Source organism: Triticum urartu, chromosome 3A (genome assembly GCF_056163025.1).
Source record: "Triticum urartu cultivar PI428250 chromosome 3A, HENAU_Tu73, whole genome shotgun sequence".
Lineage (NCBI taxonomy): Eukaryota > Viridiplantae > Streptophyta > Magnoliopsida > Poales > Poaceae > Triticum > Triticum urartu.
Window position 1 is genome coordinate 176597860 of NC_141875.1, and position 264361 is coordinate 176862220.

General features: G+C 45.7%; 1 protein-coding gene and 1 pseudogene across 2 annotated transcripts; one reads left to right on the forward strand and one right to left on the reverse strand.

Moving 5' to 3' along the window:
• Window positions 1–21935: 21935 nt before the first annotated feature.
• On the reverse strand, window positions 21936–27086 carry LOC125543398 (uncharacterized). 2 transcript variants are annotated; one of them, XM_048706728.2, is made up of 5 exons: window positions 26834–27086; window positions 25218–25290; window positions 23092–23198; window positions 22860–22981; window positions 21936–22377 (listed from the first exon to the last, which is right to left on the reverse strand). In XM_048706728.2, the coding sequence occupies exons 3-5, from the start codon at window positions 23168–23170 to the stop codon at window positions 22141–22143; spliced, it is 438 nt and encodes a 145-aa protein (XP_048562685.1). In that variant the 5' UTR covers window positions 23171–23198; window positions 25218–25290; window positions 26834–27086; the 3' UTR covers window positions 21936–22140. The 2 variants fall into 2 exon arrangements, with proteins under 2 accessions (XP_048562685.1, XP_048562684.1); XM_048706727.2 differs by having other exon boundaries at window positions 23092–23189; window positions 26834–27085.
• Window positions 27087–32092: 5006 nt separating this feature from the next.
• Window positions 32093–232026, forward strand: LOC147979098 (uncharacterized; annotated as a pseudogene).
• Window positions 232027–264361: the final 32335 nt, after the last annotated feature.

Sequence of the window (264361 nt, forward strand, 5' to 3'; positions counted from 1 at the left end):
ACTTCCCAGTCTCCTGATCGCTCTGGTAAGGCATCCTGACGTAGAGTTTTGACTCTTCTCTTCTCAAATTTCACTAAAAAAAATTTAGGATCACGCGGGTATCTTGGAATCGTTCCGATGGTTTTATGATGAGAACATTGTCTTGATGCCTCCTGTCAGGGGTTTAGTGGAAGTGTCCCGGGGAGTTGAGCTCTGAGGTGTTGTCATCATAATTTTATCGTTGCAGTTCTGGAATACCTGAGTTTAGTACGCCGACATCGAAAATCTCTTTTATGCAGTTCGTTGGTGAGATAACCTCGACGCCACCCAGTACTGGGGCGGGAGTTCGGGAGTATCACCATAACTTGTATAACGGATGCTTTTCGAAGGTTGAGGTAGATGGTTTTCGAAGGTTTCTTGGTTATGTGTTGAAGGATGGATACAGCTGGATGTAGGATTTGCTAGTTTGGGTGAGATATTATGCTTCCCCTGTATCCCCAACACCTGATTGCATAACCGGAAAGGTTCGGGAGTTTCATAGGTGGGAATTCTTGTAGCTCTAGTTCTTCTTCCACGGATATTGGTTTGAGATTGGGATTTCTTACCGATTATTCGTTCTTGATCCGTACCTTGTTGATTTATTTCTCTACCTTAATTCTAAGTGGCTTCTCAATTTATGGATATGTGATCATTTCAAGAGGAATGCATTCGTTCATTTTGTTTGGATGTGAAGACTATATGTTGCAATTTTCATTCCATTGGATTCAGCTTCAATATTTGTCTGTCAATGTGCTAATGGATGTCAACCTCTTCAGGATGGCTCCTCCAACACGCACGACTCCGAATCCTGATCCGCCACCACCACCACCTCCTCTGGAGGCATGGCAAGCTGTGATGGCCGCAACCAATGCAAACACACAGTTGATCATGCAAATTCTTCAAGAGCGCAATCAAGGCAACCAAGGGAATCAAGGCAACAATCAGAATCACTTTGCTTCACTCAACCAGTTCCTTGCTAACGGGCCAAAGACTTTCAGCAATTGTGTTGAGGCAACCGATGCTGACGATTGGCTTGTGGATCTGTGCAAGCATTTCGAGTGCAATAACGTCAGGCCTGAGGACTTTGTCAAGTTCGCTTCCTTCCAACTCAAAGATCAAGCTGCAGAATGGTTCCAGCAGTACAAGGACTCCAGAGGTGGACGTGTTATCACTTGGGATGATTTCCGTCGAGATTTCCAAGCTCATCATATTCCCCAGAGCGTGGTTGAAAGCAAGCGTGAGGAATTCCACAACCTGAAGCAAGGCTCTTTGTCTGTCTATGACTACAACAAGTTGTTTCAGAAGCTCGCCCACTTTGCTAAGAAGGACGTACCTGATGAGAAGAGCATGATATACCAGTTCAGGGGTGGTCTCAGAGAAGAAATTCAGCTAGCTCTTGTTCTCTTTGTGCCCTTGAGATACGATGAGTTCTACAACATGGCACTGAAGCAAGAGGCTGCTCAGTTGAGGTGTGATGCTTCCAAGAAGCGAGTCAGAGATGTTACTCCTTCTTCCTCTACTCAAGTGGCCAAGCAGCAGAAGTATTGGCTTCCTCCTCCTCCGTTCCGTCAGTCGTATCAGCAGAAGAGCAAAGGTGGCAGTGGTTCTTCCCACCCACCCAACCCTGGCTTTCAGAACAAGACTTCGTCTCAAGCTCCAAGATCGAGTGCTCCGTATCACCGTCCGCTTTCAGAGGTCACGTGCAACAAGTGCCAACAGAAGGGTCACTATGACAACAAGTGTTTCAACCAGAGGCGTCTTCCTCCTCCTCCTGTGAGATCGGCAAGTACAGTTGTGGTCAAGCATAACCCCAAGTCTGCCAAGGTCAACTTGATGAACGCAGCTCAGGCAGAGGACTCATCAGATGTGATCATGGGTAACCTTCCTATTAATGATATTCCTGCAAAAGTTCTTTTTGACACGGGTGCATCGCATTGTTTCATCTCGAGACCATTTGTTTCTAAGCATGAGTTGCCTTTGCAAGATTTGCCTAGACAGTTATCTGTTGTTTCTCCGGGTAAATTCATGAATGCAAGCGCTATTGCCCCAGATGTTACTATCACGTTGGGCGATTACAAGTTTCTCTCTTCTTTGGTGGTTCTTGGTAACTCGCATATTGATCTTATTCTCGGAATGGATTGGCGTTCTAAGCACAAGGCACATCTTGATTGTGCAGCCAGGCAGATTCAATTGACTCATTCGTCTGAGGATGTAATTGTCTTTGCTGCTCGTGATGATACCATCCGTCTGTTTTCTCTCAATGAGAAGGGTGAATTGGATGCTATCTCGCAGATTCCAGTCGTTTGTGAATATCAAGACGTCTTTCCAGAAGAGCTTCCAGGAATGCCTCCGCACCGGCCAGTTGAATTCGTTATTGATCTTGAGCCTGGCACGGAACCTGTGTGTAAACGTCCTTACAAGCTCGGACCTGAAGAGTTGAAGGAGCTGAAGAAGCAACTCGATATTCAAGAGAAAATGGGTCTCATCCGGCCTAGTTCTTCTCCGTGGGGTTGTGGTGTTCTTTTTGTGAAGAAGAAGGATGGAACGGACCGACTTTGTGTCGATTACCATCCAGTGAACAAGAAGACCATCAAGAACAAATACCCACTTCCCAACATCAATGAGTTGTTCGAACAACTCAAAGGTGCCCAAGTATTCTCCAAGCTTGATCTCCGTATGGGTTATCATCAGATTCGAATCCGTGAGCAAGATATTCCCAAGACGGCTTTCAGGACAAGCTATGGTTCATATGAATACACTGTCATGTCTTTTGGCCTCGTCAACGCTCCTCCGACTTTCTCTCGCATGATGAACTTCATCTTCAACGCCTACACCAATGACATCGTTTTGGTCTATCTCGACGACATTCTGGTTTTCTCGAAGAACAAGGAAGATCATGCCAAGCACTTGCGTTTGGTACTCGATAAGCTCAGGGAACATCAGTTCTACGCCAAGTTCTCCAAGTGTGAATTTTGGCTCGATGAGGTTCTTTATCTTGGTCATATCATCTCTGCCAAGGGTATTGCCGTGAATCCTGAGAAGGTGTCTGCAATTGTGAATTGGGAACCTCCTCAGAACGTGAAGCAACTCCGTAGCTTCCTCGGTCTCGCAAGCTACTGCCGAAGATTCGTTGAAAACTTTTCTAAGATCGCGAAGCCTCTCTCTAATCTTCTCCAGAAGCACGTCAAGTACGTTTGGTCTCCGGAGTGTGACATTGCTTTCAACACTTTGAAAGAGAAATTGATCACTGCTCCAGTTCTGACTCCGCCTGATGAATCCAAGCCGTACGAGGTCTTTTGTGATGCCTCTCTCCAAGGTTTTGGCGCAGTATTGATGCAAGAGAAGAAAGTTGTTGCTTATACCTCTCGCCAGTTGAAGCCTAATGAGAAGAACTACCCCACTCATGATCTCGAGTTGGTGGCAGTTGTGCATGCTCTTTTGACTTGGAGACATCTCTTATTGGGAAGAAAAGTGGACATTTTCACTGATCACAAGAGTCTCAAGTACATCTTCACTCAGCCTAATCTCAACCTTAGGCAAACTCGATGGGTCGAAATGATTCAAGAGTATAATCCGAGTATCGAGTGTACTCCAGGCAAGGCCAATGTGATTGCTGACGCTTTGAGCAGGAAAGCTTATTGCAACAGTCTGATTCTTAAGCCTTATCAACCCGAGCTTTGTGAAGCTTTCCGCAAACTTAACCTGCAAGTTGTTCCTCAAGGTTTCCTCACCAACCTTCTAGTCTCTCCTACCTTGGAAGACCAGATTCGCCAAGCCCAGCTTCTTGATGCTATGGTGAAAAAGGTGAAGATTGGGATTGCCAAGAGTCAATCCAAGTACAAGTGCTACCGCCTTGATGACAAGGATACTCTCTTCTTCGAGGATCGTATTGTTGTACCCAAAGGTGACCTCCGTAAAGTGATCATGAACGAGGCTCACAATTCTCTCCTCTCCATCCACCCTGGGAGCACGAAGATGTATCAGGACCTCAAGCAAGCTTATTGATGGACTCGAATGAAGCGCGAGATCGCTCAATTCGTGAATGAATGTGATGTCTGCAGAAGAGTGAAGGCAGAACACCAAAGGCCAGCGGGTCTCCTCCAACCTCTTGCCATTCCAGAATGGAAGTTTGACCACATTGAAATGGACTTCGTGACTGGGTTTCTAAAGTCCAAGCGTGGCAATGATGCTATATTCATTGTCATCAACAAACTCACTAAAGTGGCTCACTTTCTGCCTATCAAAGAGTCGATCACTGCAGCTCAATTGGCGGAACTCTATACCTCTCGTATTGTCTCTCTGCACGGTATTCCACAAGTGATCTCTTCAGACCGTGGCAGCATCTTTACCTTGAAGTTTTGGGATTCTTTCCAGAAGGCCATGGGCACCAACATCCGCTTCAGCACAGCTTTCCATCCTCAAACTAGCGGTCAAGTTGAGCGTGTCAACCAGATTCTTGAAGATATGCTCAGGGCTTGTGTGATCTCCTTCAGCATGAAGTGGGAGGATTGTCTTCCTTATGCTGAATTCTCCTACAACAACAGTTTTCAAGCAAGTTCGGGCAAGGCCCCATTTGAAATTCTGTATGGCAGGAAGTGCCGTACCCCTCTCAACTGGTCTGAAACCGGTGAACGTCAACTCTTGGGTAATGACTTAATCGCAGAGGCAGAAGAAATGTGCAAAGTCATTCGTGATAACCTCAAAGTAGCCCAATCCCGTCAGAAGAGCTACTATGATAGTAAGCACCGTGATTTGGCTTTCGAGATTGGAGATCATGTTTACCTCCGCGTCTCTCCTATTAAAGGTACTCGTCGCTTCGGTATCAAAGGGAAGCTTGCCCCTAGATACGTGGGACCTTTCAAGATTGTCAGCAAGAGAGGCGACCTCGCCTATCAACTCGAGCTTCCTTCAAACTTTGCAAATGTTCATGACGTGTTCCATGTCTCTCAGCTTCGAAAGTGCTTCAAGACGCCTGACCGCACCGTCAACTTCGAGGACATTGAGCTCCAAGAAGATCTTTCCTATCGTGAGCACCCAGATGCTATTCTTGAAGAGACTGAACGCAAGACTCGCAATAAGTCAATCAAATTTCTCAAAGTCAAGTGGTCACACCATTCCGACCGTGAAGCTACCTGGGAACCTGAGGATCACCTCTGTTCTGAGTACCCGGCATTCTTTCAGTCCTAGATCTCGGGACGAGATCCTTTCGTAGTGGTGGAGTGTTGTAACACCCCGGATGTAACTTTCCCAATTTGTACTCCAACTCTTGCCGTTTCCGGCGTTAAGTTATTTTATTTTCTCGGGTTCGGGTTTTTGTCTCCGTGTGTTGCTATCATTGTCATGAATCTCATATCATGTCATCATGTGCATGGCATTTGCATACGTGTTCATCTCATGCATTCGAGCATTTTCCCCGTTGTCCGTTTTGCATTCCGGCGCTTCGTTCTCCTCCGGCGGTCACTTCTACCTTTCTTTCATGTGTGGGGATTAAACATTTCCGGATTAGACCAAGACTTGCCAAGCGGCCTTGGTTTACTACTGATAGACCGCCTGTCAAGTTTCGTATCATTTGGACTTCGTTTGATACTCCAACGGTTAACCGAGGGACCAAAAAGGCCTCGTGTGTGTTGCAGCCCAACACCCCTCCAATTTGGCCCAAAACCCACCTAAACCTGCTCCATCATCTAGAGCGCTCGATCACGGTCGCGTGGCCGAAAACCGCACCTCATTTGGACTCTCCTAACTCCTCCTATGCCTATTTAAAGATCCCCCGAAAATCTCCTTCTCCTTCCTCCCAAAAACCCTAGATCCACTCCTCATCGCGCCCGCCGGACAAACTCCCCGCCGACGGACACATCCTCCACGTCCGTCCGCCGCCACGTGTCCTCCGCCCATTGGCCACCGCCCGTGCCCACTTCGCCGCACCGCGCGGGCCCGCCGCGGCCCGTGGCCGGCCCGCCCGCGACCGTGCACGGGCCAGAGGAGCTCGCCCGCGCCACCGTCCTCTTCCCCGCGACGCCCGGTCGCCGGCCGCCGCCGCCATCGCCGACCTCCGCCGCCCGGCCGCGCCTCGCCGACCACGCCGTCGCCTCGGCCTCGGCCTCGCCTCACCTCCTCCGGCCAGATCCAGTCGAGGAGCGACCGGATCCGCCGCCGCCCGACCTCCCCGGCCCTCTCCTCACCGGTCCCGGCCACCACCGGCTCGATGGAGTGCGCGCGCCGCCGTCTCGTTTCGCGTGCCATCAAACCCTAGATCCGGAGGTCGATTTCTACTAAGTCCCCGACATTTTCCTGTTTCAAGTGCCCATGTTCGTCATGCCGTAACTTTGCATCTGTAGCTCCGTTTTCGGCATATAGCATATCAAAATTTTCAACTTAGCGAGTACATCATTTCATTCCATTGCATCATTTTCATTTGAGTTCATCTTGATGCCCGAAATGCTGTTGGAAGAGGGCTACTTGAGATAATTGTCAGATCTGCTGCTCCATTTACCTTTTTGTCATTTTTGCCATGATTAATGTGTGCATGATATACCCATGAGTTCTACATATGTTTTGTTAAGGGTTTTGTCATCTTTCCAGAGGTGCAGCCCATGTATTTTTGTGATGTGTGTGGTGACTAGCACAAGTTTGCAAAGTGGTGCACTTGTTAATTCTGTTTTCAAGGACTTAGCAATTCCACCAAGTCCTTGAGCTGTTTGTCTCATAATGCCATATGTTCATGTTGTTTCCTAGTGATCCGTGCCTCTTTTGAGGATGATTAGTACGGATGTTTTGTTAATATTGTAATGCTCTATCCATCCATGTCCTTATTTGCAATTATGTAGCATCCTAGCTTGAGTCAATCGAACTCTACTTTTGCTACTTTGTGAATCTGGGCAGATTGTCAACTTGTTTGCAATTTTGCCGATGATGTTGTAGTTGATCCGTGCATGCTATGCTATTGTTCTTGCCATGCCTAGATTTAATTTTTGTGTGTTCTTGATAGATGTATGCTTAGCTTTTCATGAATTGCACCGTAGTGAGTGCATCGAGCTCGTAAACATGCCTACTTGAGTTATGTTTCAGCATGTGCCAGTTTTCACTAAGTCTGTAAACTGATTATGTTTTTTGCCATGTTCACATGCTTGCAATTGTATTTTCTGATCCCTTTTGGCTCAAGGTCACTAAGGGATTTTTTTAAGCTCTTTGAGTAGCTCCATGTCATGCTTTACTTTGCCATGTTCAGGTCCTGTAGCTTGTAGTTTCGTGGCTCCGAAGAGTGCTACCTGATCTGAAATTCCAGACAAGTGTTAATTTCACTAAGTCTGAGATCTGTTTGCCATATGCATTTTTGCCATGCTTGTTTGAACCTGTTAATGGATGAATTGGCCGTAGCTCAGTGCTAGAATTTTGTTAAACATCTTGTATGCATCCCTGCCATGTATTTTTATGCCATGTTTGGGTGCTGTAGCATGTTCATCTCATTGCATTTAGATGGCTACTTGCTGTAAATCGCAGACCGGTGCCAATTTTGAATCGCTTGCCATTTCCAAACCGTAACTCCGATTCCGGCGTTCTTTATATCGTTTTCAAGAGATTTCTTCTCATCTTTCCAGTGGCACACTTGGATTTCCAAGTTGAGGCCAGGTTCTTGCTTTTCCTGTCACATCTCGCATATGCATCCCGCATCGCATCCCGCATAGCATATCATCATTGCATCATATTGCTTGATCCTTGCACGTGGTTGATTGTGTCCTTGTTGCTTGTTTTTCTTGTTTGGGAAGAGCCGGGAGACGAGTTCGCTAACGGCGAGCACGTTGAGTTTGCCTTCGAGGATCCAGTCAACTCTGACAACTGTGCAGGCAAGATGATCATACCCTCGAAATCACTAATATCTTTGCTATGCTAGTTTGCTCGCTCTTTTGCTATGCCAATGCTACGATGCCTACCACTTGCTTTCAAGCCTCCCAAATTGCCATGTCAAACCTCTAACACACCATGTGTTGGGGAACGTAGTAATTTCAAAAAAATTCCTACGCACACGCAAGATCATGGTGATGCATAGCAACGAGAGGGGGAGAGTGTGATCTACGTACCCTTGTAGATCGACAACGGAAGCGTTTGGTTGATGTAGTCGTACGTCTTCACGGCCCGACCGATCAAGCACCGAAACTACGGCACCTCCGAGTTTTAGCACATGTTCAGCTCGATGACGATCCCCGGACTCCGATCCAGCAAAGTGTCGGGGAAGAGTTCCGTCAGCACGACAGCGTGGTGACGATCTTGATGTACTACTGTCGCAGGGCTTCGCCTAAGCACCGCCACAATATTATCGAGGACTATGGTGGCAGGGGGCGCCGCACACGGCTAAGAATAAGATCACGTGGATCAGCTTGTGTCTCTGGGGTGCCCCTGCCTCCGTATATAAAGGACCAAGAGGGGGAGGCCGGCCGGCCACATAGGGCGCGCCAGGAGGAGTCCTACTCCCTCCGGGAGTAGGACTTCTCCCCCAATCCTAGTTGGAATAGGACTCGCGAGGTGGGAAAAGAGAGAGAGAAGGAGGAGGGCGTCGGCCCCCTCTCTCTTTGTCCTATTCGGACTAGGGGGGAGGGGCGCGCGGTCCAGCCCGGGCTGCCTCTCCTCTTCTTCCACTAAGGCCCATTAAGGCCCATATAGCTCCCGGGGGGTTCCGGTAACCTCCCGGTAATCCGGTAAAATCCCGATTTCACCCGGAACACTTCCGATATCCAAACATAGGCTTCCAATATATCAATCTTTATGTCTCGACCATTTCGAGACTCCTCGTCATGTCCGTGATCACATCCGGGACTCCGAACAAACTTCGGTACATCAAAATGCATAAACTCATAATATAACTGTCATCGTAACCTTAAGCGTGCGGACCCTACGGGTTCGAGAACAATGTAGACATGACCGAGACATGTCTCCGGTCAATAACCAATAGCGGAACCTGGATGCTCATATTGGCTCCTACATATTCTACGAAGATCTTTATCGGTCAGACCGCATAACAACATACGTTGTTCCCTTTGTCATCGGTATGTTACTTGCCCGAGATTCGATCGTCGGTATTCCAATACCTAGTTCAATCTCGTTACCGGCAAGTCTCTTTACTCGTTCTGTAATACATCATCCTGCAACTAACTCATTAGTTGCAATGCTTGCAAGGCTTAAGTGATGTGCATTACCGAGAGGGCCCAGAGGTACCTCTCCGACAATCGGAGTGACAAATCCTAATCTCGAAATACGCCAACCCAACATTTACCTTTGGAGACACCTGTAGAGCTCCTTTATAATCACCCAGTTACGTTGTGACGTTTGGTAGCACACAAAGTGTTCCTCCGGCAAACGGGAGTTGCATAATCTCATAGTCATAGGAACATGTATAAGTCATGAAGAAAGCAATAGCAACATACTAAACGATCGGGTGCTAAGCTAATGGAATGGGTCATGTCAATCAGATCATTCACTTAATGATGTGATCCCGTTAATCAAATAACAACTCATTGTTCATGGTTAGGAAACATAACCATCTTTGATTAACGAGCTAGTCAAGTAGAGGCATACTAGTGACACTTTGTTTGTCTATGTATTCACACATGTATTATGTTTCCGGTTAATACAATTCTAGCATGAATAATAAACATTTATCATGATATAAGGAAATAAATAATAACTTTATTATTGCCTCTAGGGCATATTTCCTTCAGTCTCCCACTTGCACTAGAGTCAATAATCTAGATTACACAGTAATGATTCTAACACCCATGGAGCCTTGGTGCTGATCATGTTTTGCTCATGGAAGAGGCTTAGTCAACGGGCCTGCAACATTCAGATCCGTATGTATCTTGCAAATCTCTATGTCTCCCACCTGGACTAGATCCCGGATGGAATTGAAGTGTCTCTTGATGTGCTTGGTTCCCTTGTGAAATCTGGATTCCTTTGCCAAGGCAATTGCACCAGTATTGTCACAAAAGATTTTCATTGGACCCGATGCACTAGGTATGACACCTAGATCGGATATGAACTCCTTCATCCAGACTCCTTCATTTGCTGCTTCCGAAGCAGCTATGTACTCCGCTTCACATGTAGATCCCACTACAACGCTTTGTTTAGAACTGCACCAACTGACAGCTCCACCGTTTAATGTAAACACGTATCCGGTTTGCGATTTAGAATTGTCCGGATCAGTGTCAAAGCTTGCATCAACGTAACCTTTTACGATGAGCTCTTTGTCACCTCCATATATGAGAAACATATCCTTAGTCCTTTTCAGGTATTTCAGGATGTTCTTGACCGTTGTCCAGTGATCCACTCCTGGATTACTTTGGTACCTCCCTGCTAGACTTATAGCAAGGCACACATCAGGTCTGGTACACAGCATTGCATATATGATAGAGCCTATGGCTGAAGCATAGGGAACATCTTTCATATTCTCTCTATCTTCTGCAGTGGTCGGGCATTGAGTCTTACTCAACTTCACACCTTGTAACACAGGCAAGAACCCTTTCTTTGCTTGATCCATTTTGAACTTCTTCAAAACTTTGTCAAGGTATGTGCTTTGTGAAAGTCCAATTAAGCGTCTTGACCTATCTCTATAGATCTTAATGCCTAATATGTAAGCAGCTTCACCGAGGTCTTTCATTGAAAAACTCTTATTCAAGTATCCCTTTATGCTATCCAGAAATTCTATATCATTTCCAATTAGTAATATGTCATCTACATATAATATCAGAAATGCTATAGAGCTCCCACTCACTTTCTTGTAAATACAGGCTTCTCCAAAAGTCTGTATAAAACCAAATGCTTTGATCACACTATCAAAGCGTTTATTCCAACTCCGAGAGGCTTGCACCAGTCCATAAATGGATCGCTGGAGCTTGCACACTTTGTTAGCTCCCTTTGGATCGACAAAACCTTCTGGTTGCATCATATACAACTCTTCTTCCAGAAATCCATTCAGGAATGCAGTTTTGACATCCATCTGCCAAATTTCATAATCATAAAATGCGGCAATTACTAACATGATTCGGACAGACTTAAGCATCGCTACGGGTTAGAAGGTCTCATCGTAGTCAATCCCTTGAACTTGCTGAAACCCTTTTGTGACAAGTCGAGCTTTGTAGACAGTAATATTACCGTCAGCGTCAGTCTTCTTCTTGAAGATCCATTTATTCTCAATTGCTTGCCGATCATCGGGCAAGTCAACCAAAGTCCATACTTTGTTCTCATACATGGATCCCATCTCAGATTTCATGGCTTCAAGCCACTTTGCGGAATCTGGGCTCACCATCGCTTCTTCATAGTTTGTAGGTTCATCATGATCTAGTAGCATGACTTCCAAAACAGGATTACCGTACCACTCTGGCGCGGATCTTACTCTGGTTGATCTACGAGGTTCAGTAGTATCTTGTTCTGAAGTTTCATGATCATCATCATTAGCTTCCTCACTAACTGGTGTAGGTGTCACAGAAATAGTTTTTTGTGATGTACTACTTTCCAATAAGGGAGTAGGTACAGTTACCTCGTCAAGTTCTACTTTCCTCCCACTCACTTCTTTCGAGAGAAACTCCTTCTCTAGAAAGTTTCCGAATTTAGCAACAAAAGTCTTGCCTTCGGATCTGTGATAGAAGGTGTATCCAATAGTCTCCTTTGGATATCCTATGAAGACACATTTCTCCGATTTGGGTTCGAGCTTATCAGGTTGAAGCTTTTTCACATAGGCATCGCAGCCCCAAACTTTCAGAAACGACAACTTTGGTTTCTTGCCAAACCACAGTTCATAAGGCGTCGTCTCAACGGATTTTGATGGTGCCCTATTTAACGTGAATGCGGCCGTCTCTAGAGCGTATCCCCAAAACGATAGTGGTAAATCAGTAAGAGGCATCATAGATTGCACCATATCTAGTAAAGTACGATTACGACGTTCGGACACACCATTACGCTGTGGTGTTCCGGGTGGCGTGAGTTGCGAAACTATTCCACAATTTTTCAAATGTACACCAAACTCGTAACTCAAATATTCTCCTCCACGATCAGATCGTAGAAACTTTATTTTCTTGTTACGATGATTTTCAACTTCACTCTGAAATTCTTTGAACTTTTCAAACGTTTCAGACTTATGTTTCATTAAGTAGATATACCCATATCTGCTTAAGTCATCTGTGAAGGTGAGAAAATAACGATATCCGCCACGAGCCTCAATATTCATCGGATCACATACATCTGTATGTATGATTTCCAACAAATCTGTTGCTCTCTCCATAGTACCGGAGAATGGTGTTTTAGTCATCTTGCCCATGAGGCACGGTTTGCAAGTACCAAGTGATTCATAATCAAGTGGTTCCAAAAGTCCATCAGTATGGAGTTTCTTCATGCGCTTTACACCGATATGACCTAAACGGCAGTGCCACAAATAAGTTGCACTATCATTATCAACTCTGCATCTTTTGGCTTCAACACTATGAATATGTGTGTTACTACTATCGAGATTTAATAAAAATAGACCACTCTTTAAGGGTGCATGACCATAAAAGATATTACTCATATAAATAGAACAACTATTATTCTCAGATTTAAATGAATAATTGTCTCGCATCAAACAAGATCCAGATATAATGTTCATGCTTAACGCTGGCACCAAATAACAATTATTTAGGTCTAATATTAATCCCGAAGGTAGATGTAGAGGTAGCGTGCCGACTGCGATCACATCGACTTTGGAACCGTTTCCCACGCGCATCGTCACCTCGTCCTTTGCCAATCTTCGCTTAATCCGTAGTCCCTGTTTCGAGTTGCAAATATTAGCAACAGAACCAGTATCAAATACCCAGGTGCTACTGCGAGCATTAGTAAGGTACACATCAATAACATGTATATCACATATACCTTTGTTCACCTTGCCATCCTTCTTATCCGCCAAATACTTGGGGCAGTTCCGCTTCCAGTGTCCAGTCTGCTTGCAATAGAAGCACTCAGTTTCAGGCTTAGGTCCAGGTTTGGGTTTCTTCTCTTGAGTAGCAACTTGCTTGCCGTTCTTTTTGAAGTTCCCCTTCTTCTTCCCTTTGCCCTTTTTCTTGAAACTAGTGGTCTTGTTGACCATCAACACTTGATGTTCCTTCTTGATTTCTACCTCCGCAGCTTTTAGCATTGCGAAGAGCTCGGGAATAGTCTTGTTCATCCCTTGCATATTATAGTTCATCACGAAGCTCTTGTAGCTTGGTGGCAGTGATTGGAGAATTCTGTCAATGACGCAATCATCTGGAAGATTAACTCCCAATTGAATCAAGTGATTATTATACCCAGACATTTTGAGTATATGCTCACTGACAGAACTGTTCTCCTCCATCTTGCAGCTATAGAACTTATTGGAGACTTCATATCTCTCAATCCGGGCATTTGCTTGAAATATTAACTTCAACTCCTGGAACATCTCATATGCTCCATGACGTTCAAAACGTCGTTGAAGTTCCGATTCTAAGCCGTAAAGCATGCCACACTGAACTATTGAGTAGTCATCAGCTTTGCTCTGCCAGACGTTCATAACATCCGGCGTTGCTCCAGCAGCAGGCCTGGCACCCAGCGGTGCTTCCAGGACGTAATTCTTCTGTGCAGCAATGAGGATAATCCTCAAGTTACGGACCCAGTCCGTGTAATTGCTACCATCATCTTTCAACTTTGCTTTCTCAAGGAACGCATTAAAATTCAATGGAACAACAGCACGAGCCATCTATCTACAAACAAGCATAAACAAGCAAGATACTTATCAGGTACTAAGTTTCATGATAAATTTAAGTTCAGTTAATTTACTTAAAGAACTCCCACTTAGATAGACATCCCTCTAATCCTCTAAGTGATTGCGTGATCCAAATCAACTAAACCATGTTCGATCATCACGTGAGATGGAGTAGTTTCATTGGTGAACATCACTATGTTGATCATATCTACTATATGATTCACGCTCGACCTTTCGGTCTCCGTGTTCCGAGGCCATATCTGTATATGCTTGGCTCGTCAAGTTTAACCTGAGTATTCCGCGTGTGCAACTGTTTTGCACCCGTTGTATTTGAACGTAGAGCCTATCACACCCGATCATCACGTGGTGTCTCAGCACGAAGAACTTTCGCAACGGTGCATACTCAGGGAGAACACTTCTTGATAATTAGTGAGAGATCATCTTATAATGCTACCGTCAATCAAAGCAAGATAAGATGCATAAAAGATAAACATCACATGCAATCAATATAAGTGATATGATATGGCCATCATCATCTTGTGCTTGTGATCTGCATCTCCAAAGCACCGTTGCGATCACCATCGTCACCGGCGCGACACCTTGATCTCCATCGTAGCATCGTTGTCGTCTCGCCAAGCTTGTGCTTCCACGACTATCGCTACCGTTTAGTGATAAAGTAAAGCATTACAGCGCGATTGCATTGCATACAATAAAGCGACAACCATATGGCTCCTGCCTGTTACCGATAACTCGGTTAAAAAACATGATCATCTCATACAATAAAATTTAGCATCATGTCTTGACCATATCACATCACAACATGCCCTGCAAAAACAAGTTAGACGTCCTCTACTTTGTTGTTGCAAGTTTTACGTGGCTGCTACAGGTTTAAGCAAGAACCAATCTTACCTACGCATCAAAACCACAACGATAGTTTGTCAAGTTGGTGCTGTTTTAACCTTCGCAAGGACCGGGCGTAGCCACACTCGATTCAACTAAAGTTGGAGAAACTGTCACCCGCAAGCCACCTATGTGCAAAGCACGTCGGGAGAACCGGTCTCGCGTAAGCGTACGCGTAATGTCGGTCCGGGCCGCTTCGTCCAACAACACCGCCGAATCAAAGTATGACATGCTGGTAAGCAGTATGACTTATATCGCCCACAACTCACTTGTGTTCTACTCGTGCATATAACATCAACATATAAAACCTAGGCTCTGATACCACTGTTGGGGAACGTAGTAATTTCAAAAAAATTCCTACGCACACGCAAGATCATGGTGATGTATAGCAACAAGAGGGGGAGATTGTGATCTACGTACCCTTGTAGATCGACAACGGAAGCGTTTGGTTGATGTAGTCGTACGTCTTCACGGCCCGACCGATCAAGCACCGAAACTACGGCACCTTCGAGTTTTAGCACACGTTCAGCTCGATGACGATCCCCGGACTCCGATCCAGCAAAGTGTCGGGGAAGAGTTCCGTCAGCACGACGGCGTGGTGATGATCTTGATGTACTACTGTCGCAGGGCTTCGCCTAAGCACCGCTACAATATTATCGAGGACTATGGTGGCAGGGGGCGCCGCACACGGCTAAGAATAAGATCACGTGGATCAACTTGTGTCTCTGGGGTGCCCCTGCCTCCGTATATAAAGGACCAAGAGGGGGAGGCCGGCCGGCCACATAGGGCGCGCCAGGAGGAGTCCTACTCCCTCAAGGAGTAGGACTTCTCCCCCAATCCTAGTTGGAATAGGACTCGCAAGGTGGGAAAAGAGAGAGAGAGAAGGAGGAGGGCGCCGGCCCCCTCTCTCCTTGTCCTATTCGGACTAGGGGGAGGGGCGCGTGGCCCGGCCCTGGCTGCCTCTCCTCTTCTTCCACTAAGGCCCATTAAGGCCCATATAGCTCCCGGGGGGTTCCGGTAACCTCCCGGTAATCCGGTAAAATCCCGATTTCACCCGGAACACTTCCGATATCCAAACGTAGGCTTCCAATATATCAATCTTTATGTCTCGACCATTTCGAGACTCCTCGTCATGTCCGTGATCACATCCGGGACTCCGAACAAACTTCGGTACATCAAAATGCATAAACTCATAATATAACTGTCATCGTAACCTTAAGCGTGCGGACCCTACGGGTTCGAGAACAATGTAGACATGACCGAGACATGTCTCCGGTCAATAACCAATAGCGGAACCTGGATGCTCATATTGGCTCCTACATATTCTACGAAAATCTTTATCGGTCAGACCGCATAACAACATACGTTGTTCCCTTTGTCATCGGTATGTTACTTGCCCGAGATTCGATCGTCGGTATTCCAATACCTAGTTCGATCTCGTTACCGGCAAGTCTCTTTACTCGTTCTGTAATACATCATCCCACAACTAACTCATTAGTTGCAATGCTTGCAAGGCTTAAGTGATGTGCATTACCGAGAGGGCCCAGAGATACCTCTCCGACAATCGGAGTGACAAATCCTAATCTCGAAATATGCCAACCCAACATTTACCTTTGGAGACACCTGTAGAGCTCCTTTATAATCACCCAGTTACGTTGTGACGTTTGGTAGCACACAAAGTGTTCCTCCGGCAAACGGGAGTTGCATAATCTCATAGTCATAGGAACATGTATAAGTCATGAAGAAAGCAATAGCAACATACTAAACGATCGGGTGCTAAGCTAATGGAATGGGTCATGTCAATCAGATCATTCACTTAATGATGTGATCCCGTTAATCAAATAACAACTCATTGTTCATGGTTAGGAAACATAACCATCTTTGATTAACGAGCTAGTCAAGTAGAGGCATACTAGTGACACTTTGTTTGTCTATGTATTCACACATGTATTATGTTTCCGGTTAATACAATTCTAGCATGAATAATAAACATTTATCATGATATAAGGAAATAAATAATAACTTTATTATTGCCTCTAGGGCATATTTCCTTCACCATGTCCTAGCAAACCGTTGATTGGCTATGTTACCGCTTTGCTCAGCCCCTCTTATAGCGTTGCTAGTTGCAGGTGAAGATTGAAGACCGTTCCTTGTTGGAACATTTATTTACTTGTTGGGATATCATTATGTTATCTTGTTATCTTAATGCATCTATATACTTGGTAAAGGGTGGAAGGCTCGGCCTCTCACCTAGTGTTTTGTTCCACTCTTGCCGCCCTAGTTTCCGTCATATCGGTGTTATGTTCCCGGATTTTGCGTTCCTTAAGCGGTTGGGTTATAATGGGAACCCCTTGATAGTTCGCCTTGATTAAAGCTTTTCCAGCAATGCCCAACCTTGGTTTTACCTTTTGCCACCTAGCCTCTTTTCTCTTGGGTTTCCGGAGCCTGAGGGTCATCTTATTTTAGCCCCCCCGGGCCAGTGCTCCTCTGAGTGTTGGTCCAACCGAGCGATGTCCGGGGCTACCAGGGGAAACTCTGGGCTGGCCTACCCGACGTCTGGCTCATCTGAGTGTGCCCTGAGAATGAGATATGTGCAGCTCCTATCGGGATTTGTCGGCACATTCGGGCGGTGTTGCTGGTCTTGTTTTAACTTGTCGAAGTGTCTTGAATTACAGAGATACCGAGTCTGATCGGAACGTCTTGGGAGGAGGTCTATTCCTTCGTTGACCATGAGAGCTTGTCATGGGCTAAGTTGGGACTCCCCTGCAGGGATTTGAACTTTCGAAAGTCGTGCCCGCGGTTATGGGCAGATGGGAATTTGTTAATGTCCGGTTGTAGATAACTTGAACCTTAACTTAATTAAAATGAATCAACTGAGTGTGTTACCGTGATGGCCTCTTCTCGGCGGAGTCCGGGAAGTGGACACGGTGTTGGAGTAATGTTTGCGCAGGTTGCTCTCTAGATTCTCGCCCGTGCTTTGCCTTCTCTTCTCGCTCTCATTTGCGTATGTTAGCCACCATATTTGCTAGTCGCTTGCTGCAGCTCCACATATTTACCTTCCCATACCTATAAGCTTAAATAGTCTTGATCGCGAGGGTGCGAGATTGCTGAGTCCCTGTGGCTCACAGATTACTATTACACCAGATGCAGGGCCTGATGATTCCGCTCCAGGAGACGCGTTTGAGCTCAAGTGGGAGTTCGACGAAGACTCTCAACGTTACTATGTTTCCTTTCCTGATGATCAGTAGTGGTGCCCAGTTGGGGGTGATTGGGACCGTGTCGCATGTTGGGTTATCTTTTATTTTGGCGCCGTAGTCGGGCCATGAGTGTTTGGATTATGTAATGTTATTTATGTACTTGATTGACGTGGCGAGTGTAAGCCAACTATGTTATCTCCCCTTTTATTATCTATATTACATGGGTTGTGATGAAGATTGCCTAACTTGCGACATATGCCTTCAATGTGATTATGCCTCTAAGTCGTGCCTCGACACGTGGGAGATATAGTCGCATCGAGGGTGTTACACCTGGGCCACGTCATCTCGAGCCGAGGGAGTGGCCATGGACGCCGACAAGGTGGCGGCCGTCACCGCCTGGCCGATTCCGCGGTCATCCAGGGCTCTCCGCGGCTTTTTGGGCCTTGCGGGATACTACCGGTAATTCATCCGGGAGTTTGGTGTCATCGCGGCCCCGCTCACGCGCCTTCTCCGTCGCGACGCCTTCTCTTGGGATGCGGAGGCCACCATCGCGTTCGAGGCCCTTAAGGGGGCTCTCACGACAGGTCCCGTCCTGCAGATGCCTGATTTCGACCTACCGTTCACCGTTGACTGCGACGCCTCAGGTGCGGGTTTCGGTGCGGTCCTTCATCAGGGCGATGGACCCCTCGCATTCTTCAGTCGGCCCTTTGCCGCCCGCCATCTTAAGCTGGCGGCCTATGAGCGTGAGCTCATTGGCTTGGTGCAGGCGGTGCATCATTGGCGGCCCTATCTTTGGGGTCGCTCCTTTCGGATCCGGACGGACCACTACAGCCTCAAGTTCATGCTGGATCAGAGGCTCTCGACCGTACCGCAGCACCAGTGGATCAGTAAGCTCTTCGGGTTTGACTTCACTGTCGAATACCGTCCGGGTCGCCTTAACACGGTCGCCGACGCCCTATCTCGGCATGACGCCGACACTGACGATGGGTCAGCTGAGGGAGCGGCCTTCTACATCATCACCGGGCCCTCTTTCGCGCTCTTCGCCGACATCCGGCGGGCGACGGCTGCGGCGGCCGACGCGCTTCTCTTGCAGCAGCAGCTCGCTGCGGGGGAGCTGGATGCGCCGTGGCGCCTCACCGACGGCCTGCTGCTACATGGGCGCCGAGTTTTCGTCCCGGCGCATGATGATCTTCATCACCAGGTGTTGCACCTCGCTCACTCGGCGGGCCATGAGGGTGTGCAGAAGACGCTCCATCGTCTCCGCGCCGACTTCTACATTCCAGGTGATCATGCCCTGGTTCGTGACTGGGTGCGGTCGTGTGTGACCTGCCAGCGCAACAAGACGGAGACGCTTCGGCCGGCTGGGTTGCTCCAGCCGTTGGAGGTGCCGTCCCAGGTCTGGGCGAACATTTCCATGGACTTCATCGAGGACCTCCTCAAAGTGGGCGGCAAGTACGTCATTCTCACGGTGGTCGATCGCTTCTCCAAGTATGCCCACTTCATCGCGCTCGGGCATCCTTACACGGCAGCATCTGTTGCTCGGGCCTTCTTCGACGGTATTGTCCGTCTCCACGGGTTTCCATCCTCGATCGTCAGTGATCGGGATCCCGTGTTCACTGGACATGTCTGGTGCGACCTCTTCCGGCTGGCAGGCGTTAAGCTCCGCCTGAGCACAGCCTTCCATCCTCAGACCGACGGCCAGTCTGAGGTCGTTAACAAGGTGATTGCCATGTATTTGCGTTGTGTCACAGGTGATCGCCCTCGCGCATGGGTCGACTGGCTATCATGGGCGGAGTACTGCTACAACACCTCTTATCACTCCGCCCTCCGTGCGACGCCGTTTGAGGTGGTGTATGGCCGGCCACCACCGTTGATTCTTCCGGTTGATCCGGCCCTGGCGCGGACCGAGGCGGCCGGGGTTCTTCTGCGGAACCGTGACGAGATGTTGGCAGAAGTCCGGCAACGCCTCCTCCAGGCCCAACAGTTGGCCAAACACTACTACGACGGCAATCATCGCGAGGTGGAGTTCGCGGTGGGGATTGGGTCTGACTGCGTCTACTTCATCGCTCTACGCAGTCCCTGGACCCCCGTGCGAAGAGGAAGCTGGGTCCTCGTTATGCCGGTCCCTTTGCTATCCTGGAACGCATTGGGAAGGTGGCTTACCGTCTTCAGCTTCCGGCGGGTGCACGGATCCATGATGTCTTCCATGTGGGTTTACTCAAGCCCTTCCGTGGAGAGCCGCCGGCGGTTTCCCCCACTCTACCGCCGGTTGCTGACGGTCGCCTACTTCCGGAGCCGGCCAAGGCGTTGAAGGCTTAGCTGCGTCGTGGCTCCTGGTACGTGTTGATCCAGTGGGGTGGACTTTCTGAAGAGGATGCTACTTGGGAGCAGCGGGAGGAGTTCCGCCAACACTATCCAGATTTTCAGCTCGAGGACGAGCTGTTTGCGCAGGCGGGGAGAGATGGTATGACCGGCCGGGCCTACAGCCGTAGGAGGCCCACCGGGCAGGCTTAGGCCGCAAGTTATCTTAGTTTTATTTTCAGATCATGGTTATATATACAAGTTGTAAGACTATTTTCAGATTTAAGCAATAAGACTATTCTGTTGCCCGGCTCCCAGAGGAGCCGAAACCCTAAACCCTAGCCGCCTCCTGCTTGCGCCGCCGCCGCCGAACCGCAAGGACGGCGCCCCGCCACCGGCCGCCGCGCTCCAGCCCTCGCCCACCTCCCTCGTTCCCCTACAGCCTACGCCCTAGGCAGGGCAAAACCCTAGCTCCTATCAGCTACCGAGTTGTCAATTCATGGCGACCATGGCACTTTGGGGGTCAAGTTGCTGGGTATGATGTTCTACCATTTTTCTCTACAACTGTACATCTTTCTCCTTGATTATTCACCATTCACATATGTTTCTGATTTAGTTATATATCTGCCATCTGATGCGCCAATTGATAGATGACAAGAACTCTGTCTAACATAACTAGCATGCATGTTTTTATCACTATTTTTTTGAAACGGAGGCAAATGTTTTGCCTCGTCTCATTAGTGAAGTAGAGTTGCCCGGTCCTTAGCTGTTTTGGACTTCATGCTAGGATTAACAAAACATAAAAAAACATTTATCTGAACTGATTTAAGTTCCCTGCTTTATGCGACCGCAGATATACACAAGGCTATGATCACAATCTCACCTTCCTCACCATAAAGGCATGTAAGCAAGCTTTGAAGTCCATCTGGAGAATGTTGTAGAGACACAAACTTAAATCGACAAGAGTTTATTATATGGCTGAGGTTTTCTGACAAGCACCATGTTTCAGGGATCTGGACACACTGTTCCTGAGTACAAGCCCAAAGAATCGCTGGCATTCTACACCCACTGGCTGTTTGGAGAAAAGATCTAAAATTGATCTAAATGAAACAATCAAATTTTGTAGACATGCATCTTATTTTTTTTCCTAGCTGTTTTTATTGTAGATTTTGATAAAGACTGTACCTGTGCCTGTTTTCAGTGTGAAAACCAATAAACAATCCAAGGCTCTGATAAATTTCCGCGTACATTCTCTTGCTGAGCGTTAGAAACACCAGAAAAGCAGGTGAAGTAGACATAAAACTGGACATTAGCATTCTACCAGAAAACATTACACCGGCGACTCAGAAAGCTACTGCAGAAAGAAATATCATGATGATCTAGAGAAATACTAGCAACCAAGGTTTCAGCTACAACAACCCATACAGTTCCTCCCAAAAGGACACAATCAGAACGCAGTCAACACAGACAATCACTTGGAAGTTCAGCAGCGGGCAGCACCTGCTATGGCCATCAGGCACCCCATGTGGGAGGACACAATCAGAACGCAGTCAACACAGACAATCACTTGGAAGTTCAGCAGCGGGCAGCACCTGCTATGGCCATCAGGCACCATGTGGTGATGTGGCGAGCTGTTCATATGGTTTGCCGGCAACAGCAACCACAATGAATCACAAGTCAGTATATATGCGAACTTTAGAATAGACCAAACAGCAGGGTACGCTGTTGATTTTGGAGAAAAGCAGCAGCATACGACTATACGAGCAAACAAATTACACAAGTGAACCTTCAATGTCTCGTGCAGAATGGATACTTAAAATGACATCAGAAACACACTGAAGTTACTTACTGCAATCATCCTAGCCCAGAAACATTTTCACTAGAACAAGTTCATTTATGGAAGGTATCCATGTCGGAGCAAAACAGCAGAGCCATGCCCAGTAGGCTATCAGCAACTTGTCACTGCAACCCACGCACACATCAACACTACAGTAGCTCCATGTCAGCTGCAGTGGCTGAACCATTGGCGTAAACAGGGTGGAGAGTGTGCCCAGCTACAGGTTCAACATGAATCCATTTCCTGCCAGTCAGTTTATTCCGCTCGAACCACACATGGCCTTCCTTCAGAGAGAAGATAGTGTGATCCTTCCCCATGCCAACATAGTTCCCAGGATGGAAGCGGGTTCCTCTTTGTCGTACGATTATGTTTCCTGGTTCCACTTTCTGGAAAAATAAAACAAGTGTAAACGTTGGAGAGCGGTATGAGATCATTTTCCTTTTTTTGGCTATAATAATGAGATGAGTACAGCGACTACCAATGTTACGATGTATGGTATGATTAAAGCAGATGCCAAAATATCAAAAGTAGGACCCTGATAAGTGCCACATGTGTGGCATGAAGCAATTCCGCCCTGATGTTTTTTATGACAAGTTTAGTTACCCGAGGATGGCAACTTTAGTTGTGAAGCATGGCAACTTTCTGTTTGGATGGCAAGTTTCAGTTTTTTTGGAGTTTTTTTTCGTTTGGTAACTTTCATGTAAAAAAGGTCTGGGTGGTGTTACTTCGTGCCAAACGTGTGGCACTTATCATTTGGGCAAAAGTATTAGCTATTTTCATGTAATTTAGGAAATTATTCAGCTAATCTGGTTCAAGGCCATGAACAAGAAGAAACATCAAAACCATGAGGAGCACTTGAAGATGGTACCTCTCCACCAAATTTCTTAACACCCAGATACTTGGGGTTAGAGTCGCGGCCATTTTTCGTTGACCCAGCAGTCTTTTTTGTGGCCCAACGCCTAAACACCAAGCTCATTCCTCCAGATGTCTCTGGAATTAAGTACATACAAAATAAGGATCAGGCCACTGGCCCAGAAAAGGAAGAAGATATAAATTCTAAACTTTTATGTCACAGACTGTCTAAAGCTTAAGCTCATTACCTGTTGAGCTAGTGTACACTGGAACATTTGAGATCAGTTCTTTGATGTTTACTCTCCTGAAAACTGATGAGAGGGCCATCTTGCTTGCCACGGTTTACCTGTAGTCACTATAAGGATTCTCTCAAATATACTCCCTCCGTTCCAAAATAGTTGACCCCTCTATTTCGGAACGGAGGGAGTAGACATTAATAAAGTACTGTGGACAAAAAACAAATTATACTCATGCATTGTGCCTTTTTCTGCATTCCATGGTGATTACTCCCTTCGTTCCTAAATATAAGACCTTTTAGGGATTTCACTATGAACTACATACAGATGTATATAGACCATACTTTGTAGTGTAGATTCACTCATTTTGCTCCCTATGTACTCTATAGTGGAATCCCTAAAAGGTCTTATATTTAGGAATGGATGGAGTAGTTTTTACAATACGTTGCTCTAATTTTACTAAGCTAGAGAGACAACCTATAAATGTCCAAAAGGGCTCCGCTAACCTATGTTCTGCTATGTTAATACTTTTGGTGAGGGGGGTTAACCGAACAGAAATGGTATTTTGGACATTTACTGAGATGAGATCAAAAATATGGTGGTGGTGGAACGCGGGGGGGGGGGGGGGGGGGGGGGGGGGGGGCACAGCAGGGGGGGGGGGGGGGGGGGGGGGGGGGGGGGGCACAGCACGGGAGGCAGCAATAGCAGCGGCAGCAAGCAATTGAGGACGGGGGGAAGACCGAGGAGAGTTGGCCGGGGAAGATACCTTGCTTGCGGACGGGGGAAGAGCTGAGGCGACAGGCGATGGAGGTGGAGGCGGCTCCCGGCAGCGGCGGCGCGCTTGTGCACAGATGCGTCAGGGAATGGATCGTCGCCTTGGTGGAGCGAGACGAGGACGAGACCTCGTTCCTACGCTGCTGGGCAAACCTAAGTGGGCCGGTCATGGCGCAGCCCATTTAGTCATAGTTTTCGTGGATCATTTTGAAAGATCCGCCGCCTCGCAAGCTGTTCGATCTGACGAATGGAGCGATGGAGGGTCACTTTATATCACTGCAACACACGTCATGTTGCAGAAAATTTCCGCAACATGGATTATGTTGCGGAAAATTTTGCAACATAGTTCAAGTTGCAGATTATTTTTACAACAGATGTCGTGTTACAGTTTTTTTTCAACAGATGTCTTGCTGCAATAATTTTTGACGACAGAGGCCTCGTTGGAATTTAATTTGTTTTGTAACAGAGGTCTTGCAACAGAGACCTTGTTGCAGGAATTCGTTGTAGCTACCAGCAAGCAGCGACCACGTCGACCGAAAGAAAGGTTGATGCTCCCTCGGGATGGCGGGACATGAACGTAGCTCCTAGCGGTGGACGCGGACACCGATGCTTCCCCGGGACGGCAGATGCAGCTTGAGTTCGGTCGCACCGTGACGGTCGACGTTCATGATGGAGGCGGGCGACTCGTCGGCGGCGGTCGAAGCAGCGCGAGGAGGCGCCGCCTTGACGGGAAGCTTGGGAGGAGCATGGGTGATCACTGCTCTCGTGGAGACCCAGATCCAGATCCCACAACACACCAGTTGTTGCGGTGGGGGAAATTACAACAATGACTCAGTTGTGGAACCTAGTCTGGGTAATACGTTGCTCCTAGCCATTTGATTAAAATCAGATCCAACAGCCACGGAGGCGGACGACGCATAGGTCGTTATCTGTCGGGTGATGCTAATCATTTCCCATAGTTTTCTTAATTTTCAGAAACATAAAGGGCGGCGCTAGGCGCCGGCCGGCGGATGTATTAGAATTATCCGCCGCACCGAGGTCCGTTCGATGCGAGCACTAACAGCCATTAGATCTAACAAACCGCGTCTGCTGACCCCGTCATAACTTCCTGAAACAACGGCTCTGTTTCAGAAACAATATCCCCTGGCCACTTGTTCGGTAATTAATATATGTATATATATGATTAAGACTACAAGAGCCATCAAGTAGGATATAGTACTTCGGTTAAGACTTTCAAAACAAGGTATGGATTTCATATCATGAGGACAGAATGATAAGACTACAAGAGCTATCAAGTAGGACATAGTACTTCGATTAAGACTTAAGAAACAAGGTCTAGAGGCCAAAAAGCTTGTGTAAATTACCGAACTTAGGCGTGACAATTGGATCCCAAGATGGAGGCAACTCGTCCACCCCAACAAGAACCCAGGCTGCTGACTGTCAAAATAAGAACATATCAGAACCTCCCAATCAGTAATTAAAAATGAAACAGGGAAAATCAGGTATATTCCAATCAGGTTACATCATATCATATCTTTCAGCTCAGGCAATACTCCAATTTGCAATCAAGTACAGACTCAAAACATGAACTCATAGTATCTATATAATCTGGCGAACTGTCATTTGACACAGCCTAACAGTTAGGACCAGACATACTATCAATCTAAATACAGAGAAAGTTATACCAGTTGAAGAATGTCTGTGTAAAGATTTGCAAAATATGCACAGCTGTATCTTGCTGATACTACACTAATCAAGATGTTAGATTCTACACATCAAACAGCAGCAAACAGAGAAGGTGAAGGCTTTGATTCTACACATAGCGACATCAGACAGCAGTAAACAGAAACGAAAGCTGCGGCAAAACTCTGGCGAGTCAATACAGACTTTACAAAGCGACCCAGTAGTTCAGAGACGGGAGGAAATTGACCACCATTTTATAAGGTGAGGTGTTGGGCTGATCACTAAGCATCAACATTCTCTGCTATACAACATTGACTTGTGGGATCCAAAAATATTTCCTTATTGGCCCATTCAAGCAATTTCTAACTGGCCAACCTGTAATCTGCAACCTACTTCTGAAAGAACTAGTGAAAGACGCCATGATTTACTAACAACCAAGAAAACGAACAGAAGAATATTCTGCACAGTATAAGTTTCCATTTCAAATAGAACATACCACTGCACCGATAGATTAATTTATTAGCAAAACAGTCAAGCAAAGATAAGTTTAGGCTGGCTGACACCCGAGAAAGCACATACTTGGCTCTTATTCAACCATTCAAAACAATTCTGAGAGAATTGAAAATAAGAGAATTCAATAGTCTCCCAGAGAACAGGTAACTTCTAACTTTAGGAGCAGCAGTGCAAAGAACAAGCGGTCAAACTTGACCAATGAATTATATAGAACAATAGTAACTCCAAAATTCAGCTAAACAACTGCAAGTTGCCAATTACACACTGGAAATGCAACATACAGCAGATCATCCAACAACAGATAACTTTTGGTTAAATTCAACCAACCCATACAAAAGAGAAGCAAGCACCAGGCATATCAGCACATGGTCACAGCACATACAGACAACCGTTCCAACATCAAATTTGCTCCATGGTCACAGCACATACAGACAACAGTTCCAACATCCAATTTGCTCCATGGTCACAGCACATATCAAGATCACAATCACTATTTAACAAGCTGCACCACACTGCCATTACAATCAACAATGAAAAAGTTGATTTACAATCTGCCAATTTATCCTCAACACACAAACTTATGGCAATCTCGACGGCTAGGGTTAGGGTAGAAGAGGACGGCGTTTTTGGCAAGCTAGCTGGGTAGGGTTAGGGTACATGTGGAGCTGGGGGTCGGAGACGCCGTTCTTGGCGTGCTTGCCGGTGAGGACGAGGCGGACGGAGGGCGTGCGGGAGGTGCCAGCCATGGAGAGGAGGGGGGAGGGGAGGGGCTGCGGTTACTAACCACCGGGGAGAAGTCCAGTATGCCGGAGGAGATCGCCGACGTCGAGGCGTCGAGGCGTCTTCGGGAGGAGTCGGCGGCGGCGTCTTGGGAAGGGTCGGCGGCGGCGTCTTGGGTCGGGCGGCGGCGTGAGTCGGGCGAGCAAGAGGCTGTTTGGTTTACTACCAACACTTGCCCAGGCAAAAAATTGGCACGCCGGTGGGATTTGGCTGCAGTTTGGATCGAGGCCAAAATTTTGGCTCCTCCGGCTCGCCCTAGACGCCCTCGTTCTATACTTCTTCTATATTCGCCAATTTATTGGCGTGGCAAGGGCGCAGAAAACGAGCGCCAAAATTTTGGCAACGGGGCTCTTTCTGTGCGTGTGCATTGTTTCCTGTTTAAGCGCACAAGATATAAGTGGCACTGTGGCGGATTAATCGGCTAATTAAGCGTTAGCCGAATTTTCTGTGGCTCGCTTCTTTTCGTACGTGGTATCGTTTCTTTTTCCTTTTTTTTCTGTATTACGAGATCAGTGCGGCAGATTATAAGAGCATCTCCAACAGCAGGGCCGGCTTTGGACCAGTGCGAGAGGTGCGACGGCCCGGGGCCCAGACTAAAAGGGGACCCATAGTATATATGCAGTATATATATTATATATTACGGATTAGTGGAAAAAAAAAAAAGAATGACTAACGTCCAGCTTAGGTAGCTCTGAGCCCACCCAGCAAGCAGCACGCAACCACCACTAGGGCCTGCCCAACCAAGCCCAGGCAACGCACGTTGCCCTGTCGTTCGCCTGGAATCCAGGGAGACGCACCGACACAGGAGCACGGAGACGCATCGACACAGCAGCACGCCGCCTGACGCCGACACCAGCGCACCGCATCGAACCTGGAGCTGAGTTTGGGGATCAAATCGGCAAGAATTCGAGGAAGAGATCAACTGATCAAGATCATCATTCAGAAGGTAATAATTCTCAGATCAATCTATTCATAAATCCTAATCTATAGGCGAATATTTTCCGGTGATCTCAATTCTAAAACTTCCCATCTAAAAACATAACACCTTCAATCTCTGATACTGTATTCGTGTTTCTCGCTTGCAGCATAATCATGTTACCTAAAAAACATATATTTGGCTGTGAGAAAAGAAACAACAAGAAAAGAGTAGACAAGTTAGATTAAATCTCAGGAAGGCGCTATGGATATGTTTGTCTTGAGGCCTGGTGCTGCTACAAATTCAGAGCAATTATATATTATAAATGGTTAAGAAAAACCTGATGATACTAAGAATGCCATTGAGGAAAATCATGTCGAGAAAAATAATGCTGCGGAAAATGATGCCGATCAGCACACGGAAAATTTTAGTGACCATGAGAATCTTGGAAATGCAGATGAGCAGGGTTCTTCTTTTGATATATATGATCCTAGAACTTGGAATATTCTTGACAATAAATCAAGAGATATTCTCATTGAAAAAGGACCTATAAGGGAATACAATCTTGTGTTTCCCGAAGATGAAATTAGTGGCAGGCATTTTTCATATGATTACTACACAAGAAAGTTAAGGAATGGCGAGTTCAGTGATCGGAGGTGGTTAGTGTACTCTAAACACGTGAATAAAGTCTACTGCTTTTGTTGCAAAATGTTTAAATCTGGAAAAAGAAAAAGTCTGCTAGCATCCGAGGGATTGAAGGATTGGGGACATCTTAGTGAGAAGCTCAAATTGCATGAGAATAGTGTTGAGCATATCACTAACATGAATACTTGGAATGAGGTAAGGTTGAGGCTAAGTAAGAAGGAAACAATTGATAAAGACATGCAACAAGAGATTGCAAGGGAGAAGGAGTGATGGAGACTTGTTTTAATTAGAATTGTTGCTGCTGTGAAATTTCTTGCTAAACATAGTCTGGCTTTTCGAGGATCGAATGAGAAATTATATCAAGATAACAACGGAAATTTTTTGGGAGTAATTGAAATGATGGCAGAATTTGATCATGTAATGCAAGAGCATCTTCGGCACATTAAGAATAGTGAAATCCATCATCATTATCTTGGCCATAATATTTAGAATGAGTTGATTTCCCTTCTTGGTCGCACTGTTAAATATTCTCTGTTGAGGATAATTAAGGATGCAAGGTATTTCTCTGTCATCTTGGACTGTACACCTGACGTGAGCTATCAAGAACAAATGACTCTAATTGTGAGGTGCGTAAACATGTCAAGTACTACTACAAAAATAGAGGAGTTTTTTCTGGAATTCTTGAAGGTGGATGATACATCCGGACTTGGACTTTATAATGTGTTAATAGATTCACTTAAATCTGTTGGTTTGGATGTTAAAGATGTTCGTGGACAAGGGTATGGCAATGTTCGAACATGAAGGGAAAACACCAAGGGGTACAGAGCAGACTACTTGAAACTAATCTAAGAGCATTATTCATGCCATGCGCTTGTCATAGCCTGAACCTTACTCTTAGTGATATGGCAAAATCTTGCGGTAAAGCTGTTACCTTCTTTGGTGTTGTGCAAAGAATTTATATATTGTTTTCAAGCTCTACTAAAAGATGGCAGCTATTGCTTGATCATGTTCCAAAAATGACAGTTAAGTCTTTGTGTAACACTTGATGGGAGAGTTGAATAAAGAGTGTTCAGGCTATCAGATATCAAGCACCCAAGTTAAGAAAAGCATTACTGGAATTGAAGAGAACTTCTGCCGATGACGCCAAGACTAAGAGCGACGCAAAATCTTTGGCTAGCGCACTTGAGAAATTTGAATTTTTACTTGGCATGGTCATTTGGCATGACATTTTGTTCACTGTAAACATGGTGAGTAAGAAGTTGCAGTCTAAGTTTGTGTGCATTGATGTTACTCTTAAACAGATTGAAGGTGCCATCTCATATTTTAAGAAGTACAGAAATGACGGCTTTGCAACTAGTCTGGATATTGCGAGATCTATTGCAATTGATATGGGTGTACAACCTTTGTTTCCTGTCAAGAGACGTATTACTAGAAAAAGACAGTTTGATGAAATTAGTGGCAATGACGAAAATAACCAGAATGAAGAAACGCAAGCAAGTGAGGTGGAATCATTTAGAGTTAAATACTTTTTGGTGATGATTGATGTTGCAATTGCTTCCCTAACTACTAGATTTGAGGAACTGAAGACATTTGGGAGCACATTTGGGTGATAATGATCTAAGAAGATGTTGCACTAATTTTGTCAACAAATTCACTCATGGTAAGTCAGCAGATGTCGATCTAGATGATTTCGTTTCTGAACTAAAAGTACTGCAGATGACATTGCCAAACACATTCATGTCAGCGGATTAGATATTTGAGTTTGTTAGAGATGCGGATTGTTATCTAAATGTCTCAATTGCTTATCGTATCATTTTGACCGTACCTGTGACTGTTGCATCAGCTGAAAGGAGTTTCTCAAAATTGAAACTATTGAAAAATTATTTGAGGTCAACGATGTCTCAAGAAAGATTGAATGGATTGGCCATGTGCTGCATTGAGAAGAATATGCTGGATAGTATTGATCTTGACACCCTCATTGATGATTTTGCGTCAAAAAATGCACGAAAGTCTCGTTTCACATGATCATTGGAGGTTAGCATGCTATTTCAATATGTTTTTTCTGCGTTGTAACTTCCATGATACTTGGTTTGGAAGAATGACAGGGAAAATAATATATGCTTGATTCTAGTAAAAATATATTAGTTTTATGATTTTATAGCAATTTTATATTTTCATGTATCAAATTGGATTTTTCTCTCTATTGGGCCCACTAGTCGGGTTCGCACCGGGGCTTTCGAAATCATAGAGCCGGCCCTGCCAACAGGCGCTTAAAAAGAGCTCCGCGCACTAAAAGTTTATTTTTTTGGCGCCGGACAGCTCCAACAGAAGCTGTAGTGCTAAAAGTTTTTGGGCGCGCGTTGAAAAACGCTATCGCGCGCAGCATATTTTGAATGTCGGATTGCGCGCGCTTCACAATTTGCACTGTCCGCTTTTTGAACGCGCGTTTTTGGGCGCCTGCCAAAGCAAAGTTGGTATCGGCGCATTAACATTTATTTGGTGCGGAATTTTTGTGCGATCATTGAAGATGCTCTAACATGCCAATAAAACGTTGATGGAAGCTAAACAGTCACGCATTGACGCACGTCTGTTACGTGATTGTTGGTTGGATCAATTAATCATGTGTAACTGGCCGTGTAAATCATGATTAGTACAGCCCAACAACAGCCATATATAGTACTACGGAGATCAAATTTGTGTGGTCACATATGTAAGTACACGTATTAAAACAAGATTTGCGAACCAACCTCTGGTTGAGATGGTTAGAACATCTCCAGCCGCGCCCCCAACAGACCGTTCCCAGACGTTTTTGTCGCGCCGGCGTTAAAAAAACGGCCCAGTCACCTCTCCAGAAGCCCATTTTTCGCCGGCTCAGGCCGAAACTGGTGCCGGCGGATCCAGGCAGAACCCGGTGCCCTGCGGGGCGCCTGGGGCACCGGCACAAGCGAAAAAGGGCGCGTGGGTCCGCCCTGTCGGCGAGTCCAGCACCTATTCCCACCGTTTCTTCCCGCTTTTCCCCCACTTCCCTCCCATTTTCTCCTTTCCTCCCGCCAATCTCCCTCCCGCTCGCCTCCCAGCCGGCCGCCATGCCACTGAAGAAGTACGTCGCCCCCCGCGCGGCGGCAACCGCGACCGCCTCCGTCGCCCAGCCGAAGCAGAGGAAGCCAAGGGAGCCGCCGTCCAAGCCACCGAGCATGACAAACGCCGAGCGGAGGGCGGAAGTTCAGCGACGGGAGGCTGTCACCGCCGACCGGCGCAACAGGGCCATCGCCAAGAAGGCCCGTGACAACACGACACGCGCGGCTGCGGCTGCCGCTTCGGCGGACCAAGCCGAGGTCGAGGCGACTCGCGCGGGGATGATGAATTCACCCGGCAGCCACGCCCGGCACGCTCCCTGGGGCCAGCAAAGCGTCGGCTCTCCGTCGCCGCAGCCGTGGGGATCGCCCTCGCTGAGCTACGCCGACGAGGACGCGCACGGTGGGTTCAACCCAAACATCACCTTTCCCCATGGACACCCGGCCCAGCGCACGCCCTCTCCCGCCTTCGCCGGCCCAGCGCACGCCCTCTCCCGCCTTCGCCGGCGTGCAGTACCCTCCATACAATTACCCGTCGCCCGCCTACGCGTCGTCCCCGACGCCCCATCTACGCCATTGCGCGCTGCCCTTCTTGCACCTCGGCGACACTGACGAGACCGAGGGCGACATGGACGACATCATCGCCGCAGGTTCGGCCGCGGCCGCCGCGTCTCCCGGGTTTGTCACCCAGGACGAGACGATGGATCTCAGTGGCGGCATGGCGAGGACGAGCAGGAGAAGAAGGAGCAGGAGGAGGAGGAGGAGCCGTCGCCTGTTCCGGCGAAGGGGCGCAAGAAGAAGAAGCGGGCGGCCAGGTCAGGCGAGCCGCACATCAAGTGGGCGTCCAAGGAGGAGGAATGCCCTCGCCAAAGCATGGAAAGTCGTCTGCCTCGACCCGACCACCGGCACGAACCAGAGCATCAACACGTACTGGGACCACATCAAGGCCGAGTTCGACGAGCGCAAGCTCGTCGACCCCTACTTCAAAGGCGTCTACATGCAGCGCAGCTCGAAGGCGATGGCGAACCATTGGGGGCGTATCCAGGGGCATGCAAAAAATGGCATGGGGTCGTCGAGGAGGTCGCGGCTCGCCCGGAGAGCGGCGCTGGCGTTGAGGATCAGGTATGCCACGCTGGTCTCTCCCGCCTCTCTTCGCCGTGTACGCCTGCCAACTGTTTGTTCCTCCGCGCAGTTGCTGCACATGTTCGCCCTATACCGGCAGAGCAACAACGACGCTGAATTCAAGTACCTTCATGTTTACAAGCGCATTGACAAGTGCGAGAAGTGGGCGGAAGTCCGGCGCACCCTCGACAAGGCCAAGGAGACCTACAAGCCGGACGCGCCGACTCCTGGCGCATCGGAAGGGCGGCCAGCCGGCAACAAAGGTGCCAAGAAGGGGAAACCCGCCGACGCGGCTACCGCTCGAGTGCACGAGTCCATCGAGCACTGCCTCGCCGACGTGCAGGCCCGGGCCGTCCTTCGTGAAGAGAAGACCGACGTGCGGTGGTCACTGTTGATGTCGAGCAGCGCCGTCAAGCTCGACCTGCTCGGGACCAACGTCACCGCGAAGAAGAGAAACACCGACCTGGCTTTCCTGCTGGGCGGGGCAGACATGCTCCAGAGCACCGACGAGGCGGTCAAGGCGTGGTACTTGGCGGAGCGCGGCCTCATCCTGAACCAGTTTCCCTAGACACCGCTACCGACGCCGACGACCACGCCACCGCTGCCGCCAATCCCGCGTGATGACGCCTCCACGACGCCCAGCAGCACCGATGCCGCGCCGACACCGTCCAGCGCAGAAGCAGTTCCGACACCGCCAAGCCCGTTCATGCCAAATCCGCCGATGCCTGGGGCAGATCCCGCCGAGTGATGTGAACGCGAACTTCTGCCGCTTTATTTTTTGTACGCCTGTCCGATCGCCGAACTGTGACTTGCGATCGCCGGACTTGTGTGACGTCTTTTGTGAGCGGGAACGACCAAGTTCGAATTTTCCGCGTCCTAGGGGCGGTGCCTGGGGGCGTGACTGGAAGCTAGGTCGCCCCCAGGGGCCAAACTAGCGCCGGTTCGCCCCTAGACCGCTAGTTTTTAGCGCTCTGGGGGGCCGAACGGCTGGAGATGCTCTTAGGTGGATAGTGGTATCCCCAACCCACCAGGTTTCAAGTCCTGGTGCTCGCATTTATCCTAGATTTATTTCAGGAATTCCGCCGATACGCTTTCAGTGGGAGGAGATGTTCCCGTCGACTACGAGGCGCCTACGGTGACTTCGTAAAATCTCAAGATGATATGCCAGCTCAGTCTCTCGGAGGTGCCCATAGGGGTAGGGTATGTGTGTGTGTGTTCATAGGGGTGAGTGTATGGACGTTTATATGAGCGCTTGCGTCTGTATTGTGTTAAAAAAACAAGATTTCTCTTTTGACATATTGGAACTAGTAGGTTTTCTATGTTTCTTGTTTTTTGTTAGTTTGGTATTAAACCGTATTATAATTAATCAAAGTTGACAAACATTTTACCAACTCAGTTGGCTACAAACCAAATGGGCCTAGCAGTTTTGCCAAAAAAATTGTTGGCACAATGGCTATCATCCAAACAACAACAACTTACCAAATTTTTGGTCATGCCCTTGCTTTGGTCATGCCAAAAAATTGGTTGGGCAAGTTGGGGCTCAAACCAAACACACCCCAAATCCTCGAGGGGGGCCTCGAGGGTTCTGAAGCGCGTGGGAGGAAGTGGGTCGAAGGGGGATTGAGGGGATTTGGCCCATGTAACCTCGCCCATCAAACGGGCTCTTGGGGTTTTCCGCGGGTTCTGGGCCGCGCGAGGAATATCGGCTTGAATCCCCCCAAACCGCGCATACCAAACGAGGCCTTAGGAGGGTCAGTCCTTGTTTGGCTTAGGATCTTCAGTGGACAATGGATAATTCTCCCTCTGTTAACTTGCTCGCTTAACTAAATCCTCTGCATTGTGTGAAATACAGTTATCTACCTTTTTTTAAAGAATCAACTCAGCTGAAAGTTAAATCTTTTGCAGATATTGTACATCTTGAGCTCCCACAGATTTTACCACCATTATATAGGGGCATCAGTATTTGTTGGGGAACATAGTAATTTTAAAAAAATTCCTACGCACACACAGGATCATGGTGATGCATAGCAACGAGAGGGAAGAGTGTTGTCCATGTACCCTCGTAGACCGAAAGCGGAAGCGTTAGCACAACGCGGTTGATGTAGTCGTACGTCTTCACGATCCGACCGATCAAGTACCGAACGTACGGCACCTCCGAGTTCAGCACACGTTCAGCTCGATGACGTCCCTCGAACTCCGATCCAGCCGAGCTTTGAGGGAGAGTTCCGTCAGCACGACGGTGTGGTGACGATGATGATATTCTATCGACGCAGGGCTTCGCCTAAGCACCGCTACGATATTATCGAGGTGGACTATGGTGGAGGGGGGCACCGCACACGGCTAAGAGATCCAAGAGATCAATTGTTGTGTCTAGAGGTGCCCCTTCCCCCGTATATAAAGGAGCAAGGGGGGAGAGGCGGTCGGCCAGGAGGAGGCGTGCCAGGGAGGAGTCCTACTCCCACTGGGAGTAGGACTCCCTTCTTTCCTAGTTGGAGTAGGACAAGGGGAAGGAGGAGGGAGAGAGGAAGGAAAGGGTGGCGCCGCCCCCTCCTTGTCCAATTCGGACTAGAGGAGGAGGGGGCGCGCGGCCTGCCCTGGCCGCCCCTCCTCTTCTCCACTAAGGCCCGTATTGGCCCATTAAACCCCCGGGGGGGTTCCGATAACCCCCGGTACTCCGGTAAAATCCTGATTTCACCCGGAACACTTTTGATATCCAAATATAGGCTTCCAATATATCAATCTTTATGTTTCGACTATTTCGAGACTCCTCGTCATGTCCGTGATCACATCCGGGACTCCGAACTACCTTCAGTACATCAAAACACATAAACTCATAATAAAACCGTCATCGAACTTTAAGCGTGCGGACCCTACGGGTTTGAGAACTATGTAGACATGACCGAGACACGTCTCCAGTCAATAACCAATAGCGGAACTTGGATGCTCATATTGGCTCCTACATATTCTGCGAAGATCTTTATCGGTCAAACCGCATAACAACATATGTTGTTCCCTTTGTCATCGGTATGTTACTTGCCTGAGATTCGATCGTCGGTATCTCAATACCTAGTTCAATCTCGTTACCGGCAAGTCTCTTTACTCATTTCGTAATACATCATCCCGCAACTAACTCATTAGTTACAATGCTGGCAAGGCTTATAGTGATGTGTATTACTGAGTGGGCCCAGAGATACCTCTCTGACGATCGGAGTGACAAATCCTAATCTCAAAATATGCCAACTCAACAAGTACCTTCGGAGACACCTGTAGAGCACCTTTATAATCACTCAGTTACGTTATGACGTTTGGTAGCACACAAAGTCTTCCTCCTGTAAACGGGAGTTGCATAATCTCATAGTCATAGGAACATGTATAAGTCATGAAGAAAGCAATAGCAACATACTAAACGATCAAGTGCTAAGCTAATGGAATGGGTCAAGTCAATCACATCATTCTCCTAATGATGTGATCCCGTTAATCAAATGACAACTCATGTCTATGGTTAGAAAACTTAACCATCTTTGATTAACGAGCTAGTCAAGTAGAGGCATACTAGTGACACTATGTTTGTCTATGTATTCACACATGTATTATGTTTCCGGTTAATACAATTCTAGCATGAATAATAAACATTTATCATGAAAGAAGGAAATAAATAATAACTTTATTATTGCCTCCAAGGCATATTTCCTCCAGTCTCCCACTTGCACTAGAGTCAATAATCTAGTTCACATCGCCTTGTGAGTTAACACCAATAGTTCACATCACCATGTGATTAACACCCATAGTTCACATCGTCATGTGACCAACACCTAAAGGGTTTACTAGAGTCAATAATCTATTTCACATCGCTATGTGACTAACACCCAAAGAGTACTAAGGTTTCATCATGTTTTGCTTGTGAGAGAAGTTTAGTCTACGGGTCTGCCACATTCAGATCTGTATGTATTTTGCAAATTTCTATGTCAACAATACTATGCATGGAGCTACTCTAGATAATTGCTCCCACTTTCAAAATGTATCCAGATTGAGACTTAGAGTCATCTGGAACAGTGTCAAAATTTGCATCGACGTAACCCTTTACGACGAACCTTTTGTCACCTCCATAATCGAGAAACATATCCTTATTACACTAAGGATAATTTTGACCGCTGTCCAGTGATCTACTCCTAGATCACTATTGTACTCCCTTGCTAAACTCAGTGTAGGGTACACAACATGGCATACTTTATAGAAACTATGGCTGAGGCATAGGGAATGACTTCCATTCTCTTTCTATCTTCTGCCGTGGTCGTGCTTTGAGTCTTACTCAATTTCACACCTTGTAACACAGGTAAGAACTCTTTCTTTGACTGTTCCATTTTGAACTACTTCAAAATCTTGTCAAGGTATGTACTCATTGAAAAAACTTATCAAGCGTCTTGATCTATCTCTATAGAACTTGATGCTCAATATGTAAGGAGCTTCACCGAGGTCTTTATTTGAAAAACTGCTTTCAAATACTCCTTTATGCTTTCCAGAAAATTCTACATTATTTTCGATCAACAATACGTCATTCACATATATTTATCAGAAATGTTGTAGTGCTCCCACTCACTTTCTTGTAAATACAGGCTTCACCACAAGTCTGTATAAAACTATATGCTTTGATCACTTTATCAAAGGATATATTTCAACTCCGAGATGCTTGCACCAGTCCATAGAAGGATCGTTGGAGCTTGCTCACTTTGTTAGCACCTTTAGGATCGACAAAACCTTCTGGTTGCATCATATACAACTCTTCTTTTAAGAAATCCATTAGGGAATACAGTTTTGACATCCATTTGCCAGATTTCATAAAATGCGGCAACTGCTAACATGATTCGGACAGACTTTTAAGTATCGATACGAGTGAGAAAATCTCATCATATTCAACACCTTGAACTTGTCGAAAACATTTTTCGACAATTCGAGCTTTGTAGGTAGTAACACTACTATCAGCGTCCGTCTTCCTCTTGAAGATCCATTTATTCTTAATGACTCATCGATGATCGGGCAAGTCAATCAAAGTCCATACTTTATTCTCATACATGGATCCCATCTCAGATTTCATGGCCTCAAGCCATTTCGTGGAATCTGGGCTCATCATCGCTTCCTCATAGTTCGTAGGTTCATCATGGTCTAGTAACATGATTTCCAGAACAGGATTACCGTACCACTCTGGTGCGGATCTCACTCTGGTTGACCTACGAGGTTCGGTAGTAACTTGATCTAAAGTTACATGATCATCATCATTAGCTTCCTCACTTATTGGTGTAGGAGTCACAGGAACAGATTTCTGTGATGAACTACTTTCCAATAAGGGAGCAGGTACAGTTACCTCATCAAGTTCTACTTTCCTTCCACTCACTTCTTTAGAGATAAACTCCTTCTCTAGAAAGGATCCATTCTCAGCAACAAATATCTTGCCTTCGGATCTGTGATAGAAGGTGTACCTAACAGTTACTTTTGGGTATCCTATGAAGACGCACTTCTCTGACTTGGGTTTGAGCTTATCAAGATGAAACTTTTTCACATAAGCATTGCAACCCCAAACTTTAAGAAATGACAGCTTAGGTTTCTTGCTAAACCATAGTTCATACGGTGTCGTCTCAACAGATTTAGATGGTGCCCTTTTAATGTGAATGCAGCTGTCTCTAATGCATAACCCCAAAACGATAGTGGTAAATCGGTAAGAGACATCATTGATTGCACTATATCAGATAAATTACGGTTATGACGTTCGGACACACCATTACGCTGTGGTGTTCCAGGTGGCATGAGTTTGTGGAACTATTCCACGTTGTTTTAATTGAAGACCAAACTCGTAACTCAAATATTCGCATCTGCGATCAGAACGTAGAAACTTTATTTTCTTGTTACGATGATTTTCCACTTCACTCTGAAATTCTTTTAACTTTTCAAATGTTTCAGACTTATGTTTCTTCAAGTGGATATACCCATATCTGCTCAAATCATCTATGAAGGTCAGAAAATAACGATACCCGCTGCGAGCCTCAACACTCATCGGACCTCATATATCAGTATGTATTATATCCAATAAGTCAGTTGCTCGCTCCATTGTTCTGGAGAATGAAGTCTTAGTCATCTTTGCCCATGAGGCATGGTTCGCAAGCATCAACTAATTCATAATCAAGTGATTCCAAAAGCCCATCAGCATGGATTTTCTTCATGCGCTTTGCACCAATATGACCTAAACGGCAGTGCCACAAATAAGTTGCACTATCATTATTAACTTTGCATTTTTTGGCTTCAATATTATGAATATGTGTATCACTATGATCGAGATTCAACAAACCATTTCGTTGGGTGTATAATCATAGAAGGTTTATTCATGTAAACAGAATAACAATTATTCTCTAACTTAAATGAATAATCGGATTGCAATAAACATGATCAAATCATATTCATGCTCAACGCAAACACCAAATAACACTTATTTAGGTTCAACACTAATCCCTAAAGTATAGGGAGTGTGCGATGATGATCATATCATTCTTGGAACTACTTCTAACACACATCGTTACTTCACCCTTAACTAGTCTCTGTTCATTCTGCAACTCCCGTTTCAAGTTACTACTCTTTGCAACTGAACTAGTATCAAATACCGAGGGGTTGCTATAAACACTAGTAAAGTACACATCAATAACATGTATATCCAATATACATTTGTTCACTTTGCCATCCTTCTTATCCGCCAAATACTTGGGGCAGTTCCGCTTCCAGTGACTAGTCCCTTTGCAGTAAAAGCACTTAGTCTCAGGCTTAGGTCCAGACTTGGGCTTCTTCACTTGAGCAGCAACTTGCTTGCCATTCTTCTTGAAGTTCCCCTTCTCCCCTTTGCCCTTTTCTTGAAACTAGTGGTCTTGTTAACCATCAACACTTGATGCTTTTCTTGATTTCTACCTTCGTCGATTTCAGCATCACGAAGAGCTTGGGAATCATTTCCGTTATCCCTTGCATATTATAGTTCATCACGAAGTTCTAGCAACTTGGTGATAGTGACTAGAGAACTCTGTCAATCACTATCTTATCTGGAAGATTAACTCCCACTTGATTCAAGTGATTGTAGTACTCAGACATTCTGAGCACATGCTCACTAGCTGAGCTATTCTCCTCCATCTTGTAGGCAAACTGCTTGTCAAAGGTCTCATACCTTTCGACATGGGCATGAGTCTGAAATACTAATTTCAACTCTTGGAACATCTCATATGTTCTGTGGCGTTCAAAACGTCTTTGAAGCCCTGATTCTAAGCCGTAAATCATGGTGCACTAGACTATCAAGTAGTCATTATATCGAGCTCGGGAAACGTTCATAAGGTCTGCATCTGCTCCTGCAATCGGTCTGTCACCTAGCGGTGCATCAAGGACATAATTCTTCTGTGCAGCAATGAGGATAATCCTCAGATCACGGATCCAATCTGCATCATTGCTACTAACATCTTTCAACTTAGTTTTTCTCTAGGAACATATCAAAATAAATAGGGAGCTACATCGCGAGCTATTGATCTACGACATAGTTATGCAAATACTATCAGGACTAAGTTCATGATAAATTAAAGTTCAATTAATCATATTACTTAAGAACTCCCACTTACATAGACATCCCTCTAGTCATCTAAATGATCACGTGATCCAAATCAACTAAACTATGTCCGATCATCACGTGAGATGGAGTAGTTTTCAATGGTGAACATCACTATGTTGATCATATCTACTATATGATTCACGCTCGACCTTTCGGTCTCTAGTGTCCCGAGGCCATATCTGCATATGCTAGGCTCATCAAGTTTAACCTGAGTATTCTGTGTGTGCAAAACTGTCTTGCACCCGTTGTATTTGAATGTAGAGCTTATCGCACCCGATCATCACGCGGTGTCTCAACACGAAGAACTTTCGCAACGGTGCATACTCAAGGAGAACACTTATACCTTGAAATTTAGTGAGAGATCATCTTATAATGCTACCGTCGATCTAAGAAAAATAAGATGTATAAAAGATAAACATCACATGCAATCAATATATGTGACATGATATGGCCATGATCATCTTGCGCCTTTGATATCCATCTCCAAAGTACTGTCATGATGTCCATCGTCACCGGCATGACACCATGATCTCCATCATCTTGATCTTTATCAACGTGTCGTCATATGGTCGTCTCGCCAACTATTGCTTTTGCAACTATTGCTATCGCACAATGATAAAGTAAAGCAGTTGTATGACGCTTGCATCTTATGCAATAAAGAGACAACCATAAGGCTTCAGTCAGTTGCCGATAACTTTAACAAAACATGATCATCTCATACAACAATTTATATCTCATCACGTCTTGACCATATCACATCACAACATGCCCTGCAAAAACAAGTTAGACGTCCTCTACTTTGTTGTTGCAAGTTTTACGTGGCTGCTACGGGCTGAGCAAGAACCGTTCTTACCTACGCATCAAAACCACAATGATAGTTCATCAAGTTAGTGTTGTTTTAACCTTCTCAAGGACCGGGTGTAGCCACACTCGGTTCAATTAAAGTTGGAGAAACTGACACCCGCCAGCCACCTGTGTGCAAAGCACGTCGGTAGAACCAGTCTCGCGTAAGCGTACGCGTAATGTCAGTCCGGGCCACTTCATCCAACAATACCGCCGAACCAAAGTGTGACATGCTAGTAAGCAGTATTACTTGTATCGCCCACAACTCACTTGTGTTCTAGTCATGCATATAACATCAACGCATAAAACCTGGCTCGGATGCCACTGTTGGGGAACGTAGTAATTTCAAAATTTTCCTACGCACACACAGGATCATGGTGATGCATAGCAACGAGAGGGAAGAGTGTTGTCCACGTACCCTCGTAGACCGAAAGCGGAAGCGTTAGCACAACGCGGTTGATGTAGTCGTACGTCTTCACGATCCGACTGATCAAGTACCGAATGTATGACACCTTCGAGTTCAGCGCATGTTCAGCTTGATGACGTCCCTCGAACTCCGATCGAGCCGAGCTTTGAGGGAGAGTTCTGTGAGCACGACGGCATGGTGACGATGATGATGTTCTATCGACGCAGGGCTTCGCCTAAGCACCACTACGATATTATCGAGGTGGACTATGGTGGAGGGGGGCACCGCACATGGCTAAGAGATCCAAGAGATCAATTATTGTGTCTAGAGGTGCCCCCATGCCCCGTATATAAAGGAGCAAGGGGGGAGAGGCGGTCGGCCAGGAGGAGGCGCGCCAGGGAGGAGTCCTACTCCCACCGGGAGTAGGACTCCCTCCTTTCCTAGTTGGAGTAGGAGAAGGGGGAAGGAGGAGGGAGAGAGGAAGGAAAGGGTGGCGCCGCCCCCTCCTTGTCCATTTCGGACTAGAGGGGGAGGGGGCGCACGGCCTGCCCTGGCCGCCCCTCCTCTTCTCCACTAAGGCCCATCTTGGCCCATTAAACCCCCCCGGGGGGGTTCCGGTAACCCCCGGTACTCCGGTAAAATCCTGATTTCACCCGGAACACTTCTCATATCCAAATATAGGCTTCCAATATATCAATATTTATGTCTCGACCATTTCGAGACTCCTCGTCATGTCCGTGATCACATCCGGGACTCCGAACTACCTTCGGTACATCAAAACACATAAACTCATAATATAACTGTCATCGAACTTTAAGCGTGCGGACCCTACGGGTTCAAGAACTATGTAGACATGACCGAGACACGTCTCCGGTCAATAACCAATAGCGGAATCTGGATGCTCATATTGGCTCCTACATATTCTACGAAGATCTTTATCGGTCAAACCGCATAACAACATATGTTGTTCCCTTTGTCATCGGTATGTTACTTGCCTGAGATTCGATCGTCGGTATCTCAATACCTAGTTCAATCTCGTCACTGCCAAGTCTCTTTACTCGTTTCGTAATACATCATCCTGCAACTAACTCATTAGTTACAATGCTTGCAAGGCTTATAGTGATGTGTATTACTGAGTGGGCCCAAAGATGCCTCTTCGACGATCGGAGTGACAAATCCTAATCTCGAAATACGCCAACTCAACAAGTACCTTCGGAGACACCTGTAGAGAACCTTTATAATCACTCAGTTATGTTGTGACGTTTGGTAGCACACAAAGTGTTCCTCCAGTAAACGGGAGTTGCATAATCTCATAGTCATAGGAACATGTATAAGTCATGAAGAAAGCAATAGCAACATACTAAACGATCAAGTGCTAAGCTAACGGAACGGGTCAAGTCAATCACATCATTCTCCTAATGATGTGATCTCGTTAATCAAATGACAACTCATGTCCATGGTTATGAAACTTAACCATCTTTGATTAACGAGCTAGTCAAGTAGAGGCATACTAGTGACACTATGTTTGTCTATGTATTAAAACATGTATTATGTTTCCGGTTAATACCATTCTAGCATGAATAATAAACATTTATCATGAAATAAGGAAATAAATAATAACTTTATTATTGCCTCCAGGGCATATTTCCTTCAGTATTTGCTATATTATTAGGTTAGGAATACATTGTTTGGGAGATTGATTGACTTGGGTAATGACGATCAAACTAAAGGCAATGTAAATAGTGTGCTGCAGCTGGTGAGTTTTCTTCTTGTAGTTGGCATAAAATTCTACTCCTTAAGTTCACACAATCTGTGCTGAAATCAAATTGACCCTAGTCTTATAATATTATTCTTTTATTAATTTAATTGTTGTTTTCGCTCAAAAATAAAAATCTTTGCTGAAATGTTGGAAGCCTTAATTTGTTAACCATGGAAGGGGAGCCTTGGCGCAATGGTAATGCTGCTACCTTGTGACCATGAGGTCACGGGTTCAAGTCCTGGAAACAGCCTCTTACAGAAATGGAGGGAAAGGCTGTGTACTATAGACCCAAAGTGGTCGGACCCTTCCCCGGACCCTGCGCAAGCGAGATCTACATGCACCGGGCTGCCCTTGATTTGTTAACCATCCATAATTTCATTGGTGATTTGTATTATTCAAACTGAGTGCTCTAGCCTATGACTTATGAAATGTATCTAGTGCATGCTTAGTGGATGTATTAATGCGATAATTTTGGATCTAAGATTCTAACTATCCTGGAAAGAAAATATGTTAAAAAACTAAAGCCCATTGTTTACATATTAACTTTTAATATAAGATTAGAATACCAAGTAAATAATGTAGAATCAGGAGAGGTGTACCTTGTCTTTCAGCTCGGGGAAGGGGCTGCTCTCTTTTCTCTCCTTTTTCCTGTGTGTCCTTATGTGTGTGGCGGCTCTAGCTCAAAGACTTAGACGAGCTCCTCTCTTTTAGGTCAGTCAGCCACTATGGGCCTGGGCCACTTGGGCCAGCAATACATGGGCCATGAGCCCCTCATCCAACACTCCGCCTCAAGAGGGGTGATAGATATCTATCATTCCCATCTTGTCACACGCTGGATTGCATTATTTAGTTCCCAATCTTGTAGTCAAACAGTCTACAATCTGTTGCCCAGAACTCACATGCTCAATCTTAATGATCCCAACATCAAGCTTTTCTTTGATGAAGAATCTCTATTTCCATATGCTTGGTTCTATCATGCTGTACTGGATTGTGTGCTATGTTGATTGCTGATTTGTTATCACACCACACATTCATACAACTAGTCTTCAATATCTTCAATTCTTCTAATAAATTTCTGGTCCAGAACATCTCACTCAGTCCCTTAGACATGGCTCTGTATTCAGCCTCTGCAGTTGATTTGGAAACAACGAGTTGTTTCTTGCTTCTCCAAGATACTAGATTTCCTCCTACAAAGACACAGTAGCCTGGAGTTGATCTCCTGTCATCCAGGCAGCTAGTCCAATCAATATCACAATAACCATCTACAACAAGGTGTCCATAACTCTTGAACAACAACCCTTTCCCAGGATGAAGCAGCACAAAGGTTGTGGAGGAGCAACTCCACCTTGCTGCTACAATGTGTACAACACAATTGTTGAAGGAACAACTTCAACGTGTTGTGCTAGATATCGCTCTAGAGGCGAATGTAGGCCGATAGGCCAACAAGAGTTCAATCCGGAACTCCTAGGGCACAAGATCTACTCCAAGATCTTAGATAAGAACAACAAGTTCTATTATAGGTAGTGGGTACATAGTCTGGTTTACAAAGTAGAGGTGAGGACCTCTATTTATAGGGCTTTGGGAAGCCTTCACATACGTCTACTTATAGCTGGAATACTCTAGAAATATTATTTGAGTTTCACCATTCTACTCATAGCTACTCACAACTAGAAGACTCTAGAAAACAATAGGTAGGATAGAAAAGAGAAGAAAAGAAATACTACACTAGAGTGGAAGTATCTAGAAGTAGCCAAACAGATCTGGCATGTGTTTTTCTTTCTTCTCATCTAGTGTTCCTCATCACAGGAGTGCCTATCAAGTATCTCAAGTACCGCCTCAAGATGTCCACTTCTAGGCTCATGAATGTATCTTCTCACAACACTTACCACAAATGCAATGTCTGGTCGTGTATGACACAAGTGTAACAACCTCCCAACTAACCTTTGATATCTCTCCTTATTCATTGGCTCTCCCACTGAGCTGCCACTTTGTGGTTTTGATCAATTGGAGTTGACACTGCCCGACATCCTAGCATCCCTACATCGCTTAAGAGATCTAAAGTATACTTCCTCTGAGATAGCGCATTCCCCTTGGCAGACCTGGCCACTTCTATGCCCAGGAAGCATTTGAGTCGGCCCAGATCTTTGACTTCAAAGGCCTTACCCAAACACTCCTTCAGTCTTTCTATTTCTTCTTTGTCATCTCCCGTGGTAATAATATTATCCACATATACGGCAAGTATAGTGATTTTCCCTTGTTTATGTTTGTATAACAGTGTATGATCACCGTTACACTGCCCATACCCGATACTACATACAACACATCTGAACTTGTCGAACCATGCTCTTGGAGACTGTTTCAAACTATAAAGAGATTTCTTTAACCTGCATACCTTGCCAACCGTCTCAGATGTAGAGAACCCCAGTGGGATCTCCATGTAGACCTCCTCCTTCAAGTCCCCATGCAAGAAAGCATTCTTCACATCAAGTTGATGTAAGGACCATCCGAAATTCGCCGCACAGGAGATCAGGATCCTCACATCGTTCATCTTTGCTACTGGAGCAAAGGTCTCATCATAGTCAATGCCGTAGGTCTGGCTATACCCCCTTGCCACAAGCCTTGCTTTGTATCTTTCAATCTTCCCTTGTATCTTTCAATCTTCCCTTCTGCATTCTGCTTCACAGTGTATACCCACTTGCAGTTGACTGCCTTCCTTTCCCTCGAAAGAGGTGTTAGTACCCATGTCTTGTGCTTACTTAATGCCTCCAGCTCCTCTATCATAGCTGCTCGCCACTTTGGATCCACTTTTGCTACCTTCCAGTCAGTTGGAAGAGACACCAGCTGAAGAGAAGCAACAAATGATTTGTGGACTGGAGATAATGCTTCATAGAAACATAATTTCCAATATCATTGGCATCAAACCCATACTTTGGCTCGGGTATCCCTGCTTCTACTCGAGTACCTTTTCTCAAAGCAATTGGCAAGTCCTCTGTGTCAGATGAGCTTCCATTGCTGCCTTGTTGCTCCCCTGCACCTGTGCTGGCTGCCCCCCTTGAACATGATGATGTCATCTTGAATATACTGGAAGATTACACTCCTCATTCACCTTTCGCCACCTACGAGAAGCATCACCTTGCTTCCATGGATACACCTTTAGCTGCTGCTCTTGCTTTGCCGTCCACCTCGATACACAACCGATCTGGGTGGGAGCACCGCCTGCCCGACTCGGCACCCCATCAATCACAATCGGTCCTTCACTCTGTGGTGTTATCATTCCCTGGGGATGCTATTTCTTCGCTGTACCGGAATATCACCCTCAATTGGTTTCTACAGCACTGAATCGGCACTACGATCACTCTCCCCCTCTTGACCTATCACAGTAGACTGGGTATGATCAAGACTTTCAAATAGTCCAATAAGATCATTTTTCTCACCATAAATGGTTTGGATTCCCTGAAGGTTACATCCATGCTCACAAAGGTCCTCCATTCAGAAGGACTCCAACACTTGTAGCTGCGCTGCCCAGAAAAGTACCTAGTGAAGATACACTTGACGGCCCGTGGATCACTACAAAAAAAAGACACATCCGTGACATTTTGGGCCGAACGAAAAAAATTTCTGTCATACATATGACACTTCTATGACGATAATTGTGACAAAACCCGGTATCATCATAGATGTGGTGGGCTCCTACTTCTATGACAAAAAATCATGACAAAAAATGGGCTTTTCGTCCTGGGCGGGCCGGAGACGCAGCTGCATGACATTCTTTGGGCCGTCCATGACGAAAAAACTATGGTAGAAGCGAGGGCGAGGAAAATTTCGGGGAGTTCCCGGTTACGGTGGGAGGTCGGGGGCCGAGCGATGCGCGTTTCTCTCGTACACGTACGCGCGTGTGTGCGAGGCGTTGGCTCTAACTGAACCCGAGCGAGGCGTTGGGCTCTAACTGAACCCGAGCGATTGCACTGCAGGCTACGCGTTACTGAACCCGAGCGATCGATCGATGGCTGTTAACTGAACCCGATCGAGCGATTCCTTCACTACTGCTGCTAACTTAAGCCGATCGATTGGATGAACAGTGAGCGTTGCGGGGGGGGGGGGGGTTGGATGAACAGTGAGCGGTGGTGTTGCCTCTGGATGAACAGGACCCCGTGGTGTGGTGGAGGGCTGGATGAACAGTAGACGGTGGAGGGGTGCCCGTGGAGGGGTGGTTGAACAGGACCCCGTGGTGTGGAGGGCTGGATGAACAGTAGACGATGGAGGGGTGCCCGTGGAGGGGTGGTTGAACAGTAGCCGGTGGAGTAGCGCGTGGTGGAGGCTGGATGAACAGGAGCCCGTGGAGGCTGGAGGGGGTCGACAGTAGCCCATGGAGGCTGGAGGAGGTCGACGGTGGAGATGAATAGTATCCCGTGGAGTCCCGTTTTGCGGTACGCCACACCCCTCCCAATGAATAGGACCCCCGTTTCGACCGTAGCGCTCCAACACAAGTCCGTTTCCTCCGTTTTGCGGTACGCCACACCCTCCCGATCAACAGGACCCCCGTTTCGACCGTAGGAGGTCTGTTTCCTCCGTTTTGCGGTACGCCAGACCCCTCCTGATGAACAGGATCCTGTTTCGAACGTGGTCGGTCGAACACAAGGCCGTTTCCTCCGTTTTACGGTATGCCAGGCCTCATTTCCATCGCCTGTTCCGTCCAAGCCCTCCCGATGAACACGACCACACATTCCGTTCCGACCCAGCCGGTTGGCTCCCACGCGTTTTGTTGCCTCCCGATGAACACGACGTATTCCGTTGCCTCCCCATGAACACGACGCATTCCGTTGCCTCCCCATGAACACGAAGCATTCCGTTGCCTCCCCATGAACACGACGACGACGCTGTTTCTCCGTTCCGACCCAGCCATGTACACGAGCCCTGGCCGTATGTATGCACGAGTAGGCGTTCGAGACCCCGCCCGTATGTACACATACGTGGCCATATTTTATTTCTTGCACCCTGGCCGCTGTACGTACATGTACATGCTACGTGCGCGCCTCTACTACAACACGTGCGCGCCTCTACATCGACCAGTATGTACGTACACGTTCGCGACCAGAATGACAATGCTACGTACGCTTCGACCAGGTGGGTCCTGACTGTCAGGCAGTTCCTTGCCTGTGAAGATGTAGCTGGTGGGTCCCAGCAGTCAGGGGGGCGAATCGTTTTTTTGCTCGGATGCACTTTCTTGCATGCGAAGATGTAGCCGGTGGGCCCCAGTAGGGGCGAATCATTTTTTTTGCCCGGACGCACTTCCTTGCGTGCGAAGGTGTAGCTGGTGGGTCCCAGCAGTCAGGGGGGCGAATCGTTTTTTTGCCCGGACGCACTTCCTTGTGTGCGAAGATGAAGCTGGTGGGTCCCAGCAATCAGGGGGAAACATTTTTCCACAAAATACAGTGGCCCGTCCGATGGGTCCCAGCTGTCAGGTGGAGGAATCATTATTTTCCGCGTAATAAGGAGGCACTTCCTTGTTGCGGCCGTGGACCCAGCTGTCAGCCTCTCCACGTACAGTCCACGTCTGATGGAAGTCGTTCCTTGACCACGTTGACCAGGCCGCGCCGAGAGCACCACGGCGGTGGACGACGGCGAGGCCTAGGAAGGGGATGACACGGAGCCGAGGAAGATGCGGCAATGGAAGCCCGCACGGAGAGGAGTACGAGGGTTCACTGGTTCGGCTACGGTGTGAGGCTGTCATCGCTGCAGGGCCTGGCCAGCGGTGGGAATAGTAGGGGGCGGTGAGGCCTCCGCGGTAGCACAGCCGGCCACAGGAGGTAGGAGCATGCGGCACGACCGGCGCTGCTTTGGGCGGCTGGAGCAAGAAGACCAGAGGTTGAAGAAGCACTACGACCGTTGGATGGACATCATACGGTCACTGGAGCTAGAATCGTTCATATTGACTAAGTTGACAAAGCCCTCCGTCCCCGTCAACTTAGTTGGCCCACAAGTCATCCTCCCACTATGGTGGGTCCCAGCTAGCAGGGGGGTATTCATTTTTTTGTGCGTAATAAGGAGGCACTTCCTTGCGTGCGAAGATATAGCTGGTGGGTCCGACATGTCAGCGGGGCGAACATTTTTTTCGCGAAATACAGAGGCCCTTCCGGTGGGTCCCAACTGTCAGGTGGAGGAATCATTATTTTGCGCTTACAGTCCACGGCCGATGGATGTCGTTTGTTGACCATGTTGACCAGGCCGCACCGAGAGCACCATGGCGGTGGACAACGACGAGGCCTAGGAAGGGAACGACACGGAGCCGGGGAAGACTCGGCAATGGTTGCCCACGCGGTGGGCAGTACAAGGGTTTACTGGTCCGGCTGCCGTCGCCGGAAAATAACAGGAGGTGTGGGTGAGTAGAGGAATGGACTGGCCAGCAATGAAGTAGGGTGGGGCGGTGCGGCCTGTGCGGTAGCACAGCCGGCCACGAAAGGCGGGAGCAGGCAGTCCCACCGGAGCTGGTTTGGGCGGCCGGAGCAAGAATATCAGATATTGAAGAAGCGGCACGGCCGTTGGATTAACATCCAACGGTCACTGCTGCTAGAATCATTTGTGGACTAAGTTGACAAAGCCAAAGTACACGTCAACCTAGTAGACCCACAAGTCAGCCTCCAAATCTGTCCCAAACAGCATACAGCCCGAAATTTCTAGCCATATTCAAATTAATTTTAAATCTAAATATACCTTAATTTAAATTCAATGAAATTTTACCCGCACAAAAACAATGAAATTTAAAATATCAAAATCCAAAAGAAAACATTATTTTGGAACTAATTGCCTGTTTGCTGTATTTTTTCATTTTACAGCCCATTTATTATTACTTATAGCCCATTTCTTATTACTTATAGCCCATTTTCTGGGCAAAATTCATCCCTCCTCGTCTTGAAAGATTTCCGGCCCAGTAGGGCGTAGAAAAGCAAGTAGGCCTACGTTGGTTATTCTGCAAAAAACAAAATAGCTGGCTAGCCATTTTCAGAAAGGAAAAAAACAAACTGGGCTGGTCATGTGCTAAACATATTAAATAAAAGCCTGGGCTAGACGGGCCACGGGTCCCGCACAACCCAGTTGATACCCTTCTCCATCCCGAAAAAACAAAATTACTGCACGCGCTACTGGGTCCCTACTGTCATCCTCACCATGTACAGTCATCTCCTTATTCCTCTCGGTTGTTGACCATATTGAGGCCTTGGACGGGAACGAATAGGAGCCAGGGAAGATCACAGCCAACCGTGGGAGGCGGGAGCAGGCGGTCCCGCCGGCGCTGGTTTGGCTATGGCGGCTCGAGGAAGAAGAGACTGAAGAAACGCGATAAACGTTGAATGTCAATCCAACGGTCAAGGTTGGCACAATCATTTGTTGACTAAGCGGACACCAAGTAGCATACTTTTTTATATATAGGAAGAAAACTGCGAGGAAAATGTGTTCGTCTGCCGTCCTCCTCACAGGGAACGTTCGCCACATAAGTGACTAGAACCCTTGGTTTTCAACCGAGAGGTCTTGGGTTCGAGTCCCAGGAACTCTCAATTTTGTCCTCCTTCCTTCCTCGCAAAAAAGGGAAAGAAAATCAAAGACTTGGGAAGGCGTACAGAACAAGCTAGTGTACCAGTAAAGAGACGTTGCCGAGTTTTAGAAAAAAGAAAGACGTGCTCCTGTAGCTGGTTCGAATCCAAACCTAGACTATGACTATATATGGTGCTATGCTACTCTGCAAGTAATGAAACTGACATATCCAACATTCGCTTCTCCTCTTCTCTACTTACTCTGCCTAGCATTAGAAGCTCTGCCCGCAGCAACCATGTCCGCGGGCTGCTCGTCCACCTGCTCTTCAGCAGGCAACAACCAGATATGCGCCAAGTCGCCACCCGTACCATCGCCTGTGGGTCTCAACACACCCCCGCCGGCACGCGCACCGCAGCCGATTGCTCATCTCAACCCTCTGCCGTTGGTGTGGTGCCACTGCTGCAAATCACGCAGAGTCATCCGTCGCATCTCAACCACAATCCGCAACCCTGGCCGAGTCTTCTACAAATGCCCGAATCATGGGGTAATAATATGTTTAAGTGTTGTTCTGCTGCTTTCAGTTGCTGATTTTTTTAATAGTTTGGTTGATGATCTTCCAATTTGATTTGTGCAGAAAAGGGAAGATTCGTGTGATTTGTATTTCTGGGAAGTTGCTGATGTGGGGAATGCAACTATGCTGATTATTTGGTTAGCCGAGGAATCCCAATACCAGCAGGTTGGGGTGTTGGACAAGTAACTGAAGGAACGACAGAAGAGGAAGATGCAGAGCAGAAGGTTAAAGATGCAGTTCCTCTGATCATGGCCAAGCAACAGCTGCTGAACGGCCTTGACAGCAATGAGGAGATGAAAGAGCTTGTGAAGATAATGGGCAAAATCGATGTGCTCTGTAGGATGATTGTCTCTTTATTTGCAGTGTATGTAGCACTCGTGATGTATTCAGTGGCTACGACATGAGCACTTTGCTGAAACTAGTAATGAATGAAACCTGTGTAGCAGGCTGGCGTAGTGTTGTGAACATCTAATGATTTCTATTAACGGAAATCAGGGGGTATCCCCTTTTGCTCATATAAATAAATAAATAGCAGAGGCCCTATCGGGTCAGCTTTGTTCTCATTCGAAGACGTTGAGCAAATTGCAGCCCAACAACAAACTATGTCATCAAATTCAAGTTTCACAGCCAAATATGAGTACAACTAAACAACAATGTTATCATGTTTTAGTTGTCATACAATCACCAAACACAAATCAGCATACATAACAAGTGATGTTCTCACAGCAAAATACTAAACATCATGTTCATCTGGTTTCAGTTGTCATAGCAAACACAATTTCACATAGTAGATAAAAAACGTCTTCTGACAGGCAAATACGACAAAAGCAATGTAATCATCATCCGCAGCGCAGCGTCAACATCTTTGCCATGTGTATTAGTCTGAATCGTAATTCCCTATGGTGTCATCTTCTTCTTCGTCCTCAACGTCCTCGAACGTTGCCTTCTTGTTGATCAACTCTTGTATGTCCACATCACGACAAGCAATCTTTTCGCCGGCGTCATTGACGTGATGGTTCTCAAAGATATTAGGAACATCTGTGTTATCTTGTACATCAGGAGCAGTGTAAGCATCATCTTGTTGTGCAACTTCATTAAACGAATTCCTCTGCTCAAACCTTTGCAATACTCTCCAGTCATCGCTACGTGCAAATGTGTCTTCCAAGAAAAATATCTGTGTTGCTTGATTTGCCAAAATAAAAGGCTCGTTGGTCTGGTACGCCGCCTTGACATTGATGGATTTGAAATAATCATCATCTCTGGGTTTTGCGATCCTGGAAAACACATTATACCAACGACAGCACAACAGAACTACACACCGATGATCCTCGAAACTGGAGATATACTGCAACTGAACAATGTCTGTTATGTTAGCATACATTTCAGTTGTCTCTTTGTCATACGTATCCGTGCTCATGATGGCACTGTTTTGTGTCTTCCTGCCTTTGTCTCGTGCAAGGGTGTTGTAGCGCACATCTCCAACAACGCAAGATTCATAATGTCTTACCCGAGTATCAGGACCCATTGCTAGTGAGTAAAGGACATCATCAACTGCCTGCCCATCCTCCCGCATCTTCTTAACCTATGGTTAGAAAATAGACAAGCTGATCATCTCATGTACTCAATATATTAAAAAAACTGATAGTGCACTTCAAAAGCTTACATGGTTCTTGAACCATTTCGCAAATCCTGCCATAACCAGTTTGTCAATGTTTCTTGGATTTTGCGGCAGTAACTCCTCTTTGTAGATGCTGCACAACATAGTGATCGCGTCAAACATCTAAATATATAAGAATGTGCTGCAAGTTTAGTAGATTACGATGTATAAGCTGCAGTACTGCACTTACTTGATATAAGGTAGTATCTCAGGACAGTTGTTCAACACATACCAAACCATTTTGTCCAAATCTTTAGGTTTGTCCTCTTGTCGACTCTTCCCTGTAACTCGAACAGAATAACCGAAAACATTGAGCCCGGGATTGTCTTCATCCACCTCTTTGCTAAGCTGATCAGTTGTTTCAATGTATTTTGAGCAGAATGTCAACGCTTCTGTAGCAATGTAGGCCTCTGCAATGGAACCCTCGGGTCTAGCTCTGTTCCTAACATAGCCCTTGAAAGTGCCTAGCCGCCTTTCAATAGGGTACATCCAGCCATACTGTACTGGACCTCTAAGTAGTGCCTCATCAAGTAGATGAACAGTTAAATGCACCATCACATCAAAGAAGGCTGGAGGATATATCTTCTCAAGGTCGTATAGGATAGTTGGTATCTTGTCTCTAAGACGCTCCAAAGCATCTATCCTAATATTCCTACTGCAGAGTTCCCTGAAGAATTGTCCCAACTCTACAACTGCTCTATATAAGTCAGGGCGGCCCAATCCTCTAAGGATAACAGGTAAAACCCTTTGAAGTAGGACGTGGCAGTCATGAGTTTTCAACCCTTGTACCTTGTTTCCATCTGCACTGACTCTCCTTTCAGGGTTGGAAGCAAATCCATGTGGGAATCTCACACGTGATAGGAACTCGCAGAATTGTTTTCTTTTTACCTTGTCCAAGACGTACACAGCTGGTGCCATATCCCGTGGTTTACCTTCATCTTGCACCTGCAAATCCTTTCTGATACCCAGGTGTGTCAAATCAACCCTAGATTTTAAGGTATCTTTCGTCTTGCCTTCAATATTAAGAAGTGTGCCGATAATGCTGTCACATATATTTTTCTCGATGTGCATCACATCAAGATTATGCTGCAGATCCAAATATTTCCAGTACTCCAAGTCCCACAAAGTGGACCTGCGGGTAAACAATAATCTCTCTTCTACCCTGCCACGCTTCCTTTTCCCGCTACCATTACCAGGATGGTTTCCTGGTGTAATATGCCTGACCTTCTCTAATTCCACTTGCAACTCATCGGCGGTGAGCCTCTTTGGCGCATCACGGTTTTCATGCTTTACATTGAACACATGTCTTCGGTATTTTCTAGGATGTGGCTTGTCCTTGGCAAGGAAACGACGGTGTCCAATGTAACAGATCTTGCTAAGTATTGCGTATGACAACAGATTCCTGTCACAGCGAACACATGCATTGTAACCATGTGTCGTTCTCCCTGACATAGTGCCCAAAGCCGGATAGATGCACCGAATTATAACAACACGTAGAAAGAAATCAGCTGGTGGGCTTCTATATAGGTCTCGAGTGAGAACACCCTTCCATAGCTATTGAAGTTCCTCCACAAGAGGCTCCATGAACAAATCAAAATCCTTTCCAGGACTTTTTGGACCTGGGATGAGCAAGGCCATCATGTAGTTTGATTCTTTGGTGCATACATTTGGAGGCATGTTGTAAGGATAACAAGCATTGGCCACATGCTATATGTGGTGCTCTGGTGGCTAAATGGGTTAAATCCATCTGAAGCTAAGCCAAGTCTAATGTTTTTCGGGTCAGCAGCAAACTCTTTGTGTTTATCATTGAAGCTTTTCCACTCACTACCATGAGATGGATGGCTCATTACATTCTGATCTCTGTACTCCTGGTTCCTAGAATGCCACAGTACATCCTCTCTTGTTTCAGCATCATGAAACAACCTCTGCAATCTTGGTGTAATTGGAAAATGTCTCAGAACATTATGAGGAATCCTCTTCACAGCATCGCCATCTTTCCATCTTGATGATTTGCATTTCGGGCATTCACTTAAGTTGGCATAATCCTTCCGGAACAGAACAAAATTATTCTTACAAACATGGATCATATCATATCCAATTCCAACTGCACGAAGGAAATTCTTCATTTTACTGTAGGTGTGTGGTAGCTCAGACGCATCTGGGAAAGATTTGCGGAAAGCAGCCAACATCGCATCGAATGATTTGTTGGTCATCCGCTCAGATGTCTTCACCTGAAGAAAGGTGACCATAGCTGAGAATACTGACAGCTTATTTCCTGGGGTGACAGCAACGTTGCATTGTTTCAACATGCGGGCCCACCGTTTTTCTTCTGTAGGTGAAAGTTCACGGAATGCACGAGCATTTCGTAGCATTGTTTCAATGTTGGTCAAACTCACTGGCTCCGCCACCACCACCTCCTCCTCCTCTTCCACCTGAGCATCAGGCAGATCAAGATGGTGATCTGCTGCTTCCACGTAGTCAATAACATTGACGTTCACAACTTCACCATGATGAACCCACCTACTATATGTGACTGGCATCCCATACAAGTGTAGATGATTTTTCACAGTTGACTGGGGTCTTGTAACTGAATTCATACAACTGCTACACGGGCAGAGCACATCTGATTTCGGACCATGATGACCCACAAGTATAGGGGATCTATCGTAGTCCTTTCGATAAGTAAGAGTGTCGAACCCAACGAGGAGCAGAAGAAAATGATAAGCGGTTTTCAGCAAGGTATTCTCTGCAAGTACTGAAATAAGTGGTAACAGATAGTTTTGTGATAAGATAGATTGTAATGAGCAACAAGTAACAAAAGTAAATAAAGTGCAGCAAGGTGGCCCAATCCTTTTGTAGCAAAGGACAAGCCGGAACAAACTCTTATAATAGGAAAAGCGCTCCCGAGGACACATGGGAATATCGTCAAGCTAGTTTTCATCACGTTCATATGATTCGCGTTTGATACTTTGATAATTTGATATGTGGGTGGACCGGTGCTTGGGTGCTGTTCTTACTTGAACAAGCATCCCACTTATGATTAATCTCTATTGCAAGCATCCGCAGCTACAACAAAAGTATTAAGGTAAACCTAACCATAGCATGAAACATGTGGATCCAAATCAGCCCCTTATGAAGCAACGCATAAACTAGGGTTTAAACTTCTGTCACTCTAGCAACCCATCATCTACTTATTACTTCCCAATGCCTTCCTCTAGGCCCAAATAATGGTGAAGTGTTATGTAGTCGACGTTCACATAACACCACTAGAGGCTAGACAACATACATCTTATCAAAATATCAAACGAATACCAAATTCACATGACTACTCATAGCAAGACTTCTCCCTTGTCCTCAGGAACGAACGTAATTACTCACAAAGCATATTCATGTTCATAATCAGAGGGGTAATAATATGCATATAGGATCTGAACATATGATCTTCCACCAAATAAACCAACTAGCATCAACTACAAGGAGTAATTAACACTACTAGCAACCTACTAGCACCAATCCCAGACTTTGAGACAAGAATTGGATACAAGAGATGAACTAGGGTTTGGAGATGAGATGGTGCTGGTGAAGATGTTGATGGAGATTGCCCTCTCCCGATGAGAGGAGCCACTACACCACAACACCAATGTAACGACATATAATCTGCCAGGAAAACTCACTTGAGAGGGCAGATAAACTGCCGGGACGGATATTCTCCCGGCAGATAGAACTACCACTACAACGGCTGCCAGGGATTACTTGTCCCGGCAGATAAACAATCCCTGGCAGTTTTTCTGCCCCGCCCGTTGCATCTACCGGCAGTTTATTTTCTCCTGGCAGATTCATCCTAGCATAGGAACTGCAGATTACCGGCAGTTTCACTGCCTGCACAAGCAAGTTTTCCCGGCAGGTAATATGCCATGACATGCTTTTTCACAAGCAATCTCAATTGTTCTGGGCAGGATATCCCTAATTTACTATCCAATCATTGTGTTCAAACAGTCATGACAGATCACACAACTTATACATACAGTTCAATCAAATTTCACAAGGCCTCATTCAACAACATAAATATACCAAAAATATACGTTTCTTACACATGCATGACCGAACCATATACGAGGACATTGTGCTTCGAAGAAAAGTACATATGTTCAAGGTAAAGAAATCATGCCACACAACCAAGATGAGCATACAATGGCTTGTGTGCTGAAACAACCACCAAAATGCAACTTAAAACTCAATGTCTCAAGGTTCAAGAAAAAAGGCACATTACATAATATATTATCACTCCGGCAACATGTAGATCCTCCAAACCTCCATCAACTTGTGTATCTTTGAGAAACCTGCAACAAATTAGAAACTCAAAAATGGTGCTACCATTTCATATTTTAAATCAACATAATATAGATGTTGTCGTGCTGCAGTTTAACTCATTAGCATAAAACTCTTCTAAATATGCAACACTTAATCATCAGAATAAGCAATGATTATTACAGACATAATTAGATCAAGCAGAAATTATTTGCGCTTACATACAAAAATCTTCCATGGGCAAATATGGCAAAACAAGAATCTGTACCATTGTTACTTGCTTCACAAAACCGTACGCTCGAGTGCACCCAAAAGCTAAAAAGCCATGTAATACATAGTTAAGACAGAAAATTAATGAGAAAGATATCATAATAGAGAATACTGGCCCATTTGGTGTCTCTTTTATCAAGTTTGATTAGTCCTCGTCCCCCATGACATGCTACCTAACAGCAAGCAGTGCAAGGAGCAGAATTCATCAATCATCATTCATGTTCAACAGCAGCACAAGCATTCAACTAGCAACTAGCAAACATGACATGGGTAGCAATAGGCAATAGCAGGCCAACAGCAGCAGCAGGCCAGCAGCACAAGCATTGAAAGAGCAACATGATTACTACAAGAGTTCAAAGAGCAGCAAGCACACCATCCAGCAGCTTAATGGAAGGAATGAGAATAAAAGACATGAAGAAGTCAAGCAGAGGCTCCTGGGTTTAGTGATTGGGGAGGGTTACCTACCATCGGGAGGAGAGGCTGCTGCCTGTTGGTGCTGAGGTAGCGGTCGCCGGCGGTGGTGGCTTCGATCCAGGAGGTGGCAGCTTCGACCGAGGAGAGGATGCGACCTGGGAGCACCTTGTTTTTGTGTGGAGAGGTGTGTGCCACTCATGCAAAATATAGAGTTCCGTTTTGGGCCAAGGCTATTTTTTGGGCCAAGCCGTATCCCAACTGTGTCACATACCCGCCATATCCCCGCATTCTTTTCTTTCATTTTAATCAAAAATCTGGGATACTGGGGGACATGCGTATCCTGCCATATCCGGACAACAGATCGGAAATTACTGCCCTGTCCATGCTTTGTAGCCCAATATAACAGATTGCACTAATTTTATCAGTGAAGTTTTGGATCTGACATGAAAGAGTCAACCATGAATAGAAGAAAAAAAATGCACATAACGGAATTGAAGAAACCACAGAATTGTATAGCAAAAAAAAAATTGTACAACAAGGTGCAAGTTAATATATGTGAAATTACAACAAGGACTAGCTATATTGTACATGATATAGTTCTGGAAAGAAATGGATCAATTAGTACTACAAAAGCATACATTAAAGTAACTGAGAAAAGTGAAAGTAACTATATCATCTCTGTTTACGACTAAAAACTGACAATTTTAAAGTTTAGCACATATACAGTACCGGTGTGATTAAATTACGGGTGAAAGTGAAAATGCAAAGAACAAAGAAGCTAAGAAAAAATTATCAGGATATCGATTAGGAGGCTTTCAGTTCCTTCTGAAGTTCTCTGGATAATGATTAAATGCCAAACAACATATAAACAGTACTCCTCCATTCACAAATATAAGATGTTTTAACTTTTTTTGTGAATCGGGTATATATAGACACACTTTAGTGTGTTTGTTCACTCATTTTAGCCCGTATGTGGTCCATATTGAAATACCCAGAACATCTTATATCTATGAACAGAGAGAGTATAACATAGCAATAACCAAGAGAAACATTTACATTACCTCATCAGCTTGCTTGAGGTCGCATTTTTGCTGAATGGGTAAAAGCAAACTTTATTAATTGCTTTACCCCATCAATATATGTTTGTGTGTGTCTACCTTTATCTGTCCATCTCTTGTCCATTCTTGACTAGTTTCGCTAAAACTGCCAAAGTAATGAAAGGAAGTAGAGTTCTATTAACTAGCTGAGAATGATCACACACATTTCAACATTATATCATAGATATGTAGAACTGAGACTAACCACAATATTTCAACACCATATGAGTAGAACACGAGAACTTAATGATATAAATACCGCTGAACCATGTCTACATATGTACATATCAAATTCAGACAACAAATTACACAAAACAATGGTGATAAGCGAACAGAAAAGAGACAAAAAGAGGTTCTCTATGTAGCTACTTTTCTACCATCGATCGATAATGGAGATAAGCGACACAGAACAAAAACCATTTTAGCAAATATTGAATGTAGTACCTCTACAAGGCTTCACTAATTTAGTTTGTAACTGTAGCATCCATTTTGCTGCCATGGAAGATCACTTCAGCATAAATAAACTTCGGCTATATGATATCAAAATACTAGCAGTACATTTTAGGGAATATGTTTGATACTTAGTCGTTATCTTCACAGCTGTGGTGCCATAAACTCAAAACTTGTTGAACTCATTCTAGTTACTGCCCAGAAGAAAAAGGGATAGAAGTTTGCAAAAGCATCTCACCTGACAAATGCTCAGTTGGGGCAAGGAAGTACAGGAGCCGGCGCTGCCTAGGGAGAGGATTTAATTAAGGAGCCCTACAATAGGTGACACTGAACCCAGAGAAATTACTAAATACCACCTTGTGAAATTAATAAGAGCTAAGCTAGGGTCACCTAATTAAATAGAAGTTGGAATACAGTAGTAGATACAACCACTCTAATAAGTACTGGTATTATGTAAACAAGAGCAAATTGTTACTAAGGCAGATAGATTAATTGAAGTCAAATATTACATTGCACATGCTTTCGGCCAATCAAAGCTTTAGGTCATACACTGCATCTCATGACTAAAATTGCTAGACACTGAATATGAACAAAAATTAGCAAAGAAATCCAGCCTATCAAATGCTCTCGGTTAAGGCAAGGAAGTAGAGGAGCTAGTTGTACCAAGGGAGAGGATGTTGAGGAGGTAGAGTTGCTCGCAGGAGGGGACGGACGGTCCGCTGCTTGGGGGAGAGGACATAGTCACGTATAGGAGGTGGCCCCGCTCGATGCTCCGATGACAATTGCTGCTCCGGCAAGGAAGCTCGCAAAGTAGGGTGGTGGCGCTGGATTGTTCGGCGAAGGATGGTGGTCGGCGGTGGAGTGGCTCGGCGACAGGGTCGGCCGGCGTCGGCTTAGATCCGTGTCAGTTGGTTCTCAGCGGAGCAAGGTGGGGTGCTGGGGGCGACGGCAGAAGTGGTCGGAGTGGAGGGTAGTCGGCGGTGGTTGCGGGGCGGCGGCCAGGGGCGGTGGTTGGGGGCGGCAGCCAGGGGCGGTGGTTGGGGGTGGCGGCTAGGGCACATCACATTTGGTGGCGGCGGCGAGGGTAAAGACTCGATTTGGGGGCGATTTAGAAGAGAGTCTCGGAGATTGGGGCCAGGCCTATGCATCGTTCGGTGCCAAAATTTCGCCTCTCGCGGGCCTTCTCTCGCGACGCGCACTTTGGCCCAATGGAATTTCGGTCTCGTGCCAAAAGATAGTCCCCGGCAGTAAGTGGGCCATGGTTTGGTTGTCCCGGCAGATTATGCGCCCTTTAATGTGGACATGATTCCCGACAGTTTATGTGCCCTTGTTCATCAAGTTCTACCGGCAGTTTCTCTGCCCTAAAGTACTTCTACCGGCAGTAACAAGCTTCCCGGCAGATCTTTTGCCCTTATTCACATACTTCTCCCGGCAGTTAATTGCCCCCAATTAAGTGTTGTGGTGTAGTGAGCGTTGGTGATGACGATGGTGATGATTTCCCCCTCCCGGAGGGAAGTTTCCCCGGCAGAACAGCTCTGTCGAAGCTCTAGATTGGATCCGCCAAGGTTCCGCCTCGTGGCGGCGGAGTCTCATCCCAAAAAGTTCCTTCCTATTTTTTTTCTCATCGAAAGACTATATAGGAGAAGATGGGCGTTGGAGAGCCACCAGGGGGCCCACGAGGGGGGCGCGCCCTACTGGGGGGGGGGGCGCCCCCCACCCTCGTGAGAAGGGTGTGGGCCCCCTGGCCTTCATCTTTGGCGAGGATTTTTCTTTATTTATTTTAAGACGTTCCGTGGAGTTTCAGGACTTTTGGAGTTGCGCAGAATAGATCTCTAATATTTGCTCCTTTTCCAGCCCACAATTCCAGCTGCCGGCATTCTCCCTCCTTATGTAAACCTTGTAAAATAAGAGAGAACAACCATAAGTATTGTGACATAAAGTGAAATAACAGTCCATAATGCGATAAATATCGATATAAAAGCATGATGCAAAATGGACGTATCAACTCCCCCAAGCTTAGACCTCGCTTGTCCTCAAGCGAAAAGCCGATAACAATAAATATGTCCTCATGTTTAGAGGTAGAGGCGTCGATAAAAATAAAATACGGACATGAGGGCATCATGATTATTCTCATAACAGCAACATATATAGATTTTGTCATATGATTACTTATGTTGAAGTGATGATCTATTCACAATGCAAAAGTATAAATCATAAACCTTATTGGGCTCCAACAAACTATAATCTCAGTCATTGAAGCAATTGCAATTTATCATAACATCGGAAAGAGTCTATGTCAGAGCTAAAAAGCAAGTGCACATACTCAACTATCATTTAGTCCTCCATAATTGCTAACACTCACGCAATACTTGTGGTTACGGAATTTTAATCGGACACAGAGAAAGATAGGGGCTTATAGTTTTGCCCCACAACCTTTTACCTCAAGGGTAATGTCAACAATAATGGTTCATGCTCCCCTACACCCAATTAGATATATATATATATATATATATCATGTTCTTTCCAACATGCTGAGCTTGCCAAAGGATAAAATGAAAAAGAAAAGGTGAAGATCACCATGACTCTTGCATAAGGTAGAAGATAATAATAAAGGATAGGCCCTTCGCAGAGGGAAGCAGAGGTTGCCATGCGCTTTTATGGTTGGATGTATAAAATCTCAATGCGAAAGAACGTCACTTTATATTGCCCCTTGTGATATGAACCTTTATTATGCAGTCCGTCGCTTTTATTACTTCCACATCACAAGATCGTATAAAGCTTATTTCTCCCACACCAATCAATCATACATATTTAGAGCAATTTTTATTGCTTTGCACCGATGACAACTTACTTGAAGGATCTTACTCAATCCATAGGTAGGTATGGTGGACTCTCATGGCAAAACTGGTTTAAGGGTATTTGGAAGCAAACATAGTATTTCTACTTGGTGCTGAGAATTTGGCTAGCATGAGGGGGAAAGGCAAGCTCAACAAGTTAGAGGATCCATGACAACATACTTTATCTCAGATATAAGAAAGACATAACTCATTACGTTGTCTTCCTTGTCCAACATCAACTCTTTAGCATGTCATATTTTAATGAGTGCTCCCAATCATAAAAGATGTCAATGATAATATATCTATATGTGAAAACCTCTCTTTCCTTATTACTTCCTATTAATTGCAACAATGACCAAAGCTATGCTTGCCAACTCCCAACAACTTTTAATCATCATACTCTTTCTATGTGAAGTCATTACTCTCAATAAGATCAATATGAACTTTTTATTTTTTTATTCTTTTTCTCTTTTCTTTTATTCACCCAAGATCATGGCAAAATAATTAAGCCCTTGACTCAACACTAATCTTTATTATATATAGCTCACGGACTCGATTACAAAGAGAGATCATAAATCAAAACTCAAAACTAGATCATGCCATAAACTTTATTCTACTAGATCAAGATACTACTAATAGGATCGAACTAAGAAAAACGATAAAGATGGGAGTTGTGATGGTGATACGATACCGGGGCACCTCCCCCAAGCTTGGCAATTGCCAAGGGGAGTGCCCATACCCATGTGATTATATCTCCTTTGTCGGTGAAGAAGGTGGAGGTAACGGATAATCGCACATCGATCGTAAGAGGTCCTCCAGCTTGCGAATAATTCCCTTGAGAGCGACAATATGATCCTTCAACAAAATATTTTCTTGTGTGAGATACTTGTTTTGTATATGAACTAACTCAATCATCTTCAAAGCTTCGATCTCAGTTGGGGTAAGAAGGTCACGATCAATTTGAAGGATGTCTTTTGCTGCTGGAGCTTGATCCTCCGTGGCCTTCTTGATCCTTTCATCCTTGTTGACCCTCGTGGGTTCTTCCCTCTTCAGATCTATCTTCATTAGCCAAGCATCGTTGTCACCAATGTTGGAAGAGGGAGACGACATGATGCCTAGCCTGGAAAACCCTGACAAAAAACAGCTCGAAACAAGAACATAGGAGGTTTGCGTGATACGGGAGTCAAAACCTTTGGGAGAATATATAATGAATTTTTACTGACCAAAATACGTATCGTGCAAGAAAACGGAGTCCGGAAGGCACACGAGGTGCTCACGAGGTAGGGGGGCGCGCCCAGGGGGGTGGGGCGCGCCCACCACCCTCGTGGGGCCCTCGTGTCCTTCCCGGACTGCTACTTATTTTTCTATTTTTTTAAATATTCCAAAACGGAGAAATATTGCCTTAAAAATTGTTTTGGAGTCGGTTTACTTACCGTACCACATACCTATTCCTTTTCGGAGTCTGAAACATTCCGGAAAGTGTCCCTTATGTATTCCTCTAGGGTTACAGTTTCAATAATATCGGTTTCAACATTTATGGGATTACCTGAGATATAATGTTTAATTCTTTGACCGTTTACCACCTTCGGATTTGTGCCCTAGAAGTTGTTGATTTTTATGGCACCGGAACGATAGACCTCTTCGATAACATAGGGGCCTTCCCATTTAGAGAGAAGTTTTCCTGCAAAAAATCTTAAACGAGAGTTGTATAGCAATACATAATCACCTACATTAAACTCACGCTTTTGTATCCTTTTGTCATGCCATCTTTTAACTTTTTCTTTAAAAACTTGGCATTTTCATAAGCTTGGGTTCTCCATTCATCAAGTGAACTAATATCAAATAACCTCTTTTCACCGGCAAGTTTAAAATCATAGTTGAGCTCTTTAATAGCCCAATATGCCTTATGTTCTAGTTCGAGAGGTAAGTGACATGCTTTCCCATAAACCATTTTATACGGAGACATACCCATAGGATTTTTGTATGCAGTTCTATAAGCCCATAATGCATCATCAAGTTTCTTGGACCAATTCTTTCTAGACCTATTAACAGTCTTTTGCAAAATTAATTTGAGCTCTCTATTGCTCAACTCTACTTGACCACTAGACTGTGGGTGATAAGGAGATGTAATTCTATGATTAACATCATATTTAGCAAGCATTTTATGGAAAGCACCATGAATAAAGTGTGAACCACCATCAGTCATTAAATATCTAGGGACTCCAAACCTTGGGAAAATAACTTCTTTAAGCATTTTAATAGAAGTGTTATGATCAGCACTACTAGTTGGAATAGCTTCTACCCACTTAGTAACGTAATCAACAACAAATAAAATATGTGTATATCCATTAGAGGCAGGAAAATGTCCCATATAATCAAAGCCCCAAACATCAAATGGTTCAAGAACAAGAGAATAATTCATAGGCATTTCTTGACGTCTACTAATATTACCAATTCTTTGACATTCATCACAAGACAAGACAAACTTACGGGCATCCTTGAAGAGAGTAGGCCAATAAAAACCAGATTGCAATACCTTATGTGCAGTTCTATCTCCAGCATGGTGTCCTCCATAAGACTCGGAATGACATTTGCGTAGGATCTATTCCTGTTCATGCTCAGGTACACAACGTCTAATAACACCATCTGCTCCTTCCTTATAAAATGTGGGTCATCCCAAAAGTAATGTCTTAAATCATAGAAAAACTTTTTCTTTTGCTGGTATGTGAAGCTAGGTGGTATAAACTTAGCAACAATATAATTAGCATAATCAGCATACCATGGAGTACTACGAGAAGTACTTATAACATTTAATTGTTCATCAGGAAAGCTATCATTAATAGGTAGTGGGTCATCAAGAATATTCTCTAACCTAGACAAGTTGTCTGCAACGGGGTTCTCAGCTCCCTTTCTATCAACAATATGCAAATCAAATTCTTGTAGCAAGAGAACCCATCTAATAAGTCTAGGTTTAGCATCTTTCTTTTCCATAAGATATTTAATAGCAGCATGATCAATTTGAATAGTTACTTTAGAATCAACAATATAAGATCTGAACTTATCACAAGCAAATACAACTGCTAAAAAATCTTTTTCAGTAGTAGCATAATTTCTTTGAGCATTGTCTAGAGTCTTACTAGCATAATGAAACACATTTAATTTCTTATCAACTCTTTGCCCTAGAACAGCACCCACAACATAATCACTAGCATCACACATAATTTCAAAGGGTAGGTTCCAATCAGGTGGCTGAACAATAGGTGTAGAGACTAATGCTTTCTTAAGTATTTCAAATGCTTCTACACAATCATCATCAAAGACAAATGGTATATATTTTTGCAATAAATTAGTCAGAGGCCGAGAAATTTTTGAGAAGTCCTGAATGAACCTCCTGTAAAATCCGGCGTGACCAAGGAAACTTCTTATACCTTTGATGTCCTTGGGACATGGCATCTTTTCAATAGCATCAACCTTGGCTTTATCAACTTCAATACCTCTTTCAGAAACTTTGTGCCCCAAGACAATACCTTCATTAACCATAAAGTGGCACTTTTCCCAATTCAAGACAAGATTAGTTTCTTCACATCTCTGCAAAACTCGATCAAGATTGCTCAAGCAATCATCAAAAGAGGAACCATAGATGGAAAAGTTGTCCATGAAAACCTCACAAATCTTTTCACAAAAGTCAGAGAATATAGCCATCATGCATCTTTGAAAGGTAGCAGGTGCATTACATAAACCAAAAGGCATACGTCTATAAGCAAAAGTACCAAAAGGGCATGTAAAAGTAGTCTTTGATTGATCTCTAGCCGACACAGGTATTTGAGAGAAACCAGAATAACCATCTAGAAAGTAATAGTGTGTATGTTTGCATAATATTTCTAGCATTTGATCAATAAAAGGTAAGGGGTAATGATATTTCTTAGTAGCTTTATTTAATTTGCGGAAATCAATTACCATCCTATAACCTGTGATAATTCTTTGTGGAATCAATTCATCTTTATCATTAGGAACAACAGTAATACCTCCCTTCTTAGGGACACAATGGACATGACTTACCCACTCACTATCAACAACGGGATAGATTATACCTGCCTCCAGAAGCTTTAGTATTTCTTTTCTTACCACTTCTTTCATTTTAGGATTCAGACGTCGTTGAGGATCACGAACTGGTTTGGCATCTGCTTCCAAATTTATTTTATGTTGACATAGAGTGGGACTAATGCCCTTAAGATCATCAAGAGTATATCCAATAGCAGCACGGTGCTTCTTCAGAGTTTTCAATAATCTTTCTTCTTCATGCTCTGAAAGGTTAGCACTAATAATAACAAGATATATCTTCTTTTCATCAAGATAAGCATATTTAAGATTATCAGGCAAAGGTTTAAGCTCAAACACGGGATCACCCTTGGGTGGAGGAGGATCCCCTAAGATTTCAACAGGCAAGTTGTGATGCAGAATAGGTTCCTGTTTAAAGAATACTTCATCTATTTCCCTTCTTTCATTCATGAACATATCATTTTCATGGTCTAGCAAATAGTGTTCTAAAGGATCACTAGGAGGTACGACAATAGAAGCAAGACCAATAATTTCATCCTTACTAGGTAATTCTTCCTCACGATGTTGTTTACTAAATTTAGAGAAATTAAACTCATGAACCATATCATCCAAGCCAACAGTAACAACATTCTTTGTGCAATCTATGGTAGCATTGACAGTATTTAAGAAGGGTCTACCAAATATAATGGGACAAAAACTATCTTGTGGGGAACCAAGAACAAGAAAATCAGCAGGATATTTAGTTTTCCCACACAAGACTTCAACATCTCTAACAATTCCCATTGGTGAAATAGTATCTCTATTAGCAAGTTTAATAGTAACATCAATTTTTTCTAACTCAACAGGTGCAATGTCATGCATAATTTGTTTGTATAAGTCAATAGGTATTGCACTAGCACTAGCACCCATATCACATAAGCCATGATAACAACGATCTCCTATTTTAACAGAAATAACAGGCACGCCTACCACAGGTCTATGTTTATCTTTAGCACAAGGTTTAGCAATTCTAGCAGTTTCACCTTTGAACTGAATAACATGCCCATCAATATTATCAGACAAGAGATCTTTAACAATAGCAATATTAGGTTCTACTTTAACTTGCTCAGGAGGTGTATAAGTTCTAATATTGCTTTTACGAACAACAATTGAAGCTTTAGCATGATCCTTTATTCTAACAGGGAAAGGTGGTTTCTCAACATAAGAAGTAGGAACAATAAGATCATTATAAGTGACAGTCTTTTCTTCAACTTTAATAGGTGCAACTACTTTTACTTCTATGGAAGGATGATATTTAAACCACTTCTCCTTAGGGAGATCAACATAAGTAGCAAAAGATTCACAGAAAGAAGCTACTATCTCAGAGTCAAGTCCATATTTAGTGCTAAACTTACGGAAAATATCGGTGTCCATAAAAGATTTAACACAATCAAACTTAGGTGTCATACCTGACTCCTTACCTTCGTCGAGGTCCCAATCTTCAAAGTTGCGTTTAATTCTATCCAATAAATTCCATCTGAATTCAATAGTCTTCATCATAAAAGAGCCAACACAAGAAGTATCGAGCATGGTGCGATTGTTATCAGAAAGCCGAGCATATAAATTTTGAATAATCATTTCTCTGGAGAGCTCATGATTGGGGCATGAATATAACATTGATTTAAGCCTCCCCCAAGCTTGAGCGATGCTTTCTCCTTCGCGAGGCCAGAAATTATATATATATATAATTGCGATTACGATGAACAAGATGCATAGGGTAAAACTTTTGATGAAATTCCAGCTTCAATCTTTTATAGTCCCATGATCTCATATCATCACATAGCCTATACCATATCAATGCGTCACCCTTCAAAGATAAAGGGAAGACCTTCTTCTTAGCAACATCATCGGGTATACCTGCAAGCTTAAATAATCCACAAACTTCATCCACATATATTAAGTGCTCATCAGGATGCTTTGTTCCATCTCCTGTAAAAGGATTAGCTAGCAGTTTTTCTATCATACCCGAAGGATACTCATAAGGAATTTCATTTTCAATAGGTTTAGTAGGTTGAGGAGAAACTCTTTCCTCTACTGGTCGGGGTGAAGATACCCCAAACAAGCCCCTCAGAGAATTACTTTCTATAGTAACAAGTGACAGTAAATTTCAGCACACTATATAAATTTTTCCTTACCAAATTCCACCCACCGAAAGCGTTACACTCCCCGGCAACGGCGCCAGAAAAGAGTATTGATGACCCACAAGTATAGGGGACCTATCGTAGTCCATTCGATAAGTAAGAGTGTCGAACCCAACGAGGAGCAGAAGGAAATGATAAGCGGTTTTCAGCAAGGTATTCTCTGCAAGTACTGAAATAAGTGGTAACAGATAGTTTTGTGATAAGATAGATTGTAACGAGCAACAAGTAACAAAAGTAAATAAAGTGCAGCAAGGTGGCCCAATCCTTTTGTAGCAAAGGACAAGCCGAAACAAACTCTTATAATAGGAAAAGCGCTCCCGAGGACACATGGGAATATCGTCAAGCTAGTTTTCATCATGTTCATATGATTCGCGTTCGACACTTTGATAATTTGATATGTGGGTGGACCGGTGCTTGGGTGCTGTTCTTACTTGAACAAGCATCCCACTTATGATTAACCTCTATTGCAAGCATCCGCAGCTACAACAAAAGTATTAAGGTAAACCTAACCATAGCAGAAACATGTGGATCCAAATCAGCCCCTTACGAAGCAACACATAAACTAGGGTTTAAGCTTCTGTCACTCTAGCAACCCATCATCTACTTATTACTTCCCAATGCCTTCCTCTAGGCCCAAATAATGGTGAAGTGTTATGTAGTCGACATTCACATAACACCACTAGAGGCTAGACAACATACATCTTATCAAAATATCAAACGAATACCAAATTCACATGACTACTCATAGCAAGACTTCTCCCTTGTCCTGAGGAACGAACGTAATTACTCACAAAGCATATTCATGTTCATAATCAGAGGGGTAATATTATGCATATAGGATCTGAACATATGATCTTCCACCAAATAAACCAACTAGCATCAACTACAAGGAGTAATCAACACTACTAGCAACCTATCAGCACCAATCCTAGACTTTAAGACAAGAATTGGATACAAGAGATGAACTAGGGTTTGGAGATGAGATTGTGCTGGTGAAGATGTTGATGGAGATTGCCCTCTCCCGATGAGAGGAGCGTTGGTGATGACGATGGTGATGATTTCCCCTTCCCGGAGGGAAGTTTCCCCGGCAGAACAGCTCTGCCGGAGCTCTAGATTGGATCCGCCAAGGTTCCGCCTCGTGGCGGCGGAGTCTCGTCCCGAAAAGTTCCTTCCTATTTTTTTCTCATCGAAAGACTTCATATAGGAGAAGATGGGCACCGGAGAGCCACTAGGGGGCCCACGAGGTAGGGGGGTGCGCCCCCACCCTTGTGATAAGGGTGTGGGCCCCCTGGCCTTCATCTTTGGCGAGGATTTTTCTTTATTTAATTTAAGACGTTCCGTGGAGTTTCAGGACATTTGGAGTTGCGCAGAATAGATCTCTAATATTTGCTCCTTTTCCAGCCCAGAATTCCAGCTGCCGGCATTCTCCCTCCTTATGTAAACCTTGTAAAATAAGAGAGAATAGCCATAAGTATTGTGACATAAAGTGAAATAATAGTCCATAATGTGATAAATATCGATATAAAAGCATGATGCAAAATGGATGTATCAGACCACCGTACTCAGCTCTGATAAAGTTCATGAAGTTTTCAACCCCCTCGACATATGCAGCGGAGAATCTTCAAGCATAAGTTATCCAAGTCATGTCCATCTGTTAGACATACAAATTAGTTCTTCTACTAGATATTACAGGAAAAACATACATGCTTTTTGATGAAGTCCAGAAAAAATACCTAGGTCGATGTCTAAAGCTATGGCAAGATATTTGGACGAGCAGATCTAAGTAACGAAATATATGTAAAGCTAATTCAGCAAACAGATTTGAGTGCCAAATTATGGTAGGCTGTTTCAGTAGTCAATGTGGCCGAGCACACAGCCATCGAACTATCGAAGGCCATCGTAGCAACAAAGATCGAGTATAAAACGGTGTAGAGATATTTCACCTAATAGATTGGCTACTAGACCATGGCAATCTACGTCACAATAAATATATGGCAGGATATTTTAGCAACTAATCGGCCTTGGCATGCCATCTCAGCTAAGAAGATTGAGTACAGAATAGGGCAAGGAAGCTTCTTAAGCAGAGCATATTGACAGTAAACTACTTCGGCAAACAGTGAGATTAACAACGTCTATCAGCTAACATTCTGCGCTACACCGACATGAACGAGGCCTTAGTCTAGAATGCGCGTACCGTGGGAGAAGCTGACCGCCATGCGTCTCCACACAAACATCGCCAGTGGGGGCGGCGCTGACCGCCGTGCGCCTCCACAAGAATGTAGCCAGAGGTGGCGGCGCGGCTAGAGGACGTCAGTCTACGAGAGTGTACTATGGGAGCGAGAGGATTGTCGAACCGTGGTGCCGACGTATCGGCGCAGCGGGGAGGGCGGCTTTGGCGGAGCGAATGGAGTGGAGGGGGACAGGAGGGGGGGTTGGGGAATATTATTGGCTAGTTGGTCGAAGGGCGGTTGAATCGGATTTGGGGGGAATTTTTGGGTGTGGGGGTGGGGGGAGGATTTTCGCGCGGTGGGCGGGGGGAGTTTGGCGCATGGTCGGTTTCTCCAAGTGCAGTCCCATGTGTTAGTGAAGAGGCAAGCCGAAGCGCGTTCCGTTTGCATGACCCATGTGCAGGACCGAACGTGTGTGGGGTGCAATGCGACCGCGACAGGAGTGCTGTGAGTGTACCGCCTTTTTTCCTTTTAAACTAGTTGCTTCGCCCCCTCAAAAAAAATTTGTTGCTTTGCGCGATCCATCGATACTACTACTAGTAGTCCGGTAATCCCGACTAAAATGGCGCGGTCGGGTCTTTTCCCGCGTGATATGCTGGGAAGTTGGCTTAGTTGGGTTTTTTTAGGACGAGTAATGCTACACCTACGTAATCCCAGTTACGTAATTAACGTAATGTGAAATGTGTGAGCTATTGATTATAGATTGGGGGGGGGGAGGGAGGGGCCCACCACCATGAAAATCAGGGGAGGAGGGAGACAGGAAATTTACGTTAACCCTTTCGTAGGTTCCCGTAGATGTAGAAAGATGTGAAATGCGTGAATGTGTAGTGGACGTACTATTGGAGTGCCTAAGATAATTTGTGTATGTATAGACCCTATGAGTTTATTTTACTTCGCATGTTAGATTTGTCTCAGTTCAATAAAAAGCAGAGTTGGTGATGATGGTGTGCCTGTCATCCTGCAATATAGGCCGCCCGATCTATATCTAACGGATAGGAAGGAAACTATGACAATTTACCCGCACTCCTCTCCACATTTGCAGATAAGGCTTTCCCTCGTTCATCCTTTTCTCCCACAAGATCTTCATCTTCCGTGCAACGCACGGGCATCTTGCTAGTACTCCTACAATATGTATATTATTGTGAAAGTTCATATACACCGGCCGAGATTAATGCAAACACGGCATATTTTCATTACATTTTGAACTTTTATAGGACAGAAAAATAAAAGAAACCTGACCCTAAACCTATTCTACAGCGGCGACTGACGTCCTCCATCTACGGTCTCTATGTACGGGGGCGGGATTCAAGACCCGTGAAGTGAAGGTGCGGTCTCCGGCGAGGAAGAGTAGAACACGGGATACAGACCGGCCAGTTGGCACACCATGCCCTGCCGCCTCCCATGCCCTACTCATCCTCGGAGGAGTCCCCGACCTTGGCGGTGCCGGACGTTGGATGACGGCAAGTAGGACGCGTGGCTGACGGTGCTCCCGTCGTCGGCCGCCAGCGTGGCTAACGCTTGTGCGGTTGCGTCCGCGTCCGGCTACGCTGCTATTGCGTCGCGAGAGGCGACTTGAGCGAGGGCGACGACCTTGAGCTTCATCCCCGAAGACAAGCTCTCCCGCAGAGTGTTCGCACTTGCGGTCATGGCTGATGTGGTGCCAGGTAGGAGGATGATGCGCTATGGTGTGGAGGTTAGCTGGGCGTTGCCGCTTTAAGTAGCGCATTCCGGTGAGGCCAAGCGTCTGAGTGCGTCATTAAGTCGCCGGAGTTGGTTCCTCGGGCACCGAGCCTCTTAACGACGACATACGAATAGACGGCATGAATGCGGGCAGCTGGCGCCGGCTGGGAACGCACCGCGCGACGACACGAGGGACAAGGGTTTTGGTGTGCCAGGGTAGTCAGCTATGGTCATGGCAACGTTGGAGATGCCCTTTGCTCACATGCGATCCCCACATGTCATTGAAAAAGCAAGACGACCCGGCATGGTCTCAGGTTCAGAGGATGCAGTTGGCCGCGCTACACCACTCCGCGGATGCGTCATGGCGCCCCGTGCATCCTCGACGAGCCGGGTGTTGGGGTGTGTTTGGATTGTGGCCAAAGTGCACCTTACCAAAATTTTGTTCATGACCTAAAGATTGGTCTTTGTTTGGATGGTTGCCATTTTTTTGGCATGCCAATGAACTCTAGCCAACTCTAGTTCATTTTTCTTGCCAATGTCGGCCAAATCATGGGAAACCAATACCTCAACCAAAATTTTGGTCATGACCCAAAGATTGGTCTTTGTTTGGATGGTTGCCATTTCTTTGGCATGCCAATGAACTCTAGCCAACTCTAGTTCATTTTTCATGCCAATGTCGGCCAAATCATGGGCAACCAATACCTAACCAAAATTTTGGCTACCCAATGCTTTGATGGGGCAACCTTGGGCACAAACCAAACATACCGTTGGTCGTGCCACAACACTAACGCCACCGTCGGCACACTGAAACCGACCGTGTCTAGCGACGATATGAGCGTGTCGCTCACCGCGGTCGCCGTGTCCAGAGGCGGTGCTGGAGCTGCGCCCCGTTGTTGGCCCCAACAACCCACATGAACAGTTGTCGGTGGCGAGGAGGTCGTGGGCCAGCTCCTCCATTGGACTAGTCTGCGCTACGTCGTCCCGACGGGTGTGCCCCACATGTCAGTTTCCCTATTTTCCCGGCCATATTCGAGCGTCAGTGCTCTGTGCTGCGCATCAAGCCTTTCACTATGTAGGCCAAGCGAGACAACTTATTGTTTATTTGAGCCGTTCAAGTATAATCATGTGGCGTTTGCTTATTTCTCATTCCTCTCCAACCCTCTTCTCCATCGATCATGTTGCCCTCCAGTCGAGTCCATCCTCGCCGAGTATCATTCGCATGTACCCACCCTAGTCCTCTTTCAATAGATCTCCGGACCCCAAGATGAAATCGAGAGGGAACGAGTGGGGGCACGTGATACCTAAGGCAGATTCAAAATTTTGAACCGGTGATCATAGCATCCGCAAATCATATATAAAGAGTATTCAATGTTCGTTTCGTTTTTGAACATACAATATACTCCCGCCAATCCTTTCTAGTTTACATATAAGTTTTATGTGTAGTCAAAGTATCTCTACTTTGATCAAAAAGGTATCAACATTCAACAACGCCCAATCAATATTGTTAGATTCGTACGTACTCCTAGATTTGTACTCGAGATGGTTTCCAATTTGACTATTGACAAGATTAATAGTACATCAGATGTATAATGTGAAAATTATATCATTGGAAACTCCTTTCACATACGAATTTGACCGTATTCTTTGTGTAAGTTGCATGTCATATATTATTACTCTAACATTTGGTCAAAGTTAGCCTCGAAAAACGCATTTTGTATGCTTTGTGTAAGTTGCATGTCATATATTATTACTCTAACATTTGTGTAAGTTGCATGTCATATATTATTACTCTAACATTTGGTCAAAGTAGTATAGTGGAAGTGGATCCTCTGACGTAGGTATCCCTGCCTTACCCTCCCTTTCGGTCACTTACTGGTGGACACCATGCTTGCTAGGCCCCGCATGTCAGTTACTCAATGGGTTCGGCCACGTCAGGGGATCCTCATCCGTAGTATACTCACTCTGTTTTTATTTACTCTGCATAAAACGGAGGGAGTGGTGGTATAATAAATGACGTGGGCGGGGGAGGGGGAGGGACGTCGGTTTGCTCTCAACTATGGTCCCACAAGCGAGTGAAAATGCAAGACGAAGCGCGTTCCATTAGGTGAGCGACGTGGAGGGTCCAGCGTGCCGGGCTGCAACACGAGCGCGACAAGAGCGATGTACAGTCAAAGCCGATTGACCGGTCGTCACCGGAACCACTATTCACACCAGAACCTTCGCTGCTCGGCCTACGCCAGCCACTGCCCTAAAACCACACCAAATCTCCAGCCCATTCCCCCACCTTTTGATCCCCTAGCCCGCATCAAGCGTCCCCTAGTTCGTCGAAAAGCCATGGTGCGCCGCAAGATCACGTACTACAAGATGCTGACGCCAGAGCATCGCGCAGAAATTGTGGCGACGGTCGGCACCACAGACCTCCGTTCCCAAGCTGCCAATCCCCAAGTTCTTTGGAGCCAAGCAACGAGGAGGAGGAAGCCGATCCAATGTTCATGGCGTAGGTCACGGTGTAGAAGGCCCCCGATGCGTATGAGACGATGGACGTCGACTTCGTGCCGGTGTCCGGGTCCCCCATGGTGCAGGCGGACCAGCGGTTCAACCCGGCGATACTAAAGGAGGATCGGGAGGCAGAGGCTCAACTCGATGCGGAGCGCGCACATGCCGCTGCCATCGAGGCTCTCCTGCAGGCGGAACCGCATGTCGTGGATGTGAACTGGGCGGGGAGGCTCAACTTGAGGCGGAGCGCGCGGATGCCGTTGCCATCGAGGCCCTCCTGCAGGCGGAACTGGACGTCCTGGACTTGAACCGGGCGGCAGAGGCTCGACTCGACACAGAGCGCACGGATGCTGCTCTCATCGACGCCCTCTTGTAGGCGGAACCGGACGTCCTAGACTTGAACCGAGCGGCGGAGGCTCGACTCGACGCGGAGCGCGCGGATGCCGCTGCCATCGAGGCCCTCGTGCAGGCAGAACCGGACGTCCTCGATTTGAACCGGGCTATGCTCTCGTCCGTGCAGAGCGCCCGCATGCTCCGCTTGAACGAGTAGCTGGAGGCCGAGGACAACCACGGTGCGGAGACACACGTCGGCTGGTTTGCGCCGGTAGCCAAAGACGATGAGTCCATCTCTTTCCACGAGCAGTGATAGTTTTTCTTTATGTTGTTGTTTTTATGGATCTTTTGCTGTGTAAAAACATATATTTGTTATGCAAGTCGCCTGACTTGGGTTAGTCTACCATTTCAGGCGGTTGGATGAATATCCTACGTCTCCTAACCCTTATTTCCTTCTTCCTCACCTCTTCTTCTTCCCCAACAGACCACCGCACAGGCCGTACGGATACTCCCCAACATGCGGTTGGATAAACATACTCTATGAACGAAAATTATGTGTCAGCGATAGGATGGCTGAGTTTGGTTTGTTCACATGCGACATCACGTGTCAGTGAGGGTGCGTTCCCTTGGTTGGGTTTGCGGCGTGCAGGAGCGACCGTGTGAGGGTGCGGTGCGACCGCGACAACCGTGCGCAAGTGTACCTCCTTCTCATTTTGAAAACTTTAGGCAAGCTTGGCAAAAATGTGTGGCAAAGTTTGGCAATGCAAGGCCTAGACCCAAACAGGATAAGTACGTACGTACTAGGAGCACTAGTGTTAAAAAAGAAAGGCGAGGTTTTCCTTCGCGAGATTTAGTCGATACAAATCCTCGTTTCACGTGTCAATTAATGCGTATTTTTCTCCAAAGACCAAAGAGCTAACTATCTCACTCCTCATCGCTTGATTAATGCAGCGCCGTGCAAACCAACCTTCTCACTTCCGCATGCATGCAGGGGATATTAATGTCCTTGGTTGCTAACCCATCAATTTTGCCTTGATTAGTGTTAGTGGCCCTTTGCAAATTGTAATTTTGATATATTGGCCTTGTGTACAAAAAAATGGAGGTAGTAACTATATTTGACTTCCTTCCCCATTGCGGTGACGTCGACGATATCTTTTTTTTGGTGGTTTGGCAAAGTTCGTTCGATGGAGAACACCATTGAGGGGGACCACGGTAAGTCGTTCGCAAGTGCCGCCTGCAAGCCGAGACAACCGCCTTATTTGCATCTAGGAAGTCCTTTACTAGTACTACTAGGAGTACTAGTGCGGTGAGATGGTTTCTCGAAGAAGACGATGGAGAAGCGGAGTCAGCGAAGAGTGAAATGATGGTTGCTTCGTCCGTGCTTTTGTGATTTGACGCCTCACTGCTTTGTGATTTGTGATAGAAGGGACAGGGGAGTAGACTTTGTGTTCTATACTGTACTACATGCGTCCAAGCATGGGAGAAAGAGGAGAGACGTTGTATTTTTCTATTCCTTCAATCAATCAATCAGGGAGCTTCGGTTCCATCTTTTTGGCTTTGGCAACACCATCCACAATGGTTCCCATGATGCCAAAAGCTATTTTCACAGTTGGCTGCACATTGTGGATTCCCTTAACCGTATCACTTGGTTTTGCTCCTGTGTGCTATCTATACAAATCTCAATTATATTGATCTAAAAAATTATAGAATCAATATTAGTAAAAAGGAGGTGATTTTGCCGCGCGGATGGCGGGGGAGGTTTCTTATTTGAGCAATGCTACATCCACGTAATGGTTTATGTAAAGTTACGAACTGATGTGATGTGGGACTATTTGATTGGATTAAAGGAGAGGATTAGGCCCACCCCACCTGAAAATCAGGGGGCCATATATAGATTAGATGGAAAGTATATGTAGCAGCTACGTAGCCCTTTGTAAGTCTAGGATTAGGCTTCTTATTTTCGGAGGACGTTGTCCTGGCGGTTTGCTAACATGCGGTCCCATGTGTCAGTGCTTTACCAAGCCGATCCGCGTCCCACATGAGGCAGAACAACGGCAGAAGCAACACATGGTTAAGTTGAAGAAGATGAGGGAGAAGCAGATTCAACAACGAGTGAAATGATGGTTGCTTCGTCCCTCCAACTTAACTGCGGGAAAGGTGCAGCTTTGTGATTTGACGCCTCATTGCTCATTACTACACCGGCACCATGACTGGGGTGCTTCACCCCGGCTGCTCTGCACTGTATTCCGATATGGCACGTGGACCCGGTAGCTTGATGTCCCACATGTCGGCGAAAGGGACTAGAAGATTTATGAAAGCGAGCGCTCCACTCTTACGACGGAGGAGTAGACGACACGACGGCCCAGTGAACTATCACTTGTACTGTATAGTACTATAGTTTTGCTGTTTCGCACGATCCATCGATACAAACCCTATTAAACAGGAAAGGGCGGGATTTTTCCGCACGGTAGATGATACTGTACATACATTTCAAAGGCAATTTTAATGTATGCAAACTGAATAATTATAAGTAACAATATGATATCTAGTAAAACTAAAAACACATGTGATTTATTGTGTTAGAGTGCCGTAGTAGTGCTGTATTGCATAGTTGTTAGATGTAACATGCGAGAACGTGTAGAGATGTAGTTTTGGAGGGCCTACAGATAGAAAGCATAATACGGTCACCGAACTTCAGAATAAGTTGATTACGGTCACTATATACGTTTTGCGGTGATTATACGGTCACTTGCTCACAGTTCAGCATTGGATTGCACTCTGTTGACCGGCCAAATAGTCTGCATGGCGCCATGTTGACTAGTTAAATTGACCATGTTCCTTGTGGGTCCCACCTGTCAGTTCGCATAGGAAAAAGGTCAGATAAACACAAATTTACGCAGGCACGACAAGGCTCCAACCCGTGCGCGGGAATCACCTGGTTGTGTATGTGTCTGTCAGGGCCTGATGTGTGCGCATGCACGTGTAGGTTGAGCACTTGAGCGTGAGAGTGTGTGTTGGTCGTGTGGTGTACTGGTGTGTGCATGCATGCGTGCGTGTGTCTGTGTGAGTGTTGCGTGCGTGCGTGGCTGCGTGTGTACGTGTGAGTGTTGCGTGCGTGCGTGGGTGCATGTGTTTGTGTGAGTGTTGCGTGGATGCAGTTCGTGTGCATGCATGCGTGTGTATATAATCACCACACCAGCTCCTATGTGTTAAAACAGACGGCTCAGCATACCAATACAAGGCCACCTTGTCCGCTGTGCCCGCGGTCATGACTTTGAACCACCGTCCAAATATATTTTTGTCATTTGTTTTCATTCTTACTAGCAAGATGCCCGTGCGTTGCACATAACATCAAGATGCATTTGTATGACTTGTTTATCTTCTGAGAGAAAAGTATGAACGAGGGAAGGCCTTATTTGCAAATGTGGAGAGGTGTGTGGGTACCTTTTTGCAAAATTGCCATAGTTTCTTTCCTATCCGTCAGATATAAATCGGACGGCCTATATTGCAGGATGGCAGGCACACCATCATCACCAACTCTGTTTTTATAAGAGTGTATTTTATGTATTTTATAAGAGTGTAGATGTAGAGTAGATACAAGTCGACAGGTGGGCACGATGGTAGTGAGATAATGTGATGCAACACTAGAGGTGCCACATGGAGCATTTAACTGGTCAACTAGTCATGTCATGAGCAAATACAGAGTTGAACGGTGAGCCCGTGACTATATAATAACCACTAAACGTAAATGGTGACCATAATGAGTGAATTCTGAAGTCCAATGTACGTATCGTGCTTTCACTTCAAATACAATGATCGTCATTGCATATATTGCTAGAGAAAGATGAAACATGCGTGAATTTTCTGGGGGCTTACTTTTAGAGGACCTGGAGATAGTTTTGTGTGCATACGTGAAAGGGGCGTACATGGGGGGGGGGTATGTGATGGAGAGAGAGATGCTCTTCGTTTCTCTTTATTATGACTAACTTTGTATATAGTATAAAAATATACAAATTCACAGTGCGGAATAAATATTATTGTGGGCACCATGCAATGCAAATTAGCGTTCGTACTCCTCCATATAACTTTGTAATGTTGTATATATGTAGAAACTCTAAAATAATTTTTTGGCCACACTTTATTCAAAAGGAATGTTGTATGCGAAACGTGAAGAGAGGGCTTTTTAGATCAATGTGGTACGTGATGTAACATGTGTGAATGTGTAGTTGATACATTTGGCCGGGCCTAGAGAGGTATGTGTGTGTATTGCGTATTCGAGAGAGGCATGGATAGAGGGGCCGACGGGGTGGGGGGGGGGGGGGTGGGAGAGATAGCACGAGAAATAAGAGTGGTCTAGAGAGAGAGAGACGAATATGACGTCACGACAAGAGATTCCATTCCCTTGAGTGTGTATATGCAAGGGGGGAGGGAATAGAGGCACTAGGAGAAATTTTCTGTGTGTGTGGTGTTTGTGTTGGTATGTGTGGGTGTGAGAAGATAATGAGACGTGGGGGCAAAGGGTGTGTCACCGCGTGAGGTCTGGTGGGTCGAGGTGAGGCCCTTCGTTTGGTTCCGTCCTGCGCCACATTGGTCGGCCCGTGACGCATTTAGGAAGACCCATGGATGACTAGTCGTACAAGACAAAGATAACAGAATTGTGAAGGACTCTATGTCCACTGGCAAAGCCAGCTAGGATTTGTAACCTTAGGTTCTCGGACTAAGGTAACCCCTTTATCTCTGATATTACTATTCATCCAACCTAACTTTAAGGGGCATCCTACAGAATGCTCTGCTAGAATCATACTCGTCGATTAGGAAGAGAGGTGTGAGACAATGCGTGTGAGACAGGCATAAAGATAATGTGCGTACATGAGACACGTAGGCAGGTCCATGTATATAGAAAGGGTCGATGAGGATTGTGCGTGCGTATGTTTGCGAGAGGAAGAGTGCTTGTGATAAAGGTTAGTGAAAACAATTGTAAATGGTTATGAGAGGGAGGGAGGGTTATATCTAGAGCATGTGTGCGAGAAAGACACCTCGGGAGAGAGTGTGTGAGCATGTGTGAGAGACCACCGATGGAGAGTGAAACTACACGTAAAAGATTGCTCTACACATTGATTAAAGATATAAATTGTATCCAAATATTAGGATGGGATCATGATATTTGCAATTCACGTAAGGAGCGGTCATTGATCCATCAGACATCTAGATTCTATCGAATTTGAGCATGTCTATGTTATTATTCGACACAATTGATCCACATAGTTAGTATTTTGAACTCCAAACAATGCATCGCTTTAGCAATCGAATATAAACGTGAGTATAGTTCATGTTGTGTGTGTAAAGCACATTATACATACAAAAGTTACACAATGGACATTATAAATAGCTACCTATGAACTAGTATACATTTGAATTCAACTTAAGGTGGTTTAAAAAATTGAATTCAACATGAAGTCCATTCAATAATTTGAATTTGATATCATGGCATTTGTAAACCATACCTAAATCATGGGGGCACCAATCTTTGCTCTGATTTTGTACATAATAGCATATGTAGTCGTGCACAAAATAGATTCAAATTTAGCTCCTCCATTCCAAAATAATCGTAGTTATAGGATTTTCAAGTGTCAAAATTTCAAAAAGAAGCGGATAATTTAATGAGGTTTTCAAACATACAAGGTCAAATATAACGTTGTCTATTTAGGTCAATCCTCATAGTTCAAGAGTACTCTAAACGTGAATGCTTGTGTTTCAAAATTTTGAACGAAGCGCCAAAAGAGCCTCTACTCGCCCGAAACCGCGTGAGACCAATGTTTAGTAGTACAAGGAAATTACTTTTCTAATAACTCCGACCCGTGAAACCTACCGGCCCGATGTCCAAAGGTCTAAACCGGGGTAGGTTTGTAGCTTCATCTAGACGCCACGCAACCGCATCCAAAAAACATTCATACACAATGGCCGCCTAAGCACACATGCGCGTGGCCGAAATCGCTCCCGCCCACTATTTGGGACACCTGGGATTACCATCCTACCCCGACCCGCAGTAGGTCTGAAATTTAAGAGGGGGGAAAAGTTTGTACTTTCCCCAAATTTCAAACAAGCGTGTCCCATCCTCTGTTCAAAAAAGCCAAAAACAAGCGCGTCCGAAACCGAAACATGGTTCCCCCCCACCCGTCTGATTCCCCATTCGTACTCTATGGGCGCCAAAACTATCTCTCCACCAGCCGCGAAACCTCGGCGTCCTCCGTCCGCCACCCCATCCCACCCATCAACCGCCGCCCTCCTCCATCACGCCAGAGCCGATACCCCGACGACGTCGTCCACCGCAACCTCAATCGCAACGCCCTCCACGGCTAGTAGTTGAAGCCGAGGCCGAGCCGTCCGTACCCAAGCCAGTTCAACCACGCCGTCCTATGCCTCACCGCTGCCGCTCCAACTTCGCCACCCTCCACCGCACCGGAGGTGTTCCTGCTACGCCGTCCTTCGCCGCCTCGGATCTTCTTCCCCTCCGCCGACAAACGACCATGGCAACACAGTCAACAATTTGGCCATGGGTTCGTCCAAGCCTGCACCCTCCAGAACATCGGTTTCCCCGGTAAAAATAAGAAGATCGGCGCGACATGTGGAGGTGACCACACCGGCAACCGAAAAAGGTACTCCTCTTCCCTTATTCGTGCAAATCTTACATCTCTGCTAGCACGATATTCATCCCACAGAAGACACTAGTTGACCACTTCTTCTTGATACTAGATGTTCCTAGTAACTCGCGATGCACAACGTTTCTCCTCATATACTATTTCACCTTAGCTAGAGGTCCGTCGCCCCCCTGAATTTCAATTTCTGGCCAGTTGATTCCCAATTAACGGAAGCATTCCCCCAGCGTAACAGGCGCTAGTACGCCTATTACGTTGGGGAAGCAGCGCCTTGGTGTTTATCTTAGGGGCGTGTGCGGCCTAGAGCTACTGGCGCCCGATCTGGAGGTCGGCTGGGATTAAAGGGATGGCCTAGGGGCGCTGCCAAGCATGGGAGTGTGTGAGGTCGATGGGAGGGCGGGGTGGCGGAGGCAGGGGTCTGGGCCGGTGGTCGCTGGCGGTTCGAGAAAGATCGTCAATAGTGACTGGCGGGAGTGTCGGATTTCGGGTTCCGGCAGACCCTTGAGGTTCGAACACTGGGGTGCGCGCGGAGATTTCACCTTCTACCTACTTGCACCCCTCCGCCTCGCTAAGATCTAAGCTATGGAAAGAACAGCACAAGAGACATAGAGTTTATACTGGTTCGGGCCACCGTTGTGGTGTAATACCCTACTCCAGTGTGTGGTGTGGTGGATTACCTCTTGGGCTGATGATGATGAGCAATACAAGGAAGAACAGCCTCGCGAGGGTCTGTTCTTGGCTGGGGGGATGAACTGCTAGGAGGAGTTCAGTCACCCTTCTCTCTCTCTCTCTTCTCGATTCTCTCTCTGATTTCGATCCGATCTCCCCTACCCTGTGGGTGGCTAGTCCTATTTATAGGCAAAGGCCCTGGGCCTCTTCCCAAACATTGAGTGGGAAGGGCACCAACAATTGGCCATTTTGAAGGGGAACATCTGGTACACTTATCCTGACTAAAGTTGGTCCTCGCTTGCCAAAGGCTCTGGTGGTGACGCTGGCTTGAGATCCACAATGACTTCCTCCCTGCCGTTGGACTGGTCTTGGTCTCGTTGCACCGAAACGGGTGCCTTTGCTTGATGCTCTCGCCTGCGCTTGCTCCCTTTGCACCAAAGAGGAAAGGAGGACACTGTGCGGCAGGCGCCCGCCTGGCGCCTTTGGTCGTCATGGCTTGCGTCACGGGCACCTTGTGAGGTACCCCGCCTTGATCTCTCCGCCTCCTCGTGAGCCAGCCTGGTGAGGCCGTGCCTGAGGAAGCTCCGTGTTGTCCGCCCCGCGAGGCTTGGCCCCTCGCGAGGGTCTTGGGTCTGTGTTGATGAAGATGGGCCATGCTGGGCCCCTCCTCGAGCCACGCCGCAGGCAGGCAAGTTTGGGGACCCCCGTTCCCAGAACGCCGACAATAGCCCCCGGGCCCAAGGCGCGCCCGGACTTGGCCGTGCAGGGAGGCGAAAGGGCAAGAGCGAAGCTCCATGGGCCCTAACATCCTGCGGCCTTGGGTGCCGCGTGGCGGTTGATTGGACGTGGGCGGCACTATTCCCCCACGCCCCCTTATTTTGCGCCATGCTAGGCGAACTCGTAGTCGTACACAGCCGCTCCCTTTTCTGTTGCTCGAGCGCCCTCTGTCCTTCCTCCGCTCGAACTCCAGCTTCTGTTTTCAACCCAATCTCGAACCTTCCCCCCCCTTCCCATCGCCATGGCTCTGACGAAGAAGGCAAGAGGGAAGAAACCCATGCCTCCGCCTTGCTCGCCGCCGAGGGCTTGGGCAAGGTCAGCTCGGCTCTGGCCACTATCTTCAACGAATGCGGGAGGACGATGGCCTGGCCCGCGTCCCACTTCTCCATCGACAGGATAGTCACCGAGGTCTAGTATTTTGCCGACGCCCTATGGGCGGGTCTAGTTCCCCCCTTTTCTGACTTCTTCAATGCCGTGCTTTCCCACTATCAGATCCACATGATGCATCTGGGTCCTGAATCCATCACCCTTCTTTCGGTCTTCTCCTTTGTTTGCGAGGCAATGATGGGCATCCTTCCTTCGGTTGCCTTGCTGCGCCACTTCTCTCTGCGTCTTGTCGACCCTACCCAATGCTCGGCGTGCCTGAGCTTCGCTGCCACGTCTGAGACAGCGGCCTCAGGGATTGACTTCAGGCTCCCTCCGCCTGCAGCTGGGTTCCGTGAGCGGTGGCTGTATGTGGATGTATGGGTGCCCAGCCCCCTGCTATCGGAGCCAACTTCGCCTGCTGTCCCCAATTCGGGCTGGGGCCAGGAGACGCTTGAGAGCCCCGGCTCGTCTTCATCTGGCACCGCTTCGCGTTCTTGAGGTCGCTTGGCGTGACAGCGCCCAAGGTGGTGAAGGAGTTCCTGCTTCGCCGCATTGCTCCTCTCCAACGCCACTCCCGCCGGATGTGGGCCTTCAGCGGGCGTGATGATCTTATGAGGCTCCAGGAAGAGGACCTGACGCCTGAAGTGCTGAGGACAGTGCTCTTGATCCTGACTGGGACCCCAACCCTGGCAGCATCCAGCAGGGAGGGGCCTTGCTGTACCTCTGCTAGAACAGGGGCGATTTTGTGAATCAGATGCCTATCTTTGATGAGTGGGGGCCGCGCCCCGCCGGCCTCCAGGGGCCTCGCGAGAACCCAGTGATGGTGACTGCCCTTCCAGTCGGCCAAGGCGACTCTTCCTCAAGTGGCGGAGCAGGGACGCATGAGGCGCCAGAGGCCGAGGGGGCTCCCGGCAGGGTGACAGCACTAGGCGATGCTCATGAGGGAGCAGCTCTTGGGGCCCGTGCCGCTGAGGCTGAGGGTGGCAAGCTGTTGCCCTCAGCGCCTGCGACTGAGGCCCCTGAGGCTCCAGCCGCTTCTCTTGGCGAGGCGATTGGTAGCGCGCATCAGGCAGGCGCCCCTGACGCGGATCGCCTTGACGCTCCGTCTTCGTCCCAGGTTGATCCCTACGCTCAACTCTTGGGCCGCTTCCGTGTGGACTTTGAGGCCCTCCGGAAGAGAAGGGAGGCCCTGGGCGACGATTACCCTTGTCGCCTACTGAAGCGTAGGAAGTACTTCGCCACTGATGAGTAAGCCTTCTCCTTTCCCAGCTCCCAATCCTTCTGTTGCTTTTACTGATCCTTGCTCCGCAGGCCCCTTCCAGCCGAGCTCGCGGAGATGGCTGAGGTGCCGTCCCCCTTGGCTTCGCCCCCTCCATCGTCCTCAAGCGCTCCGAGCAGCAGAGCCCTTGTGGTGAGGGCGTTCGGAGAGGCGAACTGTCCCGAGGCGCATCGTGGCCCTGCGCACCTTGCGATCCTCCTTCGCGGGCCTTCTCGTGGCATAGCTAACCTGCCGTGGGCTTCTCGCCTGGTCGTGGACCGCGATTGGCTGAGGCGCTCCCTGCGCTCTTCATCTGGGGATGGGCTGGCTCTAGGCCGGGCTTCTGGCATGGCGTGCCTGGCCGTCGCAAGGGTGCCAGCCCCCACCCCCCTGCCCGGAGGGGGAGTGCTGATTCGTGGCCCCCGGTGCTTGCTTGGGGCAGATGATGGTGTGGAAGACGTGCTCGAGCACGCCCGGGAGCGTCGCGCTCTTCGCCAAGGATTCCTTCGAAGGGCGGCTGACGCGGTGAGCCTGCTTGGTGAGGAGCTTGCTGATGAAGACGTGCGCCTTGAGGCCGAGGGCCTGTGCCTGGCTGCAGAGAGGCGCGAGCTGGAGGGCGCCATCGCCCTTGCACGCGGTCAGCGCGATCTTGACGACGTAGAGGCCAAGGCGTCGCTGGTGGCCTCTCGGGAGGCCCGATCTTGGGCCGCTGAGGAGGCCTAGGAAGCTGACCGGTGGCGAGAGGTGGCGGAGGAGCGGGCTCGGGAGCTCCTGGCCTGGTGCCACTCACTGGAGGAGCAAGTGGAGCTGCGCGAGGCAGCCCTCGCGTCGATGAAGGTGGCCTCTGGCGACCCAGCAGAGCTCCAGAAGCGTGAGGAGGCGCTGACGCTGGAAGCTGCCGAACGTACCCGCGAGTACGAGCGTCTGGAGATGAGGGAGCGCTTGGTGACGCAGGCGGAGGATGATGTCGCTGCACGGGAAGCCCGTGTCCTGGAGGAGGTCGAACGTCGGGTGGCGATGGCGCGCTTGAACCTCGAGCACGAGTTCGAGGAGAGGCTGGGGTTGATCCGGGCCGAGGCTGAAGGTAGGACTGCTGCCTTGAGGGCCAAGCTGGAGGAAGCGACGAGGCGGGCCGATGCTTTTCGGGCTGCCCTTGAGGTAGTGCAAGGGGAGTCAACCACCTCCCAGGCCGAGGTGCTCCTTCTTCGCCAGTGGGTGGAGGAGGCTGAGGTCGTCGCACGCCAGAATGCGGACAAGATACGTCAGCGGCGGATCCTGGAGCATGAGCACGGCCCCATGCTCACCACGCTCCAGGAGAGAGCCAACACAGCCTTGGGCAACATCTGCGAGGCGGCTGTTGGTGAGCCGCACGCAGTCAACTACGCCGGCAACCTTCAGTTCTTCACCGACGTGGTGACGCAGCTAGAGGTGTGGTCGGTCAAGGCTGACAGGTTGGTGGAAGAGAGGAGCCGCGCCCTGCTCGGGCGCGCCTTTTCTCACATCTTCAGCCATCTCCGGAACATGGATCCCCACTTCGATTTCGACGCCGCCATCGCCCCAGTCCCCCAGGCCATCCGAGACGACCTGGCGCACTGGGTGGAAGACAATGTGGATGCTCTTGTCAGGGCCTTCGCTTCAGACAACAACGGCGTGATCATGGCTGCCAACGAGGGCGGTGTGGTGAACGGCCCTGCCGCCGCTGGCGGCGACGCAAACAGCGATGGCGAGTCCAGCGACACCAGCAACGGTTCGGGTGGTGCTCCTAAGGACACATTGGGGGATTTATCCGACTGATCGTGCATTGTTCCTGCTTCCTTACCCTACATGAATAGAACTCAGGTTTTGGCCTGATGGCTGTGAGAGCATTTTGGAGGGGGAGCCCCTCATGTAAAACTTGTGTTCATCGTATTAGTAGACGTTACATTGCCCATGCGCCCGCGCCAAGTGGTTGGCTTAAGCGACGCGCTGGTCGGCTAATTTAACTTTGTCCCGTGTGGGCCCTGAGGTAGCCTATGGGAGGTTGTGGTGTCCCGAGTGTTCCCTGATCGAATCCGTAGGATCTGCAGTAAAAAACCCTCCTGAGAGGATGCGGCGGCGGCAGTCTGGGCTGCGCGCAAGCTGGACCTGACCCGGCTCGCGAGGTGCTCATGAGGGGAGGCAACTGAGGCGAAGTGGTAATCAAAACGCGAGAAATTGCTCGAACGAGACTAAGCACCCCTCCCCCGAACACACGCAGATCTCAAATTCGAATCCAACTTGAATCCAGCGGGGGAAAGTGACAACCAAAGGGAAAAGCAATGAAAGCAGAAAAAAGGCCGCGTCCGGCACCTAATCTAGTCTTGGACGTCTTCTCACCAGCGCGGAGCTAAGTGCTGCCACTGGGCATGGGAGGGAGCCCCAGGGCTTGAGGCCGGCACCCCTGAGACTCCGGGGCATGTACAACCCCACTCATTATTACGTGAGAGTGTCACGGGGCGGCGAGCTTCACAGGCACTGGGCCTTCTTCACAGGTACCGGCCTTGCTTCATATCGCCAGACGAGGGCCCCGCCTTGCGCCACACTCTAGTGCCATCAACGATGACCGGAAACCAGGACGCCGCCGATGGGGTAGAGTGGTCGCCAGCGGTTCCCCCGACGACCACGGGTCCTCCGCCAGGGGCAGGCCCTGAGGCACCTCCCCAGCAGAGGGCCTACCTCCTGAGAACACCTTGCTCCGAACGCCGTGGTGGTGATGTCGGATCTTGGCCCCTCTCCTGCAGCCCCCTGCGCCCTCCTCCCGAGGGGTAGGAGACTGTGGGAGCGGGGCAGCTGCTCGCTGTGGCGACCTGCACCTCCTGTGATCCATGATTAGCGTATGCCTGCTCCTGAGGAATTAGCGGTACCCGATAATCGTTGCCTCCAGCGTGGCCAGTGGGACCGTCCTGGGGCTCCTGGAAGGGCTCAGCTTCTGGCGCCTTGTCCCCCCAGCTTGGGCTGAGGAGCGAGCCTTGTTCGCCCTCGTGAGGGTGTCTTTGGTCCATCATGAGGGGCACGTATTCTTCTGGCGCCGTCATCCCGAAGGCCACGCCGTAGTGCTCCGCGTGCCACGCAGTCCTGCTTGACGCGCCCACCGTGGGGTGGTAGCGCGGCTGTCCACTGGGGCCGCGGGTCGCATCAAGTCCTTCTTCTTCACGGACCAGGAGCGGGGGCAGCGCCGTCGCCGGTCCGGTGCCAACAGCTTCGCCGGCGTTGGGGTAGCCTTGGAGCTCGCGGGCGCGCGTGGAGCCCCCGCGCGGGCCGCCCTGGGCTTGAGATGGGAGCTGGGTGCAGAAGGGGTGAGCCCCCGAGGCGGCGAAGCCCAGGAGCTTTGCCACCCGTTCCAACAGCACGTCGCGGCCGCCCTCCAGCAGCCTACACTGCAGCAGCTCTCGGGCCACCGTGAGCATGGCCCTCGAGTTCGCCTGCTCCCGGCGGGTGTACGGTGTCGTGGTCGCGGCGTGATTGGAGGCCCTTGCTGCCGACCACGCCTGCCATGGTGTGAGAGCTGTCGAAGCCTGTCCGCGTCACCCGCGGCCCGCAGCACCCTGCGGACCGCGAGCTGCCTGGGGCACGAGGTCGCCCGAGGCGAGCGGCTCGCGCAGGCGGGCCACGCCGCCCATGGATCTGGGTTGCCCGCCTAGTCGCCGGACATGGTGATGACGACGCGACGGGACACGAAGCGGTAGAAGGTGGATTCCGGCGCACCCCTACCTGGCGCGCCAAATGTCAGATTTCGGGTTCCGGCAGACCCTTGAGGTTGGAACACTGGGGTGCGTGCGGAGATTTCGCCTTCTACCTACCTGCACCCCTCCGCCTCGCTAAGATCTAAGCTATGGAAAGAACAGCACAAGAGACACAGGGTTTATACTGGTTCGGGCCACCGTTGTGGTGTAATACCCTACTCCAGTGTGTGGTGTGGTGGATTGCCTCTTGGGCTGATGATGATGAGCAATACAAGGAAGAACAGCCTCACGAGGGTCTGTTCTTGGCTAGGGGGATGAACTGCTAGGAGGAGTTCAGTCACCCTTCTCTCTCTCTCTTCTCGATTCTCTCTCTGATTTCGATCCGATCTCCCCTACCCTGTGGGTGGCTAGTCCTATTTATAGGCAAAGGCCCTGGGCCTCTTCCCAAATATTGAGCGGGAAGGGCGCCAACAATTGGCCATTTTGAAGGAGAACATCTGGTACACTTATCCTGACTAAAGTTGGTCCTCGCCTGCCAAAGGCTCTGGTGGTGACGCTGACTTGGGCTCCACAATGACTTCCTCCCTGCCGTTGGACTGGTCTTGGTCTCGTTGCACCGAAACGGGTGCCTTTGCTTGATGCTCTCGCCTGCGCTTGCTCCCTTTGCACCAAAGAGGAAAGGAGGACACTGCGCGGCTGGCGCCCGCCTGGCGCCTTTGGTCGTCATGGCTTGCGTCACGGGCACCTTGTGAGGTACCCCGCCTTGATCTCTCCGCCTCCTCGCGAGCCAGACTGATGAGGCCGTGCCTGAGGAAGCTCCGTGTCGTCCGCCCCGCGAGGCTTGGCCCCTCGCGAGGGTCTTGGGTCTGTGTTGATGAAGATGGGCCGTGCTGGGCCCCTCCTCGAGCCACGCCGCAGGCCGCAGGCAGGCAAGTCTGGGGACCCCCGTTCCCAGAATGCCAATAGGGAGGTAGACAAAGGCCATCTGCCCGTTCGTTATAGATCAGACGGTTCATTAAAAAAATCGACTAACCTATTTATTTTCAGTCGACTATTATCTTAGATATGACCACATGTGGTGGTGTGCTAGAGGAGTACCTGCATTTCTTGTGCTCATATATTACAAAATCATACGGAGTAGAATCTAATTTTATTTGCCATGCAATGTTGTAGAGCTATCATATGTCTCCTGTCATTTATTTCTCAGCCACCTGCTATATGCTACTTTTACAGTGCACTAGTTCTGCACACACTTCACCCTTACTCTCACTATTGTGTTTTTATGCAAGGGTATTTCAGACTCTGCTGCCATGAGAGAAGCCAAAAAGAAAAGAGAGAAGTCGCTCCAGCTTCGTATGCGGGTAGGCAAGACACGTTACAGCGCTATAAAGGGTGCAGTGTCAGCAGATGGAGACGGTAAACATAGCTCTGGAGTTGATGACCTCACTCGCAATGAACCACCATCCCAGGTGCTTGCTTTAACTTCGGGGTGTCATATGTGGTTGCATGTTCCATATGGTGTCTAGCTTGTATTCGAAAGGCCGAAGTCGGTAAGATAAGGAAATATATATATTTTTTACATGAACCACCATCCCGTGAGCACTAGAAGACAAATAGCTAGTCAGGGCACTGACCGAGCCAGTGACAAGCCCAGCAAAGATAGGCATCACCTGGAAGCCAACTAAAAAGCTGCGATGGTGGCGAAGCAGCCCGCCTCCCACCAGGCTCTCAGGTCCTAGATTATCATGCTCACCACTCCAGCCGGATGTCTAGCTTGTATTGCTTCCAATTTGGTTAAATTACATCTGCTTAGCTTACACATTATACCTTTGAATATGACATGCCTTTCTGTTTTTGGTACATACTAGTACATCTGTGTATTAACCATGTTCTTCAATCAAACTAATGTTCTTGTGTATCCCTCATCAATCACTTATGACGAGGCAGGCAGGCAAGGGGACTACTCCTCATTTAAAGAATGCAGCGTCAGCCTCCCGACATGATTCTCAAGAAATAGAAATGCTAGATGAAGATAGTGAACATAGCTCTATAGTTGATTACATCATTTGCCCTACACTAGCATCGTAGGTGCTTGCTCTAACTTGGCAGCGTGATATGTGCTTGCATGTTGCATATGGTGTCTAGATTGTAATTCTTCCAATCTGGTTAAACTGCATGTGCTAGTCTGCTTAGCTTATACATTATACATGTTAATGTGACATGCCTTCCTGTATTTACTACATAGTACATCTGTCTATTAAGCATGTCCTTACATAAAACTATTGTTTTTTTGTATCCCGCATCAATCAACATGACGAGACACCTTTAGTATATGCAGTGCGATATTAGTTGCATCTTTCATATGATTTATAGCATGCGCTGCTTCTAATTTGTTGAAATTCCATTTATGATGGGACGCTTTTAACTTGGCAGAGTCATATTGGTTGCATCTTTCATGTGGTGTCTAGCTTGCATTGCTTCTTATTTGCTGGAATAGTTTCTGCTTAGTTTACACAAACAGTTGTGAACATGCCATGCCGTCCTGTTTTTCATACATATTCCATCCTAGTATCATGTGTTTGCCTTACATCAAAGTAGTGATTGTCAGTATCATGCATGAATGAGTTCTGAAGAGAGAATTTTATTGCTTTTTCTTGTCGGTTTTACTTGACAATTCAAAATCAATAAAGCGGAAGGAAGTTAGCAAGGCAGCGGATAAAGGTGCTCCTTCCGAACGGAGGGCCTCTACAGTTTCTACTCCTCCACACCCCCAAGATGATTTCCAAGACAACACATGCATAGACACTCAACAAAGCTGTGTTTATGATGAGCACGTCTCCCCTAGTGCAGCATCACTGGTGCTCCCTCTAACTTGGCACTGTTATATGTGGTTGCATGTTATGTGTGATGTCTAGCTTGTATTGCTTCTAGTTTTGTTGAATTCCATCTGCTTAATTTACACATTATACTTGAATAAGACACATGTTCCTGTTTCTAGAACATACAATATCTGTCTATCACACCATGTTCTTACATCAAATTACTACTGTTGTGTAACCTGCAACAATCACTTATCATAAGACACGTTTGACTTCGGAGTGTGACATAGGTTACATCTCGCATTCTTTTCTAGCTTGTACTACTAATTTGTTGAAATGGCACTTATGACGAGACAATTTTAACCTGGTAGAGTGATATTCGTTGCATCTTTCATATGGTGTCTAGCTTTCATTGCTTCTAATTTGTTGAAATGCCTTCTCCTTAGTTTACACATCATAAGCTGTGAATATGCAATGCTGTGAATATGCAATGGCACTAATGACGAGAGACCTCTAACATGGTAGTGTGATGTTGTTTGCATCTTTCATATGATTTATTTCTTGTACTGCTTCACATTTGTTTAAACGCCATTTATGATGAGACACTGTTAACTTGGCAGAGCGATATTTGTAGCATCTTTCATATGGTGTCTACCTTCCATTGCATTGCTTCTAATTTGGTGAAATGTCTTCTTCTTAGTTTACACATCATAGTTCTGGTTATCTCTTCCGTCCTGTTTTTCATACATATTACATCTTCCTATCATGTGGTTGTCTAACATCAAAGTTCAGTTTGTCTGCATCATGCATCAATTTGTTCTGAAGAACTAAATTGTTATTCATTTTTCTTGTCGGCTTGACTTAACATGGCACAGAGAAAGAGGAAGAAACACAAAATGGCAGGGAATGAGAAGCGGATGAATCCTGCAGATTCTGCTGGTATTGATGGTGCAATAGAAGGTCAAAGTCCAGCGGAAAATTCTACAAACACGAAATCCCATGCTACACGAGTTGCAAAAAAAGCCAAACAGAAACAAATAGCTGCCACCAAACAAGCAGAGACAACCCTAGTTCTTGCAACACCTACCATAGTACTACCAGCTACACGACTGAAGGAAAAATGCCCTAGAGGCAATAATAAAGTTATTATTTATTTCCTTATATCACGATAAATGTTTATTATTCATGCTAGAATTGTATTATCCGAAAACATAATACATGTGTGAATACATAGACAAACAGAGTGTCACTAGTATGCCTCTACTTGACTAGCTCGTTGATCAAAGATGGTTAAGTTTCCTAACCATAGACATGAGTTGTCATTTGATTAACAGGATCACATCATTAGGAGAATGATGTGATTGACTTGACCCATTTTGTTAGCTTAACACTTGATTGTTTAGTTTGTTGCTATTGCTTTCTTCATGACTTATACATGTTCCTATGACTATGAGATTATGCAACTCCCGTTTACCGGAGGAACACTTTGTGTGCCACCAAACGTCACAACGTAACTGGGTAATTATAAAGGTGCTCTACAGGTGTCTCCGAAGATACTTGTTGGGTTGGCATATTTCGAGATTAGGATTTGTCACTCCGATTGTTGGAGAGGTATCTCTAGGCCCACTCGGTAATGCACATCACTATAAGCCTTGCAAGCATTACAACTAATGAGTTAGTTGCGGGATGATGTATTACGGAATGAGTAAAGAGACTTGCCGGTAACGAGATTGAACTAGGTATTGAGATACCGACGATCGAATCTCGGGCAAGTAACATACCGATGACAAAGGGAACACCGTATGTTGTTATGCGGTCTGACCGATAAAGATCTTCGTAGAATATGTAGGAGCCAATATGGGCATCCAGGTCCCGCTATTGGTTATTGACCAGAGAGGTGTCTCAGTCATGTCTACATAGTTCTCGAACCCGTAGGGTCCGCACGCTTAACGTTCGTTGATGATATAGTACTATGAGTTATGTATGTTGGTAACCGAATGTTGTTCGGAGTTTCGGATGAGATCACGGATATGACGAGGAACTCCGGAATGGTCCGGAAGTAAAGATTGATATGTGGATAGTAGTGTTTGATCTCCGGAAGGGTTCCAGAATTCACCGGAAGGGGTTCCGGATGTTTTCCGGAATGTTTGGGCACGAGAATACTTTATCTGGGTCAAAGGGGAAAGCCCACGAGGTTTTTGGAAAGCGCAAAAGGAAGTTTTGCGGAGTCTAGGGGCCAGACGCCAGGAACCCTGGCGTCTGGCCCTCGAGTCCGAGAAGGAATCATGCCTTTCGGGTGAAACCAACTTTGTGGAGGCTTTCACTCCAAGTTTCGACCCTAGGGCTCAACATATAAATAGAGGGGCAGGGCTAGCACCCAAGACACATCAAGAAACACCAAGACGTGTGCCGGCAACCCCGTCCCCTCCAGTTTATCCTCTGTCATAGTTTTCGTAGTGCTTAGGCGAAGCCCTACGGAGATTGTTCTTCACCAACACCATCACCACACCGTCATGCTGCCGGAACTCATCTACTACTTCGCCCCTCTTGCTGGATCGAGAAGGTGAGGACGTCACCGAGCCGAACGTGTGCAGAACTTGGAGGTGCCGTGCTTTCGGTACTTGGATCGGTCGGATCATGAAGACGTACGACTACATCAACCGCGTTGATATAACGCTTCCGCGAATGGTCTACGAGGGTACGTAGACAACACTCTCCCCTATCGTTGCTATGCATCACCATGATCCTGCGTGTGCGTAGGATTTTTTTTTGAAATTACTACGTTCCCCAACAGTGGCATCCGAGCCAGGTTTTATGCGTAGATGTCATATGCACGAGTAGAACACAAGTGAGTTGTGAGCGATATAAGTCATACTGCTTACCAGCATGTCATACTTTGGTTCGGCGGTATTGTTGGATGAAGCGGCCCGGACCGACATTACGCGTACGCTTACGCGAGACTGGTTCTACCGACATGCTTTGCACACAGGTGGCTGGCGGGTGTCAGTTTCTCCAACTTTAGTTGAATCGAGTGTGGCTATGCCCGGTCCTTGAGAAGGTTAAAACATCACTAACTTGAAAAACTATCGTTGTGGTTTTGATGCGTAGGTAAGAATGGTTCTTGCTCAGCCCGTAGCAGCCACATAAAACTTGCAACAACAAACTAGAGGACGTCTAACTTGTTTTTGCAGGGCATGTTGTGATGTGATATGGTCAAGACGTGATGAGATATAAGTTGTTGTATGAGATGATCATGTTTTGTTGAAGTTATCAGCAACTGGCAAAAGCCTTATGGTTATCTCTCTATGGCATAATATGCAATCGCCAAATAATTGCTTTACTTTATCGCTATGCGATAGCAATAGTTGCAAGAGCAATTGTTGGCGAGACGACCATGCGACGACACCTTGATATAGATTAAGATGATGGAGATCATGGTGTCATGCCGGTGACAATGGAGATCAAGACGATGCTTTGGAGATGGAGATCAAAGGCACAAGATGATGATGGCCATATCATGTCACATATTATGATTGCATGTGATGTTTATCTTTTATACATCTTATTTTGCTTAGTTCGGCGGTAGCTTTATAAGATAATCTCTCACTAAATTATCAAGGTATAAGTGTTCTCCCTGAGTATGCACCATTGCGAAAGTTCTTTGTGCTGAGACACCATGTGATGATCGAGTGTGATAGGCTCTACGTTCAAATACAACGGGTGCAAAACAGTTGCACACACGGAATACTCAGGTTAAACTTGACGAGCCTAGCATATAACAGATATGGCCTCGGAACACGGAGACCGAAAGGTCGAGCGTGAATCATATAGTAGATATGATCAACATAGTGATGTTCACCATTGAAACTACTCCATCTCACGTGATGATTGGACATGGTTTAGTTGATATGGATCATGTGATCACTTAGAGGATTAGAGGGATGTCTATCTAAGTGGGAGTTCTTAAGTAATATGATTAATTGAACTTAAATTTATCATGAACTTAGTCTTGGTAGTATTAGCATATCTATGTTGTAGATCAATAGCTCGCATTTAGCTCCCCTGTTTTATTTCTGATATGTTCCTAGAGAAAACTAAGTTGAAAAATGTTAGTAGTAGTGATGCAGATTGGATCCGTGATCTGAGGATTATCCTCATTGCTGCACAGAAGAATTATGTCCTTGATGCACTGCTAGGTGACAGACCTATTGTAGGAGCAGATGCAGACGTTCTGAACGTTTGGCTAGCTCAATATGATGACTACTTGATAGTTTAGTGCACCATGCTTAACGGCTTAGAATCGGGGCTTCAAAGACGTTTTTGAACGCCCTGGAGCATATAAGATGTTTCAAGAGTTGAAATTGGTATTTCATACTCATGCCCGTGTCGTGAGGTATGAGACCTCTGATAGTACTTTGCCTAAAAGATGGAGGAGAATAGCTCAAGCAGTGAGCATGTGCTCAGATTGTCTGGGTACTACAATCGCTTGAATCAAGTGGGAGTTAATCTTCCAGATAAAAATAGTGATTGACAGAATTCTCTAGTCACCATCACCAAGTTAGTAGAACTTCGTGATGAAGTATAATATGCAAGGGATAACGGAAACGATTTCCAAGCTCTTCGTGATGCTGAATCGACGAAGGTAGAAATCAAGAAAAGCATCAAGTGTTGATGGTAAACAACACCACTAGTTTCAAGTAAAGGGACAAAGGGAAGAAAGGGAAACTTCAAGAAGAACGGCAAGCAAGTTGCTGCTCAAGTGAAAAACTCAAGTCTGGACCTAAGCCTGAAACTAAGTGCTTCTACTGCAAAGGGACTGGTCACTGGAAGCGGAACTACCCCAAGTAATTGGCGGATAAGAAGGATGGCAAAGTGAACAAAGGTATATTTGATATACAAATTATTGATGTGTATATTACTAGTGTTCGTAGCAACCCATCGGTATTTAATACTGGTTCAGTTGCTAAGAATAGTAACTCGAAACAGGAGTTGCGGAATGAACAGAGACTAGTTAAGGGTGAAGTGACAATGTGTATTGGAAATGGTTCCAAGATTGATATGATCATCATCGCACACTCCCTATACTTTCGGGATTAGTGTTGAACCTAAATAAGTGTTATTTGGTGTTTGCGTTAAGCATGAATATGATTTGATCATGTTTATTGCAATACGGTTATTCATTTAAGATAGAGAATAATTATTGTTCTGTTTACATGAATAAAACCTTCTATGGTCATACACACCAATGAAAATGGTTTGTTGAATCTCGATCGTGGTGATACACATTTTCATAATATTGAAGCCAAAAGATGCAAAGTTAATAATGATAGTGCAACTTATTTGTGGCACTGCTGTTTAGGTCATATTGGTGTAAAGCGCATGAATAAAATCCATGCCGATGGGCTTTTGGAATCACTTGATTATGAATCAGTTGATGCTTGCGAACCATGCCTCATGGGCAAGATGACTAAGACTCCGTTCTCTGGAACAATGGAGCGAGCAACAGATTTTTTGGAAATCATACATACTGATGTATGTGGTCTGATGAATATTGAGGCTCGCGGCAGGTATCATTATTTTCTGATCTTCACAGATGATTTGAGCAGATATGAGTATATCTACTTGATGAAACACAAGTCTGAAACATTTGAAAAGTTCAAAGAATTTCAGAGTGAAGTGGAGAATCATCGTAACAAGAAAATAAAAGTTTCTACGATATGATCGCAGAGGTGAAATATTGGAGTTACGAGTTTGGCCTTCAGTTAAAACAATGTGAAATAGTTTCACTACTCACGCCACCTGGAACACCATAGTGTAATGGTGTGTCTGAACGTCATAACCGTAATTTATTGGATATAGCACAATCTATGATGTTTCTTACCGATTTACCACTATAGTTTTGTGGTTGTGCATTAGAGACAGCTGCATTCACGTTAAAAAGGGCACCATCTAAATCCGTTGAGAAGACACCGTATGAACTGTGGTTTGGCAAGAAACCAAAGTTGTCGTTTCTTAAAGTTTGAGGTTGCAATGCTTATGTGAAAAAGTTTCAACCTGATAAGCTCAAACCCAAATCGGAGAAGTGCGTCTTCATAGGATACCCAAAAGAAAATGTTGCGTACACCTTCTATCACAGATCCGAAGGCACGATATTCATTGCTGAGAATGGATCCTTTCTAGAGAAGGAGTTTCTCTCGAAAGGAGTGAGTGGGAGGAAAGTAGAACTTGATAAGGTAATTGTACCTGCTCCCTTATTGGAAAGTACTTCATCACAGAAATCTCTTCCTGTGACTACTACACAAATTAGTGAGGAAGCTAATGATGATGATCATGTAACTTCAGATCAAGTTACTACTGAACCTCGTAGGTAAATCAGAGTGAGATCCGCACCAGAGTGGTACAGTAATCCTATTCTGGAGGTCATGTTACTTGACCATGACGAGCCTACGAACTATGAGGAAGCGATGATGAGCCCAGATTCCGCGAAATGGCTTAAGGCCATGAAATCTGAGATGAGAGCCGTGTATGAGAACAAAGTATGGAATTTGATTGACTTGCCCAATGATCGGCGAGCCATTGAGATTAAATGGATCTTCAAGAGGAAGACGGATGCTGATAGTAGTGTTACTATCTATAAAGCTAGAATTGTCACAAAAAGGTTTTCGACAAGTTCAAGGTGTTGACTACGATGAGAGTTTCTCACTCGTATCTATGCTTAAGTCTGTCCGAATCATGTTAGCAATTGCCGCATTTTATGAAATCTGGCAAATGGATAAACAAAACTGCATTCCTTAATGGATTTATTTAACAAGAGTTGTATATGATGCAACCAGAAGGTTTTGTCAATCCTAAAGATGCTAACAAAGTGAGAAAGCTCCAGCGATCCATCTATGGACTGGTGCAAGCATCTCGGAGTTGGAATATACGCTTTGATAAGTTGATCAAAGCATATAGTTTTATACAGACTTGCGGTGAAGCCTATATTTACAAGAAAGTGAGTGGGAGCACTACAGTATTTCTGATAAGTATATGTGAATGACATATTGTTGATCGGAGATAATGTAGAATTATTCTGCAAAGCATAAAGGAATGTTTGAAAGGAGTTTTTCAAAGAAAGACCTCGGTAAAGCTGCTTACATATTGAGCATCAAGATCTATAGAAATAGATCAAGATGCTTGATGAGTTTTTCAATGAGTACATACCTTGACAAGATTTTGAAGTAGTTCAAAATGGAACAGTCAAAGAAGGAGTTCTTGGCTGTGTTACAAGGTGTGAAGTTGAGTAAGACTCAAAACCCGACCATGGCAGAAGATAGAGAGAGAATGAAAGTCATTCCCTATGCCTCAGCCATAGGTTCTATAAAGTATACCATGCTGTGTACCAGACCTATTGTATACCCTGCCCTGAGTTTGGCAAGGGAGTACAATAGTGATCTAGGAGTAGATCACTGGACATTGGTCAAAGTTATCCTTAGTGGAGTAAGGATATGTTTCTCGATTATGGAGGTGACAAAAGGTTCGTCATAAAGGGTTACGTCGATGCAAGTTTTGACACTGATCCAGATGACTCAAAGTCTCAATCTAGATACATATTGAAAGTGGGAGCAATTAGCTAGAGTAGCTTCGTGTAGAGCATTGTTGACATAGAAATTTGCAAAATACATACGGATCTGAATGTGGGAGACCCGTTGACTAAACTTTCCTCACAAGCAAAACATGATCACACCTTAGTACTCTTTGGGTATTAATCACATAGCGATGAGAACTAGATTACTGACTCTAGTAAACCCTTTGGGTTTTGGTCACATGTCGATGTGAACTATGGGTGTTAACCACATAAAGATGTGAACTATTGATGTTAAATCACATGGCGATGTGATCTAGATTATTGACTCTAGTGCAAGTGGGAGACTGAAGGAAATATGCCCTAGAGGCAATAATAAAGTTATTATTTATTTCCTTATATCATGATAAATGTTTATTATTCATGCTAGAATTGTATTAACCGGAAACATAATACATGTGTGAATACATAGACAAACAGAGTGTCACTAGTATGCCTCTACTTGACTAGCTCGTTGATCAAAGATGGTTAAGTTTCCTAACCATAGACATGAGTTGTCATTTGATTAACGTGATCACATCATTAGGGGAATGATGTGATTGACTTGACCCATTTTGTTAGCTTAGCACTTGATCATTTAGTTTGTTGCTATTGCTTTCTTCATGACTTATACATGTTCCTATGACTATGAGATTATGCAACTCCCGTTTACTGGAGGAACACTTTGTGTGCCACCAAACATCACAACGTAACTGGGTAATTATAAAGGTGCTCTACAGGTGTCTCCGAAGGTATTTGTTGGGTTGGCATATTTCGAGATTAGGATTTGTCACTCCGATTGCCGGAGAGGTATCTCTGGGCCCACTCGGTAATGCACATCACTATAAGCCTTGCAAGCATTGCAACTAATGAGTTAGTTGCAGGATGATGTATTACGGAATGAGTAAAGAGACTTGCCGGTCACGAGATTGAACTAGGTATTGAGATACCGACGATCGAATCTCGGGCAAGTAACATACCGATGACAAAGGGAACAACATATGTTGTTATGCGGTCTGACCGATAAAGATCTTCGTAGAATATGTAGGAGCCAATATGGGCATCCAGGTCCCGCTATTGGTTATTGACCAGAGAGGTGTCTCGGTCATGTCTACATAGTTCTCGAACCTGTAGGGTCTGCACGCTTAACGTTTGTTGATGATATAGTACTATGAGTTATGTATGTTGGTAACCGAATGTTGTTCGGAGTTTCGGATGAGATCACGGATATGACGAGGAACTCTGGAATGGTCCGGAAGTAAAGATTGATATGTGGATAGTAGTGTTTGATCTCCGGAAGGGTTCCAAAATTCACCGGAAGGGGTTCCGGATGTTTCCCGGAATGTTTGGGCACGAGAACACTTTATCTGGGCCAAAGGGGAAAGCCCACGAGGTTTTAGGAAGCGCAAAAGGAAGTTTTGCGGAGTCCAGGGGTCTGAGAAGCGCAAAAGGACAGTTGCATGCTTCTTTATATGCAGTCTCATAGTTTGATGTACACTAACACTTCCTATGTTCGTTGTTGGACTAGCAACTAGCCGCAAGAGGAAACAAACATCAGGGATAATGCTCGATAGGTTAACTAAATCTAGAGGAGGAAGAATAGAGATCCGTTTTGAGGCAGGTTTAAAAAGGCCCCGTGATGCTATAGAGTCAGCCAAGTTAGTATCAGAGGCAGCGGTTGCCGTTAGGTGTCATGTACGTATCCTCCCAACATGGATTCAGTACAGGAATGACAAAGACGAACCCAGTTCAACACCTTCCTCGACCATTTATCTGCAAGTATGGTTATGTATGGAAACTAGTAATATCGTCTTGCTCTGTCCCATACTTTCTAGGTTGCTGATAATGAGACTCCCAAAATTTTCAACAGATGAGGTTCAAGTTGGATAGCCAAGATGATGCAACCGGACAAGCTTGCACCCATGTTTTCAAGTCTGCTCTATGACAGTATCGGTATAACTTGAGGAAAACTCACTTTGAAGGCAAGGCTAACAGTCAACTTTCCCAAACATCTCCAGTGGAAAATATATCTGATGAAGACTGGTGGGGCCTTGTTAAACACTGGTCTGATCTGAAGTATCAGGTACATTATATATATGTGATCATATCACATGTTGAAGTCCTATTTACGCATGTGCCACACAAATCTATCTTCTTGTAGGTGAACTGTTCAAAGAACAAGGCCAACCATAAGAAAGTGAAATTCCAACAGATAACAGGATCTCGTAGCTATATTGCACACTGCGAGGCTCTTGTAATTAGCTGCTGTTTCACTCTTTTCGCTGTACCATATTATCAAATCTATATTGACTTGTTCGAAATGCAGAGGAAAGCCCGCAAGGACCAAAAAGTACCTGAACCAAATGCTATGGAAATCTTCAAGGACTGTCACACTAGCAAGAAGAAGGGCATGACTACACCAGTCAAAGCCGCTGTTGTAAGTCCTTAATCCTCATGCCTTTTAACTACTACTTACTCTGACTTGTGCCTTGAACTGCATGGTTTGCAGCCAATGTCTATTACTCTTTTATACACAATTTTCTTAGCGCATCATTGCACCTTACAAGGTTTAAAAGAGAGGAGTGATGTTCCTTTGATCTTGACCCATAATCTAGTTCCGTGCTGGACTTGCCCACACAACGTTACAATTGCCTGTTTGTCTGTTCTCAGTTGTTTTGTGATATGAATGATGTCATACTATGCTTACCATATTATAAAATTTGTCTTTTTATCCTTAGCCCTTAATACAATGTGAAGAAATAGACAATACATTAGCGATGGTACATGGTCATATGTTTGGAACCTGGTTTTATTATGTACTTTCCAATAAAATACAACTAATATTTTACATGGGTTCACCAGAATAAGTTCTGTATGTAGACCAAAGCTATTTTGTTTGGTTTTGCTGCCTCGTTAATATCTTCTGTTCTGGTACTACTAATGTAAAACCTCAACTTTTCAGCGAGCTATGGAAAAAATGGTGGAACCGCCACCTTCTGAAGGTGGCGAGGCAACTATAACCGCAATGTCAGCTCTTGCTGCAGTGGGTCAGTACCTGTCCACTAACAATGCCAAAAGCACGTTCCTGCGTAATACTGGGTTGGTTGTTAAGGCAATATCGTCCAAACTGCCTCATGATCAAGATATGCAAGCTCAAAGCAATGTTGTATCTTCGCTCCAGACACAAGTCCATTCCCTAACAGAGACCCTTTGTGAAACAAGGAGAAACATTGCTCAATGTCGTCAAGATATGCATGGTTTTGAAACCAGACTATCAAACATTTGCTATGTTGCTCAGGAGCCTAGGGGAAATGAAGGCGAGGGTTATAGTGCTCCATCGGACAATACAACATGAAAACGTAACAGTCAGGTCAAATGAACTGAGCTTCTGAACTTCTGGTGGTGCATTTATCTGCTAGACTGTTAAGTTTTATGCCAACCTTCATTTTGTTATATAGTTGTAATTTGTTTTGGTGCGATACAAAATTTTTCTTAACGTGCAGCCACCGACTGAAGAAAACAGCAAGCCATTTTTGTATAGTGTAGGGTGTTCCCTATATTTGCACTGGTGGCGATCTTTGATGCCGAGTGGATGTAATCTGTGCAATCGCCTTAATAGCCTAGCGTTATTTTCGGCCTTATTTATTTCCTAGTCTTCTTTTTCCCTGGTTTGCTAGTGGCCGCAACTACCATGGGCCATATACGGGCCATAGGATCCATGGGTCTCCTACGGGCCGTCGATAAATGGGCCTGTAATCGGTGGGCCTCGGGCCGTCGGATAAATGGGTCTACATGGGCTGTAATCGGGCGTAATTGGTATCGGCCCAGCACAGTAACAGGTCGTTAACATGCCATAGGACAGCAAAGGCTTAATTCTGTCACAGGCATAACGGGTCGTTAATGGGCCAGAATATAGGACGGGCTGGAAACGGCGCAACGGGTTAACAGGCCAGAAATAGGCCGACTCTTGCCATGGGCCGAATTTGGCGCATTAGAGTAACAGGCCAGTAACGGGCCGACTCTTGCCATGGGCCAAATTTGGCCCATTAAGGGAACAGGCCAGTAACGGGCCGGAAGTAATCGAGGGCCGAAAAGGAGCCCAAGAACGTATGGGTCGTCAATAGGCCGAAAGCTAACACGGGCTGGAAACGCCCATGTAAATCACGGGCCGTTAACGGGTATAAAGAAAATTACTGTTCATTATGGGCTAGAGTCACTGTGGGCCTGTAAAGGGCCGAAAGATATGAAGGCCTGATATGGGCCGAAAGACGTCGTGGGCCATACATGGGCCGAAAGTGAAATGGACTGGTGTCATATTCGACGGCCCACATGACGTTGTTGGGCCGGTTTCCTTTAGGGCCTAATGGGCTGTGAGTTAACGGGCCGTAAAATGGGCTATTTGCGAAGAGACCGTTAACAGGTTTTTCATGGGCTAGCTCGTTAACTTTTAACCAAGTCAAACGGGCCGGCTTTGTAAGCTAAATGGGCCAGTGGTGGGCCGTGGCACGTGTCGACATATCATAGGCGCCTATCTGACCCACTGACAAGCTGACACGTGTTTCGTCCGGCCAATAAGAATTTTACACGTGGAAATTTCCCATTGGTCGGGGCTGTTAACGGGTTATCGGATCCAAAACCCGACCTGATAGCTTAACGGCGTTCCGTTACGGTGGATGCCATGTGTCGGTCACCCTTGACGAAAGCACTTCTGTGACACGCGATTTATCGTCATGGAAGTGGACACTTCCGTGATTATAATTTTGGTAGTGTCATGGAACACTTCTACGACAGCACAGGTATGACTATCTTGATTCTGTCATAAAATCGTCATGGATGTACATGCATGACAAAGAACGCGACCTACTGTGACAAACATGTATCATCACGGAAGTGTATTTTTTTGTAGTGGATCCAATTTGCCCAAAGATGGCCTGTGATCCCTGACAAAGCAGACACAACCAAATAGCTTGGGAGGAACAACAAAATCATTCTTTCCCAAAAGTAACTCAGAAGGTGACTTCATACCCAGTACTCTCGATGATGTGCGATTGATCAGGTGTGTCGCAGCCATCACAACTTCACTCCCCAAGAATTTCAGCACATTCATAGTAAATATCAGTGATCGAGCAACCTCTAGAATGTGGCAATTCTTCCTTTCTGCCACCCCATTCTGAGGAGGAGTATCCGGACATGAGGTTTGGTGCAAAATCCCGTGCTCTGATAAGAATGTCCCAAACACTTTATTCACATACTCAGTGTCATTACCACGTCTTATCACTTGTACCTGAACATTGGAGTGATTTTTCACATAGGCATAGAAAGTCTTGAAGCATTGGAAAGTTTCATCCTTGTGACACATCAAATGTATCCATGTCATACATGAGTGGCAGTCAATAAAGGTCACAAAATACTTCGCACCACTAACCAACACCACTGAACTTGCCAAACATTCGAGTGAACAAGCATGAATTGGGATATACTTCTAAGTCTCTTACTCACATAAGACGTCCTCGTGTGTTTTGCAAAATCACACGCATCACAGTTCAGCTTGTTCTTATTGATTCCATGCATTACATCTGGAAACAACTTGAACATTTTATCAAAGGATACATGCCCCATTCTGCAGTGATGTTTCATCGCCACAGACTCTCTTTCTTCCACAATTGCTGCAAACAGTGGGCTGCCCATCTGACCAAGCCCCTCATGGTCCATGTACCACAGCCCCCTATGCCTTATTCCAGTTCCAATCCTCCTTCCAGTCGGCCCGTCCGCAATCAAGCACATTTTTCTGTCAACTGATATCCTACAGTCCACCTGGTCAATTAGAGCACTAGAAGACAACAGATTGACCGGAAAAAATGGCACATGTAGGACTGAAGATAAATTAATATCAGGTGTACATTGGACTGTCCCGGTGCATGGAAGCTTGCTATCCATGTGCTAGAGCCATGAGGTGGTCGCGAGATCTTATGGGTTTCACCTCTAGCCTACCCCAACTTGTTTGGGACTAAAGGCTTTGTTGTTGTTGTTAGGTGTACACTGAACTGTCCCAGTGCTCTTAATAGGCTGCGATGTCCCGTCAACAGTACATATCGTGTTGCTTTGAGAGGGAGTGAGCTCATCATATGACTCAAACTCCCTGAAATCACCTGCAACATGTTGAGAAGCACCAGAGTCTAGAATCCATTCCGGTTCAGTCCTATGAGCAGCAATTGTGGCATTTTCAGTGCCATATCCATTGGTACAGATAAAGAGGGCTGAACTTGTCCTCTCTTCCTCGATGGCCGCAGACGTGTACATCATGCAAGCCACCTTTGCCCGTGCAGCATCTAAGGACGCTTCAGTGGAGGCCAGACATGCACGTAGCACAACTTTGTCCAGGATGGCGGCGAGCAGGGCATCCTCCAAGTCTCTGCTTGCCGAGGCACACCCAGCTACATCTCTGCTTCCTCTCAGCACTTCATCTCTTGCGTGCCTCCCTCCTTACTCTGCACCACACAAACATCCATCGTCCGACCGCACCGAATTCATGACCCTGACCTCACCACCTGTCATGTTCCCCCTCAACTCTGCAAACAGCAGCAGCAACAAGCAACCTCCACAGCCTTCCTCTCCTCTGCAAACAACAACAGCAGCACTAGCAGTCCTCAAGTGCAAGTAGCAGCAGCCGCTCCGCAGTGCAGACCACCACCAACAACAATAGCACAACACTTCAAGCAACAGCACATCATTTCATCCCAGACCAGCTGCGCACAACAGCAATCACAAAAATTCCTCCTCTTCTTTTTCTCCCTCAGCAGCACCAGCAGCTGCACTTCTCCACAGTAGCAGCTCCAAGCAGAAACAACAGATTCACATTCAGACTCCACAACAACAACAGCAACTTGCGTTGCAGGCACATCACACAATAGCAAACCACCAACACCAACCAGCAGTAGTAGTCACGCACAATTTCTCCACTCAGCACACGCGCAGATGCCATGTGCTCCTCACCAGCCGCCTGCCTGAGTTTGCTTTCTACACCACCTTGCCGCATGGCCGGCCCGCACGACGCGGTGTCCTTGCAGCTCCCCTCGCGCAGCAGCTGAAGCCGTCCACCAGGTGCGCCACTACGACCCAGCTCCATGAGCTCAGTTGCTGCTTCGCCATGCTCTCCATAGCAGCCCCGCCTCGCCGGACCCCTCCTCAAGCCAGGTCTGATACTGATGTCTACTACACAACCTTCTTCTTGTAGAGGTTGTCGAGCCTCCAAGTGCAGAGGTTTGTAGGACAGTAGCAAATTTCCCTCAAGTGGATGACCTAAGGTTTATCAATCCGTAGGAGGCGTAGGATGAAGATGGTCTCTCTCAAGCAACCCTGCAACCAAATAACAAAGAGTCTCTTGTGTCGCCAACACACCCAATACAATGGTAAATTGTATAGGTGCACTAGTTCGGCGAAGAGATGGTGCTACAAGTGGTATATGGATGGTAGATAAAGGTATTTGTAATCTGAAATTATAAAAACAGCAAGGTAACTAATGATAAAACTGAGCGTAAACGGTATTGCAATGTGTTGAAACAAGGCCTAGGGTTCATACTTTCACTAGTGCAAGTTCCCTCAACAATACTAACGTAATTGGATCACATAACTATCCCTCAACATGCAACAAAGAGTCACTGCAAAGTCACTAATAGCGGAGAACAAATGAAGAGATTATGGTAGGGTACGGAACCACCTCAAAGTTATTCTTTCCAATCAATCCGTTGGGCTATTCCTATAAGTGTCACAAACAGCCCTAGAGTTCGTACTAGAATAACACCTTAAGACACAAATCAACCAAAACCCTAATGTCACTTAGATACTCCAATGTCACCTCAAGTATCCGTGGGTATGATTATACGATATGCATCACACAATCTCAGATTCATCTATTCAACCAACACATAGGACCTCAAAGAGTGCCCCAAAGTTCTATCGGAGAATCACGACGAAAACGTGTGCCAACCCCTATGCATAGGTTCATGGGCGGAACCCGCAAGCTGATCACCAAAACATACATCAAGTGAATCACGTGATATCCCATTGTCACCACAGATACGCATGGCAAGACATACATCAAGTGTTCTCAAATCTTTAAAGACTCAATCCGATAAGATTACTTCAAGGGGAAAACTCAATTCATTACAAGAGAGTAGAGGGGGAGGAGAAACATAAGATCCAACTATAATAGCAAAGCTCGCGATACATCAAGATCATGCCAAATCAAGAACACGAGAGAGAGAGAGAGATCAAACACATAGCTACTGGTACATACCCTCAGCCCCGAGGGAGAAGTACTCCCTCCTCGTCATGGAGAGCACCGGGATGATGAAGATGGCCACCGGAGAGGGATTGGCCCCTCTGGCAGGGTGCCAGAACGAGTCTAGATTGGCTTTCGGTGGCTACGGAGGCTTCTGGCGGCGGAACTCCCGATCTATTGTGTCCACGGATGTTTTTAGGGTATATGGAGATATATAGGCGGAAGAAGTACGTCAGGGGGCCACGAGGGGCTCATGAGGGTGGAGGGCGCGCCCCCCTGCCTCGTGACCTCCTCGCAGATCCCCCGACGTGCACTCCAAGTCTTCTGGGCTTCTTTCCTTCCAAAAATGAGTTCCGTGAAGTTTCAGGTCAATTGGACTCCGTTTGGTTTTCCTTTTCTTTGAAACCCTAAAATAGGGTAAAACAAAAACTGGCACTGGGCTCTGGGTTAATAGGTTAGTCCCAAAAATGATATAAGAGTGTATAATAAAGCCCATGAACATTCAAAACAGTAAATAATATAGCATGGAGCAATCAAAAATTATAGATACGTTGGAGACGTATCAGCATCCCCAAGCTTAATTCCTGCTCGTCCTCGAGTAGGTAAATGATAAAAAACAGAATTTTTGATGCGGAGTGCTACTTGGCATAATTTCAATGTGATTCTTCTTAATTGTGGTATGAATATTCAGATCCGAAAGATTCAAGACAAAAGTTCATATTGGCATAACAATGATAATACTTCAAGCATACTAACTAACCAATTATGTCTTCTCAAAATAATATGGCCAAAGAAAGTTCATCCCTACAAAATCATATAGTTTAGTCATGTTTCATTTTCATCACACAAGAATGCTCTCATCATGCACAACCCTGGTGACGAGCCAAGCAATTGTTTCATACTTTAGTAATCTCAAACTCATAAACTTTCACGCAATACATGAGCGCGAGCCATGGATATAGCACTATGGGTGGAATAGAATATAATGAGGGGGTTATGTGGAGAAGACAAAAAGGGAGAAAGTATCACATCAACGAGGCTAATCAATGGGCTATGGAGATGCCCACCGATTGATGTTAATGCAAGGAGTAGGGATTGCCATGCAACAGATGCACTAGAGCTCTAAATGTATGAAAGCTCAACAAAAGAAACTAAGTGGGTGTGCATCCAACTTGCTTGCTCACGAAGACCTAGGGCACTTGAGGAGGCCCATTGTTGGAATATACAAGCCAAGTTCTATAATGAAAAATTCCCACTAGTATATGAAAGTGATAACATGAGAGACTCTCTACTATAAAGATCATGGTGCTACTTTGAAGCACAAGTGTGGTAAAAGGATAATAACATTGTCCCTTCTCTCTTTTTCTCTCATTTTTTGGGCCTTCTCTTTTTTATGGCCTTTATCTTTTTGGGGGGCCTTCTCTTTTTTTATGGCCTTTCTCTTTTTTTATTCCTCACTTGGGACAATGCTCTAATAATGATGATCATCACACTTCTATTTATTTACAACTCAATGATTACAACTCGATACTAGAACAAAGATGACTCTATATGAATGCCTCCGGCGGTGTACCGGGATATGCAATGAACCAAGAGTGACATGTATGAAAGAATTATGAACGGTGGCTTTACCACAAATACTATGTCAACTACATGATCATGCTAAGCAATATGACAATGATGAATGTGTCATGATAAACGGAATGGTGGAAAGTTGCATGGCAGTATATCTCGGAATGGCTATGGAAATGCCATAATAGGTAGGTATGGTGGCTGTTTTGAGGAAGATATAAGGAGGTTTATGTGTGACAGAGCGTATCATATCACGGGGTTTGGATGCACCGGCGAAGTTTGCGCCAACTCTCAATGTGAGAAAGGGCAATGCACGGTATCGAAGAGGCTAGCAAGGATGGAAGGGTGAGAGTGCGTATAATCCATGGACTCAACATTAGTCATAAAGAACTCACATACTTATTGCAAAAATCTACAAGTCATCAAAAACCTCGGCACTACGCGCATGCTCCTAGGGGGATAGATTGGTAGGAAAATACCATCGCTCATCCCCGACCTCCACTCATAAGGAGGACAATCAAATAACACCTCATGTTTCAAATTTGTTACACAACGTTTACCATACGTGCATGCTACGGGACTTCCAAACTTTAACACAAGCACTTCTCAAATTCACAACTACTCAACTAGCACGACTTTGATATTATTACCTCCATATCTCGAAACAATCATCAAGCATCAAACTTCTCTTAGTATTCAAAACACTCATAAGAATTTTTTTAACTATTCTTTGAATACCAAGCATATTAGGATTATTTAAGAAAACTACCATGCTGTTTAGGGCTCTCAAAATAATATAAGTGAAGGACGAGAGTTCATCTATTTCTTCAAAATAAAACTACCACCATGCTCTAAAAGATCTAAGTGAAGCCCTAGAGCAACAACAAGCTACCCCGAAAGATATAAGTGAAGATCAATGAGTAGTCGAATAATTATGCAACTATCTGAAGACTCTCTAACTTTTAACAATTTCAGATCTTGGTATTTTATTCAAACAGCAAGCAAAACTAAATAAAATAAAATGACGCTCCAAGCAAAACACATATCATGTGGCGAATAAAAATATAGCTCCAAGTAAAGTTACCGATGAACGAAGACGAAAGAGGGGATGCCTTTTGGGGCATCCCCAAGCTTAGGCTCTTGGCTATCCTTGAATATTACCTTGGGGTGCCTCGGGCATCCCCAAGCTTAGGCTCTTGCCACTCCTTATTCCATAGTCCATCGAATCCTTACCCAAAACTTGAAAACTTCACAACATAAAACTTAACAGAAAACTCGTAAGCTCCGTTAGTATAAGAAAATAAATCACCACTTCAAGGTACTGTAATGAACTCATTCTTTATTTATATTGGTGTTAAACCTACTGTATTCCAACTTTTCTATGGTTTATAAACTATTTTACTAGCCATAGATTCATCAAAATAAGTAAACAACACATGAAAAACAGAATCTGTCAAAAACAGAACAGTCTGTAGTAATCTGGATCAAACGTATACTTCTGGAACTCATAAAATTCTCAAATAAATTTCTGGACCTGAGTAATTTATCTATTAATTATCTTCAAAAATAATTAACTAAATATCGCTCTCCAAATAAAAATGGCAGCAATTCTCGTGAGCGCTAAAGTTTCTGTTTTTTACAGCATGATCGCAAAGACTTTCCCCAAGTCTTCCCAAAGGTTCTACTTGGCACAAACACTAATTAAAAGCATAAAACCAGATCTAAACAGAATCCAGATAAATTATTTATTACTAAACAGGAGCAAAAATCAAGGAACAAAAGTAAAGTTGGGTTGCCTCCCAACAAGCGCTATCGTTTAACGCCCCTAGCTAGGCATGATGATTTCAATGATGCTCACATAAAAGATAAGAATTGAAACATAAAGAGAGCATCATGAAGAATATGACTAGCACATTTAAGTCTAACCCATTTCCTATGCATAGGTATTTTGTGAGCAAACAACTTGTGGGAACAATAATCAACTAGCATAGGGAGGTAAAACAAGCATAACTTCAAAACTTTATGCACATAGAGAGGAAACTTGATATTATTGCAAGTCCTACAAGCATATATTCCTTCCTCATAATAATTTTCAGTAGCATCATGAATGAATTCAACAATATAACTATCACATAAAGTATTCTTTTCATGATCTACAAGCATAGAAATTTTATTACTCTCCACATAAGCAAAATTCTTCTCACTCGGAATAGTGGGAGTATCATAAGAGACTTGGATACTATAAATTGTTTCCACATTAAAAGAGTAATGTTCAGAAAAGGGGTAACCATAATCATGACAGGTTTTATAAATATAATCCTCACTACTTTTTATAGCATATGTATCATCACAATAATTATCATAAGTAGGAGGCATGTTATTATTATTATTATAAATTTGCATATCAAAACTTGGGATACTAAAAATATCAACTTCATTAAACGTAGCATCCCAAGCTTGGGACAAACATTAATTGCAGCAAATACATTCTCAAATATGTCATCCTCATCAAACATAGCTTCCCCAAGCTTGGGCCTTTTCATATCATAAGCATAATCACTCTCATCATTAATTGTATGGATAGCACCAATAGTATAGCAATTATCATATTATTCCAAGTAAGTGCCAAAATGATTTTTAAGATCATAAGAAGTATCATTATCTTCCACAATTATATTTTCATGAGGCACAATAGTAATAGGAGCACCATTATTTGGGAGGGATACCTTTTTACCTCTCTTCCTTTTTCTTTTCTTCTTCTTCACCACATCATGTGTGGGTTCAATCCTCTTTTTGGAGCTCCTTATTAATGAGATTGGTTGAATAGGAGGCTCCTCCTCATTACCTGATTCATCATAAGAAATAATAGGAGGATATTGGGAAGTCTCTTCCCTTTCATTAGTATTCTCTTCATCTTCTATTTGTTTTCTTTTCTTTATGTAGTTGGCAATATAAGGATTTTTAGTGCAATTCACCGCACAATAAATATAAATTTTCTCTAGATCAAAATGAAGAACTTTATCAAGGGAAAATTTTGGAATATCCTTAGTTATATGGTTCATTTCTTCGTAGCCCATAAGCAAACTAAGTTCATTATAATGTGCAAGGGAAATCAAGTCATCACAATTTTTTGACACGATTAGATCATGAAACAATTTGCATCGGATAATTAAATGACCACGTTCATTACAAAGCTCACAAGTATGGCCAAGAAAATTTAAATTTTCAGCACAATCATCTAGCTCTTCTTGCAACAATTTAGTTTCTAAGTACTTATGCTTCTTGCAATATCTATCTGCTCTATTTGGTGTGTACTTACAAACCCAATGCACTCCACAAAAATTGACATGTTTATAGGAGACATTTTCATCATAACTAGTGCAATCATCATTAGTGTCATGGATATTCAAAGAATTCGTACTAACAACATTGCAATCATGCTCATCATTCAAATATTTAGTTCCAAACATTCTAATGCATTCTTCTTCTAGCACTTGAGCACAATTTTCCTTTCCATCATACTCACGAAAGATATTAAAAAGATGAAGCGTATGAGGCAAACTTAATTCCATTTTTTTGTAATTTTCTTTTATAGACTAAACTAGTGATAAAACAAGAAACTAAAAGACTCGATTGCAAGATCTAAAGATATACCTTCAAGCACTCACCTCCCCGGCAACGGCGCCAGAAAAGAGCTTCATGTCTACTACACAACCTTTTTCTTGTAGACGTTGTTGGGCCTCCAAGTGCAGAGGTTTGTAGGACAGTAGCAAATTTCCCTCAAGTGGATGCCCTAAGGTTTATCAATCCGTAGGAGGCGTAGGATGAAGATGGTCTCTCTCAAGCAACCCTGCAACCAAATAACAAAGAGTCTATTGTGTCCCCAACACACCCAATACAATGGTAAATTGTATAGGTGCACTAGTTCAGCGAAGAGATGGTGATACAAGTGGTATATGGATGGTAGATAAAGGTATTTGTAATCTGAAATTATAAAAACAGCAAGGTAACTAATGATAAAACTGAGCGTAAACGGTATTGCAATGCGTTGAAACAAGGCCTAGGGTTCATACTTTCACTAGTGCAAGTTCCCTCAACAATAATAACGTAATTGGATCACATAACTATCCCTCAACATGCAACAAAGAGTCACTGCAAAGTCACTAATAGCGGAGAACAAATGAAGAGATTATGGTAGGGTACGGAACCACCTCAAAGTTATTCTTTCCAATCAATCCGTTGGGCTATTCCTATAAGTGTCACAAACAGCCCTAGAGTTCGTACTAGAATAACACCTTAAGACACAAATCAACCAAAACCCTAATGTCACCTAGATACTCCAATGTCACCTCAATTATCCGTGGGTATGATTATATGATATGCATCACACAATCTCAGATTCATCTATTCAACCAACACATAGGACCTCAAAGAGTGCCCCAAAGTTCTACCAGAGAATCACGACGAAAACGTGTGCCAACCCCTATGCGTAGGTTCATGGGCAGAACCCGCAAGTTGATCACCAAAACATACATCAAGTGAATCACGTGATATCCCATTGTCACCACAGATACGCACGGCAAGACATACATCAAGTGTTCTCAAATCTTTAAAGACTCAATCCGATAAGATTACTTCAAGGGGAAAACTCAATTCATTATAAGAGAGTAGAGGGGGAGGAGAAACATAAGATCCAACTATAATAGCAAAGCTCGCGATACATCAATATCGTGCCAAATCAAGGACGCGAGAGAGAGAGATCAAACACATAGCTACTGGTATATACCCTCAGCCCCGAGGGAGAACTACTCCCTCCTCGTCATGGAGAGCACCGGGATGATGAAGATGGCCACCGGAGAGGGATTTCCCCCTCTGGCAGGGTGCCGAAACGGGTCTAGATTGGCTTTCGGTGCCTACGGAGGCTTCTGGCAGCGGAACTCCCGATCTATTGTGTCCACAGATGTTTTTAGGGTATATGGAGATATATAGGTGGAAGAAGTACGTCAGGGGGGCCACGAGGGGCTCACGAGGGTGGACGAGATCTAGTTCAAAGACTTGGACGAGCTCCTCTCCTTTAGGTTAGTCAGCCACTATGGGCCTGGGCCACTTGGGCTAGCAATACATGGGCCATGAGCCCCTCATCCAACAAATACCTTGCAAAATGGGGTGTCACAGCTCAAGCTTTGGCCTTCCATTGATTACCCCTACAACCTTCTATCCAAGGGACACATCAAGATGGTTTTCAAGTTTACTAAAGTGTTAAGAACATACAATATTTTAATAAACAATCTTACCTAAGTGTTAAAAACATTAGTCATAAACTCATAATCACACATGCTTGGCAATTTAGGGCATGCAGACCTGACAATTTGAAAACTAAATCTTCGAAGTGTAGACCCAGAACCCCATAGAAAGACATTGACTAGTACTGGTTCTTGGTTTACTATCATGTAGCATCAGAAGAATGCGACGATAATTTATTTTATTTTGGTTCATGTCTGCATGTCTCCATTATATTATGATGATGGGAGGCAACTACAGGTTTCCGTATATTTGAGCATCCTATGGTCCATCTATTTTTGTTATACAAGAAACAAAGACTAATGTTAATTTTTGGATCTCCTTAAAGGAGAATTTAATAGTCAATGCATGTCCGTGCTCGTTAAGCTAGCCTTGAGCCGAGTTCTTTGAAAATTCTCTTAACCATTGTACCAAAAACAACTTGATTCCATTTTCTTATTTCTAGCATCATTATCTATTTTATACCCGGTCTTGTAATGCAATTATGCAAGTTTCAAACATTAAAAATAAGCCACATGTCTTAGAGCTATAGCTTAAAATTGACTTCATTTCTGTAGGAAACCCGAGTCCCATTGCAGATATGTGTTTCCCAGAAAAGCAGCAACTTACTAAATGTAGGTCAGTTACGTGAATTGAATAATTTAAGGTTATTGCACTTCAGTCATTCTGTGTATTACTCTGTTGGATTTCAAAAGTATGTTGTTAATTAAACTACTTTTCTGTAAATTAGCGCGATTCACTCACTGAAGAATGCATGCGTACTTGTTCACTGAGCATGTGGGTTACATAGCTTTTGTGTGTGTGTGGGTGCCTATATATTTTTTGGCAAGGTTGGAAATAATTATTAATTATGTTACTTTGTAACTATCATCAGATGCTCAATAATGCCTTCTTTTGGTAATGCTACATCCACACCTCACAGGTCACAGCTCGTGCTGTGATTGTTATATGTATCCTTTCAAAGTTCTCATAACCTTCACATCTTTGTGCGGTTGATACTACCTTTTGTGCTTTCATAACACCTTATCCTTAGCAAAGCACAACTTATTTTGTTCAACATGGATACTCTTTATATCAGTTCCAGTTTCACCGGGGTTTCTATAGGTGCCTAAAGTCTAGTGGTTCCTTCTTTTAGGAAAATACTTGTAGCTTTCTGTTGAATCGGGAGAGAAGTACCTTCAGATGGGGTTTTTTCCGTGTCTGGTGGCTCGCGCAGGTGCACTCTGTGTGTGGTGGCTCACTTGGGAATACGAGGACTGGATGCCCCCTTCTAGGTCAGCTCCTCCACATGGGCTTGGGCCCTAAGTGACAAAGTATGATGGGCTTGGGCCCATACCGGTTCAACACTCCCCCTCAAGATGGGTGGTAGATATCTATCATTCCCATCTTGTCACATGCCAAGTTACAGTCCTTTGTTCCCAGTCCCTTTGTCAAGCAATCTGCAAATTTGTAGGATCGAAAGTATGTCTAGAGGGGGGGGGGTGATTAGACTACTTGACCAAATAAAAACTTAACCTTTTCCCAATTTTAGTTCTTGGCAGATTTTAGCTATTGTAGGACAAGTCAAGCAATCATCACACAATTCAAGCAAGCATGCAAAGAGTATATTGGCAGCGGAAAGTAAAGCATGCAACTTGCAAGAATGTAAAGGGAAGGGTTTGGAGAATTCAAACGCAATTGGAGACACGGATGTTTCTCCCGTGGTTCGGATAGGTGGTGTTATCCTACATCCACGTTGATGGAGACTTCAACCCACGAAGGGTAACGGTTGCGCGAGTCCACGGAGGGCTCCACCCATGAAGGGTAATGGTTGCGCGAGTCCACTGAGGGCTCCACCCACGAAGGGTCCACGAAGAAGCAACCACCCACGAAGGGTCCACGAAGAAGCAACCTTGTCTATCCCACCATGGCCATCGCCCACGAAGGACTTGCCTCACTAGCGGTAGATCTTCACGAAGTAGGCGATCTCCTTGCCCTTACAAACTCCTTGGTTCAACTCCACAATCTTGTCGGAGGCTCCCAAGTAACACCTAGCCAATCTAGTTGACACCACTCTCCAAGAAGTAACAAATGGTGTGTAGGTAATGAACTCCTTGCTCTTGTGCTTCAAATGATAGTCTCCCCAACACTCAACTCTCTCTCATAGGATTTGGATTTTGTGGAAAGAAGATTTGAGTGGAAAGCAACTTGGGGAAGGCTAGAGATCAAGATTCATATGGTAGGAATGGAATATCTTGGTCTCAACACATGAGTAGGTGGTTCTCTCTCAGAACATATGAGTTGGAATTGTGTATGTGTTCTGATGGCTCTCTCCATGAATGAAGAGGAGGTGGAGGGGTATATATATAGCATCCACACAAAATCCAACCGTTACACACAGTTTTCCAATCTCGGTGGGACCGAATCAACAAACTCGGTCGGACCGAAAAGGTAAACCTAGTGACCGTTAGAGATTTTCGGTGGGACTGACATGCAACTCGGTAGGACCGATATGGTTAGGGTTTGGGCATAACGTAATCTCGGTGAGACTGATTACACAAACTCGGTGAGACTGAGTTTGGTAATAAGCTAACCAGAGAGTTGGTTAGGTAAACTCGGTGGGACCGATTTGCTCTTTCGGTGAGACCGAAAAGTTACAAAAAGGAAATAGAGAGTTTACACTGCAATCTCAGTGGGACCGATTCGCTCTTTCGGTGAGACCGAAAAGTTACGAAAGGGAAACAGAGAGTTTGCAATCCCATCTCGGTGAGACCGAGATCCCTATCGGTAGAACCGAATTGCTAGGGTTTGGCAGTGGCTTATGACAAGTGAAACTCGGTGGCGCCGGATAGAAAGAATCGGTAGGACCGAGTTTGGCTTAGGGTTTAGGTCATATGTGGATATGGGAAAGTAGTTGAGGGTTTTGGAGCATATCACTAAGCACATGAAGCAAGAGGCTCATTAAGCAACACCTCATCCCTCCTTGATAGTATTGGCTTTTACTAAAGACTCAATGTGATCTTGGATCACTAAAATATAAAATGAAGAGTCTTGAGCTTTTGAGCTTGAGCCAATCCTTTGTCCTTAGCATTTTGAGGGTTCCACTTTCACATCCATGCCATGCCAATCATTGAGCTTTCCTGAAATAGTCATCTTGGAATAGCATTAGCTCAATGAGCTATATGTTGTTATGAATTACCAAAACCACCTAGGGATAGTTGCACTTTCAATCTCCCCCTTTTTGGTAATTGATGACAACATATAGATCAAAGCTTCGACAAATGATAATAAGCATGAAATATATCGTCGCTTTGAGAAGTATGTGACAAGTAAGAGCTCCCCCTAAATTTGTGCATATTTAAAATTTGCTTTGGACTACAAATGCACAAAGAGTTAGAGTCATGGGTTACTCTTCCATGTCACATACATCTTGGTGGAGCGCTTAAAATGATAAGAATGAAATACATGCACTCATCACCAAGAATAGTGAATGATCACATAAGATAGATAAGATTATAATATTAAGCAAACGTTAAGTGTAGCAACACTCTCTCTCGAAGCCTATGATCTATACATTTTCTCCCCCTTTGGCAACAAGTTACCAAAAAGTTCCTAGAAAATGCATAGTGCTAAGTCGACACTCAGGCTTTATCTTCAGGTGGTGGTGGAGTCCGGAGCACTCCAAGGACAAAGCCTTCTGTAGACGTGGTCGGAGTCGAGGCTGAAGTGGACGCTGGAGCTGGTGGAACTGAGGCTGTAGCTGGTGCAGACGTGGTGGCTCTGGGGTCAGCAACTGGCACTGCAGACGACCTCGGACCTCGTGGCACTCTGGCAAAGGCATCAGTTGTAGTCTTGCCTCTCCTCTCCTGCATGTCATCCTGGAGCTGCTCCACTGCAGTCTGAATCTCTGTCACTTTGACATCCAAGTCATAGAACTTTTGTTCCATGATCCTCTCTAAGCTTTCCTGGTTCTGAGTTAGGGTGGCTAGTCCTTGCTCAATCCGCAGGGTGGATGCAATCAAGTAACCAAGCTGCTCTTGTTTGGTTTTTAGGAAATATTCAGATGCCTCCTCTTGAGTAGGCATCTTGGCAGCTTTCTCCTTCCTCGCCTTCTCCTTCCTGGCTTGTGCTTGGGCAGATGATGGCTCATTCTCAGTCATGACCACTTGATTATCTTCAAAGTCTGGACGGATGGGCAGGTGTTCCTTTTCCAATAAGTATATGCCCGTGCCCATCTTAGAGTTGATGAGCTCCTGAATCTGTGGGGCATATCCACAGCTCCTCTTCTGGTCTGCTGCTGTCCTCTTGATTGTTTCAATCATAAGGCTCATGACTTTGAATTTCTGTGGCACGTCAAAGATATGAAGCAAGTTGATCGCGTGGCCCCTGATCATCTTGTGGTCTCCAGACTTGGGCAATAGGGTGTGCCTAAGAATCCAGTTGATGGTTGGCAGCCCTGACAGAAGATAGTGTACTGAGCCAAACTTGAACGTATCAAGTGCTTCATTTGGAATCTCCTTGTACATGTTTGACATTGAGTTGTGGTCCATCTTCTTCTTGGCATAAATGTCCAAGTCATCGTCATGCTCTTCTGGGGCATTAATCAGCTGAGCCCATTCAGCAACTGTAGACTGGTACCTCGTACCCTCTGACATCCATACAATCCTGCCATCTGGATAGAAATGGGCTGTGGAGTAGAACTGCATGATGAGTTCCTCGTTCCACTTTGTGAGCTTCTGCCCAACAAAGTCCTCTACTCCACATGCCTTGAAGCTGTCCTGCACTCCAGGGTAGTAATCTTTGTTGTCCTTGATGTATTGACAATCAACCCATCTCATATCACACACAATTGGCTTCTTGTCTAGCAGCACTGTCTCATAAAAGTCTTGCTGCTCCTTGGTGTGAAACCTGTAGTCAACTGCAGTCCTTCTCCTTGAAGCATACGGGTCTGCTTCTCTCCACTTCCGGAGCCCTGAATCTCTCCTGAGTTTCATATCCTCAGCCACAAGATGAGCATCGTTGTGGTCTGGGATCTTGGGCTTGAGCTTTCTAAGAACATTCTCTTCTTCTTCTTCTGCAGCTTCAGGCACTGGGGCCTTGTTCTTCTCAGTAGCTGGGATGCTTCTTGTGTTCCTCTTTGGCTTTGGCTTTGGACCTGGCTTGGCCTTGGAAGCAGCTGCCCCTGTTCTTATGGCATCACCCATCATCTTGGTTGCCTTAGGTGCTGGTGCAGCTACCTCTTCTTCTTCCTCCTCATCTTCCATGATGGAAGCCTTGCCAAGCACTCTGGCTACAGTTTTCTTCACTCTTTCTTTCCTCTTCTTGCCTTCAGCAGCAACTGGCTCAATGGGAGTGGGCTTCTCAGCTGAAGCTCTGGCCTTTGACATAGGCTGCCTGCCTACTGGCCTTTTGATCTTCATCCCTGGTTTTATGCCCTGTGCTGGCTCAACTCTCTTGGAAGTTGCTTCCTCTTCTGCCACATAATCCTCATCTTCTGAGTCTGAGGTTCTCTTCTTTCTCTGTCTTGTGGCAGCTTTAGGCAGATTGCTAGGGGTGCTCCTGCTGCCATCATCTGAGGAACTTGAGGGACTAGTGCCCTCACTCATCTGCACTTGCTGCTCTGACAAGTTCTGGCTATCACTTTGGTCTGACATGATGCAAACTCTGACTGCTGACCCTGTGAATAGGTTATAGATGAGATAGAGTGGATAAGCATCACAAAATGCAGAGATTTTTGCAAAAGAATAATTCAAAAACTTAGTTTTAGTTTCCCACTGAAAGCATCTCGGATCTACCGATTTCTAAACTCGGTGATACCAAAGCAGTTTTGGCACCTAAACTAGTGAACTCGGTCAGACCGAGTCACAGTTCGGTGGCACCGAGACTGCTAGGGTTTCACAAAGTTCCAAAATTGGTCACACCGATAAGTAATTCTCGGTCAGACTAAGTCTCACTTGTGCAATGGCATAAGCCAAATCGGTGGGACCGAGTTTTTCAACTCGGTGGGTCCGAGATGGTTTCGGCGGAAACCTAACCCTAAAATTTTCGAATTAAACCTAATCTACGAGTTCATTGACTGGATAGAAGTTTAACAAACGTGGCAAGAATCATGATGATCACAATGTGCTAAGAATAGGATTGGGGAATAGCACAAAGATCGAGTCCATACCCTAGTTCGGTGGAGACTCGCTACGGCGGCAACGGCGGGGTTGAATTTCCGTTGACGGCGACGGAGAGCAGCGACTGGAGGCGGCTGGCAGCGAGTAGACGATCCGGAGACCAAGTTGGCAGAGCAGGCTATCGTGCGGGCGAAGGGATTCGGAGAAATTTCCAAATTTTTGCCCGTGACTATATATAGCCCGACCCTGTCGGTGTGACCGAGTGGAACAACTCGGTGGCACCGAGATGCAAAACTGTATACAGTTGTTGCAACTCGGTGTGACCGAATGGTTCAAATCGGTTACACCGAGATTGAAAACCTAGATCAACTTAATGATCTCGGTAGGACCGAACGTAGGGTATCGGTCAGACCGAGAATCATAAAGAGGTTTTGGAAGTTTAAGTCTATGACGAATCGGGGACTCCGAGCGCTCCTCACACAGAGTGGTTCGAATCTGACTTGATCAAATTTTGTGATGTAGCATGAATAGAGTTTGAGACGAGAAAAGCATAGATAGCTAGAGGAGGTTCTTAGGCATTCTTGTCCATCCACTTGGCAAAAGGAAATAAAACCAAACAATCAAAACAACAAGTGGATGTCCTCGAATGAGTAAAATATGCAACCATCATGCTCACACAATAAGATGGCAAATGAAATATGTGACAAGGCATGCACAACCAATTCTAGCATCTATCAAGCAATTTGCGATGACAAGGCCATCTATATATGAGTATATTGACTTAGGAGTCAAGTGAGAACACTTGATCATAGGTCATACTCATTGTTTAAGCTCAAGTGGGGTTACCACTTTTACATAAAGCATTGTTGTGTTCACATCTTTAGAGTTGCTTTAGCTCAAGTCTTAGAGTAAAGCTCCCCCTAGATGTGATATCCCCCCTTAGAGGGATGAACTAACCTCGGGTTTTGTCGATGATGACTTCATGTAGATGTTGAAGATGTGGATGCTCAATGTTGATGTAGATCACTTGGAGCTATCCATTTGAGTGAATTGCACTTTCAATACCTACATGGGTTAGTCCCACAAGGAACAAACAAGGATATCCATAGACATAGAGTGATGCACACACAAGATGATGTCCATGAAAACTTTTAGGTTACCTTGTCCCTTGTCTTACCAACAAGAGGGTTTGTGACTCCTTGAACTAGTGCAAGATGTGGAAGTTGATTGCACTTGTTCTTGCCAAAATGATAAGAGTGAAGTATGTTGGCGGAGTCACCCTCAAGAACTCTCTAGTTCTTCTTCTTTTGGATCCACACCATCTTGATGGGAATCCTTGGAGTTGTAGTCGTACTTGATGAAGTGGAACTTGAAGTAGTCTTGGGAATCCACTTGACTAAGGTCTTAGGAGCTTCTTCAAATGCATCAATTTCCTCTTGAAGCTTGTCCTTGCCTTTTTGCTTGTAGTCTTGTGGTGGAAGATCATCTTGAGCTTGTGTCCCCTTGAAAGAAGTATCATACTTCTCTTGTTGTGGAACAAACTTTGTCTTGGGGTATTGATCTTCTTCCCACTCAACTCCATTGGCATTGAACTTTCGTTCAAAACCAACACCTTGATTCTTCCGGTGCATTCCTTGCTTGCGCACAATTTCCTCGAATTGCTTACTCCCGGCAAGGCTTTTGTACACTCCTTTCTCTATAATTCCCTTCAATAAGCTATTTTCTTGCTCAAGTGTAACTTGGCTAAGAGAATCATTAGTGGAATCAAGAGAACTACTAGAAGCAACAATATTGGATTTAGCATGATCATTGTTACTGCTAGAGGAAGAATCTTTCTTGTTCTTGTTACTAGACTTGACTTGAGGCATGTAAGTGGATAAGAGTAAACGCTTGGCAATGTAAGAAGAACTTTTCTTGCGGAGATCATCATTGATTGCTTTTAATAACTCATGCTCTTGCTCAAGATTGAGCTTTTCAAAGCGTAATTTCTCATGAGCTCTTAAAAGTTCTCGATGATCTTCGAAGATAGTTTCATGAGCTAACTTAAGAGTGTTTAGTTCTTTAGTTAGAGCCTCAATCTTCTCCTTATCATTGTCATTTGTTTTATCTTGATTAGCATGATTAATTGACGTTTCATCATAGTATTCATCACTAGAGTTGTCAACAAGCAAATCATCACCTAACAAGTCATCTTCATCACTATTGAAATCAACATACTCGGGGTGTGTTACCTTAGGACCTTTGGCCATGAAGCATCTTCCAATTCCTTCATTTGGTGAGTCAAATATGTCATAGGAGTTGGTTGACACAAGTGCTAGACCGGCAACACCTTCATCTTGAGTATCTTCGGAGTCGGAGTGATAACTTCTCTCGGAGTGGCTATCGGAGTCGGAGCCGGATACCCATTCACCAACATGAGCTTGATGTCTTCGTTTTGTGTAGCTCCTTGATGATTTTTCCTTCCTTTCCGAATCCTTGCTTCTCCGTGAGTATCTTCGTTCATAACGATCATCTCTACTCCTTCTCTCTCCTGGTGGTGATTCTTTGCTTCTTCTTTTTGGAGAATCTTCTCTTCTCTTGTAGGGAGCCGTACACTCATTGGAATAGTGTCCAGGTCTTCCACAACTGTAGCAGTTTCGCTCTCGACTAGAAGATCTTTTGTCATTGTAGGACCTTGACTTGAAGCTTCTATCTTTGCTTCTACTCTTGTAGAACTTGTTGAAGTTCTTCACCATTAAGCTCAATTCTTCATTGAAGTTTTGTTTCTCACTTGATGATATAGGGGCTTCACATGAGGCTTTGTAAGCACCACTTGATTTGCTGTGAAGTTCCTCTTTATCCTTAAGTGACATCTCATGAGCAACAATTCTTCCAATCACCTCCGTTGGCTTGAGATCTTTGTAATTGGGCATCATTTGGATCAATGTGCACACAGTATCATATTTTCCATGCAAGGCTCTTAGAATCTTCTTGATGATGAATCTATCGGTCATCTCTTCACTTCCTAAGCCGGCAATCTCATTTGTGATGAGAGCAAGCCTAGAGTACATTTCAGCGACACCTTCACCATCCTTCATTTTGAACTTGTCAAGTTGACTTTGAAGCACATCCAACTTGGATTCCTTGACGGAGTCGGTACCTTCATGCATATCAATCAAAGTGTCCCAAATTTCCTTTGCATTCTCAAGACGACTGATTTTGTTGAATTCTTCGGGGCACAATCCGTTGAAGAGAATATCACAAGCTTGAGCATTGTATTGCAACATCTTCAACTCATCCGCGGTAGCTTCACGGTTTGGTTCTTTCCCATCAAAGAAGTAACCTTGAAAACCAACACACACAAATATCCCAAACGGCGGGGTTATGTCCAAGAATATGCATTTTCATTTTATGATTCCAACTAGCAAAATTAGTACCATCAAAGTAAGGACCTCTATGGTGATAATTTCCCTCGCTAGACGCCATACTCTCCTAGGTTGTGAAACCAAGGCTATGACCACCAAAAGCTATGGAGATCAAAGCAAATGGAGACCAAAGCTCTGATACCACTTGTAGGATCGAAAGTATGTCTAGAGGGGGGGGTGATTAGACTACTTGACCAAATAAAAACTTAACCTTTTCCCAATTTTAGTTCTTGGCAGATTTTAGCTATTGTAGGACAAGTCAAGCAATCATCACACAATTCAAGCAAGCATGAAAAGAGTATATTGGCAGCGGAAAGTAAAGCATGCAACTTGCAAGAATGTAAAGGGAAGGGTTTGGAGAATTCAAACGCAATTGGAGACACGGATGTTTTTCCCGTGGTTCGGATAGGTGGTGCTATCCTACATCCACGTTGATGGAGACTTCAACCCACGAAGGGTAACGGTTGTGCGAGTCCACGGAGGGCTCCACCCACGAAGGGTAATGGTCGAGTCCACAGAGGGCTCCACCCACGAAGGGTCCACGAAGAAGCAACCACCCACGAAGGGTCCACGAAGAAGCAACCTTGTCTATCCCACCATGGCCATCGCCCACGAAGGACTTGCCTCACTAGCGGTAGATCTTCACGAAGTAGGCGATCTCCTTGCCCTTACAAACTCCTTGGTTCAACTCCACAATCTTGTCGGAGGCTCCCAAGTAACACCTAGCAAATCTAGGAGACACCACTCTCCAAGAAGTAACAAATGGTGTGTAGGTAATGAACTCCTTGCTCTTGTGCTTCAAATGATAGTCTCCCCAACACTCAACTCTCTCTCATAGGATTTGGATTTTGTGGAAAGAAGATTTGAGTGGAAAGCAACTTGGGGAAGGCTAGAGATCAAGATTCATATGGTAGGAATGGAATATCTTGGTCTCAACACATGAGTAGGTGGTTCTCTCTCAGAACATATGAGTTGGAATTGTGTATGTGTTCTGATGGCTCTCTCCATGAATGAAGAGGAGGTGGAGGGGTATATATATAGCCTCCACACAAAATCCAACCGTTACACACAGTTTTCCAATCTCGGTGGGACCGAATCAACAAACTTGGTCGGACCGAAAAGGTAAACCTAGTGACCGTTAGAGATTTTCGGTGGGAGTGACATGCAATTCGGTAGGACCGATATGGTTAGGGTTTGGGCATAACGTAATCTCGGTGAGACCGATTACACAAACTCGGTGAGGCCGAGTTTGGTAATAAGCTAACCAGAGAGTTGGTCAGGTAAACTCGATGGGACCGATTTGCTCTTTCGGTGAGACCGAGAAGTTACAAAAAGGAAATAGAGAGTTTACACTGCAATCTCGGTGGGACCGATTCGCTCTTTCGGTGAGACCGAAAAGTTACGAAAGGGAAATAGAGAGTTTGCAATCCCATCTCAGTGAGATCGAGATCCCTATCGGTAGAACCGTATTTCTAGGGTTTGGCAGTGGCTTATGACAAGTGAAACTCGGTGGCGCCGGATAGAAAGAATCGGTAGGACCGAGTTTGGCTTAGGGTTTAGGTCATATGTGGATATGGGAAAGTAGTTGAGGGTTTTGGAGCATATCACTAAGCACATGAAGCAAGAGGTTCATTAAGCAACACCTCATCCCTCCTTGATAGTATTGGCTTTTCCTAAAGACTCAATGTGATCTTGGATCACTAAAATATAAAATGAAGAGTCTTGAGCTTTTGAGCTTGAGCCAATCCTTTGTCCTTAGCATTTTGAGGGTTCCACTTTCACATCCATGCCATGCCAATCATTGAGCTTTCCTAAAATAGTCATCTTGGAATAGCATTAGCTCAATGAGCTATATGTTGTTATGAATTACCAAAACCACCTAGGGATAGTTGCACTTTCAAAATTGCTGCCCAGAGCTGACATGAGTAAGGCTGATGATCCCAGCATCAAGTTTCTCCTTAATGAAGAAGCGATCAGTTTCCACATGCTTTGTCCTATCATGTTGAGCTGGGTTATTAGCCATGGTTATAGCTGACTGATTGTCACACCACTCCTTCAAGGGTCCCTTCCTCAGAAGTTTCAACTCACTCAGTAGGTACTTCACCCAGAGCATCTTACACAACCCTGAGATAGTGCTCTATACTCAGCTTCTGCTGTAGATCTAGACACAACCGTCTGTTTCTTGCTTCTCCATGACACAATTTTCCTCCCACAAACACATAATAGCCAGAAGTTGATCTTCTATCATCTTGAAAACTAGCCCAATCAGAGTTACTATAGCCATCCACCTCATGATGTCCACTCTTTGCAAACCACAACCATTTACCCGGAGTCCCCTTCAAGTATCTTAGAATTCTGTTAACGATATCAAGATGCCCACTCCTTGGTTCATGCATGTATATGTTCACCACACCCACGGCGTACGTAATGTCAGGCCTGGTATGACACAAGTACAATAACCTCCCAACTAGTTTATGATAACCTTATTCACCAGCTCTCCTGATTGTGCCGTCACTTGATGATTTTGTTCAATTGGAGCAAGGGGTTGCACGACATCCCATCATGCCCATGTCAACCAAGATAACTAAGGTTTATTTCCGCGCCACTTCAATACCAAGGAAGTATTTTAGGTTACCTAAATCCTTTACCTCAAACTCCTTGCTCAGACACCCCTTCAGTCTCTATTTCCTCCTTATCATCTCCAGTGATGATAAGTCGTATCCACATAAACTGCAAGAATGGTGATCTTTCGATCAAAGTGTCTGTAGAACACCGTGTGGTCGCCGTTAGACTAACGATACCCCATACCACGAACAACACACCTGAATCTATCAAACCATGCCTTGGTGATTGCTTAAGTCCATACTCCATACAAGGATTTCTTCAATCTGCATACCTTCCTCGTGGTCTCTGAAGTACCAAAACCTGGTGGTATCTCCATGTACACTTCTTCATGCAACTCACTGTCGGTGTCAAAACCGGCGGATCTCGGGTAGGGGGTCCCAAACTGTGCATCAAGGTCGGATGGTAACAGGAGACAAGGGACACGATGTTTTTACCCAGGTTCGGGCCCTCTCGATGGAGGTAATACCCTACTCCTGCTTGATTAATATTGATGATATGGGTAGTACAAGAGTTGATCTACCACGAGATCAAGGAGGCTAAACCCTAGAAGCTAGCCTATGGTATGATTGTTGTATATATTGTATATCTATCGACTAGCCTGGCCTCGGTTTATATAATGCACCGGAGGCCTAGGATAACAAGAGTCCTAGCCGAATACGCCGGTGGGGGGAAGTCCTTGTCTTGATCGCCAAGTCTTGTGGAATCTTCCTTGTATGCGGCAGCTGTCCGAACTGGCCCATGAGTATACAGCCACGGGGGTCCTCGGCCCAATCTAATAGATCGGGAGACGACGTGGTGAGTACCCCCTAGTCCAGGACACCGTCAGTAGCCCCCTGAACCAGTCTTCAAGTTAGGGACGCTCCTCGATTCTTCCGAACTATTCTTCATCTTTGGTTGCCGGTCTTGAAAACTGGTTCAACAAATCCTCTTTATCTTCGATCTTGAGGATCGCCGAAATGCATTCGACGAGTTTACACGTCGGGTATCCGAGGAGCCCCTTTAAGTTTTCGGCCTTTATCAATGCCTTGTTTATTTTTATGCCACACCTCGGGTTTGAAGTTGTTCCCGGGAGGCATTGTCCTCTTGCGTCCGAGCTCTAACGCCGGACTGCATTCGAGGTATCTTTTGCGGCCGAGCACCAATGCCGGACCGCTTCCGAGCTCCAACACCGGAATGTATCCGAGCTCCAACGCCGGACAGTGTCCCAGCTCCAACGCCGGACTATATCCGAGGTGTCATATCACCTTGGTTCAAAAAAGTTGAAGGAGTTTAGCCGAGCTTAATGCCGGAAATGCCCTCTATGGAGCCAGCCACTAGCGCCCGAGCTTTATGCCGGACTGCTTCCGAGGTGGTGCACCACCCCGACTATGGGCCGATTTTTTGTCAATATTTTTATTGGTGCAATTTATTCTCTGCCGAGACATATAGCCAGTAGCCCTCAAGGTGTGTATCGGTCTAAAACCCGAGATGCACATGAAGGATGACATAAGACCGCTGATCCCAGTAGCCGCTGAGACTCGGGTTGATTTGCAAAATTGGCCTGAGGATCAAGTCCTAGCTCGGCAGAATACTTCGGGACACAAAAGCGGCGTGCTCAGTCCTCAAGACTCAGGTTGGGTGCGGCCGACCAACCTGAGGATCAAAATCTCCTCGGAAACTATATTGCACATAAAATTTTCTGCATTGGACAAGCAATGCAGTAGCCCCCGAGACACTGGTCGGGTGGCAACACCAGATCGGTGGATCGATGTGCCCCTTTAATATTTGTAAATAATAAACCCGAAGCCCAGTAGCCCCCGAGCCTTAATGCGGGCACGGGTGGCCGAATTAAGGATCAATATCCATAGTAAAATCACAAATTATGTGTAATGACTCTATGTATCCAAGTACTTTACGTCATTAATGCTCAGATCCGCATTGTACCAAACTTTGTTGACCGACCATCGGCTTCCACCTCCTCGGCCAGTAGCCGAGGAGTGTTTGTCCTACTTTATAAAGCCTTTATGAGGGCAAAGATTTACAACAAACAAGGCAATCTGACCATACGGTTTTATAAATAAAGGTACGCAGAGAGATATGTTATATTACTGTTTAACAGAAGAAATGTATTCCAAAGAAAATAGTCCCGCTATCGGTTCCTTTCTTTGGGTTGTCATGCTAAGCACGATCATGAAACCTCAGCTCGAATGTAAGAGCAAAATATCGAGGATTTAGTTTGGGAGGCCAGTTAATAGCCCCCGATAGTGTTCGGCGACAGTCGAGGTCGAGCCGTAAACACTTCGGCCAATATTATGAATGGCCCGTCATAGTCATCGGATCGCTGACCAGTTTACGCTTATTGTGACAGTCAGTTTTCGGCTTTCTCCACTAAGGTGCTTAAACATGTGAGCTGGAAGCACAATCGCAGTGGTTCTCCCTTTGCACGCCTAGCCGAGCAAAACGGAATGTAGGAAGCAAGTGCAGGAGCCGGGCAACCCAACTATTGATCGAAGACACAATTCGAAACCGATGCATATATAGCAGTATCTGAGAATGTTTTTGCCGAATCCCTAAAGGTGTCCGGCGTTGCACTGCGAGACTAATGCTGGAAAAGTACAAATAGTTTAAAAGTGCCAAAAAGCTTGGAAAACCAAGAAACGTCAGTAAAAACATGACGTCCGAACAATATCTAGTGTTCGGTGCCAATCCGAAAGTTGGTCTTAGGAAAAAGAAGTGCTTCTGTCGTGCTTTAACATGATACATCCTATCTCAAGACTTCGAGCGGGTCAGCCTACGGCTTCAACCTCCTATCCCGAGGGCGGAGTACTTCTCATCAGGCCAGTTTAGCAAACTAAACTCTAGCGGCTTTGAGAGAGAAATTAGGCTCCCCGGCTAGTGACCGCACACTCGTGTCGAAAAAAGGAGTGACAAATAATAATAAAACTTTGCAACGACTAAGAAGAAGAACACTTATTATAAAACGGCTCAAATAAACTTAAGAGCCCCCAAGTGACTTGGGTAGAAGAATGATTGCATGTACCGAAGTACTTATATCATATCTATGTTCAACCGAACTTTAAACGCGTCTTAACCGACCGTCAGCTTCTCCCTCTTCGGTCAAGGACCGAAAAGTGTTATGTACTCCATCGGTCGAGAATATCGACGGTGTTTCCAATAACCAGGAAATCAGGCCATAAGGCTGTAACAGACAAAGCGCGCTCAGGGAACTTATGCTATATTACCATGAAGTGTAAGAAGCATCTTCGAAGAAAATAGTACCCCCACCGATACCTTTCTTCGGTGCTCATTGTTATTATGAGACTTGTGTAATAGATTTTTTGTACTCATGAGTTCCGTTGTGTGCCAACCATCATTGAAAACTATAAGAGCGCTAGCTTTTGGCTTCACCCAGTCTGAGGTCCGGCTCGGTTGACCCGATCGTGACAATCGCAGAGGTGCTCCCTTTACTCCCTAGCCGAACAATCGGGAACGTAGGGGTAAACATAGGAGCGAGGCAACCCAGCTTGCAAATCGCTTAAGTCAATATGGTGCATATTGTGGCGTAATACACGAACAAGGAACGAAGCCGTACAAGTATAATCATATGCAACAGGAAAAGCTTCATAAAGGAAGCCCCCAAGTAAACGGGGTATTTGAATTTATACGTCACAAACAAAGTTTGGACAAGGAAATTTTTTACAAGCAACTTTTTTCCAAAAAAGTATAATGCTTGGTCGAACCGAGCACAAGTTAGAAATTAAAGCTTTGAGCATGAAAGCGACTTAGCTGGTTAATGTGTTCTGTATTGATGACGCGGTCCGAGCTTGATGCGGGGCAAGGTTCCATCCCCCAAGCTGGTCCCGAGGTGGCGGAGCGGAGAGCTCGACACGCCGAAGTGGTGACATAGCACGGTCAATGCAGACCGGCAGAGTGACGCCGAAATCCCCGGATCATTTTCATGTGCACAAAATAGTGCAAACCGGAGATAATAGTAATAATGATAATTTAAAAAAATGTTGCATAATAAATAATTTCTGCAAAGTGAGGAATAGAAGAAATATGGCTTGGCGCCGAAGTCAATGTCGATGCAGGGCATCGGCGTGATGTAGTAAAGGCGTGGCAAAGCCTGAATTCACAGGTCGGTCCGAGCTCCGGATGCGGCGTTCGCCGGACTATGTACGGAAACTGACCGAACCACCATGCGACTGTCGTTAATGCGGCCACCATTTGATAGACCTGTGTACATATGACGGACAAACCAGAGTAATAATTCCTTGGGAAAAATGAACCCAAACAAGCAAAAAATACTAGGATTAATAGCACCTAGTTTATTTGTTGTAGCAATCCGAAGGAAGGTGATTCCTAAAATTGGGACCCGCTCCACACACCCATTGCCTGATGGGCGATAAAACGACGGCATGGCAATGCTGGTAAAGGTTGACTCGTTGAGGCAAAGCCCTCGGCCCAACTAACATGACAGAGCTGGTCGGCTAGTGACGTCGAAGTGTCCGGAGTAGGTTGATGAAGAGATGTCGAAGCCTCGATGTCAGCCGATGAGTCGAAGTAGGTCGGCGTGATGGACACCAGCTTGAAGAAGCAATAGTGCGGCCCTGTCGATGCAGGTCATGACGTGGTCGATGCCGGCTTGATGAAGCGACCGTGCGGCGATGCCGGTATGCCCGCTCTGTGTAATCCGTGGGGCGGCGATGTTGGTGATGATTTATCCTTCGCGATGCCGGGCTCTTGTTCGGCTTGCCGAGATGATGATCCGAAGAAGTTGAGCTCGACTCAACAAAGTGACGCCGTGTCTAGCGCAGGTCGGCAGCCATGGAGTAATATTGTCGGACTGGTTTGACACCAGCATGATGTTGAAGATCATGTTCAAAAGATCTTACAGTTAGTGGGATGTGTTCGGGAACAAAACACAATACCCCATACAAAACTTCCTTCAAAAGGGATGTCCGAAATCCTGTTCATAAAAAAGATGAACTCGGGTTGGATTCGTTTTCGCGCAGAAAACAGATTCGAAAAGTGATGCACTAATCGGAAGGTTCCCGGAGTTCGGAAGGTCGGATCGAGCCGAAATTTTGAGAGGTGGTAGATATAGGAATTCTGCAGCCGATCAACGGTTGGATCTTTCAAAGGACGTCCGAGCTAGAAGCTGGACACCACACCCTAAACTCATCCAAATTCCCGTCCAGATTTGACAGGGCTCCGGTATATCGTGGATTGCCAGAGATTCCTCCATCGGAACTCGACGAAATTTTCCAGGGTTGTTGTAGACTCAATTCCGCACAATTCCACCAAAGCGATCGTCAAAGAGATACTCAAGGAGGTGGTGGTGGCAGATATGACTTTGCTGTCCAGAAAAACAGCACGGTCGCTTGAGGGCAATGTTGACATTGAGCCCCTGAGCTCCATAGATGATTCCTCCGTGATCTTGATAGAGATCGGAGTTGATGTTTGATGAAGGCCCTCGTCCGGACATGGTGATCCGAACACGGGGCGCAATGCTTGGTCGAACCAAGGTGACCAGTCGAACTGGTGACGAAGACGCCGAAGTCGCAGTTGATTTGCAGGCGAGCCATCGATCCTTTTGTCGATCACACAGCGGAACTCTCAATGAAAGCACCAACGTCGGTGTCGAAACCGGCGGATCTCGGGTAGGGGGTCCCGAACTGTGCGTCAAGGTCGGATGGTAACAGGAGACAAGGGACACGATGTTTTTACCTAGGTTCGGGCCCTCTCGATGGAGGTAATACCCTACTCCTGCTTGATTAATATTGATGATATGGGTAGTACAAGAGTTGATCTACCACGAGATCAAGGAGGCTAAACCCTAGAAGCTAGCCTATGGTATGATTGTTGTATATATTGTATATCTATCGACTAGCCTGGCCTCGGTTTATATAATGCACCGTTGGCCTAGGATAACAAGAGTCCTAGCCGAATACGCCGGTGGGGGGAAGTCCTTGTCTTGATCGCCAAGTTTTGTGGAATCTTCCTTGTATGCGGCAGCCGTCCGAACTGGCCCATGAGTATACGGCCACGGAGGTGCTCGGCCCAATCTAATAGATCGGGAGACGACGTGGTGAGTACCCCCTAGTCCAGGACACCATCACTCACCATGCAAGAAGGCATTCTTGACATCTAATTGATGCAACTTCCAACCAAAGTTTGCAGCACAGGAAACTAATATCCTTACTGTCGTGGGTTTGTCACGGCAGATGTCCTCGTGAAAGGACTTAGTCGTGGAGCCATCGCTACGGGTTAGCTTAAAGGGGTTAAACCGGACAAGGGGACACGAGGGGTTCTTATACTAGTTCATCTCCTTCGATGAAGGTAAAAGCCTACGTCTAGTTGTGATTGGTATTGCTAGGGTTTCGATGACCAGGGAGCGAATCCACTTTGCCTGGCTCTTGAGTTGTTTTCTGTTGTCCTCAAACCACGGCCGGGTCGTCCCTTTATATACATAGGTTGACGCCCGCCGGTTTACAAAGTCCCGAGGCCGGATCATAGATGTGTCCGACTCGGTCTCTATTCCTCTAACTTACAATACAAGTTACATGACAGAGTCGGTTTACATCTACAGGCTTTAACCCGCCTTTGGGCCTTGGGCCTTTGTAAAGTGCAACCACCTTCACGTCTTCATGGGCTTCTATCCTCATGGAGCTAACCCGGCCACTCCTAGCCGGTTTACCTCCAATAATCATATCCCCAACATTAGGCCCCAGATTGATTTGAACTCGTTCATGTCAATCTTCAATACTTAGAAAAGTTCTTGCCCTGTCATCTTCATATAAATCTGGTAAACCGCCATGATGCCATCCTTTAGATCCGTAGTAAACCGCCCTGACGTCATCTATTCGTTGAAGCCGAAGATTCCCTTCATTAATGTATATCCAACCATCGAGGCGACACCCTTATTAACTATCCATTTTTGAGCTCCTCGATTCCCGCACTTGTCGCTTTATCGCTTCGCCTTATAAATAGGACCACAGGTCCTCCTTTTTCCCTTTCGTCTCCTTCACTTCTTCTTCCTCCTCGCGACATCTCTGCCCCTGAGTGCCACAGCCGTCACCGAGCTTCACCTCTGCTTCGATAAAGGCCGCTGCATCGACCTGATCGTACCAGAGAAACACGGTGATCCTCCGCTGCTTCCTCCTGCATCAGTAAGTTCCTCTTCTCCTTACCCCAGATCCGCCATTACTGTTCGGTGTTCTTCATAGCTTGAAGCTGTTCCTCCTTTAGTAATACCAAATGGCCAGTTAGATCTGATTGTTTTCAGCGCCTTTTGTAGTTTAAACTCCTTTCTTCTTGTTAAGGCATCTGCTTGATATCGAACTCATCTAAACTTACTGAACCTTTTGAGCGCTTGAGATTAGACCAAAATATATTTTGATTATCCAACACATAGCAGATCTGAAATTCCCATGCTAAACTGTGAAATCTGTTTTACCTTACTTAGCTCTTTTCACCTTAGATCTGCATCCTCTTCACCACATAGATGGTTTACCTTTGTAAAAGCAATCTATCATATACCATTAGCCCTCTGGTGAACCGGACAAGCCTTTTACCTCCATTGTTATACTGCGGTTTAACAATATGTGCATTCCTTTGTTCTGATATTGCCTTGTCATTCATTATAGTATCAGCCTCCGGTTTGCACAATTTACATACTTGTTATGTCTTTGTTCTGTCGCATCTTATGTATCACCATGAATGATTTGTAAACCAGTATTTCCTTTCAGCCTTTCGTTTGCAATGGCCAAACAGTTTTATGCTTGCAACTGGGCTCCTTCCCGGGTTATCGAAGAACAGCTGAACGGAATGGTCAGGATTGGTACTTTTCCCAAAAAGAATGATATCCGGTGGCGAGTTCCAGGAACGGAGAATCCCCTACCCCTAAACAGGGTGAGGTAGTGGTATTTGTTGACCATATAGGTCGTGGTTTCAAACTGCCTGGGTCAAATTTTTTCCGGGATGTGCTTGCTAGTTTCCAGCTCCATCCTCAAGACATTGGACCCAACTCGGTGTCTAATATATGCAATTTCCGAGTCTTCTGTGAGGTGTACTTACAAGAAGAACCAACTGTTGAGCTATTCCGGGATTTTTTTCATCTGAACTGGCGCACTGAATTTGTAGATGGGCCCAATACTGAACTTGGTGGCGTCTCTATTCAAAAAAGGAAAGAGGTTGAATTCCCTCATGCCAAGCTGCACAGTCACCCCAAAGTTGGGAACCAAACATGGTTCTACTGCAAAGATACTTCCCCTGAAGACGAGAATCCTCTGCCGGGTTACCGCGCCCACCGGCTTTCCAACACTCATCCGCTGCCGCAACGTTTGAGTGCTGCAGAACGGGCCTCATATGCCCCTCAACTCGCCAAGCTCCGTGCCTTTATGGCCAACGGTTTATCAGGCGTCGACTTTGTGCGTTGCTGGATATCCTGGAGCATCTTGCCATTAAGCCGTTGCTTCGGTTTAATGTGTGAGTACACTGGTGAATTAGAATACTCCCAACGCCACATCAACATTCAATTAACCGATGAAGAAGTCACTGAAGGTGTCAAGAAGATTTTGAATGAATCAGAATATGTTTGCCGCCAAACCGGCTTGAACCCCTTCTACACAAAAAACAAACCACCTGCTGTAAGCACTGTCCTTCCTTTTTATCTTCGATATCTTTTTAAATTGTTCAACCTGTGAATATCCTTCTACTTGTTTGTAAACAGGGTGATGATCCATTCTGGAAGAAGAAACCTACAGAGAAAGCGGCAAAGCCATCCCGTGCCAAAACAAAAGCCGTCAAGAGAACCTCAAAGCGAAAGGCAGTTGAACGCATCAGCATGGAACTTGATGAAGACGCAGATGAATCGGAAGCTGAGGTAGAACTTGATTCACTTGGCTCCCTTTTCATGCATCTCATTAACAATGATACTTATCAGGAGGACGTGGAGGGCAGCCAGGCTGATGATGTAGAGGTAATTATCCTTTCCTCCGGTTCAGACTCTATGCCAACACAAAAAACCCGTCAAGCGGTCTGTAAAGTAAGCTTTTCTCATCCTCTTGCTTACTTGGATTCAACATTTATTTTGAAGACGCAGCAGCACGAGGCTCGCCGGACAACCCGGCACAGCGGCCAACAGGTTACTTCAGCCGGTTTACCTGACACCCCGGTTCGGAAGCGCCGATCTTAGGTCTCCCCCACTTCTGACAATTCTTATCCCAAGGCAGGTTATTTTTGACAACCTCTTAATCCGTCCGATTCAAATTATCAGGTGACACCTCCCTCATCCTCTGGCGAGTCAACAACAACCCAACTTCCTCCTCTCAAAACCGTAGCAGGGTAAGTACTTGAACTCCTTCTTTTGATGTTGTTCATACCTCGTAGTGTGCTTTAACTTTCACATCTATTGCTAATTTAGGGCCAAAGCTAGACCCAGCAAAAAGGCTCGGGTGAACAATCCGCCCGAAGATCAGGTGGTCCGTGAACTAGAACAAATGGTTGAAACAGAACAGACGACTAAACCAGCGGGTCCGAATCCGGAAGCCACGTTTGACGAACCACCCCCTCAAGATCTGAATATGGATAATCAACCAGAGGCTGACACTGCTGTACCTGACAGTGAATCGGCAGATCCAATCCGGGCTGACGACAGGTCTTCCAGTCCAGTGAGAGCCACTGACACTCCACCATCACCCGTAAAAACGACTGGAGGCCAAGGAGACGATGTTATCATTACCGGTATGGTCCACAGCTCTCCTGGCCATCTTGTAGTCTTGGCCAAACATAGTGCCAAGGAAGAGCGTGTTGCCATGGAGAAGGGTAAATGGAGCACTGATTTGTCAAGCAACGCCCATCTCAGCGCTGAAGAGCTCCACTCCAGATTTTTAAACCGTCTACACTCAAACCGTGATTATGAATCCGTTTTGGTGAACCTGATGAAGGAACACTATGAGGTATTTTCATCACCTTTCCTTTCTTGATTCCAAAGTATAAACATCAGCCCAAGTAGCCCCCAAGGGCCGGTTTATGATGTTAATCATAAACCAGGACTTTGTAATATCTTAATCCTTGCATGCTAATCCTCAATGTGTCAAGTCCTCAGTAAAAACAAAACCGATACTTTATCATTGTATTCATGTAGTTTTCGTCGGTGTAGCCCCCAAGGGCCGGTTTAGCTTTGCGAGGTAAACCGGGTCTTGAATCAATGCATCAGTTTTGAACAGACATACATTAGCCCCCAAGTGTTAAGGATAATGCTTGCATTGTACTTGAGACTTGTGAAAGATTTGTTGATAACAAAGCAAATAGGCATTAGCCCCCAAGTACAAAGTGCATAACTTGTTATACGCTTGGTACTTAGAAAATCCATATCCCGTTGTTGATATATCTTCGCCATTGCAGGCCGAGCTGAGTAAGAGGGATGCTCAAACCGCTGATCTTCAAGAGAATGTAAAGTCTCAACAAGCAGAAGCTTCCAAAGCCAAAGAGAAGCTGACCAATGCCCTAGCAACTATGGAGAAGTTGAAAGAAACCTTCAACAAGGAGCGTGCTGACTGGGAAACAGAAAAGGCCGGTTTGACCAGGAAAGCCGAGGACGCAGAAGCAGCCCTGAAGTCAGTGGTAGACGAACTGACCGGCTTGAAGCAGCAGATTGATGCCATGACATCTATTGTGTTTGGTAAGTACCTCCTTATGCCGTTTTTCTAATTCATAAGATCTTATCATTGACCGGTTTACTAATACTAAACCATGACGGGCACCCGCATTGCTCATCTGGGCTCTGACATGCGGATGAAGCTTAAAGCGGCGTACACCTTAATATAACAGCTATATTCTGGATCCCAGCATGCTATTTGCACTGCAGCATATAACAAGCCAGTGCCATCATTGATAAATCAAACACTTGAGAAGCTGGCCATGCTACCTTCCCGGATCACCGAACTGAAGAGAGCAGCCGCAAGATCAAGAGCGCTGACCGCACTAATCCGGGCCAAGGCATGGATTCCGGATCTTGAAGCGGCAGATATCATTAAAGGATATCCAAGTGTGAAGGAGGACGGTTCAGACTTCAACAATGATGACCTCCGAAAACTGACAAAGGAGATGCGGCCAATAGCCAGCAAACTGGTGGAGGACACAAACCTATCTCATTTCCAACCGGTTTACGATGCTGAAGGAAAGAGACAGCCTACCGTGATCCATGAAGTTGAAGAACTTGTGCCTCCAACCCGTAAGCATACTTATGCTCCTGACATTGATCCCTCCAGCGTTATCCATGAAGAAGCTGTGTTTCAAGCTTTAACCGGAATCGATTGGTCAACGGTTGATTTCCAGCGTCTGGGGAGGAATGAAGAGGAGGTGACTGCACAAGATGACCCTCAATCGTCAAGCCGTCCGGATGAAGCATCCTAAACCGGCGACTGGTTTATCAGCCACAGTCTGCCACTACTTGGAACAATTATTCAACTTGGGCCATTTTGAAGCTCCTTGTAATAGGATAGCAAAAACACTTTTATCTGCCCTACCATCGAGCATGCTTGTGTTGCTTGATATTTTTGAAAACTTGTTCCACTTTCGAGATCTATTTATGCATAGTCCATTATACTTTGTGTTCCTGCATATAAGAACTTGAAAGCGTCCTAGTGGTTTACCACTAGATGGGTCATGATACCCAAAAATATACATAACTTGGATGAATAACCAAGATTTGTATTAACCAGATGAAATAAATAATATCTGTGACATACCTCGTTGGCTGACCAACTGCTTGTATGGTAGAGGTGAAAAACACCAATCCGGAGTGTTGATAACTCCTGGCCCTCTTGCCGGTTCATATAGAAATCATATTGGGCTAGAAAAGCCGTTGATTTGTTCGTATAATGCTGGTGACATCTAGTCAAAACCAGACCGGAGCAGTACACTACCGGTTTAGAATATGATCATGTACTGACAACTAAGCGCTGAAATTCATGCCGGGTTGTAATGAACACCGGCTATCAGAAAAATATTTATAAATCCCTTATCATAAAAACAACAAAAACAAAAGAAATATGCAAGGCTTTTCATGGGCTGCCAGTCCCTAAATCGAGGCTTTTCATGGGCTGCCAGGCTGCTGAGTTAAACCATTTTGCAAAGCCTTTTATGATGGACCTCAATCTTTAACCAATCATCGGTTTAACTTTGACAAGTTCAGGGTCCATGGGATTGACTTTATCAAACGTTCGATGGGTCATACCAGGTTTACCTGGACGGAGTGGCTTACTTAAAGAGGCGGGATAACCCGGGGTTTTAGGTGAATATACCTGGCTTCCAAGCCTGGCTTGATAGCCTATTACAAGGGTTCAAACTCATTGTTCTTTGAGAAGTAAGGAGCCCCCAGGTAATATGTGAGCTGTGCTTAGTGGTTACCTATGTTTGAGCTGTGCTTAATGCAACAGACTCTCTTTGGCTCCACACATTTCCTTTTGGCTTAAAGCCTATCAAGAGGTGTAGCCATGGTGTGAAGACAACCAAGCCCCTAGTGATATCCCTTTGTGGTTTTAAACCGATCAAGAGGTGTAGCTATGGTTCGGATACGACCAAGCCCCCTAGTGATTTCCTTTATATCCGTGTGGCCGTATAGACCGGTTTAACAAAACTCTGCTTTGTCAGTAGAAGCTCTTGTAGGCTCACACATGATGTAAAAAGAACAGAGACCCCGCTTTATTCGAGGCTCCGGTTTATTATATAATATATACATTGTCATAAATATGTACATAAGAAGAGCCTGTGGCTCAAGTATAGTAAGGCCGAAGAAGAGCTATATTCCATGGTCGCTTGGTCTCCTCCTCCGATTTACGTGAGTCTTTGTGCTCTCGAACATCAATGAGGTAGTATGACCCATTGTGCAGATTCTTGCTGACCACAAAAGGTCCTTACCAAGGTGGGGATAACTTGTGCATATCAGTCTGATCCTGGATGAGCCGAAGCACCAGATCGCCCTCTTGAAAAGTTCTAGTCTTAACCCGACAGCTATGATAACATCGGAGATCTTGTTGATAAATCACCGAAAGTGCTTCTGCGAGATCACGCTCCTCATCTAACAGGTCCAGGGAGTCCTGGCATGCCTTCTCATTATCAGCTTCAACATAAGCTGCCACACGTGGCGAGTCGTGACGGATGTCACTAGGAAGAACCGCCTCTGCTCCATAAACCATGAAGAAAGGCGTGTAACCCGTAGATCTATTAGGTGTGGTGTTGATGCTCCATAACATAGAAAGTAACTCCTCCACCCAACAACCTGGTGTTCGCTTTAAAGGAACCATGAGCCGGGGTTTAATACCTCTCAAAATTTCTTGATTTGCCCTCTCCGCTTGACCATTAGATTGGGGGTGAGCCACTGATGCTACATCAAGCCGGATGTTCTCACGCTGGCAAAATTCCTCCATCTCATCCTTTGGCAGATTAGTACCATTATCAGTTATAATACTGTGTGGAAAGCCAAACCGGAATATCACCTTTTTGATGAACTGAACCGCCGTGGCCGCATCACATTTACTGACTGGCTCTGCTTCTACCCATTTGGTAAACTTGTCAACTGCCACTAACAGGTGAGTCTTTTTGTCCTAGGATCTCTTAAAGGGTCCAACCATATCAAGCCCCCAAGTTGCAAACGGCCAAGTGATTGGAATCATTCTCAACTCCTGAGCCGGAACATGAGCGCGACGTGCAAATTTTTGACAGCCGTCACACCTTTTGACTAAATCCTCAGCATCAGCATGAGCTGTCAACCAATAGAAACCCTGACGAAAAGCCTTAGCTACCAAGGATTTTGAACCGGCGTGGTGACCACAATCTCCTTTGTGGATTTCCCGCAAAATCTCACAACCCTCTTGAGGAGACACACAACACTGAATTGCTCCTGTGACGCTGTAACGATGTAACTCCCATTGACTATGGTCATTGACTTGGAACGCCGGATTATCTGTCGGGACAAGATTTCATCCCCCGCTAACTCGCCCCGGTTCATGTAAGCTAAGTATGGGACTGTCCAATCCGGTATAACATGCAAAGCTGCCACCAATTGGGCCTCCGGGTCAGGAATAGCCAACTCCTCTCTATTGGTATCTTAACCGATGGATTGTGTAGGACGTCGAGGAAAACATTAGGTGGGATCGGTTTAGGCTGAGAGCCGAGGCGACTTAAAGTGTCCGCCGCTTCATTCTTACGCCGGTCTATATGGTGAACTTGATAACCCTTGAACTGACCAGCTACTATGTCCACCTCTCGTCGATATGCAACCATGAGTGGGTCCTTAGAATCCCAAGTGCCAGATACCTGTTGAGCCACCAGGTCCGAGTCACCGAAGCACTTAACCCGGCTTAAGTTCATCTCCTTAGCCATCCGAAGACCGTGAAGTAGGGCCTCGTACTCAGCTGCATTGTTAGTACAAGGGAACATTAAATGGAGAACATAAAAAAACTTGTCACCTCGCGGGGAAGTTAATATAACTCCAGCCCCCGAGCCCTCCAATTTCCTGGAACCATCAAACTGAATAGTCCAATACGTGTTGTCTGGCTTTTCCTCTGGTGCCTGCAACTCTGTCCAATCATTGATGAAGTCCACAAGTGCTTGAGATTTGATTATTGTGCGAGGTGTATACTTGAGCCCGTGAGGTCCAAGATCAATAGCCCACTTGGCAATCCGGCCAGTTGCTTCTCTGTTTTGAATGATATCTCCCAGAGGGGCTGAACTGACCACTGTGATAGGATGCCCCTGAAAATAATGTTTGAGCTTCCGGCTTGCCATAAACACCCCATACACCAGCTTCTGCCAATGTGGATACCTCTACTTTGATTCGATAAGCACCTCACTGATATAATAAACCGGCCGTCGAACCGGATATTCTTTTCCAGCCTCATTGCGCTCCACAACAATAGCAACACTAACAACCCTGGCATTAGCAGCCACATATAGTAGTAAAGGCTCTTTATCGATTGGAGCTGCAAGCACAGGTGGTTTAGCTAACTGCCTTTTTAGATCCTCAAATGCTTTATCAGCCGCATTGCTCCAGACAAAGTCATCCGGTTTCTTTAACATCTGGTATAAAGGGATAGCCTTCTCCCCGAGACGACTAATAAACCGGCTCAAAGCTGCAATCCGGCTAGCTAAACGTTGAACATCATTGATACACGCCGGTTTAGCCAAAGACGTGATTGCTGAAAAAAATCAGATTAGCCTCAATGCCCCTGTTTGATACCAGAAAGCCCAAGAGTTTGCCTGCCGGGACACCAAAGACACATTTGTCTGGATTGAGCATCATCTTGTAAACCCGAAGGTTGTCAAAGGTTTCTCTCAGGTCATCTATCAATGTTTCCTCTTTCTTGGACTTTATCACCATATCATCCACATATGCATGAACATTGCGCCCAATCTGCTTATGAAGACAATTCTGAACACAGAGTTGATAAGTCGCCTGGGCACTCTTGAGCCCAAAGGGCATGGAGACATAGCAAAAGGCTCCAAAAGGAGTTATAAAAGTTGTCTTCTCCTGGTCCTTAACTGCCATTTTGATCTGATGATAACCAGAATAAGCATCCAAAAAACAGAAGCGATCACAACCCGCCGTAGCATCAATAATCTGATCAATATGAGGAAGGGTAAATGGTTCTGCTGGGCAAGCCTTGTTCAAGTCTGTGTAATCCACACACATATGCCAAGTGTCGTTTTTCTTGAGAATCAGCACCGGATTAGCCAACCATTCCGGGTGAAAGACCTCCACGAGAAACCCTGCGGCCAACAACCGAGCTACCTCTTCACCAATAGCCTTGCACCTTTCTTCAATGAAACGGCGGAGAAACTGTCTGACCGGTTTAAACTTAGGATCAATATTAAGTGTGTGCTCAGCGAGTTCCCTCGGTACACCTAGCACGTCAGAATGCTTCCATGCAAAGATGTCCCGGTTCTCACGGATGAACTCGATGAGCGCGCTTTCCTATTTGGGATCCAAGTTAGTGCTGATGCTGAACTGCTTGGATGAATCGCCAGGAACAAAATCAACCATCTTAGTGTCTGTGGCCGATTTAAACTTCAACGCCAGATCGTGCTCCGTAGTTGGCTTTTTCAAAGAAGGCATATCTGTCGGATCAATCTTGTCCTTGTAAAACTTCAGCTCTTCCGTGGCACAAACCGACTCAGCATAAGCCGCATCACCTTCCTCGCATTCCAAAGCAATCTTCCTGCTCCCATGTACTGTGATAGTCCCCTTATGACCTGGCATCTTAAACTGCAGATAACCATAACACGACCTCGCCATGAACTTGGCATAAGCCGGTCGCCCAAACAGAGCGTGATACGGACTCTTGATTTTCACTACCTCAAAAGTTAATGTTTCTGACCTTGAATCATGGTCATCTCCAAAGGCCACCTGTAGTGCTATCTTGCCCACCGGATATGCAGACTTACCTGGCACCACACCATGGAAAACGATGTTCGACGGTTTAAGATTCTTATCTGTCAACCCCATACGACGGAAGGTATCATAGTAGAGAATATTGATACTGCTTCCCCCATCCATGAGCACTTTGGTGAACTTGTACCCCCAACCTGGGGTGCCACCACTAAGGCCAGATGACTTGGATTATCACAGGAGCAAACTTCTCGTCATAGTCAATTCCATAAGTTCGACTATATCCTCTGGCGACCAATCTGGCCTTATATCGTTCCACCTTCCCCTCAGTTCTTCCAACTCTTCTATCATCGCTTCACGCCACTTCAGATCTTGCTTTGCAGCCTTCCAATCCTTTGGGATTGACAGTTTGAAGAGAGGCAACAAACAATCTATAGGAAGGAGAAAAAGCCTCATAAGACACAAAATTTTCAATGTCATGATCAAAAACATCTGGTGGTAAAGCCTTCTGTGCCACTTCATGTGTCCCTTTTCGCAACGCAATAGGTAGTTCCACTGTGTCAAATGAGCTTGCATCACTGCCTTGCTGCTCCCCCTGCACTTGTGGCTGCCGCCATGAATATACCAGACGTGTGTCATTTGAGCTATGCACTTGTGGCACTTGTGGCTGCCGTCGAGAGTACACTAGGGGAATCTCCTGCCATCGATCTCAAACAGGGAGCTGGAGATTACCAATCTGAATGGAACCCACTGTAGGCTGGACCTGAACCTGCACATCACCATCAGTGAGAGTACCAACCGAAATTGTACCCACAGTTGATTGGGCTTGAACATGAACATCATCATCAGTGTTAGTGCCCACAGAATCATCCCGAGAATGAGATACAACCTTCTCCCCCCCTTGACCATCCTGCACAGAGTGTAAGTGGTCAAGCTCTACAAACATCAGACTTAGGTCTGTTGGCCCACCATAGAATGGCTCTGACTCCCTGAAAGTAACATCCATACTTATAAATCAGCGTTTCTCAGAGAGACACCAACATTTGTACCCCTGCTGACTTGAGCATAGCCCAGAAAAACCCACTTCACTGCCCGCTGATCTAGCTTCCCAACAGAAGGTTGGTGATCACGAACAAAGCAGGTACTGCCAAACAACTTTGGGGGAACAACAAACTTATTTTCTCCAAACAGCAATTCACATGGCGATTTCATGCCGAGTATCCTTGAAGGTGTTCGGTTGATCAGGTATGTGCTGTGGTAACTGCTTCACTCCGCAAGAACTTGGGCACATTCATGGTAAACATCAATGACTAAGCAACCTCAAGAATATGTCGATTCTTCCTTTCTGCCACTCCATACTGAGGGGGGTGTCTGGACAAGAAGTTTGATTAAGAATACCTTGGTCAGACAAGAAGGCCCCAAAGATGTTGTTTGTGCCATTGTTAGTCCTGATCACCTGCACCTCCTCCTCAAACTGATTCTTTACCAAGGCATGGAAATCCTGAAAATGGCTGAACACCTCATCCTTGTGATGCATCAAATAAATCCAAGTCGTACGAGTATAGTAGTCAATAAAGGTAACAAAGTACTTCATCCCATGAACTGACACAACCGAGTCTTCCATACATCTGAATGAATAAGCATAAAAGGAGATATGCTCCTAAGCCTCTTACTCACATATATGTCTCTTGTGTGTATGCATCTTCGCAAGCATCACATGTCAGCTTTCCCATGCCTATTCCACACATAACATCTGGAAATATTGTACCCATCTTATCAAAAGAGACATGTCCCATCCTGCAGTGATGGATCATCGCCTGCTTCTCCTTGTACTCCATGGTTGCAGCACAAACCAAGTCCGGCTGCACCCCCTTGTCCATATACCAGAGTCTCCTACGCCTAGTGCCAGTCCCAACCCCCGCCTCGCATGTCGCTCCTGAATCTCGCAACTGAATCTGTCAAGGATCACATGATAGTCTATTTGATCAATGAGAGCACTGAAAGAGACCAAATTGACAGGAAAAGCTGGCACATGTAAAACTGAGGATAGGGAGATGGTCGGAGTGCACTTTACTGTACCAACCCCAATGACAGGCTATTTTATGCCATCAGCTGTTTGTATAGTGCCCGTGTGAGAAGGAGGACGCTTATTGTAAGACTCGAACATGCAGGATTTGCCCGCAACATGCCTAGATGCTCCAGAGTCTAGAACCCATTCTGGACCATTCTCATTAGTAGCAAGAGATGCCTTTTCTGGATTATCTTCATTAGTGAAGGTCTAGTGAGCACAGTCTCCATTGCGAGCATTCAAGCCTGTAGTTTGGAGCTGTGATATGAAAGCATGAAGCTCCTCTAACTCAACCCTCAACTTAACGGTCTGAGCATCCTTCTCATGTGTCGCCCCCTCGTCTGTTTCCTTGCCAGCCTGGATTTCCTCCACCTTCCTCTTGAGGCTTTCCAATTCCTCCCTGAGCCTCTCAACCTCTGCTACAGTCATGTTGTATTCCTTCTCTGACCCTGCACCGGCCTTCTCTGCACCGTCCTCACCACTCTTCTCTAGATCAGCATCACCCCTTCTCATGTCATCATCCCCTAGATACTCCTTGACTGCATGGTGAGCACCAACCACAGCTATGGTATCACCCATCTCCTCCAGAACAACAATATTCTTGGCCCTGCCAGCAGCACCATCGGCCCCTACAAAAGGTGCCTCGATGGTCACAAGATGACATCCCCTGCCGACCTACTGCTCCATCAAGAAGAGCATGTCCTTGAGCGTGAGGCTCTGCCCCTCAAGCCCTTCTCCTCTACAATCAGCAGCAACAGCTCCAACACACAACACCTCGTCCACTTATAGCAGCAACAAAACCAGCAACTCAGATGCCCAGCAGCAGCTCCAGCAGCTACAACACACAGCAACACTCAAGTGCAAGCAGCAACAACAACCTCTTCCTCCTTCCTCTGCAAACACCAGCAACAAGCAGAGCAGACCAGCACCAACCACCAACACACAGTTGCACCCTTCTCTAGCAGAACAGCAACAGCAGTAGAAGCAAAGCAACAACAAGCAGCAGCAGTGCAATTCAGAAACAATAGCAGTTTGTCACGTCCTTCCTTTACCAATCTGCAGCAACAACAGCTCGTCTGCATCCTCCCGCGCAGAAATAGCAGCTCGTCTGCTTCACCTCCTCTGCTCCAGTAGGCTCACTCAAGTGCGAGCAGCAGTAGGAGAACCCTTCTTCTTTCCCCTGGCGTAGACGCTCCTTTCTTCTGGCCTCTCCTACCAAGCTTGCCGCCTCCAGCTCGCCGGACCCAGCCAGCCGCCATCGCCCACGCAGCTCCTCTTGCAGCGCCATGCCGCTCAGTCGCGCACGCACGTGCGCACACAGACACGGCCGCCCAGATGTGCCACCGCCTCCTCGCTAGACCCTACTGCTGGCTGGCGACTAGGCCAATGTCACCGTCGTCCCCAGTACCGCTCCTGCGTCTGATACCATGTTGAATCGGGAAATAAGTACCTTCAGACGAGGTTTTTTCTCATGTCTGGTGGCTCGAGTAGGTGCACTCTGTGTGTGGCGGCTCACTTGGGAATAGGTGGACTGGATGCCCCCTTCTTGGTCAGCTCCTCCACATGGGCTTGGGCCCTAAGTGACAAAGTATGGTGGGCTTGGGCCCATACTGGTTCAACACTTTCTTTTTTCAACCTTTCATGAAAACCTATATGCACGACAGGCTTCTTAAATAATATAGTGGAGACTGACACCACAATCCTCTTTAAATACGTACATGGAAAACAACAACTGAATGCTGCAGAGTTGTTAGTGGATGTGCAGCAGCAGAAATTTAGTGATACTAAACTACATACTATGTTAACCCTCATCAATGCTAAATTCTTCACATATCTCAGGGAGTTTTCCACTCTCAGTTGAGGAACTAAGTATTTTGGAGGGAAAAAGATGACGAGTCAGAATGGATGAGTCCTTATTTAGCTTCTAACCCATCTCCCAGATTTCATCACACTTAATTATTTTTTATCCTATGGTAGTGTGTTGTATGAGCTGTCCATAGTTATTTGGATTACTTAAACAAGGACATATCAGTATGCAGCAGATCTGTAGTTTGCAATTTTGTCAACTTAAGAATATAGTTGGCCGTGGTAGGATCTGAAATGTTTTCCAGCGAATGGTATTTTTCATGTACATAGTAATTATTGACTAAATCATGTTAATCACTGATATCCGTATATTTCCATGATTGTTGTTTCAACCCATGCTGACATATAATATTCTTATTGCAGATCAAAGCAAATGATAGTACTGATCTAGAGGAAGGATATGATAGTACGAAAGATGAAGTTTCATCGGTTTCCTCATACAGCCCTTCCAAATCAAATACAGACTTTCCCATCAGGAACTTAACATCGACGCACTCCTTATCATCATGTCTTTCCACGAATGAAGCATTTTATTCTTAGGGAGAGCGCCCCACTTTCCCACCATATAATACAACTCCTCGATTGTCAGTGTCCGAGATTTCTGATGACCATGGTGGAGGTAAAGAGTGAACCTTATTGTTTCTGTGGGACTACTAGAGCTGCGATATTCACAAGGAAATACCGGTTTCATACTGTTAAATTGTGCTCTATAGGATTTTATCTGCCTTCTAATGATTAAAGCTGTCTCGTCTTACATATTGTCATATTATTTTTTAGTTTTTTAGCTCCTCGTTTTCTTTTCATACACAAGGACCTCTCTTCAGTTCTCCTTAATTTTTTTCAAATTGACTGGGCTTATTCCCCTTCCATTTTCACAATGAAATAACGAGACTTACATTAGTTAGGTCTCCATGAAAATGCTACCTAATTGTCCTTTATGTAAAAAAGTCATGGTTCTGTATGAACAAATTTTGATGAGCGTGTGTAAATGATTAATGGTAAATACTTGGGTCTTTAATGAAGTAAATAGCACAAACAAGAATGGTGTCACCTCTAAGGAAGCTAGATCATTTGCATTTGGATCATCATCCATTAAATGGTCAAAGATTTTCCCTAAATTCAGATCGCCCAAAAGATGACGTTGGACTCCCTCTCATGCCAAAACATGTTGAACCGTCTGGATGTAAGCTGATACGTCTCCATTGTATCTACTTTTCCAAACACTTTTGCCCTTGTTTTGGACTCTAACTTGCATGATTTGAATGGAACTAACACGGACTAACGCTGTTTTCAGCAGAATTGCCATGGTGTTATTTTTGTGCATAAATAAAAGTTCTCGGAATGACCTGAAAATCAACGGAGAATTATTTTGGAATATATAAAAAAACTGGAAGAAAGATCCACATCAGGGGGCCCACACCTTTTCCACGAGGGTGGGGGCACGCCCTACCCTCCTGGGCGCGCCCCCTGCCTCGTGGGCCCCCTGATGCTCCACCGACCTCAACCTTGACTCCATATATTCAATTTCGGGGAGAGAAAAATCAGAGAGAAGGTTTCATCGCGTTTTATGATATGGAGCCGCCGCCAAGCCCTAAACTCTCTCGGGAGGGCTGATCTGGAGTCCGTTCGGGACTCCAGAGAGGGGAATCCGTCGCCATCGTCATCATCAACCTTCCTCCATCACCAATTTCATGATGCTCACCGCCGTGTGTGAGTAATTCCATCCTAGGCTTGCTGGACGGTGATGGGTTGGATGTGATTTATCATGTAATCGAGTTAGTTTTGTTAGGGTTTGATCCCTAGTATCCACTATGTTCTGAGATTGATGTTGCTATGACTTTGCTATACTTAATGCTTGTCACTAGGGCCCGAGTGCCATGATTTCAGATCTGAACCTATTATGTTTTCATCAATATATGAGAGTTCTTGATCCTATCTTGCAAGTCTATAGTCACCTATTACGTGTTATGATCTGTTAACCCCGAAGTGACAATAATCGGGATACTTACCGGTGATGACCATAGTTTTAGGAGTTCATGTATTCACTATGTGTTAATGCTTTGGTCCGGTACTCTATTAAAAGGAGGCCTTAATATCCTTAGTTTCCAATAGGCCCCCACTGCCATGGGAGGATAGGACAAAAGATGCCATGCAAGTTCTTTTCCATAAGCACGTATGACTATATTCAGAATACATGCCTACATTACATTGATGAACTGGAGTTAGTTCTGTGTCACCCTAGGTTACGACTATTACATGATCGATCGCATCCGGCATAATTATCCATCACCAATCCAATGCCTACGAGCTTTTCATATATTGTTCTTCGCGTATTTACTTTTCCGTTGCTACTGTTACAATCACTACAAAACCCAAAAATATTACTTTTGCTACTGTTACCTTTTGCCACCGTTACCACTACTATCATATTACATTGCTACTAAATACCTTGCTGCAGATATTAAGTTTCCAGGTGTGGTTGAATTGACAACTCAGCTACTAATACTTGAGAATATTCTTTGGCTCGCCTTGTGTCGAATCAATAAATTTGGGTTGAATACTCTACCCTTGAAAACTGCTGCGATCCCCTATACTTGTGGGTTATCAAGAACATTTTCTGGCGCCGTTGCCGGGGAGCATAGCTCTATTCTTTGAGTCACTTGGGATTTATATCTGCTTATCATTATGAAGAACTAGAAAGATCAAAGAACCAAGATTTTTCCCTCAACTACGAGGGGAGGTAAGGAACTGCCATCTAGCTCTGCACTTGATTCACCTTCTGTTTTGAGTAAGCTTGCGACACCTAAACCTGCTTCTGCTATTAATTCTGATATGTCGCATGTTATTGATGATGCCACTTCTACTATGCATGATACTTATGATGAAACTACTTCTATGCTTGATACTACTGTGCCACTAGGTGAATTTCTTGATGAACAACTTGCTAGGGCTAGAGAGAATGAAATTATTGAAACTGATAATATTGATGAAAGTGATGATGAAGATTCTCCCCCTAGATATGAATTGCCCATTGTTCCTGAGGGTTATGTTATGGATGAAAAAACTGCTAGAGACTTTCTTGCTTGCAATGATAGAAGTGATCTTAAGAAATTATTACCTAAGCTGAAAGAAAAAACTATGAATGCTAGAATGAAATATGACCCTACTTATGCTACTTCATCTATCTTTATTACTGATAAGGATTATGATTTCTCTGTTGATCTTGAGTTAATTACTTTAGTTTTAATCTGATCCTTTCTATGGCTATGAATCTGAAACTATTGTGGCACATCTTACTAAATTAATTGATATAGCTACCCTGTTCACTAATGATGAGAAAACTCACTACTATTATATCCTTAAATTATTTCTGTTCTCATTAAAGGGTGATGCTAAGATATGGTTTAATTCTCTTGATCTTGGTTGTGTGCGTAGTCCCCAGGATATGATTTACTACTTCTCTGCTAAATATTTCCCTGCTCATGAGAAACAAGTTGCTTTAAGGGAAATATATAATTTTGTGCAAATTGAAGAAGAGAGTCTCCCACAAGCTTGGGGGAGGCTTCTCCAATTACTTAATGCTTTGCCTGATCATCCTCTCAAGAAAAATGAAATACTTGATATCTTTTATAATGGACTAACCGATGCTTCCAGAGATTACCTGGATAGTTGTGCTGGTTGTGTTTTCAGGGAAATAATAGTTGATCAAGCTAAAATTCTATTGAAAATATGTTGACCAATGAAAATAATTGGACACTTCCTGAACCAACTCCTAAGCCAACTCCGAAGAAAAGGGGTATTCTATTTCTCAGTCCTGAAGATATACAAGAGGCAAAGAAATCTATGAAAGAAAAATGTATAAAAGCTGAGGATGTTAATAATTTACCTCCTGTTGAAGAAATACATGGTCTTAATTCATCACCTATTGAAGAAACACACAGTCTTGATAAGTCGACACAGGTAGTAAAGGTAAATTCTCTCTATAGATTTGATGAAGGTGATATTCCTCATAATAAGTCTGCTAGCCAATGCTTAGAAGAGTTTGATAATTTTATTGTTAAATAAGATATTTTTAATGCTTATGTTGGTAGAAAATTGAAACATAATGCTTATATGATTGAACAATTGGGTGATTATATGTCTAGAGTTAAAAGTGAACTTAAACTCATTAGTAAACATGCTTCTATGGTTACCACTCAAGTATAACAAGTACTTAAAGCTCAGAATGATTTTCTCAATGAATTGAATAGTAAAAATAATGACTTTGCTGTTAGAGTTGCAACTAGAGGAGGTAAAGTGACTCAGGAACCTTTGTATCCTGAGGGCCATCCTAAGAGAATTAAGCAAGATTCTCAGAGAACTACTATGGATGCACCTAGTCCTTCTAAAAGGAAGAGAAAGAAAAATGACAGGACTTTGCATGCTTCTAGTGAACCTGTTGTTGACACACCTAAGAATCCCAATGATATTTCTATTTCTGATGCTGAAACACAATCTGGTAATGAACATGAACCTAGTGATAATGTTAATGATGATGTTCATGTTGATGCTCAACCTAGCAATAGCAATGATGTAGATATTGAACCTGCTGTTGATCTTGATAACCCACAATCAAAGAATCAACGTTATGATAAGAGAGACTTTGTTGCTAGGAGGCACGGTAAAGAAAGAGAACCATGGGTTCAGAAACTCATGCCTTTTCCTCCTAAACCATCCAAGAAAAAGGATGATGAGGATTTTGAGCGCTTTGCTAAAATGATTAGACCTATCTTTTTGCGTATGCGTTTGACTGATATGCTTAAAATGAATCCTTATGCTAAATATATGAAAGAAATTGTTACTAATAAGAGAAAGATACCGGAAGTTAAAATTTCCACCATGCTTGCTAATTATACTTTTAAGGGTGGAATACCAAAGAAACTTGGAGATCCAGGAGTACCAACTATACCATGCTCCATTAAAAGAAACTATGTTAAAACTGCTTTATGTGATCTTGGAGCCGGTGTTAGTGTTATGCCTCTCTCTTTATATCGTAGACTTGATTTGAATAAGTTGACACCTACTGAAATATCTTTGCAAATGGCTGATAAATCAACTGCTATACCTGTCGGTATTTGTGAGGATGCGCCTGTTGTGGTTGCAAACGTTACTATTTTAACAGACTTTGTTATTCTTGATATTCCCGAGGACGATAGTATGTCTATTATTCTTGGAAGACCCTTTTTGAATACTGTAGGGGCTGTTATTGATTGCACCAAAGGCAATGTCACTTTTCATGTTAATGGTAATGAGCATACGGTACACTTTCTAAGGAAACAACGTCAAGTCCACAGTATTAATTCTATAGAAAAAATTTCAACAATTACTATTGGAGGTTTTGAATTTCCTCTTACTACTGTCAAGAAGAAATATGATGTTCTTATTGGTGGGGATGTGCATATCCCCATTGAGGTAACCTAGTGTTATTCGAAATTTCTCCGGTTTCATGTTATTCGAAATGAGTTTGTTAACAAGACCTGATCAACCTTGTTAGTGGATTCCTTTTGATGAGCATGAGATGGATGAATTTAGAAAACACAACTCTCTGTACCCTCTTTTTACTTTCTGTTATTTATATTAAATAAAGAAAAAAAAGTATTTTCTGTCTGTTTTCTAAATTATCCATGCAATAAAAAATACCTCGAAAATAAAAGTTCTCCAAATGCCCTGAAAATTAAATATGATTTTTCTAGAATATTTGAGAATATCTGCCACTGAAAACACAGCAGGGGAGCAACCACATGCCCACGAGGATGGAGGGCGCACCCCACCCCCTGGGCACACCCCCTGCCTCGTGGACCCCACGTGGGTCCCCTCCACTTATTCCAGCTACCACACACTCCTTCTTCCTCCCACAAAAATCACCAACCAGCTCAAACCCGAGTTCAAGCTCATCTTGCTGCCATTTTCGATCTCCTAGCTCAAAGCTCCATTCACAAAACTGCTTTGGGAGATTGTTCCTTGGTATGTGACTCCTCCAATGATCCAATTAGTTTTTCTTCATGTGCTTTATTCATTGCAAATTTTTGCTGCTTAGGTGACCCTGTTCTTGAGCTTGCATGTCAAATTTATGTGGTCAAAAGTAGTTTTAATGCATGATATTGCCTCTAGGCACTTGTAGGAGTAGTTTCTATCAATTTTCTTGAGTTTGGTTCACTTTTATTTTGAAGTTACTAAATTTTTTAGAAATTTTCAGAAAAAGATGAAGAGATTTTTGAGGGGCTCATCGAGCCGAAGCACGAAGGATAAACAAAGTGAAGAGAACAAGAAGCCCAAGTACAATCTCCCTCGCACCGCGGAGGTTCAGCCGTGTGAATGGCCTTGTGATGATTTCTTGAGAGCAGCCGGGATTTGTGATGATTTCTATGAATTGGCTGAGAATGCAGGCCTCACCGCCTTCCTCCACGACCAACACGAACAATATCTCTTACTCACCAATATCTTTGTGCAAAACTTTTATTTCCATGCTAGGAGCTCACCACCTACGGTGGAATTTTACTTATATGATGAGCATAAGGAGATGTCACTTCGTGATTTTTGTCGGGTTTGTTTGATCCCTTTTGAGGGCAGTGTAGAGGAACCACATCGTGAGGATGTGGAAGGGTTTATTGATACAATTGCTGTAGGGGAAAAGCCATGGTTTTGTCATGGCAGATGTCCTTGTGAAAGTACTTAGTCGTGGAGCCATCGCTACGGGTTAGCTTAAAGGGGTTAAAGCGGACAAAGGACGCGAGAGTTTTATACTGGTTCAGCCCCTTATGATGAAGGTAAAAGCCTACTCCAGTTGTGATGGAATTGCTAGGGTTTCGATGACCAGGGAGCGAATCCGCTTTGCCTGGTTCTCGAGTTGTTGTGTGTTGTCCCTAAACCGCCGTCGGGTCGCCCCTTTATATACATAGGTCGACGCCCGCCGGTTTACAGAGTCCCGAGGCCGGATCATAAACGTGTCCGGCTCGGTCTCTACTCCTATCTTATCATACAAGCATACATCAATGTCGGTTTACATCTATAGGCTTTAACCCGCCTTTGGGCCTTGGGCCTCCATGAAGCGCCATCCTTCATATCTTCACGGGCTTCAAGTAAGGTAATCATCATGAGGATAACCCGGCCTCTCCTGGCCGGTTTATGTCCAGTAGTAATATCCCCAACATTAGGCCCTAGATTGATTTGAACTTGTTCATGTCAATCTTCAACACTTAGAAGAATTCCTCCCTTTGCACCTTCACATAGATCTTGTAAACCGCTGTGACCTCATCCTCCAGATTTTATAGTAAACCACCATGATGTCATCTATTCATTTAAAGCCGAAGATACCCTTTCATTTATGAGCATCCAACAATCGAAACAACAACCTCGTTATATATCCATTTATTTGGGCTCCTCGATTCCCACGCCTGTCGCTTATCTCTTTACCCTTATAAATAGGGCTGAGGACCCCTTTCCCTTTCTTTCCTTTGCCTCTCCATCTCTTCTTCCTCCTTGCGATGCTCCTGCACCCGAGCGCCGCCGCCGTCGTCGAGATTCACCTTTGCCTCACTATTGGCCGATGCATCGTCCTAATCGCACCAGAGAGACATGGCGCACCTCCGCTACTTCAACAGCCTCTGTAAGTCTCTCCCTTCTCTCCTCTGTAGATCCACTTAGGGTTCGTACGGGTTCATGGCGCTCTATTCGTGTTCTTCGTCAGTCCATAGATAGCAGACCTCACGCTTGATGCATTTCGTGCAGTAACTATGATATTCCTTATCTCCGCCATTAAACTAAACTTTAAGCACATAAGAACTTGGTCTGGACCTTTTGTGAACTGCTTCAGGATCAAAATTTTTTAGGTCTAGATATTTTTTCTTTTCCTGACTTACGGTAGATCCAAAATTCCAATGCAAACTTGTGAAACCTGTTTTTCCTCACTTAGTCATTCCTGCCTTAGATCTATGTCTTCCTTATCTGTGTAGGTGGTTTATCCTTGTAGAAAGTACTCTGTCATATGCCATTAGTCCCCTTGTAAACCGCTCATCGCTTTTACCATTTATAAACACTCTGTCGTAGGCGGTTTATAACTTCCTCCGGTTTATCAATTTTACATGCTTGAATTCCTTTTTCCTCAGCCTGTTGTACTTTATGCATTTTCATTATGAATCATAAACCGGCAGTTATCTTTTCCAGCTCTTCACTTGCAATGGCCAAACAATTCTATTCCTGTAACTGGGCCCCCTTCTTGGGTTACTGAGGAGCAACTAAACGGATGTGTCAAAATTGGTACCTTACCGAAGAAGAATGAAATCCAGTGGCGAGTTCCTGGTCCGGAAAATCCTCCTACCCCCAGAGATGGTGAAGTAGTAGTGTTTGCTGATCATATGGGCCGTGGTTTTAAACCGCCTGGATCCAAGTTTTTTCGGGATGTACTTGCCAGCTTTCAGATCCACCCTCAGGACATTGGACCCAACTCTGTATCCAATATCTGCAACTTTTAGGTGTTTTGTGAAGCCTATCTACAAGAAGAGCCGACTGTCGAGTTGTTCGGGATTTCTTCCACTTCAACCGTCGCACTGAATCTGTAGACGGGCCCAATACTGAACTCGGTGGCGTCTCCATTCAGAAAAGGAAGGATGTTAGTTTTCCTCAAGCTAAACTTCACAGTCACCCAAAGGAGTGGAATCAAACTTGGTTCTATTGCAAGGACACCTCTCCTGAAGATGAGAATCCTCTGCTGGGTTACCGTGCTCACCGGCTTGCCAATACTCATCTGCTTCCGCAACGACTAAGTGCCAAGGAACGGGCCTCGTATGCACCACAACTCGCCAAGCTTAGAGCTTTCATGGACAACGGTTTAACAGGTGTGGACTTCGTTCGTTGCTGGATATCCTAGAGTATCTTGCCGTTAAGTCGCCGCTCCGGTTTAATGTGCGAGTATACCGGTGACGTAAAAGACTCCCAACGTCATATTGACATTCAGCTAACAGATGATGAAGTTACTGAGTCTGTCAAGAAAATGCTGAATGAACCGGAAGCTGTCTGTAGCAAGACCGGGCTAAGTCCCTTTTACAGACAGAACAAATCGCCTGCTGTAAGAATTATTTTGCTTCTGCTTTATACCTGATATTTTTGAACTGCAACTTTAAATATCCTCTGCTCATCTTTTAAACAGGGTGATGACCCGTTCTGGAAAAAGAAACCTCAAGAGAAAACGGTTAAGGCTCCTCGTCAAAAAACGAGGGCTGTCAAGAAATCTACTAAGAGGAAGGTAACTGAGCCAATCGGTTTAGAGCTTGATGACGACCCTGATGAACCAGATGTAGAGGTAGAACTTGATTCTCTTGGTTCACTTTTCATACACCTCATTGACAATGATATTTATTAGGATGACGCCGAGGGCAGCCAAGCTGATGAGGCAGAGGTAATTATCCTTCCCTCCAGTTCAGATCCTCTGCCAACACAAAAAATCCGTCAACCAATCTGGAAAGTAAGATTTTCTCACCCCCTAGCTTACTTGGACCCAAACTTTCTTTTGAAGAAGCAGCAACACGAAGCCCGCCTCACAACCCGTCATAGCGGCCAAGTAATTACTTCAACCGGTCTACCAAATACTCCGGTTTGGAAGCGCCAATCTGAGGTTTCAAATACTTCCAATACTTCTTACCCTAAGGCGGGTTATTTCCGACAGCCTCTTAATCTGTCCGATTCGAATTATCAGGGAACACCACCTTCATCATACGGCGAATCAACTGCCACACAACTTCCACCCCTCAAGACCGTCCTTGGGTAAATGTCTTAAGCTGTCTCCTTTTGACGCTTTATGCTTATGTGCTATACTGATGTGTATATCTTCTCTTTCAGAGCCAAGGCCTGACCCAGTAAGAAGGGTCGTGTAGACAAACCATCTGATGACCATGTGACAGTTGAACCGGCGACAATTTCAGAACTGGATAGAGCAACTGCTGATGCCACGCTTGATGACCTGCCACCCCCTGATCATGTTTCTACTGGACAAGTAGAAGTTGATACCGCAGTGCAAGCTGATAAACCGGCAAGTCCAGTCCATACTGATGATGGACCGTCTAGTCCGGTTAAGGCTACTGATATTCCATCAACTCTAGTAAAGGCTGCTGGCGACAAGGAAGATGAGGTTATCATTACTGGCGTTGGCCACACCTCCCCTGGTCATCCTGTTGTATTGGAAAAACATAGTGCCAAAGAAGAACGTGCTGCCATGGAGAAAGGCAAGTGGAGCACCGATTTATCAAGCTATGTCCACCTTAATGCCCAGGAGCTCCATTATGGTTTTCTGAACCGTCTGTACACAAACCGTGACTACGAAGCCGGTTTAGTGAATTTGATGAAGGAATGTTATGAAGTAAGTACAAATCCTTTTCTCTCTTAAGTCCAATTGTAAGTACCAATTCCAGTAGCTCCAAAGGGATGATTTATGATAGTAATAAAAAACCGGGACTTCATAATACCGTACTTCTGCATACTTATCCTCCAAGGGGCGGTTGATCCTTTAAAAATGAACTGGTACTTTAGCATTGTATCCTTGTATCTTTCGCCTTTGTAGTCCCCAAGGGCCGGTTTACCTTTTTAAGGTGAACCGGGACTTTAACCACTGTTACTTTTGAGCATATGTACATTAGCCCCCAAGTACCAAGAATAATGTGTGTATTATACTTGGGACTTGAAATAATTTTCTAGAATGAAGCGAGTAGGCATTAGCCCCCAAGTGCAAAGTGCATAACTTGTTATACGCTTGGTACTTCAAATATATATAGCCTGTTGATGACATGTTTGTTCTTCATAGGCTGAGCTGAGCAAAAAGGACTCCCAAACAGCTGATCTTCAAGAGAACATCAAATCTCAACAAGCGGATGCTTCTAAAGCTAAAGAGGAACTGACCAATGCCTTAACAGCCATGGAGAAGCTGAAGGAAAACTTCAAGAAGGAATGTGCATATTGGGACACGGAGAAGGCCGCTTTAGTAAAGAAGGCCGAAGACGCAGAGGCAGCCCTTAAACCAGTGGTCGAAGAACTGACCGGTTTAAAGCGGCAAATAAACGCTATGACCTCTGTTGTATTTGGTAAGCATCCTCATCTGATATTTTTCAAGTCATTCTACGGCGTCAATTACCGGTTTACTGATGCTTGCAATGTCACAGGGACCCGCATTACCCATTTGGGCTCTGACATGCAGATGAAGCTGAAGGCAGCCTACACCTTGATAGAGCAGTTGTATTCCAGATCCCAATGGGCTATCTGCACTGCTGCTTATAACAGGCCTCCTCCAACACTGATAAAAGAAACTATCGAGAAGCTATCCATGTTGCCTGTCCGGCTGGATGAACTCAAAAGATTAGCTGCAAGGTCAGGCGCGCTGACTGCGCTAATCCGGTCCAAGGCATGGATTCCAAACCTGGAACCAACAGATATTGGCCAAGGCTATCCCGGCGTGAAGGAAGACGGTTCAGAATTCAATAATGATGATCTCCGAAGGCTAACAAGGGAATTGCGACCCATAGCAAGCAAATTGGCGGATGAAACAGATCTGTCTCATTACCAACCGGTTTACGATGCTGATCAGAAAAGATATCCTGCGCCATCACATGATGTAGAAGATCTTGTTCCGCCAATTCGCAAGCACACTTATGCCCCTGACATTGATCCTTCCACCCTTATAAGTGAAGAAGCCGTGTTCCAAGCTTTAACTGGAATCGATTGGACAACGATTGATTTCCAGCCACTGGGTAGAGAAGAAGAGGATGCACCGACTCAAGATGACCCTCAATCTTCAAGTCGTCCTGATGATGAATCCTGAACCGGAGGACGGTTTAGTCTGTCGCAGCCTACCATTCTTATTGAAACAATTATCCAGTGTGGGCATTAAAGCGCCTTGTAATAGGCTAGTTCAAACACTTGTCTGTTATGCCATCGAGCACACTTATTTTGCTTGATACTGATAACTTGCCATGCTTTTGGGATCTTTATTATATGCATAACCTGCAGTGGCTGTATTTTAACTTGTTCCTACATACAAGTAATTGAAAGGGTCCTGGCGGTTTACCGCTGGACGGGTCATGATGCCCAAATATATAGCTTCAGTGTAAAGCTAAGGCTGTTTAAAAACAACCAGATATAAAATAAAAAATACATGTTACCTCGTTGTTTGTCCCATGATTGTTATAAAAGGGTGATAACACCAAGCTGGAGTATAGATGACTCCTTCCAGGTTTGCCGGTTTACGATAAAACTGTAACATCCCAAAATTCTAAATTTTGGAATGTTATAATAAATAGATAGATTTGATTGATTGTTTGATTGATTGACTGAAAGTGAGTGAATTCGAAACTTTTGAAAGTTAAATGAGAGGGAATAAAAGGACTTTCCCAAACTTTCATATTTGCTTTCCGATCTCCGCGAATTCAAATTCTTTTCAACCCAAAATCCTAGAGAGAAGATGACATGACTTCTTCCATTTAAATTAAATGAAAAGGGTTGTTGAAAATATTTGAATTTCATTTGAAAATATTTTCAATTCTGAAACTTTATGCAACTCAATGATTTTCACGAGAGAAGATAAAATGACTTCTTCAAATTATATGAAATATGAGTTGGGAGTTTCAAAGAATTAAATTCAAAGTTCTTTTGAATTTATTTTCAATTTGGATTTATTTGAGTTTTATTCAAATTATTTTTCCCCAAAATAAAATACATGGAAATTAGGGTAACACGATTCCCTACAATAGAAAATTGGAGAAAAATTAATTCAAAATCATTTTGGTATTTTTAAAAATGATTTTAGTTGGATTTTAATAGACCAGTAGCACTCTTTGTTTTATCTGAATTTGTGTGGATTTTATTTGAAGTTATAAAAATGTTCATCTCGTAGAAAATCTTTTTCTGAAAATTTTGATATATTATATGTCTATATAATATTTTTAATTATTTTGCTTTAATTATTTTATTTGTCTGGAAAATAATGTTTAAAAAAAAAACTTCCCTCACCGACTGGGACGGCCCAGCTCCTGCCAGGCCGCGGCCCAGCCCAGCTAGCCCATGCCGCTCGTCCCCGAGCTCGGGACGGAGTCTCGAGCCGCGACGCCATCACCGTCCCCTCCGTGCCGCCGCCGGCCTCTTCTTGCCCCCTCCTCCACGCATCTCGCCGCCCCTCCCCTCCATAAATAGAGCCGCCCCGGACCCCGGCCTCTTTTTCCTCCAACCGGAGCCGCCATCGCCTCCCGCAGCCTCGCACAAACCTCGCCGGAGTCCGAACTCCGACGAGATCCGCCGCCGTCGCGCCTCGTTCCACCGCCGCCTACGCCCGACGCCACCACCCCCTTCGGACTCGCCTCGCCGAGCCGCTCCTCCCCATCTACTTCGCCGGCGCCGTTGAGCCCCAGAGCCGCCGCCCGCTCGAAGCCGACGCCGCCGCTGCCATCTTCTCCGGCGACGCCGACGCCCACCGCCGCGGTAAGCCCGGCTCCTCCCTCGTCCGTTAGATCTAGGGTCAACGGCTAGGATTAGATCTAGTCATTTTTTTTCCGAACCGGTATTTTTTATATAGCGAACGCTCGCTAGTTTAGGGTTTGTAGCGAACGTTTTTCGTTCATTAGAGTTCGGTAACGAACGTCCGCTATTTAGTCTTTTTCTTTTTCTTTTTTTTGTTTTCTGCAAGGGACCCGTTTGTGAATATTTTATTTACAGATTGGCCCCTGTCCTTCAAACGATCACAACTTTTTACTCGTTAGTCCAAATCCAACGAAACCAACGCCCACTTCTTCGTTATGATCTCCTCTATCCAGTAATCCAACTCAAACATGTTTTTGAAAAGTTTAAAATTTGAATTAGATCAGATTTGAATTCAAACTTCATTTGATCATAACTGGAGTTTCATAGCTCCGTTTGAGTTGATTCTTTTTGCAAATCGAAGCTCTTGACCTAAACTTTCTAATAAGGCCAAATTCACATAATTTTGGTACTGCTAGAAATTGTTTTATGTTGCAAGAGTTATTTGCTTGGTTTTGAAGTTTTCTGAATCGTCTTCTTCGTTCTTTCTGATCTTTTGAGTGATTGCTTATGTGTGGTTACTATTGCTTGCTTACGATAGATTGACCGGAGTGAGACGAGTAGATCTATCAAGAATTTTGAGTGCGAATCGTCTTCATCAACATTGCAGGCAAGTTCACACTTTGATAATATCCCCTTCCATACTCAGTTTTTTTTGCATTAGATCAATCTTCACACATTGCATGATTAGGATCTAATTAAACTGTGGGATGGGAAATAGATGAGGTAGTACCTATTACCTGTTTATTATCAAACCTTTGGGAGTTACTTCTACATTTGCTTATTATGCCATTCTATGCTAGTAGACGTGGATTGGGTTTTGAGAGTATCCATGACAGATGTGAGATTGTTAATTAATGGTTTACTTAAGGTGGCAACTTAAACACACATCTGGGTGGATTGAGGCACCTGGTTATTCTAGGATTGCCTGTCTAGGCACCTGGGTAATCCAGGACTTGCCTGTTTTCTTTTGGACCGCCACCCAGGCTCAAAGGGATCATGTGATTTTTCAAACTAGAAACTTCCGTGTGCAGCCACAAGCCATTATGGGCTCTGGCATAGTTGATTAAGTCGTGCGAACTCTTACAGGGTAGACTAGCAGATGTAGGGGAAAGTAGGTCTACCGGTCTATCCATCGTAAGGTGCTAGCGCTTCAGAAAGACTGTGTCTCAGTCATCCGTTTCTCAAACACCATGTAGTGCGAGAAATCCAACGGAGGCGATCGAGTCTTGTGGGGAAAAGTGCGCAAACCTCTATAGAGTGTATAAACTAACCATGATTAGCCGTGTCCCCGGTTATGGACATCTTGAGTATCTAGTTCTTGGATTATCGTATGATCTCATCACGTTACTTTAAATGAAAATTGTTGGGTTTAATGATGTTACTTAATTGGGATTGAGAATGCTGTCAACCATTCTCAATGTTCAACAACCACCATGATAGTTAAATAAAATTTATTCCTTTGCAGTAGGGAAAAATTGGCTTTACGCAAAAACCTTATAACCATAGAGCTTTTCCACCAGCCAAATATGCATGTAGTGATAGTCTTTATTCATCATTCTCTATGGTGTGAATTTGCCAGTACATTCAATGTACTGACCCTCTGTGGCTGCAACGTCTCATGTTGCAGGATTATCTTACGACGAGTAAGTGATACGTTAGGGTTACGATTTCTACACTCAACTTTGCTGTTGGTGTTGATGGGAATCCACAACCTTGTTACTTCCGCTATATTTGGATTGAGGTAATGGTATTTATGTTACTTTATACATGTGGTTTACCTCTGTTATAAATCCTTCAAGTACTGTGTGTGTCAGCATACCGATCCAGGGATGACACTTAAGCACAGAGACTTGATCCATTCGGGTCGGGTCGCTACAAGATGGTATCAGAGCACATGTTGACTGTAGGACGTGACCCTAGAAACTGGCAAGCCCATAGCAAAGATTTTTCCCTACAACGTTCCCTTTCAAAAGATCTTTTACCTCTCTTCTCTTCTGAGCTTATTCAAAAATTCCCTTTTAGTGAGACCATATCCCTTTTCCCTTTGGATCACTTGAAGATTCGACTGATGAGACCACTCCAAGATGTACAAGATATCGGACAACTAAAGCCACTTCGGAATGAAGAGTATTTTCCGTGCATCTGAAAAATGGAAGCTACAACGGTTGAAGGCCGAAGACAAGTAGAATTTGAAGGCTCTGAAGAATTCCCAGATTTGTATGACCTAGGAAGGCTACCCTTATGGAACTTGACAGATTATGGAAGTTGTCAATACCCGAGATCAAGGTGTATTGGAGAAAGACTGAAACAAGGAGCATGAGAACTCGAAGTTTTGTCAAAGAAAACCCTAAGGCGAGAGATATCAACTATGGAATGATATCTCATGGGAATGACAATAGCAGAAACATGGTTATCTGTGATGTCATTGCCCGCTGATGCTATTGTCACCGTGCTGAGTTAAGGATGCATGTCTTCAGAATGGATTTGATGGAAGAAGGCTGATGGAGCACCTATCATAAGATGAAGTTTTAGCCCTAGCCGGTGTATCACCAAGATCTGGAGTAGTACATCAAGAAGTTTAAAATGGAGCTCCAGGAAGTCGTATTAGACAAGGAAGTATTTCATGAGGAACTAAGGATCCTGAAGATGAGAGTAGCCAAGCTGGAGGAGCTACAACCTCGAGATACCGGAGAATTGTCAGGAACTGAAGGACAGTATGACCATGGTTCATGTGAAGGATGTTGAAACCAGAAGTTTGAAATGCAACTCCGGAATATTAAAGGATGTCACGAGAGATTTCACGTCAACAGAGATTGATCTGGCAAAAGAACTTGAGAAAGACAAGCATGATCGGAAGAAGCCATTGGAGGCATGAACAAGGCTTGAAGAATTTGGAGACATTGAAGATTTATTGACCTTTAGAAGACCAAACCCCTGTTATATACCTACGTTATCTGAGACGTTTGTGAGCTGTCATTTGTTTGATGTTTTCCCCGACGGCCACAAATAAAATCTGTCTTTTCAAAACTTTTGTTTGTATTGTGTGTATCCCTCTCCCTCTCTCTTATCTTACCCCAAACCCACATGGACCCCATAGAGGATGAATGGAGATGAGCCTGTATTTTCTGGACCGATGAGTCAATTGGAGACAGACCAATGGATTCAGAACATGGAGGATCACATGAAGAATAACCCTATAGTTGGAAAGGATATGACCCAGCATGCTCTTCAGTGCTTTGAAAGAGGTGCTGCTACTTGGTGGAGGATGTACCAAACCATCAATGGATGGCAAGGGGTAACCACTTGGAAAGAATTTAAGTTGACTCTGCCAAAGTCTCAGCTTGTGTCCCAGAAGTTGAAGCCTTATGGAAAGGATATGAAGAAACCTTGTGCATGCAAGATTTGTGGAGAAATAGGACACACCCATAAAGAACACAAGGATGAATGCCCTAATTGTGAAGGAAGTCACCCAGTTAAAGAATGCTCAACTAGGCAGATTACTTGTTTCTTGTGTGAAGGGACTACCCACTATCCTGCTAAGTGTTACATTTACCCCATGGTACAACGAACCATCCAACAGAAGAAAGAAGTAAAGAAAGGAGCCCTTATGGGAATTTTAGAAGAAACTGTGATGAAGGAAGAGGTGGAGGACACACCTAAAGAAGACCCGAGTAAACCCTGCACTAAGTCATGCTATTCATGCGGAGAAGAAGGACACATCTCCCAAAATTGTTTGAATGGGGATCTAGTAGAATTCCTGACAGAGAAAGTAGAATATGACCCACAGGAAATAGAAGCCATGATTGGCATGGAAAGGTCCAGGAAGAGAAGCAGATTGGATTCCAGGAAGGACCTGAGTCATATCACCTGTTACAGGTGCAAGGAGTCAGGGCACTACCTCAGCAGTTTCCCAAAAAGGAAACCTCGATACTTGTCAGAAGTAATATGTTTGCCAGCGAATGCCCTAAGGAGAAGGAAACTTGTGCTAGATAGTTGAGTTTGCAACAAAAGAAATGGAGTAGTAGAAGTAAGAACATTTTCTTTTATATTGAGGTGGTGAGTTGAGACTTGTAATGGAAAAGCAAGAGATTGTAATCATTGGAGAATGAATAAAGTAGCAACGTTGGTACTGATATGGATTTTATGAGTTGTTACTCTATGAAGAAGGATTTTGACCATTTTTTTAGGATATGAGAAATATGTTCTATGGAAGATTTGTGCATTTTAAGGATGGTAGTACCCTGTAAGAACCATTGACCCCTGGAAAAGATAAGGATACTCCACTGAGTGGATTTTGGACAAAAATGAATACGAGTTTTGTCTCGATATGTGTGATGCCCCAAGAGTATGTGGGATGAAGTTGGAGACCGTCAGTTGTTTGGACCAAATGTGATCAAGGAGTCATAAGAGAATGTTAAGTTGATTCGAGATAGACTGAAGGTAGCTCAGTCCAGGCAGAAGAGTTATGTAGACTCAAAAACTCAAGGAGGTAGTCTATGAAATTGGAGATAGAGCATGTCTTCGTATTGACCCCTCTGCGAGGAGGTAAACGATTTGTAGTTAAGTGAAAGTTAGCCCCGAGAATTGTAGGACCATACTGAGTTTTGGAGCGTATGGGAGAAGTGGCCAACAAGTTGGATTCACCCGTAGGACTGTCAGGAGTTCATGATATGTTTTATGTCTCCTGGTCGAAGAAGTGCCATGCAGAGATGGCCAATACTCCCCTGTAAGGACGCTTGACCCTGGAAAGGATAATGATGTTCCACGAAGTGGAATATGGACTTCATAAGTATAAGTTTTTATCCCGGTATGAGGGATATCCCACGGGGATGAATAGATAAATTACTATTGGATATAAAGGAGGTATGATGTTGGAAATATGGATCAATGGAAACTCCATGATGAGTCTGAGTAAACATGTCCTAGTTTGGTGCCAATAGAAGGAAGGAAGACAATACAATTGGATGGATTTAAGAATACTAGGAAGTTGGAAGTTGGAACAATGATCAGTTGCCCGATGATAAGTTCAAGGACTACAAGTGATGAGATGGGCCATAACCCACAGGCCCCAGGACCTGCCAAGAAGCAAGCACATTCTTGCTGAAGGAAAAACCCTGGAAGTGGATATACCTTTGTCGACAGACAATTTTATAGGAGTTTACGCAAAACTGAGAGTTGTGAATGAACGATAGATGTTTGTCTGGCTTGCAGAATCAATGGATTATTCCGAACTTGGTTCGTCGACGAGAGAAATTCTGCAATGCTTGTGAAGATGACCGAGTGTTAGTATGCGAGATTTGCTAAACCGTATACAAAGTAATGATTTGGGTGCGGGATGGATTGATCACCATACCGACTTACTCTTATTATTCGCCTTGCTATATGGGATGGTAAATCTGAGTGACTTGCCTATAGTAGAGAGACGACGATATTAAACCTTGCTAAACCTTAGAATGGTATAAGAATTTTTCCCTTGTACACGACAGCTTTTTGCCAACCGTAGGTTATACGGTGAGGATCAACCCAGACCCATTTCCTGCAGGAGAAACCACAAATTGTTGACCACCATGAGATATCGATAGTTGTTTAGTTTTGGCGCCAGACCCGTCAGCTAAGAAGACCCAATCTCGAAATAACCTTACCAAGAGGAAAAGACAGAAGAATTGAGGAAAAGGTTATGCCACCACCGGAAGAGCCCGGATAAGGAATTATCCTGAAGATCTAAGAAGACCGACACTGTTAACACTATGGATGAAGTATATGAGTATTGATGGAACAGTAACCATGCTTCTAAGGGTGGTAGCACCCCAGACCCCGTGTGATGATCCATGGATTTTGAGGAGACCCCCAAACCCTAACCTTTTTCTTGCTAGCCTCTCCGAATCTCGAGGACGAGATTCCTTTTAAGGGTGGTAGGTTTGTAACATCCCAAAATTCTAAATTTTGGAATGTTATAATAAATAGATAGATTTGATTGATTGTTTGATTGATTGACTAAAAGTGAGTGAATTCGAAACTTTTGAAAGTTAAATGAGAGGGAATAAAAGGACTTTCCCAAACTTTCATATTTGCTTTCCGATCTCCGCGAATTCAAATTCTTTTCAACCCAAAATCCTAGAGAGAAGATGACATGACTTCTTCCATTTAAATTAAATGAAAAGGGTTGTTGAAAATATTTGAATTTCATTTGAAAATATTTTCAATTCTGAAACTTTATGCAACTCAATGATTTTCACGAGAGAAGATAAAATGACTTCTTCAAATTATATGAAATATGAGTTGGGAGTTTCAAAGAATTAAAATCAAAGTTCTTTTGAATTTATTTTCAATTTGGATTTATTTGAGTTTTATTCAAATTATTTTTCTCCAAAATAAAATACATGGAAATTAGGGTAACATGATTCCCTACAATAGAAAATTGGAGAAAAATTAATTTGAAATCATTTTGGTATTTTTTAAAATGATTTTAGTTGGATTTTAATAGACCAGTAGCACTCTTTGTTTTATCTGAATTTGTGCGGATTTTATTTCAAGTTATAAAAATGTTCATCTCGTAGAAAATCTTTTTCTGAAAATTTTGATATATTATATGTCTATATAATATTTTTAATTATTTTGCTTTAATTATTTTATTTGTCTGGAAAATAATGTTTAAAAAAAAACTTCCCTCACCGACTGGGCCGGCCCAGCTCCTGCCAGGCCGCGGCCCAGCCCAGCTAGCCCATGCCGCTCGTCCCCGAGCTCGGGACGGAGTCCCGAGCCGCGACGCCATCACCGTCCCCTCCGTGCCGCCGCCGGCCTCTTCTTGCCCCCTCCTCCACGCATCTCGCCGCCCCTCCCCTCCATAAATAGAGCCGCCCCGGACCCCGGCCTCTTTTTCCTCCAACCGGAGCCGCCATCGCCTCCCGCAGCGTCGCACAAACCTCGCCGGAGTCCGAACTCCGACGAGATCCGCCGCCGTCGCGCCTCATTCCACCGCCGCCTACGCCCGACGCCACCACCCCCTTCGGACTCGCCTCGCCGAGCCGCACCTCCCCATCTACTTCGCCGGCGCCGTTGAGCCCCAGAGCCGCCGCCCGCTCGAAGCCGACGCCGCCGCTGCCATATTCTCCGGCGACGCCGACGCCCACCGCCGCGGTAAGCCCGGCTCCTCCCTCGTCCGTTAGATCTAGGGTCAACGGCTAGGATTAGATCTAGTCATTTTTTTTCCGAACCGGTATTTGTTATATAGTGAACGCTCGCTAGTTTAGGGTTTGTAGCGAACGGTTTTCATTCGTTAGCGTTCAGTAACGAACGTCCGCTATTTAGTCTTTTTCTTTTTATTTTTTTGTTTTCTGCCAGGGACCCGTTTGTGAATATTTTATTTACAAATTGGCCCCTGTCCTTCAAACGATCACAACTTTTTACTCGTTAGTCCAAATCCAATGAAACCAACGCCCACTTCTTCGTTATGATCTCCTCTATCCATTAATACAACTCAAACATGTTTTTGAAAAGTTTAAAATTTGAATTAGATCAGATTTGAATTCAAACTTCGTTTGATCATAACTTGAGTTTCGTAGCTCCGTTTGAGTTGATTCTTTTTGCAAATCGAAGCTCTTGACCTAAACATTCTAATAAGGCCAAATTCGCATAATTTTGGTACTATTAGAAATTGTTTTATGTTGCAAGAGTTATTTTCTTGGTTTTGAAGTTTTCTGAATCGTCTTCTTCGTTCTTTCTGATCTTTTGAGTGATTGCTTATGTGTGGTTACTATTGCTTGCTTACGATAGATTGACCGGAGTGAGACAAGTAGATCTATCAAGAATTTTGAGTGCGAATCGTCTTCATCAACATTGCAGGAAAGTTCACACTTTGATCATATCCCTTTCCATACCTAGTTTTTTTTGCATTAGATCAATCTTCACACATTGCATGATTAGGATCTAATTAAACTGTGGGATGGGAAATAGATGAGGTAGTACCTATTACCTGTTTATTATCAAACCTTTGGGAGTTACTTCTACATTTGCTTATTATGCCATTCTATGCTAGTAGACGTGGATTGGGTTTTGAGACTATCCATGACAGATGTGAGATTGTTAATTAATGGTTTACTTAAGGTGGCAACTTAAACACACATCTGGGTGGATTGAGGCACCTGGTTATTCTAGGATTGCCTGTCTAGGCACCTAGGTAATCCAGGACTTGCCTATTTTCTTTTGGACCGCCACCCAGGCTCAAAGGGATCATGTGATTTTTCAAACTAGAAACTTCCATGTGCAGCCACAAGCCATTATGGGCTCTGGCATAGTTGATTAAGTTGTGCGAACTCTTACAGGGTAGACTAGCAGATGTAGGGGAAAGTAGGTGTACCGGTCTATCCATCGTAAGGTGCTAGCGCTTCTGAAAGACTGTGTCTCGGTCATCCGTTTCTCAAACACCATGTAGTGCGAGAAATCCAACGGAGGCGATCGAGTCTTGTGGGGAAAAGTGCGCAAACCTCTATAGAGTGTATAAACTAATCATGATTAGTCGTGTCCCCGGTTATGGACATCTTGAGTATCTAGTTCTTGGATTATCCTATGATCTCATCACGTTACTTTAAATGAATATTGTTGGGTTTAATGATGTTACTTAATTGGGATTGAGAATGCTGTCAACCATTCTCAATGTTCAACAACCACCATGATAGTTAAATAAAATTTATTCCTTTGCAGTAGGGAAAAATTGGATTTACGCAAAAACCTTATAACCATAGAGCTTTTCCACCAGCCAAATATGCATGTAGTGATAGTCTTTATTCATCATTCTCTATGGTGTGAATTTGCCAGTACATTCAATGTACTGACCCTCTGTGGCTGCAACGTCTCATGTTGTAGGACTATCTTACGACGAGTAAGTGATACGTTAGGGTTACGATTTCTACACTCAACTTTGCCGTTGGTGTTGATGGGAATCCACAACCTTGTTACTTCCGCTATATTTGGATTGAGGTAATGGTATTTACGTTACTTTATACATGTGATTTACCTCTGTTATAAATCCTTAAAGTACTGTGTGTGTCAGCATACCGATCCAGGGATGACACTTAAGCATAGAGACTTGATCCATTCGGGTCGGGTCGCTACAAAAACTGTACCAGGTTATGATAAACACCGGTTTTATCCATATAATACTGGTGACTTGTAGTCAAAACTAGACCGGAACAATAAAGGCCGGATTATAGCTGATCATGTACTAACAATTTAGCGTTGTAAGCCATGCTGGGTTATAATAAACGCCGGTTTATCAGAAAACACTTATGAATTTTATCAAAAGAAAAGAAAAACTTTGCAAAAAATACAAGAAGAATATTCGAGGCTTTTCATGGGCTGCCAGGCCCTAAATCGAGGCTTTTCATGGGCTGCTAGGCCACTGAGTTAAACCATTTTTCAAAGCCTTTTAAGATGGACCTCAATCTTTAACCAATCATCATTTTAACTTTGACAAGTTCAGGGTCTATGAGATTGACTTGTCAAACGTTCGATGGGTCATACCAGGTTTACCTGGATGGAGTGGCTTACTTAAAGAGGCAGGATAACCCGGGTTTTAGGTGAATACACTTGGCTTCCAAGCCTGGCTTGATAGCCTATTGCAAGGGTGCAAACTCTTTGTTCTTTGAGAAGCAAAGAGCCCCCAAGCAATATTTGAGCTGTGCTCAGTGGGTGCCTATGTTTGAGTTGTGCTGGTGCAACACTCTCTTTAGCCCCACATAATTTCGTTTTGGCCTTAAGCCTATCAAGAGGTGTAGCTATGGTGTGAATACAACCAAGCCCCCCAGTGATTTCCCTTTGGCCCTAAGCCGATCAAGAGGTGTAGCTAAGGTTCAGATATGACCAAGCCCCCTAGTGATTTCCTTTTATATGTGTGGCTTTTCAAGCCAGATCAACAGAATTCCGCTTTGTAAACAGAGACCTCCATGTAAACACATATGATGTAAAACAACAGAGACCCTGCTTTAGCTGAGGCTCTGGTTTATTATATTAATCATAATATATACACTGTCATAATTACGTACATAAAAAAGTGCCTATGGCTCAAGTATAGTAAGGCCGAAGATGAGTTATATTCCACGGCCGCTGGATCTCCTCCTCCGATTTACGTGAGTCTCTGTGCTCTCGAACATCGATAAGGTAGTACGATCCATTGTGAAATTTTTTGCTAACCACAAAAGGCCCTTCCCAAGGTGCGGATAACTTGTGCATATCAGTCTGATCCTGGATGAGCTGGAGCACCAGATCGCCTTCTTGAAAAGTTCTGGTTTTAACCCGGTGGTTGTGATAACGTCGCAGATCTTGTTGATAAATCGCTGAACGTGCTGCCGCAAGATCACGCTCCTCATCTAACAGGTCCAATGAGTCCTGACGCGCTTTTTCATTATCCGCTTCAACATAAGCCGCCACACGTGGCGAGTCATGACGTATGTCACTACGGAGAACTTCCTCTGCTCCGTAAACCATGAAGAAAGGCGTGTAACCCGTAGATCTGCTTGGGTGTGGTGTTGATGCTCCATAAAACGGAAGTTAACACCTCCACCCAACAACCCGGCGTCCGCTTTAAAGGAACCATAAGTCGGGGTTTGATACCTCGTAGAATCTCTTGATTGGCCCTTTCTGCTTGACCATTAGATTGGGGGTGAGCCACTGATGACACGTCAAGCCGGATGTGCTCATGTTGACAAAATTCTTCCATAGCACCCTTCGACAGATTAGTACCATTATCAGTGATAATGCTGTGTGGAAAACCAAACCAGAATATCACCTTTTTGATGAACTGAACCGCCGTGGCCGCATCACACTTACTGACTGGCTCTACCTCAACCCACTTGGTAAACTTATCAACCGCCACCAGCAGGTGGGTCTTCTTGTCCTTGGACCTCTTAAAAGGTCCAACCATATCGAGCCCCCAAGTTGCAAACGGCCAAGTTATTGGAATCATTCTTAATTCTTGAGCCAAAACATGAGCGTGGCGTGCAAACTTTTGACAACCATCACACCTCTTGACCAAATTCTCAGCATCAGCATGAGGCGTCAACCAACAGAAGCCGTGAAGAAAGGCCTTAGCCACCAAGGATTTTGAACCGGCATGGTGACCACAATCTCCCTCGTGGATCTCACGCAAAATCACACAACCTTCTTGAGGAGAGACACAACGCTGAATTGCTCCTGTGATGCTACAATGATGTAGCTCCCCATTGACAATGGTCATTGACTTGGATCACCGGATTATCTGTCGGGACAAGTTTTCGTCGTCTGGTAACTCGCCCCGGTTCATGTATGCCAGGTATGGGACCGTCCAATCTGGAATAACATGAAGAGCCGCCACCAATTGAGCCTCTGGGTCAGGTACAACCAGATCCTCCTCTGTAGGTATCTTCACTGACGGATTATGCAGTACATCAAGAAAGGTATTGGGTGGCACCGGGTTACGTTGAGAGCCTAAGCGACTTAAAGCACTGCCACTTCATTCTTCCGCCGGTCTATATGGTCCACTTGATAACCCTTGAAATGACCAGCCACTGCATCCACCTCTCGTCTATATGCTGCCATGAGTGGATCCTTGGAATCCCAAGTGCCAGATACCTGCTGAGCCACCAGGTCCGAGTCACCAAAGCACTTAACCCGGCTTAAGTTCATTTCCTTAGCCATCCGAAGACCATGGAGCAAGGCCGCATACTCAGCTGCATTGTTAGTACAAGGTAACATTAAACGGAGAACATAACAAAACTTATCACCTCATGGGGAAGTTAATATGACTCCAGCCCCCGAGCCCTCCAATTGCCTGGACCCATCAAAATGAATAGACCAATAAGTTTTGTCTGGCTTTTCCTCCGATGCTTGCGATTCTGTCCAATCATTGATGAAGTCCACAAGTGCTTGGGATTTGATTGTTGTGCGAGGTGTATACTTTAGCCCGTGAGGTCCAAGCTCAATATCCCATTTAGCAATCCAGCCAGTTGCTTCTCTGTTTTGGATGATATCTCCCAAGGGGGATGAACTGACCACTGTGATAGAGTGACCCTGAAAATAATGCTTGAGCTTCCGGCTTGCCATAAAAACCCCATACACCAGCTTCTGCCAATGTGGGTATCTCTGTTTGGACTCGATAAGCACCTCGCTGATATAATAAACCGGCCGTTGAACTGGATATTCTCTCCCAACCTCCTTGCACTCCACAACAATAGCCACACTAACAGCTCGGGCATTAGCAGCCACATATAGCAATAAGGGCTCCTTATCAACCAGAGCCGCAAGGACAGGTGGCTTGGCTAACAGTCTCTTCAGATCTTCGAGCGCTTCATCAGCAGCATCACTCCAGGCGAAGTGATCCGTTTTCTTTAGCATCTGATACAAAGGGATAGCCTTCTCTCCAAGGCGACTGATAAACCGGCTTAAGGCCGCAATCCGGCCCGCCAAATGTTGAACATCATTAATGCACGCTGGTTTAGCCAGAGACGTGGTAGCCGTGATCTTCTTCGGATTAGCTTCAATACCCCTGTTAGACACCAGAAAACCCAAAAGCTTGCCCGCCGGTACACCAAAGACACATTTGGCCGGATTAAGCATCATCTTATAAACCCGGAGGTTATCAAAAGTTTCCCTCAAGTCACCTATCAATGTCTCCTCCTTTCTGGATTTCACTACAATATCATCCACATATGCATGGACATTGCACCCAATCTATTTATGCAGACAATTCTGGACGCAACGATGATAAGTTGCCTGAGCACTCTTGAGCCCGAAAGGCATAGATACATAGCAGAAGGCTCCAAAGGGAGTTATGAAGGTTGTCTTCTCCTGGTCTTAAACTGCCATTTTGATCTGATGTTAACCAGAATAAGTATCCAGAAAACACAAACGGTCACAACCTGCTGTAGCATCAATAATTTGATTGATAAGAGGGAGAGCCAAGGGATCAGCTGGACAGGCCTTGTTTAAGTCTGTGCAGTCTACACACATATGCCAAGTGCCGTTTTTATTAAGTACCAACACCGGATTAGCTAGCCACTCAGGGTGAAAGACCTCCACAATAAACCCTGCTGCCAAAAGCCGGGCTACCTCCTCACCAATAGCTTTACGCCTTTCTTCATTGAAGTGGCGAAGAAACTTCTTGACCGGTTTAAACTTAGGATCTATATTAAGGGTGTGCTCAGCGAGTTCCCTCGGTACACCTGGCATGTCAGAAGGCTTCCATGCAAAGATGTCCCGGTTCTCACGGATGAACTCGATGAGCGCGCTTTCCTATTTCGGATCCAGGTTAGCGCTGATGCTGAACTGCTTGGATGAATCGCCAGGAACCAAGTCAACCAGCTTAGTCTCCTCAGCCTACTTAAATTTCAGTGCCGGATCATGCTGAGTAGTTGGCTTTTTCAGAGAAGTCATATCTGTCGGATCAACATTGTCCTTATAAAATTTCAGCTCCTCCGTGGCACAAACCGACTCAGCATAAGCTACATCACCTTCTTCACATTCCAAAGCAATCTTCCGGATCCTATGCACCGCGATGGTCCCCTTATGACCCGGCATCTTAAGCTGCAAATAGACATAACAGGGCCTTGCCTTGAACTTAGCATAAGCCGGTCATCCGAACAGGGCATGATATGGACTCTTGATTCTCACCATTTCAAAAGTCAACACCTCTGATCTTGAATCATGATCGTCTCCAAAAGCAACTTCCAGAGCTATCTTGCCAACCGGGTGTGCTGATTTACCAGGCACTACCCCATGAAACACAGTGTTCGACGGTTTCAGATTCTTATCTGTTAACCCCATGCGATGAAAGGTTTCATAGTAAAGGATATTGATACTGCTTCCTCCATCCATAAGCACCTTTGTCATGGTTTTGTCACGGTAGGTGTCCTAGAGAAAGGACTTAGTCGTGGAGCCATCGCTACGGGTTAGCTTGAAGGGGTTAAAGCGGACACAAGGACGCAAGAGAGTTTATACTAGTTTGGCCCCTTCAATGAAGGTAAAAGCCTACTTCTAGTTGTGATGGAATTGATGGGTGTTTCGATGACTAGGGAGCGAATAAGCTTCGCCTATGTCTCGAGTCGTTGTCTGTCGTCCTTGAACCGCCGCCGGGTCGTCCCCTTATATACATGGGTGACGCCTGCCGGTTCAGAGAGTCCCAACACCGGTTCATACTCGTATGCGGGTTGGTCTCTCCTTGTTCCTAACTCATATTACAAGTATGTGCACAAAGCTGGTGTACGGCTACAGGTTGTAAACCGACTACGGGCCCTGGGCCTTTATCTGCCTCTTTGGGCTTTAACACCTTTGAACTACTGATGGAGTTAATCCGGCCCAGGTAGGCCGGTTTATGCCCAGTACTAATATCCCCAACATTAGGCCCCAGATTGATTTGAACAGGTTCATGTCAATCCTTAGCAAAAATCTTTGTCTTCAACATCTTCTTGTAGTTGTTGAACCGCCGTGACGTCATCTTCTCTGTTTGCTGTAAACCGGCGTGACATCATCAGTCATAAAGAAAACATCCATGATATCTTCTTGTTTAATAGATTCGCAATGACTGAGGTGACCGCCCTACTTCCAAAATCTACGGTCCCTTGATTCCCGCGCCTGACACATGTCCTTTGCCTTATAAATAGGCCCGAAGGGTCATTTCTTTTCTTCCCTTCGTGCCCTTCCTCTTCGTCTTCCTCGCATCACCAGTCTCAGAGCTCCGCCGCCGCCGTCGTCTTCTGCATCACCCTTGGCCGCTGCATCAACTTGAACGTGCCAGAAAGCCGCGGCGACCTTCCGCGTTTTCCTCAGCTCTGGTAGGTCTTCTGTTCTTCTCAATATAGATCTGATCTAGGGCTTCGTGTTCTTGCGGTGTTCATCACTTGTTCATACTCATGTATTAGCTCCTGGATGCACATGTAAACCCTTGCTTTGTGTAGCGGTAACTTTCAGTATCCGCCGCTAGTTTCCTGCCCAAAACCATAGATCTCACATATACTTCTGCTCATTGATTCAATACTGTTCTGCTTTGATCTTCGACTATTTTTCTTATTTTCTGAACTTGCTTCAGATCCAATGCCGTAATAAGATCTTGTGAAACCTGTTTCTGCATACTTAACCATCCGCAATCTTAATTGCTTCAATGTTTAGGTCAGGCGGTTTAACGTTATAGAAAATTTTCCAAACCGGTATATGCCATAAGTCCCCTTGTTGAACCGCCAGATGTAGGTTGCTTCATGAAACTCCGGTTTAGATAGGGCTGTTTCTAGTTTAACATTGTACATACCAGTGCATTTTAATCAATGCATTTTTGAACCGGGATCTTTTACCTTGTAGATTCCGTCATGGCCAAGCAAGTGTATGAGTGCAATTGGGTTCCTTCTCGCGTCACAGAGGCTGAACTGGACGATTTAGTCCTGATTGGTGCTTTAGGCAGTAAGGATACAATCCATTGGAGGGCTCCTGGCAAAGAATGCCCTCCCTCACCTCGAGAAGGAGAGGTTGTTGTTTTCGTAGATCACTTAGCCCGGGGCTTTAAGCCGCCCGGTTCTAAATTTTACTGGGATGTCTTAGCCGATTTCCAGCTCCATCCACAAGATACTGGCCCCAACTCTGTTACAAATATGTGTCACTTCCAAGTGCTCTGTGAAGCGTTCTTTCAAGAGGAGCCCACAGTGGAACTGTTCAGAGACCTATTCCATCTAAACCGTCGTACTGAATTTACTGACGGCTCCAATACGGAGTTGGGTGGTGTGGCGATTCAGAAAAGGAAAGAGGTCACACACCCTCAGGCAAAACTGCATAGCCACCCCAAAGAATGGAATCAGACATGGTTCTACTGCAAAGACACCTCCCCTGCTGGTGAGAATCCCTTGCCTGGCTTTCGACCGGAGCGGCTCAGCAACACACACCCTTCTCCACAAAGATTGACTGCACAGGAGAGAAGTAAATATGCTCCTCAGCTATCAAAGCTCAGAGCTTTTATGGCCAACGGTTTAACAGGGGTTGATCTTGCTCGCTGTTGGATATCATGGAGCATACTGCCTCTTAGTTTGCGCTCCGGTTTGATGTGCCAGTATACTGATCGTGTTGATGACCCACTGCAACACTCAAGACTCCAGCTCTCTGGTGAAGAAATCACAGAGGCTGTGCATAAGATACTAAATGAACCGGAACACATCTGCGCCAGAACCGGCCTGCTTCCCTTCTGTGCCACCAACAAACCGCCAGCTGTAAGACTTTGACTTTTCCCTTTACTGAATCTTTTATTGATATGTCTGGTCATTGTTTTTAATATCAGTGTCTGCATAATCAGGGCAATGAACCGTTTTGGAGCAAAAAACTGCCACAGGAGAAGCCAGAAAAACCAGACAAACCGGAAAGAGCAGTCCGGCAAAAGCCTAAAGCTGTGAAGAAGACTGCCCATAGGAAAAGAACCACCGCCTCTTCTAATCTGGCTCCTGACGATGAGGTTGATAATCTGGATTTTGAGGTAGAGCTTGACTCACTTGGTTTATTTTTCATGCGTCTTATTGATGATGATATTTGTCAGGATGATGTCGAAGCCAGCCACGCGGATGTTGCCGAGGTAATTATTCTCTCTTCCGATTCAGAAACCTTGCCTTCACAAAAAACCCGTCAGGCAAACCAGAAAGTTAAAATTTCTCATCCTCTTGCTTATTTGGATCCTAAACTTCTTATGAAGACCCAACAACACGAAGCTCGCCGCACCACCCGGCACAGCGGCCAAGTAGTTACCTCCGCCGGTTTACCGAATAGTCCGGTTCGGAAACGCCATTCCGAGGTCTCTAATTTTCTTGTCAGTGCTTGTCCTAAAGCGGGCTGCTTTCATCAACCTCTTACTCCGTCTGACTCCAATTATCAGGTTACTTCCCACTCATCTTCTGGCGAGTCATCGGCTACTCAGCTCCCACCGCTCAAAACGGTGTTTGGGTAAGCTATACTTATTGCAATGTTTGCAGTACATTGCCTTAGAACATATTCTGTATTTGATTTTGTTATCCTTCTCAGGGCCAAACCTAGGCCAAGCAAGAAGGCCCGCCTAGACAAAGCGGCCGAAGAGGATGTCATTCTTGAAGCAGACAAGACACCTAATGCTGAAGTGGCTATTCCTGAGGATATTCCCAACGATCCACCGCAACAAGATGATGATCTTATTGCAGAAGAGAGACCCACTGACACCTCAGATCCTACCCATCAGCCTAAAGGTTCCATCCGGATTGAAAGCTCCACCGGTCCAGCAAAGCCTACTGACAAGCCAACAGCTCCAGTGCAAACCGGCGGTACCAAAGATGATGAGGTTGTCATTACTGGTACTGGCCATACTGAGCCAAACAATCCTGTCGCTTTATCCAAACATTCTGCCAAGGAAGAACTTGCTGCCTTTGGTAAAGGCAAGTGGAACGCTGATCTGACGACTTACGCTGCTCTGAACGCCCAAGATATCCATTCCGGCTATCTGAACCGGCTGTATAACAGCTGTGACTATGAAGCCGGTCTGGTTAACATGATGAAAGACAAATATGAGGTAATTTCCATATGCTCCTTCTTGCTTGTATGCTTCCATTCCTGACTCTCCTAGCCCCCAAGGGCCGGTTTGGAATATTCTTTCAAACCGGGACTTAAATAATATAAATCTTGTTGCTTTGAAATTTGCTGATGTAGCCCCCAAGGGCCGGTTCAACTTTAGCGTAGTTAAACCGGTACTTTAAGTAATTGAAACCGCCGTATCATAATATATATGATCAAATAGCCATTAGCCCCCAAGTGCCAAGCTGAATACTTGTATTGATCTTGGGACTTTGTAAACAATCAAAAGATGAAGGGGTAAATCGGGGGCCGCTTTAGATCAAATATGCATTAGCCCCCAAGTACTAAGCGCATAACTTGTTATGTGGTTGGTACTTGAATCCTTCTACCAGTTTGCTGAAGCATATATCTGTATGCATGCAGGAGGAGCTGAAGACGAAAGAGAACCAAGTCATCGATCTTCAAGAAGCCCTGAAAACCCAACAAGCTGAAACCTCCAAAGCAAAAGAGGAATTGGCCAGTGCTTTAAGCGCCATGGAACAACTTAAGGAAAGCTTCAAAAACAAACGGGCGGACTGGGCCACTGAGAAATCCGCTTTGATCAAACGAGCAGAGGATGCTGAGGCTGCACTAAAACCAGTGGCAGATGAACTGACCAGCATAAAGCGGCACGTGCATGCCATGGCTGCTGCTATCTTTGGTAAGCCAGTTTTCCTACTGAATTGGCTCTGCCTTCTGACAAAGTCGCCGGCTTATTAACCCTTTATGGTATTTCAGGGACACGCATTGGTCACTTGGGGTCAGATGTACGGAAGAAGCTAAAAGCCGCCTATACATTGGTTGAACAATTGTATACTGGTGCCCAGCGGATCATCTGTACCGCCTCTCATAACAAACCGGCGCCTACTTTGGTTCAAGATACTCTGATGAAACTGTCGGTGCTTCCTTCCCGGATTGAAGAGCTAAAGAAATCTGCTGCTCGAACCGGCGCAATCAATGCTTTAATCCGGCCAAAAGCCTAGGTGCCGGATTTTGATCCTGTTGAAGCAGCTCAGGGCTATCCCAGCTTGAAGGAAGACGGATCAGAATTCGGTGAAGCGGATCTGCGAGCGATAAACCGGGAGGTGCGCCCACTAGCTTGTGAGTTGGCTGAGGAAGCAGACTTGTCTCGTTATCAAGCGCAATATGACAGTCAGAACAAGCGAATAGCTGCGCCAATCCATGAATCGGAAAATCTGATTCCTCCAATCCGTAAGCATACTTACGCTCCCGATATTGACCCGTCCTTGCTGATCCACGATGAAGCTGTTTTTCAAGCATTAATGGGAATCGAATGGACAACTGTGGATTTGCAGCCACTGGGTAGGGATACGGAGGCTGAAGCGGCGCAGGACGACCCACAACCATCAAGCCAGGCTGGTGACCAAGCTTGAACCGGACGCCGGTTTAAAACTGCCTCTTCTTCGCGAAAAACAATTATATTATTATGGGAACCATGTTGCCTTGTAATAGGCTAGCTGATACCTTTGATGTTGATATGCCTTCGTGCATAATTTGTTCTTCCTGTGGCAATAAACTTTCCAAGACACTTTTTGAAATGAAAAATTCGTCAAGTGCCACCGCGGTTGTACCGTCAGGCGGAATATGATGTCTGCATATATGAAATCAAAACAAAATTTTAAGTATGACCAAATTTTGAGATACATAATACCTGCCGTCATTGAGCGTGAAGTTGGCTTGGCCAATCTTGAAGCGGAGTTTTGCAAACCCATACTGTTGGAGGAGATAACAGCTCCTGTATATATATATATGACGCTGGTTTACCATGTAAACTGTGCCGGGTTACGATAAATACCGTGTTACTCCATAAGAGGATGTTAACAACGTGGATTAAACCGATCAAATAGCCTCCAGATTGACGTGAACCGTGTTCCGTCAATTGAAAAAAAAATTGTCGGTTTAAGAAACACAATAAAAAGCAAAAATCCCCCTTCAAAGAAAAGTATGAAGCAAAAGCAACGAAAAAAACGTTTGCCAAAAAAGACTTATTTAAGCTGATCAAATGGTGTAACCATGGCCAAACACGACCAAGCTCCCGTTAGGTGTAACTATGGTTCTAGTTAGCCAGGTCCCCAAGTGATTCTTGTGGCATTTTATGCCGACCAAATGGCGTGGTCATGGTTCGGGTTCGACCAAGCCCCCAAGTGATTCTGTGGCCTTAGGCCGATCAAGAGGCATGATTGGTTCAGACATGACCAAGTCCCCAAGTGATCTGGTGGCTTTCGCCTATCAAGAGGCATGGTATTGGTTCGGACACGACCAATCCTCCAAGTGATATAACACGATGCTTTTGAAAGCGAACTCAAGGGGTAAACCGGAGGCCGCTTTAGAGCAACTCCGTGTAACCTCACATGATGTAAAAGAACAGATACCCCGCTTTAGCTGAGGTTCTGGTTTATTTTACTTAATCATAATATATACATTGTATGTACATAAGTATAGCCAATGGCTCAGGTATAGTAAGGCCGAAGATGAGCTATATTCCACGGCCTGCTAGTCTCCTCCTCTGATGTACGTGAGTCCTTATGCTCTCGAATATCGATCAGATAGTACGACTCATTGTGCAGATTTTTGCTGACCATGAAAGGCCCCTCCCAAGGTGGGGATAGCTTATGCATATCAGTCTGATCTTGGATGAGCCGAAGCACCAAATCTCCTTCCTGGAAGGCTCTGGTTCTGACTCGGCGACTGTGATAACGACGAAGATCCTGCTGGTAAATCGCCGACCGGGCGGCTGCAATGTCACGCTCTTCATCCAACCGGTCCAAAGCATCTTGTCGTGCTGTCTCGTTGTCCGCTTCAACATAAGCCGTGACACGAGGTTAGTCATGACGGATATCGCTGGGGAGAACCGCCTTCGCTCCATAAACCATGAAGAACGGTGTGTATCCTGTTGATCTGTTGGGTGTTGTATTGATGCTCCATGACACAGATGGTAATTCTTCTACCCAACAACCCGGCGTTCTCTGCAAAGGAACCATGAGCCGGGGCTTGATGCCTCTCAAGTTCTCTTGATTAGCTCTTTCTGCTTGACCATTGGACTGTGGATGTGCCACTGATGAAACGTCGAGCCGGATGTGCTCCCGTTCGCAGAACTCCTTCATAGCACCTTTGGATAAATTGGTACCATTATCTGTGATAATACTATGCGGAAAGCCAAACCGGAAAATCACCTTTTTGATGAACTGAACCGCCGTGGCCGCATCACACTTGCTAACAGGTTCTGCCTCCACCCACTTTGTAAACTTGTCCACCGCCACCAGGAGGTGGGTCTTCTTATCTTTGGACCTTTTGAAAGGCCCAACCATATCTAGCCCCCAAGTCGCAAACAGCCAAGTAATTGGAATCATCCTCAATTCTTGAGCCGGTACATGAGCACGTCTTGAAAACCTTTGGCAACCATCACATCGTCTGACCAGATCCTTCGCATCAGCATGAGCAGTTAACCAATACAAACCATGGCGAAACGCTTTAGCCACCAGAGACTTTGAACCGGCGTGGTGACCATAATCTCCTTCGTGGATCTCACGCAAAATTTCACGGCCTTCTTCAGGAGACACGCAACATCGAAAAGCTCCTGATACACTACAATGATGCAACTCACCGTTGATGACAGCCATGGACTTGGATCGCCGGATTATCTGCCGGGCCAGAATCTCATCTTCTGGCAACTCACCCCGGTTCTTGTATGCCAGGTAAGGAAGCGTCCAATCCGGAAAAAACATGAAGAACTGCCACCAATTGAGCCTCCAGATCAGGAACGGCCAAATCCTCTTCACCAGGGATCTTCACCGACAGGTTGTGCAGCACATCCAGAAAAACATTGGGTGGGACCGGTTTGCACTGAGAGCCCATCCGGCTTAAAGCATCCGCCGCTTCATTTTTCCGCCGGTCCACGTGGTCCACCTGATAGCCTCTGAAATAACCTGCAACAATATCCACCTCATGACGATATGCTGCCATGAGTGGGTCCTTGGAGTCCCAAGTGCCAGACACTTGCTGAGCCACAAGGTCCGAATCACCGAAGCACTTAACTCGACTTAGATTCATCTCCTTAGCCATCCGAAGAATATGGAGCAAGGCTTCATACTCAGCTGCATTGTTAGTACAAGGGAACATTAAACGGAGAACATAACAAAACTTATCACCTCGTGGGGAAGTTAATACGACTCCAGCCCCCGAGCCTTCCAACTGCCTGGATCCGTTAAAATGGATGGTCCAATACGTATGATCCGGCTTTTCTTCAGGTGCTTGCATTTTCGTCCAATCATTGATGAAATCAACAAGTGCTTGAGACTCAATCGCTGTCCGAGGCACATATTTCAAACCGTACGGCCCCAACTCTATAGCCCACTTTGCAATCCGGCCAGTTGCTTCCCGGTTCTGGATGATATCTCCCAAAGGAGCAGAACTGACCACCGTAATTGGGTGCCCTTGGAAGTATTGCTTAAGCTTCCGGCTTGCCATAAAAACTCCATACACCAGCTTCTGCCAGTGCGGATACCTTTGCTTGGACTCAATGAGTACCTCGCTGATATAATAGACCGGACGTTGAACCGGATGCTCCTTACCTGCCTCCTTTCGTTCCACCACAATAGCCACGCTGACCGCACGAGCATTAGCAGCAACATATAGCAGTAACGGCTCCTTGTCAATGCGAGCGGCGAGCACAGTCAGATTGGCCAATTGCCGCTTTAAGTCCTCAAATGCTTCATCAGCAGCAGAACTCCAGACGAACTGATCCGTCTTCTTCAACATCTGATACAAAGGGATCGCCTTCTCACCAAGGCGGCTGATAAACCGGCTTAACGCGGCAATCCGGCCTGCCAGGCGTTGAACATCATTGATACACTTTGGTTTAGCCAGGGAGGTGATGGCTGTGATCTTCTCTGGATTAGCCTCAATTCCCCTATTGGACACCAGAAAACCCAATAACTTGCCCGCCGGTACACCAAAGACACACTTGTCCGAATTAAGCATCATCTTGTACGTCCTTAGGTTATCAAAGGTTTCCTTCAAATCATCAACCAGAGTCTCCTTCTCCCTGGATTTAACCACGATATCATCCACGTAAGCATGTACATTACGGCCAATCTGCTTGTGAAGAAAATTTTGTACACACCGTTGATAAGTTGCCTGGGCACTTTTGAGCCCAAAGGGCATAGACACATAGCAGAAGGCTCCAAAGGGAGTTATGAATGCCGTCTTCTCCTGGTCCTTAACTGCCATTTTGATCTGATGATAGCCAGAATATGCATCCAAAAAACTTAAACGCTCACAACCCGCCGTAGCATCAATGATTTGATCAATACAGGGGAGGGCAAAAGGATCTGCTGGACAAGCCTTATTAAGATCTGTGTAATCCACACACATACGCCAGGTGCCGTTTTTCTTAAGGACTAGCACCGGATTGGCAAGCCACTCAGGGTGAAAAACTTCAACAATAAAACCAGCTGCTAAGAGCCTGGCTACCTCTTCTCCAATCGCCTCGCGTCTTTCTTCATTAAACCGGCGGAGGAACTGTTTCACCGGTTTGTATTTAGGATCCACATTAAGTGTGTGCTCAGCGAGTTTCCTCGGTACACCTGGCATGTCAGAGGGCTTCCATGCAAAAATGTCCCGATTCTCACGGATGAACTCGATGAGCGCGCTTTCCTATTTCAGATCCAAGTTGGCACTAATGCTGAACTGCTTGGACAAATCGCCAGGTACAAAGTCAACAAGCTTAGTTTCTGCTACCGATTTGAACTTCAGGGCCGGATCATGCTCCGTAGTTGGCTTCTTCAACGGAGTCATGTCCGCCGGATCAACATTGTCTTTATAGTACTTCAACTCCTCGGTGGCACAAACCGACTCTGCATAAGCCGCATCTCCTTCCTCGCATTCCAAAGTGATTTTGCGGCTTCCGTGAACCGTTATTGTCCCCTTGTGACCCGGCATCTTGAGCTGCAAATACACATAAAAGGGTCGAGCCATAAACTTGGCGTATGCCGGACGCCCAAACAGGGCATGATATGGACTTTGGATTTTCACCACTTCAAACGTTAATGTCTCTGACCTGGAATCATGATCATCCCCAAAGGCCACTTCAAGAGCTATCTTACCAACAGGATATGCTGATCTGCCAGGCACTACACCGTGGAATACTGTATTGGACGGTTTGAGATTCTTATCTGTTAGTCCCATACGACGGAAGGTCTCATAGTATAGGATGTTAATGCTGCTCCCTCCATCCATGAGCACCTTGGTGAACTTATAACCTCCCACCTGAGGCGCCACCACCAGAGCCAACTGACCCGGATTATCAACCTGGAGTGGGTGATCCTCTCTGCTCCATATGATTTGCTGTTCAGACCAACATAGATAACGGGGTGTGGCCGGTTCAACAGAGTTGACTGCCCGCCTCTGAACCTTCCGGTCTCGCTTGTCCAGGCTAGTGGTAAAGACATGGTACTGCCCATTACTCAACTGCTTTGGGTTGCTTTGGTAACCTGACTGTTGCTGCTGTTGGTTGTAACCACCCTGGTTGTTCTGACTATTTTGACCATTATGTCCGCCCAGATTACCATTAAATCCTAAACCGGAAGTTCCTCCACCGTAACCCGGCCCGGACCCTGAGCCACCGCCAGATCCGTGATCATACCGGAAATTATTAGAATTCTTGAACTCCTGCATAATAAAGCAATCCTTCCAAAGGTGGTTTGCTGGCTCCTCCTTCGTCCCATGTCTTGGACAGGGCTGGCTTAGCAGATAGTTCAGGCGGTTTGGGTTGGGGTTGGGCGCTCCACTACGATTTTTCGGCCTACCCTTGCGCCGCTGGCCATTGTCCTGTACGTTGGTATTAGCCACAAAATCCATGTTGCCATCCGCTTTACGCTTGCCTCCTCCGCCATTGCCTACCCAGTGATGCTGCTGACCTTTGGAGTTGCTGTTCTTCTTCCCCTTCCCTGTCTTGCCATCATCAGATTCGGGATCCTTGGTACTATCAGAATCAGCATATTTTACCAAAGCGGCCATGAGGGTCCCCATGTCGGTGCAATGACGCTTCATCCGTCCCAATTTCAACTTTAGGGGCCCAAACCGGCAGTTGCCTTCTAGGGTTAATACTGCAGTGTCAGCGTTGATGCGGTCTGAGGAGTGCAACACTTGTGAAACCCGGCGTACCCAATGAGTCGTTGACTCTCCTTCCTCCTGGACGCATGCAGCTAAGTCCACTATCGACATAGGCTGTTTACAGGTATCCTTGAAATTGTTGATAAACCGGGCTCGTAATTGGGCCCATGAACTGATAGAATTAGTGGGCAAGCTTTTTAACCAAGTACAGGCCGTTCCTTCAAGCATCATGGTGAAGTATTTCGCACACGCCGTGTCATCCACATCAAGCATCTCCATGGCCATCTCATAGCTCTCTACCCATGTCTCTGGTGGTTGATCCGCCGTATAATTTTGTACCTTGCGTGGGCCTTTGAAATCCTTGGGCAGGCGCACGTTGCATAAAGCGGGGACGAGGCAAGGCACCCCCAAAGAACTAGAAGTAACACCAGGTTCGATCGAAATGGTTGGACGAACCGGCGTGAGCTGCCGAGCCTGATGCTGTGCGGCTAACTCGGCCTCCCTACGCGCTCGGGCCCGGTTCACCACTTCCTGAGCGTCATCAGCACCACCCGTCGGGTTGTTGCCACGGGGTGCTCCACGTCATTCATTACTCGACACTGCTGGTTCATCCATATGCCTGCTATAGCTCCGGCTTGGACGGGGGGTCGAGTAGATCCGGTCGCGGCTGTACGAGTACGCCTCCTGTTGGGCCAAAGCTGTCCTTAGAAGTTCCTTGACCCGTCGTGTCTCTACTGCCTGCGGCGAGTCACCTTCAACTGGAATGGCCTCCAGTCGCGCAGCAGCGGCAACAAGATTGTCCATTGGGTTGGAGTAGTGACCCGGAGGTGTTAAAGCATCCCGAGGTATAACGGTGTTTTGACGAGGCGGGTCCATCTGACGGGGCTGAACCGGTGCACCGGTCCCAGGGGCTTCTGCCCGGTTCCCCTCCAGCGGATTACTGGCTCTTGGTCCTGGAGTGTTGAAAAGGTCTCTGGCCTCGAAAACCGGAGGTAAGCGGGACCGGTGCTTCCTCCTCATGACTTCATGCGACGCGCTCTGATCCAACATAAGCATGTAGGCCTGTGCATCTAAAGCGGCCCGCTCTGCGGCCATCCTGGTGTCCTCAGCCGCCAGATCCGTTTTGGCCTGGGTGATTTGTTCCTTTACCTTTGCAATCTCCGTGTTGTGAGCGTCCTGATCTGGCGGATTAACTTCTCCATAAGCACAGCCAACGCATCAAATAGTTCTGATAGAACCTGAGCCGGTGGGCGCACAGGGCCTCCCGCCCCGGCAACCGTTGCCGCTGCTGAACCGGAGAAAGTTGCCACGGCTGTCGAAGAGTGAAGCGCTGCTTGTGTTCCGGTCATGAATATTCCAACCCGGTTAGGCAGATCAGAGGGGTCCGGAATACTGTCGCCATCGGAACAGCTCTCAATCCGGCCATCTTGTAGCTGATAAAGAGATTCAGTTTCTCCGGTCGAAGATTCGTCTCCGGAACAAACGGCAGTCGCCCCGTGAAGCTCCGATCCATCCTCATAACTCCCTCCATGGATCATTCCCACGAAGGCACGCTTCATGGCCGGTTTAACCCGGGCGGATCACGCACGCTGAGCCGTCTCGACGATGTCGGTGCAGATGTCCGGCTCAGGGCCCGGTTCACCGATCTTGCCAATGAAAACGTGAATGCTACCAAAGGGGACCCAGTACCCGTACTCAATTGAACCGGCCTCGGGGCCCCAGCCTGCGTCATCGATGTAGAGTTTGCCGTGACGACTCTTAGTCATTCGGCCTACAGCGTAGCCCTCGAGTCCTTTAAGCGGCCCTCCAAGAACCGGAAACCATCGTGCGATAGCCCCACGGTGGGCGCCAAATGTCATGGTTTTGTCACGGAGATGTCCTAGACAAAGGACTTAGTTGTGGAGCCATCTCTACGGGTTAGCTTCAAGGGGTTAAAGCCGACACAAGGATGCAAGAGAGTTTATACTAGTTCGGCCCCTTCAATGAAGGTAAAAGCCTACTTCTAGTTGTGATGGAATTGATGGGTGTTTCGATGACTAGGGAGCGAATAAGCTTCGCCTATGTCTCGAGTCGTTGTCTGTCGTCCTTGAACCGCCGCCGGGTCGTCCCCTTATATACATGGGTGACGCCTACCGGTTCAGAGAGTCCCAACACCGGTTCATACTCGTATCCGGGTTGGTCTCTCCTTGTTCCTAACTCATATTACAAGTATGTGCACAAAGCTGATGTACGGCTACAGGTTGTAAACCGACTACGGGCCCTGGGCCTTTATCTGCCTCTTTGGGCTTTAACACCTTTGAACTACTGATGGAGTTAATCCGACCCAGGTAGGCCGGTTTATGCCCAGTAGTAATATCCCCAACAACCTTGGTAAATTTATACCCCCCAGCCTGAGGTGCCACCACTAAAGCCAGATGACCCGGATTGTCAACCCCGGGTGGATGATCCTCTCGACTCCACAGGATGGGCTGTTCAGACCAGCGTAGATAACGAGGTACCGCCGGTTCAACTGAGTTCACGGCTCTTTTATGAAGCTTCTGATCGCGCTTACATAAGCTAGTGGTGAAGACATGATACTGCCCACTATTCAACTGTTTTGGATTGCTCTGATACCCCGATTGCTGCTGCTATTGATTCCCCTGATGGTTGTAACCTCCCTTGTTGCCCTGGCTGTTCTGATTGCCATGTCCGGTTTGGTTGCCCTGGAACCCTGGACCAGAACTGCCAGCACCATAACCCGGCCCATGGAAACCGCCTCCTAAACCGTCGGGCGGTCCATTGTCATATTGAAAGAGATTTGAATTTTTGAACTCCCGCATGATGAAGCAATCCTTCCAAAGATGCGTAGTTGGCCTCTCCTTTGATCCGTGCTTTGGGCAAGGCTAGTTTAACACACGCTCCAGATTGGGGCCTGACCCTCCACCCCTCTGGGGCAGTTTACCCTTACGCCGCTGACCGTTATCCTGGGTGTTGGTGTTAGCCGCAAAGTCCAAGCTATTATCCGCCTTGCGTTTACCATTGTTCCCATGACCCGCTGGATTATGCTGCTGCCCCTTGGCATTGCCGCTCTTCTTTCCCTTCCATGTCTTGTCATCATCAGACTCGGGGTCCTTGGTACTATCAGAGTCGGCAAATTTTACCAGAGCCGCCATAAGCGTTCCCATGTCATTACAATGGCGTTTGAGCCGTCCCAATTTCAGCTTCAAAGGTGCAATCCGACAATTGCCTTCTAATGTTAAAACGGCTGTGTCAGCATTGATGGGGTCTGATGAATGCAAAATCTCTGAAACCCGGCGCACCCAGTGGATTGTTGATTCTCATTCCTCCTGGACACAGGCAGCTAAATCCACGATGGACATGGGCTGCTTGCACGTATCTTTGAAGTTCTGGATAAATTGGGCCCTTAATTCGGCCCACGATCCAATAGAGTTGGCTGGCAGTTTTTTCAACCATGTGCGAGTTGTTCCCTCTAACATCATGGTAAAGTATTTGGCACACGCCGCTTCGTCCACATCCAGCATCTCCATTGCCATCTCATAGCTCTCCACCCATGACTCGGGGGATAAATCAGCGGTGTAATTTGGCACCTTACATGGGCCTTTGAAATCCTTGGGTAACCGCACATTGCACAACGCTGGGACAAGACATGGCACTCCCAAAGAACTGGAGGTAACCCCTGGCTCCACCGATGTTGTTGGACAAACCGGAGTGAACTGACGAACCGGCGTGAGTTGACGAACCGGAGCTTCGTGTTGTGCCGCTAACTCGGCTTCCCGACATGCCCTAGCGCGGTCCACTACATCTTGGGCATTGCCACCGCCACCCGTCGTTTTATTGCCACGGGGTGGATTACGATTCCTCGCACTGCTTGATATGGCTGGTTCATCGATATGCCTGTTGTAGCTCCGGCTTGGGCGGGAGTAGAATGAATCCTTTCGCGGCTATATGAATAGGCCTACTGTCGTGGGTTTGTCACGGCAGATGTCCTCATGAAAGGACTTAGTCGTGGAGCCATCGCAACGGGTTAGCTTAAAGGGGTTAAACCGGACAAGGGGACACAGGAGTTTATATTAGTTCAGCCCCTTCAATGAAGGTAAAAGCCTACGTCTAGTTGTGATTGGTATTTCTAGGGTTTCGAAGGCCAGGGAGCGAATCCGCTTTGTCTGGCTCTCGAGTTGTTGTTGTCTCTCCCTAAACCGCGGCTGGGTCGTCCCTTTATATACATAGGTTGACGCCCGCCGGGCTATGGAGTCTCGAAGCCGGTTTATAAATGTATCCGGTTCGGCCTCTCTCTTTCTATCTTACTATACAAGTTACATGACTAGGCCGGTTTACATTTATAGACTTTAACCCGCCTTTGGCCCTCCGTAAAGCGCCATCATCTTTACATCTTCATAGGCTTCTAATCTTCAAAGAGTCAACCCGGCTACATAAGGCTGGTTTACCTCCAGTAGTAATATCCCCAACATTAGGCCCCAGATTGGTTTGAACTTGTTCATGTCAATCTTCCACACTTTAGAAAAAATCTTCTCTCTTATCTTCATTTTTGATCTCGTAAACCGCCGTGACGTCATACTTCAAAATTACGATAAACCGCCCTAACGTCATCCATCCGTTGATGTCGGAGATTTCCTTCATTTAATATATATCCAGTCATCGAGGCGACACCTTTATTAACTTATCCATTTTTTGGGCTCCTCAATTCTCGTACTTGCCATTTTATTACTTCGCCTTATAAATAGGACCGAGGGGTCATTTTCACCGTTTCCCCCTGTGCCTCTTCGTGTCGTCTTCCTCGCGCCGCTCAGCCTCTGGAGCTCCGCCGCCACCGTCGACCGTCGCCTCTGCTCCGACCTTGGCCGCTGCATCACCCTGAACGCACCAGAATACTGCGGCGCCCTTCCGCTTCCTCACCAGCTCTGGTAAGTTCTCTGCTTTTTTCACCATAGATCTGTTCTAGGGTTTCGACATTCTTCACAGTTCTTCCGAAGTTCATCAGTGCTATTCTTCCTTGTTTTTCCTTTAATAGATGGACACTTCATGCTTGATGCATCCCTTGCCGTAGCTTACCTACCATGGTCATCACAAATCCTTATGCGCAAAGAACTGATCTAGTCTATCAAAAATTGCTTCAGTTCTGCATCCCTTCAAGATCCAATTATTTTTGCTTTTCTATCTTATCTTTAGATCCGAAAGTTTTATACATCACTGTGAGATCTGTTTCTATGTTCCTGTGAGATTCGTTTCTCCTCGCACCAATATAAGCGGTTTAACATTGTATAAATAGTCTATGCCATTAGCCCTCTGATAAACCGGAAGAGCATGTTACCTTCATAATTATGCTCCGGTTTAACAGTGTCTGATCAACCCTGTGCTAGCATTACTTTTCTCTCTCATTATACTAGTCTCCGGGTTGTACCATTTATCATATCAGCATGTTTCTTACTCCCTTGTCTCTTGTGTATAATCATGCGTAATTTATAACCCGGCCTTTCATTTTCAGTTTGTTCGCTTTGCAATGGCCAAACAATTCACTACCTGCAACTGGGCTCGTTCCCGGGTTACTAAAGCTCAATTGAATGAGATGGTTAGCATCGGCTCTCTGCCTAAGCAAACTGAGATCAAATGGCGAGTTCCGGGAACAAAGAATCCTCCAACCCCAAGACAAGGCGAGGTGGTAATCTTTGTTGACCATATAGGTCGTGGTTTCAAACCGCCAGGGTCAAAATTTTATCGAGATGTGCTTGCCAGCTTCCAACTGCATCCACAAGATATTGGTCCCAACTCAGTCTCCAACTTATGCAATTTCCAAGTCTTCTGTGAAGTCTATTTACAAGAAGAACCAACTGCAGAATTGTTCTGGGATTTCTTTCACTTAAACCGGTGCACAGAGTTTGTGAATGGCCCGAACACAAAGCTTGGTGGTGTCTCGATTCAAAAGCGGAAAGAAGTGGAATTTCCTCATGCCAAACACCATAGCCACCCAAAGGAATGGAACCAAACATGGTTTTATTGCAAAGACACTTCGCCTGAGGATGAAAATCCCCTCCCCGGCTTCTGTGATCATAGATTATCCAATACTCACCCAATGCCACAACGCCTGAGCTCTTCAGAAAGGGCAAAATACGCTCCTCAAATCGCCAAGCTCCGGGCCTTTATGGCAAACGGTTTAACATGTGTGGATTTTGTGCGCTGTTGGATATCCTGGAGTATCTTGCCGCTAAGCCGGCGTCCCGGTTTAATGTGTGAATATACCGGTGAAGTTGACGATCCTCAACGCCACTGCAACATCCAATTATCTGAGGAAGAAGTTACTTAAGGTGTAAAGAAAATTCTGAATGAATCGGAACTGGTCTGTAGTCAAACCGGTCTGAGTCCCTTCTATACCAAGAACAAACCGCCTGCTGTAAGCATTACACTTCCTCTTCATCTCTAATATCTTTAACTTATACAAGCTGTAACCCTTCTTCTTTATATATATATAGGGTGATGACCCTTTCTGGAAACGGAAAACCATAGAGAAAGCAGCAAAGCCAACTGGAGACAAAGCGGTCAAACCAACCCGCCCGAAGACCAAAGCCGTAAAACGGACGTCAAAGCGGAAAACAGCTGACCAGATTAATATGGAACTTGATGATGATACTGATGACCCATAAGTTGAGGTAGAACTTGACTCACTTGGCTCTCTTTTTATGCATCTTGTTAACAATGATCTTCCTCAGGAGGAGGCAGAAGCTAGTCAGGCTGATGACTCTATGCCAACACAAAAAACTCACCAAGCAATCCGGAAAGTAAGCTTTTCTCATCCTCTTGCTCACTTGGATCCAACATTTATTTTGAAGACTCAACAGCATGAAGCTCGCCAGACAACCCAGCACAGTGGCCAACAGGTCACCTCTACCGGTTTACCTGATACTCCGGTTCGGAAGCGCCGGTCTGAGGTCTCTCCTACTTCTGACCATTCTTACCCCAAGGCAGGTTATTTCAGACAGCTTCTTAATCCGTCCGATTCAAATTATCAGGTGACACCTCCTTCCTCTTCTGGTGAATCGACAACAACTCAACTCCCCCCTTTGAAAACTGTGGTCGGGTGAGTTATGACAAACCTTTCCTTTCAATGCGCCCTACATATTTTGAACAGGATGTTTTATTCTGTTTGCAGGGCCAAAGCCAGACCCAGCAAGAAAGCTCGGGTCACCAATCCGGCAGAAGACCCTATTGCCGAAGAAGAACCAAGAGGTGAACTGGAGAAGACTGGTGAACCGGAAGGCCTCCATCCTGAAACAACTTTTGATGATCCGCCCCTTGACGGCCAACATACTGACGAACCAACAGATGTCGAGCATGCCGCCCCTGATACTGAACCAGCAGAACCAAACCGGGCTAATCCAATGAAAGACACTGAAATTCCATCATCATCCACCAAAAATCCTGAAGGCCAAGGTGATGACGTTATTATTACTAGAACAGGCCACAGCTCTCCTGGTTATCCCGTCATTTTGGCTCAGCATAGTGCCAAAGAAGAGCAAATTGCCAGGGATAAAGGTAAATGGAGCAGCGACTTATCAAACTATGCTCATCTTAACGCTGATGAGCTTCATTCCAGCTTCTTGAACCGTCTGCACTCAAACCGGGATTATGAAGCCGGTTTGGTGAATTTGATGAAAGAACGATATGAGGTAAATGCTTCTCCCTTGTATATTGATTTATAGCTGAAATACTATTCCAAGTAGCCTCCAAGAGCCGTTTTATGATTGTTAAACATAAACCGGGTCTTTGTAACACTTCAAGCATCCCATCATTGATCCTTGCAAAGGCGTGTCCTCAATCATAGATAAGACTCATGTTTGAAAAAATTAGATAATGTTCTGCAGCATAGCCCCCAAAGGCCAGTTTAACTTGGCAAGTTAATCCAGTTTTTAATCCACACCGCCGGTTTAGAACAAACATACATTACCCCCCAAGTGTTAAGGATAATGCTTGCATTGTTCTAGAAACTTGTATAGAGGGTAGTATTTGAGAGCAAATAGGCATTAGCCCCCAAGTATGAAGTGGACAACTTGTTATATGCTTTATACTTAGTGCATAAATATGTTGTTTTGTTGAATATACCTTCAATGTTGCAGGCTGAACTGAGAAGTAAAGATGCCCAAAACTCTGACTTGCAAGAAAATGTGAAGTCTCAACAAGCCGAAGCTGCAAAAGCCAAAGAGGAACTGACGCAGGCCCTGGCCGGAATGGAAAAATTGAAAGAATCCTTCAACCAAGATCGTGCTGAATGGGAAACCGAAAAAGCCAGTTTGATCAAAAGAGCTGTAGATGCCGAGGAAGCCCTGAAACCGGTGGTTGAAGAACTAGCCAGTTTGAAGCGCCAAATCAACGCTATGACCTCTGCTATCTTTGGTAAGTGTCTGCTTATGTATGTTGCACCAGTCAATGAATCTCAAAACTGACCAGTCAAGCATGTCGGTTAAGTCGTCGACAGTGGCTACGAAGTGGGTGGTGTGTGGGTTTTGAATTTCTTCATCGTCCGTATCCCAACCTTGCTGACCGTAGTCCGGCCAGGGCTCTCCTGATAAAGAGAGAGACTTTAGAGAATTCAGGATGTCGCCGAAGGGCGAGTGTTGAAAGATGTCCGCGGCGGTGAACTCCATTATCGGCGCCCAATCGGATGCGATCGGCAGGGGCGCGGGGGGCTCGGAGTTCGGAGAGGAATCCGGCTCCTCGGAGTCACGGGCCATGCGGAGTGCGGGGCTGGAATTTGGCTCGATTGCCTCTGAGATCGCAGCCCCTGAGGCAACGTCCAACCGCTGATCCTCGATCGGCGCAGTAGGCTCCGAATCAATGGTCGGAACCGATGCATGTGCGGCCTCCAAGGTGTTGTTCGGCGGCAGAGCTATATCATGCCCATCGAGACAGTGCGGCGCGCTTGGCTATGGCTCGAATCCGTCGAAGATCAAGTCCCCGCGGATGTCAGCCGTGTAGTTTAGGCTTCCAAACCTGACCTGATGGCCAGGGGCGTAGCTTTCGATCTGCTCAAGGTGGCCAAGCGAATTGGCCCACAGTGCGAAGCCGCCGAAGACGAAGATCTGTCCGGGGAGAAAAGTCTCACCCTAGACTGCATCGTTGTTGATGATCGAAGGAGCCATCGGGCCTAAAGGCGACGACACAGAGGAACTCTCAATGAAAGCACCAATGTCGGTGTCAAAACCAGCGGATCTCGGGTAGGGGGTCCCGAACTGTGCGTCTAGGCCGGATGGTAACAGGAGGCAAGGAACACGATGTTTTACCCAGGTTCGGACCCTCTTGATGGAGGTAAAACCCTACGTCCTGCTTGATTAATATTGATGATATGGGTAGTACAAGAGTAGATCTACCACGAGATCAAGGAGGCTAAACCCTAGAAGCTAGCCTATGGTATGATTGTTGTATGATGAAGTTGTCCTACGGACTAAAACCCTCCGGTTTATATAGACACCGGAGAGGGTTAGGGTTACACAAAGTCGGTTACAATGGTAGGAGATCTTGAATATCCGCATCGCCAAGCTTGCCTTCCACGCCAAGGAAAGTCCCATCCGGACACGGGACGAAGTCTTCAATCTTGTATCTTCATAGTCCTGGAGTCTGGCTGAAGGTATAGTCCGGCTACCCGAACACCCCCTAATCCAGGACTCCCTCAGTAGCCCCTTGAACCAGGCTTCGATGACGACGAGTCCGGCGCGTAGATTGTCTTCGGCATTGCAAGGCGGGTTCCTCCTCCAAATTCTTCATAAAAGTTTGTAAACACCAAGAGTAGTGTCCGGCTCTGCAAAATAAGTTTCCACGTATTGCCATAGAGAGAATAATATTAACACAAATCTAATCTGCTGACGTATTCCGCAGCGTGACATCACACTACGGCCAAGCCTTTATTCGAATCGTTTTCACTTTTCCACCTCAGCGTGTTTTGCGAGGCGGTTTCCTTGGCACGTCTTGTCAAAGCAGAGATCGTGTCCCCCATTTACGGGATTCTCATCAATACGGACGAGGGTAACCCAACCGCGCCATTTATCATGGCGCTTGGGAGGCAAGCGAGTTTTACTAGGCTGGTGGGGACGCATAGTCGCATCCGCTCATATAAGGGGATAAGGATCCACCTTTTTACCTACGCCTTCTTCCTCCTTTGCCTATCCATCTTCTGCGCATCCGAGCTCCAGCGCCCAAGCCCGCACTTCCTACCTCAACCTTCTCCAACAATGTCTGGAGCGGGAGGCAAGTGGATGGTCTCCTCCGTCATGGAGGGCCATGTCAAAAGGCTAAGGAAGGCCGGATACCTGTCCAAAGACATCGCACACCGCCTTCCTGAGGAGGGGCAGCTTCTCCCCACCCCAAGGCCCCATGAGAGGGTAGTATTTCTTCCCCACTTCCTCCGCGGACTGGGTTTTCCTCTCCACCCATTTGTCCGCGGGCTCATGTTCTACTATGGCCTAGATTTCCATGATCTGGCCCCGAACTTCATCCTCAATATCTCGGCGTTTATCGTCGTGTGCGAGGCTTTCCTCTGCATCTGCCCCCATTTCGCCTCTGGCTCAAGACCTTTAACGTCAAGCCAAAGGTGGTGCGCGGCAACCAGGCGGAGTGCGGAGGTGCCATGGCGGGCAAAATAGCCAACGTCCTATGGCTCGAGGGCTCCTTTGTGGAGACCTTAAAGGGGTGGCAGTCAGGGTGGTTTTACATCACCGAGCCACGTGATCCGAAGTGGATCGTAGCCCCTGAATTTCGATCCGGACCACCTACGCGGCTCACGTCCTGGAAGGAGACGGGCTTGTCGTGGGGCGACGAAGAAGAGGTGACCGGACTGCAAAAATGCATCCAGTCCCTGGTGAACAAGCAGCTCAAGCTTGTCAACGTAGTCCAGGTCATGCTCGTCCGCCGGATCCTTCCGTGTCAAGAACGGGAATTCAATTTGTGGGAGTTCAACCCGGCACAGCACCGAACTCTGAGCAGGCTCTTCGACACGACGTACGAAGATGTCTGGAAGGGGCTAACCAAAGGCGCCGAGGCTCCCACATCCGCCTTCGAAGACCGTGGATTCAGCTCGCAGCGTCCTGCTGGCGAGGTAAAATATTTTCATCTTTTACAGGATGTTAAGTTTTCTTCATAGTTTGACTCTATGTGGGATCTAAACTCCCTAACCTTTGACAGGATTGGCAGGCGAAGTCCGGACTGATTAACTGTCCGGCTCCCTTGCCCGAAGACCTAGCCCCTGCTCTCCTAGTGAAGCTGCTGGTTCCGACACCTTATGTGGTGCCGGGGAAGAAGGCCAAGAAGAAGAAGGCCACGGGGACTCGAAAGAGTTCCCGGCATATGGTGGTGTCGGACTCATCGTCTGATGAGTCCAAGACGCACTCCTCCCGTGAAGACGAGGAGAAGGAAGAAGAGACCTCTCCCCCTCCAGCGGGGGGAGGAAAGAAGAGGAAGGCCGCCCTAGTAGGGGAGGCCGAAGGGTCCAAGAAGAGGAAAACCCCTCTGCCGGACTACGCCCCCGACGCCAATGAGGACGAAGAGGAGTGGCCGGACAGGGCCAAGCGTCCGGCGAAATCGTAAGTGTTCGGATACCAGAGTAACTCATGATATTCCTTTTGTTGCGCAGCTTTCCCTAATGTCGAATATAATCATGTAGCCCGCCCAAGGACGGGCTCGACGAGTCGTCGAGCGGCTCCCTGGATTCATCGGACGTGAATTCAGTTCCGCCCGCTGCCTCCCCCTGTGCTGCGGATGACACCGAAGTGGCGTCGCGACAAGCTCCGGGGCAAGAGGAGGTGGTCCAGGAGGAGCCGCGAGGCGACCTCCCGGACTCCAGGAGTAAAGGGGACAAGACCCCTAGGGCTCCAAGTCCGGCTTTAAGCCGGACACCGCGCCGGAATCATCAACGGTTCCGGACCGCGGCAGGCGAACTCCTGGCAAGAGGAGCAAGCCTATTAAGCCGACGTCCTCCGTCCAACCGGAGGCGCCGTACAATCTGCTGGAGGTGCTTAAGGGCGCCTCCATCGACGAGGAGCACCGTACCATCATGAGTAAGGTGGTCCAGAAGGTTCGGTCTGCCAAAAGCGGACTGACTGAAGCTTGTGCTAGCCTTCTAACAGGCTTCGAGGTAAGTAAAAATATGTAAAAATATTACCGTATAGACAGTAGCCCCTGATGCTCTGTTTGGCGTTCGGAAAGAAAAGCCGAATAGAGGATCTATTAAATATCGCAGGAGTCTAACTAAAAAGGAGTCAATATACGTGTATAGGCTTCGCTGCTGGCCACCGCCGCACTGACTGCGGAGGTGGGTGCCCTGAAGCAGGGCCTCGAGCGGACCGAGCAAGAGCTCGGCCTTGCCAAACGGCAGCTCAAGGAGAAAGAAGGTAAGAGATACCTTATAGAAAAAATGCCTATAAGAAGACGCAATTGCAAAAAATGACAGGAGTATACTGCTTATTGTAGGGGCCACAACTAAGGTGGCGACCCTCAAGCAGGCGTTGTCCGAGGCCAAGAAGAGAGCGGCCACGAAGCGCACCGAGCGGGAGAAATTTGAGGCGCAGGTCAGCGAGGTGCAGCAAGAGCTTCAGGCTCTCATGAAAAAACATGAGAGTTTGGAGCTCGACTCGAAGACGCGAGCTTCCGAGCTTGCCGCGGCCCTTAAAACTGCAAAATCTGCCAAGGCCAAAGCCCAGAAGGCCCTCCAGGAATTGGATGCGGTGAAAAAGATAGCATCGGGTAAGGCATTCTCTATGCAAAGCAGACATATAAAAGTAAACTACTTGTTACTTACCCGAATCCGGAGCTCTCCAGGGGCATTCGCAGATCTTCCCCGCAGCGTATCCGATGCCGCCGCATTCTACCGAGCCGAGGAAGGCAGCTCGACGGAGAAGGTGTTCTGGTCTCAGTACGCTGAGGCTAGACACCCTGTGCCCTTGAGCGACCAGCTGAAGCAGCTGGTCGAGCTCCACAAGGCGGCCGAACAGGCCCTGAAGGGCTTCATAGTTCGGCTGTGGCCTGGAGAGGCCCTGCCTGGGAGCTACTTCGGAATGGTGCGGCGGCTGGTGGAGGCTTGTCCAAGTCTCGAGGTCATCAAGCGCTCCGTCTGCATCGAAGGTGCCCGTAGGGCCCTTGCCCGTGCAAAGGTGCACTAGGGTAAGCTGGACGGTGAGAAGCTTGTGAGGGACGGGCCGCCGCCTGGGAAGGAGCATCGCAAGCCCGAGAACTATTACAAGGATGTTTTGGCTGGTGCCCGCCTTATGGCGGATGAATGCACCAAGGATGTAATTTTTGAATGAACTCGCTCGTGTTATCCTGTGCGCTGAAAACTTGTTCATATGCGCTAAGCAATGCTTGAATTTAAAATATTACTTTTTGTGTGGCCGTTTATCAAAAAATTGAGAAATGGCCAGTCATCGGCTTCTGCCCCCATGCCACTAGTGCTGGGGTGTTCGGGATAAACTTGAGCGCTCTTTTTCCCATGATTGGGTCCGTCGAGGGAGGCGCTCAGCACAACGAACAAGGCAATCGGACTATAATGCTTGAACACTCTCACTTAGCCATAGAACTCTATAATCTTAAATTTCGCGAAGCCCCTAGTATTCGGAAGATCGAGTTCGGGGCGCTATCCACGCCTTGGCCGGACAAAGCCGGTTCCTCGCTCTAAGCGGCATAAGTCTTTAAGGACTCAAAAAACCTCTCGAACAGCGACCGGTCTCTCGCCTCATCATGACAGTCAGTTTTAGCTTTCTCTACTGAGGTGCTCAACCCAGCTCAACTGGGGCACAATCGCAGTAGTTCTCCTAGTGCTACCTTAGCCAATATAGCGGAACGTAAGGCACCAAAACATAGGAGCCGGGCAAACCCAACTATTGACCCAAATCATGATTCGGAGCCGATGCATATGGTGCTATAAGTTCGGGGTGCCGCACTTGTGAAAGTGTATGGACTTCTCACGCCATATTGATGGGTACTGAAGCCCCTGGCATATTTTTGCCTTACCACAGTGTACGGATGCAACATGTTATTGATAAACATATATATATAGAAAGAGGATAATGCAAAAAATAGACAAAAAGCTATGCATTGTTTATAGAAAGGCTGCTATGAAAGCGGAACGATACAAATAGTGCGATAAGCAAAAGAAATTGGACTATTTAACATGTCCTGGCCAGGGATAGGCCGCGGAATTGTATTAAAAACAGGTATACTGCTCGCAATAGAGACCACCTGGGAGTTCCATAATGCGGCGTGGCTTGTCTGCTTTCCTGGATCTTGCATCGTTTGTGCGGCAGTTGAATTGCCGAACGGGTCATCCGAAGTATGGAGTCCTGACAGTAAGAGAAAAAAAGAAAAAAAAAGGAATCCGGCAGCCCCTGGTGCGGTTCAAGCCGTATTTCGGTCGTGCCGTGATAGTGCCCCTTCCCCTGTGCCCATGGTATTTCAAGAGCTTAGTTATGTACGCGAAGCACTGGTTTCGCTATATCGCGAGGGGTAGGGTTGGGGCCGCATTGCTACGCTAGCTCAGGACGTGCCAGGCGGTCTTGTTGTAGGGTACTCCGGGCGCGCTTGACAGTGTCCGGCTTTTTGAAGGCCGAACTGGAGAACTGCCTAGAGAGGCTGCTTATACTTCTGCTGCGAGCGCTGCCGTGTGCTCCTCCGTTCGGAGGGAGCGTTCAGTGTTCCCATTGACCGTGATTACTCCTCTAGGGCCTGGCATCTTGAGCTTGAGGTATGCATATTGCGGTACCGCGTTGAATTTTGCGAATGCGGTTCGCCCGAGTAGTGCGTGATAGCCACTACGGAACGGGACTATGTCGAAGATTAACTCCTCGCTTCGGAAGTTATCCGGAGATCCGAAGACCACTTCCAGTGTGACTGAGCTTGTACAGTTGGCTTCTACACCTGGTATGACGCCTTTAAAGGTCGTTTTGGTGGGCTTGATCCTCGAGGGATCTATGCCCATGAAATCCGTCGATGATTGGGTCTAGAACCAATGCGGCGAAGCCGCCCTGACGGATTCTAGTGGAGTGGTCCCTTCGATCAAAGGTGATCGGGCAGGAGGACCATGGGTTGAACTTTGGGGCGACTGGCTCCATCGCATATACGTCCCGTAACGCACGCTTCCGCTCCCTCTTGGGGATGTGGGTTGCATATATCATGTTCACTGTCCGCACTTGCGGGGGAAATCCCTTCTGTCCACCGTTTTTCGGCGTCCTGGGCTCCTCCTCATTGTCGCTATACAGCCCCTTGTCTTTGTTTTCGGCTCTTAACTTGCCTACCTGCTTGAACACCCAACAATCCCTGTTGGTGTGATTGGCTGGCTTTTCGGGGGTGCCATTTATCTGGCACAAGCGGTCGAGTATTTGGTCCAAACTAGACGGGCCCTGAGTATTTCTTTTGAATGGCTTTTTCCGTTGACCGGATTTGTAGCCTCGGAATCCGGCATTAACTGTCGTATCCTCGTTGTTGTCGTTGTTAACGCGGCGCTTTTGTTTGTTCCGACGTGACCTGTCGCTTTTGTCCTTGGTATTCGAATTACCAGGGTTCTTGGTTAAATTGTTGCTGCGAGCTAGCCAGCTGTCTTCTCCCGTGCAAAAGCGGGTCATGAGTGTCATGAGGGCTGCCATAGATTTCGGCTTTTCCTGTCCCAGGTGCCGGGCAAGCCACTCGTCACGGATATTATGCTTGAAGGCCGCTAAGGCCTCTGCGTCCGGACAGTCGACTATCTGGTTTTTCTTTGTTAGGAACCGTGTCCAGAATTGCCTGGCCGATTCCTCTGGCTGCTGAATTATGTGGCTTAGGTCATCGGCGTCCGGTGGTCGCACATAAGTGCCCTAGAAGTTGTCAAGGAATGCAGCTTCCAGGTCCTCCCAAGAACCGATTGAGTCTGCTGGCAAGCTGTTAAGCCAATGCCGGGCCGGTCCCTTAAGTTTGAGTGGGAGGTATTTGATGGCGCATAGATCATCACCGCGGGCCATGTGGATATGAAGGAGATAATCCTCGATCCATACCGCAGGATCTGTTGTGCCATCGTATGATTTGATGTTTACGGGTTTGAAGCCCTCAGGGATTTTATGATCCATTACTTCATCTGTGAAGCATAGTGGGTGTGCGGCGCCTCTGTATTGGGCTATATCACGACGCAGCTCCAAGGAGCTTTGTCTGTTGAGTTCGGCCCGGCCGTATTTATTGCATCCGGAGTGACGATCACCGTCACGTGTCGTGGGGCGCCTGCGCGATCCGTAGATCGATCTTGTTTGCCTTGCCTTGTCCTCCAGTATGTCACGCAGGTCGGACGCATTTTCCCGTGCCTTAGTATGCTTGACGCGGCGTCAGGGCATGGCTTGAGTGGAGGGCCAAGAGGCCTGTCTGTCGCGGCCACGAGGTGGCCGGTCGGCCATGTCATGCGCTGGTGATGTAGGTGCTTCCTCCTCTAGTCGGGGTAGCAGCCTGCGCTTTGGGTAACTCTTGGAGGGGCGTTCGAGTTCATACTCTTCGGCCGCAAGGACTTCAGTCCATCTATCAGCTAGCAAATCCTGATCAGCTCTAAGTTGTTGCTGCTTTTTCTTGAGGCTGCTTGCCGTGGCCATAAGCCTGCGTTTAAAACGCTCTTGTTTGGTGAGATCCTCTGGCACGACGAACTCGTCATCGTCGAGGCTTGCCTCGTCTTCGGAGGGAGGCGTATAATTATCGTCCTCAACCTCTTGGTCCGCCGCCCTCTCGTGAGGGCTGGCTTCTCTGTCCTCCTGTGCTGAATCTTTCTGGAGGGGGTGTTCTTCGGCGCTATCCAGAGTAGTATTATCTCCCGTGCTGGAATCACCGTTTTTGCTTTGGCGGGATTTAGAGCGGCGCCGCTGACGCTGGCGCTTGGGCTGTTTCTTAGAGGTATCGTCCCCCGCTGTTCCATCGCCATCTCCATCCTTTGGAGTGTCCACCATATATATGTCATATGACGAGGTGGCCTTCCAGCGCCCTACAGGTGCTGGTTCTTGTTCGTCTCCTGCATCGTCATCCATGCCGTAGATGTCTTCGGAGTCGAAGTCAAGCATGTCGGTTAAGTCATCGACAGTGGCTACGAAGTGGGTGGTGGGTGGGTTTTGAATTTCTTCATCGTTCGTATCCCAACCTTGCTGACTGTAGTCCGGCCAGGTCTCTCCTGATAAAGAGAGAGACTTTAGAGAATTCAGGATGTCGCCGAAGGGCGAGTGCTGAAAGATGTCCGCGGCGGTGAACTGCATTATCGGCGCCCAATCGGATTCGATCGGCAGGGGCGCGGGGGGCTCGGAGTTCGGAGAGGAATCCGGCTCCTCGGAGTCACGGGCCATGCGGAGTGCGGGGCTGGAGTTCGGCTCGATCGCCTCTGAGATCGCAGCCCCTGAGGCAGCGTCCAACCGCTGATCCTCGATCGGCGCAGTAGGCTCCGAATCAATGGTCGGAACCGATGCGTGTGCGGCCTCCAAGGCGCTGTTCGGCGGCAGAGCTATATCATGCCCATCAAGACAGTGCGGCGCGCTTGGCTGTGGCTCGAATCCGTCGAAGATCAAGTCCCCGCGGATGTCAGCCATGTAGTTTAGGCTTCCAAACCTGACCTGATGGCCAGGGGCGTAGATTTCGATCTGCTCAAGGTGGCCAAGCGAATTGGCCTGCAGTGCGAAGCCGCCGAAGACGAAGATCTATTCGGGGAGAAAAGTCTCACCCTGGACTGCATCGTTGTTGATGATCGAAGGAGCCATCGGGCCTAAAGGCGACGACACAGAGGAACTCTCAATGAAAGCACCAATGTCGGTGTCAAAACCGGCGGATCTCGGGTAGGGGGTCCCGAACTGTGCGTCTAGGCCGGATGGTAACAGGAGGCAAGGAACACGATGTTTTACCCAGGTTCGGGCCCTCTTGATGGAGGTAAAACCCTACGTCCTGCTTGATTAATATTGATGATATGGGTAGTACAAGAGTAGATCTACCACGAGATCAAGGAGGCTAAACCCTAGAAGCTAGCCTATGGTATGATTGTTGTATGATGAAGTTGTCCTACGGACTAAAACCCTCCGGTTTATATAGACACCGGAGAGGTTTAGGGTTACACAAAGTCGGTTACAATGGTAGGAGATCTTGAATATCCGCATCGCCAAGCTTGCCTTCCACGCCAAGGAAAGTCCCATCCGGACACGGGACGAAGTCTTCAATCTTGTATCTTCATAGTCCTGGAGTCCGACTGAAGGTATAGTACGGCTACCCGAACACCCCCTAATCCAGGACTCCCTCACCTTGGTTGAGCAGCTATACTCTGGATCTCAGCGAGCCATTAGTACAGCGGCTTATAACAAACCGGCGCCAACGTTGATTAAGGAGACCCTTGAGAAGCTGGGCATGTTACCGGCGCGTATTGTTGAGTTGAAAAGAGCCGCTGCGAGAGCAGGAGCATTAACCGCCCTTATTCGAGCCAAGGCCTGGATTCCAGACCTTGAAGCGGAGGATATCATTAAAGGATATCCAGGCGTTAAAGAAGACGGTTCAAACTTTGACAATGATGATCTTCGGCGGCTAACCAAACAGATGCGGCCAGCGGCCAGCAAATTGGCTGAGGACACTGATTTGTCCCATTTTCAACCGTTTTATGATGCAGAAGGGAAAAGACAGCCGGCCAATATCCATGAAGTTGAAGAACTTGTGCCTCTGATTCGTAAGCACACTTATGCCCCTGATATTAACCCTTCTGATCTTATCCATGAGGAAGCAGTGTTCCAAGCTTTAACCGGAATCGATTGGTCAATGACTGATTTCCAGCGGCTGGGGAGGGATGAAGAAGTGCCGACACCAACTGATCCGCAACCGTCAAACCGTCATGATGAAGAGTCCTGATCCGGTCGCCGGTTTATATAGCTACTGCGAAAAACAATGGCACTGTTTGAACCACTTTGAAGCTTCATGTAATAGGATAGCTGAAACTTTGTTTATCTGCCATGCCATCGAGCATGTTTCATAACGCTTTGTGACAATCTGTGCCACCCTTCAGGATATATTTTATGCATAGCTTATGATGACTTGCCTTCCTGGGTCCAAAAAACTTAAAAGTGTCTAGCGGTTTACTGCTAAACATGTCATAATATCCAAGAAGTATATAGTACTTTAGCTGAATAATCAAGTGTTTGTACAAAAAATAATGTACAGAACATACCTCATTGATTGACCAAACGTGTATACAGCAAAGGTGTTTAACACCAACCCGATACGTTTGATAATTTCATCTTCATAATGCTGGTCTATCTATTAAACCGGACCGGTATAACTACCGGATTTTCTTTATAACACTGGTGATTTAGTCAAACCAGACCGGGTCAATGACCACCGATTTATAACTGAGCATCTGCCAACAACTGGTGGTTGGAAAGCAAGCCAGGTCAAGGACGCCGGTTTATCAAAAAATACTTATGATTGTCAACAAACAAAATTGAAATAGGAAAATATGCGAGGCTTTTTACGAGCTGCCAAGCTCCAAATCGAGGCTTTTCATGGGCTGCCAGGCCTCTGAGTTAAACCATTTAACAAAGCCTTTTAAGATGGGCCTCCAATTAACCAATCATCATTTTAACTGTGACAAGTTCAGGGTCTGTAAAAGATTGACTTGTCAAACGTTCGATGGGTCATGCCAGGATTACCTGGATAGGAGTGGCTTACTTGATGAAGGCAGGTTAACCCGGGGTTTTAGCTGAATACACCAGGCTTCCAAGCCGTGGCTTGATAGCCAATTATGAGGGTCCTTTCAAACTCTTTGTTGCTTTGCAAAAAAGAGCCCCCAAGTAACTTTGTGAGCGATGCTCAACGGAGGCTCCAGTTTATTATATGGTATATACACTGTCATAAATATGTACAGGTGAAGAGCCTATGGCTTCAAGTATAGTAAGGCCGAAGGAGAGCTATGTTCCATGGCCGCTTTGTCTCCTCCTCCGATTGACGTGAGTCTTCATGCTCTCGAACATCAATGAGGTAGTAGGATCCGTTGTGCAGATTTTTGCAGACCACAAAGGGTCCGTCCCAAGGGGGGGATAACTTGTGCATATCAGTCTGAACCTGGATGAGTCGGAGCACCAAATCACCTTCTTGAAAGGTTCTAGTTTTAACCTGGCGGCTGTGATAACGTTGAAGATCTTGTTGATAAATCGCCAAACGTGCTGCTGCAAGATCCTGCTCTTCATCCAACAGGTCCAGAGAATCCTGACGTGCCTTCTCATTATCAGCTTCAACATAAGCTGCCACACGGGGCGAATCGTGACGGATGTCACTAGGAAGAACCGCCTCCGCTCCATAAACCATGAAGAAAGGCATGTAACCCGTAGACCTATTGGGTGTGGTGTTGATGCTCCATAACACAGAAGGTAGCTCCTCGACCCAACAACCCGGCGTCCACTTTAAGGGAACCATAAGCCTTGGTTTGATACCCCGTAGAATTTCTTGATTTTGCCCTTTCCGCTTGACCATTAGATTGGGGGTGAGCCACTGATGCTAGATCAAGACGGATGTGCTCACGTTGACAGAATTATTCCATCTCTCCTTTTGATAAGTTAGTACCATTATCTGTTATAATGCTATGTGGAAAGCCAAACTAGAATACCACCTTTTTGATGAATTGAACCGCCGTGGCTGCATCACACTTGCTGACTAGCTCTACCTCTACCCATTTAGTGAATTTATCAACTGCTACTAACAGATGGGTCTTCTTGTCCTTGGAGCGCTTGAAGGGTCCAACCATATCCAGCCCCCAAGTTGCAAACAGCCACGTAATTGGAATCATCCGCAACTCTTGAGCCGGAACATGCGCATGGCGGGCAAACTTTTGACATCCATCACATCTTTTGACTAAATCCTCCGCATCAGCATGCGCCGTCAACCAGTAAAAACCGTGGCGAAAAGCTTTGGCAACCAACGATTTTGAACTGGCGTGGTGACCGCAATCCCCTTCATGAATTTCTCACAAAATCTCACAACCTTCTTGAGGAGAAACGCATCGCTGAATTGCTCCTGAAACACTGTAACGATGTAACTCCCTGTTGAGTATGGTCATGGACTTGGACCGCCGGATTATCTGTCGAGCCAATGTTTCCTCAGCTGGTAACTCGCCCCGGTTCATGTAATCTAGATATGGGATCGTCCAATCCGGTATGGCATGCAGAGCTGCCACCAACTGAGCCTCCGGATCAGGAATAGCCAAATCTTCTTCGGTTGCTATTTTGACTGACGGATTGTGCAATACATCAAGAAAGACATTGAGCGGAATTGGTTTATGTTGGGAACCAAGATGACTTAAAGCGTCCGCCGCTTCATTCTTCCGCCGGTCTATATGGTCCACCTAATAACCTTTAAAGTGACCAGCCACTGCGTCCACCTCTCGCCGATATGCAGCCATGAGTGGGTCCTTAGAATCCCAAGTGCCAGACACTTGCTGAGCCACTAGATCTGAATCGCCGAAGCACTTAACCCGGCTCAAATTCATCTCTTTAGCCATCCGAAGACCGTGGAGTAAAGCCTCATATTCAGCTGCATTGTTAGTACAAGGGAACATTAAACGAAGGACATAACAAAACTTGTCACCTCGTGGGGAAGTTAAAACGACTCCAGCCCCCGAACCCTCTAACTGTCTGGACCATCAAAATGAATAGTCCAATATGTATTATCTGGTTTCTCCTCAGGTGCATGTAACTCCGTCCAATCGTTGATGAAATCTACGAGTGCCTGGGACTTGATCGCCGTGCGGGGTATATATTTGAGCCCGTGAGGTCCAAGCTCAATGGCCCACTTGGCAATCCGGCCAGTTGCTTCTCTGTTTTGAATGATGTCGCCCAGAGGAGCTGAACTGACCACTATGATAGGATGGCCCTGAAAATAGTGTTTGAGCTTCCGGCTTGCCATAAACACCCCATACACCAGTTTCTGCCAATGTGGATACCTCTGCTTTGACTCAATGAGCACCTCACTGATATAATAAACCGGCCGTTGAACCGGATACTCTTTGCCAGGCTCCTTGCGCTCTACCACAATGGCTATGCTGACAGCCCGGGCATTAGTAGCCACATATAATAATAATGGCTCTTTATCGATCGGTGCTGGCAGCACGGGCGGTTCCACTAGCTGCCTCTTCAGATCTTCAAACGCCTTATTAGCTGCCTCACTCCAGACAAAGTTATCCGTTTTCTTCAGCATCTGATATAAGGGGATGGCCTTCTCTCCAAGGCGGCTGATAAACCGGCTCAAGGCTGTAATCCGGTCGGCCAGACGTTGCACATTGTTAATACACGCCGGTTTAGTCAAGGACGTAATTGCTACAATCTTATCCGGATTAGCCTCAATGCCTCTGTTTGAAACCAGAAAGCCTAAGAGCTTGCCTGCTGGGACACTGAAAACACACTTCTCCGGATTGAGCATCATCTTGTAAACCCGGAGATTGTCAAAGGTTTCCTGTAGATCATCTATCAATGTCCCCTTCTTTCTAGATTTGACCACAATATCATCTACATACGCATGAACATTGCGCCCAATTTGCTTATGAAGGCAATTCTGAACACATCGCTGGTAAGTTGCCTAGGCACTCTTGAGTCCAAAGGGCATGGAAACATAGCAGAAGGCTCCAAAGGGAGTTATAAAGGCTGTCTTCTCCTGGTCCTTAACTGCCATTTTGATCTGATGATAACCAGAGTAAGCATCCAAAAAACACAAACGGTCACAACCCGCCGTAGCATCAATTATCTGATCAATGCGAGGGAGAGCAAAGGGGTCTGCAGGGCAAGCCTTGTTTAAATCTGTGTAGTCCACACACATGTGCCAAGTGCCGTTTTTCTTAAGAACCAGCATCGGATTGGCTAACCACCCTGGATGAAAAACTTCAACAATAAAGCCAGCAGCCAACAAATGGGCTACCTCTTCACCTATAGCCTTGCGTCTTTCCTCGTTGAAACGGCGGAGGAACTGTCAGACCGGTTTGAACTTAGGATCAATGTTGAGTGTGTGCTCAGCGAGTTCTCTCGGTACACCTGGCATGTCAGAAGGTTTCCATGCAAAGATGTCCCGATTCTCACGAATGAACTCGATGAGCGCGCTTTCCTATTTGGGATCCAGGTTAGCGCTGATGCTGAACTGTTTGGATGAATCGCGAGGGACAAAGTCAACCATCTTAGTGTCTGTAGCTGATTTGAACTTCAATGCTGGATCATGTTCCGTAGTTGGCTTTTTTAAGGAGGTCATGTCTGCCGGATCAACTTGCTCCTTATAAAATTTTAACTCCTCCGTGGCACAAACCGACTCAGCATAAGCCGCATCGCCTTCTTCACACTCCAAAGCAATCTTTCTACTTCCATGTACTATGATAGTCCCCTTATGACCTGGCATTTTAAGCTGTAGGTAAACATAACATGGCCTTGCCATAAACTTAGCATAAACCGGCTGCCCAAACAAGGCGTGGTACGGACTTTTGATCTTCACCACCTCAAATGTCAATGTTTCTGACCTTGAATTGTAGTCATCTCCAAAAGCTACCTCCAAAGCTATCTTACCAACAGGATATGCAGACTTACCAGGCACCACACCATGAAATACCGTATTCGACGGTTTAAGATCCTTATCTGTCAACCCCATACGGTGGAATGTATCATAATACAAAATATTGATACTACTTCCCCCATCCATGAGCACTTTAGTGAACTTGTATCCCCCAACTTGAGGGGCTACCACCAAGGCCAAATGACCTGGATTATCAACCCGGGGCGGGTGATCCTCTCTGCTCCACAAAATAGGTTGCTCCGACCAGCGTAAATACTGAGGTACTGTCGGCTCAACAGAGTTGACTGCCCTTTTGTGAAGCTTCTGATCACGTTTGCACAAACTAGTAGTGAAGACATGATATTACCCGTTGTTCAGCTGTTTGGGATTGCTCTGATAACCCGACTGTTGTTGCTGCTGCTGACTGCCCTGATGGTTGTAACCTCCCTGGTTGCCTTGGTGTCCTTGATTGACGTGTCCGGTTTGATTGCCTGGAAACCCTGAACCGGAACCACCGCCTCCGTAACCCGACCCGTGGAAACCTCCTCCTGAACCGCCGGGCGGGCCGCTGTAATATTGGAACATATCGGAATTCTTGAAATCCCGCATGATATAACAATCTTTCCAGAGATGTGATGCCGGTTTCTCCTTCGATCCATGCTTTGGACAGGGCTGATTTAACAAACGCTCCAAATTGTTGCCTGGACCTCCACCCCTCTAGGGCTGCTTGCCTTTACGGCGCTGGCCATTCTCCTGTGCGTTGGTATTTGCGACAAAGTCCAAACCACTATCGGCCTCACACTTACCAGCGTTTCCATGGCCTGCCGGATTGTGTTGTTGGCCTTTGGCATTGCTGTTCTTCTTACCCTTCTCCGGTTTGTCCTCCTCTGAATCCGGATCCTTGGTATTATCTGAATCGGCATATTTAACCAAAGCGGCCATGAGTGTTGACATGTCGTTGCAGTGACGTTTGAGCCTTCCCAACTTCTGTTTCAACGGTTTGAAATGGCAATTGCCCTCTAACGTTAACACTGCGGTGTCTGTATTGATACGATCTGATGAATGCAAAATCGCCGAGACCCGTTTGACCCAATGGGTCATGGACTCCCCTTCCTCTTGGACACAAGCGTCCAGATCTACAATTGACATTGGCTGCTTACACGTATCCTTGAAGTTCTGGATAAACCGGTGCTTCAGTTCGGCCCATGATCCAATAGAGTTGGTCGGCAAGCTCTTCAACCAAGTGCGAGCTGTTCCTTCCAACATCATGGTGAAATATTTAGCACACACCGCCTCATCCACATCTAACATCTCCATTGCCATCTCATAGCTCTCCACCCACGCCTCTGGCTGCAAATCGGCGGTGTAATTTGGTACCTTACGAGGTCCCTTGAAATCCTTGGGTAGTCGCACATTACGCAAAGCGGGAGTTAAACACGGTACCCCTAAGGAACTGAACATCGCCCCTAGCTCCATGGAGGCGGTGGGGTGAACCGGAGTGTGCTGTCGTGCTTCGTGTCGAGCTGTCAACTCGGCCTCTCAACATGCGCGGCCATGGTCCACAACATCTTGCGCATTAGCACCTCCCCCAGCCGGGTTGTTCCCTCGTGGCGAATTTTGGCGGCGTGCACTACTGGACACGGCCGGTTCGTCTTCCACATGTCTGCTATAACTCCGGCTTGGACGGGGAGTGGAATGAATCCTCTCACGGCATTGTGAATATGCTTGCTGTTGATTTAGTGCTGTCTGAAGGAGATCCCTGGCCCGACGCGCTTCCACTGCAACTGGTGACTCGCCGTCGGTTGGGAGGGCCGCCAGGCGTGAAGCGGCGGCCACAATGTTGTCCAACGGGTTGGAATAATGCCCGGGCGGCGTTGATGGTACAACGTTGTTCTAGCGAGGCAGGTCCGTCGTGCGCGGCTGAACCGGCGCTCCTGCTCCCGGCGCCCCTGCCCGGTTTAGCGTGGGTTGGTTACCAGCTCCTGCACCTGGCGTGTTGAAAAGATTCTGCGGCTCATAAACCGACGGGAGACGTGATCGGTACCTTCTTCTCATGACTTCCTCCGAATCATTCTGATCCAGTCTAATCCGGTAAACCTGTGCATCCAACTCGACCCGCTCCGTAGCCATCCTGGCATTCTCTGCTACCAGGTCCGCTTTAGCCTGGTGTGACGCCCCGAGACCGATGTGCCAGGTGTCTTCCAGTTATTCGTCGTCGTTGCCATGTCTTTTGCTTGCGTGTTGCATCTTGCCATGTCATCATGTGCATTGCATCATCATGTTTTAAAAACCTTGCATCCGTCCCGGCCTCCTCGTTCTCTCCGTTGTCCGTTCTGAGCCCAGGTACACTTGCACGCGCCCGCGGCATGTCCGAAATATTATTTTATAAGTGGCCCGGAAATGTTCTCAGAATGGGATGAAAGTTGGTGTGCGGTGTTTTTATGTTGTAGGTAGGCCGCCTGTCAATTTTCGTCGCATTCGGAGTTCGTTTGACGCCCCAACGATTAACTATAGCGGCAGTATAGCCGGTCTAACGTCGGACGTTTTCGGTCTCCGGAAACAGTCACCGGGCCTCCCTCTCTTCTCTCCTCTCAGCTCGAGGCCGTCTACACAGCCCACGACCTACAGCCAGGTCCAACCTAACCTCTCTTGTCACAGTGCACCGACCCCTCGCGCGCACGTCCGAAATCTGTCCCGGACCCGACCCGAGCAGTTGTGACCGATGGATCCGGATCATCCCCAAACATCCCCTATTTATCTTTGTTTTTCTTTTTGGACTCCCTACCTATTTTATTCTCGTCCGTCGGATTTCGATCCGATGAGCCAAATCCCTCTCCTTTAATCCACTGGCTATATATTCGGTCTAACCCTGGTTTTTAGGCCCATGTCCCATCCATTCCCGCAGCCGCCGCCACTCTCTCGCTTCTCCTCGGGATCTCCTCCCGATCCAATCTCCCCGACCTCATTCCTTGTTTTCCGTCGATGCCCAATCCTCAGCCGCCACCTCTTCTACTCCCAAGGCCCCGAGCTCCTCCTCTCGATCCAGAGCCCGAGTGCTCGACCCCCCCTCATCCACGAGCTCGATCAGGAGGGGAGCTCCCAATCTCCTCGCGCCTGAGGCCTCATCCCCGTCGACGACCACGATCAGGCCGTCACCCTCACCTGCGCCCCTTCCTCCTTCCCCGTGCTTTCCTCTCTCTCTCTTAGATCGCTCCCTTTGCCTCTGTTCGTCAACAGGAGACTCATGGATGCCCGAACCACTCGAAGCTCCCCTGCCGGTGCATCCCGCCTCCATTCCGGCGCCAAAAATGGAACCCCCGCTCCCGGATCCATGCCGGCGCCCCCGGATCTGACGACCTCAACCACGCCTTCTTCAGCCACCTGCGCCGCCCCGCCAAGCCCATGGAGTCCGCCATGGCGCAAGCACCAGAGCTCTGCACGCCGCGAGCCGCGACCTCCCCGTCCATAACCGCTGCTGCTGCCTCGGCGTGGCTCCCGCTGGACCTCCTCATCGCCCGCGCAACCGCCGGACCCTGCCTGCTCTGCATCCAGCCGGCGGCCTCAAGGAGATGCCCTGCTTCAACCGCCCTTGCCTCGCCTCTGATCCGAGAACTCGTGTCGCCCTGTTGCCAAGCGTCGCCGCCAGATCGGTCGAGTCCAGGCCCTCTTCGCCGTTCTCGGTCCTGCCCGCCACCCAAGTCCCTCGCCGGAGACCACCTGTGTCGCCTGCTTCGCCCCTGCCTGAAACTGACGCTCTCTATCTCTGAGAACGAGATGGGCAGCGATGGATCCCTGTCGTGCACTAGGTGGGCCATGCACAGGGCCAGTGCGCCTAAGCAGGCCTACCTCCTCTTCTCCGAACGGGCCGAGGCCCATGGGTGAGCAGCCTTCCCCAACGCCTGTTTCGGTTGGGCCAGCCAGATCCGGCCCGCTATGTTTTTTCCTGTCCAGTGATTGTAGTAATTATCCAGAGTTTACAATTTTACAGAAAAACCCCTAGTCTTCATGCATATAAAACTTATAAATAATGCATCATATGTAAAAACTCTATATATGAAACATGCTTAGAATTTTGTGTAGATTCATATTGTGCAACTTTCATCCATGTTTGAAATGTTTAAATGATGTTTGCATATATTTTCCCATATTTCCATGTAAAATGATTTAATTCATAACTAAATAACCGTAGCTCCAAATTTAATAAACTTTATATGTAAATGGGGTAGAAAAATGCCTAGTTTAACATGGTGCACCTGTCTTGCATGTTTAACAACAATAAAATATGCTTTAGGACAGAACAGTACCAAATCTAAAATAAGGACATGAGGAGTTTCCGGACTTGTTGTTTTGTTGTTCCGGCCTCATTTAAACTTGCCTAGATTAGATAGTTTCATCATGCTTCCCCTCTTGCCATGTTTAACAACATTTAATATTGTTGGGTACATAAACGAGATCAAACTAAATAACTTGTCGTGGTGTTTCGTCAATATTCAACTTGTTGCATATTGTGCTCCACTTAATTTGTAGGGTTGTTTGTGCACTTTGCCATGCCATGCTTCATTAAACCGGACATGCATCATACTTGGTTGTGCATCATGCCATGTCTATGTGGCGGTTGTTTACTATGTTGTGTGCTTTTTTCGGTGTTGCTTCTTCGGGTTGGTTCCGATAATGTCGCGTTTGTGAGGACCCGTTCGACTACGTCTGTTTGTCTTCTTCATGGACTCGTTCTTCTCCCTTGCGGGATCTCAGGCAAGATGACCATACCCTCGAAATCACTTCTATCTTTGCTTGCTAGTTGCTCGCTCTTTTGCTATGCCTATGCTACGATGCCTACCACTCGCTTATCATGCCTCCCATATTGTTGAACCAAGCCTCTAACCCACCTTGTCCTAGCAAACCGTTGTTTGGCTATGTTACCGCTTTGCTCAGCCCTTCTTATAGCGTTGTTAGTTGCAGGTGAAGATTGAAGTTTGTTCCTTGTTGGAACATGGAGATCGTTCCTTGTTGGAACATGTTTACTTGTTGGGATATCACAATACCTCTTATTTAATTAATGCATCTATATACTTGGTAAAGGGTGGAACGCTCGGCCTTATGCCTGGTGTTTTGTTCCACTCTTGCCGCCCTAGTTTCCGTCATATCGGTGTTATGTTCCCAGATTTTGCGTTCCTTACGCGGTTGGGTAATAATGGGAACCCCTTGACAGTTCGCCTTGAATAAAACTCCTTCAGCAATGCCCAACATTGGTTTTACCATTCGCCACCTAGCCTCTTTTCCCTTGGGTTTCGCGGACTCAAGGGTCATCTTTATTTTTAAACCCCCCCGGGCCAGTGCTCCTCTGAGTGTTGGTCCGAAACGGGCAGCCTGCGGGGCCACCTTGGGGCAACTCGAGGGTTGGTTTTACTCGTAGCTTGACCTATCCGGTGTGCCCTGAGAACGAGATATGTGCAGCTCCTATCGGGATTTGTCGGCGCATCGGCGGCTTTGCTGGTCTTGTTTTACCTGTCGAAATGTCTTGTAACCGGGATTCCGAGCCTGATCGGGTCTTCCCGCTAGAAGGAATATCCTTCGTTTACCGTGAGAGCTTCTGATGGGCTAAGTTGGGACACCCCTGCAGGGATTTGAACTTTTGAAAGCCGTGCCCGCAGTTATGGGCAGATGGGAATTTGTTAATGTCCGATTGTAGAAAACCTGAAGTTGACCTTAATTAAAATACATCAACCGCGTGTGTAACCGTGATGGTCTCTTTCCGGCGGAGTCCGGGAAGTGAACACGGTGTTGGAGTTATGCTTGACGTAGGTTGTTCTAGGATCACTTCTTGATCATACTTTTATCGACCGTGCTTTTGCCTCCTCTTCTCGCTCTCTCTTTTGCGTATGTTAGCCACCATATATGCTAGTCGCTTGCTGCAGCTCCACCTCATACCTTTACCTTACCCATAAGCTTAAATAGTCTTGATCGCGAGGGTGCGAGATTGCTGAGTCCCCGTGACTCACAGATACTTCCAAAACCAGCTTGCAGGTGGCGATGAGTCCATGCAGACGACGCAACCAAGCTCAAGGACGAGCTCGATGAAGATCTTGTCCTTTGTGTTGTTTCGTTCTAGTTGATCAGTAGTGGAGCCCAGTTGGGGTCGATCGGGGACCTTGTCGCATTTGGGGTTCTTCTTTTATTTTGGTTCCGTAGTCGGACCTTGATTGTATTTGGATGTTGTAATGCTTTATTTATGTAATTGTGTGAAGTGGCGATTGTAAGCCAACTATGTATCTCTTTCCCTTATGTATTACATGGGTTGTTTGCGAAGATTACCTCACTTGCGACATTGCTTTCAATGCGGTTATGCCTCTAAGTCGTGCTTCGACGCGTGGGAGATATAGCCGCATCGAGGGCGTTACAAGTTGGTATCAGAGCCTTCCCCGACCTTAGGAGCCCCACTGCTTGATCGAATTAGCTGCCGCTGTTGAGTCTAGAAAAATGTTTTGAGTCATTTAGGAATGATATATCAGAGAGTTTAGGAATTCTTTTTACTCCCCAGTCTCCTCATCGCTCTGGTAAGGCATCCTGACATAGTGTTTTGACTCTTCTCTTCTCAAATTTCACTAAAAAAATTTAGGATCACGCGGGTATCTTGGAATCGTTCCGATCGATTTGTGACAAGAACATTGTTCTTGGTGCCTCCTGTCATTTAGGGGCTGTGGCAGTGTCCCGGGGAGTTGAGCTCCGAGGTGTTGTCGTCACAATTTTATCGTTGCAGTTCTGGAATACCTGAGTTTAGTACGCCGACATTGAAAATCTCTTTTATGCAGTTGTTGGTGAGATAACCTCGACGCCACCCAGTACTGGGGCGGGAGTTCGGGAGTATTGCCATAACTTGTATAACGGGTGCTTTTCGAAGGTTGAGGTAAACAATTTCCGAAGGTTTCTTGGTTATGTGTTGAAGGATGGATACAGCTAGATGTAGGATTTGCTAGTTTTGGGTGAGATATTATGCTTCCCCTGTATCCCCAACACCTGATTGCATAACCGGAAAATTTCGGGAGTTTATAAGTGGGAATTCAAGTAGCTCTTAGGATATCCTTCTGACAGATGTGTGATATGAGATTGGGGTTCAACGTCTAGTGGTCTGCCTATCCACGGTCGGTTTTACAGTGGTCTCGCTGTGTCTTAAAGAGTCCTTGGCTATGCCGACTCGGGGACGCTTCGTATGTCATGTGCACTGCCTTGTACATGATGGTGTTGTACGATCGAGCCCGTGTAGGCCCCACCACGAAAACTTCGGACGAAATCTCTATCATATGTTTGTTCCGGCTTATTCTGCAAGCCAATCCTTTGTTTTGTTTTGAGTTGTGGTATTCAAGTTTCTTCAAAGTCAAATGTTGATTCCATACCTTTCCTAAGTGGTTTTCTCATACCCCTATGCGAATACTAATCCTCCTTGATAATCGAGATTGTTTTGCCAATCTTGTGCAACCGGTGTGCTTCTCTTCTAGTGGATCCGATCATTTCAACATCCGCAAGATCAATTCTAAGTTTCTCAACGGTGTTCGTTTCATCCATTCCAAATTGTCTTTGTTTTTTCCCACCCTCCCTCCCTTTATTTTTCTTCGAGGATTCGAATTTCTTAATCAAGTATCCATTTATTGATGGAAGTCTCTCCATGCTTACCCGGTGGTTCTCAAGAATATGTTCTACTAGTTCATCATTCTCCATTCTTTCCATCTCCGGCGGATCCAATACAAGCTTTGTTGATCATATATTTTCCTCATTTCAATACCTTCTCATACCGGTGCACCTCTTAATCATCTACTCCTCGCTATTCATTTGTTTCGGAGTGTCGAAGATATCTCAGAACATTCGTGTTTCCACTCTGCTTTCGTTCAAGATCTTTCGAGGATGTCACCTCATTCAAGCCATTTAATTCAACCGATGCAACCTCTCTTTTAAATCATTTCAACGGTGTTTCTTTGAGTGGGCCCTAACCCACAGGTCTTTTCCCAGGATCTTACCTGACTCTTCTTATTTTTCCGGAGCTATCCTAAATTCTTTTCGAAGTTTGACATAAGAATGAATTATCATTAGTCATATGTCTTTCTCCAAGATCTTTCAAATTCTTTCATCATTGGTTCAACCTTTCTAATATTCATCCCGGAGTGCCTCAACAATTCTTGGTGGTGTTTCTCGTCGTAATTCTCAGATTTTGAAGACCGAAGAAGAATTTTATCTCAATCTTGCTCCATTCTCTTCAAGATTCGTGGTTCTAGTTCAAGGCCATCCTCTCATAATTGTTTTGATTGTGAGTATTTTTTTCACCCATCCGGAGCATTTCATGAGTTGTTTCCATTTCCTTACTCCGAAGGCCATCTTTTCAAATACTAGTCATTCCAGCTTCCAGCTATCTTTCTCCGGTGCTTCATTCAAATATCCTCTAATCAGCTCGCGATCTCTTCGTTCACTTGCATCTAAACTCTCTCATGTATCTTCATTCATTTGCTAATTCTTACCGGTGATTCACCCCTTTTACTTTGTTCGTTTTCAATTCTTACCAGTGGCTCGTTCAAGATTTCTCTTCCTTTGTTATTGTATCGATTCATTTGTTATTTTTTATCCTATCGGTGGTTCGTTCAATATTTTCCCAAGTTGGCGCTATATCCATCTTAATGCTCTCTACGAGAATAAGTAGTATGTCAAATCCACTGCTTGTCATCAATTTAAATTGGTGAAGGATAAGCATAACGTAATTCTTATTCTTGTTCATCCAAGTGATTAATTCCTTATTCCGGAGGTGCATCAACTTCTTGATTCCAATTGTGTTCAGCTTTTTCTTTTCCCGGAGTTTCAAGATCTCTCTTTTATCTCGTCGCAAGCTTCATCTAATCATTGCAAGGTTTCAACCTTATTCTTTTCATCCTTCACTTCTTTGTGATCATTCTTTTAACCGGAGTTCTTCACGAAGGCTCTACATGAGGGTTCATAAAGGATTTAATTCCTTCTCGAAGTTTTCATTGAGATTCTTTTCAGAGGACCTCAAACATTCTTCTTCTTGCTATCCGGAGTGCAATTCTTTCTACTGTATCATTCGAGGTGGTATTATGTCATTCTTGATAATTCGAGTTCATGTTTCATGATTCAAATGTTATCAAGAATGAGATATTTTAAATCCATCAATCTCGTCATTGGAGTTATCTTGGGTTATAGTTCACTTAAAGCTTTCCCTAAGGATTGTTGCTATTATGGTGCTCATAAATGACCCAAGTTCTTCACTTATCCTCCCGACGAAATAGTTTCTCGTCTCCTTGTTCTTTCCAATCAAATCTATTCCATGAGTGGCAAGTTGTCACCTCATAATTTTGAGATATCTTCTATAAGTCCATATCAAGCTTATCCTTTCATTGTTGGTTATTCAACAACTCCGTTCTAGCCTTTGTTGGAAGCGTGCGCATGCCAAGATCTTGTTTTCTACTTCGCTCATTCCATTCCATTCTCTCTTTTCCTCCGGAGGCGTTGTGATGTTGCTCTCTTCACTCATCATCTCGAATTGTGAGGATCATGTTCTTTTCCTTGCTTATCCGTTTAACCTGGAGGTCGTGGCCCTTTTAAAGTTCTTTCTACTTATCTTTTCTTGCATCTCTTTTCAATCTTAGTGCTGCCCGAAGTTGTTCTCCCTTGTTCCTCTTTTCTAACGGAGTGTTTTCAGCTTCGTCATCTCCGTTGTATGCTTCTATCGATTAGCTTAACCTTTCCAAGGTTCTTTGGTCTCACTCGTTTGTCAAAGAAGCAACTTAATTTTACCTTTCTCTTTCTCTTATGTTTGCCCTCCGGTGCCATTCTAGATCTCGGGACGAGATCCTCTCGTAGTGGTGGAGGGTTGTGACGCCCCGAGACCGATGTACCAGGTGTCTTCCAGTTATTCGCCGTCGTTGCCATACCTTTTGCTTGCGTGTTGCATCTTGCCATGTCATCATCTGCATTGCATCATCATGTTTTAAAAACCTTGCATCCGTCCCGGCCTCCTCGTTCTCTCCGTTGTCCGTTCTGAGCCCAGGTACACTTGCACGCGCCCGCGGCATGTCCGAAATATTATTTTATAAGTGGCCCGGAAATGTTCTCAGAATGGGATGAAAGTTGGCGTGCGGTGTTTTTATGTTGTAGGTAGGCCGCCTGTCAATTTTCGTCGCATTCGGAGTTCGCTTGACGCCCCAACGATTAACTATAGCGGCAGTATAGCCGGTCTAACGTCGGACGTTTTCGGTCTCCGGAAACAGTCACCGGGCCTCCCTCTCTTCTCTCCTCTCAGCTCGAGGCCGTCTACACAGCCCACGACCTACAGCCAGGTCCAACCTAACCTCTCTTGTCATAGTGCACCGACCCCTCGCGCGCACGTCCGAAATCTGTCCCGGACCCGACCCGAGCAGTTGTGACCGATGGATCCGGATCATCCCCAAACATCCCCTATTTATCTTCGTTTTTCTTTTTGGACTCCCTACCTATTTTATTCTCATCCGTCGGATTTCGATCCGATGAGCCAAATCCCTCTCCTTTAATCCACTGGCTATATATTCGGTCTAACCCTGGTTTTTAGGCCCATGTCCCATCCATTCCCGCAGCCGCCGCCACTCTCTCGCTTCTCCTCGGGATCTCCTCCCGATCCAATCTCCCCGACCTCATTCCTTGTTTTCCGTCGATGCCCAATCCTCAGCCGCCACCTCTTCTGCTCCCAAGGCCCCGAGCTCCTCCTCTCGATCCAGAGCCCGAGTGCTCGACCCCCCCTCATCCACGAGCTCGATCAGGAGGGGAGCTCCCAATCTCCTCGCGCCTGAGGCCTCATCCCCGTCGACGACCACGATCAGGCCGTCACCCTCACCTGCGCCCCTTCCTCCTTCCCCGTGCTTTCCTCTCTCTCTCTTAGATCGCTCCCTTTGCCTCTGTTCGTCAACAGGAGACTCATGGACGCCCGAACCACTCGAAGCTCCCCTGCCGGTGCATCCCGCCTCCATTCCGGCGCCAAAAATGGAACCCCCGCTCCCGGATCCATGCCGGCGCCCCCGGATCTGACGACCTCAACCACGCCTTCTTCAGCCACCTGCGCCGCCCCGCCAAGCCCATGGAGTCCGCCATGGCGCAAGCACCAGAGCTCTGCACGCCGCGAGCCGCGACCTCCCCGTCCATAACCGATGCTGCTGCCTCGGCGTGGCTCCCGCTGGACCTCCTCATCGCCCGCGCAACCGCCGGACCCTGCCTGCTCTGCATCCAGCCGGCGGCCTCAAGGAGATGCCCTGCTTCAACCGCCCTTGCCTCGCCTCTGATCCGAGAACTCGTGTCGCCCTGTTGCCAAGCGTCGCCGCCAGATCGGTCGAGTCCAGGCCCTCTTCGCCGTTCTCGGTCCTGCCCGCCACCCAAGTCCCTCGCCGGAGACCACCTGTGTCGCCTGCTTCGCCCCTGCCTGAAACTGACGCTCTCTATCTCTGAGAACGAGATGGGCAGCGATGGATCCCTGTCGTGCACTAGGTGGGCCATGCACAGGGCCAGTGCGCCTAAGCAGGCCTACCTCCTCTTCTCCGAACGGGCCGAGGCCCATGGGTGAGCAGCCTTCCCCAACGCCTGTTTCGGTTGGGCCAGCCAGATCCAGCCCGCTATGTTTTTTTCCTGTCCAGTGATTGTAGTAATTATCCAGAGTTTACAATTTTACAGAAAAACCCCTAGTCTTCATGCATATAAAACTTATAAATAATGCATCATATGTAAAAACTCTATATATGAAACATGCTTAGAATTTTGTGTAGATTCATACTGTGCAACTTTCATCCATGTTTGAAATGTTTAAATGATGTTTGCATATATTTTCCCATATTTCCATGTAAAATGATTTAATTCATAACTAAATAACCGTAGCTCCAAATTTAATAAACTTTATATGTAAATGGGGTAGAAAAATGCCTAGTTTAACATGGTGCACCTGTCTTGCATGTTTAACAACAATAAAATATGCTTTAGGACAGAACAGTACCAAATCTAAAATAAGGACATGAGGAGTTTCCGGACTTGTTGTTTTGTTGTTCCGGCCTCATTTAAACTTGCCTAGATTAGATAGTTTCATCATGCTTCCCCTCTTGCCATGTTTAACAACATTTAATATTGTTGGGTACATAAACGAGATCAAACTAAATAACTTGTCGTGGTGTTTCGTCAATATTCAACTTGTTGCATATTGTGCTCCACTTAATTTGTAGGGTTGTTTGTGCACTTGGCCATGCCATGCTTCATTAAACCGGACATGCATCATACTTGGTTGTGCATCATGCCATGTCTATGTGGCGGTTGTTTACTATGTTGTGTGCTTTTTTCGGTGTTGCTTCTTCGGGTTGGTTCCGATAACGTCGCGTTTGTGAGGACCCGTTCGACTACGTCTGTTTGTCTTCTTCATGGACTCGTTCTTCTCCCTTGCGGGATCTCAGGCAAGATGACCATACCCTCGAAATCACTTCTATCTTTGCTTGCTAGTTGCTCGCTCTTTTGCTATGCCTATGCTACGATGCCTACCACTCGCTTATCATGCCTCCCATATTGTTGAACCAAGCCTCTAACCCACCTTGTCCTAGCAAACCGTTGTTTGGCTATGTTACCGCTTTGCTCAGCCCTTCTTATAGCGTTGTTAGTTGCAGGTGAAGATTGAAGTTTGTTCCTTGTTGGAACATGGAGATCGTTCCTTGTTGGAACATGTTTACTTGTTGGGATATCACAATACCTCTTATTTAATTAATGCATCTATATACTTGGTAAAGGGTGGAACGCTCGGCCTTATGCCTGGTGTTTTGTTCCACTCTTGCCGCCCTAGTTTCCGTCATATCGGTGTTATGTTCCCGGATTTTGCGTTCCTTACGCGGTTGGGTAATAATGGGAACCCCTTGACAGTTCGCCTTGAATAAAACTCCTTCAGCAATGCCCAACATTGGTTTTACCATTCGCCACCTAGCCTCTTTTTCCTTGGGTTTCGCGGACTCAAGGGTCATCTTTATTTTTAAACCCCCCCGGGCCAGTGCTCCTCTGAGTGTTGGTCCGAAACGGGCAGCCTGCGGGGCCACCTTGGGGCAACTCGAGGGTTGGTTTTACTCGTAGCTTGACCTATCCGGTGTGCCCTGAGAACGAGATATGTGCAGCTCCTATCGGGATTTGTCGGCGCATCGGGCGGCTTTGCTGGTCTTGTTTTACCTGTCGAAATGTCTTGTAACCGGGATTCCGAGCCTGATCGGGTCTTCCCGCTAGAAGGAATATCCTTCGTTTACCGTGAGAGCTTCTGATGGGCTAAGTTGGGACACCCCTGCAGGGATTTGAACTTTTGAAAGCCGTGCCCGCAGTTATGGGCAGATGGGAATTTGTTAATGTCCGGTTGTAGAAAACCTGAAGTTGACCTTAATTAAAATACATCAACCGCGTGTGTAACCGTGATGGTCTCTTTCCGGCGGAGTCCGGGAAGTGAACACGGTGTTGGAGTTATGCTTGACGTAGGTTGTTCTAGGATCACTTCTTGATCATACTTTTATCGACCGTGCTTTTGCCTCCTCTTCTCGCTCTCTCTTTTGCATATGTTAGCCACCATATATGCTAGTCGCTTGCTGCAGCTCCACCTCATACCTTTACCTTACCCATAAGCTTAAATAGTCTTGATCGCGAGGGTGCGAGATTGCTGAGTCCCCGTGACTCACAGATACTTCCAAAACCAGCTTGCAGGTGCCGATGAATCCGTGCAGATGACGCGACCAAGCTCAAGGAGGAGCTCGATGAAGATCTTGTCCTTTGCGTTGTTTCGTTCTAGTTGATCAGTAGTGGAGCCCAGTTGGGGTCGATCGGGGACCTTGTCGCATTTGGGGTTCTTCTTTTATTTTGGTTCCATAGTCGGACCTTGATTGTATTTGGATGTTGTAATGCTTTATTCATGTAATTGTGTGAAGTGGCGATTGTAAGCCAACTATGTATCTCTTTCCCTTATGTATTACATGGGTTGTTTGCGAAGATTACCTCACTTGCGACATTGCTTTCAATGCGGTTATGCCTCTAAGTCATGCTTCGACACGTGGGAGATATAGCCGCATCGAGGGCGTTACACCTGGGCTATCTGATCTTTCACTTTTACAATCTCCGCATCATGCTGATCCCTGGCTGCTGCGTCTACCTCCGCGGACATCACTGTTGCCAGAGCGTCGAACAAATCAGACAAGACTTGGGCTGGAGGTGGCACCGAGCTTCCTGCCCCTGCTGGTGTGGCCGTTGTTGAACCGGAGAGCATTGCTGCGGTGGTAGATGAATAAGGCGCCGATTGTGTGCCGGCCATGAAGATGGCGGCCCGGTTTGGCAGACCAGGGAAATCCAGAATACTGTTGCCCTCGGATCCTCCCTCAATTCGGTCGTCCTGCAACTGGTAAAGCGATTCAGTTTCTCCCGAAGACTCGTCATCAGAGCAGACTACGGTTTCTCCATCGGACACCGGTCCGTCCTCGTACCCCGATCCATGGATGACACCTACGAAAACATGCCTTGCCTCGGGCTGAACCGGCGAAGAACTTGCACGCCGATCCGTTTCGATGATGTCGGTGCAGATGTCCGGCTCGGGGGCCGGCTCGCCGATCTTGCCGATGAAGACGTGAATCCCACCAAAGGGCACCTGGTACCCGTATTCGATTGAACCGGCCTCGGGACCCCATCCTGCGTTGTCGATGTAGAGCTTTCTGCGGCGACTCTTCATCATCCGGCCCACAGCGTATCCCTTGAGTCCATCGAAGCTGCCCTTCAAGAACTCAAAACCATCGTGCGATAGCCCCACGGTGGGCGCCAACTGTCGTGGGTTTGTCACGGCAGATGTCCTTGTGAAAGGACTTAGTCGTGGAGCCATCGCAACGGGCTAGCTTAAAGAGGTTAAACCGGACAAGGGGACACGGGAGTTTATACTAGTTCGGCCCCTTCGATCAAGGTAAAAGCCTACGTCTAGTTGTGATTGGTATTGCTAGGGTTTCGAAGGCCAGGGAGCGAATCCGCTTTGTCTGGCTCTCGAGTTGTTGTTGTCTCTCCCTAAACCGCGGCCGGGTCGTCCCTTTATATACATAGGTTGACGCCCGCCGGGCTACAGAGTCCCGAAGCCGGTTTATAAACGTATCCGGTTCGGCCTCTCTCTTTCTATCTTACTATACAAGTTACATGACTAGGCCGGTTTACATTTACAGACTGTAACCCGCCTTTGGGCCCTCCGTAAAGCGCCATCATCTTTACATCTTCATAGGCTTCTAATCTTCAAAGAGTCAACCCGGCTACATAAGGCCGGTTTACCTCCAGTAGTAATATCCCCAACACCTGCTGCTGAGTCAAAGCCGTCTGAAGGAGCTCCCTAGCCCGTCGTGTCTCAACTGCTACTGGGGACTCGCCATCAATCGGGAGAGCTGCTAATTGTGAAGCGGCAGCAACGATGTTATCCAATGGGTTAGAGTAATGACCCGGAGGTGTTGAGACGTGTCATGATGGAATGTCGTTCTGACGAGGCGGAGGCGGCGGATCCGTCGCACGAGGCTGAACCGGTGCCCCGGTCCCAGGTGCCTCTGCCCGGTTTACCACACGTTGGTTGCTGGTGCCTGCTCCTGGCGTGTTAAAGAGATTCCTTACCTCCAAGACCGACGGAAGGCGCGACCGGTATCTTCTCCTCATGACATCATCTGACGCACTCTGATCCAGCATAAGCCGGTACGCCTGAGCCTCCAATCTGGCCCGCTCTGTAGCCATCCTAGTGTTTTCTGCTGGCAGGTCCGCTTTAGCTTGAGTTATCTGATCCTTCACCTTTGCAATCTCTGCGTTGTGCTGATCCCGATTTGCCGCATCCACCTCTACTGCCAGCAATGTTGCTAAAGCGTCAAACAGATCAGACAAAACCTGAGCCGGAGGCGGCGCAGAGCCCACTGCTCCCGCTGGTGTTCCTGTTGCTGAACCGGAGATCATTGCCGCGGCGGTAGAAGAGTGCTGCGCTGGTTGTGTACCGGCCATGAATACCGCGACCTGGCTTGGAAGATCAAGGGGGTCCGGAATACTGTTTCCATCAGAACCTCCACTAATCCGGCCATCCTGCAGCTGGTACAGCGACTCGGTCTCTCCGGTTGAAGACTCGTCATCAGAGCAGACAACGGTTTCGCCACCAGATGTCGATCTATCCTCATATTCCGCTCCATGGATGACACCTACGAAGACATGATTTACGGGGGATGAACTTGGGCGGAGCTTGTACGCTAAGCCGTCTCGATGATGTCGGTGCAGATGTCCGGCTCAGGGCCCGGTTCGCCGATCTTGCCGATGAAGACATGAATTCCACCAAAGGGGACCCGGTACCCGTACTCAATTGAACCGGCCTCGGGACTCCATCCTGCATCATCGATGTAGAGCTTGCCGCGACGACTTTTAGTCATCCGGCCCACATCGTATCCCTTGAGTCCTTCGAAGCTGCCCTTCAAGAACTCGAAACCATCGTGCGATAGCCCCATGGTGGGCGCCAACTGTCGTGGTTTTGTCACGGCAGATGTCCTTGTGAAAGGACTTAGTCGTGGAGCCATCTCTACGGGTTAGCTTAAAGGGGTTAAAGCGGACAAAGGACGCGAGAGTTTTATACTAGTTCGGCCCATTACGATGAAGGTAAAAGCCTACTCCAGTTGTGATGGAATTGCTAGGGTTTCGATGACCAGGGAGCGAATCCGCTTTGCCTGGTTCTCGAGTTGTTGTGTGTTGTCCCTAAACCGCCGCCGGGTCGCCCCTTTATATACATAGGTCGACGCCCGCCGGTTTACAGAGCCCGAGGCCGGATCATAAACGTGTCCGGCTCGGTCTCTACTCCTATCTTATCATACAAGCATACATCAATGTCGGTTTACATCTATAGGCTTTAACCCGCCTTTGGGCCTTGGGCCTCCATGAAGCGCCATCCTTCATATCTTCACGGGCTTCAAGTAAGGTAATCATCATGAGGATAACCCAGCCTCTCCTGGTTGGTTTATGTCCAATAGTAATATCCCCAACAAGAAACGAGGAAGGTTTCTGATACAAGAATTACTAGCATAAATTTTTCCTGTTTTACATTACTTTGCAATATTTGCTAGTAGATGCTTAATTGGTCGCGGAAACTGTGGCAACCTTAGTGCCCCTGATATTGTTATTTTGTACCATGCCTTATTCCGTGATGACACATTTAGTATGGGCGCTATTGTTGCAAAGCGGTTAAATCTTAACCGTACTAAGGGCCCTATCTTGGGAGGTATCTTCGCCTCGCGCCTCGCTGCACATTTTAACATACCTATTAGACATTATGAGAAGGCAGAAAAGTTGTTGCCTCCTGTTTTTCTAGACTATAAGAGTATGGTAGCACGTGATTTTATCGTTAAGAATAAGGAAAAGATGCTTAAGTACAAGTTGATATTTGATAAAAATCACCCTGAGACTATTACTTTGCCTGCTCCTTCCTTGTTTGACTTATCTACAGGCAAGTATCTTGTTCCGCCGGAGGCCATTCATGCCTACCAAAACCCCACACCAGCTATAGAGCCAGAGCCGGAACCATAATTTGATCCTCACCGGCAGTCTGTTTATCAGTGGAATCCGGAGGATATTGCCAACCAGTGGCACCAGGGGGTCCTTCTCAGTACGACCCCAACTATTACTTTGGATAGCCGCCTGGCCAACCGTGGCCATAGACCAACTTAGGCCAAAAGCCTAAGCTTGAGGGAGTACGTATTTCTCACCGACATTACATTTATGTTCACACACTCATGCTAGTTGTCGGTGCTCATACTTTTTCATTGTATCATCCATGCTAGTTTATTTCCTTTTTTATGCTTTCTTCTTGTGTGTTTGATAAACCTTAAGAAAAACAAAAAAAATTAGTTGTAGCTTTTAGTTAGTTTACTTTCCATGCCTGCAGTAGTAGTAATTAAAAAGAAAACCCAAAATATTTCTCGTTCTTCTTTTGCTTGTTGGGAGCTTTCCCGTGTAAATAATTTTATTTCTTTTCTTGTTCTTTGGGGGTCGAGAGGAGAAGACCATAATGAAAATGTTGAGTGGCTCTTATATGCATTATTGTTGATCTAACAAAGAGCCCATATTACCTCGTCTTCTCTCTTGAATTGAATGCTTGCAGATTCCAACTTAGTCCAACGTACGTGCACTATCATTATTATCCACACTATTAGGTCGTGCAAGTGAAAGGCAATAATGATGATTATATGATGAACTTATTGAGATGACAAAAGCTGGTATGAACTCGACCTCTCTTGTTTTTGTAAATATGATTAGTTCATCGTTCCTGATTCAGGCTATTATGAATAAACATGTTTGCAATGAAAATTAGAGATTGTAGTTGCTTATGCCATGCTTAATTAGCTAGGAGCTTATAATGGTTTACCTTGCGTGCCAACATGTTATTAAAATGGTTGTGATGTGGTATGATAGGGTGGTATCCTCTTTTGAACGATTCGAGTGGCTTGACTTGGCACATGTTCACGCGTGTAGTTGAAACAAAATCAACATAGCCTCTACGATATTTATGCTCATGGTGCATTATATCCTACTCATGCTTGCATTTGATGTTGATTAATTTTAATGCATGTTCATGACTGTTGTTGCTCTCTAGCCAGTCGCTTCCCAGTCTTTTTCTAGCCTTCACTTGTACTAAGCGGGAATATTGCTTGTGCATCCAATTCCATAAACCCCAAAGTTGTTCCATATGAGTCCACCATACCTACCTATATACGGTATCCACCTGCCATTCCAAGTAAATTTGTATGTGCCAAACTCTAAACCTTCAAATAAACATTCTGTTTTGTATGCTCGAACAGCTCATGTATCAACTAGGTCTGTCTGTATCTTCCATGCTAGGCGGGTTATTCTGAAGAGGAGTGGACTCTGCTCCTCACTCATGAGAAAATGGCTGGTCACCGGGATGCCTAGTCCCATGCTTTATGCAAATCAAATCAAAATAACTGCAAACAAAAATCCTCCGGGACTCTTGCTAGTTGGAGGCACTCGTTGTTTCGAGCAAGCCATGGATTGGTGCTTGTTGGTGGAGAGGGAGTATAAACTTTACCAAACTGTTTGGGAACCGCCTATAATGTGTGTAGCATGGAAGATATCGAGATCTCTCGGTTGTTATGTTGACAATGAAAGTATTCTTCTCAAAATATTATTCATATCTATTTCAAAACCGAGCTCTAGCACCTCTACAAATCCCTGCTTCCCTCTGCGAAGGGCCTATCTATTTACTTTTATGTTGAGTCGTCATCCTCTTATTAAAAAGCACCAGTTGGAGAGCACCGCTGTCATTTGCATCCATTATTGTGAGTTTACATTGAGTATGACTTGACTGGATCTCTTCTACCATGAATTACAATGTCTAGTCAGTCCTTGATCTTTAAAGGTGCTCTACATTTATGTTTTGCAGTCTCAGAAAGGGCTAGCGAGATACCATCTTGTCATATCATATCATGATTATTTTGAGAAAGTGTTGTCATCCGAGATTTGTCATTATTGCTCGCTTGCTGTTTATGCTATTGATATGAGTAAACATGAGACCTAAATGTTATTGTGAATATGGTTAGTTCATAATCTTTGCTGAAAACTTGAATGTTGGCTTTACATATTTACAACAACAAGCAAACAGAGTTTGTAAAAGTTTTTCTTTATCACTTTCAGTTTATCAACTGAATTGCTTGAGGACAAGCAAAGGTTTAAGCTTGGGGGAGTTGATACATCTCCGCCGTATCTACTTTTCCAAACACTTTTGCCCTTGTTTTGGACTCTAACTTGCATGATTTGAATGGGACTAACTTGGACTGACGTTGTTTTCAGCAGAATTGCCATGGTGTTATTTTTGTGCAGAAATAAAAGTTCTCAGAATGACCTGAGAATCAACGGAGAATTATTTTGGAATATATAAAAAATACTGGAAGAAAGATCCACGTCAGGGTGCCCGCACCCTGTCCACGAGGGTGGGGGCGCGCCCTACCCCCTGGGCGCGCCCCCTGCCTCGTGGGCCCCTTGATGCTCCATCGACCTCAACCTTCACTCCACATATTCACTTTTGGGGAGAAAAAAATCAGAGAGAAGGATTCATCGCGTTTTACGATACAGAGCCACCGCCAAGCCCTAAACTCTCTTGGGAGGGCTGATCCGAAGTCCGTTTGGGGCTCCGGAGAGGGGAATCCGTCGCCATCGTCATCATCAACCTTCCTCCATCACCAATTTCATGATGCTCACCGCCGTGCGTGAGTAATTCCATCGTAGGCTTGCTGGACGGTGATGGGTTGGATGAGATTTATCATGTAATTGAGTTAGTTTTGTTAGGGTTTGATCCCTAGTATCCACTATGTTCTGAGATTGATGTTGCTATGACTTTGCTATGCTTAATGCTTGTCACTAGGGCCCGAGTGCCATGATTTCAGATCTGAACCTATTATGTTTTCATCAATATATGAGAGTTCTTGATCCTGTCTTGCAAGTCTATAGTCACATATTATGTGTTATGATCCGTTAACCCCGAATGACAATAATCGGGATACTTACCGGTGATGACCGTAGTTTGAGGAGTTCATGTATTCACTATGTGTTAATGCTTTGGTCCGGTACTCTATTAAAAGGAGGCCTTAATATCCCTTAGTTTCCAATAGGACCCCGCTGCCATGGGAGGGTAGGACAAAAGATGTCATGCAAGTTCTTTTTCATAAGCACGTATGACTATATTCAGAATACATGCCTACATTACATTGATAAACTGGAGCTAGTTCTGTGTCACCCTAGGTTATGACTGTTACATGATCGATTGCATCCAGCATAATTCTCCATCACCGATCCAATGCCTACGAGCTTTTCATATATTGTTCTTCGCTTATTTACTTTTCCGTTGCTACTATTACAATCACTACAAAACCCAAAAATATTACTTTTTCTACCGTTACCTTTTGCCACCATTACCACTACTATAATATTACTTTGCTACTAAATACCTTGCGCAGATATTAAGTTTCCAGGTGTGGTTGAATTGAAAACTCAGCTGCTAATACTTGAGAATATTCTTTGGGTCCCCTTGTGTCAAATCAATAGATTTGGGTTGAATACTCTACCCTCGAAAATTGTTGCGATCCCCTATAATTGTGGGTTATCATAAGCCACCATGTATCAGTTATGGAGTTATATTAATCCATCATTGCTCCTTTAGTTGTAAATTTACATGCCATGGGACCAACATTGATTTCCAATTCTTAGTTGAACATTCAATGTTTTGCAGCAGAAGGCTTTATGAGAGGAAGAGCATACAATATACAAATAGATGATCAAGTCTTGCTTCGTTTCTCACCAAAGAACTCTGACTCAACTTATTACTTTGGTGATATGGTATTCTAATTACCCTTATTGCGCTTGTTTACTGGCTTACTGCTTTGTTGTTGGTAGATTGATTATCTTAGTTTGCCGATTGCAGATTGGTGGAGTACTCACTTTTTTTCATGGAACTGGAACGTGGAGATGTCTAGAAGTAAAAGACCGAGTTTAATAAATTATTATGTATTGAATTGTGATTTAAACATATAACTAGTTAATGTGCTTCACATATATCTATAACCTTGGAAACATCAGAAACAATTAATCCTCGTGTAATACACCCTTCACGAAGGGTCTCACCGACAATAACCAAGGTACTCCCTCCTTCCATCTATATAGGGCCTAATGCGTTTTTCAAGACATCCTTTGACTATTGACAAGATTAATAATACATGACATGCATAATGTGAAAATTATATCATTGAAAACTCCTTTCACATACGAATTTGACAATGTGCTTTGTGTAAGTTGCATGTCATATATTATTGCTCTAACATTTGGTCAAAGTTAGCCTTGAAAAACATATTAGGCCCTATATAGATGGAAGGAGGGAGTATCATTTTTGCAGCTTGTGTTGTGAAAAATTGTACTATGTGGAGTTAATGTTTACTTGTTTAGCATTAAAGTCTAATTCGACAGAACATTTTAAAAGTAATCCTTGTTGTACATGTTCCATTCTATGATTTACAGACTGAATTTTGCCTCTAGTTCAAATGATGAGTAAGTTAAGATATATATATATATATATATATATATATATATATATATATATATATATATATATATATATCAAGTGTTAATGCCACATCGCCTATGCTTTGGTCTCAAGTCTTGACTAGTTCATGAAACTAGTACAAGGTTATCTTTGATGGTTTAGCTACAGGGGTATCTCCATGATTAGATGCTATTTGTGCATGTAGTTTGATTAGGACGTAAACTTGATTTTGTTTGTTGGGATTACTTTAGATGCATGCCATTCCAAAGTACCCAATCTTGATAAATGGTACAATGAAGTTCCACCTTCAATAAATGCCACTGCAAAATCACCGTATTCACAAACCTGCCAGTAGACTTTGTTTTCACATGTATTGAATGCAAATGTCCTCGCCTTCTACTCCCTCGCCTATTTGTATATCGACTTCTATTCTGTAAAACACTAAGGCATGTGTTATTTTGTGATCCAACGTTGACTCTCTGATCAGGTACACATCGAATATCATGAAGTTGTTGCAGATCTTCACCAGACAAGTTTTCTCTTTTCAATTCCTATTGATGGACCAATGTCATTTTCTACCTCCAAGGTTTCTATACAGTGGTCCCTTAGATTTGAGTTCTTCACAACTCCGGAAGGAATGGACTCATCGAGGTATGGGACGTGATGATCTTATGGAGTCGATTTTTGTTTACTATTACTCTTTCCATGTGCATGTGTTTATCGCAAGTTAGTCAAAAACTCAAAATGATATACCCCCCCTATATGGAATTATATAAGCTGCATTTGGCTATTCAGTCTTCAACGAGCGATTTTGACTGTAATTTTTTTACTTATAATAATGCCAAAATAGTAAAGAGATATATAGCATAAAGATTTTTGCTAGAAAAATACAATAATAGGATTCACGTATGATCAGTCCATGTACTTTTACACGTATTAGGGGCCAAAATTTTAAAACAGATTGCACGCAAATAATGCACCTAGTATTTCTGGACAAGAGGGAGTACCTCTGAACATTTCAATCCGATCACTATGGTAACCAGTTTCTTGAGTAAACATTGCTTTGCTTAAGTTTAGCAATTTTGGCAAAAGTATTGACTCATATTGGTGAAGTGTTACTATTTCTAGTTTGTTGATGCTAGCTTTGAGTGGTCAATTCTGGTCTCTCTTTGGCAGGTATGAGCACCCACTTCTTGTTGAGAAAAGAGAGAAAGGGGACTGGGTCCTCCCAATAACAGTTTATGCACCTCCAATGCGTAGACGAGCTACTCATAGAAGAAACGACAAATCTGCGTTAGTTGGAAATCTGTTCAACTCTTGAAGGTGTGTAGTCTTGCTATATCTATAATCAAATTCTTACCTGTCGTCTCACCTTTGCCAAAACTGTTGCTTCCTGAAGCTGCATTACCAGAGTATCTTTTTTGCTAATGCAACAATGTCAAGGTAGTTGTTCACTGCTAGGAATAGTTCTTAAGCGAGCAGTAACATTTTAATACCAACTGAAGTGTTCGTTCTTTTGGGTCGCAGTTTATCTTCTGGTTGGTGTATAGCTCTAGGTTACAACTTGTATTTTTCCTCCTAGTTCTAGCATTCACATCTGATTTTATCTCTGGTCCGACTATGTTCAAACCACCTCTGTCTTAGTTTATCGCTGTTGTACGCAGATAATCTGAATATCCTACCGTCTTGTATCTTACCTCAGACGCACAAGTTGTTGCTGCTGTTATTTGAAAATCAGTACCTGCGGACCTTGGGTGAGTACTATCTGTAGTTTGGCATGCATAACTGGGCCCAGGTCATATGTGTATACAATACCTTGGTTTTGAAGAACAAAGGGAGTGAGGGGAAACTTGGGTTACACAAATAGTTTGCTTATGTCTGATGCATAGGTCATCACCAGAGAACAGAACAGGAACTGTGGAACTTGATTTACCTAATGTGGACATCAGTAGTGCAAGATACCATACCATCCGTTGGCGCATCCAATGTATACCTTTTTACCGATGGACTAAATTTCTGGGGTGCTTGATTAAGCTATTGCACCCTTGCGGTGGTTACATATACTTGGGATATCTTGCGTGTAATTCCATTGTTTTGTGGAAACCATACATGATTGTACGCTTACTGTCCGGGCTACACATTGTTTCCTCGAGGCTGCTCCGCAGAGCTGCAGTAATTTTGCACGGATGGCTTCCATTTACTTGTGGATAGATACTTGTTCAATTCAAAGTTGTATACTTGCTTGTTCAGTCGCAGAAACCTGAAAATCCAGGCTCCACTCGGTTGACGATTAGTCAGGCCTTTGTCCAGAAATGGCGCCGCTTGGGTCACAGATGTTTCTTTGGAGGTGTTTGGCTACAGAAATGGTAACGGTATTGTGAACGTAATCAGATCACAATGTTTAAGGTGTAGTGAGTTTTTTTGAGTTTGTTTGGTTCATGTCTGGTAGAGGAGTACCAGGACTCTTCGTTTATGGTCCTATCTACAACGTGTGGAGAATCGAGACCTGTTTATGGAGGTGTGTACACGATTGAAGGCTACGGCAAGAGATACTTTTACCCAACATGGGTGGCAGCATGATCTTAGGATTGCCCCCTCCGCTTTAGGCATTATAAGGATGCTGCATGTTTTCCTTGTATTTTGCCTTTTTATTATTTTTCATTTGAATGAGAGGATATTGTTTGGCTATGTGCATTTTAGCTATGCAGAGACCGGGTGTAATGCTTAAATCTTTTAAGTAATAAAGCGTCCATTTTCGAAAAATGTTTGGTAAAGGAATTGATCACCGTCGCTGTAGGGATTCGAAGGGGATAGGGGAGGCACCGGCGCCGGACTTAAGAGGATCATGGAGGCGGCGGCGGAGAAGCAGGAAGGGTTCGTGCGGGGAGGAGGGGGTCATGGGCTCGGTATCGTAACTGTTACCGGTGGGTTGTGGGCAGTATCGATCAATAACTGGGTTGGACTCGTTTATGGCGGGGAGTTGAGTTTCCAAATTCAAGTAGCATTTTTTCATTATGGTGTAAACAGGTGCGGGGCAAAAATCTCTGAAACAAACACCTCCTTTGTGATCTTTTGGTGTCCGTTGGCATGCCATAAATAAGTGCTGCGATTTGACTCTTCTTTTTTCTTTTGAGGGAAATTTCATTCTTCTTTTTAATGTTGCCAGTGCCGTTGGTTCCTAGCAATGCAAGGTTTTCAGGCTTTGTTGCCGCTTCGGTCCGGAGCATGATCGCAGATCCGTAGTCACTTAGAGTGTGTTTGGTTGCCCGTATAAGGCCCAAAACCAGGCCCGCGCGGGAAGGAATCGGGCTGTTTGGTTGGCTTGTATACACTGTATGGCTTGCACGACATGAACTTTATAGCACTCCGAGCCAGGCCTGTGACCTACGCCTGAATCGACAGTTTCTCTAGAGCCAGGCTTGTGCGAGGCAGTGGAGGGGAACGCAGCGCTGAGCTCCTGCGACCAGGGAGATGGAACGAGGTCGCGTGCGTCTCCAAAAAATTGGCAGAAGGATTTTGGCTCACGTCCCGCTGATTCGGTTGCCCTATTTAGCCCCCATCGTCTCACCGCCCAAAGCCCTACCACCTTTTCCCCCCTTTCAATCTTTCCCGCTGATGTGCATCGGCACCAACGACCAGGTAAGCAGAGCTCCTTCACCGGTCGGCGGTCCACGGTGGCAGCGACTCCGGTTGCAGCCATGGCCTCTGAGAGTTTAATGACCTCTTTCTATGTGTTCGTTCTAGCATGTGGTAGGGTTGATTCGTGCATTGATATGTGAGCAGATGCTAGATTTTGATGTAGTGGTAGCTATCTGTGCTGGATCTGTGTAGATTGAGTAGTGTGATAGAGATGAACACTATGGATGGACACTACAGATTCATAGCTAGTTGTGTAGGATTTGTAGCATGCTAGAGTAGCTATTTGTGATGGATTCATAGCTAGTTCTGATGTTGTGGTAGCTATTGGTGATGGATTCATATCTAGTTGGCATGTATGCTCCTACTTTCATAAATCGTCCAGTTGTTTATGTTGTGGTACTGTGTGTGGTATGCTTATTGTGTATGCATGATATTATTTTAGAACATGACCACGTAGAAACAAGATCTTAGTCATACCCTTGTCCTATCGGACAGGCAGTTTGCGGCCTCCTATGTCGAGGACTCGTAGCCCCTCCTCGATCAGAACATGCTTGTTGATTCAGAGGTGTTCGAGGTATCACCTGATGCTTCTATCTTTGTGCCAGTTGTGCTTGTTGAGCCAACTGCCACTTCCGCTGCCGCTGCACTGAAGGCCAAGAACGATGGTAGGGGAACAACAAGAACTGTCAGCCGTTCATGTCCACAATCGTCCTGAATAAGATGTGCGAGCTCATCTCTAGTGGGGTTAGGACTAACAAGGGCTTCAAGGAGGTGCACTTGAACACCGTTGCGAAGCAGGTGTTCGAGTTCTGTGGCCAGGAGGTGACCGCCACCCAGGTGTCCAAGCTCAGAGACCTTAGCGGCGCCTCCTGGGATCGGAGCACTTGCTCTATCGTTTTGGAGGTAGAGCACTACACCGACAATGTCGCGGTTAGCTCATTGTCCCCTTGTTTTGCACACTGTCAACCATTTCCTTCTTGCAACTAACAACACTTGTGCTTCTATCATAGGACCACCCCAAGGACATTGAGTTCCTCAACACACCCATCCAGAACTATAACTAGATGCAACACATCTTCTCCTTCGCCCTGGCAACTGGCACGCATGCCATGGGCTCCGGTGAGGCTCTCGGTTCTCCTTCGGCCTAGAAACCGCCAACCATCCCAGGAACCCCGAACGTAGAGGCAGTCCTTGATGGCCTTGACAAGCCATTTGAGCATGTCCCTGTGGTCGATAGGAAGAGGAAGAGGGGCAGCGTGATGGAGGAGGAGATCAGTGTCTTCACTGAAGGAAATATGCCCTAGAGGCAATAATAAAGTTATTATTTATTTCCTTATATCATGATAAATGTTTATTATTCATGCTAGAATTGTATTAACCGAAACATAATACATGTGTGAATACATAGACAAACAGAGTGTCACTAGTATGCCTCTACTTGACTAGCTCATTAATCAAAGATGGTTATGTTTCCTAACTATGGACAAAGAGTTGTCATTTGATTAACGGGATCACATCATTAGTTGAATGATCTGATTGACATGACCCATTCCATTAGCTTAGCACCCGATCATTTAGTATGTTGCTATTGCTTTCTTCATGACTTATACATGTTCCTATGACTATGAGATTATGCAACTCCCGTTTGCCAGAGGAACACTTTGTGTGCTACCAAACATCACAACGTAAATGGGTGATTATAAAGGTACTCTACAGGTGTCTCCAAAGGTACATTTTGGGTTGGCGTATTTCGAGATTAGGATTTGTCACTCCGATTGTCGGAGAGGTATCTCTGGGCCCTCTCGGTAATGCACATCACATAAGCCTTGCAAGCATTGCAACTAATGATTTAGTTGCGAGATGATGTATTACGGAACGAGTAAAGAGACTTGCTGGTAACGAGATTGAACTAGGTATTGAGATACCGACGATCGAATCTCGGGCAAGTAACATACCGATGACAAAGGGAACAACGTATGTTGTTATGCGGTCTGACCGATAAAGATCTTCGTAGAATATGTAGGAGCCAATATGAGCATCCAGGTTCCGTTATTGGTTATTGACCGGAGACGTGTCTCGGTCATGTCTACATTATTCTCGAACCCGTAGGGTCCGCACGCTTAAGGTTTCGATGACAGTTATATTATGAGTTTATGAGTTTTGATGTACCGAAGTTAGTTCGGGGTCCTGGATGTGATCACGGACATGACGAGGAGTCTCGAAATGGTCAAGACATAAAGATTGATATATTGGACGGCTATACTCGGACACCGGAAGTGTTCCGGGGAAGTTTCGGATAAAACCGGAGCACCGGGGGGTTACCGAAACCCCCCCGGGGGTTAATGGGCCTCATGGGCCTAAAGTGGAGAAGAGGAGGGGCTGCCAGGGCAGGCCGCGCGCCCCCTCTCCCCCTAGTCCGAATTGGACAAGGAGGGAGGGGCGGCGCCCCCCTCTCCTCTCTCCCTTCCTTCCCCCTCTCCTAATTGGACAAGGAAAGGGAGGGGAGTCCTACTCCCGGTAGGAGTAGGACTCCTCCTGCGCGCCTCCTACTAGGGCCGGCCGCACCCCCCCCCCTTGGATCCTTTATATACGAAGGTAAGAGGCACCCCATAGACACAAGTTGATCCACGTGATCATATTCTTAGCCGTGTGCGGTGCCCCCTTCCACCATAGTCCTCGATAATATTGTAGCGGTGCTTAGGCGAAGCCCTGCGACGGTAGTACATCAAGATCGTCACCACGCCGTCATGCTGACGGAACTCTTCCCCGACACTTTGCTGGATCAGAGTCCGGGGATCGTCATCGAGCTGAACGTGTGCTAGAACTCGGAGGTGTCGTAGTTTCGGTGCTTGATCGGTCGGGTCGTGGAGACGTATGACTACATCAATCAAACGCTTCCGTTGTCGATCTACAAGGGTACGTAGATCACACTCTTCCCCTCTCGTTGCTATGCATCACCATGATCTTGCGTGTGCGTAGGAAATTTTTTGAAATTACTACGTTCCCCAACAGTGGCATCCGAGCCAGGTTTTATATGTTGATGTTATATGCACGAGTAGAACACAAGTGAGTTGTGGGCGATATAAGTCATACTGCTTACCAGCATGTCATACTTTGGTTCGGCGGTATTGTTGGACGAAGCGGCCCGGACCGACATTACGCGTACGCTTACGGGAGACCGGTTCTCCCGACGTGCTTTGCACATAGGTGGCTTGCGGGTGACAGTTTCTCCAACTTTAGTTGAACCGAGTGTGGCTACGCCCGGTCCTTGCGAAGGTTAAAACAACACCAACTTGAAAAACTATCGTTGTGGTTTTGATGCGTAGGTAAGATTGGTTCTTGCTTAAGCCCGTAGCAGCCACGTAAAACTTGCAACAACAAAGTAGAGGACGTCTAACTTGTTTTTGCAGGGCATGTTGTGATGTGATATGGTCAAGACATGATGCTAAATTTATTGTATGAGATGATCATGTTTTGTAACCGAGTTATCGGCAACTGGCAGGAGCCATATGGTTGTCGCTTTATTGTATGCAATGCAATTGCGCTGTAATGCTTTACTTTATCACTAAGCGGTAGCGATAGTCGTGGAAGCATAAGATTGGCGAGACGACAACGATGCTACGATGAAGATCAAGGTGTCGCGCCGGTGACGATGGTGATCACGACGGTGCTTCGAAGATGGAGATCACAAGCACAAGATGATGATGGCCATATCATATCACTTATATTGATTGCATGTGATGTTTATCTTTTATGCATCTTATCTTGCTTTTATTGACGGTAGCATTATAAGATGATCTCTCACTAATTATCAAGAAGTGTTCTCCCTGAGTATGCACCATTGCGAAAGTTCTTCGTGCTGAGACACCACGTGATGATCGGGTGTGATAGGCTCTACGTTCAAATACAACGGGTGCAAAACAGTTGCACACGCGGAATACTCAGGTTATACTTGACGAGCCAAGCATATACAGATATGGCCTCGGAACACGGAGACCGAAAGGTCGAGCGTGAATCATATAGTAGATATGATCAACATAGTGATGTTCACCAATGAAACTACTCCATCTCACGTGATGATCGGACATGGTTTAGTTGATTTGGATCACGTAATCACTTAGAGGATTAGAGGGATATCTATCTAAGTGGGAGTTCTTTAAGTAAATTATTTGAACCTAAATTTATCATGAAACTTAGTACCTGATAGTATCTTGCTTGTTTATGCTTGATTGTAGATAGATGGCCCGTGTTGTTGTTCCGTTGAATTTTAATGCATTCCTTGAGAAAGCAAAGTTGAAAGATGATGGTAGCAATTACACAGACTGGGTCCGTAACTTGAGGATTATCCTCATTGCTGCATAGAAGAATTACGTCCTGAAAGCACCGCTGGGTGCCAGGCCTGCTGCTGGAGCAACACCAGATGTTATGAACGTCTGGCAGAGCAAAGCTGATGACTACTCGATAGTTCAGTGTGCCATGTTTTACGGCTTAGAATCGGGACTTCAACGACGTTTTGAACGTCATGGAGCATACGAGATGTTCCAGGAGTTGAAGTTAATATTTCAAGCAAATGCCTGGATTGAGAGATATGAAGTCTCCAATAAGTTCTATAGCTGCAAGATGGAGGAGAACAGTTCTGTCAGTGAGCATATACTCAAAATGTCTGGGTATAATAATCACTTGATTCAATTGGGAGTTAATCTTCCAGATGATTGCGTCATTGACAGAATTCTCCAATCACTGCCACCAAGCTACGAGAGCTTCGTGATGAACTATAATATGCAAGGGATGAATAAGACTATTCCCGAGCTCTTCGCAATGCTGAAAACTGCGGAGGTAGAAATCAAGAAGGAGCATCAAGTGTTGATGGTCAACAAGACCACTAGTTTCAAGAAAAAGGGCAAAGGGAAGAAGAAGGGGAACTTCAAAAAGAACAACAAGCAAGTTGCTACTCAAGAGAAGAAACCCAAACCTGGACCTAAGCCTGAAACTGAGTGCTTCTACTGCAAGCAGACTGGTCACTGGAAGCGGAACTGCCCCAAGTATTTGGCGGATAAGAAGGATGGCAAGGTGAACAAAGGTATATGTGATATACATGTTATTGATGTGTACCTTACTAATGCTTGCAGTAGCACCTAGGTATTTGATACTGGTTCTGTTGCTAATATATGCAACTCGAAACAGGGACTACGGATTAAGCGAAGATTGGCTAAGGACGAGGTGACGATGCGCGTGGGAAACGGTTCCAAAGTCGATGTGATCGCAGTTGGCATGCTACCTCTACATCTACCTTCGGGATTAATATTAGACCTAAATAATTATTATTTGGTGCCAGCGTTAAGCATGAACATTATATCTGGATCTTGTTTGATGCGAGACGGTTATTCATTTAAATCTGAGAATAATGGTTGTTCTATTTATATGAGTAATATCTTTTATGGTCATGCACCCTTAAAGAGTGGTCTATTTTTATTGAATCTCGATAGTAGTAACACACATATTCATAGTGTTGAAACCAAAAGATGCAGAGTTGATAATGATAGTGCAACTTATTTGTGGCACTGCCGTTTAGGTCATATCGGTGTAAAGCGCATGAAGAAACTCCATACTGATGGACTTTTGGAACCACTTGATTATGAATCACTTGGTACTTCCGAACCGTGCCTCATGGGCAAGATGACTAAAACACCGTTCTCCGGTACTATGGAGAGAGCAACAGATTTGTTGGAAATCATACATACAGATGTATGTGGTCCAATGAATATTGAGGCTCGTGGCGGATATCGTTATTTTCTCACCTTCACAGATGACTTAAGCAGATATGGGTATATCTACTTAATGAAACATAAGTCTGAAATGTTTGAAAAATTCAAAGAATTTCAGAGTGAAGTTGAAAATCATCGTAACAAGAAAATAAAGTTTCTACGATCTGATCGTGGAGGAGAATATTTGAGTTACGAGTTTGGTGTACATTTGAAACAATGCGGAATAGTTTCGCAACTCACGCCACCCAGAACACCACAGCGTAATGGTGTGTCCGAACGTCGTAATCGTACTTTACTAGATATGGTGCGATCTATGATGTCTCTTACTGATTTACCGCTATCGTTTTGGGGTTATGCTTTGGAGACGGCCGCATTCACGTTAAATAGGGCACCATCAAAATCCGTTGAGACGACACCTTATGAACTATGGTTTGGCAAGAAACCAAAGTTGTCGTTTCTGAAAGTTTGGGGCAGCGATGCTTATGTGAAAAAACTTCAACTTGATAAGCTCGAACCCAAATCGGAGAAATGTGTCTTCATAGGATATCCAAAGGAAACTATTGGATACACCTTCTATCATAGATCCGAAGGCAAGGATTTTGTTGCTAAGTTCAGAAACTTTCTGGAGAAGGAGTTTCTCTTGAAAGAAGTGAGTGGGAGGAAAGTAGAACTTGACGAGGTAACTGTACCTGCTCCCTTATTGGAATGTAGTGCATCACAGAAAACTGTTTCTGTGACACCTACACCAGTTAGTGAGGAAGCTAATGATGATGATCATGAAACTTCAGAACAAGATACTACTGAACCTCGTAGATCAACCAGAGTGAGATCCGCGCCAGAGTGGTACGGTAATCCTGTTCTGGAAGTCATGCTACTAGATCATGATGAACCTATGAACTATGAAGAAGCGATGGTGAGCCCAGATTCCGCAAAATGGCTTGAAGCCATGAAATCTGAGATGGGATCCATGTATGAGAACAAAGTATGGACTTTGGTTGACTTTCCCGATGATCGGCAAGCAATTGAGAATAAATGGATCTTCAAGAAGAAGACTGACGTTGACGGTAATATTACTGTCTACAAAGCTCGACTTGTCGCAAAAGGTTTTCGGCAAGTTCAAGGGATTGACTACGATGAGACCTTCTCACCCGTAGTGATGCTTAAGTCTGTCCGAATCATGTTAGCAATTGCCGCATTTTATGATTATGAAATTTGGCAGATGGATGTCAAAACTGCATTCCTGAATGGATTTCTGGAAGAAGAGTTGTATATGATGCAACCAGAAGGTTTTGTCGATCCAAAGGGAGCTAACAAAGTGTGCAAGCTCCAGCGATCCATTTATGGACTGGTGCAAGCCTCTCGGAGTTGGAATAAACGCTTTGATAGTGTGATCAAAGCATTTGGTTTTATATAGACTTTTGGAGAAGCCTGTATTTACAAGAAAGTGAGTGGGAGCTCTGTAGCATTTCTGATATTATATGTGGATGACATATTACTAATTGGAAATGATATAGAATTTCTGGATAGCATAAAGGGATACTTGAATAAGAGTTTTTCAATGAAAGACCTCGGTGAAGCTGCTTACATATTAGGCATTAAGATCTATAGAGATAGATCAAGACGCTTAATTGGACTTTCACAAAGCACATACCTTGACAAAGTTTTGAAGAAGTTCAAAATGGATCAAGCAAAGAAAGGGTTCTTGCCTGTGTTACAAGGTGTGAAATTGAGTAAGACTCAATGCCCGACCACTGCAGAAGATAGAGAGAAAATGAAAGATGTTCCCTATGCTTCAGCCATAGGCTCTATCATGTATGCAATGCTGTGTACCAGACCTGATGTGTGCCTTGCTGTAAGTCTAGCAGGGAGGTACCAAAGTGATCCAGGAGTGGATCACTGGGCAGCGGTCAAGAACATCCTGAAATACCTGAAAAGGACTAAGGATATGTTTCTCATATATGGAGGTGACAAAGAGCTCATTGTAAAAGTTTACGTTGATGCAAGCATTGACACTGATCCGGACGATTCTAAATCGCAAACCGGATACGTGTTTACATTAAACGGTGGAGCTGTCAGTTGGTGCAGTTCTAAACAAAGCGTTGTAGTGGGATCTACATGTGAAGCGGAGTACATAGCTGCTTCGGAAGCAGCAAATGAAGGAGTCTGGATGAAGGAGTTCATATCCGATCTAGGTGTCATACCTAGTGCATCGGGTCCAATGAAAATCTTTTGTGACAATACTGGTGCAATTGCCTTGGCAAAGGAATCCAGATTTCACAAGAGAACCAAGCACATCAAGAGACGCTTCAATTCCATCCGGGATCTAGTCCAGGTGGGAGACATAGAGATTTGCAAGATACATATGGATCTGAATGTTGCAGACCCGTTGACTAAGCCTCTTCCACGAGCAAAACATGATCAGCACCAAGGCTCCATGGGTGTTAGAATCATTACTGTGTAATCTAGATTATTGACTCTAGTGCAAGTGGGATACTGAAGGAAATATGCCCTAGAGGCAATAATAAAGTTATTATTTATTTCCTTATATCATGATAAATGTTTATTATTCATGCTAGAATTGTATTAACCAGAAAGATAATACATGTGTGAATACATAGACAAACAGAGTGCCACTAGTATGCCTCTACTTGACTAGCTCATTAATCAAAGATGGTTATGTTTCCTAACCATGGAGAAAGAGTTGTCATTTGATTAACAGGATCACATCATTATTTGAATGATCTGATTGACATGACCCATTCCATTAGCTTAGCACCCGATCATTTAGTATGTTGCTATTGCTTTCTTCATGACTTATACATGTTCCTATGACTATGAGATTATGCAACTCCCATTTGCCAGAGGAACACTTTGTGTGCTACCAAACGTCACAACGTAAATGGGTGATTATAAAGGTACTCTATAGGTGTCTCCAAAGGTACATGTTGGGTTGGCGTATTTCGAGATTAGGATTTGTCACTCCGATTGTCGGAGAGGTATCTCTGGGCCCTCTCGGTAATGCACATCACATAAGCCTGGCAAGCATTGCAACTAATGAGTTAGTTGCGAGATGATGTATTACGGAACGAGTAAAGAGACTTGCCGGTAACGATATTGAACTAGGTATTGAGATACCGACGATCGAATCTCGGGCAAGTAACATACCGATGACAAAGGGAACAACGTATGTTGTTATGCGGTCTGACCGATAAAGATCTTCGTAGAATATGTAGGAGCCAATATGAGCATCCAGGTTCCGCTATTGGTTATTGACCGGAGATGTGTCTCGGTCATGTCTACATTATTCTCGAACCCGTAGGGTCCGCACGCTTAAGGTCTCGATGACAGTTATATTATGAGTTTTGATGTACCGAAGTTAGTTCGGAGTCCTGGATGTGATCACGGACATGACAAGGAGTCTCGAAATGGTTGAGACATAAAGATTGATATATTGGACGGCTATATTCGGACACCGGAAGTGTTCCGGGGAAGTTTCGGATAAAACCGGAGCACCGGGGGGTTACCGGAACCCCCCCGGGGGGTTAATGGGCCTCATGGGCCTAAAGTGGAGAACAGGAGGGGCTGCCAGGGCAGGCCGCGCGCCCCCTCTCCCCCTAGTCCGAATTGGACAAGGAGGGAGGGGCGGCGCCCCCCTCTCCTCTCTCCCTTCCTTCCCCCTCTCCTAATTGGACAAGGAAAGGGAGGGGAGTCCTACTCCCGGTAGGAGTAGGACTCCTCCTGCGCGCCTCCTACTAGGGCCGGCCGCACCCCCCCTTGGATCCTTTATATACGGAGGCAAGAGGCACCCCATAGACACAAGTTGATCCACGTGATCATATTCTTAGCCGTGTGCGGTGCCCCCTTCCACCATAGTCCTCGATAATATTGTAGCGGTGCTTAGGCGAAGCCCTGCGACGGTAGTACATCAAGATCGTCACCACGCCGTCGTGCTGACGGAACTCTTCCCCGACACTTTGCTGGATCGGAGTCCGGGGATCGTCATCGAGCTGAACGTGTGCTAGAACTCGGAGGTGCCGTAATTTCGGTGCTTGATCGGTCGGGCCGTGGAGACGTACGACTACATCAACCAAACGCTTCCGTTGTCGATCTACAAGGGTACATAGATCACACTCTTCCCCGCTCGTTGCTATGCATCACCATGATCTTGCGTGTGCGTAGGAATTTTTTTGAAATTACTACGTTCCCCAACATTCACCTACATGACTGAGGTCGTGAAGGAGGTGGCAACCGCCATTAGGGAGAGCAAGACCCTCGACGTCCACCCTGACCTGTACAACGCCTTCATGGAGCAAGGTAGCTTCATCGATGATGGTAGATCTGAGCCACCTGCTGGACAACAAGGCCCAGGGTGTTGGGTTTGTTGCCATGGAAGATGCCCACATGGTGCTCTGGCTCAGGAGCTAGTTGGGCAAACACTACTACTAGAGCTTGTTGGCTACCGCGTGCATGATCCTGGATGGCGATGGAGACGGCGACGGCGATGATGACGTATATTTTGTGTAGCTATGGATTGAAAATTGTTTGATGGTTTGTATATTTTGTTGAGGTGGTATATACTAACCCCTCATGATGACCGTGAACTTGCGGTGGTAGGATGACACCCTCTTTTCGATGTGGTGGTAGGATGACACCATAGCAGTGCTAGGTTAGAACTTGCTATGCGATATGATCATGCATGCGTTCTACTTATGCTCCATATATTGCTTGCTTCTTGATTGTTCTTTTGCTTGCTGCTTCAATTGCTGCTCTTGTGCACCGCTAGGGCAAATGGTATGAGGTGTTCACCGGGAGGGCACTAGGGGTTTATAGTTCATGGGAAGCTTGCAGTGAACAAGTTGCATCTTACAGCAACAACAACAACTATAGAGGGTTTAAGACTAGGCAGGCAACAGAAAAAGCTTACACCAACTGTGTGCTTTGCACATAGTTGGCGTGGTTGCAGTTGCCAATGCAGCGCCACGCCTTGTGGTGAAGAACCTCATTATCCTCATGCAGTTCATCGCCATTGTAGTGCTATGGCGTTGGTGTGCTAGATGTGATCATGTGTAAGGTAACCTCATCACATAGGGTACAAGGTTAGCACACCTCGCGTCGTGTGTGCAATCAAACAACGTGCTTATGTGTGAGTTCAAACAATGCGGGCAACCAAACACCATGCGCTAAGCTATCCCTAATACATGAGAACTAAATGCGGGCAACCAAACAGGTTGCAAATGTTGATTTAGAGGCTACATTTGCTTAACCAACCTCATGTGAGCCACGCTTGAGCTAGCTGGCCTGGCTGGTTGCCAAACACACCATTAATCTTGTGGCATGACACAACGATCGCATCCTGCTCGGCAGGAACGACATGTGCACGAGGCGTCATTCATAGACATTTGATACGCCACCAACGTATCTATAATTTTTTGTTGTTCCATGCTATTATATTATCTCTTTTGGATGTTTAATGGGCTTTAATATGCACTTTTATATTATTTTTGGGACTAACCTATTAACCGAAGGCCCAGTGCAAATTGCTATTTTTTGCCTATTTCAGTGTTTCGTAGAAAAGGAATATCAAACGGAATCCAAACGGAATAAAACCTTCGCGAGGATCTTTTTTGGAACAAACGCAATCCAGGAGACTTGGAGTGGAGGTCAAGGAAGCAACGAGGCGGCCACAAGGTAGGGCGGCGCGCCAGGGGGTAGGCACGCCCCCACCCTTGTGGGCCCCTCGTAGCTCCACCGACCTACTTCTTTCACCTATATATACTCTTATACCCTGAAAACATCCAGGGGAGCCACGAAACCACTTTTCCACCACCGCAACCTTCTGTACCCGTGAGACACCATCTGGGGACCTTTTCCAGCGATCTGCTGGAGGGGGATTCGATCACGGAGGGCTTCTACATCAACTCCATAGCCTCTCCGATGATGTGTGAGTAGTTTACCACAGACCTTCGGGTCCATATTTATTAGCTAGATGGCTTCTTCTCTCTCTTTGGTTCTCAATACAAAGTTCTCCTAGATGTTCTTGGAGATCTATTCGATGTAATACTTTTTTGTGGTGTGTTTGCCGAGATCCAATGAATTGTGGGTTTATGATCAAGACTATCTATGAACAGTATTTGATTCTTATCTAAATTCCTATATGCATGATTTGATATCTTTGCAAGTCTCTTCGAATTATCAGTTTGGTTTGGCCTACTAGATTGATCTTTCTTGCAATGGGAGAAGTGCTTAGCTTTGGGTTCAATCTTGTGATGTCCTTTCCAAGTGACAGTAGGGGCAGCAAGGCACGTATTGTATTGTTGCCATCGAGGATAAAAAGATGGGGTTTATATCATATTGCTTGAGTTTATCCCTCTACATCATGTCATCTTGCCTACTGCGTTACTCTGTTCTTATGAACTTAATACTCTAGTTGCATGTTGGATAGCGGTCGATGTGTGGAGTAATAGTAGTAGATGTAGAATCATTTCGGTCTACTTAATACGGACATGATGCCTATGTTTATGATCATTCCTAGATATTCTCATAACTATGTGCTTTTCTATCAATTGATCGACAGTAATTTGTTCACCCACCGTAATATTTGCTATCTCGAGAGAAGCCACTCGTGAAACCTATGGCCCCCGGGTCTACTTTACATCATATAAGTTTCTGATCTATAATTCCAGTTTACTATTTATTTTTCAATCTTTACTTTCCAATCTATACAAAAATATGAAAAATATTTATCTTATTATCTTTATCATATCTCACTTTTGCAAGTGGCCGTGAAGGGATTGGCAACCCCTTTATCGCGTTGGTTGCAAGGCTCTTATTTGTTTGTGCATGTACTAGGTGACTTGCGTGTAGTCTCATACTAGATTGATACCTTGGTTCTCAAAAACTGAGGCAAATACTTATGCTACTTTGTTGCATCACCCTTTCCTCTTCAAGGGAAAACCAACGCATGCTCAAGAGGTAGCAAGAAGGATTTCTGGCGCCGTTGCCTAGGAGATCTATGCTCAAGTCAAGACATACCAAGTACCCATCACAAACTCTTATTCCTCGCATTACATTATTTGCCATTTGCCTCTCGTTTTCCTCTCCCCCACTTCACCTTTGCCGTTTTCTTTGCCCCTCTTCCGTTCGTCCTTCCGTTTGCTCGTGTTACCATGTGCCTTCTATTTGCTTGCATCTTCGCTTGCTAAAAATCTATTGATATGGATCCTCATCCTCTTGCTAATCTTTTTAAAAGATCCAATTATGATGAACCAATTTCTAGTGAGTTGAGTGCACTAGATTATCTTTATGGGGTTTTGCTTGAAATTCGTGAATCTGAAAAGTGTGATGAATTACTTTATGAAGCAATTCACAATAGATCTTTGAATAAAAAGCATGATTGCAATGATTTTATTATAAATTATATTGATGTAAGTTGTGCTAATAATATGCAAAACCCTAAGCTTGGGGATGCTAGTTTTGCTATGCCATCTACTTGTTGCAACGATCATGATTGGGGTGATTCTTCTTATGATCTCGAAAATTTATTTAAGCCCCATATGAATATGATGTTGATAATAATGTTTGCAATAATATTGAAAGTGGGTTTGGAAGAGTGCCAACTTTAGATCCCACATATTTGGATAATGTTCAATCTTATGAAGTTTTGATAAAAGTGGGTTTGGAGAGGTCATGACTTTAGTTAATGTTAATCCCACTATTTTGGAAGAGTGTCAACTTTGCATACATGTGGATCGTGTTAAGAATATGTTTTGTGATAGCTATATTGTTGAATTTGCTTATGATCCTACATGTAATTATTATGAGAGAGGAAAATATGGTTGTAGAAATTTTCATGCTACTAAATTACCTCTCGTTATGTTGAGATTGCTATTGTTTATTTCCGCTTCCTTACATATGCTAGTTTTTGCTTGCCTTGATAATTTGTTTGCCTATAAGAGGCCTATGCATAGGAAGTATGTTAGACTTAGATGTGTTTTTCACGTGTTTTATGATGCTCTCTTTGTGCTTCAATTCTTGTCTTTCATGTGAGCATCATTGAAATCTCTATGCCTAGCTAGGGGCGTTAAACGATAGCGCTTGTTGGGAGGCAACCCAATTTTATTTTTGTTCCTTGATTTTTATTCATGTTTAGTAATAAATAAATCATCCATCCTCTGTTATTATTGTGTTTTTATGTTTTAAATTAGTGTTTGCGCCAAGTAAAGCTTTTAGGATCTTCTTGGGTGATTGTTATTTGATCTTGCTGAAAAAAAACAGAAAGTATGCGCTCACGAGAATAATTTTCATTTTTTACCAGCGAGCGATAAAATACCATTTCCAACTGCAGTAGATCAACATACAAATTATTTAGGAATTCCTAATTTCTCAGGATTTTTGGAGTTACAGAAGTATTCGAAACCTACAGATTACTACAGACTGTTCTGTTTTTGACAGATTCTGTTTTTCGTTTGTTGTTTGCTTATTTTGATGAATCTATGGCTAGTATTGGGGGGGTATGAACCATAGAGAAGTTGAAATACAGTAGGTTTAACACCAATATAAATAAAGAATGAGTTCATTACAGTACCTTAACGTGGTGGTTTGCTTTCTTATACTAACGGAGCTCATGAGATTTTTTGTTGAGTTTTGTGTTATGAAGTTTTCAAGTTTTTGGGTAAAGATTTGATGGATTTTGGAACAAGGAGTGGCAAGAGCCTAAGCTTGGGGATTCCCAAGGCACCCCAAGGTAAAATTCAAGGACAACCAAAAGCCTAAGCTTGGGGATGCCCCGGAAGGTATCCCCTCTTTCGTCTTCGTCTATCGGTAACTTTACTTGAGACTATATTTTTATTCACCACATGATATGTGTTTTGCTTGGAGCATCTTGTATGATTTAAGTCTTTGATTTTTATTTTACCACAATCATCCTTACTGTACACACCTTTTGGAGAGACACACATGAATCATAATTTATTAGAATACTCTATGTGCTTCACTTATATCTTTTGAGCTAGATAATTTTGCTCTAGTGCTTCACTTATATCTTTTTAGAGCACGGTGGTGGTTTTATTTTATAGAAATTATTGATCTCTCATGCTTCATTTATATTATTTTGAGAGTATTTTAGAACATAATGGTAATTTGCTTTGGTTATAAATTAGTCTTAATATGAGAGGCATCCAAGATGGTATAATAAAAACTTTCATATAAAGTGCATTGAATACTATGGGAAGTTTGATTCTTTATGATTGTTTTGAGATATGAAGATGGTGATATTAGAGTCATGCTAGTTGATTAGTTGTGAATTTGAGAGATACTTGTAACTTGTGTTAAAGTTTGTGATTCCCGTAGCATGCACGTATGGTGAATCGTTATGTGATGAAGTCGGAGCATGATTTATTTTTTGATTGTCTTCCTTATGAGTGGCGGTCGGGGACGAGCGATGGTCTTTTCCTACCAATCTATCCCCCTAGGAGCATGCGCGTAATACTTCGTTTCAATAACTAATAGATTTTTGCAATAAGTATGTGAGTTCTTTATGACTAATGTTGAGTCCATGGATTATACGCACTCTCACCCTTCCACCATTGCTAGCCTCTCTAGTACCGCACAACTTTTGCCAGTACCATAAACCCACCATTTACCTTCCTCAAAACAGCCACCATACCTACCTCTTATGCCATTTCCATAGCCATTCCGAGATATATTGCCATGCAACTTTCCACCATTTCGTTTATTATGACATGCTCCATCATTGTCATATTGCTTTGCATGATCATGTAGTTGACATCGTATTTATGGCAAAGCCACCGCTCATAATTTTTCATACATGTCACTCTTGATTCATTGCACTACCCGGTACACCGCCGGAGGCATTCACATAGAGTCATATTTTGTTCTAAGTATCGAGTTGTAATTCTTGAGTTGTAAGTAAATAAAAGTGTGATGATCATAATTATTAGAGCATTGTACCAGTGAGGAAAGGATGATGGAGACTATGATTCCCCCACAAGTCGGGATGAGACTCTGGACGAAAAAAAGAAAGAAAAAAAGAGAGAAAAGACCCACATAAAAAATGAGAGAAAAAGAGAGAAGGGGCAATTCTACTATCCCTTTTCCACACTTGTGCTTCAAAGTAGCACCATGATCTTCATGATAGAGAGTCTCTTATGTTGTCACTTTCATATACTAGTGGGAATTTTTCATTGTAGAACTTGGCTTGTATATTCCAATGATGGCCTTCCTCAAAATGCCCTAGGTCTTCGTGAGCAAGCAAGTTGGATGCACACCCACTTAGTTTCTTTTGTTAAGCTTTCATACATTTATAGCTCTAGTGAATCCATTGCATGGCAATACCTACTCACTCACATTAATATCTATTGATGGGCATCTCCATAGCCCGTTGATACGCCTAGTTGATGTGAGACTATCTTCTCCATTTTGTCTTCTCCACAACCACCATTCTATTCCACCTATAGTGCTATATCCATGGCTCATGCTCATGTATTGTGTGAAGATTGAAAAAGTTGGAGAACATCAAAAGTATGAAACAATTGCTTGGCTTGTCATCAGGGTTGTGCATGATTTAAATATTTTGTGTGATGAAGATAGAGCATAGCCAGACTATATGATTTTGTAGGGATAACTTTCTTTGGCCATGTTATTTTGAGAAGACATAATTGCTTGGTTAGTATGCTTGAAGTATTATTATTTTTATGTCAATATTAAACTTTTGTCTTGAATCTTTCGTATCTGAATATTCATGCCACAATAAAGAAAATTACATTGAAAATTATGTTAGGTAGCATTCCACATCAAAAATTCTATTTTTACCATTTACCTACTCGAGGACGAGCAGGAATTAAGCTTGGGGATGCTTGATACGTCTCCAACGTATATATAATTTTTGATTGTTCCATGCTATTATATTATCTGTTTTGGATGTTTAATGGGCTTTAATATGCACTTTTATATTATTTTTGGGACTAACCTAGTAACCGAAGATGGGATCTCATGGATACAGAAAGTTACGGCGGTGGAATTAGGGTTTTGGCTCTGTATCAGGTAGTTTGGGGGTACGTAGGTATATATAGGAGGAAGGAGTATGTCGATGGAGCAACATGGGCCCCACGAGGGTGGAGGGCGCGCTTGGGGGGTAGGCGTGCCCCCTACCTCGTGCCTTGCTGGTTGATTGCTTGACGTAGGGTCCAAGTCCTCTGGATCATGTTCGTTCCGAAAATCACGTTCCCAAAGGTTTCATTCCGTTTGGACTCCATTTGATATTCCTTTTCTGCGAAACCCTAAAATAGGCAAAAAAAACAGCAATTCTGGGCTGGGCCTCCGGTTAATAGGTTAGTCCCAAAAATAATATAAAAGTGTATAATAAAGCCCAATAATGTCCAAAACAGGATATAATATAGCATGGAACAATCAAAAATTATAGATACGTTGGAGACGTATCAAGCATCCCCAAGCTTAATTCCTGCTCGTCCTCGAGTAGGTAAATGATAAAAATGGAATTTTTGATGTGGAATGCTACGTGGCATAATTTCAATGTAATTCTCTTAATTGTGGTATGAATATTCAGATCCGAAAGATTCAAGACAAAAGTTCAATATTGAGATAGAAATAATAATACTTCGAGCATACTAACTAAGCAATTATGTCTCTTCAAAATAACATGGCCAAAGAAAGTTATCCCTACAAAATCATATAGTATGGCTATGCTCCATCTTCACCACACAAAGTATTTAAATCATGCACAACCCCGATGACAAGCCAAGCAATTGTTTCATACTTTTGGTGTTCTCAAACTTTTTCAATCTTCACGCAATACATGATCATGAGCCATGGACATAGCACTATATGTGGAATAGAATGGTGGTTGTGGAGAAGAAAAAAAGGGAGAAGATAGTCTCACATCAACTAGGCGTATCAAGGGGCTATGGAGATGCCCATGAATAGATATCAATGTGAGTGAGTAGGGATTGCCATGCAATGGATGCACTAGAGCTATAAGTATATGAAAGCTCAACAAAAAGAACTAAGTGGGTGTGCATCCAACTTGCTTGCTCACGAAGACCTAGGGCATTTTGAGGAAGCCCATCGTTGGAATATACAAGCCAAGTTCTATAATGAAAAATTCCCACTAGTATATGAAAGTGATAGCATAGGAGACTCTCTATCATGAAGATCATGGTGCTACTTTGAAGCACAAGTGTGAAAAAAAGGATAGTAGTATTGCCCCTTTTTATTTATTTATTTATTCTTTTTTTGGGCCTTCCTTTTTTTATTGGGACAATACTCTATCAATGATGACCATCACATTGCTATTTATTTACAACTCGATACTAGAACAAAGTATGACTCTATATGAATGCCTCCGGCGGTATACCGGGATAGCAATGATGCATGAGTGACTTATATGAAAGAATTATGAACGGTGGCTTTGCCACAACTAAAATGTCAATTACATGATCATGCGAAGCAATATGACAATGATGGAGCGTGTCATAGTAAACGGAGCGGTGGAAAGTTGCATGGCAATATATCTCGGAATGGCTATGGAAATGCCATGATAGGTAGGTATGGTGGCTGTTTTGAGGAACCTATATGGTGGGTTATGATACCGGCGAAAGGTGCGCGGTATTAGAGAGGCTAGCAATGGTGGAAGGGTGAGAGTGCGTATAATCCATGCACTCAACATTAGTCATAAAGAACTCACATACTTATTGCAAAAATCTATTAGTTATCGAAGCAAAGTACTACGCACATGCTCCTAGGGGGATAGATTGGTAGGAAAAGACCATCGCTCGTCCCCGACCGCCACTCATAAGGAGGACAATCAATAAATACATCATGCTCCGACTTCTTAACATAACGGTTCACCATACGTGCATGCTACGGGAATCACAAACTTCAACACAAAAATTTCTCAAATTCGCAACTACTCAACTAGCACGACTCTAATATCACCATCACCATATCTCAAAACAATTATCAAGTTTCAAACTTCCCATAGTATTCAACACACTCATAAGAATTTTTTTTATTAATCTTGAATGCCTAAAATAATTAAAGCAAATTACCATGCTATTTTGTAGGACTCTCAAAATAATCTAAGTGAAGCATGAGAGAAAAAAGTTTCTATAGAACAAATCCACCATCGTGCTCTAAAAGATATAAGTGAAGCACTAGAGCAAAAACTATATAATTCAAAATATATAAGTGAAGCACATAGAGTATTCTAACAATTTCCGAATCATGTGTGTCTCTCTCAAAAAGGTGTGTGCAGCAAGTATGATTTTGGAAAACTAAAAAATAAAGACTCAAATAATACAAGACGCTCCAAGCAAAACACATATCATGTGGTAAATAAAAATATAGCTCCAAGTAAAGTTACCGATAGAAGTAGACGAAAGAGGGGATGCCCCCTTCTGAGGCATCCCCAAGCTTTGGCTTTTAGGTGTCCTTAGATTATCTTGGGGTGCCCTGGGCATCCCCAAGCTTAGGCTCTTTCCACTCCTTGTTCCATAATCCATCAAATCTTTTACCCAAAACTTGAAAACTTCACAACACAAAACTTAAAGTAGAAAATCTCGTGAGCTCCGTTAACGAAAGAAAACAAAACACCACTTCAAGGTACTGTAATTAATTCATTATTTATTTATATTGGTGTTAAAACTACTATATTCCAACTTCTCTATGGTTTATAAATTATTTTACTAGCCACAGATTCATAAAAATAAGCAAACAATACACGGAAAACAGAATCTGTCAAAAACAGAACAGTCTGTAGTAATCTGCAGCTAACGCAAGATCTGGAACCCCAAAAATTCTAAAATAAATTTATGGACGAGAGGAATTTATATATTAATCATCTTCAAAAAGAATTAACTAAATAGCACTTTCCAAATAAAAATGGTAGCAGTTCTCGTGAGCGCTAAAGTTTCTGTTTTTTACAGCAAGATTAAAAAGACTTTCCCCAAGTCTTCCCAACGGTTCTACTTGGCACAAACACTAATTTAAACACAAAAAACACAACCCAAACAGAGGCTAGATAAATTATTTATTACTAAAAAGGAGCAAAAATCAAGGAATAAAAATAAAATTGGGTCGCCTCCCAACAAGTGCTATCGTTTAACGCCCCTAGCTAGGCATCAAAGCAAGGATAGATCTAGGTATCTTTAGTTGGTAATTCTTTAATGAGACATCTATAACCCTTAGGAGTTTCTTTCTTTTTATTAATTATCAAACTTCTAGGCACAAAATCGAAAAAATCATTAGTAGTAAATGGTTCCTTAATGATAGCAAAAAGATTGGGATGAATACTTATAGATTTGAGATCCGAAGTTTCCTTGCTAGAGGATTCGCCCTTATTTTTAGGAACATACATAAGCTTGGCAAATTTAGTTGGAGGACTAGGAGTATTATTTATGGAAGAAAAAGTGGTTCCCAAGTTGGTAATGATACCCTCAAGTTTATAGATTCTAGTGGAATCCTGATTTATTTTTTCATTAACTATGGGTTCCTTCTCCTTAATATTTTTTAAAGTGACTCCTACTTTAGATCCATATTGAGTAATTTGGTTGTGGATCTTTTTATCCAGATTTTAAATTAACTCTACGGTAGCAACTTTATTTTCAATAATTTCAAGTTTTTGCATTACATGCTCCAAAGTTAACATAGTTCCATTAACCAAAAGAGGGGGTGAGCCAAACAAATCTGTCATAGCATTATAAGAATCAAAAGCGTGGCTACCCAAGAAATTCCATCCGGTAATGGTATCAAGGACATATCTGTGCCAAGGCATAACGCCTGCATAAAAATTGCGGAGAAGAATGGAAGTAGACTTCCTGGTAGATCTATTTTGAGCATTGCAAATTCTATACCAAGCATCTTTTAGATTTTCTCCCTCCCTTTGCTTAAAATTAAGAACTTCATTTTCGGGAGACAACGGAGAAGATAGAGAACTAGTCATAACGACAAGCAAGCAATCCGACACACAAGCAAACGAGAAACGGGCAAAAAGAGGCGAATAGAGAAAGAGAGGGAGGATGGAGAGAGAGAGAGAGAGAGAGAGAGAGAGAGCGAATAAAACAGCAAGGGTGAAGTGGGGGAGAGGAAAATGAGAGGAAAATGGCAAATAATGTAATGCGGGAGATAAGGGTTTGTGATGGGTACTAGGTATGTTGACTTTTGCGTAGACTCCCCGGCAACGGCGCCAGAAATCCTTCTTGCTACCTCTTGAGCATTGTGTTGGTTTTCCCTTGAAGAGGAAAGAGTGATGCAGCAGAGTAGCGTAAGTATTTCCCTCAGTTTTTGAGAACCAAGGTATCAATCCAGTAGGAGGCCACGCATGAGTCCCTCGCACCTACACAAACAAATAAACTCCTCGCAGCCAACGCGATAAAGGGGTTGTCAATCCCTTCACGGTCACCTACGAGAGTGAGATCTGATAGATATGATAAGATAATATTTTTGGTATTTTTATGATAAAGAGAAATAAAGATGCAAGTAAAATAAACGGCAAAGGAAATAACTAAGTATTGGAAGATTAATATGATGGAAAATAGACCCGGGGGCCATAGGTTTCACTAGAGGCTTCTCTCAAGAGCATAAGTATTACGGTGGGTGAACAAATTACTGTTGAGCAATTGACAGAATTGAGCATAGTTATGAGAATATATAGATATATCATGTATATAGGCATCACGTCCAAGACAAGTAGACCGACTCCTGCCTACATCTACTACTATTACTCCACACATCGACCGCTATCCAGCATGCATCTAGAGTATTAAGTTCAAGAGAACAGAGTAACGCTTTAAGCAAGATGACATGATGTAGAGGGATAAACTCATGCAATATGATATAAACCCCATCTTGTTATCCTCGATGGCAACAATACAATACGTGCCTTGTTGCCCTTACTGTCACTGGAAAATGACACCGCAAGATTGAACCCAAAGCTAAGCACTTCTCCCATTGCCAGAAAGATCAATCTAGTAGGCCAAACCAAACGGATAATTCGAAGAGACTTGCAAAGATAACCAATCATACATAAAAGAATTCAGAGAAGATTCAAATATTGTTCATAGATAAACTTGATCATAAACCCACAATTCATCGGTCTCAACAAACACACCGCAAAAGAAGATTACATCGAATGGATCTCCACAAGAGTGGGGAGAACTTTGTATTGAGATCCAAAAAGAGAGAGAAGAAGCCATCTAGCTAATAACTATGGACCCGTAGGTCTGAAGTAAACTACTCACACTTCATCGGAGGAGCTATGGTGTTGATGTAGAAGCCCTCCGTGATCGATACCCCCTCCGGCGGAGCTCCAGAAAAGGCCCCAAGATGGGATCTCATGGATACAGAAAGTTACGGCGGTGGAATTAGGGTTTTGGCTCCGTATCTGGTAGTTTGGGGGGTACGTAGGTATATATAGGAGGAAGGAGTATGTCGGTGGAGCAAGGTGGGCCCCATGAGGGTGGAGGGCGCGCCTGGGGGGTAGGCACGCCCCCTACCTCGTGCCTTCCTGGTTGATTGCTTGACGTAGGGTCCAAGTCCTCTGGATCACGTTCGTTCCGAAAATCACGTTGTAACGCCCGGATAATCACGCTACAGTGATCTCACGTTAATGGTGACACGTCACCTCTGTCACTGTAATTAATTTCGGGTTAATTCAAAACCGTTTCAAATTTAAATCCTAATTAAGTCAAACGACAAAAGTTTTCAAATATTAAAATAAAATGTTTGGGCTATATCTATTATTGCATCGGTAATTATGGTGAAGTAAACACATTTTTATAAAATGCCTAAATGCTTTTAAATGAATTAAAACAGAAAAGAAATAATAAAAGAAAATACAAAGGAAAAAAACAAACAGAAAACAAAAAAAGAAAGAGAAAGGCCCCCACTGGGCTTCGGCCCAGCAGGCCGGCCCATTCGACCGCAGGCCCAACCGGCCTCCCCCACGCCTCCCTTATCCCCCCCACGACCGAAACCCTAGCTCACCCCCACCCCACTCGCACCACTCCTCCCCCCTGGATCTGGATCGGGAACTCCCGATCCCCTCGCCCCCGCACGCCGACGCCGGCGCCCGGAGCCCCCCCCCCCCCCGCCGGACTGCTTCACCCTCCCCTGCCAGACTGTCCTCCCTACGCACGCTCGTCCCCGTCGCCTCGCCAACCTTCCCCGAGCCCGCTGCTTTGACCCTACAAAGCCCGGTGAGGCCACGGCCTCCGCCCTCCTCCTTCCCCTGTCGCTGCGCCCCTCCTCTCTCTCCGTTCGCCGGCCGCGCAGCTCGGCTGCGCCCACGTGCCAGAACTCACGCTCCGGGCCGCTCGCCGCCCCATGCCGTGGCCTCGTGCTCGCCGCGCACCGCAGCGTTGCTGCCGTTGCCCACCGCGACCTTGCCCCGCGCCGCCCCCGCTTCTGCTCTGCTGCCGCTGCCCACCGCTCGCCGGGCCTCGCCACCTTCCCCCTGCTCACCCGCGCGCATCCGCGCTTGCCGCTGCCGCGGCCACGCCGCGCCCGCGCCCCGTGGCGCCCCTGCTCCCCCCCCTCTGCTCCGCTTCGGCCGCGGCCAAGCCAATGCCCGCGGCCCGCCGTCGCCTCGGGCCTTTGCTCGCCGGCGTGCCTGTTCGGGCGACGCCGCGCCCCGTCGGACGCCCACGGTCACGGCCTTGCCCCGGCCCTTCTCGCCCCGGCGATTTGGGCGAGCGCCCAGTCGGGCGCCACAACGCCCGACCCGCCCGTAGCGCCCGAACCCGCTAAGGCCCATGTGCCTATGGCGGGGGCCCCACCCCACAGAACGTTTAAAAAAAGAAGAGAATTAAGAATAAAAATAATTAAAATAATAATAATAATAATTAAATTAATTATTTAATTAAGGAATTAATTAAGTTAATTAATCATAATTAGATTAACCTAACTAACTAATTAGTTTAATTAAACAGTAGTTAGATTAGTTAAACACTGATTAGGCTAAATAGTCAATGACCAGTGGGTCCCACACGTCAGCGACCCAGTCAACACCTCTATTGACTGCTGATATCCTGCTGACGTCATGATGACGTCAGCAAACACTGTTTTGGATAATGTTGACTTAAAATATTTAAATTAATCTTAAAAATGATTTAAATCTTTTAAAATTAATATAAAATAAACCGTACCTCGGATGAAAATATTTTCAACATGAAAGTTGCTCAGAACGACGAGACGATTTCAGATACGCAACGCGTTCGTCTGCCACACCCCCCTAACCTATTGAACTCGCAACTTTCCCCCTCCGGCTCCTCTGCCCGAAAACGCGAAACACCGGGGATACTTTCCCGGATGTCATCCCCCTTCACCGGTATCACCTACTACCGCGTTAGGGCACCTCTAACGCCGTTACTTGTCATGTCATGCATCACTATGCATATGCTTGCATTATATTTATTGTTTCTTCCCCCTCTTCTCTCGCTAGACACCGAGACCGACGCCGCTGCTACCCAGTACGACTACGGTGTTGACGGCCCCTCTCTCTTGCCAGAGCAACCAGGCAAGCCCCCCCCTTTGATCACCAGATATCGCCTACTCTTCTCTATACTGCTTGCATTAGAGTAGTGTAGCATGTTGCTGCTTTCCGTTATTCCTATCCTGATGCATAGCCTATACTTGCTACTACTGTTGTTACCTGGAGGACTTCAGTTAGGGTTATGCTATGCGATGCTACTTGGAGGACTTCAGTCTACTCTCTTCTACATGCTGCAAGATGGAGGTGGCCAGAAGCGTAGTCTTCGACAGGATTAGCTATCCCCCTCTTATTCTGGCTTTCTGCAGTTCAGTCCACTGATATGGCCCTTTACACATTTACCCATGCATATGTAGTGTAGCTCCTTGCTTGCGAGTACTTTGGATGAGTACTCACGGTTGCTTTCTCCCTCTTTTCCCCCTATCCCTTCTACCTGGTTGTCGCAACCAGATGTTGGAGCCCAGGATCCAGACGCCACCGTCGACGACGACTCCTACTACACCGGAGGTGCCTACTACTACGTGCTGCCCGCTGACGATGACCAGGAGTAGTTAGGAGGATCCCAGGCAGGAGGCCTGCGCCTCTTTCGATCTGTATCCCAGTTTGTGCTAGCCTTCTTAAGGCAAACTTGTTTAACTTATGTCTGTACTCAGATATTGTTGCTTCCGCTGACTCGTCTATGATCGAGCTCTTGTATTCGAGCCCTCGAGGCCCCTGGCTTGTAATATGATGCTTGTATGACTTATTTTTATTTGTAGAGTTGTGTTGTAATATCTTCCCGTGGGTCCCTGATCTTGATCATACACGTTTGCGTGTATGATTAGTGTACGGTTGAATCGGGGGCGTCACAAGTTGGTATCAGAGCCGACTGCCTGTAGGAATCCCCCTTCCACACTCCTTGGCCGAAGTTGAGTCTAGACATTACAAAAACTTTTACTAACATGGTTGTGTGCCTTATGGGCCCACGTCGCCATCTGGGGTGGTATTAGGATCTTTTACTCCTCGATCCTTACTCTGGGACTCTGAACTCTCTCCTACTCGGGTTAAACGATTTTACTAACTCTAACACTAGGATCCCGTGACCACGTTCACCCCAAAGTTGGATAAGCCCTAGTTATTCTTTAGAGTAGTACTTGAACATTATCCACATTGTCATTTGACTCCTGTGAAAACATCCTTGTTTTCAGATGGAACCCACGAGGCAGGTCGTGCGCCACACGATGGCCATTGGTGCCTCAGGATCACCTGCTGTGTTGGTTGAGATGATGACCTATCTGGGTTATCGCTGGCACCCTGAGTACACCGTCTATGAGGAGTATCAGGACTTCAACCAAGAGCAGTACCGTGCCATCGTCCACCTCTACTCTCGGGAGTATGACTCCACTACCGTGCTGCACACTGCTCATGGTGTTGGAGTGACTATCGATATGGCGGTCCACGATGCTGCTTATGCTGCTCTGACACGTCTTCGTGGAGAGTATCAGGAGTTGGACACCTCCCCCTTCAGGCACATTGCTATCGCATCCGATGTTGGTGCGGAGGGTTACTACACTGCTGCCTACTCCACTGTCACCCGAGAGCCATTCTACCATCAGAACCTGGTTCTGCATGCTGATGGGCTAGATAGAGCTAACCGAGCTCTTCGCCACGAGTTGTACACCACCCGTCAGCACCTGTATCGTGCTCTGACGCTGTTGCACCCCTCTGTCCGCTCTGGTGATCTATCGCGTTCTGCGATCTACCCTGCCCGGACCGTGATGCCCCAGGGCGTCGGCTGGCCAGATGTGGGAGGCTACTCTCCTGCATTGGGTCCTCTCCTGCCACCTGCGCATCGGGTTCCGCACCAGAGTATCCGTGGACCCCAGGCTACTCGCGTGGAGGTCTTCCCTTCGCGTCACTACCAGCTGTCGGGCTACACCTACCTCCGCAGTACCGCATGGGACTGACGTAGACTTGCTTATTAGGGTTAGATGCATTCGCCGGGAGCCTGTGTGCCTCCTATGATGTCTTAGCCTATGTACTGAACACTGTGTAACAAACTCTATGCATGATCTCTTTTGTAAGATATGCCGACTACTATGTAGTATCTATCGTGCTGCTTTCGTTGTGCATGTTTCATCATGAATGACTCTTGTTTTTTGCAAATTTCTCAATGCTGAACTACCCCTGTTAAATATTAGCAGGATGGTTAGACCAGGTGGTCGTGGTCGTGGTGGCAACGCCCCACCACCGCCTGAGTACATGGCTGGTATGATCCAACAGCTTGAGATGAATCGCCAGTTCATGGAGAATATGATGGCTCAGTTTCCTCGCCCCAATATGAACCAGCAGCCAACCCCAGTAACTCTGTAGGATTTCATGCGCCTGAACCCAACTGTGTACCGCAGCTCAACTCAGCCTCTGGATGCTGATGACTGGCTCCATGACATCACCTATGAGATGGAGTCTGCTGATGTAGCCCCTGCCAGCTATGTCACCTTTGCTTCCTTCTTCCTGAAGGGACCCGCAGCTCAATGGTGGGACAGCCACAGGCGTACTCTGCTAGCTGGAACAATCATCACCTGGCCAGACTTCCAAGCTGCCTTCCGTGCTCGCTTCATTCCTCAGGGAGTCATGGACCGGAAGAAGCGTGAGTTCCGCAACCTCACCCAAGGCAACAAAACTGTGGAAGCTTACCAGTGGGAGTTTCTTGACTTGTCCCGCTATGCTGAAGAAGACACTGCAACTGATGCACGCAGACAGGAGAAGTTCCGTGATGGCCTTCAAGCTGACATCAAGCTCGCACTTCTAGTGCATGACTTTGCTGATTTCGCCACTCTGGTGAACAAAGCCATCAATGTCGAAACTGGTCTGCAGGAATACCAGAGCTCTCACAGGCGCAACCGTGACACGGGCTCATCTTCGGGCCCTTCCTCGCAGAAGCGCAAGATATGGATTCCCAATAGCTTGTACCAGCCGGATGCACCTACCCCAAGGCAGACCTATGCTGCACCTCGTCTGCCTGCTCCTCCGACTAGGCAGCCAAGACTCCCAGCTCCACCACCACAAGCTCCTGTTCCCACTCCCAATAATGGGTTGTGCTTCAGGTGTGGACAACCAGGGCATCGTGCTAGGGAATGCAACCAGAACCAGAATCAACTGGCCCTTCCAGCAACTGGCCGTGGAAATAACCAGCCCCGCAGCAACAATGCCAAGTCTTATGGTCGTGTTCATGCCAACCACGTTGATCTGAGCGAAGCTCAAGACCAGCCTGCTACTGTGATGGGTACCCTCCTAGTAAATTCAGTACCAGCATCCGTTTTATTTGATACAGGTGCATCGCATTCATTCATGTCAGAAGGTTTTGCATGCTTGCACGACATTAAATGTGAGGACATGAATGCTTCACTATTAGTACACACCCCTGCGGGCCAATGTCGAACCTCCATGATTTGCAACGACGTCCCTGTAGAAATCGAAGGACTGGAATTCCTTGTCTCTCCCATCGTACTGAAGTCCTGTAGCATTAATCTCATTCTGGGAATGAATTGGTTAAAAGCGCATACTGCTTCTATAGTTTGCGCCACTAAGACCGTCCATCTGCTACACCCTTCAGACGAAATAGTTACTTACCAAGCTCATCTGGTGCAAAACACCGAGGCACGGCTTTATGCCTTGAATGCGTTGAACGCTGCACCACTCGAGGGCATTGAAAACATTCCCGTCGTTTGTGAATTCCAAGATGTCTTCCCAGAAGAGCTTCCAGGGATTCCCCCTGCTAGAGCTGTCGAATTCATCATCGACTTGAAACCCGGCACCACCCCTATAGCTAAACGACCCTACAAGATGCCGCCGCATGAGCTCATTGAGCTTAAGGAGGAAATCGACAAATCTCTTGTCAAAGGTTTCATTCGCCCAAGTTGCTCTCCTTGGGGAGCACCTTCTCTCGTTGTTAGGAAGAAGGATGGGACAAACCGATTGGTCCAAGACTACCGTCCTATAAACCAAGCTACCATTCAGAATAAATACCCTCTTCCTCGGATCAATGATCTTTATGATCAACTGGCTGGCTCATCAGTGTTCTCCAAACTCGACTTGAGGTTGGGTTACCACCAGATCCGTGTTCGTGAAGAGGACATCCCAAAAACCGCCTTCGTGACTCGGTATGGATCATACGAGTACACCGTCATGTCATTCGGCTTAACGAATGCTCCAGCCACCTTCTCTCGTCTGATGAATTATATATTCATGGATTACCTCGACAAGTTCGTTGTGGTTTATTTGGACGATATCCTTGTATTTTCCAAGAACAAGGAGGAACATGCTGAACATCTTCGTCTTGTGCTGGAAAAGCTTCGGGAGCATCAGCTGTATGCTAAGTATTCCAAGTGTGAAGTCTGGCTCCCCGAAGTAACCTATATTGGGCATGTCATCTCCAAAGATGGTATTGCCGTCAACCCTGAACGAGTTCAGGATATTCTCGATTGGACTCCTCCGAAGAATGTGAAGCAAGTCCGAAGTTTCCTCGGTCTCGCCAGCTATTATCGTCAATTCGTCGAGAACTTCTCCAAGATTGCCAGGCCCCTGACTAATCTGTTGCATAAGGGTGTCAAGTTTGACTGGACAGACAAGTGTCAGGAAAGTTTCCAGGCGCTCAAAGACAAGTTGACTTCTGCCCCCGTGCTTGCACCACCTGATACTAAGAAGGACTTCGTCATTTACTACGACGCTTCCCGTCAAGGATTAGGCTGTGTCCTAATGCAGGAGCGCAGAGTGATTGCTTATGCCTCTCGTCAACTGCGCCCTCACGAAGAAAACTACCCAGTTCACGACCTCGAGCTGGCTGCTGTCATTCATGCACTGAAGCAGTGGCGACATTACCTTCTCGGTAATCGTTGTGAGATCTTCACTGACCATCAAAGTCTGAAGTATCTGTTTACTCAGCCAGATCTGAACCTCCGTCAGCAGAGATGGATGGAGACTGTTGCAGACTTTGACGTGGGTATATCCTATACCCCGGCAAGGCTAATGTAATGGTTGATGCCTTGAGCCACAAGTCTTACTGCAACCACCTCCAGGTTCATAAAGTTCAGCCCTCGCTTGCCGAAGAATTTAGAAAGCTGAACCTCCATATTGTTTCTCCTGGAGCACTCGCTCCCCCTCCCCCGGAATTCCGCAAGATGAATCTTCTTGTTATTACTAAGGGTTCTCTAAATACCCTGACTGTCGTACCAGATCTCGTAGCTGGTATAAAGACTATACAAGGTTATGACTCTGAAGTCCATAAGATTAAACGCCATCTAGCAGAAGGAAAGCCCTCATTCTTCACTATCGCCGACGATGGCGCCTTGTATTTCAAAGGCCGCCTAGTGGTACCATGTTCGAAGAAAAACCTGGATAAGACTACAAGGGTTATGCAAGAAGCTCATGATACGCCTCTGTCCATCCATCCTGGTAGTACAAAGATGTACCAGGATATTCGTCAAAGATTCTGGTGGTCTAATATGAAGCAGGACATTGCTCGTTATGTTGCTGAGTGTGACGTTTGTCGCCGAATCAAAGAAGAGCATCAAAGGCCTGCCGGAACTCTGCAACCTATCTCTATTCCTGAATGGAAATGGGACCATGTTGAAATGGACTTCGTCACTGGATTTCCCAAATCGCAGAAAGGTAATGATGCTATTCTTGTCGTCATTGACCGGCTTTCCAAAGTTGCCCATTTTCTGGCGGTCAAAGAGACAATCACTGCT

Bases quoted from the DNA above. Each gene is read 5' to 3' on its own strand.
- LOC125543398 (XM_048706728.2), bottom strand. From the start codon at position 23,170: ATGGCCCTCTCATCAGTTTTCAGGAGAGTAAACATCAAAGAACTGATC. The intron at 22,982-23,091 runs GTAATGAGCTTA...ACTTAATTCCAG, and splicing joins AGTGTACACTAGCTCAACAG to AGACATCTGGAGGAATGAGC. The intron at 22,378-22,859 runs GTACCATCTTCA...TTATTTTTCCAG, and splicing joins TTAAGAAATTTGGTGGAGAG to AAAGTGGAACCAGGAAACAT.